Source organism: Amblyomma americanum, chromosome 4, assembly GCF_052857255.1.
Source record: "Amblyomma americanum isolate KBUSLIRL-KWMA chromosome 4, ASM5285725v1, whole genome shotgun sequence".
NCBI classification, from domain to species: Eukaryota; Metazoa; Arthropoda; class Arachnida; order Ixodida; family Ixodidae; genus Amblyomma; species Amblyomma americanum.
Window position 1 is genome coordinate 36,651,209 of NC_135500.1, and position 288,358 is coordinate 36,939,566.

Sequence of the window (288,358 nt, forward strand, 5' to 3'; positions counted from 1 at the left end):
GATGCAAACACTCATCAAGAATCAATTATACCGGTCTGATGCAAAAACACAAGACTTTGCTTTAGTGATTGATTTCTGATGACTCACAAGGATTATATCATAATTAAATAAGAAATTTCATATTCATTTTTGTAAGAGCTCTCTCGTGTGAGCTGCAGCAGCGAGTGACAGCGAGCACCTGCGCCAGAGAGTGAAGTCCGGTGGGCGGCGTTGCTTTGCGCGCGAACTTTCAGCAAAACTAACACTTTCGGCGCAACTCGGCAACACTGTAACACAATGCTCTAGACAGGGAGCACTCAAATACAAGGCATGCTTGCACCTATACATCCGCGGTCGGCTTACACAGTCCGCTCGGTACATACTGGCCCTGTTTTAGATTTCGGGAGCACTCATGGCTCTCTTCCAAACGCGAATTATCTTTCTGCCACGCGTTCGACTCTTCTTCCTCTTTCTGCGCAGGTTTCTCTTCCGAAAGCGGTTCTCACTTCTTTCCAGTTTCTTCTTGACTTCTCTATGGTGCCTGTCCTGCTCCGCTCCCCCTGCATCAGCAGAGTGCGCTTCGTTTTTGTAGCGATAGCTACATTACTGTAGCATTTCGAGCCTTCCGCGCGTCGGCGCCGCCACGCTGTCACGTGGTGCGGAGCAGCTGCCGGTAGCGTGGCGCCGTGGCTGATCACGTGGTTCGTCACGTGGCTGGTCACGTGACCAAGTTCCACTCGGCCAGCTGTAGCTATCGCGTCACTCCAGGTTTAACCAGAGTTAAACCACCGCCAATTTTTTTTCCTTTTTAGTTCCTTCCACACTCTCCTGATGGGCACGCCCGGTTCGCTGTCGCACGCATCATCCGAGTTCTCTGCCGTTGGAGCCTCCGGTTTAGTTCCTTTTCGTTCTTCCGCCGCTGAAATTTCTCTACATTGCGATTTTTTCTTATCTTTCGTTTTTCTGTTTTTACCTCGTGCACAGTACTCGGAGCACCGCTCATTAGTCGCTGGAGACGCATTCTCCTCACTTCTGCCCAGTACTGCTTCCTCAGTTCCTTCCTTCCCTTAGTCAACTTCTGAGCAGTCGTCACAAGGCTCTCCTTCAGCCTGCTCCTATCCTTGCACTGCAGTGTCGCCTTTCTCAGAGGAGAAATTTTCCAAGCCTTCCTCATCGGCAAACGCCTCCTCGATGTTCGAGGGTTCACACGGAACAGATTCCTGTTTTTCACTGAGCGTGCTCTCTTCAGATACAGTTACGTCGGAGCTTTAGCATTATTTGCCATTTGACCAGTCTCGCGCAGTCAGCACTGCAACATTCAGACGTGCTTCGCTAAGACTTCTCGGCAGAGGTCAAACTTTTTTTCTTCGCATTCAGGCGGCTTCCTGAAGGTACACTCTGACTGAACCATCACGTTGGAATTATCTTCAGTGCTTGTTACCTCAGTAGTAATAGCCACATTCCTACATTCCTCAGAAAGCGTAACTCCGGTCCGGTCTTCACTCTATGTGATCGCATTTGCAGGAATGAGCTATTCCACAACCAAACATTAACCTTTGGAGCTAGCTGCAACGTTTCCTGTGGTTTCCAAAGAATTAGTCTTTTTCACTCTTCCACCCGGCCTCTACGGTGCTAAGTTCTATTGGCTTCCTGACACTCTTCAAAAGCCGAACTTCAAGTTTCATCACAAGGATTGCATGCTCTCTTTCAAGGGGCCCTTCGGTCTCTTCCTCTCTCCTCTTCCATTCTGTTTCTCTCTCCAACGAGAGTTTCTCTGCTCCTTCTTGTCTCCTCTCCGCCCTCTCTCAGTGTCTTCCCGAAGCTCTTTACACTTTTCGTCCACCCGCTGAACGTGTTCAGCTCCCTTCAGACCCTTGTGAATGCCTATAGCTGAGATATCTTCTTGAGATTCATTCTGAGCCTGAACCCTTCAAATCAGCAAATACCTCTGCTTGGTGAATTTTGCCAACCGCTTCAGCGCGGCACCTCAGGATATCGCTCTATTTACTAATGATCATTTACGACCACTCCGTACACTCCTTCCCACTGTTCTCCGTTATTTGCGCTTGCAAAGCACCAAACGTCCTGTCGCACACGCCATAAATGTCACCTTTGCGGACTTTGTAACGTGCACTCCCATACAACTTACAGCGTGGGGGGGGGGGGGGGGGGGGGGGGGGTAGCTGCTCCGATCTCGAAGGAGATGCCCTCGACTCACCGGGACAAGCTCAGCCAGGAACAAGGTACCAAATGACAAAGGGGGTGGTCGTTTGGCGCCAAGCTTTCGCCCGTGGCAGGCCACAGAATAGGTCGGAGTCAAAGCTTCACAAACAAAACAAACTGTATACAGCAAAGAGACGACACAGAGGAATTTTTAATCACTTGTACGAGCACATGCCGGGTGTGCATACAGAACAACGCAACACATGCAAAGTATCACACGAGAGAGAGAATACATCAGAGGTCTTGCACTTAAGTGCTCTAATACAGGAGAGATACAAACAAAACAACACCGGGCACTGCGACAGTCCGACGACCGGAGGACGGGGCCGTCCCGAAGGCGCACTGCATCGCTGGTCCGTGCTCGGCGAGTGGTGTTAACCCATGCGGGAGCGCTTCTCCTAAGCTGTAACTGCAGCACAGGCTCCAAGGTCGCTTCGTTGTGGTGGAGGATGGCTCTATCTTCTGCTACCCTCTGCTGAGAGGCAATAGCACGGGCTGAGAGACAGAACTCAACGTCCTTCTTTTATAGGGCGCGCCGCATCTGTTCGTTCCTTCGCGCCAAGGAAGGCGCGCACCAATACACTGTGTCAGCTTTAAAATTACTCTATCAGCGTTCCGCAGCGCGTGGCTTCCAGAGAATACGAGTCACTTACTCCCGACCTGACGCCGCTGGTGCGCAAGCCAAGTGGAGAGCGCCGCACAAAGCACGCTCAAGGCTACGCGCTCTCCCCTGGCAAGCGGGGTTCGTTTCTCAAACTATCGAATCGTCGGCGGCCGATATTCCTTACGCGCCGCACCGGCGAGTGAATGCGCGCCGATTTTTGTTACACAGGTTTCCCACAGCTTTACGGGGAAGCTTCATGACTAGTAAAACGTCAATAAAGGCCGCGTTTGGGCGAGTTGGTTTTCCATGCTGAACGTAAAAGCGCAAGAAACAAGAACGCAGAATAAGACAGACAACACAAGCGCTCACTTCCAACTGATTTTATTACATGCACGAAACAGAATTTTATACTCTTGATAAAGCCTGGAAGGTATTACCACAGAGTGGTGAAAGATAGATGACAGTGATCGTGCGTCACACTTAGGCGATAAAAGATGGGACATCTCTTTTTGTGAGAGCAGAATGGACGGAGCACTTACGCAGTCATCGCCAGCTCGCGCTATCTCCAACGCCTCAACAATTTCTCGCGTAATTTGACATTCGTTCCCGTAAAGGATTTTGCACTTGTGAAAGAGAGCACGAGAACCCTCTTTTCTTTAGCTTTTGCATTTTAGACAATGAATGCTCATGTGCCCCCCTTTATTTTTTGTTCACAACATAGTCATGCTCACCCAATCGCTCATTTAAGCATCTTCCCGTTTGGCCTATATAATACTTACCACAGGATAACGGCACTTTGTAAACAGCACCTTTCGTGCATCTCGCAAACGGCTTTTGATGCCTGATCGTGCAACCAGTTTTTCTTGGGTTTTCTAAAGTGCTAAGCTTACATAATCAACTCAGCTTATTTGGGGCAGAGAACAACACGTCAACGTTTACGCTGTTGCCAATTTTCCACCTTTTGCTACCTGTTGCCTGTTGCCACAGTCTTAAAAAAATTGGCAACAGCGTAAACGTTGACGTGTTGTTCTCTGCCCCAAATAAGCTGAGTTGATTATGTAAGCTTAGCACTTTAGAAAACCCAAGAAAAACTGGTTGCACGATCAGGCATCAAAAGCCGTTTGCGAGATGCACGAAAGGTGCTGTTTACAAAGTGCCGTTATCCTGAGGTAAGTATTATATAGGCCAAACGGGAAGATGCTTAAATGAGCGATTGGGTGAGCATGACTATGTTGTGAACAAAAAATAAAGGGGGGCACATGAGCATTCATTGTCTAAAATGCAAAAGCTAAAGAAAAGAGGGTTCTCGTGCTCTCTTTCACAAGTGCAAAATCCTTTACGGGAACGAATGTCAAATTACGCGAGAAATTGTTGAGGCGTTGGAGATAGCGCGAGCTGGCGATGACTGCGTAAGTGCTCCGTCCATTCTGCTCTCACAAAAAGAGATGTCCCATCTTTTTATCGTTCAAGTGTGACGCACGATGACTGTCATCAATCTTTCACCACTCTGTGGTAATACCTTCCAGGCTGTATCAAGAGTATGAAATTCTGTTTCGTGCATGTAATAAAATCAATTGGAAGTGAGTGCTCGTGTTTTTTGTCTTATTCTATGCCCTTGTTTCTTGCGCTTTCACGTTCAGCGAGTAAAACGCAATGAAGGACTGCAGCTATATATTTTCGTATTTTACTTTCTTTTTCGGCGTACCCTTTTTAATTCAGGTTATTAGTGGAGTACAAATAAATTGCACTGACTTTCTTTTTTCTGCCTAGATTACAACGAGTCGCCTTGGCGAAAGTGTAAGACTTCCTATGCAGCCACAACAGCTCCATTATGATGACGGCTTGCTCACCTTTTCAAGACGAACGTCAAGGGCCGTACTCGAGGAGGGAAATTCGCCACTAGATAATGTCACCTGTAAGAAGTCGGAATACGAGCGCCTTTCTTGGTCGACGTGTCGTGTGAGCCCCGAGAAAAAACGACTTTCCGTCATCGGTGGGGAAGCACCCTTTCCACCGGGAAGCAACGAAGAAAAGCCCGACGAAGAGAGGCTCCCGGGACATAACGAGATCAAAGGCGCAGGGGAAACGACAACTCTGCAGAAATCACCTGAAAACACTGAAACGAACCTTCTGTCAAAGACTCTGAAGAAAGAACTGACATTCAGCACCAGCACGAAAACGACGTCGTTCGATGGGTCGCCGAAGCTGCCAGTCAGATCGTCCGCAGAAAAAGGTGCCCAAGCGCATTCGATAACATATTCGACGAAGTACCTCGCTGACGTGCGCCCTGGTGTACAGGTGAGCCCCACCAACGTGGCGCTGCCGGAGCGTAGCACTGACCCTTACTCCGCTTCTATACAGCGTTCCGCCGAACGCCCAGGCTGGGTGCCTCCAAGTGCCGCAGGACACGCAAGGCGTGCCTCTACGGAGAGACGCTGTACCGGAAAAAACTCGCCCCATGAAGCGGGAGAGGAAGCTTCTGCTGCCATTAATTTATGTGAACAAAAATGCCATCCATCGCACGAATCGGCAGGTTTGCAGCGCCATGGCGTCCCTGCTTGTGCTTGCCAGTGCCACCATTTACCGGCTGCATGTTGTGAGGCACGAAGATCTGCTACATTTTCTGTCGATTCGCACCACCATTTTTCCCCACAGGCAAAGCAGGTTAATATTACAGCCTTCAACGCCATTGCTCCGACGCTCGCATACGCGCCTCTCCATCCCGCAACTGAAGTGAATAGGATAAGTCAGCTGCAACAGCGGGGTCCTGGCATTTCCACAGACAGAATGGATAATATGCTCCAAGCTTCGCATACAGAGAAGAAAACAGGTAACGAAAAAAGAGAAGGGTTCTACATAGTGCTTCCGCCAGAGACTGAGACAGGAGGAAGAAAAGTATACCGTGCTAGACGCCTATCGTTCGCAAGCAGGGCACCTGAAGCACAAAATGCTGCTGCTCAAACTGAAAATAAGGCTACCAATGACAAAAATATGGACGTTAAAAACGCGGCTTTTGAAAGCAGGGAAGGCTTGGAAAAGTACCACTGGGCGCTACCAGCCCGCACAGACGGGTTTGAACATCGGTACGGACGTTGCAGTCCTGCTTGCTCCGTTTCGCGTGACGCTTCCTATGAAGATGAAATGCTGGCGCAACCGGGTTCGCACACACCAGGTATGATGGCATCGCCCTGGGCGTCGAAATGTGGCGCCTGGCCATCTACAGACGCATATGAGGAGCCAGGAAGCAACCGTGCACATTTGTTGACGTACAAGAACGCATGCAAGGGACGAACTTCGCCAGATGGTAATGAAGATGTCGTGTCGGGTCGTGCTTCTTCATCAGGACAACCATTTGAAGTACTCATCGAGTTGAAGCGCCTTCCAGGTGACCTGGGTCCCACGGCTGTGGCTTTCCAGCTAGAGAGAAGTAATCCTGAAGGTTCGCTCGACCCGATACAGCTCTTGGCCAAGCATCACCGGGTAAATCACGACGAACAGTTCCTGGTGACCGCGCTGCGTGAGGGAGACAGTCATGCCGTTGAGAACAGCCTTTCCTACTCAAGGGGCTCCTCCAACAACTTGTGCCAAGTCTCAAAGAATTCGCCAGTTCCTGCTAAGGTGAACACAGTCGAAGCACCGGAAACGGTCTCAATACTAAGGCATAGCCCGCGAAAATGTACCGAAGGCGCGTGGTACCTTGAAGACGGCCTTCTTGGAGACGCTCCAGCGTGTGGGACGAAAGATCTGACACTCCGCAGAGGAAGCCAGCGTGCAAGTGATGGCGCATGGCTGCCGAATCCACTTCCGCGCTCAATCAACGTCTCGCGCAACGGTCCAGAAGTGTCGACCATGCGACCGTCAGGTGACTGCATTTCCCTGCTTCAAAAGCTTTTGTTCACACAGCTTGCGAATAGCGAACTTGAACATAAAGAAGAATGCAAGCGTCTCATAGCAAGTGATCTTTACGTGAAGCCGAAAACATCGACCAGTACCATCCTACCTGTACGCATTCTGAACCCGCCGAATGGCAAACTTCGCTCCGAACCGATAAGTATTCTTGAAACACGCGCTAAGGCGGAACCTATTTTCGAGGGCAGTGGCGGTACGGAGGTAGGTTCTCAATCTGACGCTGTGTTAGGGGTTCCCGAGCTGATCAACGAAGTGTACGCTTCAGTAGACGCAATCGCAACAACAAAGAGCGATTCAAACAGAGAAATGCGCCTGGAAAGCTTGGGTGGTGGCGAGTGTCGCGATCAGCAGGGCGCACTAAAGGAAAGAACCAATCTGTTGCTCATTGAGCGAGATCTCTCGCGTGCTCGCTCAGAAGTGAGTGAATTTGAGCCCGTGGAGAGAAGACTTGCTCAAGCATTGTCGGCCTCTGAGCTATCGCAGAGGAAAACACAGCCACCACTTCGGACAGTCGAAAGAAAAGGCAGCTGCCCACCGGAAACGGGAGCTCTTCCGATTGATCTCAAGACTCGGAAAATCACGCGCACGTCTGTGCTGTTATTATATCCCGAAATTTTGTTGTCCCTAATCATATCTTTGCTGTGTGTCGCCTGGATCGCTGTTGTATACCCGATGCGCCGCGTGGAGTCTACGGAGGCAGTACATATCGTGGTTCGCGACACGACTTCGCTGCGATTGACGACTATGGGGCTGGAAACGACTGGGAGGAAAACAGCATCGACATCGTCCACCGAGGAACCGCCGCGAGCCTACTTCTGCTCGTCTCTTTTCTGCCTAAAGGAGGCTGCGCGCATCGCATCTGCGTTGAGCAAGGATCTGTCGCCATGTGACAACTTCTACCAATACGCCTGCCGCGTTTTCGAAGGCAGCGAGCCATTGTCTGCCGCAGGCCTCGGAGTTTCTTTGTCTGCAGACACAGTGCTGGAGGAGTCTGCGGCTTCCTTGCTGAAGGCTTACATGACGCGCAAGAAAAACGCCGCGTCGTCCTCGGCTGGATTCTTATACAAGGCTTGTATGTCCTCCTACCAGCACACTGCAGCCTTCATGAAGACCAAGGTGTTAGCGGCGCTTCCGATAAAGACATGGCCTCATAATGGATCCGTGGACGCGCTCCAAGTTTGGAGGACCGCTGGAATCGTCGCGCGAAAATACGGCGTCGCAGCGCTCCTCAAGGTGGGCGTCGGCTTCGAAGCAGCTCGAAACGAAGCCAGCGTCGATCTTGAGCTTCCTCGCTCCCTGTTCTTCAGCGGGGACGACTCACGCCCCAGAGTAATGCGCATGCTCAGGGACGCCGTGCGCGAGGTAGCAGCGGAGTTTGGTCACCGAGCCTCCGCTGCCAACCTGAGCGCGCAGATCGTGGCTGTGTTCAAAGGGCTCGCCAAGCTGAGCCGCGCACCAAAGGCAAGAGCGTGCCGGGTTAGGAAGCTCAAGCACGTCGACCACAGCATCCGCGCTTTTGTCGAGGCGGTCTTCGAGAAAGACGTCAACGCGAACACGACAGTTGTCGTGAGGGAACCGGACCTGGTTATGGGAGCACTCGTCAGGCTCACGCACGACCTGAGTGTGCGCTCTTTCCTCAACTATTTAGGCTTCCGCCTTGCCGTAAGCCTGGGGATCCTGTTTCCGGACCGCCTTGTGAACCTCAGGCGGCTGTTCAGTATCGAATTCGCCGGCCGCGTTGTGCCAGACAATATGAAGTGGTTCTTGTGCATGCGCTTTGCAGAGCGCGTTGAGCCCGTCTGCCTGGAAAGGGTGCAAGCAAATATGTTCGCTGGTGACACAGCTGTTGGCTTGGCTCGACGGATGTGGCTGCAACAAATGGAGAAATTTTTCGCCAAAAACTTGCGCCGCATGGCGTGGATTTCGGAAAAGACTCGTTATCTCATGCAGAGAAGTATAAACGGTTACCGGTTCGTTCATTTTTTCTCTCCAAACACTTCGAGCAACGAGGCTGGATGCGTGGCGGTGCCGCACGCATTAATATCAAGAGGACGCTTGAAAGAGTCGCAAGCTTTGCTAATCATCCTGGCTATTTGGGAACTTCACCAGAAGAGATACCTGAGAAGAATAATTGAGAAGATTCCGCCCAGGGACGCAGGATTCCTCTTCGAAACAAACCCGAGGTTAGTGTAGTAGCCGTTGCATTTGCAACTATCGACAGCGTGCGTGTACCGAAACTCATTTTGACGCAGTTTACGTCTAGAAAGTGCTCATATTAAATTACAGTGTAATGTGGAAATGGTCAAGTGTAGGTAAATATGACTTTCCTGAACATTTTACGGCACAGTGGTTTTTATGAGCGCTTATGTGAAAAAGTTAGTACCTTAACACGTGGTGTACAATTCACACCCGGTAACAAGTCCGCGGGGCTCAATTTCTGCTGCCAGAAAAAAAATTACTCAATTGCCCGCACTCTGTTCGTTACGCCCATTTGATTACACACCTTGCTAGCAAGAGTAGGGTGCGTAACGAGCGCATAAAAATGTATTTGCATGCACAGCTCAAGTATCACAAAATCACGTAGTAAGAATATCCAGAGATATTTTTTAGCACCTTGTTTTCCGCACCTATATATCGTCCGAAAAGTGCAAAATTGAAGCTTTTTAGGCTCGCGCAGTCCGTTTGCTGAGTAGTGGAAAATGCGATATACTGCACTCTAGAGTTATTGCATTACTTCCTTGGAGGCAGGCAATTTCATCTCTCAAGAGTTTCATTGTGCCATTTCTTCTCTCATAGAAGTCATGAAGCAGCTCTGTGAATTGCGAGAAAGAACTCTCAATCAATGGGACCTGCTGCGAACAATTTTATGCACAAATGGAAGGACAAAATTTGCTTCCCGTTACATTCTTCAGCGAATTATTTTCTCATTTTTTTCTTCGCTTTCATACCTATGGGATCGAAAACTATCGGTTCACGCTCATCTTCCTGAGGTGTAGTTTATTAAAAATTATCTGTAAGGTTGCTGCGCAGCGGTATGTATGCGTAATGCACGTAGGTTTCGCTCCTCACCACTTTATAGAAATGAAAATGCAAGTTTAATTTAGAAGCTTCGATATATTTGCTCTTCACATAAAGGCAATATGAATGCGGTTAATACAAGAGGAGGGTTCACGTGCTCTGTAACTGTTAGCGCGGCCTCCTGTGTTCGCAGCAGTGAACAAAGTAGAGGAATCGACAAAGTGGGGTAGTATTACCATACGGCGCAGAATAACACAATCAAGTGTTGTTTGCACTAAATGAGAGCGTCCACAACTTCAATAAACGCAGCCAGTGACTTTGCACAGCCGCTTCTGTTGATGACGCAGACTGAGAGAGGCCCAGCAAACGGTATACGTTCCCGCGGGCCTCGTCAACGCTTCGGTGCCGGAGAGCAGCACGATGCTCGCATTCCACCTGTCCCGCGTGGCCACCCGCCTGTTCCGTGCCCTGGTGCCCCTGGCCAGCGGCGAGGAGGGCCAATGCTCGGGCTCGCTGACGCTGCAGTCGCTGCGATCGCTGGCTCGGATCCGCCAGTGCCTGGCGAAGGACGCGCTGTCGCTGCCCCAGCAGCTGCAGCCCGCCGCCTCCGACGTGCTGCTCGCCGACGAAGGCCCCGAGGGCGAGCGAGCCGGGCTCGCCATTTTGGCGCAGACGGCCGCCCTCGGTCTCGCTTTCGCCGCGTTCAAGGTATCCCCTAGCAATGCCTCGCACACCGCAGCAAAGGCCTGATATTGACGGTGGGCCAGCCATCTTGAAGCGCACTGCGGAGAAGGACGTCAACCTGCGCATGTTCTTTTTGATGTGTCTGGCCGCGCGCTCTGTTTGAGGGGGATGCTGACGTACGCCGGAGAGGTGTCCGTCGTTTCTGCCTCTCGCCACATTTCTATCGTCTTGCTTAAATGGTATGCAGCCAAAACAACTCGCTCACCTTCGTACTCCTGACAATCAAGATGGCCACTTTACGGATTATAGACGCGCTCGACCAGACGTCGTTGAGCGTATATTCGGGATAAAATTAGTTTTAATTTCTAACTGCAGTACACTGTGAGCACAGATGTTTGGCGAGCGCTTATCCAAGAAGAGGAATGCGTTATGTGTGTGGTACAGGAAAGCTGTCACTTGCTTAAGCTGACGTGAAGCCTGTTCTTGCGAGCTGGCTCCTTCCGTTCAGTGTAACAGATGTCGCGATTAATTTGCATCGTTCAGGTTGTCACACTGCAAACTCTTACCTGCCCATTCGCTAGTTGTACCGAGGTGACATAGTAGCTCGTGCTCAGCCTAAGTAAGGAAGCCTGCACCTTAACAACGACATTATGCTGAACAACCTGCCTGCGCCTTCACAAAAACAATACGCGGAAGAAGCAGCGTACTATCACGGTGGAACGAAACGCGAACAACACGGTGCCTATGCACTCCGCTGTTCGAATATCTTTTCATCGCGCTTTCGCCTTCGTGGTAAGAAAAAGATATTATAGAGTCATGCTAGAATGTATGACGGACGACTCTGGCGTCTTTTCGATACAACCGAAGTAAAAGCGTCATGAAAAGGAATGCAACAGTAGAGCGCATAAATTCCGCTCTAGCCACCGCGGTGGCTGAGTGGTTACGGCGCTCGGCTGCCGGCCCGAAAGAAGCGGGTTCGATCCCGGCCGCGGAGGTCGAATTTCGATGGAGGCGAAATTATAGAGGCCCGAGTACTGTGCTCCGTCAGTGCACGGTAAAGAACCCCAGGTGGTCGAAATTTCCGGAGCCCTTCACTACGGCGTCTGTCATATATAGCCTGAGTTGCTTTGGGACGTTAAACCCCTATAAACCAAACCAAACCAGATTCCGCTCTGTTCGCGTTTATTTCCCTACCGTAATGTACCTAGGCTGTGCATGTTACAAATCTCGGCCAAGTATAACTGTACCTAATCATGTAAATAAATGAAATCGTGATGGTATTTGGCTTAATATGTTTCAAAAGAAATATTTGCCAGGGCCGTGCCTGTCCCTCTATGCAAGAGCTGCTGCACTCCACGCGCTTCACAAGTTTGAGTGGTTGATTAACCACGGTTATTTGAAACCTGCATATAGCGCAAAAAGCACAACGCAAGGAAGACGGCCCAGCGACGCGCGCAAGTGAAATTTATTTTCACCCCAAAGAAGAAAGCTGTGCACCTCGCATGCATGCATTCATCCCCGTGGCGCTGCTCGTCGTACGCAGGAGATGATCCACGTGAGCCGCATCTGGCGCCTCGACTTCAGGCTCGCTTCGCTCCGCAACGTCTCGGCCGAGCAGCTGTTCTTCCTGTACTACGCGCTTGACAACTGCGAACGCAGCGACGCCGCGTACCGCGACCACATGTATAACGCCTGGCGCCACCTACCTGCAGAGCAGAGGGTTAATCTGCCACTGCGCCATCTGGCGCCTTTCGCCGACGCCTTTGGCTGCACGCTGGGCTTGAGCGCCATGGCACCCAGAAACCGGTGCTCGGTGCTGCGATGGCCCGCAGCCAGGGCGGAGGAGCTCACAAGCTGACACCTGCGCTTGCGCATTAGCACCGCTCGCACAGTAGCTGTATACCACCAAGCGCAGCAGGTAAACATACAGACGTAAATAAATAAAGCGTGAGTATCTACTGTGCTGACCGCCTGCGCCGTCTAGCGGCCATCGCCGCACTCACTCAGCAGGACGAAGGCGGCTACCACTGCTGGCAGCGTGAAAGGGTGTCTCTGGCGCTGAAAGGGTGTCTCTAGCGCTCTAGGGGTGTCTCTAGCGCTGTTGCCACCCATCCGGGTGGTGCTCCCAACGACAACACCGGCATCACCTCCACGGGCGCTTGGACCGGGAGCTTGTACGATGCAGCCAGCGACGCCAGCAGCAACACGTCGAACGCCATCGCGACGCCTGCTACTGGACCCATACAACGCCGCAGCCGCTCCGAACCAACCGTGAGCACGAACGCCGACCGCTAACAGTAGAACGCTAGTAGTAGACGCTGCTAGCAGTGTTCCCGGGTATTGTGTATTTATAGTCTTTGTACACCTGTCGCCTAGTCCATTTAATAATTTATTATTATTAAAGAATGGACTAGGCGACAGGTGTACCCACACAGACGCACATTTAATACACCCTACGTGACACACACACTAGCACAAAAACCAACTAACAAACTAACACAAAACACAAAGACTATAAATACACACTACCCGGGAACACTGCTAGCAGCGTCTACTACTAGCGTTCTACTGTTAGCCGATTGTTCTCCGGGGAGATCCGTGACAAAGTTAAGTGGCGAGCCTGCCAGGATCCATTTCCTTTTGTCTTTTTGCTTTATCGCAGATCTTTCCGATCTCTCGACGGCAGAAAGTATGGATTTGGCAAAAACTTTAGAACTGGCGCGCAAGCTAGGGTTAAGCAAGGAAGAGGCGATGAGTCTCTATGAGGAGGAGCCAAAGAGGCAGAGAGGAAATGGCGCAAGCACGCGCAGACGCTCGCGAAGCAGAAGAGCGCAAGGCGAAAGCTCGTGAGGCAGAAGAGGGAGAAGAGAAAAGAGCTCGCAAGGCAGAAGAGCGAAAAGAGAAAAGAGCTCGCGAAGCAGAAGAGCGAGAAGAGGAAAAAGCTGGCGAGGCAGAGAGAAGAGCTCGCGAGATAGAAGAACAGGAGAAAAGAAGGGTACAACGGGTTAAGGAGATTATTTTGTGGAAACAGGCGCATGTCGCGGGAGGATATGAGGAGATCACGGACAATGATCAGCGTTCCTTAGTGGGTACAGAATCTCTTAGACCGGCTAGAGTTTGTCAAAGAAAGCTGAAGGCTCATTTTGATTACAATAGAGATGATTTGGACGCATATATACAACGATTAGAGCGGATAGCTCTGGGGCAAGGCTAGGAGCGTAGTGAATGGGCCACGGCATTGAGCATGTGTTTAGTTGGAAAGGCGCTGAATGTGTTTGCGAGGATGCCTGCTGCTGATTCCATGAACTACGAGAAAGTCAAGAAGGCACTCCTCCAAAGATTCAGGCTTACGGCAGAGGGTTTCCGTGAGAGATTTCGCAGCGCGAAACCTGAGGATTCTGAAACCGCTAAGCAGTTTTCCTGCAGGCTGACCAACTATTTTGATAGGTGGTTTGATATGTCAAACAAAAAAAAAGAGTTTTTAAGGGGTGCGTGACAAGCTGGTCACAGATCAATTTTTAGCATGTTGCAGCTCAAAGCTACCGTTATTGCTGAAAGTTGTGTTCCTTGGAAGAGTTAGCCGACACTGCAGACCAATTCCTCGACACTCAGGGGCTGAGAAATTTCAGTAAGGCAAAGGAGGAAACCCAAAAGGTCCTAGAGAATGATGCGGCAAAACCAAGAGCATATGGCGGTGCATCTAAGGCGCCAGTAAGGTGTTTTCTCTGCGGCAAGGTGGGACACCGTGCAGTTGACTGTCGGACAAGTAGCGTTGCCCAAAAGGCACAGGTTGTCTGTCAAGGTTTTAAAACGAGGAGTCATACTCTGGATGAGTGCCGATACAGAACGCAGGACCGAGCTTCAGGCGTTGTCGACTCTCGGGCAGAACTTGTCACGCCATCCGAAGCTACACAGCTGAAAGGAGAGCAAACGCCGCTGGAAAATGAGGCGGTGAGTGGAACACCCAAGTCGAAAGCAGCAATGCCGGTGGTGGTTGGGCAAATAGGGGACCAGCCCATATTGGTGCTTAGAGACAGCGGAGCCAATATAGTTTTGTTTCGGAGAAGCCTGGTGAAGGACGAGGATCTTACAGGGGAAGCGTCGGCCGTGACTCTTGTAGATAGCACAGTAAGGTACCTTCCTGAAGTCAGGATTCTAGTGTCCATGCCATATTATACTGGACAGGTAGTGGCAAAATGCGTAGACCAAACTATCTACGATCTCATCTTGGGAAACATTACGGGTGCAAGAAGTGTCGAGAACCCCGATACCGAGTGGAGGATGCTCGACGTAGAACACCCAAAGGAGGAAAGCCCCTCGACAGCTCAGGCGGGTGATGGGGCAGTCAGTTTCTTGTCGGCCGTGGAAATAAGAGCTCAAGCGACAGCCCGAGCAACGCAGCGTCCGCTCTCTACTCCCGTTACGATGTGTCTCAGCGTAACACCGGGCGAAATTGCAATTAGGCGAATAGGAGACCCGAGCTTGAAAGCCTGCTTCGAAAGAGTCGGGGAAAAAGTGAAAAGAAAGAAGAGTCGTACGTCATTTGAATATCAATTGGTAAAGGGTGTTCTGCACATGGAATGCATATTTAGCTAAGGAAGGCAGGTCCAACAGCTGGTGTCACCGAGAGATATGAGAGAGACCGTGTTACGCTTAGGACATGACGCCATTATGGCCGGACACCAGGGTGTTCAAAAAACGGTGTCTAGGATCACCGAGGAATCCTTCTGGCCAGGTGTCCAGAGTGACGTTCAACGCTTTGTTCGCTCATGTGACGTGTGCCAGCGCACAGTTCCGAAGGGAAGAGTTGGTACCGTACCTTTGGGCAAGATGCCAGCCATCGACCTACCGTTTCAAAGAGTGGCTGTTGACATTGCGGGGCCTATCTCTCCAGTTACCGCCAGAGGCAATAGATATGTGCTTACTCTGGTTGACGTGGCCACTCGTTATCCTGACGCTATTCCATTGAAGGCTATTGACAGTATCCAAGTGGCGGAGGGTCTTGTCGAGATTTTCTCGCGTTATCGCTTGACGAGGGAAGTTTTGAGTGACCGGGCCTCAAACTTCACATCTGAACTAATGAAGGAGGTTAACCGCCTTTTGTCAGCAAGGCAGTTACTGACAACGCCTTACCATCCCATGTGTAATTGGATTGTAGAGCGGTTCAACGGCACCCACAAAAATATGATCAAGAAAATGTGCCAGGCGAGACCTACTGATTGGGATAGATATCTCCCAGCTTCTTTGTTCGCTTACCGTGAACTACCGCAAACGAGTCTTGGCTTCTCGCCCTTCGAGATGTTGTATGGAAGAACCGTTAGAGGTCCACTTACAATACTCAATGACCTGTGGGCTAATAAGGAGATTGATTCAGATCTCAAGACAACATTCACATACGTTCTTGAGTTGCGGGACAAGTTGCAGGAAACATGCAGGCTGTCACATCAAGGCCTGGAAAGGGCGCGCGAACGCTATAAGGGATACTGTGACAAGAAAGCCACTCACAGAAATCTGAATCTGGGCGACAGGGTTTTCATCCTGCTACCCACGGTTCATAATAAGTTATTGATGCAGTGGAAGGGCCTGTACCTTGTGACGCGGAAGAAAAATGACATGGATTATGAATTATTAACAACACTAAGAAGGTTTTCCATGTAAATATGTTGAAAACATACGAAGGAAGAGGTCCCGTACGGTATGGCCCCAAGGTAGCATGTTCGGTAGTGGCCGAGGAGACAGGTGATGTTGCCAAGGTGCCCACGTGCAGTGGGAAGGAAAATGCAGGAGGGGATGAAGTACTAATGAAGCCCAATGTAAATGAAGACAGACGATCACAGCCCTACTCCAAATCAAGGGGGAGATGTTTTCGGATAGACCAGGCAAAACGGAAGTCATATGTTACAAATTTGACCTGTATACAGATAGAGCCAACTAAACAGCTCCAGGTATTTCTCGGATGTATCGTGTTGATGCTGTGCAGGGATCTCTGGGATGTACCTTGTTGTTGTTGTTGTTGTTGTTGTTGTTGTTGTGTGATCATACAAGGGAGTGTGTTGTGGGCATTAACATGTGTATTAAGAACACCGTAAAGACAACGGCAGTGGTGTGTTAATGTTCCGAAAATCCAGTTTGGTGTGCTGTGTTAGTGGCGGGTTTTGGTGTGTGCTGGATATCTGAGGTGTGTTGTGTAATGGGTCCACACTCGCCACAGAAGATCGCCACAGGTTGGCTGGATGGCTTGAAGATGAGGATGACGTGAGCAGTTTTTCATGGAAAAACTCTTGAGAGAGGGGGCCCTTGTCACATACAAAAGGGAGTCTAAAATAAAAATTATGAAGGAAAGAGGTGTGAAGAAGAAGAAGAGGTTGGCGGTAAGGATGACGTGGATTAACCGAAGACTAAAGAGGATGAAGCATTCGGTGATGTGGAAAGAGATGATTGGTAGAGAAGAGAGGAAGGAGAAGAGGACGACAAGGCTTACATGGACTAACGCCAAGGCTATAAAAGCGCGAGGGAGAACGAGGCACGCGGGGGGGGGGGGGGGGGAAGAACAGCGAAGCGGAGGCCCCGGTGGGTCAGGGACGCTTCGGCAAGAAGAGAGCGACGCCGGCTACTGCTCCGGTGAGCTCGCGTTCTACGGCTTCGCATCGTGGACTTCCTGCCGTGCCTGAGCCCGTTCCGGGGTGTTAACTGAGGACGCTACCACCTGCTACGGCCAGGGGTGTCTCCAGCGCTGTGGGTGGGTGGGTGGGTGGGTGGGTGGATGGATGGATGGCTGTGGGTGGCTGGGTGGGTGGATGGATGGATGGATGGATGGATGGATGGATGGATGGATGGATGGATGGATGGATGGATGGATGGATGGATGGATGGATGGATGGATGGAGGCTGAACCCTTTAAATCGGGCGGTGGTTCAAGCCACCTAGCCATGGCTTGTGAAATTTTACTCTTGTCTTTATTTTAGCCACTAATCAGATAACCTTCGCTTGGTTACTTCTACCCGCTTAAAATCTACTTTCCCTTCACTGTCCTTAAACCCCAATGCCTTGGATAAATCAGCCCCGCTGTTTTCCACTGTAGGGTGAAGCCCTTTACAGAAAAGTATCAAGTGTTCAGCCGTTTCCTCCTCCTCTCCGCACGCAACGCACAACGTGTCTATCTCGTGGTACCTGACTCTATGCCTTAGTCCGCAAAACTCCCGTTCTGGCCTCAAACAATAAAGAACTTCCCCTACAATTCTCATAGATATTTTGTTTGGCAATTTCCTGCATAAAGATCCTGTGTGTTCCCATTGCCGATTTCGTCACCATCCCTGTTTTCCACAGAGCTCTCTCTGTTTTTTTAACCTTTTGTAGCGTGAGCTACACTGGCCGAGGCTGAGCAGTTTCGCGTGGCTCCTGGAGAGCCGTGCTGCGCATGCGCGAGGAGCACGTACGTCACACGGCGCAGAGCTGGCGCGTCGGAGCCGCCGCCGCGCGCGCCTTGCCGGTCTGCGCATTCCAGAGGAGTGACTTCATAGCCACGGCAGACGCACTGGCGCCGGCGCGTGCCCTGCTGAAAGCCTCCGTTGCACAGTAGCCAAGTCTGACGCTGCGCCGGAGCCGCTTCATAGCGCCTCTCATTTTGTGCGCATGCGCAGAGGTATCAGTGGGTGTATATATATAGCGGGGCGTTTGTCAGTGTGGTATAGCCATGGAGAAGGAGAGCGGAATTGCTGCTCAGCGGCTCAGCGTAGCTCACGCTACGTTTATCCTGGCATAGCCGAGCTAAGCCACTGCTATTTTTTTCTTAACCGATAATTGCTGATTTGACCCTCTACTTCTGTCCATATATTTTGCTTCTCAATTTTCTAGTTCGCTTTCTCCATTTCATGTCAACATTCTTTATGTGCAGGTATCGGAAAACTTTCCTAGCCCACCGCTTTTCCCCCATTTATTTCAATCGCTCCTCAAATACTATCTTACTGCTAGCGTCTCTGCTCTCGAATGACGCCCATCCCATATCACCCTGTACCCCCTGATTTGGTGTATTGCCATGTGCTCCAAAAGCTAGCCTCCCTATGCCGCGTTTGATTTCTAACCTTGCTTCAACATCTGGTCTCATGCAGAGGACCCCATTGCCGAAAGTCAGGCTAGGAACCATCACTCCTTTCCAGATCCCTCTTACCACTTCATACCTATTGTAATTCCACAGTTCCCTATTTTTCATGACAGCTGCATTCCTACTAGCTTTATTCATTACATATTTTTCATGCTGTGTCAGATACTCAACACCGTTATTTATCCACACCCCAAGATACTTGTACTCATCCACTACTATCGTGAACTCCTGTGTTCTATGCTCGCCGCCTTCATCATTAAATATCATGGCTGCAGGTCTCCTCTTACTAAACATAAAACCAAATCTATCTCCCACTGTACCACAAATGTCTGTCAACTTCTGCAAATCTTATTGTCAGCCATTAGCACTATTTCATCCGCGTGCATTAGTCCCGGCGATGACTGTTTAATCCATTCTCCTTACTTGAAAAAAGAAAGGTTGAAGGCCTCTCTAGTTTGGTCTCTAATCCTTGCAGGTAGAACATGAACAACAAAGAAGACAGAGGACAGCCTTGCCTACGCCCCCGCTGTATCTCTATAGGCCCTGATACATTTTTATTTTTTCCCATTTGATAAGCACTCTTACCTTTATATATATATATATATATATATATATATATATATATATATATATATATATATATATATATATATATATATATATATATATATATATATATATATATATATATATATATATATATATATATATATATATATATATATCTTTTAAGAGATTAATTACTCCATCTCCCACATCCAACGTGCCCCGTATGTCCCACAAATCCTCTTCAATAACGTTGTCGTAGACTCCCCTAATATCCATAAATGCTAGCCATGCTGTGTTCCTTTTCAGCAATCTCTATACACTGCGTCAATGGAAGCAGATTGTCCTCCAACCTCCTTTGTTTCCGGAACCCATTTTGTAGCTCCCAAGCACACCTTCGTTCTGCACCCAAGCCTGCAGTCTGTCCTTTATAATCTGCATCACCGCCCTGTAAACCACAGATGTCACTGTTATGGGACGGTAGCTAGTTACGTCAGCTGTGTCCCCCTTTCCCTTATATATCATGTTCATTCTACTTCATCGCCATTAATTGGGGGCTTTGCCATCCACTATCATTTTGTCCACTACCTGTATTAATGTTTACTTGGATTTTGGTCCTGGCTTCCTTATTAACATAATCGGAATACCATCTGGTCCTGACGACGTGCCACTAGGAACCTTCTTCTCTGGCCTTTCCCACTCTCTTTGCTCAAGTGAAGCAATGGCAGTAACCGGTCTACCCTCCTTCTAAACTAAAGACAGCATCCTCTCTAATGAAAAAAAAACCTAAAGGGACAGACTACACCATTGGCGAAGAATTTTCTCCTATTATTCGTCATGATCGCAAACAGCTGGTTGCCCATGCGCGGTCCATAACAGATAAATTCCCCTTGCGTTTCAAATCACTACACATCGGTGCAAAACGTTCCATCATCGACGAGACATCGCTAACCGTAAAAGAAGTGCAGTAGCAATCATCTCGGCAACAAATTTCGTCAAAACGTTTGAATCATTCACCGCAACCCGCTTTTTCCTTGTCAGCGATCTTCACGAATGTTCGCAGTTTTATTTCAAAGGGGGACATCCTTTCTAATCTCGTCTCATCGTCTTCCAGCAACTTATTAATCCTGACTGAAACGTGGCTCAACACTGACATATCTGACAGCGAAGTCCTCGCTGACTTGCCAAATTTCCGTGTTTATCGCAATGAGAACAGAAAGTTGGGCTAGTTGGTGTGGATTCATACTGACCGCAAAGATAGGAGGGGAGGAGGCGTACTTATTGCAACCAGGCGAGAACTGTCATGCACGCCCATCAACGTTTCATCAGACATCGAAATAGGATCCTATTCCGCTCTTCACCACAGTCAGTTGTCGTTGGCGTTTGCTATACACCCCCTAATAACAGTCCAAATTTTCCGCAGAAATTTAATAATGCATTAAATGAAATGAAAACTAAGCATCCTAACGCCGGCATTTTCGTCTTCCGTGACTTCAATTTTCCTAGCATTGATTGGCAGAACCTAACCGCTACAGGTAGCGATGAAGCTAATGAATTTCTTTATGTGTGCCTTAATTTCAATGTGGTAAAAGTAATAACTGAGCCAACACGTGTAGCAGAAGACAGCGCTAATACTCTTCATCTAATATTAACCGACCATCCAGAATATGTTAATTCCATCACGTATCATCCAGGTGTTAGCGATCACAAAATAATGCATGCATACCTCACCATTAAACCGTTGCCCCGCGCAATCAATAGACAAACCATCTGATTATGTTATCAGAGAAACTATGCTGCTATTAATAACGAACTTCGTGCCTCCCTAGCCCTTGTTGTACCCAACTTTCATCAGAGAACGATTCATGAAAACTGGTTATTATTCAAAAGGAAAATTGAAGAACTGGTAGACAAATTTATTCCAAAAGTAGTCATACGAAAGAGCCCGCGAAGCCCATGGTTCAAAGTTGTCTAAAACATCTGAAAAACATAAATAAACATCTCTTCCGCTCAGCGAAATTGCATCCCAGTGAGAACGCTTGTAATAAATACTATGTGGCAGAAAAAGCGTACCTAAAGAAAACGAAGCGAGCTTTTTTTCAGTCCGATTTGCCTAAAATGCTGACAACTAACCCCCGTAAATTCTGGCAAATTCTGTGGGTTGATACCCACAGCACACGCGTAGCATTTCTCTTGCCGATGCATCAGGTGAACCCATCTCAGATACAGACTGTGCCAATCTATTCAATGAGGCCTTTTCATGTGTGTTTACGGAAGAAGCGAGCATGTCACTTCCTTCAGAGACGACATCTATTATGGAACTTATGCCTCCGCTTATATTCTCTCCGACAGGAATCTCACCATTAGTAGCAAAAATAAAGCTGTCATCCTCCGCCTGCATCGACATCAACACTAAAATACTTAAAAAAACAAACGATACATGTGCGTCTTTCTTGTCGTTGTTATTCACGCTGTCACTCCTCATTGGCCAACTGCCCAAGGATTGGAAACATGGGAAAGTCGTTCCAGTCTACAAATCAGGTGACACAAATTCGCCCTTAAATTACCGCCCCATTTCCCTAACCAGCGTACCCTGCAAAATCATGGAGCACGTCATCTATACCCATATCATGGCCTTCCTTGACTTTTTTCACCCGGCACAGCATGGATTTCGCAGGGGCTACTCCTGCGAGACCCAACTGGCAATTTTCTTACATGATCTGCACATAAACCTTGATACTAATCAACAGACCGACGTCATATTTTTAGATTTCGCTAAAGCCTTCGATAAAGTACCCCATAAACCATTCCTGACAAAACTTTCCAGATTAAATTTGCGCCCCTACATAATGAAATGAATTGAAGCCTTCCTATCTAATCGCTCCCAATTTGTTTCTGTTAACAATAAGAACTGTAACTCTCAAAAACGCAAGCTGCGCGCGTTTCCATGAGCAACGGCAGGGAGACCAGTCGACGTGAAGCGAAACCCGGCGTGCAGCCAATGCCTGCGGCCCGGCAGTGCAGAGGCGAGGAGGAAGCGAGGGGGTCACGCGGCGCCCGCGAAGTTCTAAGAGTGGCGATACTTTGAAATTATCAAGGGACATTACATCAGACGAGCATGCAGCGAACCGCACGAAAGGCCGGGAGTTTAGAAGCGGTGAAATTTAGAATATCCAGTGCTATCGCAATGTCATCGGATAATGGTAATAAGGCGGACTACAAACTTTTCTTGTTCCGAGCCTATTCTGCACTTACCACTTATTGTAACTGTCATAGTAAGCCATGCAGCATTCTTCTCTAATTATTCTTGGTGTACTACCTCGATGGAAAGAAACGCGAACCCGGCGCCAACACGCCCCGCTGTTGGAATTTATTTTCATATCGCTTTTACCTGGGTGGTACGAAAAAGACATTAGAGTCGTTCTAGAATGTATCCTGGACTAGTCTAGGGTCTTTTCGCTATCACCGAAGTAAAAGCGCACTGAAAAGAAATTGAAACAGCGGAGCGTGTTGGCGCCGGGTTGTTCGCGTTTCTTTCCATCGAGGAAGTATATTAGTTTTTGTACACAGACACAACAATGTGCTGACACATTATAGCAGTGCATATAAATGACAATGAAATGCTCTAGGTGCAGGGCATATGTATGCATGCAGTGCATGCCAGAAGTAGTCAGAGTGATATTTTTGGGGCTCAACTCGTAACTGTCTAGATTTTGTCTTACGTATTAACTAAAACAACACACAGACGCGTACATGCACACAGACAATATAAACATCTAGCCTTTCGTCCAATAGTGCCTTGGCGGCTTGTCTTAAGTGTTTATTACTCAGTAATGTCGCCAGAAATTGCCGACTACAAAAAATAACTCGAGTTTTAAAATGGCTTTATTGAGTGTAAGGGTGAGTGAGGGACGACGATGTGAGGGCGAGGGAGGGCCAGCAAATTTTTCGAAGTGAGGATGAGGCTGAGGGAGGGCCGGATAACTTTTCAAAATGAGGGCGAGAATGAGGGAGGTCCATGCATTCAAAAGTGAGCGTGAGGGAGGAAAAGTAAAAATTAGGGCATTTCAGGTCAGGTCAGGCTGGCGACGCCACGCTAGGGGCGAATTCGGCCCTCGTAAAGTCCGACCACCCCGACGCGGCGCAGCAGCTGCGTCAAGAGCAGCCCATGCGCAGACGATGCGCAGAAAAGGTGCCTCGATGCACGTGCGCCCCCTCCGCCGCACAAAGCGGCAGAGAGGGGAGCGTGCATCAAGGCACCCTAATACGCAGAACGTTCGACGCGCCATCTGTCGTCGGGGTGCGCAGAAGCCGCCGCTTTGACCAACGTGACGTGGCCGTGCCGCGCGCTCGCGTTCCGTGGGAGTATAAACGCGCCTTTAGAGTTACCTATGGTTAAAGCGCACAAGCATCTTGGTATCCGGATAAATGATAGCACAGACATGTGAGACGAAAGGGAAAAAATTATAAATAAAGCGAAAAGAAACCCAGCTGTCTCAAAGAAACGCACGCTCTGGGGATATAACAAATATGAAATCTAAGGTTTTTACGAGATCTCGTCTGGTCCGGTGAATACATGGGTGAAAATAAAGAAGCGCCGACCACAAAAGGACGTTTCGACAGAGACGTCTCGACTTCCACACGGAAGGGATAGGTGGCAAAAATTTTCAGGTATTTGTACCAATCCAGTATCGATACTACATAAAGGTCAAGAACTAGACGGCTAGCTAATACAAATGTCAAAGGGAAGAAACCGGTAGTAAGACAACCTTGAAACAGGAAGTACGATCCTCAGAAAATGATCACTGGAAAAAGAAAATGCTGGATAAGGCGTCGTTAAAGCTCTATAAGACAGCTAAATCTAAGATTAAAAAGGAAAACTTTTTTTACAATTCCAAATGGACTGGTTTACTTTTGGAGTCTAGGGCTGGGGACTTGAGGACGAAGTCTTACCGGCAAAAATTTGACACCATAGATGATGTTTGCTGTTGCTGCATGCAAGACAAGGAAAGGATGAACAGATTATCATCAAGTGTATGACCCCCCCCCCCCCCCCCCCCAACACTCAGTGCACGATGCCGCCGCAGGAATTCCCGAAGCTCTATAGATTTCGGAATAGCCAGGAAATGCTGAATTTTCAAAAAGTAGGAACAAAGAACGATCTGAGGATTGATGAATAAGGTCAAGAGAGAGGTTAAGCAATGGGAAGAAAATTGTCAATTAATCCGAAGATACTGAGCACGCTGATAGCGCCCACTGGACGGCAAAGGCCTCTCCCATGTTTCTCCAATTAACTCTGTCCTTTGCCAGCCAGTGCCACCCTATCATGGCAAGCTTTTTAATCTTCTGTGTATTTTCTAGCAGCCCCTCCGATACAGATACAAGAGGGTTATTGGGATAGCCAGCTGACACAAGGCGTGTCACTTGCCTTTAGAAACTATTAGACACTCAATGACAACGGCATTTTTAGGGCGTTATTTACGCACTGCCCTGCTATTGCTCTCTTAACCTGTGTAGAATTGAGAAGAATGAAATTATTGCAGGGATTTGTTTCCCTTGGATGGCACTCCCAGCGCAAACGTTTCTCAGCGAGTGTGAACTTCAAATCTAAAAACTGTAAAACAGCATCTTCCGGAACTTCATGCATCAATTTTTTTTAGGGTTAAAACACCTTCCAAAAAAATTCGAGAGGACAATTTAGCTCCGCCTTAAGTGTATGACCGCGATAATGTAGTGTATTAGGGTTTTCATTCTCAGCAGTTTGACACCTTTGAACGCATTTTCATTTATTTCCATTGTTTCGATTATTAATTGGTCAATTACACACTAAATTTGATTAATGCGCATCATCAAGCATTGGCTTTTCATTCTCAGCATTTTGACACCTTTGAACCCAATTTTCCCCACTTTTTATTTTGAATTTCCTTAATTAAACAATTAGTTAAACTGATTTCATTAACTCGTCATCGCCTATCACAGACCCATCAATCACTAGAACCACAAATTACAATGATAAGATTTTTTTACGCAGCCCCTGACTATTTCCGACACGCGGTACCGACTGCTACTACGCCGACAGCTTTTCGACCGAACGAGCTGTATACGCTGTCGCGTGAGTCGGAGCTAAGGCGAGGAAGAACCAGCTCCGACAGCGTTGAGGTTCGAACTCTTTATTTGCGCTGCTTGCGCTGCGGCGGCCTAGCCCAACTTCCACTTTCTTGTCCGGCGCCGCGTGCCATGGCCTGCCAGCCGAGCGCGGCGCGAGGGGCGCTGCAAGTTCAAAGCTGGTTTTAGGGCAACATAGCGAGCTAGGGAAAGAAAAATGATTGGTGTAACGTTAAGAGACCGCAAGCGGGAAAAGTTGGTGAGGGAACAAACGCGAGTGAATGACATCCTAGTCGAAACCAAGAGGAAGAAATTGGCTTGGGCAGGGAATGTAATGCGAAGGCGGGATAACCGCTGGTCGTTAAGGGTAACGGAGTGGATTCCAAGAAAAAGTAAGCGTAGCAGGGGGCGGCAGAAAGTTAGGTGGGCGCATGAGATTAAGAATCTTGCCGGGATAGGATGGCATTTGCTGGCAGAGGACACGGTTAACTGCAGAGGCATGGGAGAGGTCTTTGCCCTGCAGTGGGTGTAGTCAGGCTGAATATGATGATGGCGACAAGTGTCACCTAGCCATTAATCCTAGCGTGCTCAGTGTCTTCGGATTAATTGCCAATTTTCGTCCCATTACTAAACTACTCTCTTGACATTCTCCACCAATCCTCTCATCGTGCCTTGTTTCTACTTTTTGAAAACTGAGCGTGCCCTGGCTATTTCGAAATCCTAGTGTTTCGCGGATTCCTGCGGCGGCATAATGCACTGAGGGTCGGAGGGCCTTACACTTGATAAGAATGTGTTCATCGTTTCCCTGTCTTGCATGCAGCAACAGCAAACATCATCTATGGTGTGTCAAATTATTGCCGGTAACATTTCGTCCTCAACCACCCAGCCCTAGCTTCAAAAAGTAACCCAGTCCCTTTAGAATTGTAAAACGTTTTCCTTTTTAATCTTAGATTTAGCCGCCCTATAGAGCTCTAACGACACCTTATCCAGCATTTTCTTTTTCCAGTGATCATTTCCTAAGGATCGTACTTCCTGTTTCAAGGTTGTCTTACTACCGGTTTCTTCCCTTTGACATTTGTATTAGCTAGCCGTCTAGTTCTTGACCTCTATGTAGTATCGATACTGGATCGGTACAAATACCTGAAAATTGTTGCCACCCATCGTTTCTCCTTCATATGCATCAAGCGTTCTTCATACGGCACCTTACTTTCTGCCTCTTTGCTTCGAATGTTGGCCACGCCATGCGACCTTGAACTGCTTCATTAGTGGTGTTTCCATATGCCTCGAAGGCAAGCCTACCGGCTGCCCTTTGTTTTAGTTCAAGTGCCCAATTTGTGTCAGATCCCAGGCAAGCCACGGGGTTCACAAACGTCAAGGCCGGTACCATGTCGCCTTTCGAGATTCCCCGAACAACTTCATATATGTTATATCCCCAGAAAGCGCGATTCACTGTATTCCAAGAGAGGGGGTGGCAGAGTTAGATGGGCGGACGAAATTAAGAAGTCTGCGGGGATAGGGTGGCCTCAGCTGGCACAGGACAGGTTTAATTGGAGAGACATGGGAAAGGCATTTGTCCTGCAGGGGTCGTAATCGGGCTGATGATGATGATGGACAGGGTTGAAAGCAGAGAGAGAGAAGAACATTTAATGCATAGAATAGATGGGTGGGCTCTCGTTCCGGGAGCCCATTGGCTTTTGCCGCCGCTCTAGCCTGGTTCACCAGCTAAATCTCTACCGAATGTGAACTGGACAGTGAACTGGGCCGTCTCCCTGTCCTCCTTTGTTGGGTTATAGATTCTTGGTATAACAAGGTTTTTCTGGCATGTCCATACCATATGGTATAAGTTAGCCACTTCACTGCACAAGGCGCAATGCGGATCGCACGAATTTGGAAACATGAAGCTGAATTTGCCGGGATTTATAAATGCAGTCGATTCCAATTTCCTTAGGATGACCCCTTGCTCCCTGTTTAGATTTCTGTGCGGTTTGGCGTAGACGTTCCTCGTCAATCTCAAATCTTGGAGTAAATGCCTATAGATTAACAGAAGTTTTAAATAATTATGTTCCTGCGAATGTTGGAAGACTCGGGATAATAGCGCGCGGGCGGCAGCGTGAGCGCCTTCGTTTCCAACATCCGCAGAGTGTCCTGGAGACAATATGGCTATGATTTTAAAGTCTGTATCTCCTTGTATTCTGAGTATTCTGTTTGGGTGTTTACTAATCCTTCCTCTGGCACAGTTACGACAGGCAGTCTGGGAGTCCGTAATTACACACGAGACCTTCCGGGAAACCATCGGCAAAGCAGTCGCCGCCTCCTCCGCCCTGGCATCGAATTGATGCCCCGCAACTAATTTCCCTTGCGCTTAAGTGCATGCTGTGGTTGATATCCCGTTGACCGGTCCTGAGCCCGCGTCCACGTAAATAGCCTCTTCCATCCCGCCCCATGTTGTCTTGATGGGGTTCGTCATTGCCTTCCTTCTTTTCATATGAAATTCGGGGGGGGGGGGGGGGGCATATTTCTCGAGACGGGCTGCAGCTCAACCTTGCTTCTAAGCTCTTCCAAGTTCCAAGTCCTATCTGTCCTCCGTAGACCAAATGCACGGAAGCCCTAGTCTATAGAGTACATCCCTTACTGTCCTGCTTCCAGACAGCCGTATCCTCTGAGATATCGCATGGCCTTCGATAATTTCGTCTACAGTGTTTTTAATACCCATCTGTAGTAGTATTTCTGTTCCTGCACACTAAACACGAATGACACGAGATGGGAGGTTTATCGGTGTTCGTCCGCTTTAAAAAACCGCATCGCCAGACGAGAGCACCAGCAAAACGGTGCACATGATATCGTAAACACCGAAGCAACACCACCTAGAACTGACGGTGTGCTAACGGGTTCCGCAATCGTTCATCAGCCTTCTCTATTGGAGTGGTTGTCGCCATTCGGAACCTTCCTAACGGTGCAGGGAAAAACACCGTACGGCAACTGAGACGGAGCGAGGTCGAATTCCTGCTGCGGTTCAAATGAACGCGCCAGTGGAACTGTGTACTTTTATCCGTTTCGCTTAGTTCCGAAACGAAGCAGCAAGTTTTGGTTTCGGTCGAGATGCAATCGACAGCAGGCGGCGCAAAGGATCAGAGGACGGCGAGAGAGTCGTGAGTGCGGACTCTGAGACTGTGACCGACGTAGGCGCTAGGCCTAGCAGCGCCAGCGGGGCCGTCTCGGATTGCGTCGCAGAATTGAGCACGGCGGGTTGTCTGCAGCCTCTCTTGGAACGGATATCGTGAGCGGCGACTTCGCGTTTGCCGCTGCTGCTTTTCGATGCGCGACGGAGAAAGGGAAGATGGATGCTTAACCGAGTTCACCGAAGTGGATATCGTAAACGACGGCTGAGCTTGCCACTCGCTCTGGTTTGCGAATGGCGCTATGGCACCGTTGTGAGCGAATTGAGACAAGCTCTGGCTTTGCCGCGCCCTTGGCCAGCGGGAGAGAAATTTCTACCTCGGCACTGCTGCCCGAAAGGATATTTTTGAATCCCTGCCGTCCCACAGCCGTCTCGCCGTCATGGTAAGTGATTTTGCGTCTTAAATATCGTTGTACGGTAAAGACGTGAGCAGGCTTGTGTGGAGCGCTGAAGCACTGTCATGACAGACCTTGCCTCGTACCGCCCTGTGTCATTGACCTCCTGTGTAGCTAAGTTGATGGAGAAGCTGGTAAATGAAAGCTTATCATGGTGGCTTGAGGACACCAAGCCACTGCCATCGTGTATGACAGGATTCCGCCGAGGCCTTAGTGCCCAAGATAGCGTCTTAGACTTCGTGAGTCACATTGAACACCAGAGAGCTTTCGGCGTTTCCACCTTAGCCATTTTTCTTGATGTTGCGAAAGCCTACGACAGCGTGCTTCAGAGCTCAATTCTAAACAGTTTGCAAGGCATGGGCATACAGGGCCATATGTTAAGATTCATTTACAAGTTTATAAGTGATCGCGCGGTTCGTGTACGGCTAGGGGGTACGATAAGCACCGCAAGGGTTCTATCATGAGGTGTGCCTCAAGGAAGTGTTCTTTCCCCCACGCTCTTTAACGCCGTAATGGCTGGCCTACCCGATTCGTTGAAAAAAAGTTGCAGGCCAGTGCGTATGTCACTTTATGCTGACGACATCTGTATTTGGATTACTGGCTACCAACACAAGCGATTAGCCCTGATAGCTCGACAGGCTATACTTTCGGCACAAGCTTACCTTCAAGGTGTGGGGTTGTCTCTGTCAGTGGACAAATCCGGCTTTATTCTGTTTCCAGATGTAGGAAGACGTCAAGCGCGGTTGAAGATAGACCTCGGTCACTCTTGCATCCGTCAATTCAACCACGCGCGTTTCCTGGGCGTCATTATTGACTCCCGTCTACAGTGGCGAAAAGCTGTAGACGCGATTGTTTCATCTGTATCTTCTCGTCTCAATGTGATCCGTAGAATTGCACGTGAGCAATGGGGAAACCATCCTTCTTCAATGGTCAAACTTCATGAATCGCTGGTGGTCAGCCGGATAATGTATCAATTACCTTTAATTTCCCCCTCGCAATCACAACTTGAGCGTCTCGAAGTTGTCCACAGAAAGGGCCTAAGAAGAGCCATTGGAGTTCCCCAGGCGGCTGCGAATAAGGCAGTACTTCATGAGTACCTATCGAAACCTCTTAGCATTATCGCTTCTCAGAGACTACATCTTGACCGCTTAGGAGAGACGGTAGCTGGGCGATCCCTTCTCCAGCGGCTCTGCAAGAGATATGAGTCGAAGGCTTACTTGGCACTCAATACTCTTAGTTCTTTAGGCATTAATGTCCGAAGGCAAAGGAAACGGTTGAAACCCCCTGGTCTTTTCCGACCCTCGACTGTAAGGTCACAATTCTCCATGTGAGCGCAAAGCGCAGCTCTCCTTTGGCAGCAACGCGTTCGCTTGTACTTGAACACTTGGAAACAGAGTATGCCTGCCATCTTCAAATTTTCACGGATGGTTCTGTGGACAAGGTCAAACAAGCTAGCGCAGCGGCTTTTTACATTCCTTCTTTGGACTGTAAGTGGTCCGTACACTGCACTGCTGTCGTATCCTCCACAACTGCTGAAAGTGTTGCTATTGGGGCGGCTTTACGGAAGTTAGGGTCTTGTCCGGCTCAACCTGCTGTCATCCTAACTGATTCAAAATCTGCCCTTCAGACGTTAGAGAGCGGATTCCCTACTGACGCCTTGTCTCTAAGCTCTCTGCGCTTGGTGCAGAATCTACACAGCAGAGGCTTTACTCTACATTTCCAGTGGGTGCCCTCTCAAATAGGAGTCAACGGTAATGAGGTGGCAGACAGTCTCGCCCATAAAGCTCTCTCAAGGATTCCATCAAAAAAGTACTTCAAGATGGGAAAAGTCTCTGCAAGAAAACGGTGCTCGATCACTTCAGTACCCTGTGGAGTGCGTCCCACAAGCCATGTGTGACCAAGGGACTGAGAAGATCTCAGGCGACCCTTCTACATCGAATTCGCACGGCCTCTGCTCGCACTCCTGCATGGATGCATAAGACCGGCATAGCATCGTCTCCGCTCTGCTCTTTATGTGGTGTGTGCGGGGATATCGAACATTATATCATGTACTGCCAAGAGTACAACGCGGTAAGGCATGTGATGTTCGCTTCCTTCAAAAAGACAGGAACCCGTCACAGCACAGTGCAGGACATTGTATACCCGAGTGGAAACCAGACATGCAGAAGGGAGGCTGCACGCCTTCTTTTAACATTTCTGCAGAACACGGATCTTGTTTTTAAATGGCGACAGCAGGAGCGGAATATGGCCTACTGTGATTGAATGTGTGCGTAGATGGTGTCTTCCGGAGTGGACTACTGTATACTGTGAGTGAATGTGTGTATGGAGTGTGGCACTACAATGGCCTATCTTCTACTGTGACTGAATATGTGCATAGATAGTGACTTCTGGAGTGGACTGTGATGTGAGCTGTGTGGATTGATTGTGTGCATAGATGGTGACTGCGGGAGAGAATGTGTGCTATTATAAGAGACTGTGCGCTTAGCGGGGTAGATGCGGCATTGTTAATATCGAAGGGACGCTGCGGTGGAGCAATTCCCGGCAGATAAAGCAAGGCTAACCCCACCTGTAGCATTCAACACCTCAACCTCGCTGAAGCACTGTGCTGCGGAATGGGCGCAAAACATTAGCGCAGTTTTCTTAACGACGCGCTGCCAGTGTATGGGTTGTTTTATATGACTATGCGCCAGCGCTTGAGCACCTGCATTGCCAGTCAATCCCACTGCCTGCGTTATAAGTTCGCCTTCATTCCGCAAAGCACCGCACGAGCGCTCTGTACAAGTCTGCTTGCGTCTGCACTGAAGTACACCTTGCAAGCGGCTGTAGGTTTTCAGCATTTTTATTTTAGTGCCCTCCGAAGCATTTGTGTAATTTTAGTTTGGATATGTGCAGCATTTTTGGCCACTCATAATTTCATGCATGTTCGCAGAACGAGGTATGCGACATCGCTATTAACACAGAAAAAAAATCAGGTTGCTTTTTCTAAAATGCCATGTTTCCCTACAAAAAACAATTTTGCTTATCGTGCGCGTCGCAGCAAATTTATGAATGTGCTCAAATCTTCTGAAGTGCATACACTCTTATTCTGCCGTCATAGATTCGGCCGCCACATTTAGAATTCCAATCTGATTATTTGTTGCTTTCAGTCAATGGCGCAATCTCTTTGTCACTGGAACACGAGTGAAAGCGAGAAAGCAACGGCTGTCAGTTCTTGCCTTATGTTCTGCGGTTCGTTGCGGCGTAACTTCGATGGGTGCAGTATAAACGTGCTGTCACTATTTGTGAAAATATAACAGCTGCTTTAATTTCAAAGCATCACATACTTCATTGCCTTGCTCACCTATCATTATTGGAGTCAGTAATTCGAACGACATACATTTTATTCATAATGATTTGTTTGGTATCAAACCTGACTGGACATTGTTCTATACGGGTTCTAATATATGAAGAACTCCCAGGTTGCATCAGTTTAATCTACAAGCAGTACCAAACAGTTCAGAGTTAAGTCGCAAAGAAAGATACCCCCTGCAACACTTGTAGGTATTTTTGTGCAAATTATTGGTGGACATAGGCAGGAACTGAAATTTTTGTACGAAAATAGCAGCTCAGTATTTATCTGAGCATCTGATGACTACCTTTTAGGCACAGAATTTACTCAAATTTAGTCATTGATGTCACGAGCCTTAGCAAAGCTTGGGTTTTGAGATTATTTATTTTAGAATGGGGCTGGCACAAAGCCCTGGTGTTTCGTTACCTTGCAAAGAGGCGGGATGCAGTGACAGTAAGGAGCTGCTGACCCCCAAGGTATTTTCTTTAAAATTCAGGCATAGTTACTTGTGCAATTAAAAAAAGGACGATAGTAGGAATAAGGAGCCAGTGTAACTGCTGCAACTATGCTCTGTTCTGAAAATAGAGTACTTTCATGACTAAACCAAATACAGCGTACTGACACGCTGCTATTTTGGCATTTGCATTGCTACTGTCTCATTTTCACGCGTGTTCACTACCACTCTTTTCAAATAACCATTAATCCAATGTTGAGACGGTTGTGGATTCCTTAGACTTGCACGAAACTATGGAGAGGCGATCACCATTATTTGCTTTTGCGACTGTGGTTTTTTATTTTATTGACAAATGGCAATGAGGTCTGAATACGGTGCAGCTATTTTTTATTTTCAGTTGGAAAACAGTGTTTTGTGTTGTAGTCTTCGATGGCATCCAATCATTGTGGAGTGCTACTTCACAAGCTGTGTATAATAGCGATATACACTTTGAACAACGCCATACCAGTTTTGTATTTTTAGGTCTTCATTATACACACGCAAATATGATTCATGGGGAGTACTGATTGTTGTTTCCCGGGCTGTTATAGGTGCTCAAACTCAAAATGTGATTCCCTAGAGACCATTTGCTTCTTCGATGCTCAGCAAAAATTCCTGTAGTCGCCATGTGTATCAAATGTCACGGATAAAGCAAGAGTGGTAGCTTTCGTGTGCAGCTGTATTTTTCGAATACCCACTTTGTATCACGCTTCCTTATGAGCAGTGGCTCACCATTGTTTCTTTAGCCTCTAGATTGATTACAATTAGGCTGTTGCTGCACTGGTTGCAATTAAATGGAGATTGAGCAGCTCAGTTGTCTTACAGCTAGAATATGGTTTTCAAATCTTTGGCAGGGAGGCCATTGCAGCATTTTCTTTACCTTTTGCATAGTTGTGGTGGCCCACTAAATGTGATCATGGCTCTAATGGACAAATCATATGTACAGTTGCACCTCTGTAATATGGACACTTTGGTTTCCGAGCAAAATTCTCGCAAAGTGATTCATCCATACTAACGAATCATGAATGAAAACGTTTTGATACAAAACTTGTCACCAAGGTCTCCTACACATAGTGGTGGGCATTGAAGTTGAAGCTAGACAGCGTTGATAGCTCCAAGTAAATTAGCCTGGTCACCATTATGTTTAAAAATCGGTCAGTGACATGCTTGAACCATGCTTTATTCTAGAAAAAATTGGGTTGAGCATGGTTTTTCTATGTAAAATTTCTCACTTTGAGGAGCGGAGGCCACCCCCTCATGAATTCATCTCTAGGATAGTGTAGTCATAATGTGCACTATACTGAAATATGACAGTATTTTTGGCACTTCTACAAGTGTTAAAAATGTCAGTGATGTTTCGTTTTTAATTTTGCAGGACCAAGCACTCACAGCATGCCTCCTCACCTATCAAGGCGCAGTTTTCCTGTTCATTGGCCATCACCCTGTAGTGAAAACCTCATCGCTTCTGTGGGGATTCTGCTGTTTGCAGCCTTCTGGGTGTTCTGTTTGGAAAATCTAAAGAAGGCACTCTGTCTGCTGACTTTTCTTGAGAGTGCTTTTAGATATTTGGCTTAAAATAAACCACGCTTCGATGGCTTTCAGCTCATCAGTTTTTAAAAAACACTTTGTCTTTCCTTCACAGCTGCCTCTTCTATCTGCCTGTACATGTTTTACATGTCTAGTTTTTTAGTACTGTTTGGAATACTGGTAGTGGAACACAAACTGTGCTGCTATAACTTGTCAATGTTAACATGGTACTGTTGGCCAGAGCGAAGAAAAAGGAAAACAATATCAGCATGAATATGTGAGAAAGCTGATGTATAGCCTTTGTCAAAAAGTACAGAGCCAAAGGGTTTGGCTTCTAAGCCGTGTAATAAGGCCTCTGAGCATGCATGGATGTCCAACATTCACGGTGGTCAGGGCAAGATGTTCTGTACCTTCAAGAGATCTGGAATGCTAGCGATGCACAAGGCTCAGAAGCGAATTCCTTGGGCTCTGAAATCCGACAAATGCTGTACTCGCATTATGTGGCAGAATGGAAAGACATGACAAACAGGAACAGTAACATTTCGTTGACCCTAAGAATCATCACCCCACTGGTTTGTTGCCCCTGCATGGGCTAATTATGGGTTTTATCGTTTTGCATCTAGCTAGGACAGCTTCCTGGGAGCACTGTCAGCATTTTGTAATTTTTTTTAATGTTTTTAATAGACTTCCCGTTCTGCCACATGACACATTTGCTCTTATTTATACATATCCTTTAATTAGAAAAAATAATGGTGATAATGGATTTGGTGAACAATTAAGTTTTCAAGCAAATATGTGCTTAGACACAGGTCTTCAGAAATTCAATTACTTATTTAATCACAAAGTTACCAGTCCTTAGTCTGATCAGTTGCCATGGCAACTTTTCTGGAATTTTTCTTCACTTCGTCCTAAAGTGAAGGTGATGAATACCTTTTTCCTGATCAAACAGAATGCATGTGTCCTTAGCGCTTTGACCTTAGCCCATGTGTTTTTGCTTTGCTTGTAGTGTGCATAGTTATGTAATACCAGGTTGACTAATTCCATGTGTTTCAGCATTAGTCATTACTTGTTAGCTAGATTGAAAAGCATGCGTGCATGTGTTTCTGTATTCTAATTTTTTCCATATAAGTTAGGAGTGCTGCATTTTATTTGCAACAAGCTCCTTCAAATGGGTGGGTAACATATATATCTTTCAGGGCACATAAACTTTGTCTAGAGCATAGGCCTCCACATATTGAGTGTAAAGTTTTGTTTTGTGTTCTTTTTATGTGATTGTGTGTTAAATTGAATGTTGTAAACTACACCTTCTGTGCAATCAACATAAGGCCGCCTATGTTTTTTGCCACAGCCACGCTGCTGGGTCGCCTCCGGATTAGTGATCCTGCAAAGCTTGGACAGCTTGCTTGCAAAGCTTGCAAAGCTTGGACAGCTTGTCCAAGCTTTGCAGGATCACTAATCCGGAGGCGACCCAGCAGCGTGGCTGTGGCAAAAAACATAGGCGGCCTTATGTTGATTGCACAGAAGGTGTAGTTTACAAAATTCCGTTAAGTTGTGGAAAGACGTATGTTGGCCAAACTGGGAGATGCGTGAACGAGAGGTTAAGAGAGCATGCCTTGAACGTGAAAAATGCACGCGAGGGAAAAGATTTTGAAGGCTTCCTCGCAAGCCACTGTATCACTTGCCTAGATTGTACTCCTGCACTCGATGACACCTCCATAATCAGAAAGAGCAGTGTACGTATGACTAGAGAAATAGCAGAATCAAATCAGATATATAGCCTGGGAGAGGGCTGCGTCAGCACAGCCTCTATCGCCCTTTCACCAAAAGAGCTGACTTTTCTGAGCATGCGCGAACGGTAGCTACACTACGTTTATAAGTGTGAATCCCTTCAATAAAATTTGTTGTCAGTTCAGCGCCCGTCCTTGTCGCCTCGTCTCTGTCCTCGTCTGTTCAGCGCTGATTTTCCAGAAAACCATGTACCAACACGCCCAACTCGCCGCATTAATCTACAGGTGTTTAGTACTTTCTAACATCCAATGGAATGAATAAGTCGCATGCACAAGTTAAATTGCGAACAGTGTTTTGAGGACGTGCTAGTAACAATGTTCTGTAAAGTGCTTAAAACTGCAGTCTCGGAAAAAAAAATGTCTAACAAACTTACACAGCTACCTTGCACTAAGAAGGTAAAATCCAAGAACTATTTTTGTTCGAAAATAAAACCACGGAGCACAAGCTATATGCAATATTTTTGAGTAATCCTTACGGCGAATCCTTCTGCTTTTATCGACTTTGAGGACTTATAGACTGGATGAAAATAATGCTCGAAAAATATTTTCAATGCGCGAGTGGAGCACGGAATTCAAAAATTCCTTTAAAAAGGTCTATTATGGACTGCAAAAATAAGTGACAGTAATGAACGGATTTTAAGGATACAATATACAAATGCATTCGTTTTAAAAACTTCTAAAAGCAGAGAGATGGCAAACATTATTTGTCCAATGTGTAGCTGCCCGAAAGTGGCTTGTGCACCATTCAGGTTCTTTAACTTCAGGGATTCGGTTTTTGGACCACAGTGAAGAGATGGTATACTTTTACGAGAAGAAAAATGTGTTGCAGGAATTTGGCACGTAGATCTGTTACCACAGTCTTGTACTCAGTTTCATTGCCTGTTGTCTCCCCAACTCTGCTTTTCTTGCCCATTGAGAACCACCCCGTCAAGATACTTTTGGCTAGCGCCGGAGCCATGGTGTGTGTATTTTTTTACAGAAGTGCCGTATACACAGCGGAGTCAGATTAAAGACGTTTCCTTGCCGCCACCGGTGGTCTCGTTTTTTTTCCGCGATGTACGGCAGTACGCTGCGACGTGACTGGGACGTCGTGTGTATGCATGGCGCCACGATCGTGCAGCGCAGGCATCCAGGAGGAGGTGAAGACAGCGGTCCGATGCACTTCGTATCCAGCGTTCTTGCCCTGTTCCTTACAGTACTACTTCGTAACGGCATGGACGGAACGGGGCTCGTTGTTATATCTCAAAATTGAAGTTCGATTGGGCTTTGTCCATGATTACAAAGCGCATTCGAACCTGATTATTGTGATTAACGAACTAGCACCGTTCCGCCTATATACTTAGCAGTTCTAGTAGCCTTGTAAGAAAGAACAAAAATGCAATATAGAAAAACGGAGCGCTGTCATCACCTCCTCCTCCTAGATGCCGGCGTTGCGAAATCTTGGCGCCTGCAAGAACACGACACCGCAGCAACCGCTCAGCGTATCGCCGCGGTTGAAACCTCCCATTGCTAACCGGAAGTGCATCGCATTTTTTGGTGTAAAAATCTACACCAAATATGCTCCCATTGTTAACCGCAAGTGCTTCGTATTTTTTGGTCTAAAAATCTACACCCAATCAGCTCCCTTCGCCAACCGTAAGACCTCCATACTTTTCGGTGTTGAAATCTGCCCCAAGTCTAACGGTGTATATCGAACCTCGATTTGTGAGGACGCTAAAGGACAAGCCAAAAACACCCATCCGGGTTGATTTGTGTTTAGTGTGTGCGTGAACCGGGAAAGCAAGTGCTCTTTTATATCCTTTGCGGATTGTGACGTCCAACTTGTTTTTCTTACTTTTCTTCCATTTCAGATATTGTCATGTGTAAGCTCACAATAAAAGCCTGTATTAACTTTATGGTTCGTTTCTCTTTTAAGTCCATGCTTGGTTGGATACCCTACTAATCATTCTCGCCAATTGCTCATTTGTTGCCTGCAATCGCCTAATAGCTTCCGCGTTGTTGTACTTGCCGTCTATTAGCAGACCTATGATTTTCGCAAGTGATATCTCTTGAATTTGCGCTTCCCCCACAAACACTGCAACAGGGTCAGAGTCTCATTTCTTCCTGAATATTAGTAACTCCGATTTGTTGCGTGCGCAGTGGAATCCACAGTTCTTAGCGTAATGTTGCACGGCATCCACCACACATTGTAGTCATTCCTGCATGCTCCCAATTGAGCCTCTGGAGGTCAAAGTCGTAATGCCGCCACCATGCACCGCGTGCTTGACACCCTGTACACCTAAACACAAATCAACCCAGATGGGTGTTTTTGGCTTCTCCTCTCGCGTCCTCCCAAATCGAGGTTCGATATACACCGTTAGACTTGGGGCAGATTTCAACGCCAAAAAGTATGGAGGTCTTACGGTTGGCGAAGGCAGCAGATTTGGTGTAGATTTTTACACCAAAAAATACGTTGCCCTTCCGGTTAGCAATGGGAGGTTTCAACCACGGCGATACGCTGAGCGGTTGCTGCGGTGTCGTTTTTTTGCAGGCGCCAAGATTTCGCAACACCGGCATCTAGGAGGAGGAGATGACAGCGGTCCGTTTTTCAATATTGCATTTCTGCTCTTTCTTACAGGGCTACTAGAACTGCTAAGTATATAGGCGGAACGGTGCTAGTTCGTTAATCACAATAATCAGATTCGAATGCGCTTTGTAATCATGGACAAAGCCCAATCGAACTTCAATTTTGAGATATAACAACGAGCCCCGTTCCGTCCGTGCCGTTACGAAGTAGTACTGTAAGGAACAGGGCAAGAACGCTGGATACAAAGTGCATCGGACCGCTGTCTTCACCTCCTCCTGGATGCCTGCGCTGCACGATCGTGGCGCCATGCATACACACGACGTCGCAGTCACGTCGCAGCGTACTGCCGTACATCGCGGAAACAAAACGAGACCAGCGGCGGCTGCAAGGAAACGTCTTTAATCCGACTCCGCTGTGTATACGGCACTTCTGTAAAAAAATACACACACCATGGCTCCGGCGCTAGCCAAAAGTATCTTGACGGGGTGGTTCTCAATGGGCAAGAAAAGCAGAGTTGGGGAGACGACAGGCAATGAAACTGAGAACAAGACTGTGGTAACAGATCTACGTGCCAAATTCCTCGAACACATTTTTTCTTCTCGTAAAAGTATACCATCTCTTCACTGTGGTCTAAAAACCGAATCCCTGAAGTTAAAGAACCAGAATGGTGCACAAGCCACTTGCGGGCAGCTCCACATTGGACAAATAATGTTTGCTATCTTTCTGCCTTTAGAAGTTTTTAAAAAGAATGCATTCGTATATTCTAGCCTTAAAATCCGTTCATTACTCTTACTTATTTTTGCAGCCCATAATGGAAAGAAAATTTTGAATTCCGTGCTCCACTCGCGCATTGAAAATATTTTTCGAGCACTATTTTCATCCAGTCTATAAATCCTCAAAGTCGATAAAAGCAGGATTCGAAGTAAGGATTACACAAAAACATTGCATATAGCTTGTGCTCCGTGGTTTTATGTTCGAACAAAAATATATTCTTGGATTTTACCTTCATAGCGCAAGGTAGGTGTGTAAGTTAAAGAAACTTTTTTTTCGAGACTGCAGTTTTAAGCACTTTACAGAACATTGTTACTAGCACGTCCTCAAAACACTGTTCGCAATTTAACTTGCGCATGCGACTTACATTCATTCCATTGGATGTTCGAAAATACTGAATTACGCAGACCACCGCTACAAATAGCACTGGATTATCACAAATGTCAGTTACTATCCTACACACATATCTGAAATATTAACACCAGCATCATTAAAAGGCTGCTTAATATGTCAAGCTTATTCAATTGAAAAGAAATTGAAGAGCCTGCGTAAATAATAGGTCACAAAGACCTGTAGATTACAATTTTATTTTTTTAAATGGAGGACAATAAACAACATTTGAAGCCAGAATTCTTGGACAGGTATTAGAGATAAGGACTAACTTGAAATCAGCACCTAAAAGTAATCAAAACGATACAATAGCAAATCTTGAAAACAATGCAGGGTTGACTTGAAAACTTATTCGCTACACTTCAGGCTAACTGGTGCTGTCAGATAAGATTAACTAAAAAAAATGTTATGCACCAGACAATTCCCAGTGGCTAATTCCAAGTGGCTAACTTCAAGATGCAGATAACAAACTACAGTAAAAGAAATACTAAACAGACATCCTAAAGCAGCCCACTAAATCTACAGTAAAATATCACAGGTATCCAAACTCTAATGTTTGTGTTTGTTCTTGAGAAACACATAGGATGAACATAACCTTAGAAAATATATACAAAACATTCAATTTAACACAATCACATAAAAAGAACACAAAACAAAACTTTACACTCAATATATGGAGGCCTATGCTCGAGAGAAAGTTTATGTGCCCCGAATGATAAGTTAGCCATCCATTTGAAGGAGCCTGTCCGAAATAAAATGCAGCACTCATAACTTATATGGAAAAAATTAGAATACAGCAACACATGCACACATGCTTTTCAATCTAGCTAACAAGTAATGACTAATGCTGAAACACAAGGAATTAGTCAACCTCATATTACGTGACTGTGCGCACTGCAAGCAAAGCAAAAACACATGGGCTAAGGTCAAAGCGCTAAGGACACATGCATTCTGTTTGATCAGGAAAAAGGCATTCATCAACTTCACTTTAGGACGAAGTGAAGAAAAATTCCAGAAAAGTTCCCACGGCAACTGATCAGACTAAGGACTAGTAACTTTGTGATTAAATAAGTAATTGAATTTCTGAAGACCTGTGTCTAAGCGCATATTTGCTTGAAAACTTAATTGTTCACCAAATCCATTATCACCATTATTTTTTCTAATTAAAGGATATGTATAAATGCTAGCAAATGTGTCATGTGGCAGAACGGGAAGTCCATTAAAAAACAAAAAAATACAAAATGCTGTCAGTGCTCCCAGGAAGCTGTCCTAGCTAGATGCAAAAACCATGACTAGCCCATGCAGGGACAAGAAACCAGTGGGGTGATGAATCTTAGGGTCAACGAAATGTTGCTATTCCTGTTTGTCATGTCTTCCCATGCTGTCACATAATGTGAGTACAGCATTTGTCGAATTTCAGAGCCCAAGGAATTCGCTTCTGACCCTTGTTGTGCATCGCTAGCATTCCAGATCTCTTGAAGGTACAGAAAATGTTGCCCTGACCACCGTGAATGTTGGACATCCATGGATGCTCAGAGGCCTTATTACACGGCTTAGAAGCCAAACCCTTTGGCTCTGTACTTTTTGACAAAGGCTTTACATCAGTTTTCTCACAGATTCATGCTGATATTGTTTTCCTTTTTCTTCGCTCTGGGCAACTGTATCATGTTAACATTGATAAGTGATAGCAGCACAGTTTGTGTTCCACTACCAGTATTCCAAACAGTACTAAAAAACTAGACAAAAAACATGTACAGGCAGATAGAAGAGGCAGCTGTGAAGGAAAGACAAAGTGGTTTTTAAAAACTGATGAGCTGAAAGCCATCGAAGCGTGGTTTATTTTAAGCCAAATATCTAAAAGCACTCTCAAGAAAAGTCAGCAGACAGAGTGCCTTCTTTAGATTTTCCAAACAGAACACCCAGAAGGCTGCAAACAGCAGAATCCCCACAGAAGCGATGAGGTTTTCACTACAGGGTGATGGCCAATGAACAGGAAAACTGCGCCTTGATAGGTGAGGGGGCATGCTGTAAGTGCTTGGTCCTGCAAAATTAAAACGAAATATCGCTGACATTTCTAACACTTGTAGAAGTGCAAAAAAATACTGTTACATTTCAGTATAATGCACATTATGACTACACTATCCTAGGGATGAATTCATGAGGGGGTGGTCTCCCCTCTTCAGAGTGAGAAATTTTACATAGAAAAACCGTGCTCAACCCAATTTTTTCAAGAATAAAGTCAAAGAAATGCGAGGTTCAAACATGTCACTGACCGATTTTTAAACATAATGGTGACCAGGCTAATGTACTTGGAGCTATCAACACTGTCTAGCTTCAACTTCATTGCCCACCACTATGTGCAGGAGACCTTGGTGACAAGTTTTGTATCAAAACTTTTTCATTCATGATTCGTTAGTATGTATGAATCATTTTGCGAGAATTTTGCTCGGAAACCAAAGTGTCCATATTACAGAGGTGCAACTGTACATATGATTTGTCCATTAGAGCCATGATCACATTTAGTGGGCCACCACAACTATGCAAAAGTTAAAGAAAATGCTGCAATGGCCTCCCTGCCAAAGATTTGAAAACCATATTTTAGCTATAAGACAACTGAGCTGCTCAATATATTTTGATTGCATCCAGTGCAGCAACAGCCTAACTGTAATCGAACTAGAGGCTAAATAAACAATGGTGAGCCACTGCTCATAAGGGAGCGTGATACAAAGTGCGTATTAGAAAGGTACAGCTGCACACGAAACCTACCACTCTTGCTTTATCCGTGACATTTGATACATATGGCGACTACAGGAATTTTTGCTGAGCATCGAAGAAGCAAATGGTCTCTAGGGAATCACATTTTGAGCACCTATAACAGCCCGAGATGCAACAATCAGTACTCCCCATGAATCATATTTGCGTGTGTATAATGAAGACCTAAAAATACAAAACTGGTATGGTGTTGTTCAAAGTGTATATCGCCATTATACACAGCTTGTGAAGTAGCACTCCACAATGATTGGATGCCATCGAAGACTACAACACAAAACACTCTTTTCAAACTGAAAATAAAAAATAGCTGCACCGTATCCAGACCTCATTACCATTTGTCAATAAAATGAAAAAACCACAGTCACAAAAGCAAATACTGGTGATCGCCTCTCCATAATTCCGTGCAAGTCTAAAGAAACCACAACAGTCTCAACATTGGATTATTGGTTAGTTGAAAAGAGTGGTAGTAAACACGCGTAAAAATGAGACAGTAGCAATGCAAGTCCCAAAATAGCAGCGTGTCAGTAGGCTGTATCTGGTTTATTCATGAAATTACTCTATTTTCAGAACTGAGCATAGTTGCAGCAGTTATACTGGCTCCTTATTCCTACTATTGTCTTTTTTTTTAATTGCACAAGTAACTATGCCTGAATTTTAAAGAAAATACCTTGGGGGTCAGCAGCTCCTTACTGTCACTGCATCCCGCCTCTTTGCAAGGTAACGAAACACCAGGGCTTTGAGCCAGCCCCATTCTAAAATAAATAATCTCAAAACCCAAGCCTTGCTAAGGCTCGTGACATCAATGACTAAATTTGAGTAAATTCTGTGCCTAAAAGGTAGTCATCAGATGGTCAGAATAATACTGAGCTGCTATTTTCGTACAAAAATTTCAGTTCCTGCCTATGTCCACCAATAATTTGCACAAATATACCTACAAGTGTTGCAGGGGGCATCTTTCTTTGCGACTTAACTCTGAACTGTTTGGTACTGCTTGTAGATTAAACTGATGCAACCTTGGAGTTCTACAATGTCCAGTCAGGTTTGATACCAAACAAATCATTATGAATAAAATGTATGTCGTTCGAATTACTGACTCCAATAATGATAGGTGAGCAAGGCAATGAAGTATGTGATGCTTTGAAATTAAAGCAGCTGTTATATTTTCACAAATAGTGACAGCACGTTTATACTGCACCCATCGAAGTTACGCCGCAACGAACCGCAGAACATAAGGCAAGAACTGACAGCCGTTGCTTTCTCGCTTTCACTCGTGTTCCAGTGACAAAGAGATTGCGCCATTGACTGAAAGCAACAAATAATCAGATTGGAATTCTAAATGTGGCGGCCGAATCTATGACGGCAGAATAAGAGTGTATGCACTTCAGAAGCTTTGAGCACATTCATTTGCTGGGACGCACACGATAAGCAAAATTATGTTGTTTTTTTTTTTTAGAGGAAGCATGGCATTTTAGAAAAAGCGACCTGATTTTTTTTTATTTTAATAGCGATGCCGCATACCTCGTTCTGCGAACATGCATGAAATTAAGAGTGGCCAAAAATGCTGCACATATCCAAACTAAAATGACACAAATGCTTCGGAGGGCACTAAAATAACAATGCCGAAAACATACAGCCGCTTGCAAGGTGTACCTACTTCAGTGCAGACGCAAGCAGACTTGTACAGAGCGCTCGTGCGGTGCTTTGCGGAATGAAGGCGAACTTATAACGCAGGCAGTGGGATTGACTGACGATGCAGGTGCTCAAGCGCTGGCGCATAGTCATATAAAACAACCCATACACTGGCAGCGCGTCGTTAAGAAAACTGCGCTAATGTTTTGCGCCCATTCCGCAGCAGAGTGCTTCAGCGCTCCACACAAGCCTGCTCACGTCTTTCGTACAACGATATTTAAGACGCAAAATCACTTACCATGACGGCGAGACGGCTGTGAGACGGCAGGGATTCAAAAATATCCTTCCGGGCAGCAGTGTCGAGGTAGAAATTTCTCTCCCGCTGGCCAAGGGCGCGGCAAAGCCAGCGCTTGTCTCAATTCGCTCACAACGGCGCCATACCGCCATTCGCAAACCAGAGCGAGGGGCAAGCTCAGCCGTCGTTTACGATATCCACTTCGGTGAACTCGGCTAAGCATCCATCTTCTCTTTCTCCGTCGCGCATCGAAAAGCAGCAGCGGCAAACGCACAGTCGCCGCTCACGATATCCGTTCCAAGAGAGGCTCCAGACAACCCGCCGCGCTCACTTCTGCGACGCAATCCGAGACGGCCCCGCTGGCGCTGCTAGGCCTAGCGCCTACGCCGCTTCGGTCACAGCGTCCGCACTCGCGAGTCACGACTCTCTCGCCGTCTTCTGATGCTTTGAACCGCCTGCTGTCGATTGCATCTCGACCGAAACCAAAACTTGCTGCTTCGTTCCGGAACTAAGCGAAACATAAAAGTACACAGTTCCACTGGCGCGTTCTTTTGAACAGCAGCAGGAATTCGACCTCGCTCCGTCTCAGTTGCCGTACGGTGTTTTTTTCTACACCGTTCGGAAGGTTCCGAATGGCGACAACCACTCCGTTAGAGACGGCTGATGAACGATTGCGGACCTCGTTAGCACACCGTCAGTTCTAGCTGGTGTTGCTTCGGTGTTTATGATACCATGCGCACCGTCTGACCGGTGTTCTCGTCTGGCGATGCGGTGTTTTAAAGCGGACGAACACGGATAAACCTCCCATCTCGTGTCATTCGTGTTTAGTGTGTACGCTGTCCAGCCTATTCGGCAGTCATAATAGGGCATTGTTGAAGAGGAAATGGGACAGCACTGCCCCCTGCGGTGTGCCCGCACTTCCCCTGCTGCCTCGTGTACTCTGACTTCCCCGATACTGAGTCTCAATCTTCGGTTCGAAAGAAATTATTTGATATAATTGTATGTCCTGACATCACAATTAAGTCCTGTGAATTTAGAGTGTGATGTCATATTTGACATTATCAAACGCAACCTTGAATTATAATGCTAGAATTGCCCTGGTCGGAAACCCTATAGGTATTTCGATGATTTCTTCTTTCAGCTGTAAACGTGCGTCTTGAGTCGGAAGCTTTGGTCTGAACCCGAACATTGTGTTTGGGAAGAAGCCACTTTTATCTAAATGTCTGTAAATTACTTTATATATTACTTTTTTCATCAACTTGACGGTGCACGACATTAGCGATATTGGCCTCGTATTGTCGATACTGATCTCTTTACCGGATTTCGGAATAAAGAACTTCTGCCGCCTTCCATTCCTCGGGAATTTTTGCTTCCGGCCAGCATTTGTTAAAAGTCCGTGATACCATCCAACGATTTGTCGTCCAAGTTAGCTAGCTTTGCAATCATGCTCTTTTTTATATTGTTTTCGCCATGGGAGGTCAGGTGAAATAAATATAGATAAAAAAACGAGCACAGTGGCACTGCCATCATCCCGTTTCAAAAGGGACGCGCCAATCTTCTATCCATCCAACCAACCTAAAGTGTAGGGGTGCGCGAATAATAATAATAATAATAATAAATTGGCTTTTGGGGAAAGGAAATAGCGCAGTATCTGTCTCACATACTGTTTCACATTAATCGAGGTGTAGGCCCCGTCAGAAGGTTTGCCTCGTCTTTCTCCTTTTGCCTCACCTCGACGGCATATTGTATTATATGGCCAAATAAAAATACTACTATATCGGCGGAAACCTGAACCGCGCCGTGAGGGAAGGAATGAAGGAGGCAGAGAAAGAAGTAAGGAAGAAATAGGTGCCGTAATGGAGGCCCCGGAATAATTTCCACCACCTTGGGATCTTTAACGAGCGCTGACATCGCAGAACACACGGGCGCATTAGCGTATCGCCTCCATCGAAACGCGGCCGCCGCGGTCGGGTTCGCACCCGGGTACTCCGGATGAGTACCCGAGCGCCCTAACCACTGAGCCACCGCGGCGGGGTCTATTTCCGAAACCGAATTAAATACTAATCGGATATTTAACGCACGTTCGATTACTTGTGCGAATATATTCATGCAAAACAGCGAAAATCTGGCGGGACCGCCATAACTGATGGAGTTGCTTTAGCTGTCAAAACCAAATTTTTGCCTAAAATCTATAAACGTGCCAAATCGGAATTGCATGAACGATTACGACAGCGATGAAGACAAAGAATTCTTTGCGGACCAGCAGGTCTGGGTCATCCATCTAGTCTGCAAGTCAGCTACCGCCAGCGGAGCCCTGGACTAGGGGCCCCGACCACCCGGCTCCTGCGAATTAATCACCTAAATAAAAGCTTTCTCTCTCTCTCTGCGTCTTCGTGCCGCAGATGGAAGTTGGTGAAGGCGACGATGTGCAATGCGAGGGGGTGCTTCAGTTTAACACGAGGAGTGATCGGCCGCAACAGGCAATAAAGAAAAAATTGCGCCAATAGCCCAGTGCTCTCGTGCACTGGCCAGCAAGCTGATCTGTTCGCGCCATCACTGAGGGTTCGAGTAACAGTCGCAGCAATATTTGCTTTATTTATTTCACTTGGCATAACACTACACGCATCGCAATATACCTTTTCACAAACGTCGCAAGATCTTGTACGGGTTCTCCCCCTAGGACTAGTGCTTTCGCATCAATACACAACGGTGATCTCCACTATGAGCGACGCAGCTCGATGTCAGCATCTTAACTCACTGCATATGCCTCGGGAAAATTACCTTTCGCAACTGAGGACGGCGAACAAGCGTCACCATCCCCAGGATTCTGGTCCATGCGCCTCGAAAAACCGGTCGCGCCATCTCGTGACAGCCGGCGGTGCGGCTGCGCGTAACTCAATGGCGATGAAAAATAAAAATTAATACCTCGTCGCGCATAAAAGTTAGAGAAGAGCTCTCTCGCCAAGATGTTAAACTCTTCTTAAAGTTTATTTTAGTAGAGTTTCATCAATGTAGCTTACATTCTGCGTTTACCATCCGCAATAAGCTGCGATAGCATGGAGCCTATGGCGAGGCCCTGAAAAATACCCCACTTGACTTCACCTTATCGCTCACCACAGCCCTAATTTACAATATATCGACACGCTCTCGGCGCTTCAGGTAGCGTAATGTCCTACCTTTAAATAAATATAAAGCATGTTACATTTTATTGAAGCAAAAGATTTCCTGCGCTGTTTTTCTATTGCTCATGCATTCTCAGCATCGGCAAGAAGCGCGTGGCGCCCTCTCTCGGCGTTTTGGCAAGGCGCACGTCTTTGCTCACGGCCGGTCTCGAGCGGCCTTCGCATTCGCAGCAGAAGCAATGCAAGTTTTTCTCCTGGAGTTACGCCGCCCGCCGCCGCTAGAGGCGCGACGACCCCACCGCTCCCTCCCCACCTACATCTGCGGCGGCGGGTGGCTTTTGTCTAGTTTCGCGCTGTAGCCCGCTGGTTCATGGTGAGCGCACCACCGAAATCAAAGAGACACAAAATTCAGATGCTTAAACTGCCTATCTGCAGCACAGTCCACATGGCGCACAGATTCTTCGTCGCGAACTTTGCTCGGTGAAAACATTGAAAATGAGGAATCACTCTTTCATTCCTCAGAACTATGTCGAGCATTTGTGGTGTTAAGTCCAGAAGGAAACACTCTGATCATTTCATCTCGTATATGTCATGGTCCGTGATTAAATGACAAGTTAATATATTCTAAGGGGAAGATCCATAATGAAAACTCAGAGAACGAAAGTTTTGTGCTCGTCCCATAAAAATGTACTATATTGCGGAAAAAATTCTGTACGACGCTTGAACAGTAAACCTGATAGCACCGTAGCGAGTGGTTTGAGACGGTACTTGAGTCGCTGAGCGGTCAAATAAATTGCAAGATTGCTGGGACGTGTATATAGTACTTAATTACACAGATATCGTTTTTCGCAAGTCCTCAATGAACTTATTTTCACAATCATATACATCACAACTTCCTTAAACGAGAGGCCTGTATCAATATCTCAAAAGAATGCTAATTACTAGTGCGCGAGCAAGGGTCAAAAAGCATTGTAATGAATTCTTCTCTGCTCGTAGCCAATAGCCCGCGGCCTTTCCGCTTTTGTTTTCAAACAAGAGGCCACCAGATTTCTCTGGAATGACTTTAGCCACGAGCAAGTCTCTCTTCATGTTCAAAATTGTCGTAAGCGCATTAGGCGTCTAATGCTTCCAGTTCCTGGTAACCTTTCAATTTTGCAAGGCCGAGAGCGACCGTCCTTCTTACCTTCGTTGACTGAGCACCAGTTTTGTCGCTGCGCCGGCGAACTCCATGCTTTCCGTTTGAGGACACGAGTTAGCCCCAATGAACAGTTTTCTAGTTGGACGCAAGCTTCCTTGTCGTCATTCTGGCCTGAATAACGTTAAAAGAACGTAACCGAAGCAACCAGTACAAGCTGCGTATGCTGCCACAGATACTGACATGTACTAAATATTGCAATTTCAGAAAGTATGTATGTCCAATGAGTGACTTCAGCTACCATATAGAGCGCCATTTTTTGTTCTCCACGTATATTCAACCTGTGGCGTGTCCTGAAACTTCCTAAAATATTTGGTTTAAATATCATTGTAAAAGACATCAGATTATGGACTTGAATGCCCAATGCCGTCTATTCTCTTAAATTCAGGGGATTTTACTAACATGTAAGCATTGCAAATGTTCATTTTTAGTTCCTTACATTGTAAGCTAAGCCAGCTGGTATAACGCGCATTGCTGTGAGGTTTAGTGGAGCTCCGTTAAGTTGCGGAAAACTTCTTTTTGTGGTGCTACTTTGTTTCCTGAATGACGTGAGGAAAGTTCATGCTCACGGGAGGTTTATCGAAAGCGATGACGAGGCTACAGATATGCAGGAGAATAATGCAAAGCTGGTAGTCATCGTCTCTCAGATAAGTTTGCTCGCTCGTAAAGGCCGATCTTATTCAGGCAGAGCGCAGTTCCTAATTTTGCTTTGCTGGCAGTTAGTTCATGCTTGCAGTTACTGTAAACAAGTGACTTAATTTTCGCGTTGTCATGGGGTGGGTCGGGCAGTCGTGAGACGGCGCCAAACTTCAAAATGCCTTTCCAAAAGGATATCTTGGGCGTCGCGTGCTTGCAACGTGCTCTGCTCCAGCAGCCAGGGTTGCGTTTCGTCTATAACCATTTCTTTCGCAAATGACATGACGCGTTTTCCTGGGTAGCACCGTGAATTCTTGCTAATGCCGCTGCTGTGCATACTTAAAGCAGCTGCGCTTGAAATTTCAGCACCTATATTTGCTCTGCAGAATCCTTTACTCCTTGAAACTCGCCATCCAAGTATTACATGCCGCATATCATTCTACACGCTCATTCTGACCTACCGGAAGACGAACAATAGAAGCTGAAAGCGTTGCTTTTTAGCCAAATATAAGGGTAGAACGTGTTGACGTCTGTGCTCGAAGCATACGTTCGACCATACGCAGTCGGGCTCAAGGAGTGAGCTCGCAAACGTTAATCCGTTGTTTCAGATTTCGCCCATGGGAAAGGGGCTGACTACGCGGTCTTTGCGTAAAGCGTAAGGGGCAAAATATAAAGGCTTGACAGCTACCACTGACGCGCGCCGAATCCGCCTTTTTTCACGACGCGACTGCGCATGCGCCCATCCCCTGGCGGCGGTGTCGCGAAACATATTGGAAGGGTCGCGCGCTCCACTCAAGACCGGCCGTGGAAGTGTAAACAAACCGGCTTCTTACGCGGGGTGCGTTGCTGCAGCCGTCGGGCGTTCAGCGCGACGCATTTGGCGATACCTACGAAATGTGTTGCATACGGCTGCAATGCCCAACATGTAAACGGAAGCAAACTCGGATTTTTTCGCTTTCCGAGCGCTTCCCGGGAAAGCCTTCGACGCGAAGCGTGGATAAAAGCAGTTCGCCGGCTCGACGATCATGGCCGCCCTTGGGCACCGTCGGCCACGTCAAGACTATTCGGGAATCACTTTGTGACATGTACGGACGAGGTACTGTGGTTAAATGCGTGTGCAGCCTATCACGAAGTGTTTTATTCGTGGGCAGGAAGGCCTCGAATGTCACCGCGGCACCCAGACTTCGTTCCGACGCTTTTTGTTTTCTCAAGCAAGAAGGCCAAATGGGCAAGTGCTGTGAGCCGCTTTCAACGCGCGATGGAGCGGGCAACGAAAAAGAAGCTACGAGAGCACTCACACATGGTGCTAAAATTTTGTCATAATCTCCTATGGAAATTTCCTTGTTTATGCCACTACACCCTGGCCAATCCCCCCGTGTGGGTATGTGCCATGTATTAAGAGGCAGAAGAAGAAGAAGGTGCGTTATGCGTGTGTTCGAATCATATCCACGATGAAGAGCTCTGCGTGGTATCGCCGGAATGGCTCAATGTGCGCCTCTCGCGCTCGTCTTTATGGACGCGCATGCTTGCTTAACCTATGCAGCGGTGTGTTGTGGGAAAATACAGTGAAATGCTAGCAGAGCTGCTTTGTTGCGAGTACGCTTGTGCTTTTATAGCTCGTGTAGCTATTCTGCAGCGCTTGAGCACAACGATTGCTTGTGAAAACTGTTGTGCCCAGTCGTTTTCTGTATTACGGCGTGCACGATGTAGTATCCACCTTTCATGGATGGTAGGCATATACAGCGGAAAACGCCAGCCTCACTGATCGGGGATATTTCATTGAACATTAAGTTCCGAATGTAGCCTTCATCTCTGAAGCGGCGGCCCTTGCGCAGCTGGTGTTCGCATCGCATGCCGGATGATCGGAGATACTGAAGAATTTGCTCTTCGGTGGGCACTGCAGCCTGCCTCGGACTTCGCACCCAGCCATCAGTCAACCCTAGAAATCCTCCAGGTACCAGGTGCTGCCCAGGACACGCCATCGTTGACAGATTCCAACAAAACGTGCTCCGCAGCGGCACTCAGTCCGGCCGTGCTGGGCGCGCAGTACCCTACCAGTGATCTTCCAGCGTTGTACGCGAGGTGGCAGCACAGGAAAATGAAAAAGGCGGATTGGGAGCGATCGCGCGTTCAGCGGCGGAGCGGTGGGGCAGTGGCGACACCACCGAGGTGCGGCGGGAGGCGGAAACAGACCCCTTTGCGAAGGCCGTAAGAAGAAAAGCGCGCGCTCCTGTCGAGACCGGCCGCGCTTTGCTGCAGTGTCCCTGTTTTGGTAGTTTGCTTTGGGAGGTTGAGCCGTGCCGTACGAATGCACACTTTTATCAAAAGTGCCCCCATCTGAGTGAGGCTATGACAATGGGCTGCTACATAAAATGCTACAAGATAGCGCATGCCTTCTATGAGGTATATAGAGGAAACTATAAGGAGACTCTTTTGCTTGACAGGTATATTTTAATTAAGCGCGTACAGTGACCACACGGACATTGGTGATAGTGGAATTGCGTGCGCATTAACAGTGCAAAACAATGAAACTCCTAAACTCCGAGGGAATGAAATTCCCGGAAGCTAATACTTAGAGCTCACTCACCGATACTTGTATATGGGTCTTGCACTGTGCATTGAAAATATCAAAATCCTGTATTAATGACTACATTTGAACAGTAATATTATTAGGCTCAATAGCAGACAGCTCTTCGAAAGTTTTGTCGATGTGGAGAAAGTGCAGCACGGATGCCTTGAAGTGAATGTTGTAAGTGCCAGGCGGAAAACCTGATGCTGCGTTTTATGGCAGTAGGTGATTTGTCCAATGTAACAATTAGTAGTGTGGTAGTTCACAAAATTGTTTTTTAAGTTGGTAAAGTGCATCCCATGATTCGATTGTTCGCCGTCGATAAGGGCTTTACCATTGCTGTAATCGATGCTAGTTTCGGCAATTATATCAATGGTGTACGTTAACTATGAACCGCTAACGAAGACTTCATAGAATGGCATGCTGGGAAGTATTCTGAAGACTGCGCCATCTGTTCGGCATGCAAGTAAATACGCCGTTACCCAGAGCAGCAATCAAGAGTCAAACATTAATTAAATGTTCTTGATTACGATTTAAATTTGCTGAGAAATGAACGGAAGTTATTGTCGTATGAGGTTTCAAAGCTTACTGGGTTTCTCCAGCGCGGCGGCTGGGCTGTCCACCCAGCCCGCTTGTGCAATGTGGCAGTCCCAAGATTAAATAGTGACAGGACACTACGTGCACGCGACCCTGAATACGCAGTGAATTTACCGTGTTGCGAATATGTGCAACAGCACTTATAGGCACTTTCGGACGAGTGGCGCGAACATAATTTTTTTTTTTTTTGCATATGGGGTGCAAGCCTACCTCCGCCTTTTTATTTTTTTGCTGTCGCTCTCCTATGTACTTCTCGGTATCCTCTCTCTTTGCCTTTAATTCTGCCGGTTGCAGTTCCGGTACTTGAGAGATTAGATAGCAATCGCCGGGCCCGCAACATTTTTAGATTACTTGTATTTTCGTCAACTGTTGTCTATGAAGCGATTGGCAAACTTCTTCGAGGTACGGCTCCGGGGGAGTTGCACCGACCGCGGGTGTAAGAAGAGGGTGCCATTTCCAGGGAACCATTAACATCCTCCCGCGACTTTTAAATTTGCCTTCATTGGTTTTCACAGCCTACGATACCAAGCACTCGAAGCAGGTTATTTTCCATACCACGCCTTGGGCCTTTTCTGTAGGATGGCTGTCTTTGAAGGGGCAGAGGAGGCTTCCGATAACGGTGGCCGGCTTGTGTGTAGTTTGCATCCCTTCCTTTCTGACAATACTGGCCAAGCTTTCGCTGACACCTTTCGCGTGCGAACTGCATGCGCGCGTTTTTGCCACTGGCGTGTCCTTAGCGTAAGCATATAGAGTTGTTTGCGTTGCTTCCTTTTCGGTTTTGGATGATACATCGAGTGAAGAATCTTGGGTATTCATTTCTTAGAAATGTTTTCTTTTGCTAATGATGAGTTTTAATAGTGCAATGGCAACCTCGCACCAAGCGCAATGGGATGGAGTGTATTCTTCCACACAAGGTTACGTGAAAGAGCATTTTCCAAGCACTTTAACTCAAAGTAACCAAGCGACAGGCCTCGAGAAAGCTTGTGCCCATTGGAAACCAGTTAATTGGTACACGGCGGCACTGGGGAAGGAATCACACACCGTCCTTGAGCAGCATGCTTAAAGAGATATGTCATTGCTGTTGTCGCGGATTTTGGAACAAATAAGAAAAAATTTGGAATCGTCTTAACCAAAACTTGCTTGAATTTCACCCTACCCTTCAGACACAATTTTTGGCATTGTTCCTCCCACAAAAGGTACGAGAACAAGACCCACTGTTCGCACCATCAAACGAATGAAGAAGGGGGAGGGGCGGTAACGTGAAGGGCCAAGGATGCGAGCAGGTACATAGGTAGGGAAAAATTCTTTTTCCAGAGCTACACGGACAGCCGGTTGCAGGGTGGTAATGGGGAGGAAGGAAAGGACAGTGGGGAGGGGTCTTCTGCTGTACCTTTGCCTGCCTTTCTTTCTTTTCCCCCTTTTACTTTTCCTCGAATCGTGGAGCGCAGACCGTGGTTGCTTGTTGAATGGAAACTGAACATTTTGACAGATTTGCCTATCTGGTTTGGTTTGAAGACTCATATAAAGTGTATGTCTCCAACCAAAAACTTTAATTTTAACGCGAAGTTTCGAAGCTGACTCGGCTCCTTCATCAGGGGTGGCTGATACCTCTGTCACACGGGCAACGCAAAGGCCTTTAAGAATCAGGTCCTTATATCCAAAGGTCGAATTTCGATGGAAGCGAAATTCTAGGTGCCCGTGTACTGTGCGATGTCAGTGCACGTTAAAGAACCCCAGGTGATCGAAATTTCCAGAGCCCTTCACTACGGCATCCCTCATAGCCTGAGTCGCTTTGGGACGTTAAACCCCCATAAACCAAACCTTATATCCAAAGGCGTAAGGTGTGCAGCTATATGGCACAAATGTTGCGCCTTTGCCTCTAAGGGCCTTGGAAGCGAAGGCGCTCGTCAGAGACCTTTGGAGCCCAAAGGCGCGGCCTTAGAGAATCTACGATCGCAGTGTCATCCAACGTCTAAAGTAAAAGCAATAAAAAAAGATACAGCCAACAATGTTTGAAAATATTTTTTTTAAATACGAAACGTGTGTCTGGCTTTGCTTTTGGTGCGGGTGTCCATATTCTATGCACAGATTTCAAGACAGTGAAAGTGTTGCAGCAACACCGAGTGCTCCTGGTGGCCAAGGCAATACACAATACGTGCTGCTGATGATTAGAGTAGCTCTTGCAATACTTTTAAGGAAGCTATCAGAATTTAAAAAATTGTCTAAGCTCAACGAATGAAAAGAATACCCCACTTTAATTTTAAAACACTCACTTCAGCCGCCTCGAGCACAGCAGCGGGTGCTAAGCCTGAACGACTGTTTCACCTTTGGGCTACACCGTGTAGGTGCGTCGCTGGTCCTTTAAGCTTTCGCTCCTTTGGTGAAAAAAGGTGCCTTTGCTGGAAAGGCCTTCGAGGAATGCCATGTGACAGGGGTATGAGGGCAGTAGCTAGCTTCTTTAAGTGTGGAGGGGAGGAGGCGGTCAAATTAACAAAAGCTGTGATGTGAAAGGCGTGGGGGAGGGGGTGGAAGGGGGGTTAAGGCTGTGTGTCACGTTGTCGCACTGTGGCGAGGCGGTCAATGGCGACTTGCTTTCGTTGAGTTGAAGAAAAGTCCCTGGGCATATACTGGGGGCAGGTTTCCTTTTGTGCGGCTGATATTGTTCGGGGTGGTTTGGATGTGCCAGGATTCGAGAAGGAATCTTTTTTGGTAATTTGTTTCGGTTCCAAGGATGCTGCTTTCTTCGAAGTTGATTATATGGTCTGAGTCCGCGGAATGTTCGGCTACAAGAATGCCCTCTCTTGCGAAGTTACGGAAGTCGTTTCTATGTTGCCGTATTCTTTCTTTGAGATTTTTGGTTGCGCCGATGTAGCTTGAGTCGCAGTCGGCGCAAGGAATTTTGTAGACAATGCCTTGGGCTTCTTCTCTCGGCGGCCGGTCTTTGGGAACAGGTAGGCAAAGCACAACAGTGTTTGTGGGCTTGTGCGAAACCTGGAGACACCCTTTTCTCAAGATTCGGGCGATGGTTTCGCTGACGCCTCCGACATAAGGTAGAGTGACGTATTTTGGTGGTGGCGCTGGTCCTTGTGCGTTGATTTCTTGGCGCATATTGTAGTGTTTTTGAAGTTGAATGGTTTTTTTTTCAATAAAACTTTTTGGGTAGCCGTTCATGATGTTTTTTTTTTAATATCGTGCGTTGTTTCTGCGTTATGTTTCTCCTCCCTACTGTTTGATGCACGACGAAGTCGGTGCCTTTGCGAAAACGGCACGAAAAGGTCAGGGACACACTCTTGTCTCCAGGTTGTCAAAAAAACTTACAACCGCTAATGTGACAGTCCCGGCAAAGGGCCTCTCCACACACGGACAAAAATCTCCCAAAAATGGCATCAGAGCTTGTGCAGAAGATCAATTACATTCTTTAATGCCTTCCACCAACCTAAGGAATTCCACCAGCTTTGTTAAAAGCGCAGCGCATCACACAGATAAACAGTGGCACAAAAACAAATTTCGGATGGTTTAGCGTGGTTTCGCCCGATGCAACTAGGAGCGCTAGCACATCGGTTTTCAGTGCTGTGTCGGTGTTCGGTTCCGTTGAACACGGATGCAGTTGAGGAAGACGACGATATCCAAAACACGTACAGCGCAATAGACTGGTATTTTAGGACGTAGAATGTTCGGCTGCGGCGGTGTCGCAGTTGTCTAATGCAGTAGCCACCAAAACTGATGTGTTCTCGCCGCCCCGGGTTCGAGACTCCCTCGCCGCCGTAAAATATTTCCGATTATTTTATTTCAGGTCAAGTAAATCTCAGATATACAGACAGACCACGTCGAAATCCAAAATTGAAGCCTCAGTGCCAGAATAAGAAATGCGACCCCGTTAGCCCGCTGTTGTTCTGCCAGCTTGTGGAGGCAGCGGTTGGTACCAATGCGGCCACTCGATGGAACCGCATCATCGAGTGGCCCTGGTTCTCACCTGCTCACTCAATGTAAAAGACTGCACGCTTAAAGGCTTTTACTTAGAGCCTTTACTACGTTCCTTGTCATTGCCTGTGTACAGTACAAAATAAAGCCGACCATTGTGAATGGGCAAGACGCTTCTGCGGCCACTTAATTGGCGACAGCTTCAAAAAGCACGTGTTTTCGCCTTGTGTGGCAAGAAATGAGTCGAATGGAGCAAAGTTTCCATTTCACCAGAGATCATTTGGTGACGAAAAGGGTCGAGCACGGTGCATCGAGCCTCCAACGCCACTATATCAAAAACAAAAGAACCCCGCTAAGTACAATACAAAAATCAGGAGACTCGGTTAAAAAAAACTAGACATTTTGACAGATTTGCCTGTCTGGTTGGGTTCGAAGACTTATAATAAACTGCACATCTCAGTCTGATCTGCAGAGCAAGTACAGAACTTGACAGAAAAAAAGAACAACGCACGATATTCGAAGAACTCTTCATGAACGGCTAGCCAAAAAACTTTATCCAAAAACCATTCGACGTCAAAACCACGACAACATGCGCCAAGAAATCAACGCACGAAGACCAACGCCACCCCCAAAATACGTCACTTTACCTTATGTCGGAGGTGTCAGCGAGACCATCGCCCGAATCCTGAAAAAATCGGGTCTCCAGGTTGCGCACAAGCCCTCAAACACTGTTGCGCTTTGCCTACCTGTTCATAAAGACTGGCCGCGGAGAGAAAGAGCCCAAGGCATTGTGTACAAAATTCCTTGCGCCGACTTCGACGCAAGCTACATTGGCGAAACCAAAAATCTCAAAGAAAGAATACCGCAACATGAAAATGACGTCCGCAACTTCGCAGGAGAGAGCAATCCTGTAGCCGAACATTCCGAGGACTCAGACCATAGAACCAACTTCGAAGAAACCAGCATCCTCGGAACCGAAACAAATTACCACAAAAGGCTCCTTCTGGAATCCTGGCATATCCAAACCACACGAAACAATATCAACCGCACAAAAGGAAACCTGCCCCCAGTATATGCCTAGGGACTTCAACTAAAAAAAGTCGCTATTCACACCCTCCCTGCAGTGCGCCAGCGTGACTAACAGCATAAACCCCCCTCCCCCTCCCCCACGCCTTTCGCATCACAGCTTTCGTTGCTTTGACCCCCTCCTCCCCTTCATACTTAAAGACGCTAGCTACTGCCCTCGTCACCCCTGATGAAGGAGCCGAGTCGGCTTCGAAACAATGGGTTAAAATTAAAGTTTTTGGTTGGAGATGTGCAGTTTATTATGAGACTCGGTTGCCACTGCAGAATGCCAGATATCTTATTCTTTAATGTCATATATTTTCACATTGCTTTGAGTACGCATGGCGCCACTATTATTTTATTCTTTTAGTCGTGATGTCACTGTGCTCGAATACCGCTCAGCGGGGAAACATGAGCGCGTGCTTGTTATCTTGTTCGGTGAGAATTTGTGCAATAAAATGCGGCGCTATGATAAAGTGCTTGTTGGTAGGAGTTACTTATATCGTCGTCATCATCATCTTTCGTCGCTTCGTTCTCTGGTTCGCAGGGGTCGTGCCGTGAAAGCGTACGAGTGATTAACGATAAAGTAAGACTCGTCTTTGTCACCCACAGCAGCTTTTATGTAGCCGTAAAAATAAAGGCGAGAAGCGGACTATCTCTTGTGTGATGTGCATACTTGCAGTAGTTTTAAGAGCGTGAGCTCTTACTCAACACGTTTCTCGATCTCTTAGGGTCTGCTACCAGCTCCCTTCGGTGTGCAATTTTCTAAGTCCGAGGAATTCAAGATGGCAGCCTCCTTAGTAAATCAATTTTGCAACCAATTTTGTGATTGACTGGCAACATCATGAGTATATCGAATTGGTGATTGATTGGTTACATCAATTATAAATGCAAGATGTCAAATTTGTATTTCCATTGATGTCCCCACTCTTTAATCTCATTCACATCAATTCTAGTAAACCACACAGCTAAAGCCCCAACTCGATGCACACATCCTAGGCTGGCGCGTTCCCCGTCTGGAGCCGACCGAAGGAATTTCAAGCGTAAAGACAGGGGATTTGGGGGGCGCTGAAAGGACAACTTAAACCGCGAAGAAAAGTTCCAGGAACCTGGGAGAGGTTCAAGCCATAAAGGAAAGAGTCCCCGAGAGCCCCGCCGTCCTCCTATTGTTGTAAACCGAACCCTGCTTCCGACGCGCGCGCTCAGGCGCGGATATCTGACATGGACAGATATCTGCCCCTGCTCGCGCCTGCGCGCGCGTCGTGCTTTGCGCATGCGCAGACGGGATCCAGCGTACGGCCGTGCGCGTAGGCGCTCCGCCGGTACGCGTAGGATGTGTCCATCGAGTTGGGGCTTAAGCTGGACGCGTACGCCCAGGAAGGGCGCTTGGAGTTGGCACTTAACGCTGGTTACTTCAACGTCTTCCAGACAGTGACGGGCCGGCATATTTTTTGACAGATGACCGCTCAACATCGGACAAAGACGGCGCGGATGCCGCGTTAGCCGCGACTCGACTGATTTCCTTTTCTTGCAACCCAGCCAAGGAAATGAGTAGGGGAGCCACACAGTCTGTCCCCCTTGAACACGCTTGGTGAGAAAAGAAAAAAAAGAAACAGAAATGCAAAGCCGCCCCCCCCCCCCCCCCCCCCCCCCGCTCGGGAAGCTCCCCGGTGTGAGGGGACGACACACGAAGTGAACAATGCGCGAAGCTTATCGGCGCCTCTCTCCCAAACCAGGGAGGCAGAATGTAAGAGAAGGAGGAGGCGCTCAACTACATGCGGCGCGTGGTGGCGGCTTTGTGAGCTAGCGGCGCATGAACCAGAATCCTGGCCATGAAGCGACCCGTCGGTAGCGCTGACGAAGCGAGAGAAACTTTTTAAAGAAGTGAAAAGACTCCGTCGTCTACGCATGCCTGTCAGCAGAATAAGATTAGACTACTCATCTCCATGAAGCTACTTGTTTTTGTGTCTTTTCATCTTAACAATTCATATAAAACGAATTTCCCACGCAATAAAAACAGTTGAAAGTTTCCGCGCTCTCTTTATGTGTCGTTCTTGTCTGTGTAAACCTTGAGTAGCGGAATAACAATGTCGAAAGTTACTTCTACCCGCATTGAGACTTGCAGCGCCATCTACTATAGGATTGTAGAAACAACCCCCTGTCGCGTGCCAATGAAGACGCCACTGTCCAATATGGTGGACAGAGGTGGAACTATCTGACTATGGCATCAGGGGACGAAATATATATATGAGACAGATATTGCGCCACTTCCTTTCCCCCCCCCCCCAAAAAAAAAAAAACAATTATTATTAAACCTCAACTGATGAGAGGGCCGAGTTATGAGCCATGGCTTCCGATATCAGGCATGAAACCACGGTTTTTGCTGAATCCTGCCGAGCGGCAGCATGCTGTGCGCGTCGGAGTGGGCAGTTTTTGAGACGGCCTTCGAAGAAAACTATGGCGTGCCCGATTCGAACTTTGCATCTGTTTTGCAGCGAAAGCTACACTAGGCTAGTCAGCAGCACATTTCAGGCGATCCGCGCTAGTCACCTCTGCGCATGCGCCGTAACAATGGCAACCAGCTGCACCGAGTCGCAGGTGTTCGCGGCGCGCCCTCGCCTCGCCGGTGTCCGCGCAGCGTCGCGCGTGACGTCATCACTTACCTATGCGACTCACTGCCCATGCGACGATGTACAATGGTGGCGAAGGCTGGGCCCAGAAAACGGTTTAGCGCAACTGCAGCACAGCCAGAATCTGGGGGGCGAAACACTCTATAAAGAAATATAAAAGTACAAATTAAAATGCTATACAGCAACAAAAATAAATATTTTAATGCCCGATTTTATAAAATAGGTAAATTACTTTACCAAAACATTAGGCCGAATTTTGTAATTTTCTGCAACGCTCTTGTTGAGCCCCCTGTTTATGAGTGTGAGGCGCATTTGCAGCCAGACTTAGCAGGCCTTGTTTCGGTTTGCGGCCAGTGGCGGCAGTTTACGTGCGGTTCCTTATCGCCAGCTGTCTGCTACGGCGCCTCTGGGAAAGCGTATGGATAAAGCTCGCCGCTCTGGGAATGACCCCTTTGAGAAGTTTTTGTCGTCCTTGCTCGTGGCTTCTCTGTCACCGTTTGGTAAGATTTGCACTCCGCTTCACCGCTGCAGCAGTTTTATTGGTTCTATTGTTCCCTTCGGTGTGCGGCCAGAGCGAAACATTTTCCCGTCGCTGTGCCACGCTTCGCGCTCATTTGAAGCGCTTAGCTCTTCATTTCAAGATGAGCTTGCGGCATGTGAGGAAACTTTGCTCCGTGGCACATTGCGACCGCGTGGACTGTACCGTTGGTGTCTTACTACACCGCTTCCCGCTGGACTTTTACAGGTGAGCTCTTGACAGTGTCGTCTGCTCTAGGTATGCTTTTGTTGGGCATTTCGCCCCTGTTTCATAGCTGTAACCGTTTCATGCGTACTTGGTTTCATGTTATGGGGGTATTTAAGTAAACCGCAGGGCATGCACTTGCAGTCCTAAGGTGTGCGAAAGAGGCCCACCATTTGTGCTATTTATAGTTAGTTTCGTGCAACCGACTGTCACCAACGTGAACTTGATACCGGGCTTTCAGGAGCAACCACGTGGCTTCTACTGACCGCAAGGCCAATTTAAAGCCATCTGTGCCGCCTAAGAGCTCTGAGCATGACATTTATGAATTTTTCAACACCGTGAAGCCAATTTGAGGATCCCCTCGCAACTGACAGTATCGAAACTCAACCACGTGTATGTGCGCCGCCTTGACGGTGCCATGACAGCCTATTTTCACGCATACCGTGCTTATCGCATTTAATTCTCAACTTTTTAAATTAAAATTCCCCAAAGTTTTAGTTGATTCTGTGCGATAATTATTTTTAAAACGAATTTTTTCCGTTTCTTTTGCGAAATGCTTGCCGGTCTGGCAACCCCTGATCGCTGACGTCAGAGGGGCATACCCGCCCCGCGTCGTCTGCTGCGTGCTGTTGAGGTGCTTGCATGCACACCGTAGACAGCCGTCACTCGAAATTTTTTTTTTTAGCTTATCGAAATAAATTGCATTTTCCGTGTTTTCTTTTCGGAAGCCGTCAGCTTAGTACGCGACCTGAGTGATCCTTTAAAAAACCGGACTTGCTCGTGGCACCCCTTTTCTGATTGTTGAGGAAACAGAAATCGATGGACCCCTGCTTTATTATTTACGCTCATAAACATGTTATTTTTATGTTATGACTGTGGTTTCTTTTTAGCAGTCAGGTGCTCCCGTATGTGAAAAGCGACATGCCGCGCATGCCTTCCCCGATGTGCGCCGTGAAAGCCGCGGCGTTTTCTAGCTGGCTACCAATTTCTTGTCCGCTATATTCATCGACTCGATAATTAAACTCAAATTATCACAAGGTAGCACTAGAGTAGCCTTGAGGCACGAAAGGAGCAGAGAGAAGTGCCGAATGAGACGATTTCCCCGCTGCACGTGTGCATTAATTGTAAGTCGAACATACATTCCCTCCGGCCCGTAGAACCCTTTCGCCGAAACCAAGCCGCTTGCAAAACCCTACGCGACTCCAATGCTTTCACTGACCGCACCGATGAATAGTCGCCGCCGTCTAAATGAGTGCTTGAAAATAATAGTACATCAATTAGTGTTTACTGTGCGTGCGCATTCTAGCCTAGGAATGCGACGATCACAACTGCAGCCCCGCGCTGGCGTTGTTTACATAGGTGTGCGCAACCAGTACTGCTCGTTTGCTTGGCATACAACGCAAGGCGGGCTCTCCTTATCGTAAATATTACGAAGTATTGCTCACAAATTGTAGTTTCTATCATTTACACACTATCATAACACTGCAGTAAGCGCCGCTAATGCTTTATCACCTGCTTGAGAAACGCTTCGCGCATATACCTGCGCTTCCCGCTAATTGTATCTGCTTACTCTTATGTCATCAGTATTTGATTTTAAAGCGCTCTATAGCTAAAAATACGTTAGGACATTCATTGAAGTAATGAAAACAACCAGATTTGTTGTCCGCAGTCGACGCCGGCGGCTGCTGCTGGTGCCTTCAGCACATGCTGTGCAGACCGGGTCACATATCGGCACTTCCCCCTTATGGCAATCGCGCCCTGCGATGTAGGCAGTCGTCGCTTTGAGGGCACTGTGGCCAAAACTACGCTCGACAGCTATTTGCAGGCGCTAAAACTTGCGAATTCGCTCGCCGCAATCGCACACACGAATCCTGCGTACTCGCAAGGCTTCGTCACGAAAGCGGCCGCCGGTCCACCGTCGGCCGAAATTCAAGCTTCTGGCAAGAGTTCCCCGCTGATTAGTAAGACAGCGTGAAGATATGAAATGCAGCCGCTCGTTTCGCTTTTTTTCGATACGGATAAGTTACACAAGCGCAGTTTTTCGGGCCGTCTATTCACCGGGCGTGAAGCTTTCGCTCGGCCGCACAAGCCCTGGCGACGAGCGGCACCGTCGTGCGGAGTTTTCTGCCCGTGTCGCTTGTCTCGCCGATAGGTTCTATGCGCAGGCACCGAATGAAAGCACATCTTCGCTGGTGCACGCACATCGCGTATGTCACCGTGGCTAATGTCATACCAAGTAGCCCCCACCACACTCTGCCAGTTCCCACTAAGTTCACTACTGCGATACGGGGTCGTTGGTAGTGCTGGCGTCGTCGTCGGTCCAGCTTGTCAGACCAGTGCGTCAGCGATGGCATTTGCATACCGACCAGCCAACCACCCGCTGATCGCTGTTCCATCGGCCTAGTGTAACCGGACCCTATCCCTATACCGAAGAATAACTACGTTACTATTATCAACGCTTTTGCGGCCCCAGTCACTCATATATGGGGGACGACTGCTACTTCGATCGCCCGCGGAAGTACAGGGGCGAATGGGACCTCGCTGCGCACATTGCAGCAACGAGAGCAGACGACGTTGCTCCATGTATGCCCTGGTGACGTCACGATAGCATTCAATATGGCGGTCGCTGCCGGTGGGAGGAGATTCCCGTTCTCAATTTAGATCGCATTTTTTGGAATATACAGCGCGTCCAGGGCAGCCAAATTTCGGAAACTGAATCATAAGCTCTTGTATTAGTTACTGAAGCACAAAACTACAATACGAAGAACGACCATGTCATGGCCCCTTTGACTGAATTTGGTCCGCAGTAGTTATTGCCGTTCTCCACATACATGACTGTCAGTGTAGCTTTAAACTCAATTCTCAGCTTCGCTCTCGTCACTCTTTGAGCATGGAAAAGCAGCCAGCCGTGTGGTATCATCATCATCAGCAGCCCGGCTACACCCACTGCAGGGCAAAGGCCTCTCCCATGTCTCCAATTAACCCTGTGCGTGGTATCAGCGCGAGCATAAGCGCACTCTGAGGCTTTACTGTCATAGTTAAGATATAACCAATGCCCGAATAACTGGAGTGATTATAAATTTATTGCAGCCACCTTTAAACGCACAGTTTCTCGCGCAAAGGAAAAATATGACTCAGAACACTTCGATTATCTTTCAAAGGCGGGCAACCGACGTGCACTATTCGGTTTTCTACGGTCTAGGAAACAGCTCATGTCCTCTCATAATTTTCAGTCATTAGTTATGTCACCTGTAGAAGCTATCCAGGCGGTTGAATTAATAGCCACAGGCCTGCAAAAGCGGTTCTCGTCTTTACTACCTTTGCGACCATTGTTGTTTGCACCAGTCGTGCCAAATGATAATGCCTCACAAGTAAATCTATCAGAGCTTTCACAAGTTGTCCAGAGATTGCCAGCTGCTGCTCCTGGTCCTGATGGTGTTACCACAAAGATGCTCAAGATTCTATTTGAAGAGTCTCCCAACACCTTATTGCACCTAATAAACTACTCTCTCAAACACGCTTGGATACCTTCTGAGTGGAAGCTGTCCAAGGTGATCCCTTTACTTAAAAATCAGGGTGGAGGCTATGAATTGGATAATATTAGGCCAATTTCTTTAACATCAAACGTGGTAAAGTTGATAGAAAGGGTGTTACTAATTCGGGTGTCAGCCATTGTGGACCGCAAAAGTATACTCAGCCCGTGCCAACTCGGTTTCCGGCCACGGTATTCGATATGGAATGTACATGCTGATCTTGAGAGCAGAATTCTCCTTGCTCGTCGTCAACGCCTGGTCGCGGCTTTGGTTACGTTAGATGTCGCCAAAGCTTACGACAGTGTAGAACACTCCATCCTGATACATAGGCTACAGTCTCTTTAATTTCCAGATTATATAGTTGCATGGATATCTGCATTTCTTCATAACAGGGAATTCTTTTGCGTCCATAATGGTGTTCATTCAGAGAGGTATAGACAAACGCGAGGTGTACCGCAAGGAGCTGTTCCTTCTCCTGTGCTCTTTAATATTCTGTTAAGCTCAATTCCTCTCCACCGCCATGTACGCACTTACGTCTATGCGGACGACATTGCGTTTTTTGCTGCTGCGCCGGATATACATTCTCTGTATGGTCTGTTGCAGTCATATTTGAATACACTTGAGCACTGGTTGAGCGCATTACACCTGAAGTTAAATGTTGGCAAGTGCGCCACTCTTGTTTTCCCTCTATTCACTCCTGTAGTGGTCTCTCTCACTTGCCAGTTAAAAATAATACCGCAGGTTCAATCCCTAAAATACCTAGGGGTCATTTATGACAACAAACTCACCTGGCGACCTCACATTGACCATGTCGCGGCGAAAGGGGCTCGTGCCGTGGGCATGTTACGGAGATTATGTCATCACCGGTACGGCATGCGCAGAGATGCGCTATTAATGATCTACGTAATGTATGTCAGGCCAATTTTAGAATTTGGATCAGTGTTGTTTTCAGGCTCGGCTACATATAAACTTCGCCCTCTCGTCCTTTTAGAGAGGGAAGCACTTCGCATGTGCCTCGGCCTTCTAAAATTTGTGGCTATCAATGTGCTGTACCTTGAAGCCCGCATTCCGTCTCTCTTATCACGACTTCAATTTTTAACTGTGCAAACTTACCTCAGGATCTATGAATCCCATTTCCACTGTTCCCAAAGCATTTTTCTGTTCTCAGCCGACCTCCTTTTTTGGTGTCCCCTGGTCTCGTTTCAATTCCCCTCATGTAGTGTTTGTGCAAAGATTACTTCAGCCTTTAGATGTAAACATTTATGATATCCTTCCTGCGCTTCGCAATGGGCTCGCTATCCACATTGTTTTCGACGACATATTCCCAAAAAATGCAAAACTTTTGCCACCTAGTATTCTAAATGGTCTTCTAGAAGATCATCTGAGGACCCTACCTACAGATATAGCAATAGCCACTGATGCATCGCAATGCAATGAAAAAGCAGGTGTGGGAATATTTTGCTCGCATTTAGACTGGTCCTTTTCTCTGCGCCTTCCAGATTTCACCCCTATTTTTCAAGCAGAGTTTCTAGCTGTTGTACTTGCTCTACGCAAGCTAGACCCCTCTATTACAGCAGTTGCAGTAATTACTGATTCTTTATCTTTGTGTTCGTCCCTCGCTGCACATGTTGACGGTCCCATTTTATCAACTTTCTTATCCCTACTTCCTCCGCATTTGAGCCTTGTTCATTTAGTATGGGTTCCCGGTCACAGCAGTGTGACAGTAAATGAGATTGCTGATAATCTCGCAAAGGCTTCCCTCAGCGGCCCCGTGTTGCCAATCATCCCGGCTACAGCCTATATTACAGCATCTAGATTTCGGCGACGTGCGTTTTTAAGCACGCAAGACACATCACTTTTAACATCGCCGGATTATGAGCACCTTAAATATTATTGGAACAGGAAAATTTGTTGCCCTCGGCAGCTTGAAGTATCACTGACGAGGCTGCGCTGCCGCATCCCCGCTCTAAATTTCTATTTACACAAGTCGGGTTTGGCGCTCTCTCCCCTTTGTGCATTTTGCCGTGAGCCTGAATCTATTGAACATTTTTGGCTGTATTGTCGCCGATTCTACTCTCTGAGAAAAAGGTTGCTGGAGGAGCCCTTGCAGCATCTTGGCCTTAGTTTGAGCAGCCCGCTCTTGCTATCATTTGGCGCCACCACATTTGGGTTCAGCCACAGATGTTTGTACCGCTGTTCTAAATTTCCTGATAGAATCTCACCGACTGCCTTGCTAAGTGTTCCAACCTTTTCTTTTCTATCAATTATTACATTTTGACTAAATCATTAATATTTAATCCCTCTTTATTATTCTTAAAATTTTAAGATCAACTCATCCCTTTTCTGTTCATGACAAAAAATTCACCGGTGTTGCGCTCCCACGTGCTTTTCCTTTTTGTTAACTGCGTTCAGGTGAATAGCCACCCGATTCTTGGCCGATCCCCCAGTGTGGGTATGTGCCATCTTTTGATAGGCTAACAACAACAACAATAATGTACTGCATTTAGGTGATGCGAATCGTGGCATATTGACGTTTGGAGTATATGGTATCCATTTCGGTGCAGTTGTGTAACGTGCATGCTGCATCATGCCCAGTTGCAAAACGTGGGTGCAGTTCTGCCGAAACCTCAGCCTGGAGAAGACGCCGTGCCAGCTGCGAGACCTGAGGGTTTGTTCCAAGCACTTCGAACCGTCTGCGTATCTGCGGCCAGAATGGCTGCTAGTTTGTGCTGCCTGTGACATGCGTTGTTGTTATCACTTTGGTTGATGTAATAAACCATCAATATGAAAACAATACTTGCCGTACACTCTGTTGTGAACTGTGCACATGAGCCACTGCTTTGTGGATCATACCTTGCTATACTCAAGACCAAGTACTTGTAAGGTTACTTGCACTAGTATTTGCGCTGCGAATTGTGCATGCTTAGCCTGTGTCTGGAAGGGTTGCTGCCTCCTTTGCCAGTCACTTGCATTTGGTTCCCAAGTGCACATTAACAAGGCCATAACTAGCAGGAACTCGAGCACATTTGACTGGCAAAGGTTGGCGCGCGCTGAAAGGCAACAACCTTCAAGAGATACGGGTTCGAAGATGCGGATTCTATAAAAAGGCCGCTTTATAATTCGCGCCAAATCATACGCATGCGTGACGTCATACAGCGTCACACATGCGTAGTTACCCTCCAAAATTCAGGGGCGCTGGGGTGCCCATGAGCCGCAATTTTTTGGACCAATGGGAAACTATGGAGCCTTCGCTACCAGTGTACATACATCTACCTTGGAGCGGCCGCTCGCCTTGGGAGAAGGCGCAATGGAAGACGACGCGGCAAGTGGAACGTGGGTATGTGCCATGCTTACTAAGGAGGAGGAGGTCAAGACGCTTGGCGAGATGTCCTTCGCGTACCTCGGACGTCTCCGACACGCGTTTAGCTCTTCGCGCTCAATTCTTACGCAGACGCCTCACGCCAGGCAATGAGTGGGGTCGGTAGAAGCAGCTTCCCGTAGGCTCTGAAGATGCTGCTTGCTATACACGCGTCCACTGCGCCTTCTCCCAATGCGAGCGTTGTTGCGACTACAGGAATATTGAAAAGTGCACGGAACTGCCCACTGGCTCAAGCTGAGCCACAATTGCTGCCACGTGCAGGCAGTAGGAGAGTTGAGATACTCCAGGTGACAAGGAGCCCCCAGATCCCAGCCCCGTAGGGCCAGGAAGCAACCTCCCCAAGGCGAGCGGCCGCTCCGTCGCTTATATCCTCCGCCGCGGCGCTGCCGATAAGAGCACAGCGCATGCGCCCTTCCTTTCCTCAAAATCATCGGCGTCTAGAGCGTTGTCAACGCCAACGAACACAATGTACGCCGACAGCTTTCGCCTTGTATATCCTGGATCTAATCCACAATCATTTTTGGAATGCTCTACGAACACGGTCTCAATATGCACCATTTGATAGGAATCGAAGAGATGGACGTTCAGGTATTCAAAAATTTCGAACGTTCACACGCCCTAAAGGGACTTCACTAGAGCGAACACGTTTCCCTCGATTCCTTCAGACTTTAGCGTATCCCTCGCCGCGAAAGCAAATGTGAATAAGTGGCAAACTACACTAAGCGAGGTCGTCTCCGAGAGCAGCGACGCTGACCCTTTTGATCAATAAAAAAAGCATTCGCGTTCCCGAATGCATGAAGTCGCGTACCTTTGTTCTTAATCACCTCCCGCTTCAGGGAGGAAACAAGCATTTCGTTGAAATACCAGGTCATGTTCTCTCATAAAAAAGCGACATTTCATTCTTGAAGTTCAAGGCATCCGTCGCCAAAATCGCTGCGCAGCTCGTCGGCCATACCGGCAATGTTGGCGGCGGCGGATGCAACTGCAGTAAACCGGAAAGGCGAGTCTTCGGCTCTGCTATTGGCCGCGTCAGCCGCCGCTTCCGGTCTAGCCAGACGCCGCGGGTCAACCCCAGATCAGCGGCTCCGAACGAGTGCGGCCAGCCGTGCGAAATTCTCCGGCCTGCCGCCGCAAAAATTGTTCCAATTTAAGAGCAAGGTTTTTTGCAGCTTTTGGTTACGCAGACATTTTCCGCGGCCCATTGAAGTCCGAATAAACGTGGTTTTACTGTCCCCTCCTATTTCAGGTATTACTTTACCAGCTTTGCGTCCAAACCAGAGGGTTGCGAGATTCTTGACGAATCTCGCGGCCATACAAGTGTCGCCGCTACAAGGCAGGGTCCGGCAATAAATGCCACAATGGCGAGCCCTCCGATCGCGCCGCGGGAAGCGACCAATGTTATACCCCTGTCACACGGGCATTTCGAGGGCCCTCGAACCGATAGTCTATCGACTCAAAGGCGATCGAGCGCTGCCACACGGGCAGTTTCAATGGCGATCGAGTCAATAGCCTATCGAGTCAACGGAGTAGCGCAGAACTCCATCGAGATTTCGAGGGCCTTCGAGCGCTGCCCAAGGTTGCTAGCGTTGCCCCGAGCGGCGCCAAGCGCACTTTCGTACACGACACATTCACGGTGCAGAAACATGAACATTATTCGCAGAACATTTAATGTAAACAGCTTGTAAAATTATTTTAAAAATATATTAGAGTGGTTTTAAGTGCATTAAGCGCCTTAATTTTGCGTTGCAGTCTTTGCGTTGCTTGCGTACTTAACGTTGACAACATGGCGGCACCCTGCCCGCCCGCTTCACAGCGATAACAGCTTCGTCGCTAATCCCTCAAAGCAATATCGTGTTCTAAGCTGTTGTATTCTCCTTCGATTTGCCCATTCTTATTCTCGCATAAAGTTTCAAGAGAAAAATAGCTCTTGTTTTTCAGATATCATGACGATTTCCCCGGTCTTAAGCCTGACGAAGCAGCGCTCCGACGCAGTTGGACTGGCTTGGTTTTGGCTCGTCTTGTATTAGAATGGCTACAGCAGTGTCTGCATCTGTCCGTCGCGTACGCCCAATTAAAAGGATTTTAAACGACATGCGCGTATGCGTGTATTTAAGCATTTCGTATACATTTATCAAATATTTTTGTTATTTTTGTAAATTATAAAGTAGCGATTGTGGCGCCGCACAAGCGTAGAGTGAGACACGAGAACCATTTCAATGGCCATTGAGATTTGCCGTGTAGCAGCGGCGAGTTCGATGGCGATTGAGAATCTCGAAGACCCTCGACTCGAGGGTGATTGAAACTGGCCGTGTGACAGGGGTATTACTCCGAAGTAGTCATAAAAGCCGCCTCGGTCCGCGGCGGCGAGTCACAAGGAAGGCACAGAAGACTGCAGCGACCAATCACGCCAGATAAAGCGGCATAAATGAGCAAACGTTTCAGAGACCTTCGTTGGTGCACGAGATGCGTAGACGAGAGGGATGCGACCTACCGCATTCGAGTCGGCGCAAGCAGACAACGGCGAAGAACCTGCAAGCCGATGCTTGCAACGGAAACTCCGGCGATAAGCGAAACAGCCAGACGGGCCCCCGTGGACAAACAAAAACTTGCACGAGGCATTTATTCTTGTTCCCTCCTCCCACAGGAGAGAGCGGCCACCTTCGCTACAAACAGAACACTCGGCGGTCGGGGCCACAAGTCCGTCGGCAAAGTTTCCTACACCCCGGCCGGTTGTTACACTCACGTCGCTGCAAAGAGAGAGGCAATCGTTGAAAAGCCTGGCTCGAGCGATATGTCGCTCCTAACAGACTGCGAGAAGTTAATACACGAGCCCGAAACCACGTTTCCGTGTGCGCCGGACAGTTGGCCTCCGCTCCCGATTACTACCACGGAGATAAGATGCCCTAAGCAGCGCCCGTCCCTCGCGCATCCACCCGCAAGCACACGACGAGCTACATGCCTTCCGTGGAGTCCCAGAAATTAACTATTGTACTGAACCAGTATCGCGCCACTGAACTGAGCAAGCGTTCCGCCACCTGTGACGACTCCTTCCACATCGTAGACCGCGCCACATCCAGCAATGCTAACAGCGTCGCTGTAATCGCATGCAATTTTACTCGTCGGCTGGAGATGCTCCCTAGGGGAAATAAATGCACACCCATACCCCGCGCCATTACAAACCATTGCACACGGTTCCAGCGTGCGCCGGAAGCTCGTACGGCAGGTGGGGCGAAACGAGGTCTACACTATAGCAGGGCACATCTTAAAGGGGCGTTTAGCAACTCTGAGAGAGGCTTTATTTAAACGTGTATGTCTCGAATGTTACTACGCAGATGCCGCGTTATCTGTAGTCAATTTCAGCGTCTTTTGTGCATGCTCAAAGGACAGGGGCGGAGCTTCCAGACCCACCAGAGCGAAGCGGCTACTGGGCACGGCGTAAGAAGGGGCTCGCGAACTTACCCCTGCGATTTTGGGTTCCGTGCTGCGTGTAGATTGGTCTCGTGTGTTTAGGGAATGAGCGAGTTTATGTACTCCCCTTTAAACCAGTGGGTCATTGCCCACAGCACCAGTTTCCTCCACTGACCAATCGCATTACACGAAATTTTTAACTTCATTCGTATAGCAAACAAGCCAGTGCTATCAAAAGCTTGGCCTAACCTCGTCTTAGGATCTGCTTCTCGTTAGGGCAAGAAAAGCCTTCAGAACGGGAAACATTGCCTCGGAGGAATTTTGAGGCTGCTCTGAAGGGGCACAGCTTCGCTGCTTACTTTGCCTGACTACAGTAGAAGTCTCTTCCAGTCTGCCGACCAACAAGCACACACCCCATTCAATCTCAAATGGTCTCTCACACAGACGGCCAAGAGGGTGCCAAAGACTTCGTTCTTACACGATGCTTCAGAAGTGGAACATGCTTCCCATAAAGCCAAATCATTAGTCCGCACAGCACTGCCGTTTCATTGCCCCTTCTGAAACTGCACCAGATTTACAAAGAATGCACACTCGGCTGTTCACAATATTGCCATCGTGACACACCATAACCACCACACCTCTGCCACTAAATTTAACAGATCTGCCGCATGGATAACTCACTACTAGTTTGGAAATGCTTTCAAAGCAGCCCAATCGTTTTCTCTGAGTCGTTGGACATGGAAGCTATATGGGTGCCATGTCCAATACTGCCTGAAGACTGGGCATAGACTACCTCAGGCCACTGCTACAGCAGCGTCCAATGTCTCCACAACCTGCTGAGGTGCATTAGATGCTTCTTAAAAAGGCCCACGAATCTCCCCGTTTCACCTGTGTTGGTGCACAATATCTTCTATCTTCGCTATGCCAACTAAACAGGCTATTGCAGTAATGACATTGCGGAAACAGATACAAAAGGCACCACAAAGGTGTAGTGCTGGCAACTTCAGGCAGTAGCAGCAGCCATATTCCTTCCAAGTCTGGCGACGAGGAGAGGGGAAAATTCCAGCAACTAAGCATGAGGCACGTCACTCAATCGCTGGGGCATCTGCCAACAGCATGGCCGCCATGACTAAGCGGGGCGCAGCAAACACCGAAGTTCGCACCCTCCGCGCAGCCAGCCGATGTGACGCGGGGGCTGGGGCCATGGGGGCGGGGGAGGCGAACCCAGGGCCGCCGCCGCTGCAGCTCCGAGCACAACACCATGGGCGGGGTTTCTTCCCGGTGCACACACACACACAAGACTCAAGGAAGCCGACCAGAAGTGAGCAACCACCACGGGGGATCGAAATAAAGGGCACACGTTTCTCTTCCATCAGTTCTCGGTACACTGTATGCGCAAACAGGAGGGCAAACAAAAGGAATCGGGTGACAGCTCCGGTAAATGACAATGTTCTTTTTTTAATATAACGATGCTGCTGCGAGAAGAGGAAGGAGAAAAGGGGGAGAAGGAGGGGGCTCGGCAGAGGAGGGGAAGGTGTGAGGAGAGGGAGACTGGGTGGGGAGCGAAGTCCAAGACGTGCAAACGAGATGTCAACGGAGAGGAGGCGCCTCGCGGGGGAGGAAAGTAAACTGGTCAGCTACGAAAGATCATAAATACAGCAGTGGTCGCAGACACTCGCTGGCCCCTCCCTGTTCCGCGAAGGGAAGAAAGCGCTTCCTAAGTGTAGGCGGGTTTTAAAAGGGCCGCCGCACATCGTCATCTATTCTATGCATTTCCCGCCCCCTGCCTTCTCAACCTTTATGGACAAATAAAAAAAGCTCTGCGCATCACTAGAATGTCGTCCTCCTAAAAAAAATTCTATCCAACAGAAGAACTCGAGGAGGACATAAGAAAAAAAAGCTGTACACGAACCTGAACACTTAAAGAAAATGTCCAAGACGAGGGTAGTGGTACGGTAAAAAAAAACGTGGTCGCTGCCGTCGCGTCGTCGAAGAGGAGGCACGAATCCTTCCTTCGAAAGCATTAAACCTAGGCTCTTTCCTTTCTGAGTATAGACCACACACACACACTGCCTGAAGCCAACAGTCGCATGTGAAAAAAACTATCCAGCAGCCCAGTGAACACACCCCCTCCCCTCGTTTAGGCAAACGAAGACTGGTTAATGAGAAAAAAACAACGGAAGACTTGGGATTCTTGCTGTTCCAGCTCCCTCCAAAACAGTCGCAACAAAGGAGGGCCACAGGCTTTTTCTTTTTGGCTACGGCGAACTCGGCAGAAACCAAGGGCGAGTAAGAAACTAAGCACAACCGCGAAGGAGGTCGAAACGACGACACCGACAGTTCCCTAGGAAGGGGGAGAGAGTACGAAACATTGGACCAGCTCTTTCTGACCACCCCCCCACACACACAAAAAACTGGGAGGAGAGTGTCAGGCGGCCGCAACACTACACACACCACGGCTCAAAAAGTGACACCACACAACGTGACCGCCGAATGATGTTTATGCCCCTCTCTCATGGGCGGGAGAGGGTTTTGGCAAGACGAGAGAGAACGGGTGCCTTCCAGTTGACACGACGAAAAACAACGAAGGAAGGAAGGGGCGCAAAGAACAAAGTGGTCAGGAGGAGTGCGGAGAGGAGGGGGCAGTGAGGAGCGGGGTAGGCGCAGCGGCGGCGGCGGCAAAGACCACGACGACCAGAGGCGGCGGCAGCGGTGGGAGGTAAAGGAACAGGGGTAGGAGGAGAGGGGAGAGGGCGTTGGCGGCGGTGGCGACGTCGGCGGCAGCAGCAGCAGCATCAGCATCATCATCGGCCGGCCGCGGGAGGTGGTGGTGACGGTGTTGTCGGCGCCGCTGCTGCTGCTGCTGAGGCGGCCGCAGCGCGATGGGAATGCACGCGGAAGGGGCTCGGCGCACACACGAGGATCAATTGTCACCACCTTCCTGCTGCTCGTCGCCGTCCCCCTGGGTGTCCGATGTCCACAGCTGCACAGAGGAGGAAGAGCACGCACTCAGCCACAACACACATCCTCCCCGCACTGCCCAAAACCAACGCCTCTAATTATCCAATCATGCCCGGATCCTTAATTATAAAGGCACGTCGAAAAGTCATCACAACCTGGAAACATTACTCTCTTCCTCACCATCAATGCAACAAAGACCTCCAGCGGCCGGCTGCAACAACCATTGTAAAAATATGTTGGCTGCTGGTCACCAAGTTTAGTTGCATGGTGCCCAAACACGAGGTGAAATCTGTTAAAGGGACACTGAGGAGAAATTGAAGTTGGCTTGTATCGATAGAATAGCAGCTCCTGATCACAGAAACGCCACTCTAACTGAAAACTAAGCTCTTGTAATGTAGAAAATAGCAAGAACCAAAATACAGGTGTCGCCGCCACAGGCCGATCTCGCAAGTACAAGCGTGATGACTTCCTAGGACAAGAGGCGCCACCTTGGAGGAATTTTCCTTACTTCATGGAAGCCACGAATCTGAGGCTGGCAAAGGAAGGCTGCGCATTGCTCCGCTAGCCGTCAGAAATCACGGATTCTGCGTTTACGTCACGTATCGCGTCACTCCGTTCTTAGACGTCATAACAGCTGCCGTGGCGTCATAAGAGTTCCCCGAGTTTGAATCAGAGCGCCGGGAAAAACTTTTTTCATCTTCGAATCAAAATTTCTTTGAAATAAATGCATCTTTCGCGCCCGGACAAGCGGCAACAAAGCCATGAAATGCCGAACTATCAGATTTTGGTAACAAAAAAAAAATGATAGAGTTCTCCCCAGTGTCCCTTTAAGGGCAGAGGCTACCCTTGAATGCCAATTTTTGTTTCTTGAGATATTGGAATGAAATTTCAAGGGTAGGCTCACAGCACAACCATTTGAAGAGCTACCAAGTTTCATGGAGCCGTGGGCATTGGTTCTCAAGTTAAGAGTATATCAAAGTGGTTCACGTAAGTCGCTTATTCCAGGCCTCGGGAATTTGAAAATAGCATTGGCACTGAAATCCATTATGGTCATTCCTGGATAGGTGCCACAGGGCATGACAGAGCCCTTTTTCTTGATTTCCTTGCTGGAAAAGTTTAGCACAGCACTGAATTTAGTGTTGCTAATTAGACCTCCATTAGGCAAATTTTAATTGGGTACGACAAATTTCAGAAACAATAACTTGAAGAACCGCTAGTCTTGCCCTCAGAAATTTTTTCAGGTATGGAATAAAAACCTATGGAGATCTGACAAGCGGTTCCTAAGATGCAGCCAGAATGAACAGCCGCGCCAGGCAAAAAACATTCCCGAGAAAACAGCCCTCAAAGGTTGCGTGAACACCAGCTTGTTTCTTGAGATATCTGAATGAAATTTTCAGGGTAGACTCATAGCACAAACATTTAAAGATATACTAAGTTTCATGAAGCTGTGCACACTGGTTAAGTTGCAGGAGCATATCAAAATGGTTCACATAGGTCCCTTATTCCCGGCGTGGAGACTTTGAAAACAGCACTGTCTCTGAAATTAATTATGGTTATTCCTAGATAGGCACTGCAGGGAAAGACAAGGCCCTTTTGCTGAATTTCCTTGATGAAAAATTTTAGCACAACACTGAACTTGGTGTCACTGATTGTCATAAGCCATTAATATTGGCTAATGAGGTCCAAATTCCAGATAATGTTCTGAATAAACGAGCTTGTGTTGCCCTCAGAAATTTATTCACGTACAAATAAAAAAAAAACTCCTGGCTCCCGAAATGCAATCAGAATGAGCAACCACACCAGGAAAAAAGTGATTTCTAAACATGGCCCTCGAGAAAGTTGCAATAGTATTCCTAGGTCCAAAATGACCCTGCAGAATAGCCGGAGGTGTCCTTGCGCACTTTCTTCCTTTGCCGCCTCTCATTCTTCACCTTGTCCATGCACAGGGCATCTTTCTCTGCAGCTCGCTGGATGACTAGGTGGCCACGTGTGAGCCCCACTGACAGATTTCCTTGGTGGCCTTTTGGCAGCCAGCATTATATCTCAGCACTGCTTCATGCAGTGCTGTCTGCACAGCAATCAAAGATGAGTGCTGCTCCTTTGGCATCAGGAACCATAGGATGGAGTGGAAAGACAGATGCATTTTGCGTCTTTTTGCACCCAGGCAGCGTTGAAGAAAAGCCTGCGAAAGGCGCTGGTAAACCGGCAGCATAGCCTCAGCAATGTAGCCTGGGAGGTTGTACTTGTGCTTTGGCTGTGGTGAATCACTTGAAGCGGCAACCATATGACGGCACCACAAGTTGGCACCCGCTGGGCAGAAGTCGTGGCGAGGCTCTTCAGTTGACGTGACATGGTAGTACGATGCCATCACTGCACGCCGCAGTGCAGCCACATTGCTGGAGTTATTTCTTAGTCTGTCAGTTTATCAATGAGAGCCTTTGTCAGCCTGCCCTGCCCTCCCAGTGACTTCTTTTTTGCATGAGGTTCTGCAGTGCTGTGCCCAAACCTCTTTTGGGCGTGGTTGAGACACTCTTCTTATAACAATGGGCACTAGTCTGTAGACGTTCTCTTACACAAGGGCTGAGAAGGTGGCGCTGTCTCCATCAGGAACAAGCATTGTGTAATGCAGGTTGTGCTTTGGAACTGTACGGTTGAAAAGAATCAAAGCTGCTTTTACTTCCATCCTCCCGGATTTAGCATCGATGTTTTTCTGAAAACATGACGCTCATGCCAGCTTGTGTAATCTGCATTTCCAGGTTTCAGTCATACCCTATAGCCAGGGCACTGGTTAGACAAAACCACAGCATCCATGATGAGGCCCGTGTGGTACTCAATGAGCGCCCCAACTCCAATGTGGGATGTGTACCCACGCTTATGCCAAGTTCCATCATATACTACAGTGATGTCTCTGCAAAAGCTTGGGTCCATCTCCTTGTAAACCTTCACTGCAGCAGCTGATTCGGCATAAAACTTGTCCATGCACTGGACCTCTCTGTCCCTGAATGTCTCCTTCAGGTGCTTCTGGAATGTCCTATGATGAAGACCTCTTTGAGATATCGTTGCCCAGAAGTCATCGAGAGCTGTCTGGCCCTTGCCAATCTGCTTCATTGCCATAATGGCTTGTATGTTCCCTTCAATGGCCATTGCTTCCTTCTGGCGTGCAGAGTTTCACGAGCTTGCAACCATCCCACAATGTGGACACATCAGTTCAAGCTTTTGTTGCCAGTCCAAGCCGGGTGCCTTCTTGAATGGTCAACCCAGGCGCAATATGCACTTTTCCAAAAATTCTTTTTCGCGATTTTTCGGTTTTCAAGGGTTGCGCCCCCCCTTAACTTCCAAGTTTCCACCGTACAGGCAATGTTTAACATCCCAAAGCGACAAAGGCTATGAGGGATATTGTAAGTGGAGAGGTCCAGGTTTTGACCACCTGGGGTATTGACCACCTATTCTGTACTCTGCATTCTGTATTTATCTGTGCGGGTTGTCAAAATTCTGCACAAGCTACTAGCCTAATTGCACTCAAACATGACCACAAGGTAGCTTATGAGGGTCTAGATTTTTTCGTTAAGTAATTTCACATCAGAACTTGCCGGAAGAGTCTGGAATCAGCAAAAACAAGGATCGGCTGGCTGAACACAAAATTTGTGATCGAGGCGAGTGGAGCAGTTGATTTGTGAGGCTGTGCAATCTGGCGAACTGCGCGGCAACAATGTCCCAGGTCTGAACGGGGTGGGTTCTCTCAGTTCGCCAGATGGCAACGTTACTCATGGCAGCTTATGACCAGGGGTCGGACTTTTTGTTCTTATTTTCTGAGAATTCGGTGGTGTCTTGAATTTTTCGGTGCGTATTTCAGAATGCAATTAGTTTTTTTTCCAGTGGATGTGTTGTTCTCAACACACAAGATATATGTCTCTGAGCAGTGCAAGGCAACGCAAGTTCATCCTGACCTTTTAAGAATGAGCTGCTTAGATCGCAATAATTAACACACGTATAGTGGTACATGCGGAGTCAGCATATACCTTATTGACGAAGATCTCTCGGGAACGTGTAAAGTGGGATTGTGTCCAGCCATAAAAAAAATTTACAATACACAGACTGACCTCAAGTGCGATTAACATTCTTCCCCACCAATGGCCCTGTGCCTTCCTCTCAAACTAAAACTCATTCAACAGTGGTATTTAACAGTTATCCGTGCAGAACAAAGTTATACAGTCATAAACCAACAAAAAATGTGCTGTCATATTCTAGTTGCACTCTGCATTGAAAGAGGACTGCACAATGTCCATGTGTGCTCAAGGCCGCGAGAGAACTGCCACTTTTCATGCCATTTATGAAACTCTCCACATTGAAGGTTACTTGTTACTGTTCCAAAGCTCAGTACCAAACATGACGGGGAAAAACCAAATTAACCAAGTGACGGCCCTAAGCCACTGATAGACACGACTGACATACGCTAGCCTATAGCTAGAGGTTGGGTTTTTCGGTTTTTATTTTTTGAAAATTCAGCACTTTTTTCAGTTTTTATTGCAAGATACTGCTTTTTTCGGAAAAAATTACATTCGACATATTAAATACCGACTTGTTTCAGTGACTTAAGGTAACAATTCTGCCTGGTCAAAAGTCTACGTCTATCTTGGTATTGTTGCCATCTTGAACAATTTATTTACCAGTAATTAATGTACAAATTGTAGTACTTGGAGCCGTGCAAGTAAAAAAATTGCTACTCTCATTGAAAGAGTAAAACTCAAGTGAAGACAAAACTGAGGTGGAATTTTAATTCTAAGGACTTGGTTGATGTTACTGTTGGGTTGTCACTCTGCATTGAACATGAGGATGGGGCATCACGTAGTCTGTGTTGCTGGCGGTGATGAAACTGCTGCTCAATCAACGCGGTAGCCAAAACAATACTTTTTTTTGTGATTCCCATTCACACTCTTGTGACAATGTCCTACACGCATTTGATTAACCTAATTAACAGACTCGCTGCTCTAAGTAGGTGATGATAGGAGAAACAGTGCTTAGCTAGAACACTTCGAGGAGATTATGCTTCCTGGTCTGCTGCAGAGGCTAGTGGAGGAATACCTCAGATCGCACAACTGCGCTGCATATCCTAAGACACCACCGTCAGATCATGCAACTTAACTTTACGTGAGTAGCTCTCATTCAGATGCCAGTTAGCTATGCCTTGCAAGACAAAAATAGTGACCTTTTCCGGTTAAAACCGAACTTCGAAAAGTGAATTCAGCGTACTTCTGTCTTTTTTTTTTCGTTTTAAACCAAAAAGTCCAACCTCTACCTATAGCCCCTAGCTGGGAACTGCAGGCTGCAGATCTGCAGATGAATGCTTCGAAACTCAAATCATGGCACCACATTCCTGGTTCCAGCGCACTTCGTTTTCTCCTATGACCTACTGGAACTGGTACTGAATAGCCACCCAATTGCATCTCTGAAGCCAGAAATACCGACCTTTTCCAGTTAGAACTGAATGTCAAAAATAAATGTAGCATTGGTGTCTTTAGGTTTAAGCCAACAAGTCCAACACCTCATGATGCAGCAGTAGCAACAGTAGTTTCAAGGCCAACTGCTGTTTTTGAAAAGCTGGACTCCTGATCCCTCACAGCGTGGTCTCCAATGTGTTGAGTTTCAGTGCTAACAAGACACGTTAGAATGGGCAAGAAAAAGCAAAATGAAAGTTATGGCAGAAAGCCACCAAAATGGCCTAGTAGATAGAACGTACTAATACCCAGCCATATTTTTTGCTGCTAAGATATACTACTAATTGTTTAGAGCTGTACCGTATAAAAGTGGTCTAGAGACTTTCTACAGACCTTATAGACACTTTCCTCCCTGTAGATATTTCCTTTCTTTGATTCATATTCTACAGACTGTCTCTAGACAAAAGTCTAAAAGTGTATGTCTACTGAAATCAAATAGGATTGATCTATAGAAAGTAGACCAAAGATTTCTGTCACGGCAGCTTCCCAACCCTAGCCATCGCACTAAAATTGCAGCTTGTGGTAATAAGATGCAACATCATAAGCATAGGATTCCCCAGTCTGGTTGGGACCACTCACCGTGAGGTTGTCTCGGAGGAGCTGCATTATGAGCGTGCTATCCTTGTAGCTATCCTCATTTAATGTGTCCAACTCCGCGATTGCGTCGTCGAACGCCTGCAAACAAAAAAAGTAGTGCAAAGGTCAGCTACACACAGACGCCGCTCACGGGATACACTGTGGCAGCAGACTAGGGGGTGTGCGAATAATCGAAATTTCTAAACGGCTAGCTGAGTACTCTATTTGGTTCTCAGAGCAAATAAACTAGTGCATGTTCAAATTACTCTTCAGAATCAAGCTTTCAGATAACTTGCATGAAGTTCGAATAGGGCACACTGCAGTTTTTGTTTTCGAACACTGTTTCAGAAGCAGTCAAATGACACGACTCAAGCCGTTCAAAATGCTCACACAGTAATCCCTCGCTATAACAAAGTTAGTGGGACTGCAAAAAAATTTGTTATAAGCGGTAATTCGATATAAGCGACCACCCGAGAAAATCTAAAGCAGTCGAGCTTTAATTGCGCCGCAACGATGAGAAAGCCAAAATACAATGTATTCAGTCAAGCAAAACTTTATTCAGGTGCAAAGAAGGCAGTGAGCTTAGGCTGTTTCAAGTTCTTACCGGGCGCGTGCAACCACTGCTCTAATCTGACCAAGCATTGCACGAGGCCGCTGTCGCCGCCCATGCATTCAACCTTCGAGGTATTTCGAATCTCAAAGGCAGTGGCCGCTTCTATGGAGGGGGTCACGGAAAACTACAAGAGTATCGCACTGGGATGCGCAACAAATGCAGTGGCTCGAGTCTGAAGCTGTCTCTGTTGTGCTCAAAAAACGATTAGCCGCTTATTGTGGGTACAAAGAGAGATTGTGAAAATGATTTTGCAGTAAGGGCTTTGCATGATTACAGGACAATTTTTATCGAGAGGTGTGCACCTGTGAAGTTTGCAAAACGCGAATTTTTCGGCCAGTTTTTTGGCGCATCGTTGTCGACAACACTGCTAATTCTACGGTCCGAGAGTGCGTTCGCGCAGCGACGCGTCCGTGCCGCTGACAAATGTCTAGGAACAAAATTCAATGACCCTACGATACATTTAGACCGTTTGTATATTCGAATGGCACAAACTGAGCATGACTGGTTCGAGAAAATCGCCAGGGAAACACTGTGGTTGCGTTGACCCGCCATGTTGTCAGCTTGAATCGCCGCTGGCGACGCTCGGATTTTCCGTGTTTTCGGCAACTTATAGGTCGATTTGCACCGTCAAAAGTGCAACGAAACTAGGGGCGGTGTTTTATTGAGATACAGGCCGATTATGGCAAGTGGCAGGCAAATTTCTAGACCGGCTTCACCAAAGTCATCTTCGATTTGTTAAAGCTCCTCCTGTTGAACACTGCAAAGGGCATGTGAACAGCAGTCGCCTGCGACCAGGCAGCAGCTCGACAACACCTTTCACACTTGCAAGCGCAACCTGTGGGTCACCTTCTCGTTTGAAGCAAACTCTAGGGAATGGCGCTCGCGAACTTTCGAGAGTTCTGTCTGCTGCACTATGAACTGCGACTGCCTCTTGCTGTTTACAGCAGAGAGAACGGAAGCTCTCTGAGCTCACTTGGTACCTGTACCTATAGGTAGTCATCAGCCGTAGGTGTGGCACTTTTGTGGCCTTTGTCGGCGGTATTAATTTGACACTGCATGTGCAGAAGGGCCGCCGCCGCCGACCTCTGCTCGCCATTTCGCTTTAAGCGGCTCAAGCTCTGCGCACTTCCAGTAATGCGGCTTAAAATGCATGCGTTTAGGTTGGGACCGGAGGAAATGTCGAATAAACAATATTTCAAGTAAAGCGATTTCGTTATAACGAGCAATTACTCTATCTGCATTGCCAGCTTTAGCATGCCCTCCTTTCGTGACCCAACTCTTGTCTTCTCGAAGAGATTAGGTGCTAGTTAGCTGTTGTCATTGGTATGAAAAGTAATTTTACGGCATGTAATATAGAACTGTACGTGCCTACGAGTGGAGATCTACACTGCTTCTTTCGACAGCTACAGCTTTAACTGTGGAACTTTAACTACAGCTTTAGCTGGCGTGGCCACCAGCGCTTTGCTGTTTTGAATAATCATTCGCCTAAGTAGCCAATAACTGCATCAATATTCAATTCATATGATTCCGTAGAGTCACTATTCAATTCGTACTCAATTCGACTAACACAACCCTATGGCAGACACAGGGAGGGAGTCATGTTTACCCTCTCCAGGCTGCACTGTTTGCATATTATTTTGTCTCTGGCAATGACGAGCATTCGAGTGGCAACCCCGATCATAGCATCACAGTGCCCACCCCAGGCTGGGGTGACATCTCGAACAGTCCTCAATGCAGGTGGTTAAGTGCTGGTGCCTACATGAAAAGCCCACAGCATAATGTTCCACCACTGTCAAAGCAACAGATGTTAACAAACCAAATACAATGGCACCAAATTACAGTATGCCACATAAACAATCTTAAAGTGAACTGAAGCACTGAATACTGCTGGCCCAGGAGACAGACCAACACATCTCATGTGGCTCCAACAAAAGGACTTTTTCGAGGACCACGAATTCTGGTAGAATGCAAATATTGGCAAGTGAACCCACAGCATTTGCATCTAATGCTGCGAATAAGTGGTCCAAATGTTGAGAACAGTGATGTGACAGTGATCGCACACAGGAAACTAATGCGTTGCCAATAACCTTGCACTGAAGGAGTGTTCTTATACACCTCCAGAAGTTTCATTACTCCAAAACAAAACACGTTCATACAGCTTTTTGTGTGCACAGATGAAATTGATGTATGCTGCCACGTTCTCAAGTCTGCACCGCTCCCCTATTCTAGTCAGACAATGAAGCAATGGAAATTCTTCCATGAGGCCCACTGAAAATAATTATACAACGTTTAAAAACAAGCATGACATATAGCAGCTAGATCCTATAGTCCAATATGTGCTCAAATGGTGAAACACTGAGTACCAAGGTTTCAATGCATAATGTCACTTCATCTAGTATAACAAGACTGCCTAACTAAACCTATAACCCTTCGTTAATTGCAACATTACATACAAATCTATCATAAGAGAAAGTGAACACTTCCCACATGAGCCAATCGTCAATCCCTCTAAACTCAGTGGCAAAGAAGACATGACCCTCCAAACAACGCCAGAAAGTCTCCGCAGTAAGCATGAAAAATGCACCTAAACAGAAGTCCAGCGACGTTAACATTACACTCGAGCCAACTGCAAGCATTCTGGCCATAAAAAAATTGAGATATTTAAGCTGTGCCTCAAGGGTACGACTCGATAGTGTGATGGGTTAATTCCCATATATATGCAGGTTATCCTCTACATGCATAGATCCCAGAGAGTCCTTATACCCCTCCTGGCACAGTGGTTAAGCAGTGCACCACTGCCCTGCAACGGCAGGTGCTGACACCGGTGGGCATTGTCGACCCGGGTTGCTCTTCCTGAGCTACCAATCATTAATTCAACTAAAATACACCTCGTGACCAAGTCTGTCCAATCCCCACCAGCAACAAATACAAAATGCTGCGGTCAACACCGACCGCAATGCCTAGGTAGTACAATGCACTTGGCATCTGCGATGATAGAAAGCTGTTGCAGGCCATGCTCCACCATTGCAATACAGAACAGTGAGCAAATGGCACACTTTGGGAAATGGCAAGATGCTAGATTTTTATGGTGCAAGGGCATCCGAGGCCAGAGAGCACCAAACACAAGGTCTACCCAGGTTAATGGAATCTGCTGGGTGAGAAGTTTTGTAGCGAAAGCTACATTGGCCACAAACTCGCAGTTTCACAGTGCTCGCATTCCCACCGCGGTCACACCGCACCACATGACCAGCCACAGCGCCGCGCCGGCAGCTGCTCCGCACCACGTGACCAACCATGTGAGCAACCACGTGGTCGGTGGCAAGAGCCACTGAACCCCCCCCAAGCCTCCAACACATGATTAAAGCATGTATAAAAATAAGCTAGTCACCGCATCTCGGGCAATGCAGTGCTGAGGCGTTTGTTACCAGACAGGTATGCATTGAATGAGTGAGTCCTATCCTTAGCCTGCACAAAGTTGCTTCTTTGAATCAGTCATTTTTCGGTAGTGTAAACTTCCTATTCTCAGCTATATAGCGTGTACAGTAAAAGCTTGTTAATTTGAACTTGTAGGGGAGCGGAAAATGGTCTGATCAGTAATTGCGCCCCACCGCACAGGCAGAAGCCGAAGCAATCACATCTAGACGTCGTTTTCACGAGCTAGGTGCTAGTACATGTTTTGTGTCAGACGATTCCGAGAATTGAAGTCATGCGGTCCTAATGGCAAGCGAAAAAAATTGATCACGTGAGCATTCACGTGAGCAGCAAGCTTTAGTGCTGGAATATAGGACGCTACTTATGCTCCAAAACATGTTTACTAGAGAGATTATGGAGGCTTTATACATGAAGAAAAAAAACTAGATTATGAGTTAGCAGCCCGTCATTTGCTAGCGCTTCAGAGACTCCATCAGCATCATTTGCGGCTTGCCCAAGAGCTCTAGTGCAACGTCCGAGTTCCCCTTAGCGGAGTTCCCCTTAGCATGCTGCAACATCAACCGCAGATGCTACTTCACATGCGTTACATGCACTAAGCGGTGGCATAGGCTCGACCCCATAGTCCGACTCATCACTGTAAGCTGTGTTCACCGCCCGTGAGCCCTGCGGCATCTGCCGACAGCATGCAGCCTCAATTATATTAGTCACTCAAGGGCTTCAACATCTCCACACTGCTGTCCACGCAGCTCGCGGCACCCCAACCGCCATACTGTGTTGTTTACACCACGTGACCGTAACCCAGCGATCGTGGCACAACGAAAACCTGGAACGGCTTGCACCGAAGCATCAGCAGCGCAGGCCAGTGCTCTCGCAGCGAAAACCTGCTTCGGCATGCACCGGAGTGCGGGCTTGGCCTGCCTTGTGCGCCCTGCTTTTCTTTTCCATTGTTTTACATCTTGGGCAAATTTGCACCGCGTTGTACTCTCTATAGGTCAACTTCTATCTACGAGGAGCAGTGTCAGCCAAGGGCTCCTGGTTCGAATTAACCGTAGCGGATGCTGACTTGTTCGAATTATCGGGAGTTTTCCCACACTGAAATACACAGGGTTTTGCCGGGACCCGGGCATCAGTTCCAATAAATGAGCTTTTACTGTAGTTTGTGAAGTGTGGTTAGAGGTCCCAGTATGGTATTCTCAATGTAGTATTCAGAAGGGAAATGGTAGGGTACGGCACAATGTTCTCATGGTAGAGCATGCAGACCATTCCAGTGGTCTCGTGTGGCCACACCAGCACATGCAGAGCATGCAAAACCTTGCTTTAGTAATCAGCCAGCTACTGCAACAAGAACACCCGTGCCCCTGGAGTCTCAACTAATAATCACACATTGCCACAAGCCTGCCCTAAAGAGCAGCCAAGCTTGGACTGCAACCATTCAAATCCAAATCATGCCAAGTGAATCCTTGTATACACACTGCTTTGTACTTTAACATCAGCGTGCTTCTACTACTTCCAAGAGGTGAGCACCTGAACGTATGCAGCAACACTCAGCCGATTCTGTCCCCAGCAAACAAGGTGGTGGTGAAAGCACGAAAGCTGCTTTTGCAACTGAATAGCGCAACAACTGGCATCAAATAAGTTTGGGAAATGCCCATCTTCCCTGCACCCAGAAGTTTCCCACACTGCTGCTATAACCTAACCTGGCCAAGCAACCCACGGCCAGTCCTTTTCTTTATGCCATGCCTTTGGTGCCCAGTCATTTTTTCCCTTTCTCTCAAAGCCAGATTATTTAGCCCGATGCATGCAATAACTGCATAGCCAACTGCTTAAAAAATGCTTTACGGTTTGCCTGCTCTTCAAAATGTATAGAACCTGCATTGCAAAAGCAGGCGCAAAATGGCAGCCCACAATGCAACAGCTTCTCAATGATCCAACACTGAAGGATGCCATCACTACTATAATACCTGCCACTTAACTCATGCTGTTAGTAGCGTGGCACAGGTCAGTCAGAGGCCTCGCACAAGTGGCAGGCAGCAACAACACCCCAAGGCATGGCAAAGGCAAAAGAAAAGGAGTGGCCCTCTACCTGCTTGGCCAAGTGGCAGGCCCGATCGGGGGCCGTGAGAATTTCGTAATAGAACACGGAAAAGTTGAGCGCCAGGCCCAGTCGGATCGGGTGCGTGGGCTGCATTTTGCCCTTGGAGATGTCGAAGGCCTCCTGGTAGGCCTTCTGAGATTCCTCCACCACACCTGGCAAAGTCAGTCATTTGTGCAGGGAAGGAGGCAGAGGGAAGGAGAGAGAGAGAGAGAGAGGGGTCAGCACATGTTCCCACGCACGCCATTTACCTGCTTGGCCAGCTGGCAGGCCTTGTCGGGAGAGTTCAGTATTTCGTAGTAGAACACAGAGAAGTTTAGGGCCAGCCCCAACCGGATGGGATGCGTAGGCTGCATTTTGCTCTTGCTGATGTCGAAGGCCTCCTGGTAGGCCTTCTGAGACTCCTCGACCACACCTATGACGGCAGGCAGACACAGGGAAAAGGTTACACCGCTACCACCTCACCAAATGTCTGCTCCAAGCGAGGCCAACCTCATTTCCACAATCCACACAGCTCCCACTACAAAGGTAGCTCATCCGCATTTAACCAGACAGTACTCCACAAGCGCACTGCAAACATTTTCCTTACTTTCCCATCCCAAAGTGACTGCACATCTATTCAACAATGCAAACTAAGCAGCTCCACCTTGTGGCAACCGTGTCAGCACCGATATGGCCACAAACACTAGCAAAGCTAGCACCGATATGGCCACCAACAATAGAAAAGGCAAACTTATCCTTGCATTATGTCCAATACTGCAAAGCTCACATCCATCAAGAAATTCCAGGCCAAAGCACTGTCATCTCAAACTTATAACCTAGTTAGCCAAGCCCTCACAACTTGTAACACAGTTGGTAAGGGTGCTAATCCCTGCCACCGGTTTTCGGGTACTGCTGGGAGGCAATGAGCTGCAGAGATTACATTTAGAATCCTTTACAACAAGCTGTACAGAAACATCTAAGCTACGGTTATAAAATGAACACATAAAATAGTTTCCAGTACCTCTGGCATTTTAAGATTGCATTTTTAAGCACAAGTGTGATAACAGGCCTATAATCACCGATCAACTTTTGACTAATGAGATACAATGATATCAGAGACGTCGATGGCAGTGTGTCATGACATGGACATACGAGTATCCAACAAACTGCATATTTGGAGACTGCCATTTTAATCTTCCTCACAAAAATCTTAATTTACAATACAGTCGATCCTGGATACACCGGACTATTGCCTTACATATCGAACGGTTGTAAAATCCCCTTGGGAATCTCATGCAAAAGTGTTGCAAATTTGAGTTTATAGAACTTCCGTGCACCCCATATTCGATATATCAAACTGTGCCATGCCGCGCCCCCGCAAGTACGCTTCTCCCAATACACCCCACCTTGGTAGTGGGCTTCTCTCATAGCTACGCACCTCTACAAATGGGCTTTTAATGGAGTCCCGATCATCACGAAACCGCATCTCGATTGCGGCGCTGGCCTTGGACACTTTCGTGCGGAGCTGCTCAAGTAAGAGTCACGTGATGAGAACTTTGTGGGGTGTGAATGGAAATGGGAATGGCCAAAGAGGCGTGTAAGGGGCTCGGAAGAGGGAAACCGTGCTGGCCACATACGCCCGATTTCTGCATGCTGGTTGGCCGACTCAGCTGGCGCAGCCAAAACAAGCGACTGTGTGATACGGTGCGGTGGTCGTTCTTTTTGCTTTGTTCCCTTGCGACTTATGCGGTGCTGTGCATTTTCTTTTCGCTTTATTCGCACATTCGGGAGCCATGAATGCGGAAAAACAAAATTTCAACTTCGCGACAAAGGCGGACATCATTGAACGGGTGGAGGCTGGCGAGAAAAAGTCGTTGGTCGCCACTGCGTTCGGAATTTCTCACAACACGCCGAGTACAATCCTGAAGAATAAAGCCTGTGTGAAGCTGAAGGCAGCGCAATCCAGTCGCCCTTTAGCATGTCGTATACGTGCTCAGACCTACGACAAGGTCAAGAAAGCTTTTTGTACTCCTGGTTTTTATAGACACGTGCAAGAAACATTCTTGTTGACGGCCCGACGCTCATGCAGAAAGCGAAATGGTTTGCTGTATGTAGCCTTCGGAGAACAGCACTTCACTGGTGGCACTGGTTGGCAGCAGCGTATTAAGAGTCGCTACAGCATCGTCGGAAAGACCCTCTTGGGTGAAAGCGAGGCGCCCAGCAGCCCCGACATAGAAGTGGCTGTCCAAGAAGGCCAGATATTTGCAACAGCTTTTCGCCGTCGCAAATATTCAACACAGATGAGACCGCACCGTTTTGGCAATTGCTGCCAAACAAGTCTCTGCACCTCAAGGGCAGTGCATGCCATGGTGGAAAGAACAGCAAAGTGTGCGTCTTGATTTTGCCCGCTGCCAATATGGATGGCTAATGCAAACTGTGGCCACTAGTTATCGGCAAAAGTAGGTCACCTCGCTGTTTCAGAAACACGAAAGGCCTCCCGGTTCGATACAAATTTAATAAGAAGGCTTGGGTGACGCGTTCTTTTCACCATGTGGCTCCAAACTTGAGATGCCAAACTGGAGAAGCCAGGCCGCAAGTTTGTCTTCAACAATGCCAAACTGTAGAAGTCAGGCCGCAAGTTTTGTCTTCTCGACAACTCTTCTGCCCATTATGTTGTCTACCAGTTGAAGCAGATCAAATTTCTGCCGCCAAATACAATGGCGAAGCTTCAACCTCTCGATCAGGGCATAGTGAAAGCTTTTAAGGGGAGATGCTCCTAAAAGACACTTTTTTCTTAATATTGACCCTACGATTACGAAACTTGGGCCATTGATAAGGTTTTTAATGCAGATTCCAAATATGGTCTTATATAATTGAATGCATGTTAAGAGCAGCTTGCAATAGCTCATTGTGTTGCTTTAGTAATGTATGTTGAAACCTACTCCAAATTTATTCATTTTATCCCATAATTGTAACAAAAGAATTCAGGAACACCAAAGTATCTTTTAGGCACCATGTGTCAACATTCTGAATTTTTTTCAAAAAATGTTGGAGAAGTTTTATAATCAGATAACATTCTACAGACTTTAAAGAGGCTGCCTGCAAAATTTCATCCAAATCTGACAACTTGAAATTTGTTGCACGAAACGTAAAAAATGCTGAAAACTACAACTAAAGAAAACGCATTTGAAAGTTTCACACATCTGCATTCTTGAAAAACATGACGTAAGCACATGAAATTTCTTGACAAAATACAAAATGAGTCTCAAACACAGCCACGTTTATTAGATTCTCCTGTCCCATACAATGGGCCCTCACGATCTTCGCGAATGGAGTCTGAGACTAGCTCTCTATGCCATGTTACAGCGATGTGCTCGAGCTTCGGCTGTTTGGCGGACCGACATCATCTTCGTTCTTCTCTGGTCACGGGAGGTTCCCAGCACAACAAGCTCTTCGGGTGGCAGCACACAAAGCTTCTCGAGACTTGTTGAAAGTTGCTGTGTCCAATATTATACCATCGCGCGTGCAGCCACGGCCACCTTGATGCTCACGGCGAACCTGTCGCGGGAGCTCCCGCTCTGAAAGCTCCGGTTTCCGCTGGTGCCATCCGCGAGTCCACCAGGCACAGCACGGCTCGAGGTGTATGTAGAAGAAAGTAGCTATGCAGGGCACTCGCTATTTCCACAGCAGAGTTCAAGAAACGCCGAAAGGTTCTTACGTTTTTCGGCCGGTTCGCGTACCGCAATGTTACAAGAACAGCACGTTGGGCAAGCAGCCCCGCTTACCAGTAACGTAAGCGCGCTGATGTCGCATATCGCAGCACTTGTGGAATGACGACTGCTCACAGCAGCTGTGTCACTCTCAAACAGCGCAATCACCTCCAAGGCGCTCACGAAGTTCACCACGGCGTCAACTTCGTCGAAGTGGCCGTTGCTCTGGTTAGGGCTAGCTGGTGCCGGGCGGCTGCCTTGCGCTGTCGTTTTCCGTCGAGGTTTGCGACGGCGTCCTCGGTACGCTTTCTTCGTATGAGATTTCCGAGCTCGGAAATCGCGCTTCTTTGTATTGTCGTTCATTTCGAACTGATTCAAAAAACAAACTCCGGAGAGATCAAAGACGCCATACAATGCTCAAAGGTCCAGTTGAAATGCTCAAAATAGGTGCCAAAAACGTTTATTATTTACAGCCAAGATGCGAAACAGCAGGAGGTGCGGTCTATGAGAAGGCTTACTCTACTTCTCCAAGCAAACGGCAATTGCGGGCGGTGCCGCATTCTCGAGAGGCAGATGCTCGAAAGTTGACTATGTGCGCGGAAAGTATCAGTTTCTCGAGCCACCGTGGCTCAATAAAATGGACCTTTTACTAACTTCGCGTTTGGGGAATTGTAGCTGAATGCCCGAAGATAATTTCAGAGTCAAAAACACAAAACTGGAAAATTTAGCAAAAAAACTAGCTTTTTCGACGCGCATCTCCCCTTAAGGTTGGTTATAAACTGCGACTGGTGCAAAGGCTCCTAATCAACCTTCGGATGAGAATCGAACTCGAGGTGGACCTCCTCTGAGCCATACAGATGCTGGCTGGTGCCTGGAATGACGTGAAGCAAAGCACAATCGTGAACTGCTTCCGCAAAGCAGGGTTTGTAGCGGCTTCCGACGACGGGTGTGTAGACGCAAGACTGCAGCGCTGAATGCCTGGACAGCGAGTTGCGTGTGCTCTCAGCGTTCGGAGGCGCAGTCCCAGACTGCATAACAGCACAGGATTTTGTCAGTGGTGACGACGAAATACAAGCCATTGCGGACCGTGCTGATGCCGAGATTGTGGCTGACATATACCGAGGAAGCCGACCCAAGCAGTGGCGAAGAGACCCAGCCACTATGCACTGCGGCTGAACTTGAATCCGCATTCAGCGTCATTCGTCGCTGTTGTGGTGAAATGGAAGGCACTGGACTGGCACTGGATACCATCAACAAGCTCAAGGACAGGTTAATGAACTTCATGGTGCAGGTGCAGAAGAAGAGGCAAGCTAAGCTCACGGACTTTTTCCTTGAATAATAAAGTGTGGTGGTCTTGCAGTTGTGCTTTCGTTTTTTGTGAATTTTGGAGGAGCAAATCGTCAAGTTCCCACTTGTCATGATCCCGAGGAAATTGTCTGAGATGTGCACAATTTTAAGCATCTAATAGGCATATTTTATATTTCGAATTATCAACATATCGAACTTTTTTGCGATCCCCTTAGAGTTCGGTATATCCAGGATCGATTATTTTTTTTTGTAACTGAATAGGGTTGAAAAGGAATTCCATCATGTGCACAACGGAACTGGTTCAAAACTGCACAGTTGTAATATGACCCCAGTACAACTGTACACCTTCTGTGCCGTAAGAAAGGATGACCATACCTTGGCCCTATGCACCCGTGACCCTCAAAAGTTCCGGCCAGCAGTAAAAAAATGTTTTGCCTAAGGATAGCAGCCATTGCCCTGCAGGCTATGAAAACAATGGCTCAAGAAACTACGCACCACTAAGGTACAGGTAGGAAATGTAAACTGGCTGCTTCAGTGCACATCACTGGAGCACGAAACCAAAGAGTCACAAGTACTGCCATAAATGTTCAAGGCACACATCTAGCAACCCTGTCCCTGGACATAAAGCACCTTGCTATGCACTACGACGGTGGCAAGCAAAGCAAGTTCCCTTTGCAGCCCTTTGTGCCAACATGGATGAGAGAGAGAGATGGAACCTTCTATTATGAACAAGAGCCCTCTGCATACAGGGCAGCTGCACTGAGCCACAAAACAGATTGCCAGGGAGATATCCACCACAGTTTGGAGAAGGTGCGGTCTTATGGGTTCTGCCTTTACAACTGTAGAGCTGCTCTACACATAGCAATATTTGGTAGCATGCTACAGCACTGTTGATACAGCTGCTTGACCAAGGCGCAGCCACTATTTAACCCTTCAACCACCAACCCCGAAGCTGCACTCGCTACGGAAGATTATACCAAAATCCCCGATGGCTAGACTTCTCCGGCCCACTGTTTCACTGCTCCCACTGCCAAAGACAAGTTACTGCTTCCAATTGTGTTGATTGCAATCTTGCACACTAAGAGCGTGAAGGTTATCTGATTCGTGGCTAAAATCAAGACGAGAGAAAATTCACAAGGCATGGCTAGGGGGCTTGAGCCACTGCCCGATTTATACCCGTCATACGGGCATTTCGAGGGCCCTCAAACCAATAGTCTATCGACTCAAAGGCTATCGAGCGCAGTGCTACATGGGCAGTTTCAATGGCAATCGAGTCAATAATCGAGTTAACGGAGCTGCGCGGAACTCCATCGAGATTGAGGGCCTTCGAGCGCTGCCCAAGGTTGCTACCGTTGCTTCAAGCGGCGCCAAGCACACTTTCATGCACGATACATTCACGGTACAAAAGCATGCACAAACATTATTCGCCTGAAGTTTAATGCAGACAGTCTGTACAATACTTTTAAAATTGTATCAGTCTGGTTTTGAGTGCATTAAGCACATAAATTTTTACGTTGCGGTCTGTACGTTGTTTGCGTACGTAACGCTGACATGGCGGCGCCCTGGCTGCCCGCTTCACAGCGATAACAGCTTAGTCGCTAATCCCTCAAAGCAATATCGTGTTCTAAACTGTTTTATTCGCCTTCGATTTGCCCATTCTTACCTTCGCATAATGTTTCACGAGACAAATAGCTTTTGTTTTTCAGATATAAGGCAGATTTCCCAGGTATTAAGCCCGACTAAACAACGGCGCCAGGCAGCGTTCCGATGCAGTTCAGCTGGCTTGGTTTTGACTCAACTCGTACTATAGTGGCTACAGCAGTGTCTGCGCCTGTCAGTAGATGGCACTAGGAACAACGCACGTACGTTTAACTAAAAGGGTTTTAAACGACTTGCGCGTATGCGTGTATTTCAGCATTTAGTATACAGTCAAAACTCGATTTAAAGAAAATCTCGATTTAACGAAGGTATCCTAATCCTCCCTCAGACGCCCATAGGGTTCAATGCTTTGACTAACCCGAAATAACGAAACCGATTCCGTGATCTGTCCCGATTTAACGAACCTTTTTTCGAGAAATAAAGGTGAAAAAGTGTTAATTTTTGGTCTATTTTGTAGACAGCACCCCAAAATTTATTGATTGCGAGCCAGCGGTAACAGCGCGGAGCATCTTCATCCCGTCGCTTTTTTTAAACTGCGCGGCGCAAAACAAGTTTTAATTTTGAGTCGAGCTCACGAGATGGCGCCAGCAGTAAAAAAGTTTCGTGCCACATTTCATAGATGGCGCTGTTGCAGTTCGCGTGTTTTTTTGTGTGTTTGTGTGTTGTGCTCTGTGTTCGCTCTTGTGCGGATTTCCCCGTGCCTTTGAACGCACGTCTGTCAAGCTCAGCTTGTTAGGCCTCCATCAGTCTAGCCTTGCTATCGTGAACGCGGACGTGGTGTGTGCGAGCAAGCGCGCCGCTAACCCTCCTGACTAGCAGATGGAGCCCTGCAAGAAACGAAAAAGGCTTACGCTGGACGAGAAAGCGGACATAATTCGTGCTGTGACAAGTGGACAGAAGAAATGTGACGTGGCTGCATCACATGGCATTCCAGCGAGTACTCTCTCCACAATATTGAAAGGGAAAGAAAGACGACATCCTCCGCGCCACTTCGTCGGGGAATCTCTCGTGCAAAAAAACGCTGAAGACCACTCCTCAAAGCAAAATGGAAGAGGCCCTCTTCGCCTGGTTTATGGATTTGCGGGCGAAGAATAGTATTCCCGTGAGTGGAGACCTGCTCCAACAAAAAGCTCGCTCTTTCGCGTGCTTGCTGGGCGACAACGAGTTCAAGGCAAGTCCCGGCTGGCTGTCGCGCTTCAAAGAACGACACGGCATCGTCGGGAAAGTGCTTAGCGGTTAAGCGAGCAGCGTAAGCATGGCTGTAGTCGGCGACTGGCAGTCTGAAAACGTGCCCGACATTCTGGGAAAATATGCCCCCAGCGACGTCTACAACGCCGACGAGAGCGGTCTATTCTACCAAATGCTGCCTAAAAAAACACTCGCCCTGAAGGGGCAGGCGTGCCACGGCGGCAAACACAGCAAACAAAGGCTGACTCTTTTGCTGTGCGTCAACATGGACGGCACCGACAAACGAGACCCGCTTGTCATCGGAAAGAGTGCGAGGCCGCGCTGTTTTAAAGGCACCAAAAAGCTTCCTGTGAAGTACGTTGCCAATTCAAAGGCGTGGATGTCGCATGCCATTTTCGCTACATGGCTGAAGGAATTTGACAGCGACATGTGTCGCCAGAAAAGGAAAGTGTGCCTGTTGCTGGATAACTGCACGGCCCACTACGTTGCAGAGGTCGAGCTGACCAGCGTGGAGCTCCGCTACTTCCCCCCAAACGCAACGTCCGTGGTTCAGCCCTTGGATCAAGGGATAATTAATAGTGTGAAGTGCGCATACAAGCGTCGAGTCGTCGACAGTTCTCAACCTGGAGCTGAAGCGCGAGACGAAAATAGATATTTTTATGGCGGTTGAGATGGTGGCGGCGGCTTGGAGAGCATTGAGGCCGTCGATAATTGTCAACTGCTTCAGGACTGCTGGTTTCGGTACACTAGGCCCTGAAACTGCCGAAGCTGGTCCGGACTGCGTGAGCGCCGTGCACGAGGATGAAGATGCCTGGGAACACCTTCGCTCAGTGGATGAAGTGCCCACAGACATAAGTTTCTCAGACTACGTGAACGCCGACGCAAACGCAGTCACAACGGAAGTTTTGACTGATGCCGATATGTTGCGGCTTGTAGGAAGCGTGGAGGGAGTGACGGCTGAAGACGCTGCCGACGACCCTGCAGGTGCCGAAGCTCCCGTGCCGACACCAGGTCAGGTGATGGATGCTCTCGATCTGCTGCGACATTTTGCCGGCGCACACGAGGGGACGGAAGACGCGCTGGACGCACTTCAGACCTACGAGAAATCGGTGCGGCCGTTGCTCACAAAGCGCACGCAGGCAAAGATCACCGACTTCTTTGGCGGAAAATAAATTTGTAGTCCCCTCGGGCCTTTCTTGTCGAGTAAGAATTTGTTGTTTCTTTTCATACGCGCTAGCGGCGCCGGTCGTGGTGTTGGCGCTACCCACTCGAAAGTAGCGCGGAGGGTCATGACGATGACCATATGGACCCCCAAAGATTGCGCTAGTTGTATGATTACCAACTTTGGTGCCAATTTGTCATTAGCTGTGTGGCTTGCCGCCTCGTCGGCGGTATTTAGGGAATATTGTTGCGCCGCTAGCCGAACAGTCCTTTGGGTCGGTGCTACCGGCGTGAATTCGTCACGATCGAGTGTGACGAAAAGTGAAAATGGTACGTGCTAACCGATACGACCGCGATAAGCTGGTACGGTTTATGCGGATGCAAAATGCATTATGTTCAATGGGTGCTCAGTCGGGGACTTGACTTTACTACTTTTAAAACGAAAGTACTGTTTAAGCGGGTACGTTTTAACGAGGTTTTACTGTAATCGAATGTACTGAATTATGTGCCCAAGAAATGCCTCATTCAATTTAACGAAGTTCTCGATTTAACGAAATAATTCACGGCTCCCCTCAACTTCGTTAAATCGAGTTTTAACTGTATATATTTATAAAATATTTTTGCTATATGCGCAAAGTTCAAAGTAGCGATTGTGGTGCAACACCAGCTTGGTGCAAGACACTAGAACCATTTCAATGGCCATTGAGATTTTCCATGTAGCAGCGACACAACTCCCGAGTTCGATGGCGATTGAGAATTTCAAGGCCCTTTACTCGATGGCCATTGAAACTGGCTGTGTGACAGGGGTATTAAAGGGTTCAGCCTTATCCATCTAAGCATTTAAAGCCTTTAGCACACGTTTTAAGCCAGTAAGTCAGTCTAAGCAGCGGAAAAAAGAACCAGCTACTACAGAGATACTGAGGCCACATGGTTGAGTGCTACTGGGTGGCTACCACAGCTTTCACGATGCCAACGAGTCTGCAGGCAGCTTAGCCCTGTCCGATGCAGCATCGAGCATAGTTTTATCCCAGACCGGTGTCAATTAATTTTGTGTCCACACAAGTGCTGACACGGATGTGGTGAACGAAACTGTACACACAGTGAACAAAACTGATGTAGAGGAATCAATGACAGGAACATGAGCACAAAAGATTGTTGCACGCCTGTAGTGCTAATTAATGCCCTTCCTTTCCACACAGACACCGAACACAGCTGAATTTTCGCACCACTGCCCCCGGAGCACATGAAGACAGAGGATAGCCACATAAATACCGCCACTGTTGCAGGGAAGGCCCCTTTTTACCCCCCGACAGTGGTGAGAATGGCCAAGAGCATTGTGGAGCAGGCAAAAACTCAATTCAGAGTAGCTTCCTCGCACTTTGTACCAGAAGCACGATAGTAACGAAGGCAATAATGCGACTAAAGACAAGGTTTCAAGTAACTTGTGCCAAGATTTAAGAAATTACAACGCACTACACAAAGATTTGAATAGTGCAGGGTAGCAGGGAGCTGTTTTGGCTAGGTCTGCATCTTTGCCATGTGCCAAAATTAGCTTATTGTTTAACAAAGAAAAAGAGCGAAATTTTGTATTCCTCACATTAGAGCAAATTGTTCTGAACAAAAGTAAATGTTGAGGAATGCCCATTTTAGTTCTCGAGAACCCACATGATGTGAGCCCAGGAATGCCCATTTTAGTTCTTCAGAACACATGCGATACGGGCCTAGCTAGCACTGTACGAATTAATGAGCATCCAAGACCATAAACTTCCACAAAGTCAGTCTGAATTATCTGAATTTCTCAATAAACAGGGGTTAAATTAACGAGGTTTCAGTTGCCTGGAGAGCGTCCGAAACCTTTCTCGCCGTTTCACATTGACCTTACACAACAAGTGACAGTGCTGCGGAAAAGCCCGATAAATTTAAGACCCAAATTTTGCTCCCTACCTGAGCCTCTCAAAATGGAATTTTTTTCTTTGTATGTGCATTCAACATGCTCCTTTGAAACAGTGCTGGCAGTGTCGCCAAAGCTGATGTGCAAAACACACACTACAAAGGGCTAGAAAGCAAAACTGGGTTGGATTCCGTCAGTCATCTTTCTCATCGCAGATCGGGAGAAGGAACCAGGGTCATGCCTGTGGACATTAGACGGTAGCCTCGGCCTCTTTACGTTCGCCAAAGCACTTCGATGAAATTGCGCCAAGGCTGCATCAAAATCCGCTAAATTTCAGCAGCATGCAGCAGGTTTGCTGCAAAGCCCAAAACGCACACCATGCCCCGACAAAGGAGAGGAGGCATCTAAGTACGAGAATTCTGCACAGAATTCTTTGCAATGTGGAAGACATCAAGTGAAGCAAACATTGCCCACTTTTTATAAACAAACAAAAACACTACAGCAATTTTCTTGGGACATTGCACTCATTCACCCGGTGCCCTGCGGTTCTACAATGTTTGACAAGAGGCAAACGGGTCTTTTCAGAAGAAGGTACAGCAAACTTCCTTCTGAAGGGTGAATGACTCGTCAAGGGAGCCAGGGTGCAAAACAGTGGAGCAGTAAAGCTCCTAACAGCTCCTTTTGTTGCTTCCTTGAAAAGATTTGGTTTTGCAACACCTAGCACATGGAAAAGAAACTGACCTCTGGATACTACAGCCTGTTAATGCAAGAGGAACTACACCGCTCATACTCTGGCAACAAAAAGGCCGATAACCGTGTTGCAACATGCCTACAGGAAATTAAGCCACCACGTCACTGGCCACCAGGAATGGCCTGCACCAATAAGGATGCTACTAAGACTTCAAGGACAATGCTTAAACCAGACTGACAGCCCCCGATGCTGCCATTTGAGTACAGTAATCCTTCGTTATAACGAATTCAGTGGGATGGCAAAAAATTCGTTATAAGCGGTAATTCGATATGAGACGACCGCGAAAATCTAAAGCAGTCGAGCTTTAATTGCGCCGCAACGGCGAGAAAGTCAAAATACCATGTATTCAGTCAAGCAAGAAAATTATTCCAGTGCAAGAAAGGCAGTGGCCTTTGGCTGTTTCAAATTCTTACTGGGCGCGTGCAACCCCTGCTCTAATCTGACCAAGCATTGCACGAGGCTGCGATCACCACCCATGCATTCAACCTTCAGGGTATTTCGAATTGAGAAGACAGTGGCCGCTTTCGTGCGGGGGAGGTGGGGGGGGGTCACGGAAATGGCGTGGCTTGAGTCTGAGGTTGTGTTTGTTGTGCTAAAAAAACGATTAGCCACTCATTGTAGGTACACAGTGCGATAGTGAAAACAACGGTTTTGCAGTAAGGGGCTTCGCATGATTACGGGCAGTTTTTTTTTTCTCGAGGTGTCCAGCTGTGAATTGCAATTGAGTTTTTCGGAAAGTTTTTCGGCGCATTGTTGTCGACGGCACTGTGCTAATTCTACGGTTCGAGTGTCAGTGTTTGCGCAGCGCCGCGTCCGTGCAGTTGACAGACGCCTAGGAACAAAATTCAATGACCCTAGCATGCATTTAGACAGTGTCTAGTTGAATGGTGCGAATGAAGCATGACCAGCTCCAGAAATTCGCCGGGGAAACACTGGTTGCGGTTGACCCACCATGCCAACAGCCTGACTCGCCACTGGCGACGCTCTGATTTTTCGTGTTTTTGGCAAGTTATCGGTCGATTTGCACCGTCAAAAGTGCAGTGAAGCTAGGGGCGGTGTTTTATTGCGATGCAGGCAGATTACGACGAGCGGCAAGCAAATTTCTAGACCAGCTTCCCCAAAGTAGTCTTCCCGATGTGTTACGTAGCTCCTGACGTCGAACGCGGGAAAGGGTATGCAGCCAGCAGTCGCTTGCGACCAGGCAGCAGCTCGACAACAGTTGTTCACGCTGGCAAGCGCGACCTGCGGTTTGCAGTCTCGTTTGAAGCGAAAACTCTCGGGAATGACGTTTGCACACTTTCGAGACTTTAGTCTGCTTTGGCAGATGTGAAACGGTTAGGCTTAGCGATGACTACGGCAGCCAGGGAGCAGCTCAGTTTGTTGCCGAAAGCTCACCTGGTTCGCGACTCATAAGCATGAATGGGCTCATAATCGGAGGGACACTTCTTTTGTGTTTTTTGGCATGTTTCGGCACCAGAAATATTCTTTAGAGTGGTAAAATTTTGTTCACCGAGCACACCCCTCGGAATGCTACGGCACAAGTCTGCCCACTGTCTTTTGGCCACTTTTCGGAATCCCAAGAGACCGCGGTTTTCTGGCATCGCAAAGCGTCAGGAAAACTTATTTTCGTTTGGATTCTATCGCGGGGGACACCAGCGATGCGACTGCGACAGATTCGAGCGCGCTTCCGTAACAGCTGGGGGCACTCGGCACTCGCTTGGTGCCTGTTACTAGGGAGGTCATTGATCGTAGGTTTGGTACTTTTGAGGCCTGATCTGTGCCTGCCGAGACTAATTCGACGGCGGTATTTTTCACTGCATGCGCAGAAGGGTTGCCGCCGCAGCGACGATGCCTTCGCTCGCCACTTCGCTCTAAGCGGGTCAAGTTCTTCGAGTAATGCGGTTTAAAATGCATGCATTTGAGTCGGGACCAAAGAATTTCGAATAAAGGGACTTCGTTATAACGAGGGATTACTGTACTAGCATTTAGCTCCACGAAGGAAGTCAATGCAAACTTCTTCCCTAAATCCTTGTGGTGGGCACCTGCCAACCCCAACACCTGCCAACACCTGAAAGCCTGAAGGTACAATTGACACCACAACTGCCTGCACATTCTGCGAGCTGTGTCCGAGAAACTGCAGAAAGAAAACGCTATGAAAGCTGTACGGAGCACCCAGCTCCAATGACTAACAAAGTGCTCTTCCCTCCTTGGGAGCAGGACAGCAAAAAGTTTGGCAGCCTGAACACTGGGTCAACAACTAGGTTCAAAGGCTAGGACATGGGAAACTAAACCACAAGAGGTTTCCCCCACCCCAGCTGTTGGTCAAGCACCTCTTTCTGGCATCATTTTCTTTGCCACATCAGTGCAACTTCCAAACACCTCACCCCTTCACCTATTCCTTTTGCACTCAACTACATTCCACTTTCTGCACTGCCTACACCACATCCCCAAGGAACCACAGCATTATGACCCCACATTTGCCTCCACCTGGAGGTTACGCTTATCTTCCCATCACATGCCGCACAGTCATTGCCAGCTTCCCTGTCTCAATCCCATGAGCACTACATCAGCTGCATACACTCCTTCCAAGTGGATCCAGGAAACAGCTACTGACAAATCCAGAGTGCCTACCAAATGCACTCAACCTCCAGCACACCCGTGCAACCTACTGAATACTGATCCGTTCCCAGACTGTGCTACAGCTTCCTCCACACCAGCTTTCAGAAACAGTTCAAATGTGCATGTTTACATAAATCAGCTGCGATTAAGTTCTCAGGGCAAGCTTGTCAATCCAATGCTTTTAATATCTACCAACACACAAAAAAGACACCCATGCTGCTTTGCAAAGAGGAGAACAAAGGCAGCAGCCAGCACTCACTGTTCCTCTGCTCGCCGGTGGCAACCTCTGCCAAGTACCTGTAGTAGTCTCCCTTCATTTTCAGGTAGAACACTTTGCTCTCTGCATTACTCGCCTTGGGGATCAAATACTTGTCTAGGAGACCCTAAAAGAGAACAAAACCCACCATCAATGCACAGTCCACGTACAGGAAACATTTTCTAGCACTGTAGTGTATGCACGCTGAATGCTAAGAATTTTGCAGGATGGTATGCAGTTTGGTGCATTCACACTTTTAGTTCACTTACGTTCAGCATATGCAAACGGAGACGCAGGAATAGTGGATTGGATTAAACTGGATGCTTTAGCCATCTAACACCATCTAGTTTTCAAAGTGCAAACCCCTTTTGTTAATTAACCGATGCTCCTCTTCAAGCCTAGGAGTGGCAGAACCATCACTAGTAAAAATATTGCTCATATGCTTTGTTATAGGTCCGATGAGACAAAGCGAAAGCCTGATGCCCCATTTGTGTTATGGTCAGTGAATGCACTGAAAAACAGTAAAAAAAAAGTGAATTCAATCAAAAGCGACGGATCCTTCTACAAGCGCACCACCATGTTGAAAACAATATTGTAGCGTACCCAAGAGCCACACACGCTTAGCTCTGGAAACAGTGCACATAACACAAGCTTATGGTAAAGCTAAATTTGAAATAGCATTTGGCGCATGCGCACTACGAAGCAGGCCATTTCTTAGGGGTATGCAAATAGTACTTTTTCCAAACTGAATCCAATACAAATAATGTAGCTTCGCTACAAAATAGAATATGAATCATGTGTGACGAACATTCGCTGCATGTGCAAATGTTCAATGAGCAATCGTGAGCGACAGCAAAGCACTGCGTTTGCAGTTATAGTGTATCTGTTAAAAGACAGAACACTGATGTCCATTTGTAGGGTCGCTACACGGTTAACGTGATCATTGAAATGTTGTGCTCATAGAAGTTCATGTGGCTGTTGATAACTGAAGGTAATAAAACTAGCACCACATCTTAGTGCAAGAGACAGGCGAGAGCTCATGAGCCATGGTCTCGGAGGTCAGACAAAGGCCGGGTTTAGTGAACCTGCCTGGACCCTGCTGCGTCAACCAATCTCCGAGGCCATTGTGAGGATTAAGCACACCACTACGTGAACAGACCACACTATAGAGCTGAACCCTCAACCCTGCTCATACCGAACATCGCAGCATGGTAACACGGCATGATGATCCCTGTGTGTGGAATAGTCATGGCAGAAAAATGCGGTCGGCCTTATTACAACTTCATGCCAATTATTCAATATGTATCAAAAAACTTCAGGGCATATTCGGTTTCTCTCGAATAATTTGATTAATTTTATTAATCTAATACGAGTATATTCAACTCGGTATTCCAAATATCAGCACACACCTACTATTCTTTAGTGTATGCTATGTCTGCATACGCTATCCTAAAACTGCCTAATAATGACCTTCTTACACCCCCCCACCATATCTGCAGGCTGATTAGAATCACTGTGGCACTACCTATTGTAGCTTCCAAATGAAGTGCTGCCATTAATGCTTGGCACACAGGATGACAGTGCAGCCAGACAGAATGCCAACAGCTTCACCCCACAGGGCATGTTTCCCACAAGCAAAAAAAAAAAAAAAAAAAGCAGGAGACCCCACCCTCTGCCTGGGGGTGCCACCTGACAAAGCACTTCTGGTTTCAAGAAAGGCCCACTGCACTGGTCTGACACCAGAAGTTATTTGACAGCTGGCACACCCCCCCCCCCCCCCCCTTGGAGGGGGGGATATTTTGCCGGGGAGAGTACAGGAGGCAGGAAAAGTAAATACAGTAGAATCTCAGTGATACGAATCTTACGGGGTCGCGAAAAGATTCGTATCATACGAAATTTTGTCATCCAAACTAACAAAATGCAGAAGCATGGAAAATGCATGCACGCAGGTCTGTTTGCGGCTGCCGGGATTTATTCACGGCCGTGCGGCCACGCTACTTCGCGGTGCGTACCACGCTATTAGCTATCGCGATTTCGGCGACGCGAGGGTCGCGCTCGCAGTGCGTACCGCGCGATTAGCGATCGCGATTTCGGCGACGCGAGGGTCGCGCTCGCAGTGCGTACCGCGCGATTAGCGATCGCGATTTCGGCGACGCGAGGGTCGCGCTCGCAGTGCGTACCGCGCGATTTCGGCGACGCGAGGGTCGCGCTCGCAGTGCGTACCGCGCGATTTAGGCGACGCGAGGGTCGCGCTCGCAGTGCGCACCGCGCGATTTCGGCGACGCGAGAACCGCGCACCGCAGTTAACAGCTTGCGGTGCGCACCGCACGATTAGCGATCGCGACATCGGCGATGTGCAGGCAGCGGTTAGTGCTCGAGGGTGTGATCGCGGCTCGCGTATTCGTATCATCCGATATGGCGCGGGAAAGTTCGGAACATCCGTCCGGAGTTCCTCACCTTGTGTACAATGCACTCCCCGGCCGGGGAATTTTACGAATTCGTATCATCGCGTAATTCGTATCAACCGTGTTCGTCTCACCGAGATCCTACAGTTAGACGATGGAAGCGGATTCAAAATTTCATTTTCACTTCTAGCGCTGGTCATTTTCTTCAAGCTGACCCAACTTTCTAGTCACTTTTGTGGTCCACTTACGTATCGTACAAACAGTACAGTCACGATGCTTTCCCCACAGCAGACGTTTCGAGGGAACAGAAATGACCTTGGTCGTGGCATGGCTCAAGACAAAAGCGAAGCTCCAAGACAGCTTATTAGCCTACTGTTTACGCTGCATGGTGTAGAAGCAAGCATAAGGAACCACATCAATCAACTGTGAATGCGCCCTTGATCCCCAGGTGCTCCTCCCCCGCAGCAACCACACACGGCCCACGACCTTAGGAGGCCGCCGCGGAAAGGAGAGACGCCTCCACAAACGAAGAAGCCCGGCCGAGGCGGCGCGCGTGCCGTGCGAGGGAAGCGGCAGGGTCGCGACCGCAAGGTGAGAGCCCCGGCGGCACAACTGCAACGCGCCGGGCCCGAGCAGTGCGCGCAGAGAAGCCCCTAGTCCGGGAGCGAGAAATCGATAACGGCCGGGACCGGAGGCCCTCGCTTGGCATGGAGCGACGCCGGCACCCCAGCCAAGCGGAGGGGAGAAGGGCGCGCGCAGCCGCAGTTTCCGGCCCTTCCGAGCGCGCAGCACGGCAGCTGTCCAGAGGTCGCGAAATCGGCGTCGCGGACCCGTGCGGGGACTCGCTGCCAGAAAGTCGCACCGGTGTGTCCGGAGGTCCACACGCGGCCAGGCACTAACGACACAATACCGCTGACCTTGAGACACTGGCGGCCACGACGTTACACCGCCACGGTCGGAAACAGCGGGCCAATTTAGTGCTGCAGAAGGTGAACTGGAGACACACGGGAGAGTCCTCTTTGCCATACTGTGAGCGTAGTCAGTACGATGAAAGCATTGCTCCATAATACACGACACTTAACGAAAGTCCGGACTTTTGCAGTGTCCACCTTCGGCGCGAAGCTAGGACGGTTAGCGAGCCGTAAGGCACCCCGTGCTATCGGTACGCAACTCGGCCACCTTCGTAAAAGCGCAGGCTCACAGCAACGCGCAAGAAAGTAACTTCCCTCAACGCTGTCCGAATGTCCACGCTCGGCGTGAGGGGCTCCACACGGCGACGTCGCGAAAGTCGCGCGAGCGTTCGCATCTCACACAACCCTAACAGCTTTGCCAGACATTTAACACAAACACCAGAACAGTGAAGATCCATACTGCGTGAAGGTCGCCCAAAAGCGATGATGACTGGACGACGCACTTGTCCTCGGGGTTACCACTAGCAAATAGCGACGCCAGTGTGCAACACGATAAGGTGCCGTGTTGCTCGAGGCACGTTAGGTCGCCTTGAGCGCTAGCGGTTCAACCTGTCATCACCAACTCGTCTGCCTAACTACTGCGCTGCTGGAAGCGCCACTGGCTCCCCACAATCCCAGCTTCGCGAAAAGCGCCACGCCTGCACCGTCTGTCTACTCGAGCTGCCGGCCGGGCAATTCGCCCAGTTACCGCGAAGGAAAGCACCAGCTCGGCAGAGCTGGGACAGACGAAACTGTCTCTGCCCCGGGAGGAGAGTGGGATGCCGCCACGGCGAAGGCGTCACGGTCCGGCCACGAGCGCCAGGAATGCGTCAGCGCGGCTCGTAGGCATCGATCGGAAGAGACGCGCCCACGGGCTCGGCCGGGTACCGTTCGCGTCGCCAGTGCGCTGCGGCTCGGCACAACACGGACACGTGGCGAACAACGTGCTGAAAGACGCTCCGGCGGGACCAACAGATTGGCAGCAGGTGCCAGGATGCCCACACAGGCGGCTGACACGGACGAGGGCTAGATAGTTCCCAAGTCCAGCGTTTATCAGCAGCCCTCTCACGTGTCCTAGCGTTTCGCTGGTGCCTACCAATGACCTGAGCACGCACCACCAGTTGGCCAAATAGTTCCGCACCGCGCCAATGCTTGCCATCGCGGCGCCGCGGGGGAAGGAGGGGGGGGGGGGGGGCACGCACCGGAGCCGTTGTTGGGACGGACAACTATTCCATCCGCAACGATATGGGGAACGGCTGATGACGCCGCGGGGAACCGAGATTCGTGCGCGCCAGAGGAGCGCATCGGCTCGCAGAGATCGCAGGCTACATTTCATATCGAAAGCCACCACCCTACACAAAACCTCCTCCAAGTGACATGACAGAAGTGCCAACTCCGTGCATAAGCTCCAACGAGTTGAGCATAACACTCAGCTGCACCGTGATCACAACGGCCAAACAATCCCTGTCATTTCTTAACACTGGACTAGTATATACTGTCTCAGTAGTTTCTTGCAGCACTACCAAAGCTGCACTGTGAGCAGAGGCAACATTCTGACACTGTGGAATGCAATGCCAAAATAAAATGGGCATATGGGATAGCATGCTTCAGCATACACTAAACGCTATTTCAAACAGAACCTTAACATATTTCTGGAGTTTAGTGCACGAGATGCTTGCATGCAATAGAATTTCCAACATAGAAATGCACTTCAAAGCAGGTCCCCTCACTTTGGAGTGAATTTGTCGTTACTATGTTTGAGTATATTCACTGGTCATAAATAAGCAGCAGGCTTTTGTGTTGCCACCTCGCCTATAGCAGAATGCATGAGCAGTAAACCTTCATATTTGACAACCTTCAAGTGACAATTCTTCCACACCTAGGCAAAAAGAAGGTCAGTTGACAAAAATTGTCTCAGTTCTAAAAACTAGATTGTGCACACCACTATGCTGAAGTAATCGTGTCTCCGCTTCCACACTTAGCAAACAGCAACTAACATCCTGCAAAATGCTTGCGTTTAACATACTGCCCAATACATTAACAGCGTACACTTGTACTCTTTTTGCAACCATATCTGCACACACCGCGAGCCGACGACGAGTTGTGGAGGAACACCCAACGCACTCTCCAAATTGGCTGAGGAAGTCTCTAGCTTCCATATTGCCGCAAGGAACTTGCGATATGGAATACAGTGAGTGGGACACAATTCATCTTCCAGCCATATAGAGTGGGACGGATCTGTCACTAATGCCACCTCAACCACCTTCTGCCTAGGCTACCTGACAAGCTGCCATGTCATCATCGGCCTGACTGCACCCACAGCAGGGCGATGCCTCTCCCATGTCTCCAATTAACCCTGTCCTTTGCCAGCTGCTCCCACCCTATGCCTGCGAACTTCTTAATCTCATCCACCCACCTGCTATGCTTGCCTTCTCTTGGAATCCACTCCCTGCCCTGCCCATTTCTTATTTTCGACTAGGATATCATTAACCCGTGTTTGTTCCCTCACCCACTCTGCACGCTTTCCGGTTTCTTAACGTCTCACCAATCATTCTTTCCATGGCTCGCTGCATTGTCCTTAACTTAAGCTTAACCCTTTTTGTTAGCCTCCACGTTTTTGGCCCCATAGGTGAGTGCTGGCAAGATACAGCTGTTTTATACTTTTCTGCATGCGCAAATACCTAAATGCCAAGATCACACCCCAGGCATGTCACTATTCCTGGAGCTCAGGGAATACCCAAAACATACATGCTACAACAAGCATGGACCTCGGCAGCAGCGATCAAGGAGGTAACTGCAAGCAATATGCACCACTAGCAACATTTAGTCAACTGCACTAAACTGCATTTTGAGAACTGAACGAGTTGGCTAGGAAATGCAAACCCAAGATTTGGCCTCTGAGAAATTAACCACTTCGCAAGCTACAACACCACAGTACTAAACAGTGCCAGCCATGGACACCTTATCTCCACAAGCTTCTTAATCCCATCCCCCCACCCAACTTTCTCCTAGTTATTTCACTCTCGTGGTCCAGATCTGTGGTCACTAACTGGCCTACATTAATTTATTAAAGCGAGAGCTTTACTACCCCCTTCCGTAGCTTCTTCGGCGAGTGTTTCTAATGGCCTTGAACTGAGGAGCGGATGTGGTGGCAGTATTCCTGAATGCATTCACAAAAATTCTGAGCAACCATTCATCGTACAGCATTCTGGGCGGTGTCATAGCATTTCTCTTTGCATATAGCTTGCATGAGTACAGTTGGAGGCTAACTTTCGACGGGTTCGGACCGATGACACATGCACCTTCAGCTGCATGCTTTAAAGCGTGGTTCAGGTATCCACTGAGATGCCGAGATCGCAGAGCTATTGAATCCTTTCTTTTGCTCATACCTCCATGTAAGCAGACTTAAGTGCCCCCTGAATGTTTCCTGTGCCAATTCCAGTGCCTGGCTACCAATCGCAAACTGCTGTTCCCTCTGGAAACTGCTGAACATTAATTTGGTTTCCTCCATATTTATTTTCAGACCCACCGTTCTGCTCTGCCGGTCCAAGTCACTGACCATGTAAGCAATTCATCCCCCGAGTGACTTAGCAAGGCAATGTCATCAGCGGATCTCTGGTGTTACTATTCCTAATTACCTATTAACCCCTACTGTTCACAAATACAAGTCTCAATACCTCCAGTAAATACAAAAACATTGGAGAGATCATGCCTCCCAGCCTGACACCCTTCCTTATGAGAATTTTATTAAGATCACTAATCTTAATTTCATCAGATCTGAAACACTCTTTGCATCATGAACACATGAGTACTAATACCACCGTTTACTTCCAGCATGCAAAAGACTACCTGAAATTAATATACAGGTCACATTTCAAAGTAAATGCAGCAAGGTGGCTTGGAACAATAACTCATGGTATCATGCATGGGCTTTTGACATCCCAAAGCTACGCAAGGGCAACGAGGGCTGCTATAGCGGAGGGCTCCGGATGAATTCGGTCCACCTGGTGGGGGCTCTTCGACCGACAATTGCATAGCACACGCCCTTTTTTGCATTTCGGTCCCAGCAAAACGTGACCATGGCGGCCAGGATTTGATTCTGCAACCTTGAGCTCAGCACCCCACGCAACTAAGGCACCGTGGCAGGTTGACGTAGTCATTAGTCACTACTAAAGCACCATTTCATGAAATAGACACTAGTGCAGCAAGGCACAGAGGAATTGGCAGAACTTGTTTTGCAGCGAATCGGCATTCTCGTATACCACCATTCTCGTACACCGCCAGGTTCTTATCAGGAAAGAAGCCTTAACGCTCGAGTTAAAAACCCGGACAGGCTTCATTACCATGCCGTCACGTGCAATTCTGATGAGCCTTGGACTGCTCACTAAACTGAAGATGGAACAACAACCTAGCTATCAGCCACTAGTTCACCAAAGCAGACAGCTCTACTCGTTCGCCTGTGGTTGGAGACCACACTTGTGGAGGTGAAAATCAAAACTTTGTCCTCTCACCTCTGCAAGTGTGCTCTCCAGCTACGAGCTTCATTTACAGAGCATGCTGCCAAGAGCATTGGCAACGAGTGTACAAAGTTTATCACCTCCCTAGGTACACACTACGCCACTGCTTAAGCCTATGTGAAGAGCTACTTCTCAGTGCGAATGCGAAAGCTGCATCGAGCAACTGAGGCACGGAATGTGAAAGGTTGTGAATCAACTCTGACAACCTTAGAAACGAGGCCAACACCCAACCAGAAATAGACCTACGCAGAGCATACCTGAAGAACTGCGCTCCAAACAGCTGCTGAACGAAACATTGCAATGTGGTACCTCACTTCCTTCGGAAAATTGTTGCTCGTACTCAATGACAAGGCAGAACAGCTGCAGAGACGCTGTATTGCAGACCACTTATGCCATTCCTACACAGAGCCAGCACAGTTTGCTTTCCTTGCAAGACATCCCCAAGCACTCAACATAAGGTTGTGCCCCAAGTGAACCTTTTTTCAAGATTACACGGTGAATCAATTGGTGCCAGGGTCGCAAGGCTATGTTTCAGCACTACTTCGCGACATGTTGAAACTACAGTAATGAAGGTGTACTAGGGACATAAAAGCCGAATCCCGAGAGAATGAGTGGGTACAGAAGGTGAACAAGGATAATGTGCAGCACAGTAGCCAGATATGCTATGCCTACACACCAAGCCATTGTCAGAGGCAAAATGCACACAGAGCCTCACTGCCTTGCAACCTGCTAGGTAGGAACACCCGAGGGAGTTACACACCCCCTGCAAAAAAACGCAGCATTTGGCCCAACGATGCCACTGGTGCAGATGTACCAATGTCACACCTCCATGCCTGGAAAAGGATACTGCAAAGTAGAACGCTGTACAACAAATTGCAGAACAATCACTGATTCCACCCGTCAAGCAGCACTCAGCGTATGTCAAAGCCAGTTATGGATGGGGGTGTAGAACTATCCAGTCGTCATGCTTGGACAGAGGTCGAAGACCACGTCTCTGCCATTCCTGGATGCACAACCCCAACGAACGACAAGCTCGAATGGCAGTTCTCCTAGGGACAATAAAGGGCACCGAACTGCCAGCTTTCACGGGGATTAGCAGCACTGGGGCTTTGTTGACGCACGTCTGATTACAGCGAAGCTTTCCCTGCAGAGGGCACCAGTCTCGTTACAGGGATGCCCGTTTTGGACAGCGGCCGTCACAACCACGATAAAAACCTCAGTCCAGAACGAGCGCGCCTCAAAACCGCGAGGGGTGGGGTGGGGAGCTGACGTTTATCACGGTGTTGTCGCGCCAGACGCTTCCTGACTGATCGCGCGCGCCTTGACCCGATAATGCAAACACGTTACCCCCCCGCCGGAAGTGTCCGCCTTTGCCTCCCGGGGCTGACAGAGTCGGCGGTGAAGGGCCAAGTTCAGTCCGCCGAGATAGGCCGCAGTGCGGCGGCGGGCCTACTGAGTCACATGCGCGGCGACCTACGTCAGACTCGGCGCGCAGTAAAGCCGACGGCAGGAATGCGCGCCGACGCATCGCCAGCCACGTGTGGCGCGCGCTTGGGCGTCAACCCCCGCCGTTCACGTCTACGCGAACGACGGGACACCGCCGGGGCGCGGCCGGCGGGCCCCCGGGCACGCCGAGGACGCAACACCTGGCGGCTGCTGCGCGAAGAATCGACGCGGCGGCGCGAACGCCGGGCGTCGCAACGACAGAGTAGCGCCGATCGAAGCCCGCCGCCGGGAAGAAAAATGGGAGAAACGGGGGGATGCACAGTCTCGCGGACGACGGCAGCAGCGCGTCAATCGCGCTCCCTGAAGTGACGGTTGAAGCAGGGGGGAGGGGGGTGACACCTCCTCCCCCGGCGGATAGGCCTGCGGAAGAGCTGGCCCACGCCGGCAGCAGCACGAGAGCATACATAAAGGGGGACGCGAGACGGTAACCCCCCGCTCTCCAGCAAGCACACAAGAACGCGGAAAGCATTCTTCACACGAGGAAATGACAAGAAAAAGCCGGTCATGCGCGCGCCACCCCGGAGCGTAATATATATGTCGTGCTTGTTAGAAAAGCGACGCCCGCCAAGAAAAAAAAAAAAAGGACCCTTGGCGAGACGAGGTTAGAACGTGGGAGGGTGACTAGCCGCACGATCTAGTTCACGTTTAGCCATGACTCATCGCGGGACAGACACAGGCGATATCGGCAAACAAAAGCAAAACGGAGGGGGGGCGTGCTGCCCGGCAGTGTCGCCTTCATCCGATGACCTCCACTTCTCCGCATTTTTTGCGCGGTCCGCCGACACACGCGAACTCTGCGCTGTCGAAGTGCCGCGCAAGCCCCGTCAAGGCGTGGGAAAAGCAGCGAGCCCCCGCGCCCAAACGGAAACGCACACCTGGCCGCCGGCTCAGCTCCGGACTATTTTTCCCCGCCCGCTCTCCCGAAATGGCTACGCCGGGCGCTGGCCGAGCCCGCAGCACCACGGCCGCCCGGCACATGAACCGACGGCCGAGCACGCCGTGCGCCCACGAACGGCGCCGGGCACGCCCAGCCCGCAGTCCGGGCGCCTGGAGCGGCGGGCAAGAACAGTGCGGACGCGTAGCCGCCGCGGCGCTAGGCCTAACGCGCCCGCCCTCCCCTTCGGCGGCGGCCATGAAGAGGGGAAGAGCACTCACCAGCACGTCGTAGCAGATTTCGCGAAGCTCCTTCTCCACTTTCTCGCGGTACTCCCGGGCCATCTGCTGCTTGCGCTCAGAGCCCTCGGTCTTCTGCTCTATGCTGGAGATGACTCGCCACGAGCTTCGCCGGGCGCCGACGACGTTTTTGTAGGCGACAGACAGCAGGTTGCGTTCCTCGTTGCTGAGCTCCACGCCCGTTTCTGTGACCTGCTTCATGGCGGCCGCCATGTCGTCGTACCTTTCGGCCTGCTCGGCAAGCTTGGCCCGCTGAACCAACTCGTCCTTATCCATTGCCGTGCGGGGGGGCTGGTGTTTTAGCTGCAAGGCAAGCGGCAGCCGCAGGGGAACCCGTCAATCCAACAACCGCACACCGTTCGGCCCCGTCAAAATGGCGGCCGGGCTCCCGCCGTTGCGGCACGCTGCTGTATCCGGCGCTCGTACTTACCGAAGCACGCTTCTAAAACACCGCGAGCGAGAGCGCTTGACCCTACTGCCGCTAGCCGAGCGCCGTGGCAACGCTACCACTACGACGACAGCAACCGAGCAATCTTTACCCACTGGCGGATGGTTTCGCACTTCCCCAGGCGCAAAGCGGTCGAGGAAGATTCCTTCTATCAGCCACGGGGATGGTTTTCTGATGCCACGGCCCCTTGACGTCACTCGTTGCCTGGGAACCGATCAGAACGCCGCTCCCACGCCGCTCGGTTTCGAATCCGCCGGCCGCAAGCGCCAAAGACGGGACTCCTGCGCTCACGCTATGCTACGCGAACGTCTCGTAATGAGAGCTTTATTTTGACAGAACTCTTAAATTGATCAAACAATTTACCTGAGCCGCAACCAGAGCGCAACGACACTCATGGAGCGAGCAACGCGGAGCCAGCAGACAGCAATGATCACTGCAAAAATCACGCTACAAAACTAGGAAGAAAATTACTTACTTCTAGACAATAAAAATGCACAATTTCACAGTTATTTTCTGCAAAACTTTTTTTTAAGTTTAAGCTGCCACATGGGGCGCAGCGATCTCTGCGGCTGGCAATGGCGTTATTTTACGTGCTTCTACACGTGGTTTCTGTTGACGTCTGATCAAGTATCATGCCGCGATCAAAGCGAAATCGTCAAGGTATACAAAGTTACTTTAGTTTTGCTTTCCACCGTAGTACACGCCCACACATGACGCTTGTGCCTTTTACCCGCAGTTTCCCTTACTCGGACGAAGAAGAAAGGTTTAGAGCGCAAGCAGGATCTCATCCAAGAGGTAAGCCTATCCGATGCTGTCGTTCAGGGCAGCTCGCACTTTTAGAATGTGCACCTCAGTGGAATGTTCTGAACGAAGAACTACGATTCATTTTGCTTAATTTCGTTAACGATGCGCCTGGTGCTACGAGCCATAGGAAGCCCTTGCCTGGCCGCAAACGAACATGACATCAACAGTGCCCTCAGTAAATTCAGACGCTGACATCGCTGCCTTCTACTTTATGGTGGAATGAATGTCCAGCGGTGGAATGCTGGCATGGCGTACTGCAAAATTAGCGCAGGTGACTCTGCGCTGAGCATCAGCATGGACAGCAGTGGTATCACGAAGTTTATTGACACGCCAATTAGCCGTCCTTAAGCAATCTAAACATCTGGACACTTAGTAAAAGTAAGGCATCTGAGTGGCATTTTCGTGACGTCAATTCGTAGGCAACTGTGTAAAACGAGCCGACCTCGGGAAAATTAAGCCAGTTGTCAATCGAATAAGCATTGAACGAAATCGTAACTATTATGTACTATTAAAGTGTTTGTATTACGGTAAATTACTTCTTATAAATGCGCAGCGTGTCAGTATTGTTGTTGCCTCAAAAGCGATGGCACATACCCACGATGGGGGATTGGCCAGGGTTTGGTACAGATCCAAACTGGAGGAAAAGTCATCCAGGCTTATCTCATTCGGCTCATATATAAAAATTGAGGAAGCAAAGAGGTGAGGGTTTAAATAAATTGATTGAAAAGTAGTAATCATAAATCAATAAATTTTGAGAGAAAAGTGAAGGGAAAGAAGATTTAACACAAAAATATCCAGTATTGAATAAGACATTCCATAATTGCATGAGCTATTTTCCAACGTCCTGCGAATCGAATCGCAACTTTTATCCAAGATATGAGCCTCCTAAACAACACTGTACAACCTGCACTGCCCAGAGGATGCGCCGGATGATCATCATCATGCTCATGTTGGCAACCCTTTGGAGCAGGTGGTCACGTTTTGGTGGCTACAAGGGAGGGGTGACGCTAGTTCCTGCATATCCTCGGAGAAAGCGCGATCCTCAGTTTCAAGCGCTGCCGCCGCTGTCAGCTTGTCGGTGTGGTCATGCGATTGCTCACGCTTTCTCTTTCTTTCTCGGTGGTGGTGACTCACGGTTAGGAGCATCTGAAAGCGTGTGTTACGTGTTCTTGCAGCACCTGGACGGTGGCTCTTTTTCTTTGTAGCTGCCAGCACGGTATCTCGTTTATGGCAAGGTCTATTTCGCTGCTGACATGCTAATGCGAGGGCCAAACTTGACTGGACAGATGAACTCCAGCGCAAAGAAAGCAAGACAGCGTCACTGCTTTGCTCCTGGATGTACGTTCAGCTATGTGATGTCTAGGCAGCAGGGTCTCTCTCTTCTGTGCTGAAGGACCCTGCACGCTTCAAAGCTTGGCAACAAGCTATCCCCCGTGCCGACAAATCTTTGGGCGTGAAGTCTGCGCTATGCGAGCGTCATTTCAACGAGCAGTATATTGAGTGTTGTTTCACGCACGTGATAAACTGCAAAACTGTTCAGATTCCGTGGGAGCGACCGGTGCTGAAAACTGTGACGCGGTTCCAAACGTATTCCCCAGTGTTCCCGCATATCTTTCGAAGAAAGCGCCCAAGGACAGAACGTCAAGAACATAGACTTGCGGCAATTCCTGATGTCCTCAAGTGTGTTCTTCCCAGCGCTTACTGGGCTGGACTCTTGATTACTGGAGTCGACAACGTCACGGTGTTTATCGTGTGCTCTAGAACGTGAGCACGTATATTTGGAGAAGTATGTGCTGATGACAAGAAATGAGAGGACAATTCAAGCGACTGTTTTTGTACAAGCCACAAAAATCAAAACCATTGACATTAGTGACATTGAAATGGCAGAAGAGTTGCTTCGCAACGTAGACTCCATGATCTCATGCAGAGAATTTGGTGAAACGCGTGAATTTGAAGTAAACACAAAGCACAAAGAGAAGACTTGTGGTGGCAGAACTTTCAGCCCATCTTGCCACAGAGACGCTCAGACGCCAGAAAACGGCTGCACGCAGTGCAAGCACCTCAGGAGACTGCTCCTGAACCAGACATCATACAGAAAAAGAAGAGTGCTAAAATCCGGTGTCCAGTCGCTTTCGTATCGGCTGAAGCTACAAACAGCACAAGCGAAAAAGAGCAGGCTGAGTGTCCTTCAGGCTAAGTCACGCATAAAGCAGCTGAAGCAAAAGAATGCGCAGATTGATTCTGCAGTCTTTGAGGAAACGGTCAAGGCTGTACCTATAAAGCAACGGCAGTAGGTCAAGGCGTGCTTTGCAGCGCCTAAGAGAAAATGCACGAAGGGAATGAGTTATGAAAGTGAGTGGGTGCTGGAGTGCTTCATTATATGCATGAAGAGCCCCTGGCTCTACGAGCTCATACGCAAAAAAAAAGATCATGGCCTTGCCTTCTCAAACATCCCTACATCGATATCTAAAGAGCTACAAGAGTGGGTTCGACATAAGCGAAAAGGTGTTTGGTGCTGTGGCAGAAAAAAACCAAATCAATAGACTCGTTTCAGCACGATGGCAGACTCTTAATTGATGACATTAAGCTATTCAAACACTTGGAGCTTAGCATCCAACGGCACCATCGAAGGTTTTGTGGACTTAGTAAAGTTCACGCCTGAAAGTGAGCACTCCATGGCATGCAACCATGGCCTCGTCGTATTGTTTGTGCGTTTTACTGGAAAGTGGCACCAGGTTATTGGTGTGTTTGCACCCCACAGCAATGTGAAATCAGACATGTTAAGCAAAAAAAATTGTCAGTGGCTTAGCTCGGCTATGCCAGGATATACGTAGTGAGATGTACGTTTCCCTGGCTGAGTTTGTTGTGGTCACTGTATATTCAGTAATGAGAGACATTGGGTATACACATCTTTTATTCATTTTTCTTCACAGAGACGAAGACTACCCGACGATCTGTGAAGTAGCATGCAGTGGTCTCAATTTTGGAAGAGTTAATCTTCTCTTGTCTACACCGCCGTTTAGCAGTGGCTGGACTCTCCTTCTCTGCATCCATGCCAAACGTTGTGATACAGCCGCCCATTACATCTCCGCCTTTTATACGCAATGCTGCGCATGCGAGGCGTGGTTCGGGTGACAGAGCGGCGTGCGGCGAGGCAGCGACAAAGCGCCCGGAGCACCTGCTGCTCCTGTCCAGTTGCCACATTAACGGCGCATGCGCACAACTGGCCTCTCCTGGCCCCGGCGAAATGCTCGACTGGTAGCCCAGTGTAGCTCTCGCTACGGTAATCCTCGAAGCAGTGGTCATGTGCGAAAATGCAGGGCTACACGTAGACCATTATCACTGATGGAGCCGCATGGAACAGGGCCATGTAGCACTCTTTCGGTATACACGGCAGAAAAGAAAACGCAGTCTGTAGAAGGCGTGCACCCTACAGACCCAGAACGCTTTCTCTGCTTCATCTCTGACTTCCCACACCTCGTGAAATGTGTGAGGAATACTTTCGTTCGAACTGGCCTGAAATTGCCAGAAGGCCATGCCAGTGTTGACCCTATTGACTGCGCCCGGAAGCTTGATGAACAGCATGACACGACCCTCAAAGCCATGCCTCATATTAACAAATTGGTCGTGCGACTGAATGGTTTCGAGAAAATGAGAGTGAATTACGCATTCTGGCTTTTCAGTGACAAAGCACTCAGAGGCCTTTTCTTGTACAATGAAGACATCGAAGAAAAGCATGGGTACACAGCTGCGACAGTGAGCTTTGTGGAAAAAATAAGAAAGCTAGTTGAGGCAAGGACATCAAAGTGTAGCTCAGGTGCACTCAGACCTGGAGGGATGCACGAAAAGGGCATTGAAAGCTTTTTGGCTTACTTAGACGTATGGGAGACAGCTGCTGGCTCCGAAGGCTTCCTTAACCGCAGTACAGCCAAGGGGCTTCGTGTTACCTTGGTACAGCCGAGGGACTTCCTGTTACCTTGTCAGGTACCTTGCACCTGCTCCGCTACGTGATGACGAAGTTGAGCTTCCGCTATGTGCTGACATGCCGTTTGTGTCAGGACCCTTTGGAGAGGCTGTTTGGAATTGTCTGACAAATGTCGGGATGTAATGATCATCCCTCCCAGTTTCTGATCTCTGTTAACGCTTTAAGCTTCCAGAATTTGTCAAAATCACCGACAGGAAGCAATGTGTCCTAAGGACTGTTAAGAAGATTGCTAGGAGCTGACAACGGAGGAGACTGGATGGGCTTCTTGACGCAGGGAACCTTGCCGAAGCACATGAAGTGCTCACTGAATGCGGCCACGGTAGCCAGCATGCTGACATGGTGGTGCAAGCCAGCACTTCCTTACTCATATATTACATGACTGGCTATGTGGCAAGAAAGAGTGTCACAAGCACCAAATGTGCAGAGTGCAGCCAGCAGCTCCTACAAGGCGAGAACGAATCAGCTCCAGCTGCAGCATCCCTTACTGCAGCTGTTGACCGAGGAGGCCTGGTGTACCTATCAGCCAAGCTCAGTGCACTCATAACCTCTCTTCATCATCATCATCATCATCAGCCTTACTACACCCACTGCAGGGCAAAGGCCTCTCCCATGTCTCTCCAATTAACCCTATCCTTTGCCAGCTGCATCCACCCTTTGCCTGCAAACTTCTTAATCTCATCCGCCCACCTAACCTTCTGCCGCCCCCTGCTACGCTTACTTTCTCTTGGAACCCACTCCGTTACCCTTAAGGACCAGCGGTTATCTTGCCTTCGCATTACATGCCCTGCCCAAGCCCATTTCTTTCTCTTGATTTCGACTAGGATGTCATTAACCCGTGTTTGTTCCCTCACCCACTCTGCCCGCTTCCGATCTCTTAACGTTACACCTATCATTTTTCTTTCCATGGCTCGCTGCGTTGTCCTTCACTTAAGCTGAACTCTTTTCGTTAGCCTCCACGTTTCTGCCCCGTAGGTGAGTACTGGTAAGATTATGCTGTTGTACACTTTCCTCTTGAGGGAAATTGGTAAACTGCCACTCATGATCTGCGAGAATTTGCCATATTCGCTCCACCCCATTCTTATCCTTCTGGTTATCTCCCTCTCATGATCCGGATCAGCTGTCACTACCTGCCCTAAGTAGACGTATTCCGTCACAATTTCTAGGCTCTCGCTGCCAATTGTGAACTGTTGTTTCCTTGCTAGGCTGTTGAACATTACCTTGGTTTTCTGCATGTTAATTTTTAGACCCATCGATCTGCTCTGCCTGTCTAACTCATTGATCATGATTTGCAGTTCACCTCCTGAGTGACTCAGCAAGGCAATGTCGTCAGCAAATCGCAGATTATTTAGGTATTCTTCATTTATTCTTATTCCCAACTGTTCCCAATTCAGGCCTCGAAATACCTCCTGTAAACATGCTGTGAACAGCATTGGCGAGATCGTGTCTCCTTGCCTGACGCCCTTCCTTATTGGAATTTTATTGCTGACTTTATGGAGGACTATAGTAGCTGTGCAGTTGCTATATATATCTTCCAGTATTTTGACATAAGGCTCTTCTACCCCCTGATTACGCAATGCCTGTATGACTGCTGAGGTTTCCACTGAGTCGAATGCTTTCACGTAATCAATGAAAGCTATATATAGAGGTTGGTTATATTCTGCGCATTTTTCTATCACCTGATTGATAGTGTGAATATGATCTATTGTGGAATATCCTTTACGAAAGCCTGCCTGATCATTTGGTTGATTAAAGTCTAACATTGCCCTGACTCTATTAGCGATTACCTTAGTAAATACTTTGTAGGCAACGAATAGTAAGCTGATCGGCCTGTAATTTTTCAAGTCCTTGGCGTCTCCCTTCTTATGAATTAAGATAATGTTTGCATTCTTCCAAGCTTCTGGTACAGTCGAGGTCATAAGGCATTGCGTATACAGGGTGGCTAGTTTTTCTAGCACGATGTCCCCTCCATCCTTCAACAGATCTGCTGTTACCTGATCCTCCCCAGCTGCTTTTCCCCTTTTCATTGCTTCTAAGGCTTTCTTTACTTCATCTTTCGTTACTGGCGGGATGACGCATTGCTGTGCACTGCTGTCTTTCTCATTAACGCTCTGATTACATTGGCTACTGTACAGGTCTGTGTAGAACTCTTCGGCTACGTTAACTATCTTATCCATATTGCTAATGACATTGCCCTGCTTGTCTCTTAATGCATACATCTGGTTTTTACCTATGCCTAGTTTCCTCTTCACTGTTTTTAGGCTACGTCGGTTCTTTATAGCATGCTCGATTCTCTCCATATTAAACTTCCTTATGTCGGCTTCTTTGCGCTTATTTATTAACTTTGATAGCTCCGTTAGTTCTATTCTATCGGTAGGGTTAGATGCCCTCATGTTTTGGCGCTTCTTAATCAGATCTTTCGTCACCTGAGATAGCTTCCCGGTATCTTTTCGAACTGTCCTACCGTCTACTTCTACTGCGCACTCCGTAATTATTGATGTCAGATTATCGTGCATTGAATGAACATCAAGATCATCTTCCTCAGTTAAAGCCGAATATCTGTTTTGCAGCGCTATCCTAAACTCCTGTGCTTTCCCTCTTACGGCTAACTCGTTAATGGTCTTCTTCTTCACTAGCTTCTTCCGTTCCCTCTTCAAGTCTAAGCTAATTCTAGACCTTAGCATTCTGTGGTCGCTACAACGCACCTTTCCGAGGATGGCCACATCCTGAATGATGCCAGGCTTAGCGCATAGTATGAAGTCGATTTCATTTTTAATCTCACCATTGGGGCTCTTCCAGGTCCACTTCCTGTTTTCTCGTTTGCGGAAGAAGGTATTCATGATCCGTAAATTATTTCTATCCGCGAATTCAACTAATAACTCTCCCCTGCTATTTCTAGAGCCTATCCCATAGTCACCTACCGCGTGGTCATCAGCCTGCTTCTTGCCCACCTTCGCATTGAAGTCGCCCATCAGTACAGTGTACTGCGATTTTACTTTATTCATTGCCGATTCTACGTCCTCATAGAAACTTTAAACGATCTGGTCATCATGGCTGGATGTGGGCGCGTAGGCCTGCACCGCTTTCAGCTTGTACCTCCTATTCAGCCTAATTACTATAGCTGCTACCCTCTCGTTAATACTGTAGAACTCCTCTACGTTGCCAGCTATATCCTTATTAATGAGAAATCCCACACCTAGTTCTGTTCTATCCTCTAACCCGCGATAGCACAGTATGTGTCCGTCCTTTAGTGCTGTATATGCCTCACCTGTCCTCCTAACTTCACTAATCAATATCACATCCCATTTAATTCCCGCTAGTTCCTCAAACAGCACTGCTAGGCTAGCCTCACTAACTAAAGTTCTAGCGTTAAACGTTGCCAGGTTCAGATTCCAATGGCGGCCTGTCCGGAGCCAGAGATTCTTAGCACCCTCTGCTGCGTCACAGGTCTGACCGCCGCCGTGGTCAGTTGCTCTGCAGCCGCTGGGGACTGAGGGCCGAGGGTTAATTGGTTTGATCATGGAAGGTTGTGGCCAAGTACTACACCAGGGTGGCCAAATCCTGCTCTGGTGAGAGAGTGCGTTGTCGGTTCTGGTCACCGAGATAAGGCCGCACTCCAGGCCTGGTTATGCAATTCCATCGACACGCGGATTTTTTTTTTTTAACCCGGTGGAGAATTGCGCGGCACCAGGATTTGAACCCCGGTCCTCTTGCACGCGATGCGGATGTTCTACCTCTACGCCATCGCTGCTCCTTGAGACCTCTCTTGAGAACACTTTTACTCACTGCTTCAGCATAAGAGAAGTCAACAGTGACAGCATCATGGATTTCGTTTCCTTCCTGCAGTTAAGAAAGCTGACCGTTGTTGGTTGCCCTGACCACAGTATGTCCCTCAGAAACAAAATTATCAAGTTTTATGTGCTTACCAGGCTCCACTTTGATGTCAAAGCCGAGAACTGCAAGCGAAGCGTTAAGCAGGAAAGAATGAAAATGCTAAAACAGTCAGGTGCTCTAAATACTATAACTTCACTCTCGAATGTGTTCATTTTATTTATATTTGAACAGCGCAATAAAACAACGGGACACAACGAAGAAAGGACACCACAAGCGCTGACTCGCAACTAGATTTTTAATTCACATCCAAGCATCTTAAATACTAAGAACGCCAAACACAAACAAGAGGGAAAAAACCAAAAGAAAAACGACACAAAGCTGCTGATCATGCCCACAAAGGTGACAATCAGCACGAGCGCGAGACTACACATCTTGGCCAGATAAAAACATCATCTCTTTATCAGTTAGTGTGACAGAAGGATCACTAATGCAGCTATCAGGTTCCAAGCGGATGTGAAAAGCCTCCAAAATTTCCCGCGTTAGGCTGTCATTATGTTTTCCTAGGATGACGGTGTTAGACAACAGAGGGGTGCAAGTACCTTCTCTCCAGTGGCGGGCAAGGTTACAAGATGGCCCATTATCTCGGGACCTGTGGTGCTCACTAAGACGAGCGTTGATGCAACGTCCTGTCTGGCCAATATAACTCAACCTGCAAGTGCACGGAATCCTGTAGACAACCCCCACATTACAGGGCACAAAAGGGCTCTTATGGTTGGTCTGACAACCCCCAGTCTTTTTCTTCGCGGTTGTTGCCTTAGCCTTCTCTTCCACCTGCCTGCAAACACCTCTAAGTTCTTTAGGCGCTGAAAAGACCACATGAACATCGTATCTCGCCGCAACATTCTTCAAACCATGTACCACACCATGCGTGTAAGGCACCACCACAAACTTCTGTTTTTCCTTTTTGGCTTATCCCCGCTCTTGATCCATCTAAGAAGCTTATCGCATTCCCTGGAAATCACATGAGAAGGGCAACCGCTAGATTTTAATCGGCCAACTTGACGCAAAATACTTTCATTGATTCTTTCAAGACATGACTTGTTCATGGCAGATTTCAGGCTAAAAAAAACAATGCCATTTTTTACCAGTTTTGTGTGGCTTGATTGGTAATTTAGAAAAGACTTGGTAGAGCGAGGGAAATATTCCCAACACACATGACGCTCTTCCAACAACAGTCTTAAGTCCAGAAATTGAAGTACATCTTGTTTAGGAAGTTCAGTCGTGAAAGTTAGTCCCATCGCGCATTCTCTGAAAACCTTCAGTACATCTACCACACTACGCGTCAAGTAACCCTTCTTAACAAAAACAGTATAATCATTGACATACCGAAAAATCCTCAGAACCAACCCGTCACATCTCCTGTCTATGGATCTGTCTACTTTAGATCCTATGCACAGTCCATCATTCTGTGCAAATGATGGAATGTGCATAGAATCTAAAGTAGCACCTGTGTTAGCCAATATGTTCCTTGCCAGGGTAGACAGATCCATAGACAGGAGATGTGACGGGTTGGTTCTGAGGATTTTTCGGTATGTCAATGATTATATTGTTTTTGTTAAGAAGGGTTACTTGACGCGTAGCGTGGTAGATGTACTGAAGGTTTTCAGAGAATGCGCGATGGGACTAACTTTCACGACTGAACTTCCTAAACAAGATGTACTTCAATTTCTGGACTTAAGACTGTTGTTGGAAGAGCGTCATGTGTGTTGGGAATATTTCCCTCGCTCTACCAAGTCTTTTCTAAATTACCAATCAAGCCACACAAAACTGGTAAAAAATGGCATTGTTTTTTTTAGCCTGAAATCTGCCATGAACAAGTCATGTCTTGAAAGAATCAATGAAAGTATTTTGCGTCAAGTTGGCCGATTAAAATCTAGCAGTTACCCTTCTCATGTGATTTCCAGGGAATGCGATAAGCTTCTTAGATGGATCAAGAGCGGGGATAAGCCAAAAAGGGAAAAAAAAGAAAAGAAGTTTGTGGTGGTGCCTTACGCGCATGGTGTGGGACATGGTTTGAAGAATGTTGCGGCGAGATACGATGTTCATGTGGTCTTTTCAGTGCCTAAAAAACTTAGAGGTGTTTGCAGGCAAGTGGAAGAGAAGGCTAAGGCAACAACCGCGAAGAAAAAGACTGGGGGTTGTCAGACCAACCATAAGAGCCCTTTTGTGCCCTGTAATGTGGGGGTTGTCTACAGGATTCCGTGCACTTGCGGATTGAGTTATATTGGCCAGACAGGATGTTGCATCAACGCTCGTCTTAGTGAGCACCACAGGTCCCGAGATAATGGGTCTTCTTGTAACCTTGCCCGCCACTGGAGAGAAGGTACTTGCACCCCTCTGTTGTCTAACACCGTCATCCTAGGAAAACATAATGACAGCCTAACGCGGGAAATTTTGGAGGCTTTTCACATCCGCTTGGAACCTGATAGCTGCATTAGTGATCCTTCTGTCACACTAACTGATAAAGAGATGATGTTTTTATCTGGCCAAGATGTGTAGTCTCGCGCTCGTGCTGATTGTCACCTTTGTGGGCATGATCAGCAGCTTTGTGTCGTTTTTCTTTTGGTTTTTTCCCTCTTGTTTGTGTTTGGCGTTCTTAGTATTTAAGATGCTTGGATGTGAATTAAAAATCTAGTTGCGAGTCAGCGCTTGTGGTGTCCTTTCTTCGTTGTGTCCCGTTGTTTTATTGCGCTGTTCAAATATGAATCAATACCAACTCGCCCAGTTCGCAGCTTTAATCATTTTATTTAGTGGAAAGTAATATCCTTGCCTCCCCATTTCTTAGTGCCGAGCAAATGTTTTAATGTTTGTGTTTTTAATTAGACAGAAGCATGTTTAAATGTGATTACTCAATATCTCATTTTTATTGAATTACCCTGAATTCTATGACTACAATAGACTTTACTATCAATATGATGTGCAATAAATTTTTACTATGCTTTGTTTTGCTTCTTGAGAACCCCAGTCACTTTTTTTCCAAGGAGTAAGCTGACGCCTCGTACGGTCAGCACAAGCTAAGTGATGCAGGTGTGATGCTTCAGGTGAAGTCCTAGTTTAAAAGTTTGAAGAAAAAAAAATCTAATCACCAATGCTTCAGGACATAAACAGAGTCCTACAGATGAAGCACCAATAGTAAATTGGCATGTTTTGCTGGTTCAAAAAGCTCGGGCATAGCATGAGAATCTCGAGATTCCTCTCTAATGATTGTGGTGCAATAGTCGATCACTCTCGCTAGCTAAAACTGTCGACTTTTAATCACTGTCGACCTACAAGTTCTCACTTCCGCTTATAACTAATCAGCGCTGAAACATGCACCAGGAACTCAAATAAATGCAGGTCTCTAGCACGTGCGGTGAAGCCGGAATGTGGCCGAGGAGAGTATTGAGTGCTCCGCGCATCGCACTACGGAGAACAGTGCCGCCTACGCGATGCATGAAACAGAGGAGCGGCGCTCGCCTCCCATTGGCGCCACCTAGCCCTTCTAGCCACCATAGAGAGAGAGAGAAAGGAATTTTAATGAGAGGAAAGGAGAGGTCGGCCGATGGTAACATGACCCTGGCCCGCTACTCCACACTGGGGAAAGGGGGAAGCGGAGGAAAGGGAAAGGGCAAATGAAGGTCGATGATGACATAATAAAACGAGTTTCTTGGGGTGATGTCCACACACACACAATGGCTGGCACTGGCATCGCGGTGAGTAAACGCACGTGAAATTCATGTCTTGAACACACCAATGCTTGTCATTAACACATACTGGAGTAGGGGCTCCATAAAAACACAAATGCAAATTCTCACGCATGATGTTAGAGCTGTCACTGTGTTTACACTAACGTGGTACGCTGTGTAAACCGTGTAAGCAGTGCACAGGCGGTCACAGATGGGTATCCAGGACTGTTTCGCATATTAACTTGAGTACGGCCTTCGTCACGTGCCACCCATCAGCACGTTTCACCCTGGCGCCTAGAAGAGTTTCTTCAGAGAGAGGCCAATTGTTTCACAGTCACGTTCAGTGTTCTCCTCTCATCAGTGTAGTTCGGGCACTCGCAAAGATGTCCAATAGTCTCTTGGAGTGTGGCACTGTATGCAATTTGAATTAGTTTCTATTCCCATCTTGTGAAGGTAGTGTTTGATGTAGGCAATGCCAAGCCGTAACCAGTGCAATAAAGTTGCTTGATGTCGCATTACCCTAGATGGAAGATGAAGTCGTGAGCCGGCGTCAAGCTTAGAGATGCGGTGCTGTTGGTGGCTCGAATCGTTCGAGTGCAACTGCATTGTGTATTGCATTAAATGCGCCAGCAAGGCTCCAGTGTCAGGTCTGGAAAAGGCTATTTTAATGAAAGCACCAAAAAGATTGTTTTTTTCGTTGGCATAATATTCACTAGGGTATGGTGGTGGTGGTAAAACTTTATCGGATGCACTGGGGCGGGTTTTAGAGGAGAGTGGAGGGTGGAGAAAATTTAAATTTGTGTTATGAACAGTGTTGTAGGCGTTACCGAAAAAAAGTAACCAAATACGTTGCTCGTTACGTTAACAAAAAAGGAATGCGTTACCGGCCTACGTTACCTACAAAAAAAGGTAACGCGTTATCGTTACCGTTACTGAAAAAAAGTACCGCACGTTACTTTGCCGTTACTTCATGGATATAAATTTTAAGTTTTCATCTCCTTAAGAACTTGCGATAACAATTTTGTAAAGCTCACATTTCACATATAACATCTAGCCCAAACAACGATTCTACGCGATATCCTGATTTAACGAGAATAGTTTGCACAAATGTGCAGGAGCTTAGCAATGTTACAGTGGCGTAAAGTTGCCTGTAGTGTTGGGTTCTAACTGTGTTGCACATGGTGAAGCCGTCTTCTGAATGTGGCATTAAACACAAAATGGCAGTCCATCATCAATTCTAACTTCACAAAGAAAACATCACTGAACTCTCAACAAATTTAGAGCAATTCTGAAAAGTGTGATTCCAAAATGCTCGGCATGCTTCCACTCTGTAGAGTTGTGTGTGTGAGTGGATGGGAAGGGGAGGTTGGTGAAGGCAAGTGTGTGAATGCGTGTTCGTGCAGATGTTTCGTGCTTTATAGCTATTGTATTTTTTTTAGTTTGCGTTGTCAGGGGCAGCTGTTTTCTGGCATGCATGCGAGCCCCAACAAGGGTTGTCGGGAACAGCTGTACATTTTGTTTATTTACATCTATTTAGGTGCTCGACGGCGGCCGGGCTCACTTGTACGGCTTGGTGGTTGGTATCCGAAGGCATCGCGTAGGGGGTAGCGTTCGGCTGCGGAGTTCCAGGGCGAGAGCATAATGCCCGGCACCTCCACCAAATGTAGGGTGAGGTTTATTCGCAGAAGCTTCTTAACGGGAACAGAGCCAACAGCAGCCTGAGGGCAGCTAGTCTAGCCAGGAGCGTGCACCAGGCGATAGCCATGAGGCTCGCGCGTATGCCCGTCGTCTTCCTTACAATGGGTGTATAAAGCCACGTATGTCAGAAAGGAGATCAGCACACGTGGTATTCCGAACTGCTTAACTCTTTCGTTACCGCGCTATTGTGTATCGATCACCAGTGATTGACAGATTCTAAGTGCGATTTCAATGATACCGAGGCCTTCTAGGATTTGTTGCACTATCTAGTTTGTTGTTTAGACACTCTACTTTAGTTCCTTGTGTAGTTTCTACTTTTCTTGCAAGGTGACAATGTTTGAAACGCTCTTGAAATTGGGTTTCCGGTGTAGTGTGCTCGCAGGACTGCGTCACATGCAGACATGGTACGTGCTCAGAAATATCCCGCTTCTGCTGCATCCGCAGCAGATTTTTTTGGTGCCTGATGCAGCAGTGATTCTGACAGTGATATTGCTTCATCGGAATTTGATTCTAACGAAAAACCCTCACGACCGTAACCGATGACGAGACCAGGGCAGCTGGGGAAAGCCAGACAAACTGAAACATGGTGAGAAACTGGGCTGCTGGGTGCGAGAAATGCGATGGTGATTGTGAATGAGCAATCAGCGACTAGGTGGCGCTATCCGCCACCTGGTGCACTGGTTGAGCCACCGAAGCATGTAATAGCTACTGAAAGCTGCAAAAGATGATGGGACAGCTTGTGCTGCCACCGGTCATTCCTCTGTGCCACCGGTCGACTGCTATGCCTACACTGCAGCTGCTTTCTTTGTGCGGTGGCAGCCCAGTGGGTTGCATACTGTGCCCTTTGCATTCATAGACTGTGCTGGTGCGTTTTATCTCTGCCGTCACGATCCACAGTGATGGTGGCCACCACCTCAGCGAAGTGACACCAGCAGCCAGAAGTGGCAAGAGATAATAAAAAGGTATGGAATCAAGGGGAGCATACCAAGTGCTCACACGAAGTACAAAGCAAAGATTTTTGAAGCGTTGACAGCGGAAAAGTCAGCAGAACAAACAAAAGGCTAAGGACAGCAGCGCACCCAACATTGGTAAAGTCATTGCCGTGATGGATCACAGATATGCGCAATGGACGCTTCCTTTGACTGGGCCGCTGATTTGTCAGCAAGCTGAAAGGCTGAAAATGAACATTGACTCTTTCAGTGCTTCTGAAGAATGGTTTGCACGCTTCAAAGAGAGGCATGGATTGTTCTTTCGGAGTGTGTATGGGCAGAAAGAAGCGGTAGATGAACATTGCATTACTGGGTAAAAGACGACCGAGCTTCCCCAGTACCTGGCCCATTACAAACTTGCCAACATCTTCAGTGCCGATGAAATGGCACTCTTTCCGAGACCTTGCCGGACAAAACAATCATGTTCAAAAGAAAACATTTGACAGAAGTCTTTCTGGTTGGGAAAATTAGTTTAGTAAAAAGATGACTGACGCCAACCAGGATAACTTTTGAAAAACACGACTTTTCGGGACCGGCTCGGTCCCTTCTTCACGGTGTGACGTTTTTAAGCCCTCGTGTTGAATACCTCCGGGTCAATGGCCGCAAACCATGGATGTAAGACGAAGGAAGTGTCCCCAGGGAGCGATTAACATTCCTTCGTGTCTGTTGTATGTGCCACGACTCCAGCAGAAGCCTCCTGCGCTGGTTAGCTTCGGCCTCCAGTACAATAGTGCTGTCAAAGTCAATTCGGTGGTCACATTCCTCGCAGTGTTCGGTCACCGCGCTGCGCTGACGGTTCATTTGTCAGACGTCCGCTTTGTGTTTGTCGCCTCATTCTTTCAGCGAAGTTCTTCGTTTCCCCCACGCACGAAAAACGTTGTGTTTTTAAAAAATTATCCTGGTTGGCATCAGTCATCTTTCTACTAAATCATGTTCAAGGGTGACCCATGTGTTGGAGGCTAAATGAACAAAGCAAGAGTCACTGTGCTTATCGCCACAAATATGTTGGGCACGGAGCACCTGCCACTTCTTTTCAAGTGAGGCTGCAGCAGTCCAACCACCTCTTCTCCACCAACAAATGCAAGGTTTTGTTTTTAGTTGGTAACTGCAGTGCACTCATGAGTGTGACAGGGCCGGAGTGTTTCACACCATATTCCTGCCTCCGAACACAATGGCTGCTCTACAGCCGCTGGACCAAGGATTCTTTCAGTACGTAAAGACCAAGTACAGAGGGCATGTGATGGAGTGGGTGCTGCTCTGCAAGGAGGCAGTGCGAAAATATCACATAAACCTCCCCAACGCAGTCCACATTTTTGGCACACGTCTGCAGCAGCACATCGGCTAAGGTAACTGCTTTAGACGCGCAGCGGGTTTGTCTGCCCTGGCAACTGTGATTTACCTCCTGATGCCACTCTAGAGGAAAGGATGGAAGAAGAAAGGGATAACAGGTGCATGGAGTTTCTCCTGCCTAGTGACGTCTAGCTTGCCGACTACGTTGCTCTAGATGATGGTGTTGCTGTTGCTGGCCAGCTGAGTGACGATGGCGTCCTATGAGAAGCACTCAACGGGGAAGAAAATGATTGTTCCGATGATGACAGTTATGACCAGATGTTGCACCGTGCAGCAGGTCACTACAGCCTTAACTGTACTAAAGGAATTCTGTGTAGAATCTCTTGACATTGAACGTGCACACCATCACTTGATGGGGTTGGAGAAAACCATTCTCGTGCAGATTCCGATGATACACCAAACAAAAATAATGCAGTTTTTCACAAAATGAGGGCATGTTGATGCTGCATAACATTTTTTTTTTGTTACTGTCATTGTTCATTCGATCATTCAACTATCACGGTCCATTCGATGGCCCGGAATTCAGTTGACTCTGACATTTTTTCGAGTCCCTTGAGATTTGGTTTAACAAGGTTTTACTGTATACTAAGTTTGTTCGCAGCCTGGTGGTAGGTGGGCCACTGGCTACTGATAGACAGGTTTCACCATTTTTGCTTGCGCAGACCGTTTTATTGCTAATGCATCAAAAGAAATGGACTTTGACAAGACACACAGTGTGCAATAGAGAAAAGACATGATGATGTAAATACTGAAGAAAAGGAAATATAGTCCAGAAGCAGAGAATGGGGTAGTGGTGTAAAGCTTGGGAATTGATGGGGACAAGTTGGCCAGTGCTGGTGCTAGGAAAGGTAACTCCAGGCAGTGGTGTCAACTGATTCTTATGACATTGCGGTTAATCTCCTTGGACCTGGTAGTGTGACATCGCAAGCAGGAGAGAGGGGATTAACTGTGGCTTAATCGGATTAACGGCAGTGTCATGAAAATCTGTGGATGCCTTTAACTGGAGGGCTTCCTTTGAGGGGTGTCTGCTGCTTCGATTCGCATTCTATCCAACTATGGAAGGTGACTACTGCAGCCCCTCTTGTAGCTGTATGCTAGGACCTAGCATCATATATCGGTTTTTGTGGCCAGTAAAAAATACTTTACAAGCACTTGCCAAAGCAGTCAGCAGGGATGAATTCTCAGAAACGCTCTTCGCGGGTAGATGAACCTGCTGAGAGAGAGTAGGAAGCATGGCTTTTTAATTTAGGCACATTGCTTGGCATGTATGGCAACAAGATTTCAAAGTATGCCGCATTAGATTAGTGGTTACGGTGTTGGGCTGTTGATCCAAGGATACAGGATTGAATCCTGACCTTGACAGCCGTGTTTCAATGGAGGTGAAATGTAAAAGATGATTATGGTCTGCGTAATGTGAGAGCATGTTCAATAACCCCCAGGTGGCGTAAATTAATCCGCAGCCTTCCACTACGGCATCTCTCATAGTCCATGTGCAGCTGCGGGATGTGAAACACCACATACCGCGGTTTAGAAAAGTTTGATTCAAGTCTAAAAATGTAAAAATGACAGGTAGGGTGTCTACCAACCGGGGAAGCTGGGAAAACTGGGAATTAGGGATCTTTAAGACGCCGGGAAAAGTCGGGGAATTGTCGGGGGTATTACTAAAAAGATTGCAGAGTCAGGGAAAATAACCTATGCTGGCGCGCTCGTACCAGTAGCGTCAGGCGCAGATGTGAATTCAAAGAAGGGCAGGTGACGCGTTCACATTGTCCTCCGAGATTCTTGACGCGTTTGCAGGTACATATCACTGATACAAGGTGGCGCGGGCTACCACTCGTAACACGTGGCAATACACCAAACATGGCAATACACCAAATCAGGGGGTACAGGGTGATATGGGATGGCCGTCTTTCGAGAGCAGAGAGGCTAGCAGTAAGATAGCATTTGAGGAACGATTGAGAAAGATGGAGGAAAAGCAGTGGGCTAGGAAAGTTCAGATACCTGTATACAGTAAAACATCGTTAATTCGAACTCTGTTTATTCGAAATCCCGCGTAATTCGAAGGTTTTCGGCGGTCCCAACAGTTTGCATGCAAATTTTGCCGGATAATTTGAACAGCCAGTGCGCCCTCATCCGGATAATACGTCAATTTAAGCCATGGCCTCCGTGACTTTTCCATAGTGCCAGTCTCTGAGGCCAGTATAGTTGCCGGAGTGGAAGCCAGGCGGCACTTTAAATCAACTTCCGGACCTTTAAACAGGAAATTGTCAAAGAAAATATCTATGATAATTGTAGGGGAAGTTCTTTGTTGTTTGAGGCCAGGACTGGAGTTTTGCGGACTAAGACGTATAGAGTCAGGTACCAGGAGATAGACACTTTGTGCATTGCGTGCGGAGAGGAGGAGGAAACGGCTGAACACTTGATACTTTTCTGTAAAGGGCTTCACCCTACAGTGGAAGGCAGCGGGGCTGACTTACCCAAGGCATTGGGGTTTAGGGATAGTGAAGGGAAAGTGGATTTTAAGAGGTTAGAAGTAACCAAGCGAAGGTTATCTGATTGGTGGCTAAAAGCAAGACAGGAGTAAAATTTCACAAGACATGGCTAGGTGGCTTGAGCCACCGCCCAATGTAAAGGGTTCAGCCGTATCCATCCATCCATCCATCCATCCTGTTTCCGGTGCTTTGTTGTGCCTCAGGGATCTGCACCGGTTTTGGAGGCTAGCGTTAGTTGACAAAGCAACAAGCAGGTGCCACTAGGTCAAAATTTTTCTGGTTCCGTTTCCGTGTTTGTTGTTTGTCTCGCTTGTGGCAGGCACTGCTCGTTGTTCTTTATTGTTCGGTGCCGCGACCAGGCGAGTACTGTGCTCTGCTAGTTCTTGACCACGTGCACGGTGTTGGTGTTAAGAAAATGCCGAAGTACAGAACTCTGACTCTCTGCCAGAAAGTGTGCCTAATTGAGGAGGCTGAAAAATGGACGAGCTCCAAAACGCAGTTGGCGGAAAAGCACAAGGTGCCTTTATCGACCCTTTCGACTATATTGAAAAATAAGACGAAGATCCTCGAGGCCTACGGGAAGACGCATTCGACGAAGCGGACAAGGATTCGTTTTCCTACGTATCCGGACGTTGAAGACGCCTTGATAAAGTGGCTTCAGCATGCAAATGCAGCACACCTGCCTGTGAACGGCACGCTGCTGCGCGAAAAGGCCGATGAGCTTGCACTGCGGCTGGGCCATGAAGCATTTAAGTGCAGCAACGGCTGTTTTTCCAGATTTAAAGACCGCAATAACCTCAAATTCGTGACAGTGTGCGGCGAAAGCGGGAGCGTCGACCCAAATGTTGTCGAGAATTGGAAAAAGCATACACTGGCTCCGCTGCTTCAGCAGTACGCGGAGGACGATGTTTACAACATGGACGAGGCCGCATTGTTTTACAAAATGCTGCCTACGAAGACGTTTGCCCCAAAGGATGCAGTAGTCACGGGAAAAAAACAACCCAAGGACAGAATAACCATTCTGTTTGGTGCGAATATGTCCGGCAGTCACAAACTGCCGCTGCTGATCATAGGAAAAGTGGAGAAGCCTCGGTGCTTCAAGGACGCACGACTTCCTCCTAAAGATGACGTGCTGTACAGAAGCAACAAAAAGGCTTGGATGATGACAGCGCTGTTCGAGGAGTACGTGAGGCACCTTGACCGTAAGTTTGCTGCCGCAGGACGAAAAGTTGTTTTTGTTGTTGACAACTGCCCAGCCCACACCGACATCCAGAACTTGACAGCAGTTAGGCTTGTCTTCCTGCCGCCGAATGTTACAGCTGTGTCGCAGCCTATGGACCAAGGCGTTATTCTGCAAGCGAGGAAGATTTATCGCTGCCATTTACTTAAAAGGATCTTGTTGTGCTATGACAACGGTAAGCAATATTCCGTGGACCTACTGGGTGCCATTTGCCTAATCGTGTACGCCTGGAAGCAGGTGGAGGGAGATATGATCAGGCGTTGCTTTATGCATGCCGGTTTTTCCAAGCAACAAGATGACAGTCCCGAGGATGCATCTGATGCCAGCTGCACACTGGATGATGAAGGAGAGTTATTGTGTGCGCGCATGACCGACTTCGACGAAGAAAACGGTGGCGGGAGCAACGGATTGACCTTTGCGGACTATTTGAGCGCCGAACTTGATGTCCAAACGTCTTATGCCGACTTGGAAGGAGAAATATGTGACAACGGGCCTTCCAGTGAAGGTGAAGGCGATGTTGAGCCCGCCCGAGCACCAGCTTTAGCTGCAGTCGTCGAGTCGCTGAACGTTGTGCGCAGTTTTGTGGAGTGTAGCGGCGGTAACAGCGGATTGCTGCGCACTGTAAGCAGACTGGAGGACGCAGCCTACGGTGCGGCTAACTACCGCGCCAAGCAGTCGCGCATCGATGACTACTTCAAGTGACCGTTTTTCAGGCGAAATAAAGGTGCAGTGTTGATACAGCCACGTTTTGTACGTTTATTTCTCGTTTTTCGTCCATTTTTGATAATTCGAAAACCCGGTTAATTCGTTGATTTTTTGCGGTCCGACGGACATAGAATTAACGAGGTTCCACTGTATAAGGAATGTTGACACGAAAAGGAGAAAGTGAACTAGAAAATTGACAAGCAAATATCTGGGGGAAAATCAGCAATTATCGGTTAAGAAAAAGGCGAAAGAAACAGAGCTCTGGAAAACAGGGATGCTGACGAAATCGGCAGTGGGAACGTACAGGATTTTAAGCAGGAAATTACCAAAGAAAATATCTGTGATAATTGTAGGGGAAGCTCTTTGTTGTTTGAGGCCAGGACGGAAGTTTTGCAAACTAAGACATATAGAGTCAGGTACCACGAGATAGACATGTTGTGCGTTGCGTGCGAACAGGAGGAGGAAACGGCTAAACACTTGATACTTTTCTGTAAAAACCTTCACCCTACAGTGGAAAGCAGCGGGGCTGATTTATCCAAAGCATTGTGTCTTAAGGACAGTGAAGGAAAATTAGATTTTGAGTGGATAGAAGTAACCAAGCGAAGGTTATCTGATTGATGGCTAAAATCAAGACATGAGTAAAATTTCACAAGTCATGGCTAGGTGGCTTGAACCACGGCCCGATTTAAAGGGTTCAGCCGTATCCATCCATCGATCCATCCATCCAACACACAACTAGCTCAGAATCATACAGCCGTTGTTCATCTATCCTTTCGGAGGCGCTTGTATAGCGCAAATAGCACTCCATTCATTCGTTAGTTTTCGCGTGTCCTTGTGATCGCAACTGGTCATGTGCACGCTGCGATCTCTCTACCTTTCTCTACTGCATGCATTTGGTCTTTGGGTTGAAATTTCCTTTGTGTTGTGCTCCTGAACTGAAGATATTTGTGGAAGTTCCCATGTCGCTGTGAAAGAAATGCTCCTTCAACCTCGACTGGACAAACCTGGAAATCTCCGCAAATGCAAGTTGGATTAGACCCGTGCCAAATTACCCAAATAGTGCTCGCTGCACCATGTGCTGCAAGAATTTCTCCCTGAGCAACATGGATGAGAGGGCGATTACTAGTCATGTTGACGGTAAGAAACATCAAACTGCTATGAAATCTCTGCATAGCATTTCCAAGACCTGAGTCGTCTCATTTTTCGAGACTGTGACAAATGCGGGCTCGCCCGTGGCAGCAGCGGGCATTTCGTTCAGAGGTAACGATAGTGGTCGTAGTGCTGCGGCGATGGTTCCAACTACCGCCACAGAAGCACTTAGCACTTCTCTGAAGACATTAGTGCGTAGCTTTCAATTGAACGAAGTTACAAAGGCTGAGATCATGTAGTGCTTGAACACTATAATGACCCATGGATCTTTTCGATCAGCGGCAGCCTCTGCCTGGCTCTTTCCTTTGATGTTCCCCACTTGTGAGGTCGCCACCAAAATGCAACTTGGAAAACACAATGTGGGATACACCATTTGTCATGGTATGGGTCCAACTTTCAAGAGAAGTTGCTGTCAAGCCTGTCTAGCGTTTATCTGGTGGTTGCGTTTGATGAGTCGCTCAACAAAGTCACTCAGAAAGAACAGATGGATGTACTGCTCAGGTACTGGGACCAAACTGATGCCACTGTGAAAACGTGCTACCTAACTTCGTGTCTCTTGGGACACGCCTGCGCAGAAGATTTGGCTGTTGCTTTTAGGAAAGCCATAGAAGGCATTAAGCTAACGAAGATACTAGAAGTTTCAATGGACGGGTCAAACATCAACTTGAAGTTTTTGAGGTCCCCCAAAGCAGAACTTAGAGCATCTGACATCACTCACGAGATCCTGGACATTGAAAGCTGTGGACTCCACGTTGTCAATGGCGCATTCAAAACAGGCCACTCTGCGACACACTGGGATCTGGTAACATTTCTTCGTGGGAGCTATAATCTGTTCCAAGTGTATGCCAGCACGTCGCGCAGACTACACTCACTACACGGGGAGTGTTGTGTTCCCTTTGAACTTCTGCCCAGCAAGGTGCCTCGAGAATAGGAAGGAAATCTCGAGAGCGCTTGATGTTATTCCAAACTTGGGGAAATATGTGGAATGCTGAAAGGAAGCAAAAAGGGCGCCAGCATGGGCGAGCTTCAGCACTGTTGAAAAGGCAGTAGGTGACAGGATGCTGCCTGTGAAATTGGCTTTTATGCTGTTAATTGCTGAGGAACTCCAGCCATTTCTGGCGGAATTTCAGACGGACAAGCCCATACTGCCGTTCACTGCTCCTACTCTGGATCGCCTGTTATGGTCATTGCTTGCTAGAATCATCCGGAAAGAGATCCTACAAGCTGCCATCACATCCTCCAAGCTGCTTAGGATTGACTCGGAGAACCAAGACAACATGGTTGCTGCTGCTGCATTCGACATCGGGTTTACTGCAAAAAAAAAAAAAGAGCTTCGCAAGATCCCAAAACCATCTCAACTGACTGTGCTCTGCTTCAAAAAAGGCTGTATTTCCTTCCTGAAGAGGTGTTCACAAAAGGTGACGGAAAGGTCACCTTTGCAGTACAAGTTGACCAGAGGAGCAAGCTGCTTGGACCCTACTAGTACAATGTCCCCAGAGGTTGGTGCTAAAAAACTGTGCATTGCACTGGAGGTGCTAATGGAGCACCAGTGGCTGACTGGCTTGGAAGCTGAGCGTACCCACCGTTCCTATGTCGAGGTATGCTCATTGAGCCCTGTACAGGTGGCATTGAGGAGCTTTGACAGAAAGGAACAGAGGCTGGATGCGCTCTGGTTTGAATTGTATTCATGGGACCATAATGAGCTATTTTCGTTTGTCAAGTTAATTCTTTGCATGTCTCATGGCAATGCAGCTGTGGAATGAGGATTTTCTGTAAACAAAGAATGCCTTGTCGAAAACCTCAAAGAAGAGTCACTGATTGCACAAAGAGTGGTGTATGACGCAGTTTCAGCTGTTGGAGGGGTTGCCAAAATTGATGTTACAAACACAACGATGCAAATGGTTCGCGGTGCCAATGCCCGATGGAAGGAGGAGTTGCAAAGAAAGAGGCAAGAGAGATTGGATGCATCATGTGCTGAAAAAGGAAGAAGAAGAGAGTGGCTGCTCTGTCAAGGAGCTTCAGCAAAAGAAGAAAAAGCGATGCACAGTTGCAGGCTTCTTGTCTTGAAGAAATTAACTCCCTGAAACATGCCTAGAACAACTAGTCAATGATTTTACTTTCTTTAATAGTGGGTAAGTAGTTTTATGTACCTGAATAAAATATTTTGCTTTGAGCGCAATGCCTGCCTGTGCAATATATTGCATCTTTATGGAAGTGTTCCAAATTATTTTCCAGGACGTGGGTCAGGGAATTTAATGGAAATGGTCAGGGAATTTGAAAATAACAATTTGGCAGACACCATGAATGAGTTTCACAGTTGCAGGTCACTTTGTGGCTGAAATTCCAGCCACCTGATGTATGCGCAAGAACGTATACAGTATTTCGCAGTACAGTTGGAAGTGGGCAAATGCTTTAAAATTATTAAAAAATTCCAGTCATTGGAAAAGGAAAAGAGTAGAGATGTTGGAAGCATGCCAAGCCCAACTGCTGCAGGGAAGTGAAACCTCTATCAGGGTGTGAACAAATAAAGGATTCCTTTTCCTGAAAGATGACCTCGGTGCGTGCAGGAAATTATCATTTTGGGGGCATTTAGGTAGTCTTTCGTTTCCTTTTATTGCAAAAGGACTTCTAGCCGCATTCCCCGGGTTTCAGCGGTGTCTGTGTAAAGCCTCTGAGTAGCATGTGTAACTGGCTCACTGGGTCAGTGGACACCTCAGTCGTGCTGTGAGTAGGCAGTGGCGCCCACCTACAAATCGAGGAAGTTATGCGGCTTTCTTTTTTGAAGGAAGGAGTGAAAGGTTTAGACTCCGTTGATTTTGAAGAAGGAAAAGGTGCCTCAATGGACACCTCAGTAATGCTTTGAAGTGTGTTGTGGTGGTGTCCACCTGCAAAAAAATCATGCTTTTGCACAATGTTTTGTGCTTAGCAGTGCTAAACTGCCAGCCATTTTTTGTTGCCTCTGTTGAATGTGCATGTGTTACATGGTTAGCAACTTTGTGCCCCTTTCGTCAAATATTAGTATTTGCTACTCCTGTGTTCTCCTTTTACATCTGCGTGCTTGTTTTTTTACTAGCTCCACTATGTACGAGTAAAAGCCAACTAGCCTGCGTTGTCATTCTACCGCAGAAGTGCTGGTACTGCTGTCATGTAGTAGTAGTATATGCAGACTATTACACAATTAGTATATGCAGTCCTATATATATTGTATAGGGCCCTTTGTTTGTTGTTCTATTTTTTTTGCAAAAATTCAAGGAGTAAAATTGGGCGATATTTATTTAGTTCAAATTCTGGTACAAATCGGTCTATTCAGCAAAAATTTTCAATAATTCAGGTTTTCTCTTTTTGCAAAAAAAGACAATTTCCGGTAAGTGCCCGTTTTTGTACAGAACATCAGATGCCCTATATTTTGCTCAATATTTCAGAGACAGTCTGGAGATGACAGGTTGTGCTGAAATACTGTTTTCTAAATCAACATTTTCCTCATCTATTACAATTATTTCTTTACATACACTAACAATCAATCTCTATACGCATGCTGGCAAAACCTGATTCCCTTGTGCGCTGCAAAAAGAGACACTTAACATCGCAGCAGCCTATTTTAAACACTCAAAGCACCCTGAGCAGGATTGCGTTAGCCTGAATAGTGCTTGATACAATTATGTTTATTAAATGTCTGGTCAGTCCCCATGTTTTGTCCTCTTTCCTCTGAAAGCTACTTTTCGAACTTATCCTCAAAGTAAGCTACGTCATGATTAACAAGTCTTTAAAGAGGTTTAAGATCACTGTTTGGACAGGAGAAATATGTGCAAAGTATCCTCTGATATTTTTCGTGGTGTGTACAGCTCTGTGCAGGAAGGAATATGCTAATAGTAGGGTCTTTTATATGTATATTGTCACATGATGACAACACCGGGGGTACAGACGAGCGGACTGAGATGTTGCTGAAAGGAACTCTTCATTGGGCCACCTTGTGCCCACAAAGGATTGAGCAGCTCAGCGCGGCAATAGCAACGAACGTGCTATTCACATCTAGCTTCACAAAGTCATAAAGCCACGCCCCGGCAGCTGTCTGCATGAACAAACAAACAGTTGTCACCACTTCGCGCACTTTTGCATGCGCTCCCAGACACCCTTAGAGCGTGTGGGGGTAGCGGCCTCGGTCACAGAGGAGATGCCCTCGACTCGGCGTGGCAAACTCAGCCGGAGACCAGCTACCAAGTGACAAGGGGTCGGTCATTTGGTGCCCAGCTTTCGCTGGTCGCAAGCCAGAGAATGGGTCAGAGCCAAGGTTCACAAAACAAAACAAAGTTTATATAGCGAAGAGACGATACAAAGGATTTCACTATCACTCGTACGAGCACATACAAAGTGATTCACAAATAACCATGCAACGCATGCAAAGTAACACTTGAGAGAGATAACAATTCAACAAAATCTTTGCACCTAAAGTGCACTAACACAGGGAGAGACAAATAAACAAAACACAATTTGTTCACCGGGCACTGCGACAGTCCGACGACTTGAGGAGCACGACGGGCCCGATCCGCAGATTGGCGCACGCTATCTCGCTGGTCCGGGCTGGGCGAGTGGTGTTCTCCCGGGAGTCGAGCAGCTGCGCTTCTCGGAAGCTTGAACGGCGGCTCGGGCTAACAGACAGCGGTTGAAGCCCCTCATTTATAGGCGCAGACCGCGTCTGTTTGTTCTTTGCGCCAAGGCAGGCGCGCACATACACGTAGCTTCAACTCCACAAACTCCTTCTCCTTCTTGCGCCGGGCGCGCGACCCCATTGGTCGAACGCGGAAACCACCTTCTAGAATAATCTAGGTCATTCGGGGCACGCTGAGTCATCGGCGCCGGAGCGAAGTGGGGAGGGTATCACTGTGGTGCACGCAAAGTTACCCTTGTATACCTTTCCGTCAACAACAAGCAAAAACTTCTCCAACATTCGAGAAAAATCGGCGCCGCATGCGGCCATGCCCCCCGCGGCGCCGTGCCGGCGAGCTGAGTTGCAGCAGTACGCAAAGCTACGCACTCTGCGGGAGTCCTTCCCCGCTGTTTTATTTTACCGCGCGTGGGCGCAATTGCTTAGGCGCAGTGCCGGTTTTTTTTTTTCGAAAACGTGCCGAATTTTGTGACAACAGTGCAAAACTTTGTGACAATATACGTCTTAACGAGCCCTTCATTCCCCACCATTGTATGTAAAAGGTTCGTTTTTTAGTACAAATTGGGTTTAACTCAGTTTTTTTTAAATGACTTTGGGGTGCAAGAATCAGGTAAAACCTGAACAAACGGCCCTGTTTATTATCAGTCAATCAGTGTTTATTTAACCAACAAATTACAGGTGGTGAAAACGGGTGGCGGATAAACGACTGCTTCTTTGCAGCTTGACAACAGCTCCATCCACCCCTTACATAGTATCAGGCTAAGTTATACAAAAAATAAAAAGCAAACATTGCAATAATAAATGAGGAAAAGTGGCATCAGTGCACAGGATTGGAAAAGAAAGATATCATTCTGATGCATCTTTCATAATTGTACGAAATATAGACTGAAAAGACTGTAAAATAGTACATGGTTATAAAAAAATGTAAACAGTGAGAGAAGGTTGTTTGATGTAGTAAATAAGATACACGAAAACAAAATGGCATTCATGAATTAATTGATTAGCACACTCCTGTATGGTAGAATGAGATGTAGAATGATCTCAAGGCTAGCTCGCTCAGGCGTCGATCATTTAGCAACTGTACATGATACCTTGTTGATCGAAGTAATTAATTTAGATAGGGTACAACTTGCCTGTTGCCGACCATACTCTGTACGGGAAAATGGTATTGCCACAGGAGTCATTGGCGGTATGGATACACACTTTTGAGTTCATTTAAGGCTAACAGTAGGTTAAAAAATTCTAGTTTTCTGTGCATTGTGTTTTTAGAACATCTGCATAATTTGTGGTTGCACAGCTCTGCAATTATAAGTGTCTTAAAAAATTCGTTTGTGTCAATAGAATCGGTGGACATAATCACATCAGAAGGCAGCTTGTTCCATTCCTCAATAGTATGTGGGTAAAAATAGCACTGAAAGACGTTAATTTTTGCTTGATACGGAGTTAAATATTGTGCATGATGTCTTGTTGGACGAATTGTAAAGGGCACAAGGTTCAGTTCAGAACTCGTAGCAAGTTAGTTGTTTTTTAGCAGAAATTTTTTCACTAAGGTGTGTATTCCTTGCATGGCTTTCTTTTGTAAAACCGTGAATTTATTCAGGTTTTTGCTGATGCATTTTCTCACACTGATACACAGTAAGGTGAGAATAGATAAGAGAAGTGTATAACATTTTATAGCAACTGGAAGTGTGTGCCAGGGTCTGTTAAGCATGCCAACTGTTTTTCTGATTTTTGCAAACGTGGATTAATATGTTCCAGGACATGTTTTCTGAGAAAATTGCTCCTAATTTTGTAACATGTTTTTCAACTCTGATTGTATAGGGACCTAGTGTAATGTTTTCGAGCCATTTTACTTGAGAACCAGCTGCTTTTTCACACAGCAGGTTGAGATGACATTGTGCCCACCTCTTCTTGTTGGAAAAATGGAAATTGAGGCTGAGACCTCACCCTGTCTGTCATCTGTGTGGCATCTGCAGGTGCGTGAGGCATTCGACAAGTACAACAAGGTGTTCGTCTACTCCGTGTCCAACATGCGCAACACCAAGCTCAAGGATGTGCGCCAGGAGTGGAAAGACAGCAGGTGGGTATGCTGCCTTCCTCTCTGTGGTGACAGGGGTGAGCACAAAGAGCAGACAGTTGGATCAAAGCCGCGCATGAACAGCGCAGTGATGTTATGGAGCATGTATGCCTTTCCACTTTATAGACTGCCCTTTGATCAGTGTCACTGCCAGCACCTTTGCCCCGATGGGCAGCACACTGAGCTTCTCTCCTGGTGTGACTGACAAGTGTCATGCCAATAACCGCACTGAAGGGCTCTGGCTGTGCCTCTTTTGCTTATCACGCACCGAGATATTAATGTGATAACATTAGAGGCCCCGTTACGCAGAAAATCCGGCGGGGGTGTTGTGGGCAAAGAGCATGATTCTGGCAGGTGGTGCCCAGAAGGGAGGTGGGCCACCTAGGTCACATGACCCTGCGGCGTCATCACAACCTGCCCACCATGGCAGGTGGCAGTTAAATTAGTTATTGGCCACTCGGGAAGAACACTGCCCATTGCTGGGAACACCTGTCATCGCGGAGCAGTGGCACATTGCTTAACTGCTGCACCACTGCGTCGGGATGGGTATGGGGACTCCCAGGGATCTAGGAATGTGAAGTAGAGATTGACCTTCTGCATATATGGGAATTAACCCATTACTCTATTGTGTCATACTTTTAAGGCGCAGCGTAAGTGTTCCGTCCAATTTCCTTACCTTTTTTATTGCGCGAGCATTAGACGGCTCATCGACACGAAAAGCCGGCATTGTTCAAAACTGTGTGACGTCATCAAAGGCGAGGAAATCTGAAATGTTAGCCAGTAATAGTCAGTTACTAGTACTTAAAGCTGCACCAGCTTCAAAGGAATAGAATTGCAATGTTTTCCCATTACTCGCATGTTGGTTCCTGAAGTGTGCCCGCTAATTTTTAAATCCACCATTTATGTAAGACCATAGTCACTCCATCACATTCAAGAGTACATGCACATCTGCCATGCGCAATTTTCTTATTTGTTTCAGTACACGCATTAAATCTACAGTGTTAGAGAGAGGCGTGGGAATTGTACAATATTAAGAAGTGCTGGTTGTGTCTGTTTTAAAGGATGTAGGGCCTGAAATGCTCGTAATGGTGGCAAGGCAGTGGTTCCAGTCCGGCACTGTTTTCATTAAAAAGGCATTGAGGTCCAAGTTGGTGCTGCTCTGGGTATGTGAACCTTTGGGCACAATCAATATGGGGAGATGTGTAAGAAGTTGCTAGCTCGAGGTTAGTATAATAAAGTTCATGGAAAAGGCTGTTACACAAGATATTCATATGCAGTGCCACGTCTGGCAGGTTGAGGTGAGATTTTATTGGGGGGATGCTGGCACTGCAGGAATAGTTAGGGTTCTGAATAATTCTAGGGAAGAAGTGGGAAATGACAAATGAGGATCCCGAACTGCAGAAGCATATTCTAGCTAAGAACAAACAAGTGTTCTACACAGCAGTAGTTTTAATCACAAGGAACTAGGAAATATTTCGACGTTAAGATCCAAGCATGCAGTTAGCATTAGCAGTGAATTGATGTTCTCTTTCTCGACAAGTGATTAGTTATATGGACAATGAGATATTTGTATGTACTGACAGTAGTTAAGGTGACAGTGTTAAAGGGAAGCTGAAATGGTTTTCTGAGAATTCGATGTTATTCAAGAATATAAACCTACGGAGCCTCTAGGTAAAGCATGCAAAGTATTTTTCCACTAGTATTTAAAACAGTGACGTAATCGTCGATTAAAGCCGCGACGATGTTCAGGCTTCTCCTCACTGCGTCAAGGAAGTACGGGGAAATTTGTAGTAATGTCATTATCGCCAAAACATCAGATGTCCTCTGCCTTCGCTTGCATGCTGCTATGCGTCATCCTATACCACCAAACAATGCTTTATGAGCTTTACCTTCGATGGCGTTGGGTTTCTTCCATAAAACAGCTGTTTCTTCGCTGGAAACACAGCACCATCGTATGTGACGTCATTATCGGGGCCTCTTCCCGTCGCTGTGCACTGCAGTGAAGCCTCAATGCCAATGCCGCTTTATTCGGCGATTATGCCGCCATTTCAAATGCTAGGGCAAAACGATTTCGCAGGCTTATTTTATTCGGCCTTTTTAAACTCACCGAATTCTAAAACCTTTTCTGTTGCCCTTTAAGCGTGTGGAAAAACAGAGTAATGTATTTACAGGTTGTTTTAAATTCATGGGGCTTTAAACTTGTTAGCCTTACGTTTCGTAAGCCATTTATTGTATTGTGGCGATGCATTGTCATTATTTTGAAATTAAGAACACTCACTGGCATTAGTAATTTCATGGTAAATCACGAAGTTGTCTGCAAATAGTCTGATTGCTGAGGAAGTGTGGTTTTAAGAATGTCGTTAATGTAAATAACAAAAAGTAGCGGACCTAGATCAGAGGCTTACAGGTTTTGCAGGACCTATGTGTAGAGGACTTACACCACACGTAGCAGAGACAAGCGATTCAAAGTCATTTTTATGGATTACATGAGTTTTTCCCTCTGCCTTAACTCTCTAAACTACCCTCACCAAGCTCACAACACCATGCTATGTCAGCCGCACATTCTGCTGTAAGTTGTGTTGAAGATGAATTGAGATTCAATGGCACAGCAGCCATAAAAGCTATGGGACACTGATTACATGTTTGTAAATGTTATTGTGATGAACTGGCTTGCTGTTTCATTTGACATCACTGACCTGACCTGACCGCCAAAGTTACCCAGCCATCCATACCTCACTTGTTGTGGTTATCCAGTGTGACAGTTCCGTGCCCTTTTTCTGTTGTGCTTTTGTTGTTTTTAATGTGACAACATTGCAGGCCTATGAGGCCAGAATGATTTGTTGGTCATAAAATTCGCCCATTGGCTAGAGGGGAATGACATCACTTCCGTAAAAGGCATCAAGAGCTGCTAGTCCTGTCGCATTGCCAACGCATACGGTAGCCGATGGGTAATTCGGACTCCAATAATTCGGACTTGTAGGATATTTCGGACCTCAATGAGGCACCGTCAGTCACCACATAGAAGCGCATACACATTTGCGACGGATATTTCGCACTTCAAAAGTCCGAAAGTTCGATTTTTCGGACTAATTTCAGTCGCCTGTGGGCCAAAATCGGCCATCTGGTCGGCTGTTCGCCGGCGCAAAGGGCGCTATCTTGGATTGAGATGGATTTACGCTGCAGTTGGATTGGCTTGACATATTTTTGGTACCTCTTTTTCGCCAGTAGAGGTCCCTGCGATCTTCGACACTTCGAGGTGGCACTCAGTTTGTCATCGCCGTCAACTTGCGTTTGTCGCCGACGTTGTCACGGGCTGCTATCGCTTGTCCCGTACGTTGAAAATTCGTTGTTGGGGGAAGAAAATTGCGTAGTAGCTACCTCACATATCGGGGGACACCTGAACCGCTCATTAAGAGAAGGGATAAAGGAGGAACTGGGAGAAGAAAGGAAGAAAGAGGTGCCGTAGTGGAGGTCTCTGAAATAATTTTGACCACCTGGGGATCTTTAACAGGCACTGACATCGCACAGCACACGGACGCCTTTGCGTTTCGCCTCCAACGAAACGCGGCCACCGCTGTCGGGTTCGAACCCGGGTACTCCGGATCAGTAGTCGAGCGCCCTAACCAACTGAACCACTACGACGGGTCTCGAGACTTACGTTCTCCATTCGCTGTTTCGTCACTTGGGTTTCTCTGACCGCGTCGACCGAGTGGCGCTCAGTCTTCACAAAGTTACATCCGTTTGTCGTTTTGTGACTGCGTCCGGTGGTTCCACTGCTTTCAACGAAAAGTGCCTTGTCTTTGCGGGTGTTTGACGGGCGGTGTGGTGCACACTCGGGTTGTAGGCAACATGGCCCCGGCGGTGCCGCCGGGTCCGTGAAAGAAGTGTGGGAAGTGTTCAACTAAACGCCGTGACCTTGCTGTCTAGCATGTACAGTGAAAGCACAACTTTGGCGCAAATACAGGCTCAAATCGTAGCCAGCAAGAGAAATTTCCCGCAAGGAAAAATCAGTGACATTTTTAAGCCAATTTCATCTCAATAAAGTGATTTTTTTGTACTTCATGGATTTTTCGGACTGTTCGATTATTCGGACCATTTTCCGGGTCCCTTTAAGTCCGAAAAATTAAGTGTCCTGGTAAATTTATTTAGTCCACTCACACCACTTATGGATGGCCCTTCCTTTTCGAGTTTTATATATTTATTTACAGAGAACCCCTTCATAGTAAAGTCACTTTGACCAGCAAAAGTCTTTGCCATATCAGTGTCTAAACGACAATACCAGTTGTTGATGGAATGGTTACAAGAATGCTGTCCGGTAATTAATTGGCTACTTGCTAAGCACGTAGTGCTGGCTCATGAAAGATACTCAGAAATACCTTCCATCCTGCTCTTATTAATTATTTATTTTCAGTTATCGTATTTTATGTTTTGGCGTTTTGATGTCATCTACGTCCAGTAGAAGTACTGCATTTGCACGAATACAACACGGCTACAAATTTAGCGCAAGTTTGATTCCATGTGATAAAAATTAGTAGAGCTAAGCTTACTGGCTTAGCTCATTATTCAGCGAAAGCAAGTTGGAATTAGCACCATTTTAGCAGGTAAGGTTGGTCTGGCGCTTGCACACAATGGGGACAGTAATGCTGGCAAAAGCATATTTACAGACATTTTAAGGTGATAGCCTTTAATGGCTCATACTTGCGGTGACCATCTGTCTGTTACATTGCCACCTAGGTCACGTGACTTTGTGATGTCACGTGATGAGGAAACGTGGATGATGACGTCACATCAGACGAAAGGACGTCGAAGCAATGTGATCTGCCGCCAAGCAACAGCTGCCGACGAGCTGCGCATGCGCAGCGTGACGTCAGTGCTTCCTCTGCCACGCTCGCGCCCGTTGCTCTTCTCCTCTGTCGTGAAATGAATTCAAGGGCGGCAAATTCAAATCAGTGCAATGAGTTGCAAACGGCTTTTGCCTTCCCGCAGTTAAAAATGCACTAAAGAGGAATCTGAACTCATCTTTTTATCATGAGAACTCTATCTACACGTTCCGGGCATTCTTAGAAACTTCGAATTATCGTCCTGTGCGGCAGATTGCCCTAATTAAATCGGATTAAATGTCCCGGCTCCCGCCTCTTTTTAAACTGGACGCGGTAGGTAGGTGGAGTCGGCCAACGCGTGGAGTGTCTTTCAGCCAGTCCAGTGGCGGCTTCGCTTTCGCTCTTTCTTTTATGGTTTCTGTGAAGGAACAGTTTCAGTCAGAGACTATATAGCCGGAAATTAGGCCCACTGAAATAAAAACGCACGTGGACTCTTTGATTTACGTACCACTCCGCCAATGGCGGAGCGGCAAGCCGCCGCGGGACTGGCTGACGCGTTGGTTGACGCCTCCTGCCTACCGCGTTGAGTTCAAAAAATAAAGGCGGGAGCCGGGACATTTAATACACTTTAATTAGGGCAGTCTGCAGCACAGGACAATAATTCGAAGTTTCTAAGAATGCCCGGAACGTGTAGATGGAGTTCCCGCGGTAAAAAGACGAGTTCGGATTCCTCTTTAGTGCACCTTTAAGAGATATCTAAGTGCCTCCAAAGAATTTTGTGCATGTGATGAGCCAATCTGAATCACAAAAAGCTGCTTGGCTTTGTTTTTCTATTTCATGCATGTTTAGCTACTTTGCTGCACCGGTTAGTTTTTATTTGTTTGTTTGTTTATTTATTTATTTATTTAATACACATTGCTAGCCTCATTGCCAAGGCTGTTGCATGGTTTGGGCATATTATACAAGGAGGGAAAATGACACTTAACTAATTCTTATAAAGTTCTAGATGGCACAGTGAAACAATAAAAAGAAACAAATTAAACAAGTCACACAAGGTTTACAGGGAGACAAAAGTAACAAATTAAAAACATTCTGCAGTCAGGGGACAGTGGATAACTGGGAGAGAAAATAGTCCAGGGAAGGGCACGTCATCAGGTAAGGTGTTCCAGTCACGGACTACTTGGGGAGGAAAGGAGCACTTAAACGTATTGTTGTGTGCCCGGTATTAGAATGTTGTGTTCTTTCACTGCGACGAGCTGAGAATGAAATGTAACTCTCACTACTGGTTTTTAGGGTTCCGGTCAAGAAAAGATCAATAAATTTGAGGCTTGTATGCTTCTAAAGTGCTGAGTGAGACCGGCCTGTGTAAGAACTTTTGTTGGAGATTCGGGACAGCGATACTTGTAAACGAACCTGATAGCCTTGCGTTGTATGGTTTCTAATTTGGTAATTAAATTATTTGTGTGCAGTAACCAGCATATTATTTGTACTCTAAGACTAGTTGCACTAGGGATGCACCTATATGAATGTAATTTTGTATCGGGTGAGGTGAAATTGAGGGAACGCCTTAACGAGCATAGAGCAAGGAATGCTTTTGATGTTATGTATGCTACTTGTTTGTCCCACTTCAAGTCTAAAAATATGATTATGCCAAGGTACTTATATTCATTGGCAGATTTTAATATACGATCTCCAATTTTGTGTGGGAAAGTGAGTGTTTTTTTTTTCCTTGGCACAGTCATCGCAACTGATTTTTCTAGATTTAGTGTCATCTGCCATTCTTGGCACCACTTGGACATTACTTCCAGATTGGCGTTTAACTTGAACTGGTCTTGTTGGCTATTAATTTTTTATATATTATGCAATCATCCATAAGCATGTGAACAGTACCGTCAACAGCATTGTTAAAACAGATGCTTGGGCAAGTTGGTAAGTCATTTTAAAACAGAACAGCATTGGTTATATCATTTATAAATATATAAATATTCAGATAGAATTGGTTCTAATACCGTGCCTTGTGGGACCCCTAAAGTTATTTCCACGCACTCTTATGAGCACCCCTCGAACTGGACAAATTGTTTAGGGTCAGAAAGATACGCTGCTATCCAGTCAGTTATCATATTTGTACAGAGAACAATTTCAATTTTGTAGATGAGCTTGGAATGGGACCCAGGATCCAAAGCCTTTGAAAGTTTAAGGAGGAATAACATATCAATTTGCACTCGCGTCATTTGTCTATGCCAAGTCATGTATGGTTTCCAATAGCTGCATTGTTGTGGACAAGCCCTTTCTGAAGCCGTTCTCGTTTTTATTGAGTAATTTATTCCGTTCACAATAGGTTACAATGCATTTAAGTATAATATGCTCTAGGTTTTTGCATACAGTACAAGCAAGGGAAATTGGACGGTAGTTTGCAGGGTTATTAATATATCCAGTTTTATGAATTTGAATAACTTTAGCAACTTTTCATTCACTAGGTACGTTGCCAGTAGCCAGATTTATTGTAAAGAAGGAGGAGATATTTGGGCACCCACTCTGCATACCTTTTCAGAAACTAGTTAGGAATATAGGAGGAAAGAAACAGTGCAGTAATTTTCTCTCTTCACGGTGGACAGTTCGACCTCAGGGATGTTACGCTTGACACTTCAAAACGTGTTACGGCTGCCATCGTACCCCTCCTAAAGGGCTTATGCAAAGCTAATACAGTTTTCACTGTTAAAAAGCAAATCTTTGCATGACCATGGGGTCATCTTTTGTGACATCAGTGTTATTTAATATATTTGCGTCATGCAAGCGGGCCCTGGAGCCAGTGAAGTGTGCCGGGAACGCGACCAAGCAGAAGGCCTAGTGTGCACTTCACCATATACAGTTGTGCCCCGTTAATATTGATGACTCAAATTATGGACAGTTTTTCTGGGAACCAAACTTTTTCAATGCATTTACGCCTCGCTAATATGGAAACTCACTGTCCGGACAATGGATAGTGTTGAAATGCGTGGAGCCCATTGGGGCCTATGTATTTTTGTGCCGTTAATCTGGACAGTGATGAGAACAAAATCTTAAGTGCCTCTGCCAGAAGTTCCGCCTTTTGTATTGTAAGTGCAGGACACCAGCGAAAGCCTGTGCAAAAGTGCATATGCCGCAGTAAGTCCTTGTTATGTGTGTGTAGTTTCATGTTTTGCAGTCGCAAGGTGCCAATCGACGAGCCTTGCAATTTGCCGCATTGAGTAAATGGCTGCGAAAAAAATTATTTGTGTCTGCTAGATTGAAAACCATATTAGGCAGCAGTTAGCCAAGTGAACACAGAGTTCTTGGGATGTGAACAGTCGTAGTAGGAGATACTTCATCTCACCAGGAGGCGCCATCACGCGTCATATGGACCACTAGGCGCTCCAAGTGTTCCAAGACCTGCACAGCATAATTTTAAAGATAATGACGACCCAAATTGCATGTAGAGATTTCAGGGTTGTCCGATTTCCACTGAATTGCCCGCCACTGTGCAAAGAAACAGTTTATAATCATAAAATGATTTTTTGTTTCTTGAACGTTTGTTATTTTTCTTTGATTGGTTATTATGGGCGACTCACTCTATGGACACTTTTGCTCGGGAACCAAAGTGTTCATATTGTTGCGAGGTGGCTAGCCAAGGAATGGGACAACGTGGCGACAGATGAAATTATGATTTAATGGCTGAGAGCCTAGCGAGAGCACTCCGTCCTGCGCCACAGCCCTCTTCTTCGTCTTCGTGACATTACCTGGGTCCTCTGTGCGATCGTCCCGATCGAGTGCTTGTATTTTGAATGGTGAGGTGACAATGAGCATGACCAGAAAGGATAGAAGATGAACGGCTTGCCACCAAGATGTAGATGTACAAGACGATCTGATGAACGGTTGCCCCCGGAGCTTCAGGTCCGGCAGTCGGTCGCCCACAGCCGAAGGTCAAGGTTTAAGGAATTGCCAGACAGCTTAGGCGGTGGTACCATCTTGGTTCGGGTCATAGTATGGCTGGTCCTGGTCATCGTGTCTTGTGGTTGGGGCTGGAGACGGGGCGGGGGAAAGCGGCTGGTCGGTTCTGGTCGGATCGAGCGGGGGTTGAGCCGGGCGGCGATGTTCCAGGGACCAGGATGACGATGAGGAACCCGCACCTCACACCAAATGTTACGAGGTTGCAAGCCAAGGAACAGGAAGACATGATGACGGAAGAAAATATGATTTAATGGCTGAGGGCCTAGCGCGAACGCTTTGTCCCATGCCACTGCCCGTCTTCTTCGTCTTCGTAACAATATAAATGAGGCACAACTGCAGACCTTAAAACAGGCCTGCCACTCCAGACCTCTCGGCCGCTAATGGCAATCAGTTTTCGCTGATTAATGCGCGAAGCCAGCAAACTTAGCTCTAATAATTTTTTATTGTTATTATTAAAAATATCTTTACTCTAAATGAAAGCAAATGTATAGTCTCCTATGGAGGGTGAGATGGGACTGCAGCTTCACTTTACTATGTCTGAGTTTACGGTAATGAGGGTTTACTGTGTAGTAAATTCCATATTGTAGTTCCTCCATATTTTAGATATTGGGTTATGTGTTGTCAGAGTAAATTGTGATATTGACTGTCATTTCATGTGTACAAGGCTTATTCATGAACAGGAAAGTTCTGTTACTGAGCATTGTTTATTTATTTGGTACTGTTAGTCCCATCAGCAATTGACAGTAGAGGGCATATAAAAGTACAGTGACATACAAATATGACACACATCAATGGTTCAAAGTGCACATTACATTGCATATAAAGTTTTACATCAATAATATAGAAGTTAGAAACGTGGAACATGCAAAAAATATTGGGCTGAACAAATTGTTTGCCTCTTGTTGGGGCAGATCTGCTGTCTCTTTCCCCCTTCTCATAATCTACTCTTTCCATTTGTAAAATAATTTGGAGGTTGTTACCAAGCAGCAGCTGGGGTAGAGAACCTTCAGGAATGTAATGTGTGTTATCAGAATGTAGCCATACATGAGGTTTCTAACTTTTTGTGGTGGAAAATTGTACATTCTGCGGTTGCAAAATAAAGAATCCATGAAATTTCTTAATTGCGGAATTAAGAATTTGCCAAATTCCGCGGGAAGCATAAGACGCATGACAGAAACATGCAAGTTTATTTTTTAAGCACTTGCCTTGAATGCAGCAGGAGTCCACCTTCTAAAATTGAAGGTGGCTGTGGTAACTTGAAGAAATGCTTTCCTCTTATCTTCACACAAAAAATGGCGCTTGTTTGATACTACTACATCTCCGTAATGACTGAATAATCCCTCTGCATCAACAGAGTTGATTGGGATAGACAAATATTGAGAGCAGTGGAAGAAAGTGTTAGGTCACTTCTTCCATTCCAGCCAAGAAAGAGAGGACATTAAAAAATCTTCACTTCGTTCGCATTGCTTAAAGAGAAACTATGCAAGATTTAATTCTCGAGCAGTTTTCAGGTACACTCACCACTTGGCACCTATACTTTCTGCATGCTTCCTGCATGCAGCAGCTGGGCACAGGCTCTTTCCTTCCCAGAGATGGAGCCAGCAGCCGCGGAAGGAGGGTCACGGGCGAACATGTTTTGCAGAGCATGCTGTTCTGATTGGCTCATATTGCATCAGCCTTCACAACATTGTAAACGACTTGTGAGATGGAGTATAGGAATGGCACGCTTGCAAACTAAACCTGACCGGCTTTGGTCAGCCTGAGCAGTTTGGGATTTCGTTATATTCGTAGCATTTCTTTTTAAAATTTTTCAGAAATCTCAAAATCTGTTGTGTTGTATTCATGCAAATAGGGTAAATTAGTCGTTTCCAAGTTGTTCTGTCATTCCTGCTGATGTCCATAACTATTGTTGTACCAAAAAATGAGATTTTAGCTGCCAACACAAAATTCAGCGTGAAAAACTTAGTCTGTAATTTTTTGTGCAATAGCCGCATGAAACTAGGGGCCTTAGCCATAGAATCTGCAGGATTCCACCCAAATTTCGTGTCACATTGCAGGGTTCCTCAACGGAAGCTTACTGTCACCCTGCAGCCGTTTCTTGTCTTGCGAATATACTGTTGAAGTGGGTTGCATTGCTTATTTTGTTTGGTGTTGTGCTGAGTTGTCCTCTCTTCTGTTGGTCAGGTTTTACTTTGGCAAGAACAAGGTGATGGCAGTGGCCCTGGGGCGCTTCATTGATGAGGATCACCGTGAGAACCTGCACAAGGTCAGCGAGCGGCTGCGGGGCCAGTGTGGCCTCTTCTTCACCAATGCACCCAAGGAGAAAGTGCTGCTGTGAGTGACCTCCCCAATTGCCTTAGGTGCACCTTAGGCGGAAGGTTCTTTGCACAGGATATTTACAGTCACTAGGCTGTTGCTGAAGACACGGGCTTGGGCAGAGCATATAATACGAAGGCAAGGTAACCGATGGTCATTAAAGGTAACGGACTGGATTCCAAGAGAAGGCAAGCATAGCAGGGGGCGGCAGAAGGTTAGGTAACCAGATGAGATTCGGAAGTTTGCGGGGATAAGGTGGCTGTGGCTGGCACAGGACAGGGTTAATTGGAGAGATATAGGAGAGGCTTTTGTTCTTCAGTGGGCGTAGTCAGGATAATGCTGCTGCTGCTGCTGCTGAGAGCAATAAACCCAGACAGATAAATAAATGCCCAGAGGCAATAAACAACGCTATCAAAAAAAAAATATACACAGAGGCTATGCCTTGCTCTTCACTTGCCAATTATTTACTGTTGGGGCTACATGCACAGGTGTGCACAACAGAAATGGTGGTGTATCGCTGTTGCTTATTCTGCATAGTTTGTGTTTTTGTGCTCAATTGCGGGCTTTCATTTTTGGCCACTAAAGCCACTCAGGAAAAATGCCAGTCTGTGGACCTTGGGGTCCACAGACTCGCACCATGGGGTCCTTTATGGTGGATGCACGAAGGGCACTCGCCACGCATGGTCGTTGAAGAACATTGTGATGCTGTTGGTGGTGTGTGCACCACAGCTGTGACTTGAAACAGTTGCTATGTTGTAACCAAACCGGCATGCACAAGTACTACACTCTTTCTGTGAAGGGGTGCATGGTTGGCTTCATTGGCCAACCTGATGTAATCACACATTACAAGGAAGACACATTCAGCTGCCAAACTTGTGAAACTGTTCAAACTTTTGAAAGAACAGTCTGCATTGCTTGATTTGAGGGCTCCTTTATGGCTGTAAAAATTTTGTAATATGCCAGTGTCCTTGTTTTTAGGTATGCTTTTTGTAACTCTGGAGGTGGCTGTATGGAGGCAGGTGTACAGTAAAAGCCCATTAATTCGACACTGACGGGACCACGAAAAATTGTCGAATTATCCAAATGTCGAAAGATCAAATGAACAACAAGAAAGAATGAAATATGCCCCATTATGACGTACGTTTATTTGCCAAAGAAGTTTGTAATCATCATCTGTTTTTTTTTCGCTCAAATTTGTGCAGCAATAATAGCGCCAATTGGTGGTACCAGAAGCTCTGTGGTGCACGCACTATTAGGAATCTGTTCACAGAAGTCCTCTAGCATGGACAGGGCTTCTGCAGCTTCTTTTACCATGCGCTTCAGCGGTTGGGGCAGGGGGCAGCTGTTCCCAGTCATCATCTTCCGATTAACCATCACTGCCGGCACCTGTGATCTCCTGAATTATTTCATCCTCAGTCAGCTTCCCAGCGACTGCGACTCTATCATCAATGGTCATATTGTCACGAGGTGGTGACGGGAACTCCGCCGGGGTCACGTAGCACCGACTGGGGTCCGGTCTTGAGGAAGGCACAGAGCCGCTCGTAAGAGAATACTTTAATAGGCTGGCTTACGCCCACTAAGAACAGCTCTGAAAACTCAACGGCGGCGATAGCAGCGAACGTGCTCGGCGGTCGTCGACTAACAGAAAGCCCGCCGCTCTTAGCCGTGCTCGATTTTAAAGGCGGCAAGGAAAGTTCCAGAACATAGTAGGCACACTTGCGCGAGGCTAGGAAAAATCGAGATAACTCTGGTCGCGTCTCGCGTCCCAGAAAATTGATAATGCGGCGTGCCTGCCGCGATAAGAAGATCGGACAAAAAAAGCAAGCTTCGCGGCATTACTCCCCCCTTAAAGAAGCATCGACCCGATGCTTAAAAACAGGGATAACGGACATAAAGATACAGAGCATACAAAATAAATACTCATAATGTAAACACAAAGAGTCATTAGCGCGAATAGTAAGGCTTCAGACGGGCGACGTGGACAACTTCTGAGCGTGTGCGGCGTCTCTGGGATGCTGTAACTCCGTCAGGGACGACTTCATAGTCCAGATTACCCAGTCTGCGAAGAATCCTGTACGGGCCGAAATAGCGGCGCAGAAGTTTTTCACTCAGTCCGCGGCGGCGAATCGGCGTCCAAACCCAAACTCTATCGCCTGGCTTGTATTGCACTGCGCGTCTTCGAAGATTGTAGCGTCGGGCGTCGGTGCGCTGCTGGTCTTGTATTCTCTCACGGGCAAGTCGTCGAGCTTGTTCTGCGCGCTGCAGGTAGGCGGCGACGTCGAGGTTACTTTCGTCGGTAACGTCGGGCAGCATGGCATCGAGTGTGGTCGTGGCCTCCCTCCCGTGGACGAGACTAAATGGTGTCATTTGGGTGGTCTCTTGCACAGCGGTGTTGTAGGCGAACACCACATAGGGAAGAATGACGTCTCATGTCTTGGGTTCTGCGTCTACGTACATAGAAAGCATATCGGCGATGGTCTTGTTGAGGCGTTCTGTAAGCCCGTTTGTCTGCGGATGGTACGCAGTTGTCCTCCGGTGACTTGTATGGCTGTGCTGCAGAATGGCCTGGGTTAGCTCCGCCATGAAGGCTGTCCCCCTGTCTGTTATCAGTATTTCGGGGGCGCCGTGTCGTAAAAGAATGGATTCGACGAAGAATTTGGCGACTTCTGCTGCTGTGCCGTTCGGGAGGGCCTTTGCTTCGGCGTACCTGGTGAGATAATCGGTCGCCACAATAATCCACTTGTTGCCCGTCGTTGATGTTGGGAAGGGGCCAAGTAGGTCCATACCGACCTCCTGGAAAGGTCTTGATGGCGGTCGAATCGGCTGCAGGAACTCTGCTGGTCTTTTCGGTGGCGTTTTCCGGCGTTGGCATTCACGACAACTCTTAACGTAGTGCGCGACGTCGGAGGATAGACGAGGCCAGTAATATCTCTCTTGGATTCGGCGGAGGGTGCGAGTAAACCCGAGGTGGCCAGCCATTGGTTCGTCATGCGAAGCCTGCAGAATTTCCTCCCGAAGGCTCTTCGGGACGACGAGAAGGTAGGCGGCCTTGTTCGGTGAGAAATTCTTCTTCACGACGATTCCCTGTTGCAGACAGTGGGACGATAGTCCACGCCTGAAGAGGGCAGGAGGTGAAGGAGACTTCCCCTCAAGATACTCGTGCAGGCGCTGTAGGTCAGGATCAGATTGCTGTTGTCGTGCGAAGTCGCTGGAACTTAGCAGTCCAAGGAAAGCGTCGTCGTCATCGTCTTTTGGCGGCGTGTCGACAGGGGCTCGTGACAGGCAGTCAGCGTCGGAGTGCTTTCGCCCAGACTTGTAGACCACCGTGACGTCGAATTCTTGGAGGCGCAAGCTCCATCGAGCGAGACGGCCAGAGGGGTCCTTCAAGTTAGCCAGCCAGCACAATGCATGGTGGTCGCTCACAACCTTGAACGGGCGTCCATACAAGTAGGGACGGAACTTCGATGTAGCCCAGACGATCGCAAGGCACTCCTTTTCAGTGGTCGAATAGTTCGCTTCTGCTTTCGACAATGAACGACTTGCATATGCTATTACTTTTTCGACTCCTTCGTTTTTCTGGACGAGCACGGCGCCTAGACCAAAGCTGCTTGCGTCGGTATGGATTTCTGTCTCGGCGTTTTCGTCAAAGTGCCCTAGCACCGGTGGAGACTGCAGGAAACGCTGAAGTTCGTTGAAGGCTTCCGCTTGTGCCGAATTCCATGTGAATGGTACGTCTGCCTTGGAGAGCTTGGTCAGAGGTTCCGCGACGCGCGAAAAATTCCTCACAAAGCATCTGTAATAAGCACACAATCCCAGAAATCTGCGGACCGCCTTCTTGTCATGAGGCTGCGGGAAATTGGCAATGGCGGCTGTCTTCTGCGGGTCGGGGCGCACGCCGTCCTTGCTGATGATGTGGCCGAGAAACAATAGTTCGTGGTAGGCAAACCGGCACTTTTCAGGCTTCAGGGTAAGTCCGAATAACTTGATTGCGTCGAGTACTGCCTTCAGCCTCCGGAGGTGTTCCTTGAAGCTCGCTGCGAAGACTACAACGTCGTCTAGATAGACGGGACAGGTTTGCCACTTGAGGCCTGCCAACACTGTGTCCATTACCCTTTGGAAAGTTGCGGGTGCGGAGAACAGCCCAAATGGCATGACTTTGAACTTGTACAGTCCGTCCGGTGTGATGAAGGCAGTCTTTTCCCGGTCTCTTTCGTCGACTTCAATCTGCCAATATCCACTCTTGAGATCCATCGACGAGAAATACTTGGCGTGGCAGAGCCTGTCTAGAGTGTCATCGATCCTCGGGAGGGGGTAGACGTCTTTTTTCGTAATCTTGTTCAGTCGCCGATAATCGACGCAGAATCGAAGAGCACCGTCTTTCTTTCTCACTAGGACGACCGGTGCCGCCCATGGGCTCTTCGAAGGTTGGATGACGTCGTCGCGAAGCATTTCCTCTACTTGGTCCCGGATGGCCTGTCGTTCTCGCGGCGACACACGGTAAGGGCTTTGGCGGAGAGGTCTGGTGTGTTCGTCGGTTATAATTCGATGTTTGGCTATCGTCGTTTGTCGCACCTTTGATGACGAGGCGAAACATTCGCTGTAACTTTGAAGAAGAAGGGTGATTTTCTCTTGTCGGTCCCGGGGTAATGCTGGGTTGATGGCGAACGTAGGAGCATGGTCTTGCTTTAGGCTGTCATTTGCAGGTTCGTCGGAGATGATGAAGGCGTCCAGTAAATCAGTTGCTTCGTCCAAGACCGCAATTGTAGTGCCTCTGTTGAGGTGTCGGTATTCTTCGCTGAAGTTCGTGACCAGTACTTCGGCTTTTCCATGCCGCAGATGAGTCATGCCTCTTGCGACGCCAAGTCGTCTGTCTAAGAGCAACTGCGTGTTTCCCTCGATGATGCCTTCTGCGTCTTCGAAATTTCTTGCACAGACGGGGACGATGACGCTGGACCGGGGTGGGATGGTTAGTTCTTCATCGAGAACACTGAGGGCCTTTGACTGCTCTGGGGTCGTTTTCGGAGGTAAAGCTTCGTCCGTCGAAAGCGTGATGGACTTGGACTTGAGGTCGATGACTGCGCGGTGCTGTGTCAAGAAGTCCATCCCCAGAATGACGTCACGGGAACATTTCTGAAGTACGACGAATACTGTCGGATATGTGTGTCCGTTGACAGTAAGTCTCGCAGTGCACCTTCCTGATGGCGTGATGAGGTGTCCGCCTGCTGTGCGTATCTGCGGGCCATCCCAAGTCGTCGTCACTTTCTTGATCCGGTCGGCGAAGGAACCACTCAGCACGGAATAGTCAGCTCCCGTGTCGATTAGAGCAGTAACGTTTCGGCCGTCGACAGTCACCTCTAGATCGGAAGTCCTTGCTCTTGCGTTGCACGTAACTTTCGGCGTCGGGTCACGGCTTGGTCGCTGATTGCGACTGCGGCTGCAGGGGCTTGTCGATGTCGGTGGCCTGGGGGTCTCTAAGTTGCGTTGTGTCGTCATCGGTGCGGTGTCGCCGTGAGTTCTTGTCGTTGGAGGGTCTTCGTTTTTTTGCCGGGAAGCAACCTCACCTCCTAAGGTTGCTGTTTTCAGTTTCCCCTACGGGGGCTGGGGGACCTTCCTCGCACAGCCGCTGCGTAGCTGTGGCAGGGCGACGTGAAGCGCGAGGCTCGCGGCGAGGGTGAGCGGGAAAATCGGCTCGACACGTATTCGTCGCGGCGCAGGTAGTCGTCGATTTCTTGTGGATGTTGGCCGAAGCGTGGTCGTGGTGCGTCAACTGCGAATCCGCGAAGACTGATGCGTCGGAACGGGCAGTGACGCAGGACGTGGCCGGCTTCACCGCAGTGGAAGCACAGCGGACGGTTGTCACGGGTTCTCCAGGTGTCGCATTTCCTTGGGCCCGAACGTTGTTCGTAGGTCGGGTGGGCGGGGCCCGGAGGGCGGCGGTCCAGCACTGCTGGCTCACGTCGAATAGGGCTTGGGGTGGCACGTCGAGGCGCGGGCTTGCGTACTGCAGCGACGTAACTCATGGCTGGAGCTTGAGGTTCAGTCGTCGCAGAAGGGGAGCCAAGCGCATGCCGCACTTCTTCACGGACGACTTCCGCCAGGCTCGCTACTTGAGGTTGTGAAGATGATGGCAGCAGCCGGCGTAGTTCTTCGCGGGCGATTTCACGGATGATCTGCCGCAAGTCGCTGGTTGTAGTTGTCGTGTCCGGAAAGCTGGAGCAGACCTGCGGTGGTCGGTTGTACTGCCTTGTGCGGGCGTCCAGGGTCTTCTCAATCGTTGACGCTTCTTCGGCGAATTCGGCAACAGTCTTGGGCGGATTTCGTACGAGGCCAGCGAAAAGAGACTCCTTTATGCCCCGCATTAGATATCCGGTTTTCTTCTCCGTCATATTCGGGTCAGCTCGGCGGAAAAGACGCTGCATTTCTTCGACGTACATGCTGACAGTTTCGTTTGGGTGCTGCATCCGTGAGTCCAGCAGCATCTGCGCCTTTTCCTTCCGGAGAATGTTGGTAAACGCCTTCACGACTTCAGACTTGAATAATTTTCAGGTCTTCAAGGTAGTCTCGTGGTTTTCGTACCACGTTCTTGCAGGACCGTCAAGGGAAAAGAAAACATAGTGGAGCTTCATGTCATCTTCCCACCTGTTAAATGTAGCCACACGCTCAAAGTTGTCTATCCAATCTTCCGGGTCGTCGCCAGGGTAGCCGTGGAAGGTTGGAGGCACCCGTGGCTGGTGGAGCATGACGGGTGGACGTCGCTGGCTCGGTCATGGTGGGCGCTGGAGCTTGTTGTCGTTGTCGAGTAGGATCCGGTAGTAATCCGTGCTGAGCTTGCAGGCCTTGAAGACGGCGGCTGTGTCGTACCTCGGGATCTTCTTGGCTCTCGTTCTCTACGGTGGATCCTCCAGGTTGGGTTGGGTGCATGTACCCAGCACCTCCACCAGATGTCACGAGGTGGTGACGGGAACTCCGCCGGGGTCACGTAGCACCGACTGGGGTCCGGTCTTGAGGAAGGCACAGAGCAGCTCGTAAGAGAATACTTTAATAGGCTGGCTTACGCCCACTAAGAACAGCTCTGAAAACTCAGCGGCGGCGATAGCAGCGAACGTGCTCGGCGGTCGTCGACTAACAGAAAGCCCGCCGCTCTTAGCCGTGCTCGATTTTAAAGGCGGTAAGGAAAGTTCCAGAACATAGTAGGCACACTTGCGCGAGTCTAGGTAAAATCTAGATAACTCTGGTCGCGTCTCGCGTCCCAGAAAATTGATAATGCGGCGTGCCTGCCGCGATAAGAAGATTGGACAAAAAAAGCAAGCTTCGCGGCAATATAAACTGTGAGCCACACGGAAGAAAGTAAGACGTTGAAACAGCTGTCATCTTCTGTGGTTGCGGTTGCATCAGCGGTTTCAGATTGCATTTCCTCCACGCTGCTGTCCGGTGGCACAAAATCACTGTGCCAGCATGAGCTTTCTATGCTGCAGGCGTATTGGTCCATATATGAGCCAGAATGTTCAAAGTGCTGAGGAGCATCAGGTCTTACTTCTTCCCGGCTTCCATACACAAAAGCATGCGCTGTAGTTCGTGCTTTCCATATTTACATTTGATGTATTGAATTATGCCCTGATCTATGGGCTGTAGGGCTGCGGCTGCATTCAGAGGGAGAAACACCAGCTTGATCCACTCAACGCTTGACTTGACACCTTGCAGTGAGCACTGCAGTGGTTCACAACCATGAGCACCTTGCGTTTTTCAACTCCAAAACGCCGTTCAGGTTGATGCAGCAAGGACTGAAAAATATTCATTGTCATCCAGCCTTTCTGTTAGCTTCGTAATCAACAAGAAGGTGCCTCGCGTTCTCGAAGCACCTCGGCTTCTGCGCCTTTCCAGTCACTAAGTGTGGCAAACGTTCTGTTCCCATCATGTTGGCGGCAAATGGGAGGGTAACTCTTTCCTTGCTGCGTTTTCCTGCTGTGCAAGGGTCACCTATGAATGTGATCGTTTTGTCTGGGAGTGCTTAAAAAAACAGCGCTGTTTCATTGACGTTGAATGTATTACTAGCGTCGTATGCAGCCAGGTGTTCACGACGCCCGACGGTCACGCCTTGTTCAGTTCTTCATTCACGGAGGCTCTTTCGCCGCACACATTGTTAAAAGTCAGACTGTGCCGTCTTCTGAAACGAGTCAGCCAACCTGCGGAAGCTTAAAAATCTTCAATCCTCATTTTCACAGAAAACGTTTCAGCCTGGGTGCAAATTAGTGGCCCACTTACAAGAAGATAGGCCTCACATGCATTTGCAACCCGCCGTAGTACAGGTTCGAGTTCCCAGTGGGCCGCCGTCCTCAGTCGTTTTCTTTTGGCATTGAAGGTTTCACTGTCGGAACGTATCCAAGATACTTTTTCATTTTTGATTTACATGGCCAAGGTTGTTCTTTTCACTTCGTATTTGTTTATCACGTCACGGCATGAAATGCTATTCTTGAGCGCATTCAGTACTTCCACTTTCATGGCTAGATCTTTTGCCTGGTACTTCAGCCGATTTGCTGGTGTTGCCATTGCAGCAGCACACGATGTGGTGGCAAAATGTGCAGGCACAGCAAGCTACACACCCAAAAGCAGCACAGTAAACATTCTAGTGAAGCGCACAGTAATTAAGAAAGGTGACTTAAAGTTAAGTAACCGCGACCGTAGCTGCAAAAAGCATCCAGTGACGACACACACTAAAGAGAAACTTGTTGAAGATAAGATTAATGAGACTAAGACATGACTACGCAAAGGTAGGGCTAGCAAAGCGTCAAAGACAGACAGCAAAGCATTTGGCCACCGCAGACCCTGCTTCCCTCGCCCTTCATAGCCTGCGCTGCATTTTGTGTGTGTGTGTGTGTGTGTGTGTGTGTGTGTGTGTGTGTGTGTGTGTGTGTGTGTGTGTGTGTGTGTGTGTGTGTGTGTGCGCGCGCGCGCGCGCGCGCGCGCGCGTGCTGTGTGTGCGTGTTTGAAGCTACGTCGAATTAATCGATGCACTCTAAAATTTGTCCAAATTAACATGTTTCGCCCCATAGATTTCTGTATACTTTTGTAGGGACCAGGCTCGCAGGTCGCATTATCCGACTTTCCAAATCAACGGGGTGTTGAATTAACAAGTTCTAACTTTATTCTGCAGCAAGTGCCAGCAGAATTGCCCGGATAACAGCAGCCTGTGAAATGGCAGTAACATAGCACAGTGCTTGTAGAAAGCACATTTCACCTGGCCTGTACGACAGGTGTGCAAGTGGCATTAGTGACATCACTTGCATGTGTGTACTCCCCTGGCATGAGACATTGGCTGAGAAAGGCTCCCTGCTTGCCTTCAGCTTCAACTTGGGAGGGACTTGAAGGGGCACTTCAAGGAAATCTGGTGGCATATTGAAGTTGGCCTGTATCGATGGATTACCACATTCTAATGGCGAAAGTCCTACTTGTACTGATAATGGAGCTTTGATTAGCCAGAAATAGTCAAAAAATGAAATGCACTGATAGAGGTTTTGCCATTACGGTCGATCCCGGATACATCGAACCCAAATGAGATTGCGAAATAGTTCGATATATCGATAATTCGATATATAAAACGTGAGCACTTGAACAAGCTTGGCTTTCGACAGCTGCTCTGCCGCTGTACAAGGTGTAATAGCCCTGTCACACTAGCAAATTTAATGTCATTCGGATCGAATGGCATTTGTACCTAATGTCAGTAATCTGCTGCTACACGGGAACATTTATTGTCATTAGGTTTGAATGACATTCGCCATCGAATGAGTTCATGAAACTTATTCCCATTCGATCTTGAACCGAATGTATACTCTGGACACCGGAAACACAGCAGAAGGTAGCAACGTAAAAAAAAAAATCTGCACTCGAGAGAAGTTAAAACCTTTTTTTTTTATTGAGTTGTACAAAAAAACATATACTTTTTGTGTGAAATTATTGGCACGGAAACGCTGTTGTGGAAAGCTATTACTCTCACTCTCTCGCCTGGATGTAGACCACTTTTTCAGCGACGCAGTCCACCATATTTGGTGTGTGTGTGTTGTTGAATGTCGGCCAATGTGCTATCCACGTGCTATCTCTCGTGCTCGTGCAATGGCTACGGTTGCGGCAGCTGCGGGCCTAAAAGGAAAGGGCGCATTGGACTCCCGGTGAGACATTCGCCCTTATTAGACTGTGGGATGACTACTTGCAAGATTTGAGAAGGGCGAAACGGAACCCAAAAGTATATCAGCTGATCATGGAAAAGCTGCTCGATGCGAAAACTGCATTGACAAGACTGTAAAGGAAACCAAAACAAAAATAGAAAACCTTGCAAACAAATACAGGTGAGTATATTTCGTATAACAATCGATTTGAGTGCTACATCAATATACAAAGAAAAAAGTCTAGGCAGTGCTGCGTGCACGATTCATGGAGTTGTAAACGCTGCCGTGGATAACGTTCACGGTGGGCAGCTCTTTTTTACTGACTGCATGGTCCGCGCCCTTGCGCGGTTCACCGCAAAACTGCTTATTTTGCTACAAGGCAGTCCTGGTTGACTTCGGATATTTTCTTACCGAGAAGACAACTTGTAAAGCGGCACAGGCCGATTAGCTAGCGCCAGATGTATTGACTTCTCTTATGTCGGTCATGTGCTTTGAGCTTCGCGCCACGCGGTATATCATGCAACAGACACATACTTTTTCATGGCCCTTCCGGCCCACAGTTGTCAGCACGCTTGCTTAGAACGCTTGAACACCGCGCTGTCACACAATCTGAACAGGTACTCGGTTAAAGAGAGATTGCTGAAACTAGACCGAATGCACGTAGCCATAGCATTTGCATTGACAAGTGCGCTGTACCAGTTATGGAGAAACAGTCACAAATTTCACTTCGTTCTGCAGCACAGTGCTCTAGACAGACATGTTGATTGCTGTGCGTACAAAAAGCAGATAACAGCAAAAAATGAATGAAGTACAGACATAATTAGCTCATTTTTATGTAACCTTTGCTGTTTCAGAGACATCAACAGAAAAAAAAGGTACCAGCCAGGGGCAAATTACATGGCCCTACTACTGGGACATCCACAAATTTTTAAACTCATTGCCGATGAATAGTCAGCAAGAAATGCTGGAAAGCGACTGCCTTACTGTGGAAGAGGTGAGTTTGCATATCTTGGATAGTATGAATGTTGTAGCGACAGATATGTGGTACTTCTGAATCGTCTTCTGTGCAAAATTACAGATGTTAGCAGTGGCATTTTAACTAGCGAGAAATCCATGGTGCTGTGGAGTACGTTTATGTGCAAGCGTCTAGCATTGTACAACATTGACCAAGGACATTGAGAGTGAATATCAATACTATTTGTTGCAATATTATGTAGCTCTACATCTCGCCCTTTCGACAGTATTTAATTAAGATCAAGCTTGCTCCCGCAGAGGAATGCTGTGATGACACTTTATTTTCATTTCAGATCATTCATCGGATGGAGAGTGGCCACACAAGTGAAAACGAAGAACCGCAGGCAACCACCACCGTGGATGAAGATATTGGGCACACTCCCATGGGTGCCTCAGCAGGCATTGATGCCTGTGACGCTCAGCTGTCAACCTGTGACACAATGGAAAAAGACACAATGGAGCCTTTGCAAGAAAATACTGGAAGCCAGACCTTACCAGGGCCCCAGCAAAGGAGAAAGAAGCAACATTCAAACAGCAACCTGCTTGCGCAGCTCTTTCAGGAGCAGCGGCAGCTGTGTCTCAGTATAGATAAGCATATGCAAGGGGAACAGGAGTGCCGCCAAAAACACATCCAGATGCAGGAGCAAGCTGCACAGCGTGAGAATGCGTTCCTGGCGTGCCTACAAGAAATATGCAAAAAATAAAAGTTGTGTGGGCATAAAATGCATATTTTTTCTCTTCTGTACTAGCTGCAAGGAGCAAGATCATTCCCACTTTTTGCACACAGTTCATTTCATACACAAATGCATACTACTGCCTCTTACACAATGTAATGCTTGATCGCTCATTATGCTCATGTAGGACAATGAGCATGCTGCCAGAAGTATTCTGCAAGTGCAGCTCGAACTTCATGCCCTGTCCCGCTGGACACAGTGGTGTTGTGTGAAGGCTGCTGGTAGAATGCATCAAAAGCACATACATCCTGCCCCCATTGCTGCTCCACAGTGTCTGAACGATTCGCAAATGTTTTGGAGAGCACATGATGCCCTGATTGCTTTCTTGGCATTGCGCAGTTTGCACTCCATTTGCATCATAATAAACCTGAAACGAGCCTCCAGTCTTCCAAACGCATTTTTAACTATGCATTTTGTTTTGGAAAGGTTATAGTTGAAGGTGCCTTCGGGGGTCCCTGGAAATGCGCTTGAGAATGGTTTGAGCAATGCTGATGGCAAAGGGAATGCCTGATCACACAGTAATACTGGTGTCGCCGCGGAACCTCCATTCATTGCCACAGGTGATTTCAAGTGACCGCCTTAAATCAAGGTGCACAGCTTTGATCGTCCGTACACGTTGGCGTTGTGGCAGCGGCCTGGAGTGCCAATATTAATGTACCGAAAACTGTACTGATGGTCCACCAAGGCCAACAGTATTATGCTGTGCCTGCAGAGAAGGGAAAAAAAAGCACAACTGTATGTCACAGGTCCAGTTTTCAACTGCAGGCAGTCCTCGTGGTGTTTTCATCCACCAAGTTAACAGAACACAGTCATGTTGGTAAACTGTGTCTTTCAAGCTACTGGTAAAGAGATAAACAAAACACGTAAGCTGATAAACTGGTAGAGAGATAAATACATAAGCAGCTACTGAGAACAAAACCCCCATGAAGCGTGGGAGTCATCCGCAATTGGCTTTCGCTTGCAAGTCTCGAAACTTCTTTGTTCGGCCACAAATGGCCACGCATGGCAGCTGAGTGATTATTTGCACTTAATTACAGATGGCAGGCAGAGAACAAATACATATGGAGGTCTCGGATATAGCCAGTCAGAGCTCCCATTAAAAGGCAAATGAACTTGAATAACTGATGACACACAGCTCTTTGCATCTGTGGTATGAAAGTGCTGCATTTGACAATGACTATTGGTAGAGATTCGTTTATAACGATCGAAGGCGATGCACATGGTATTTGTATATTGCTGCCCGCAATGAAAAGTCACTTTTATGTGTTATGCTGTCATAAATGTGACGAAGCACATCATAAAAGCTTTTACCAGCCTTTGTAGCTATGATAGTCAACTGCGTTGAGTTTTGGTGGTGACACCGGAAAGTGACATCCGTAAAGAGCGCCAATCCCTTGCGGAAAGCCGGTGAAGGCAAGGAATTACTTCATGTGCTCCTTCAGTTTGCTGCGGTGAACCATTCACAGCCACTCGCCTTCGAGGTGGTCGAGCACAGCTTGACAAAACTCTCTGAACACCACGTTCACTGTGGAACGACCAACGCTGAAAAGATGTGCAATGGTCCTGTCGTCTGCCCGGGAGCACAACCGGTAAGGCCCAATGGCTACTCTCTTCTCCACAGAGAGCGGCTCCCTCATCCTCGTCGTTTCTTTCTGCAAAGAGACTTTGCAGGACTCGACGATATATGTGAATGTCGTTCTTGAAACACGGATGGCTTGTTTGAAGCTGCTCTCCCCTAGATGTGGCAGTGTATCTTCAAACCAGCGTTCATTCCTTTGAAACGCCCAGCGTCCTCGATGAATTGTGGCTTCGTTAGCCACCACAGCCGTAATCGTACAAGAATTTCCTAGAAACTGTAGCTGCGAGTTCCTGATTACTTTCGATTGAGCCTCCATCGCTATTTGTATTCACCTCTCTTGATTCTTCCTTTTCGCTCAGAGGTACATATACATTGCAATCAAGCACGTGATATTTTCTCTTTCATTTCCATACCGAGCGTCTCCAGCTTGCTTAGCCATGTCAGCCATATTGCTTGTTCACCATTTTTTGGATTTGCAGTTAACACTTTCCTGCCCGCGGGAAAAGTGGTGCTGTTTGGGTGGTGTCCTTAATATATTTTTCTATTTAACAAAACTTGCTTGATACAGGAGTGCATAGTATCAAATTGTAGAGAGGAAATTCTCTTCGCAATGGTATAAGTTTCAATCAGCCGGCTTATTAAGAACGTGATCGAAAAAAGATTATTATGAAAAAATTTCCATTCACAAAGAGAAAACGCACAAAAACATCTAAGTTTCTTCACACAAATAAAACATAAAAAAATTTCAGGATATAAGTTATTTACAACAGGGACTGATGCAACACTGCAGCAAATTTCAGCTTTCCATGTACAGTATTCGCTGAGGTAGGCAAGGACACAGTAGCCTACCGACTATCGTGCCACCGCGCGAAACAGTTCCTCGTTGCCGTGAAAGAGAGGTTTGCCACACATGTCTCGCAATGAACATTTTTCTTTTGTTCGACCTTTATTTCTTTATAGCACAATTTGCAGTTTCGGTATTTTTCCATTTTTGGGGCTTGTGCTGCAGCACTTGAGGTTTGTCATCTCTTCTGGAGTGACCTCTCGCCAAGATCCATCTTTTTCGCTGTAGGATGATTTCTTCAAGATATGCATCCACGCATACTTGTTTGTGTTCCTGCATATCTCACTGATGATTTCGTGGTGAAAAAAAGGAGGAAGAAATCGACGGCTCTGAAGAAGCGCCGTGCAGCACTCCGGCGCGCAACGTCGAGGTCGACGCCTGGCTGTCTTCTAGCCGAAAACACGACTCTCTGCGCTGCCGGCGAAGAGCAATCCCGCCCGAAAGACGGTGACACCCTGCAGATAAGAGTTGTGACCTTCAAAACAACCTGATCTCTTCCGACCAGCACGCAGCAAAAGCGGAACTTACCAGGCATGGCTGTTGACGTTCCGGGTCGGTTTGACGGAATTTCACTGTCCGTGCTAAAGTCTTATGAACCAAAGTCGCCTTCTTAGTCATCACTGCTGCTGTTCCCGTGGCAAAAACGAGCTCTCAGATGTATCACTTTCCGTGGAAACGTGCAGTTTCCGTGCAGCTGCGGCGCACGGCGTCGCCGCCATGATGTAAACAACGAGCGCCAGTCACGTGACTCCGAAGGAGCTTTAAAAATAGTCGCGTGACGGAAAAAACCAAATGCAAAGCAGAACTGAATGAAAGGTTCTTTTTTTACCCACTGGATGGCGCTAGCTGTCCAAAAACGCTTCCAAAGCGGGAAAATACGAATTTGAAACCATCGATAGCGGGCTGTCGATGGGAATAGGCGCGGGCAGGAAAGTGTTAACTTGGATCTTGTTTTGGCTTGCGAAGACCGATTTGCTGCAGCCAAGTAGGGGATAATTATTTGAGAGCTTAAGAACAGTACAGAAATGTTTTTGGCTTCTTTATATATACTGCACAAGCCTTACAAGCATTTTTTATTTGTTGTGACTTTTCTTATTTTTGCAATATTCTTTTACCTGATCATCATTGCTATCATTTGCGAATAATGTTATTTTTTACTGTGTAGCACGGAAAGAAACCGTATGACATTTGATGCATCGAATGTCATTCGAATGACATTAAATTTGCTAGTGTGACAGGGCTATAAGAGGGTAAGTACTAGGTGCAAGAGAGTTTCCAGTGATTTTCTAGTCTATATCATATTAAGGGAAAAGCTCTAGGTTTCAATTAATTGCATTAAAATTTCTGGGAATTATCTGCCATGAAATTTGAGTCTTTGAAAGGGGATTTTCTGCTTCATTTTTAATCTGTCCCATGTTATGACCAAGAAGCACTGCTCTGTAACGACATCAGTGGCAGCACTACTACCTTGTATGGTGTCAAAAAGCACAGATAGAGACGTAATAAGTAGGCATGAAAAATTGCATGCAAAAAAGGCATGAAAGCGGTCTATTTGACACTTTTGACGGGAACATGTATAGTGATAACTGTCACTGTCTGGCTGCTGTTGCAAAAAAAAGGAACTGAAGCAGAAACGTGGTTTTTGTAGGTACAGTAAAATCTCATTTATATTGTGTTCCTGGTTAATACGCTGAAAGTCTCGCGCAATTAATGTTTCCCTTAGAGTTACGCTATCTTTATCTACGTTCCCGGGCAACACGATTTTCTGGTTACTGTATTAAAAATTTTGACAAAACCTGATTGTATAATACAATTAGCCACTAATTGCATGTGTGCGAAGATACAAGTGTGCTGAGCCTGGGAATATGCAACTTGAAAAGCAGCCGCCCGGTATGGTGGCTCCTCTGCAGTGCCTTGCTGCAAGGGGGTGAAGCACACACAAAAGTGCGTTTGCATTCGAGCGGGTTGTTCCTGCGAGAACGTGTCATGAAGAGGAGAAACACAGCGGCTTGTTCAGAGTGCTTTAGGGTGAAAGGGCTGAGCATGTGAGAACTACATGGGCGCGCTTACATACAAGCGGAATGGGTCTGGGCATAGCCTCTTATATTTCCCATGCCTGGGCATCAGCTCAAAAGCGGCCATGGATCACGTTTTCCTGGATAATACTTTTATTATTGCATTTTTTTTAAACATATCTACAAGGTTTTCGTGTAATCATCCTTGAATGATAGTTCCATATCTCTTGGAAGCACAGCTGATGCATTTTACATCAACCCTGCTTATGCAGACAGCTTGAACTGTTTCTCTGCATTTGGACTGGCATTGAACAAAAATTTTGCTACATCAGTTGCAGTTTAACAAATGCACTTATAGTGGCCTTCAGGTGTCCACATTTAGAGTCGCACACCAATCCTCTCACACTGTAAAAACATATAAATTTGAAATGCAAGTTACAAGAAAAAATGTTCAGTTTATCCAAAAAGTTCAAATTATCGAATGAACCTGAAGGAACTCATCTTCATCAGAGTAAATTTGTTTAGTGTGAGACTGGGCAATGGTTGCTTGGTTTCGAGATGAGAACAGCATGACAATTACTATTTTTCGCATTTTCATCAATGCATTATTGCGTGCATACTCTCAGGAGCGCCGAAGCTGAAGAGCTCCAAAGTGGTTAAGGCCTCCCCGTCATCCTCCACAGTGCGATACAGCAGTACTCAGAGATCAGCTCGGTTAACTGGCTGGTGTGGGCTCGACTGGACCTCAGAAAAACAGAACCGAAACTAAGCGTCTGACTGTTCTCACCATCACTCCTGCCATTGTATCCACGTCAAAGGTGCATGAATTGCAGCATGGAATTCGGGTTTGAGTAGGGCCAGTGTTTGGGCGATCACTTATCACACCGGTCATACCTGGACATGGCCTTCCTTCACGATCCCATTCGAATTAACCAGCGCGGGACCCGTGGCGTCTTGAATTAGCGAGAGTATGATGCCTTAGGTTTGCGTGGGCATTGGACGGGACTGAGCCAGCAGTTCAAATTATCTGGATTTTCGAACTAAATAATGGTCCAATTAACAAGCTTTAAATGTATAGACATACATATAAATCTTGGTGAAATGGATCTCACCGGGTTATGAAACATACTGTGTTTACTCCATGCTAACACGCTTTTTTTTTTTTTCATAAAGGTAGTGCCTTGAATTGCATGCGCATTACAATGGGATGCAAAACTGTAATCACGGCAAGCTTGTTACGCTTTTCTGCACTGGCAGTTGGCATGGTTGAGAGCTCTGTGACATTATGAACAGTGTAAGAATATTTTAGGTGTTGACACTGACTGCTGCCCTGGTGGAGAGCGCGCACATATCATGTTCGCCCTTTAGTACATGCGCCGACCGCAGCGGCTATTCGGTTGCGGAGCGGCGCACGCGGCTAAGCGGTTTGCATGGCATTCGGTGCCGTTTTAGGCTGTGTTTGTCGGTGTTTTCTACTGCCGGATTGCATCACAAGGTGCGAACATTAGGTTCTCGGCTTACACGTGCCTGGTAAGCACCGTGCACGGACAAAGTTTGGCTAGAACTGGCTTTTTCTGTCGTGGTTTTGGACAAGCCGCAGTGATCGTTGCGCAAACGTACGTGGTGGCGCAAACCGGCGCCATGGACAGTCGTCGCTGCCTATGTATATGGTGGCTGTGATGTGTTGGTTGCTGCTGCAGCAGCACGCCTTAGGGGGCCAGCCGGGTCCAGAAGCCGACTAGACGCAATTATGATTAAGAGGTGCTTCGTACCCAACTGCAGATCGACCTACCAGAGCTGTAGGCTTTACTGTAGAGTTGTGCTTTTTAAAGCTCCATCGGAGCCTGCTCGCCTGCAACTTTGGCACCGGGCAACCCCCAGAGCAACCGAGCGACCACGTCTGCGCGAAGCACTTTCTCAAGCATACGATATAAAATCCTACTACGCCGAGTTCAGTGGCAAGGCACTTTTAAATGCACCCAAGAAACCAGTGCTGTTGGTGAATGCTGTGCCCAGTATTTTTTCCGGGTGTCCCAAATATCTTACAAAACAGCCAAGTTCAAGAAATCCTCCTAGAAAACGACAGTCTACAGCCACGTGGGCCAAGCAGGCAAGCGGTGTGCACCCGCCGCTGCCGCACTGCACTAAAAGAAAGAAAGACGCCGATCCTCAAAAGAAACTGCACACAGGTGGCTGGAGTACATCATGCATGTCAGCTGTTCAAGGAACATGCCCTTCTTCCGCCATGAAACTTGGAGGCGCCTTCTCACTTAAGTGCAAGCTCCATCTTCATCGGCATTCACTTGGCGTTCCCTGTACATGCCATGGCAGCAAAGCAATTAATTTTGGTCGGCGATCTCGTGACCAGTTTCCACCCGCTATACATTTTGGTGCCACAAAACATGTGGTATGAAAGGCAGAAGATATACTGGTAACACTTATAGCAAATATGCAGCTGCATAATATGCCGGATCCTAGAATGCTCGATGGAGAATTTCGTGGCCCAACGCTATTGAGGTCAGAAAGCTGCTTTACCATGCGAACTGAAATTATTCTCTACTGACATCCACCAATCCCAGTTTAGGGTCACATAAGTATTTTACCTCTGCACGTGCATGCCAGTCTTTCCTTGAGGGAAACAGCAGCTCAGCATCGTCGGTGTTGGCGTAAAAGATGAGCTTGGCAGGAGGAATGCCAGGGGAATTTTCACTAATCATTTTCGTTTTGCGTAGCTAGTAGTGCACTGCACTAGCCATTAAGACGTCGCAAATGCACACTTGGTTTTCTTTCGGTCCCTGTGCTCGTTCGTATGGCGGTGGAGGCATTCCGCAACACAGCACAATGGTGTGGGTTCTATTCCTGGCGGTGGAGGTAATATTTTTGATGCAGGCGAAATGTGGAAACGCCCTTGAGGAAACTGCTATTCTGCAGAAGATCTGGCGAAGGCGGTGCCGGCGTTGTGAGCGAAGAATCTTGGCAGAAGCGACCAGGTGGGCCGCCCAGGTCACATGACCTTGTGGCGTGACCTTCGTGATCACGACACAAGCCCCATCGATGGCAACACCTGCCATCACATGGTAGTGGTGCGTCACTTAACTGCTGCACCACTGCGCAAGACGTGCAGCGAATCCCCAAGGATCTATGAATGTAAATTACAGAATGACCAATTCCACATATATGGGAATTAACCCATTATAACTATCCAAACAACTTCCGTCTATGAACAGAAACCGAACACCAGAACTGAAGTGAAAACCGAAGTGCTAACGCACCTAATTCACATTTGGCCTAACTACACAAATCGACCGTAAATTTTTTTCTTTATGTTTGCATTGCTTTACATTTTGTCTTTACATATCATGTGTTTTTTGTGTGTCGGCTATTGCTGATTATTGCCCTTCTGGTTAGTGCCCAAGCAGTACTTTCCCCTTGCATCTTTCACTCTGAATAATGGAGAGGCATCTGTGGACGGCCATTGACCTCTGAGCCTTATTGTTTTTTTCTCTATCATACTTTTCGCCTGTTTTTCAGGTGGTTTGATGAGTACCGCGATGCAGACTTCGCACGGGCAGGCTTTCGGGCAACACAACGGGTCTTGCTGGACCAAGGTCCGCTCCCCCAGTTCCAGCACTCTCTGGAGCCACACCTGAGGCGCCTGGGCCTGCCCACAAGCCTCCAGAAAGGTGATGGGGACCGCTGTCATGTGTTCTTTCATTTTGAGTATTCAAGCTGTGATGCTGGAGAGCGTGGGAATAAGAGCAATGGAGGTTGTGATAACAAGCACGAAAAAATGACGTCTTAGTTGAAATCAAGAAGAGATGGGCTTGGGCAGGGCATGTAATACGAAGGCAGGATAACCAGTCGTCATTGAGACTAACGGACTGACTGATAGAAAGCCAAGCAAAGCAGGGGCCGGCAAAAAATTTCTGAGCAGATGAGATTAAGAGCACTGCAGGGAAAAGGTGGTTGCAGCAGGCACAGTACAGGGTTAATTGGAGAGATGTTAGAGAGGAATTTGTCATGCAGTGGGCATAGTCAGGCTGATGGTGGTGGAGGTCGGGGGATGGGGTTGAGCATGCTTGCAGTGCCACAAAGCACACTTTACTCTTGCCCTCTCTACAGTGGGCAGGTTCCTTGAAACGTCTTCCTACACTGCTGAGCTTGGAAAAAGGGTACAGCTCTCCTTTTTTTTTTCTTTAATATTACAGTAACGCCTTGCATAAAGCTTTCATCACGGTTGGGTGCAGTCCGGTCGCATAGTTGGCACATTCTGATTACTCAACCATGCTGTTGCTGTGACTCTGTAGAGTATATTCTACCAGACTCTACAGCTGCACCGTGCCAGGGAGGGAGTGAAGCGACACAATTTGGAGTAATTCTCAAGGCCACTCATCTCCCCAGCGAACAGGGGTTGTGCATGAAAGTGCTCTTCTTGGTACATACGGAATTACCACCTTGAAGGGCTTACGTGTACCGCCTTGAATGGAATACATGTCGGCAATGTGCCATCAGAGTCAACGCGGCAGGAATCCAACACGTTGACGGCAAGTTTATGGCTCCTCGTTTGTCACAGTATGATCGCCCTCAAAAAAGAGCACAGGCCAATGTAGCTACCCAGTTGTACCAGGAAACAAAAGAAACTTTCGCCAGATACGACTCAGTTCACGGTAAAGTGGCAAAAAAGCCAGCCACGATAATATCCTCATTCACAGTTTCAAAATGTCTAAATGAATAGTAATTTTCTCCAAATAATTTCAAAACAAATACAGTAGAAATTCCCTGGCCGGAGTGCATTGTGCACAACGTGCGTAATTCCGGATGTTCCGAACTCTCTCCCGTGCCACATCGGATGATACGAAAACGCGAGCTGCGACCGCCTCGACTACTAAGCGCTGCGCTCATATCGGTGGAATCTCCAAAGCTAACCGTGCGGTACGCACCGTGAGCATGATTAAAGAATTAAGTTGGTCTTGTTGGTGCTTTTGATCCACAGACTGTGACATATTACTAGCGTTAACACACAAGACAGACGCTAGCGTCTGTCTTGTGTGTTTCAGCTCTTTGTCCTTTGTATTTTAACGCTAGTAATATGTCGCAGACAAAAACCAGAAACACACAGGACTAGCATCTGTCCTGTGTGTTTCTGCTCTTTGTCCTTTGTATTTTAACGCTAGTAATATGTCGCAGCCTGTGGAGCACCGTGAGCAGGACGCGGCGCTGCGTGCGCGACCCTCACATCGCCGAAATCACGGTTTGTAATCGTTGCAGTACGCACTACGAGCAGTGAGCAGCGGTGCGCAGCCCTCACATGGCCAAAATCGCAATCGCTAATCGTTGCGTTACGCACCGCTAGCAGTCAGTGGCGGTGCGCGGCCTTCATTCACATCGCCAAAATCTCGATCGCTAATCGCTGTTGTACACACCACGAGCAGTGAGCGGTGGTGCGCGGTCCTCACATCGCCGAAATCGTGATCGCTAATCATTGCGTTACGCACCACGAGTAGTGAACGGCTGTGCGTGGCCTTTATTCACATCGCCGAAATCGCGATCGCTAATCGTTGCGGTACGCACCGCGAGCAGTGAGCTGCGGTGCGCGGCCTTCACATCGCCGAAATCACGATTGCTAATCATTGCAGTACGCACCGCGAGCAGTGAACGGCAGTGCACTGCAAACGGAAAAACACCCAGAAAGGAGAAAATGGCTCATTGCCTAGCGCACTCCTGAAAAGATGTTTGACTTACTTTTCAAAACGGGAGTATATATTTTTCAGGGTCCCTTACGAGTAAAAACTTTACTCCTCTCAGGACGGGGGTTCTTTTTGGAGTAAATGTTTTGATCATCATGGAGTATTGATGCTCCTTTTAGTACCTGCTTTACACTCACATACAGAGAGGTATCTTTCGTGCCCTGAAGAGCATATTTAATTTGATGAGGAAGCCCACTTGAAATGCAGTACTCCTATGGAAGCCTTATTTTAGAGCTTTGTGTTACATAATAAATACGACAATGAGCTGATTTCAAACTATTCAGTGGTACACAGTGATACAGTGACAGTGTTACCCAACAACGATACAGTGACTGGTTTCAAACAATATTTTTATTGAGTACAAAATATTCGAGCCAAATGTCTCGGAGCTTGCTTTCGATGTTACAGAGATCCAATGCCATGGCCCCTGTAGAGAATAAGAGGAGTGTCTTGACCCACGCTCTCTTTGGATATTCAATTTTAAATGCCCAGAGGAATGAAAATTGAGATGCCACACTTGCAAGCAAGCAGTGCTCGTTGAAATGCTTTGTTGTCAACATACAGGCTTGTCATGCTATCTCTGGTTAAAAGGCGCGAAGTCAAAGGAGGCTTCTTCAGAAAGAAAGATTAGAAGAAAAAATAAGCGCATGAAAGCAATTACACCTCTAAGCTTGCAGCTTGAGGTGCTTCAAGTGTAGTAAGTCAAGCTCACACAAGCAATTCAGAGTACACTTTTCAATAAAGAATTTAGATATATGTTGATGTTTAAACGTTTTTCATGGCAAAGATTAGCTAGTACGACATAGTAGCTAATCTAGTAGCTAGTACGTATCTATGCCCTGTCGAATGACAACGGTTGAACGCAGTTATCAAGGTATCACGAGTTGGCAAAGAGCCGCTTTCATAGCCGTTAAGGCAATATGGCGGCTGGAAAGCAGAGTCGATCTGGAACCTTTTTCCCATAAGGCATAAAACTCAAATAAAATTTTCTTACTGAGGCACTTGCGTATTCTCATTGCCTTTGGCTGCTTTCCTGCGCTGAAGGGACATTGTGATGTATTACTTGTCAGAAGGTTCCTCACGCGTTACGCTTTGTACACATGCAGTGGAAGCTTGCGTGCAATTCGCTTGAAGGCAGAACCCGCAGCCTCGCATTTCGAGGGCGTCGTCATTCTGTACAGGTCAGGTCAAAGGCAAGTCAAGGGTGACTAACACAGCAAAAGGAGCCAACTTTATTGTAATTTCTTTGGCATTATTAGGATTAGAATGCTACCATCAGACCCTGCCCTCCCACCCCAACCTGTCTCCTGTTCTGCTTTACCCTCACATTCATGGCCAGAGTTCAAAAGAAAACATTCCACACAGGTCTGTCTGGTTGGGAAAGGAATTTAAGTCAGAAACGCCAACTAAAACAAAAACGAGGAAAAAAACCCAGCGTTTCGGAAACGACTCGGTTCCTTCATCAGGTGTAACTGCGGGCGAGTTGCAGCTAACCTTTTTTTAAGCCGTGAGTTATTCATCGGCCTGGTCACTGTACACAGACAGTGGATGTGAGGGGGGGATTAGGCACAATTACGTAATTCTTCTGAGGGGCCGCAATTCAGCCTCCAGCACAATAGTTTCCTCAAGTCAGTCTTGTCAACCCCCCCTCCGTTCTGTGTTCATTTGTTTGACATCCGCTTTCTGCTTCTTCATCCTTTCCACGAAGTTCTTGGTTTCGCCACTGTAGGACGCCAAGCACTTTGAGCACAGGATCTTATATACTTGTGTATGCTTTATTCTTTTTCTTTCACTGCCTTCCTTGGATCGATTGGCAGTCTAAACCAGAACGCTTGCCTCCACAAGTTTTACATAAATGGAAGGTGTTTGGAAACTAAGAAAACTTCTTTCCACATTTTTCAAGTGTGAAGAGCTTACAAGATACCAGATTTTGGAACTGAGGTCTCACGACACCATGTCCGCTGCCAAAACTCGCTGCTACTTTGAGACGCCACCAACCCAGAAAATGTAACAATTTAGGCAATCTCCTTGGGTGCTAAGGTATCGCCATATCCTGTGCTATGATAACAAAGAATACGGCTGCTAACCCGAAAGAAGTGGGTTCGATCCCGGCCGTGGTGGTCAAATTTCGATGGAGGCGAAATTCTACAAGCCCTTGTACTGTGTTATGTCAGTGCATGTTGAAGAACCCCAGGTGGTCGAAATTTCCGGAGTCCTTCACTACGGCGTGTCTCATAGCCTGAGTCGCTTTTGGACGTTAAACCCCCTTAAACCAAACCAAACCATAACAAAGAATAAAATCGCTTGCTTTGTTTGCATCACAGGCCTCTATTAAAACAGGAAAGGAAGCAACCGATTAGGGCAGGCGAGCTTTTGTTCTCATTGCTGTTCGTAATAACGTGGCAAAAATTCACGGACCCCAATGACCGTGCATTTTCACCCTGCTTATTCCCTGTACACCTTTTCCATATTCTTGGCACGTAAATACATGGAGAAAATTTAGTCCCTAGGGAGATTGATCATAATTCCAGTTGTACATATTAACGTAAAGATCCACCACTGTACTGCCACACTTTCACTTTCAGCCGCATACAACAAATTTCTCAGATACTTACTTAGTGACTGCTGTGTGAGTTGGCTCCTTGGGGCAATGATGAAGCCTTTCGTCTCTGTGCACCCTTCGTTCACAGCAAGTCTTCGCACACTGAAGAGGGAGTGGCGTTGCGCGTCTGTGCCATCAAAGGATAGTCCAGTGCTGCTTACCTCTATACACAACGATAATAGTCCGGTCTTTTGTATCTCTGTATTTTGCAGCGAACGAACGAGGGGCTGTCGGTGTCAAGAAAACTGATACGTCAAGCACACACTGCCATGTCGGCGCGGCGAAATGGCAGTTGCCAACATTTGTGTGCTGCTTAGACAATGAATGACTAATCGTTGCTTCTGCACGTATTGCTAGCTTGAGTGAAACGTTCAATGCAGCACATTGCTGCCAAGGTCGATGATGTCCAGTCTCTTATGCCACGGTAAGCGCGCGCAAAGGAGCGGGCAGTAAGCTGGCGGCTGCGGGGAGGGAGGGAGGTCGATGCATCACACACCGCCGTGTCAGCTCGGCTGAGCTAGGCTAGCTAAGCATCTTGCGGACTGTCGTCGCAGGCGATGCAGCACCAAGCATTCTGGGAACTTTCTGGTGGCTTCAGAGACGGAGTCTATGCAGCACATTGCTGCACAGGGCCGCGGCGATCCGATGTCTAGTAGCATGACAAACTTGCACAAAGCAGCAAGAGCAGATGCGAGAGGCAAGCAAGCAGCGACGAGCGAGCCAGCATCATCACCTGCAAGTGCAGCAAAACGGAAGCTGCCACTAGGCGGCGGGCAGATGCTAAGGTGTCATATAAAGGGCCTGAAGGAGTGTTCAAGCCAACGTACTCCTGTTTGAAAAAGTAGTAAAATCATGTAAATGCCTTATTGTACTCCTTGAGTTCGTGGCAGCAGTAAAAAAAGGGGGAATTTCCTCATTTTCACCACCTACAGCCAGTCACACTATTTTCGATAAGGAGTTTAAAAGCGGACGGTAGCCATTAATACTCCTATTCGGGCTCATTTACATTTACAGTGTGGAGACCAATTGCAAAAACGGCCGTATTTTCTGTGATGTCAGTGTACGTTGTATTGCTCCAGGTAGCTGCATATTAGAAGGGTAATAGAAGGTTAAGAGATGAAGAGGGCAATGTCATTAGCAATATGGATAAGATAGTTAAAGTAGCTAAAGAGTTATAAACGAGTCTATACAGTAGCCAAAGTAATCGGAACGTTAATGAGAGAGGCAGTAGTGCAGAGCAATGAAACATCCCGCCAGTAACGAAAGAGGAAGTGAAGAAAGCCTTAGGAGCCATGCAAATGGGAAAAGCAGCTGGTGACGATCAGGTAACAGCAGATCTCTTGCAGGTTGAGGGGAGATTGGGCTAGAAAAACTAGCTACCCTGTATACGCAATGCCTTATGACCTCGACCATACCAGGGGCTTGGAAGAATGCGAACATTATCTTAATTCGTAAGAAAGGAGTTGTCAAGGACTGAAAAATTACAGACCGATCAGCTTACTGTCCGTTGCCTACGAGGTATTTACTAAGGTAATCGCGGATAGAGTCAGGGCAACCTTAGACTTTAATCAACCGAATGATCATACAGGCTTTCGTGAAGGATATTCCACAATAGATCATATTCACACTATCAATCAGGTGATAGAGAAATGCGCAAAATATAACCAGCCCCTATATATAGCCTTCATTGATTACGAGAAAGCATTTGACTCAGTGGAAGCATCAGCAGTCAAGCAGGCATTGTGAATCAGGATGTAGAAGAGCCTTATGTGACAATACTGGAAGAAACATATAGTAACTGCTCAGCTACCGTAGTCCTCCATAAAGTCCGCAATAAAATGCTGATAAAGGAACCGCGTCGGGCAGGTTCACAATCTTGCCAATGCTATTCACCGCCTGTTCGCAGGAGGTATACCAAGGCCTGAATTGGGGACAGTTGGGGATAAGAGTTAATGAAGAATTCCTAAATAATCTGCGATTTGCTGATGACATTGCCTTGCTGAGTCACTCAGTAGATTGACTGCAAATCATGATCAATGAGTTAGATAGGCAAAGCAGAACGGTGGGTCTAAAAATTAACATGCAGAAAACTAAATTAATGTTCAACAGTCTAGCAAGGGAGCAGCAGTTCACAATTGGTAGCAAGGTGCTGGAAGTGGTAAAGGAATACGTCTGCTTAGGGTATGTAGTGACCGCTGATCCGGATCATGAAAGGGAAATAACTATAGAAGCATAATAATGGGGTGGGGCGCTTATGGCAGGTTCTCTCAGATCATGCATGGTATTTTACCATTATTTTACCCCCGGCTTCCTGTTGACAGCACCTCCGGCCTGACCCAAATGGGGGAAATCGGCTGCCTTTTCCTGTCCTCCTCTCCATCTTTCACTTTCCTATTTTCTTTCTCGCAACTTTTCTGTCTCCTCCTCCCTCCTTGGTTTTCCTTTTTTCCTGGCAGCTGGGGTGAACCTTGTGTGAAGTAGCTACCCTGAGTTGCTCCATATTTGGTTACAGTGGTGGTGGACAGATGGTGTGGGCAGGACTTGCAAGTCCTTCTCACGCCCCTCGTTGGGCTTCATGTTGGGTGGCTGGCACCACAGCCGAGCAATAAATTTTTATGGGTTCCCCTTTCCCACAAAGTGGTTGCACTCACAAAAGAAAAGAGGTGGTATGGTATGAGGCAGCAATTTTTCCAGAAAAAGAAGGTTGTATTTTCGAAATACTATGTAGTACACAGTAGTACACATGTAGTACACAGAAAAACCAGCACAAATTCTGTCACCTTTCATTGTACCAAAGTCCTTGCCAGATGCTTCGCGCTCAGGTTACAAAGTAGCTAAAATGGCCAACGGTGATTTGCTACTAGAACTGCAAAACAATGTACAGCACTCAAAACTTGCAAACATTGGGACCATAGGGGAAATCCCTGTTTTCATCGCAGCTCACTGATCCCTAAACACGATGCGCAGTGTTATCTCTGAGAGTGACTTTCTTCATTTGACACAGAAAGAAATGCAAAAAAGGCTCGCTGAGCAAGAAGTAATCAGCGTGCATCGAATCAAGATTCGGAAAGATAATAAGGAAATAGCTACCAAACACCTTATCCTGACATTCAAATCCAGCACATTGCCTGAAACGATAGAAATAGGGTAGATGAAACTTCATTTACGCCTACACATGCCAAACCCTTGTAGGTACTTCAAATGCCAGAAATATGGTCATGGATCTCTTATCTGCTGCGGCCACGAAACGTACGCGAAATGTGCTTCAAAGGATCATCAATCAGGCAGCTGTGACACGACGCCATGTTGTGTGAACTACAAGGGGCACCACCCGGCATATTCCAGGGCTTCTTTATCCTGCGCAAAAGAGAAGGAGATCACAGCTATACAGACCGAGGACAATATCTCATTCAAAGAAGCACGAAGGCAATCGCATTCCGGTACCTGCCCAAGCCACTTTCTCCGAGCCTCTGGCAGGGCCATTCATGCCCCAGGCAGGAACAGCGAAGGCTGCCCTGCCATCTCCAAAGCAGGGAGCGCCGGTCCATGGGTCGGCAGCCCACAGGATTTCCCCTTCGTCGGGAGAGGCCTGAAACCCACACACCTTCAGCGTCTTCACGGTCCTCCAGTGCCTCTAGTGAGGTAGTGGATGCAACTACCAGTCCGCCCTCTTTGCAGCGGCAGAACAGCTCTCTTGACAGAAAAAAATTCAGAGCCATGATGATGAGCCCAAAAATGAAGTAAATCTCTACTATTTTTACACCAAAACATACAAACATGGCTTCTTTGGTACAGTGGAACTGCACAGGACTACTCAAGAATTACAGTGACGTAACACACATACTAGGGTCAGTGTTACCTGCAGTTTGATGTCTTCAGGGAACGAGTCTGGGTGCACAACATGTGAATATCCTGAAAGACTCCTTCAGACATGATCGCGAGCAGGCAAATGGACTGTCATCAGGAGGCATTGCAATTATCATTCAGAAACTTCAGACAAAATTTGAGGCAGTTGCGGTTCGCATTGTCAACTATGAAACAATAACAATATGCTCTGATGCCTTCCTTCACATCTCACATTAGCAGTCCAAAATCTAGAAGACGTAGCCATACCTGGTAGTTGGGGATCTTAATGCTCACTCCTCCTTTTGGGGAAGCAAACACTCTTACACTAGAAGCCAGATAATCGAAGGTTTTATCCTCGCAAATAATATGCGTCTATTAAATACGAAAAAGGCCACACATTGTTGCCCAAGCTCAATAGGAATTGGCTTCCTCGGTTTAGAATTTGCATCAACCTCTGTTTTTAATGACATTAAATGGGTTGTTTTAAATGACCCCTGGGAAGTGATCACCTACCTGCAGTCATCAGTTTATCATCGTCCACACCTCTCATCCTCACAAGACCACGGCGCTGGAAAGTTCATCCCGCTGACTGGTCACATTTTAGAACAAATGCCACTTAGAAAAGGAATTCTAGGAAGAGCTCAGGATAGATGAAATTATTTAAAGGTTTACTATGCATGTAATATTTGCTGCAACTCTAGCTGTTCCACAAACAGGACTTACAGAGAATTTATTTATTTATTCATTTATTTATACCCTAAAGGCCCTCCAGAGAGGGCATTACAAAGGGGGGGGGTACATGAAGCGCTTTGACAACACTGTGCTCAAAAAGGTGCAGAAAAGTGAGAAACAAAAAAATACAGACACCATTTTGAAGTACAGTAAAAAAACAACAACACTATAGTGCAAAACAGAAAAGCGTAAAAATTCAAACAGCTCGGATTAAGAATACAAAGCCAATGCAGAAATAAAAAAATAATGGAAAAGAAACATCTGAAAGAAGGTAGTGGTATTCAAGGGAGCACAAAAGGATTCCCAACGTTATAAAAGTACAGTGGTACACAGGGACGTCACGTTCTGATGTGAGTATGCAGCATTTTGTGAAATTTGTCTGGGTGAACCTCGGTAGCAATATCTGATGGTAGGTTATTCCAGTCACTTATGGTTTTAGGTATGAATGATTGCGTGTAAAGGGATGACTAACAGGCTGGGCGATTGACTTTGTAAGGGTGATCACGTTGAGGGAAGATGAGGTAAGGTGGCTGAAAGAAGTCGTCATGCAAAACGTCGTGGTGGTAAAGCTTGTGAAGCAGAGATAGACGAGCGTGTTTTCGTCGTAGTGATAGTGGATCTAATTCAGCACGATTTTTTAAAGACGGAACACTGGTTTGCGGGGAATAGTCCGAAAAAAAATAAGCGAACAGCACGGCTTTGCAGGGATTCAATGTTACGTATGATGTTATCCTGGCTCGGGTCCCATATTGCACATGCATATTCAATTTTAGGTCTGATTAAGTTGGTGTATGCGAGCTTTTTTAAGTGTGTGGGGGCTTGCCTTAGTCTGTGTTTCGTGATTCCGAGTGAGCGATTAGCAGTTGCAAGAGTAACGTTGATGTGATGATGCCATGTTAGATCTGTTTGAAAATTTACTCCTAGGTATTTGTATCTGGTAGTAAGCTCGACAATATTGTTATCTATAAAATATGAGATTAGAATGTGGAAGGAGGAACGTGTAAATGACATGCACTTAGTTTTTTTGGTATGGTTTAGGGTCATTTGCCAGTCGGAACACTACATATTAGTCGCATTTAGATCCGATTGCAATGGTTGTTGGTCAGCTTCAGTTGTAATTTTATGGTAAATAACACAGTCATCGGCGAACAGGGACGAGATGCAGTTATGCAAATCGTTGATATATATTAGAAAAAAGCAATGCACCAAGCATGCTCCCTTGTGGAATGCCGGGCGGGACTGGAATAAAAGAGGAATTGCAGTGGTTTATGTTTGAACTGTGTTCGGAATGACAAAAAATCTTTTATCCATAAAATGATTTGTGCGTCAATGTTAAGATGTTTTAGTTTCGTTCGTAGCCTATGCTAAGGAACGCGGTCAAAAGCTTTAGAAAAATTCAGGAATATGGCGCCCACGTGGTTGCCGACATTAATACAAGATAGCAAGTCATTAGTAAATCCCGCTTACTGCCCATCGCATGAATATCCCTTGTGAAAGCCGTGCTGGTATTTGAAGATTAGTTTATTATGTTATGCTCTTCTAGGCATGTTATGATTTAAGAATGTATGATGTGCTCCACTAGTTTACAGACTGTACTAGTTAATGAAATGGGTCGGTAGTTAAGAGATGTGCGATCGCCTGCTTTAAAAATTGGTATGACCTTGACTGTGCGCCAATCATTAGGAATCCGGCCGGATGACAATGACTGTGAAAAAAGTGCGCATAAGATTCTCGAAATGCTTTGTGATGTGCTTTTTAACAACTTGTTGAAGACAACACGGTCAAATGTAGATGTGGTCATATGCAGGCAACTATTTGTGATTATTAAGTAGTGATATGATACCGGCCTCCCTGGCAGCAGTCTGCTGCATCGTCATATCTGATAGTGTACCTATGTTTTAGCATGAAGAGATGTCCTGTTAATATCTGTGCGCACTCTGACTCGGGAACAGTGGTGCCTGTGTGATCAGTAAGCGCAACTTCAGGATGACTGCTGGGGTTTATTACTTGCCAAAGTTTTCTAGGGTTGTTAGTCAGCATAGATGATAGGTCAGGGTTAAAAAGTGTCGACAAGAGGATATAAGTAAAGGCTGTAATTTTTTGTTGCACTGCTTGTATTCAAGCCACAATGATGTGTGGTTGCTCTCGATGGCTTGCCTGTATAATCGCTTTTTTTGTTTGTTTGTTTAAGCGTCGAAGTTACTTGTTAAACCTTGGTGCAGAACAGTTACTCCTAATTGTTATGGTGGGTTTATACTTATGAACAAGGGCGGAGAACACATTTTTGAATGCAATCCAGTTTTGTTCAACTGTATCGGACGAGAAACTAGTAAGACACACGTCAGCAAAGAGAGATAGTTCAGCATTCATTCCATCAAAGTTAGCTTTGCTATAGGATTTAATTTTCTTCTTAGTCACCTTCCTACCTTTCTCTGAACAAACAATGTTTCCAGTAATGATGTCATGATTGAAGAGCCCATCAAGATAACTGATGTTGGTGCAAATGGCAGGAATATTAGTAAATATTAGATCAAGTTTTCTGGAGCATGTGGGAGTGTGCCGTGTGGGTTCCATGATGAGTTGAGATAATGAAAAATCTAAACATGACTGAAGAAATGCTTTCGATTCTCTTTCACTTGCCGCGACAGATAATGTAGCCCAATTAATATGTGGGTAATTAAAGTCACCAGATATCAATAAAGCACAATTTGGAAACCGGTTGCACACTTCACTCAGAATGTGATAAAATTCTTCAGCGAAAACACTGCCCGAATCTGGGGGCCGATATAAAACTCCAATAAGTATGTCTCTAGTACTGCATTTTAGCAAAGCCCATACACATTCAAGAAACGTAGTACCTATAATGGGTGCACAGGATAAGTCTTTTTATTGCCAACAGAACACTGCCACCTCTCCGATTCGCCCTGTCGTAGCGAAGTATATTGAAAGCTGCCCGAGTAAAAAAAAATTTGTCGTCAGCAACGTTGTCCGTAAGCCACATTTCTGTGAGCGCGATTAATGATGCAGAAAATGAGTACATGAGCCAGGAAATAGGAACGGCTTTCTAGAGGATACTTCTTACATTTGTATTAAGGAAATATAACGCGTTATCATGTGGTTATGCTTATCAAGTGGCGGCGAGGAAGAGTTACTCGAATGTGGTAAACACACGAACGCACATTTTCCAAAAAAAAAAAGAGCAGAACGAAGCCTGGTGCTCTCTCCATCGATATCCCACTGCAGAGAACTTACTTATCTTCAAGGGTGCTAAGGCCAGAGCATGGTTCATTCAAAGAAATGCAGAGAAAACCTCCTGGCGGCAATATATGGACTCTGTAAACAGTTCAATACTCACAAAGAAAATGTGGGAACAAGTTCGTAAATTCACCAGTGGCCATACTTCTTTCACATTTCCGTTTGACAACACCTGGTCCTCAAACGTCATTAGAAGAACAGGCCAATATATTGGTCAAACATTTTGCTGAAGTTTCAAGTTCATCCAACAACACAAAAACTTTCCTCTGGAGTTGGCATGTATGAGGTTTACAACAAGGTTATCACTCTACAGGAATTAGAGTATTATCCCGCGGATTAAGAGGTAGCACCAGGCACAGGTAACATGTATTATGCTATGCATGACCATCTTCCTGAAGCTGTCGTAGAGGCACTGTTGAAATTCTTTAATAAAATATGGGTAACTGGGAAAATAGCTTAGATATGGAAAAAAGCAGTCATAATACCTTTTATGAAACCCAGAAAACCACTAACAAGTCCTAGCAGTTATAGGCCAATAGCCCTTACGAGCTGTGTTGCAAAATAATTTGAAAGTGTTGTCAACATTAGACTGGCCTTTGTACCTTAGTCCCAGTGACTGCTAGACATGCATCAGTGTGGATGTTAAAAAGCATTTGCAACCGCTGATCACCTTGTCCGCCTTGAAAACACCATCCGGGAGGCGTTCATCCACAAGCAGCACAGTATCAAGGCCTTCTTCGACCTGGTGAAGGCCTGTGATGCCACATGGAGGTTCGGTATCCCCCGTGACCTAGGAGACCTAGGCATCTGCGGCAGGGTGCTGAATTGCTTGAATGGCTTCCTCGCTAACCGCACATTCCAAGTCCACCTAGGAGCAACTCTTTCCATGACTTTCACCCACGAGAACGGAGTTCTCAGGGGCGTATACTAAGCACGACACTCTTCATTGTACAAATGAATTCCTTAGCTAAAACAATCCCTAAGTCTATAATGTACTCGGCGTACGTAGATGACCTGCAAATAGCTTGCACTTCCTTCAGCACATCTACCTGTATGAGGCGCATGCAAATGACATTAAATGAACTGGCTACTTGAGCAGACAGAAATGGATTCAAGTTTTCCCCTCAAAAAACAGTAGCTGTTTTGTTCTTATTGAGACAAGGCTTACATATCGATCCCAGTCTATACCTGAACCAAACTGCACTGCCAGTTAAACAAGGGCATAAATTTTTAGGCATTACTCTTAACAAGAAGTTCACATTTCTCCCCAACATAAACAGACTTAAAAAGAAATCCTCACAAACCCGAGGGGCCCGTAGAACATGCCTTTTGCAAATCTCTCGCTCTCTGGTGCCCTCTAAGCTGGACTGTGGGTGCGTAGTGTATGGTTTAGCAAGAGCATCCTACCTGAAGCAATTAGACCCTGTTCATAGCCTTGGTGTGCACTGATCATCTGGAGCATAGAGAACACCCCCTCTCTGTTAAAGCTCATGAGCCCACTCTAGAGGATCGAAGAATCGCACTGACTTGCACATACGTCGTAAGAATCCCTTCTTTCCCAAACACCTCTGCCATCCGGTGTCACCAGGTGTCCATCCAAAAGATTACAACAACAAACCACATTTTATCAGACCATTAGTACTGCTCTTTGAAGATAGCTAAACTAGATGTTCTGCTCAACATTGCACCAAGACATGACTATTTGCCACCATGGTACAGCCTCCATCAGGAATGTTTTGCTGAAGTTATTTTATGTTGTCTACACATTGCACATGCACATCTTACACATAACTTCTTACTGACAAAGCAAGACGAATCTCTGTGAAATGTGTGATAGTGAACTCGCAGGAAACCACATGATAATTTCATGTACAAAACTTGGAAGAACTGAGAAAAAATTATTTTGCATCTTTTACAGTGAGTACTTGCATCCCATTACACTCCATGTTGCTTTTAGGTGATCAAGAGCTTGTTGTTTTTTCAAGTATTGTCTAGTTTCTCAAGGAAGCCACGGTTTTAAACAAACTATACATATCAAAAATTCAGCCTTAACATAAGACACTCTAACGCTGTGTTTAGTGTATCATAGGTTTCGTTGCTTTTGTGCCGCAAAACTGAATATAACTTACTGAGGACAAAGTCGCTGATGTGCGCCGAATCAAAATACGTAACGACCGCAAAGAAATAGCATCAAAGCAGCTGTTCCTCACTTTCGGCTCCAGCATACTGCCTTTCATTAGCCCTCTCAGAAAAAAAATACAAAAAACATGCAAAGAAATAGCATCAAAGTAGCTGTTCCTCACTTTCAGCTCCAGCATACTGCCTTTCATTAGCCCTCTCAGAAAAAAAATTTAAAAAAACAAATGAAAAAGAGAGGGAGCGCAGGCAAGCAGAGCTTTACCAGGCTTAAAGCCAGACAAAGTAAACGAAAAGAGCTGAATGCTCAAATTTAAAAAAAAAGACAGTTGAAAGGAAAGGCAGGGATGTAAAAACAGCATAAAAACAAAGCAAGAGTTAAACCCGAGGGCCTAGCTGTCATTCCACGATGGAAACTAATAAAAACAAGAAAACAACGAACGAAAAGATAGCTGTGAGGACAGAGAACCCCAGGGCAGCATAGGTGAAATAAGATGTCCGGGAGGTAGTAGCTGACAACTGTAAAAGAGGAAAACAGAACTTTGCGGTAATATAGTGCAAGCAGAAGGAAAGGTGAGAAATGCTGACACCGACCAGTAATGTATTTTCAACCCAATGTTTTGACTCCAACTTGGTCCCTTCTTCAAGGGTGACTGAAATGCGAGCCGGCAGCAGCACGGAGCGAGCGTCCTTCGCTTTCTCTTTGTTAACACGGAACTTGGTCCCTGTGTTAACAAAGGGAAAGCGAAGGACGCTCGCTCCGTGCTGCTGCCGGCTCGCATTTCAGTCACCCTTGAAGAAGGGACCAAGTTGGAGTCAAAACATTGGGTTGAAAATACATTACTGGTTTGGTGTCAGTATTTCTCAACTTTTGTTTCAAAAAACGTTCAGGCGGACTTCCGTCGATGGTGTTCTCGTTTACAAGCGGAGAGAGCAGAAGAAAAGAAAAAAGTATGTCTGATAAAGAACGTTTGTGCAGAGAAACCTTAAAGCAACCATAGTAGGATACAGCTTAAGTCTGCAGTGATGCTCTGCCCACATTCAAGACAGCCGCACAGAATTCCTTCATGACAACAATAATCCTTTTTAAAACATTTCTTGTTACCTAAACAAGAACATAGCACTACCAGATGAAGTCGTAAGCTCAAGAACTGTGATGCCTATTTCTTGTTCAACACATTCAAACATTAAAAAGTTGTCTTTGTTTACTGTGGTGATTGGTCATCAGAGTAACATAAGATGCCAGAGAGCATGGCCCACTGTTACCAACTGCTGTGTTTGTTTTTTTTCCAAGTTGTATCTTAGTATATAAAGCAGAGCAGCAGGGAGAGAGTGACACAGAGGTGAAAAGAGGAAACTTGAAAACTTGAATGGCATAAAACAGAAACCATCAACAAAAGACACGAGTAGACACCACTGGAAAGAAGATGCTACAAGCAGGGGAGATGGGAGAGAGGGAAGAAATATAGATCAGTAAAGTGGCGAGGAGGCCAAAATGAAAATAAACTAAAATTATCGCACAAAAAAAAATAAACAAAGCAAGACATGGGAGATGTCAGCTGTTGGGGTTAAAGACAAAATGTTCTTTTGCAAGAATTGTCCAGAACAAGGGAGTAGTGGTGGAAAGTGAGCATGCCAATCACACGCTACGGCACTATGGGATAGAACTGAAAACTGATAACAGAAAATCCAAAATGAGGTGCAAGAACTAAGTTGGAAAAAAATATCTGAAAAACAAATCAAAGGAAAGCTGGTGCACAAAGTGCAAATAAATCGTATGAAAACAAAGTGGAACAATGGATGCACAGAAAGGAAAAGATAACAGGTGAACATGATGACCCATAAAGGAGAAATCCATCATTAATACAAATTTAGAGGATACATGAACAGATGGACCAAATCCTGTAACACTTCTATGATAGGCAGGATCATAACTATGCCCTTATTTGATTCCTTGATGTCAATAGAAACCAAAGGGTATGCATTTCTGCAAGTTCCATGCAGCAAAATTTCTTAAAAGACCTTTTCAAAAAACTTGTGTAATGTTTCATATAAGAGCGCAAGGACCTGTTTTACAGGACATTAAATCGCATATTAAGAATTAGCTCACCAAAATACAGTAAAACCTCGTTGATTCGTTTTTTTTAAATGCGAGAAAAAAACGTATTATCCGGGAAAACGTATGATCCAAACTCACCTTGATTTCCGAAAATCAAGACTCGAGAACGATGTGCAAGGGCATTTATTTCCATTTTCACTGCTTAAAGTAGTCGACCAGCGTTCGCTGATGAAGGGTGCGACCATTAGAAAGGTAGAGCTGCTTTTCTAGCTCACGAATGTTCTTATCTGCAGCGCTGTTCTCTTTGTCGCGGAAAAAACTCAGCAGCGCATCTAGTCCGGCGGCGGCCTGGGCGAAAGTAGTCGGGATGTCCTCTTCGTCGTCTTCGTCGCTATCAGACGTTCCGCCGCCTCGTACCTCGGCCACTATTTCGGCTACGCTTTGCGGCTCACAGGTCAGCACGTTGTCGTCGACGGCAACAAACTCTGAAAACAAGCCATCGGCACCGGTTGACCGAAACTCTTCGTCGATCTCTGCATAGTCATCGCTGGGCTCCTGGGTCTCCTCGGCCCCTGGCACGCGCCGAAAACCGCACTTGTGAAAACAGTTACACACAGTATCGCTCGTAACGCTTTCCCACGAACTGACCAAGTAGTGCATTGCGTCTAGCAACGACAACTTCCCCGGGTCCTGCTGTCGTGAGACACAAGCCAGGAATCGTCGCACAATGCACTTTCTGTACAAGTGCTTCACGTTTTTTATAATCCCAGCGCCTAAGGGCTGTAGATGACTCGTTGTGTTGCTCGGAAGAAAAATGACGCGGGCGTTTCGAAGAAAAAAAGTGTCCTTCGGGTGGGCCGCGCAATTGTCTAGAAACAGCAGCCCGTTCCGTCCTCTCGATCCGAGTCGTCCGTCGAGGTACCGAAGGAACATTTCAAAAATGCTGCAGGTCATCCACGCCTTTGTGTTATTTTTATAAACACAAGACAAATGTGCAATATTATGCAAACAGCGCGGGTTCTTTGCTTTCCCAATTACCCAATGCTTGAGCATATCGCTCCCATCTTCATTGCAGCATAAAAGGACCGTCACGCGGTCTTTGCTTACTTTGCCGCCGTGACAATCGTCGCCTTTCAGGCACAGCGTTTTGTTCGGTTGTACCTTGAAGAACAGTCCCAGTTCATCGGCGTTGTACACGTCTCGTGGATCGTGTGCATTCAAAATTCTGGGCAGCAACGAAATCCAGTTTTCGATGTCAGCTGGATTGACGCTTGCAGCTTCGCCGTTCACTTGCCGATACGCGATGGCATGCCGAGCTCGAAATCGGCTAATCCAGCCATTCAAGGCGGTGAAGTCATCAATCCCAAGCACATCTGCAATTTCCATTGCTTTCTCGCGAAGAATACTTCCGTCAAAGTTGACACCGGACGCTCTCGCTTGTTTGAACCACTTCAGAAGTGCTGCTTCCAGCTCCCCATGCCTGGCTCCACGGGCCTGCTTTGTCCCTGTGCCGAACACCAACGCGTTGCCTTCGATCTCCTTCCGCATCGACACGATCGTGTTGACAGTTGATGCTGGCAGTCCGAGGTCATTTGCAATGTCGATTCGCTTCTTTTTGGGATTTGCGTCGACGACTGCCAAGATGTTCAACTTCTCCTTCAAGGACAACGGCTTACGCTTACGAGACGCCATGGCAGCCAGCAAACGACGCAGGAAGAAGGTGGAAATGAGAATCGGTAGCTATTCGTCCGACCGCAGGGTGGTGGGAACTGATGATGATGGTGTCTGGGAGCTTTAAAAGTAGGCAATCATCAAAATAAACCCGCGTCGACCAAAACAAAGTTGCATAGTCAAATCTGCGGTAGATTAGGAGATAAAAATTTTGACGGGCTTGTGCATCCCGATTACGCAACCAGAGAGCAGAACCACCCTGTTTATTGGCTATAAAGCAACCAGAGTGGCGCTCGCTTGACTGGCGGAAACCAAGCGATATCGCGAGCGCTTCCTGTTTGCTGCATATAGTGAACGTACTAACCCTGCTAGGAATCGGAGAGACTGGAGGAGTAGGTGGGGCAGCGCCGTTGACATGCCACCGCGCCGAGCGGAGAAACTGCCGCGGCGGCGATTTACGCCATGCTCACGCAAGCATGGAGGAAGAAGTTGCGTGTGCCTGCTCTCAGCCAACTCTTCTTCTTTTCGTCCCAAAACGTATTGTTTCGCTAAAGTCTGAACGTATTTACCGGGAAATCGTGTGATCCGGGAACGTATAAACCGGGAAACAAATACACGTAACTCTATGGGGCATTTTTTCTTGCCCTCGATTTTGATCGTATGAACCGGGAAATCGTACGAACCGGGAACGTATCAACGAGGTTCTACTGTACATGTTCCCTGAAGATTTCAGAATTGACTTGATTAATAAAAACTTCTTGTTTTTCAGACCAGCTTTCCCCCACTGAGGGCAAACTGAAGTTGGCCTGTATTGATAGGGTATTGCATTCTAATCACAAAGACACTCCCGTCATTGAAAATGGAGCTCTTATAAGCTGGAAAAGGTCAAAAAATTTAGGGGCATTCAATTGGACTGACGCAGAAGAAATGTGATAGCATGCTTTTTTTACTCGCCAATCTAATCCTGTTCTGATTCTATTCCAATTCTGAGTTTGTTGTCTTTCACTCCCTAAGCTGTTCCAATTTCGACGATGCAGCTAGGCAAAATGTGTCACATTCATAGTCATCACTCAATTGGCAGGCGACTGGCTTAAACACAGCCACCGGTGGAGTTTGTGAAACCCAGTTTGCTCTTCCTAAGCAATGCTAGACGGAATAGAAGGAATATGGACAATAGCCGAATATAGGGAGATTTGGCATGCATGTTTGTGCTAACCTCTGCACCAATTTATCTTGCACACTGTAGAGGTCTCACTTTCATTGCTGCCTATCGGTGTCTGACCATCACCCTGTCTTGTCTCTTGCCACGGTTAGGTGTGGTGACATTGCTGAAGGACCACGAGGTGTGCAAGGAAGGTGAGGTGCTGAAGCCAGAACAAGCGAGCATACTGGTGAGCAATCTTTAGTCGGCTACAACTTCAGTACTTTTGGTTTTTTTGTGTGCTCTTCATGTGCCCTACACTGCGAAGGCAGATCACCCATGGTTCTTAAGGATAAAGGACTGCATTCCAATAGAAGGCAAGCGTAGCAGGGGACGGCAGAAAGTTAGGTGAGCGGATGAGATCAAGAAGTTTGCGGGCCGCAGCTTGCAAAGGACAGGCTTAATTGGAGAGATATGGGAGAGGCCTTTGCCCTGCAGTGGGTGTAGTCAGGATGATGATGATGATGATTATTATGTGACTCTTCGTGTGGCAGACAGTAGTGCTGTTTCCCCTCCAAGATCAACTCTCATTGGGTCATACTTGCACGATGGAGGTTGAGGGCGCATTTCCAGGCAGGTTGCAAGGCTGAGTGCACCCAGTTACTTTCGCAGGACCCTTCCAGGGTGGCTTGTTAAGGTAATTAAGAGCAAACGCTATCTTTCCTGTGAATTTATGGCATGTTTCGTACCAATAGAGATAGCAGCTACCTGTTTATATCGTTTTTTATTATTTATTTGAGCTCTTTCTACTGAATGAAACCTATGTAACACAATGAGAACACTAATGTTTGTGATTTTTTTCTCTCAAGGAGCAGATCTATGGCCACTTTTAGTGTTGTTTCTCCCTATTAAATCAAAACAATACATTTCATACTCCTAAGTTTGGTTCAGTATATTCCCGAGTAAAGGTTTGTTACGTTCTTCGCACCAAAGGTGCCCCATCAGAGATGGTGCAGAGATGATGTCTTGCAACAACAGGATAAAACTGAAGTTTTATGTACAGAAATTTACATATTTACAACAGCTTGAGCAGCAAACACAACAACATCGAACTGTGTGCAGGGAAAATCTTCCCTTTTCAGCATAGCCGAAGATGCAGGGCGTCTAAACCTAGCTGAGAACAATTTTCCAGGCTCCAGGGCCCGGTTTGAAAGACTTTGGAGCCCAGCCCACATTTTGTATCACCCAATCATGGTAAGCTCGCCACATTATTGGTTTACAAACCACATGTCACGCCCTCCAATTTCAGTAAGGTTCATAACCCTCTTGCATCCCCCTCCATCAGGTTCACTTCAAAAATCCAGCATTCCGGGAATGGGCCACAAAATGATTGGCCCACTAGGTTATACGCCACGCCTAACACTTGCACCGTGTTACACCAACTCTCCCCCCCTACAAAAGAAAAAGGAAAACGCATGCAAACTCATCGAATCACTTCCACCTGTGGTCCAGTTTTCCGAAGACCCATGACCTTGATGTCTCCAAGAATTAAGGCAGTTATCGGACTCAAACAAGCCACTACCGTCAGAAACAAAAACAGGACCGCTGAATCACTTCCTCTTGTGAGTCCGTATTCCAAAGACTTGACCCAACTAAGCGTCTCCCGGAATCCAATCAGTGGTATAACTCAGACGGGGTTTTCTGTCTTTGAACAAGTAGCGGCATTTGTTTTGCTCGGCGGCATTTCCAATGCAAGGAACTCTTGACATTCAGTGTTTTCAGGTGTTGGAGCCATTACAGAACCTCGGCTAGCCACACCGTCGCTGACCATTCGTCACTTTTATTCGTCCCCGTCAAGGGCAAGCACCTGATCCAGTTTCATCAAGCAATGTTTACTCACCAAGAGATGTGCCAACCTTGTGAACGAAACATTCGTTGCGAGGTTGCGCCACATTCGGTGTCCATTAAGACAATGGGGTTGTCATCGTGCAGCGGTTTCGTCGGTGCAGCAAATCTTACCCCTCTTTGCACATCGGGAGTGATGCAGTCCTGGCGGGCGTGAAACCAACCACGTGACTCTGCCACCTGCGCTTTGCACATGGCCGTACCGTTCCCCGAAAGGGAACTTTGCAAGGCTTGGAACGTGCGCCCCCCCCCCTCTCACACTACCATATTTACTCAATTCTAGGCTGACCCCCGAAATTCATGAAGTCAGAAAATAAAAAAAAAAAAGTTTACTCGAATGTAAGCCGAATGGAAAAATGCATTGACTAGGGCTAGAATATGCGTTTTATTAAGCTTGCGACGCTAGTCGTAGCGCGTCGAATGCTCACTCATCGTCTTCGTTGACATATATATTTTAATGTGTGTGTATATATATATATATATATATATATATATATATATATATATATTAATTCAGCTCCGAAAAGTCCCTTAATGCTCTTTCTTACGATCTAGACCTATCGCTAGCGTTATAGTTGGTGACGTAGAACTGTGGAACCATATTATTAAGTAGTAACATCACAGCACAATAACTTAACGTACTATGAGCGGCGACGCATGGCATCGGCAAGGCGCTGCATCGATAACTGAGCAGTCAGTGTGCTGATCGGCAATATTCCGTTGCTGACGCGTCAGCCAGCACCATATATCGGCTGCGGAGCGAAACCTTCCATGTCGATGAGACGATGACTATAGTTGATCTCGTTTATACCTTCTCCGTACAATTACGAATAAGCGAAACGAGCGACTACATTTCATATGTTCGCCCTTTGGCTCACCTGCAGTACAAATAGGCTGAGCGAGTCTGCCGGGTTCGTATGTGCGATGTCGGCGATTGGGGAGAGCAAGTTCACGAGTTTTAGCGAATACAAATGGTCTTCGAGTGTAGTTTTGACAACAGTGACCTGAAATCAAGGATTGCTTACACCTTAGGACTCAAATACCTTGAGCGGGAAGCGCCGCTGCTAGGCGATGTCTTAGTCTGTCGACCGATGCTGCAAGCGCCCACGGTGGCAGCTAGCAGTCCATTTTATTTATCGCTAACGGGCGCCAAACCTCTAGATAAATCAATTTAAATTCAAGTACTGCACTCATCGTAAAACCAGTTACAACGAGTCAGAAACGCCGGTCCTGCACGGTGTCAACAACCTTGCCAGGCTGGCACTGGCATTCTTCGGCGGTTCTTTGCAAAGTTATCGCACTGCACAAACAAGTAAACGTGCAAGCGGCGCAAAAGAGAAGGGCTTGTTTAACCTAAGTAGAACGCAGCTTGAAGTTCATGCCGAACTGACACGCAATTGCTGCATGTATACAGATGCAGATATGTAAACAAAAGTAGTGCTGAGATGCAGTCGTCGTCATGGGCGCATTCCTGGAGGAGTTACATACCCGTGCGGTAAATGCATTCATTTAGCGAATACATGGACTGTTTGCTAACCAAGCAGCAGATATCATCGTAATCAGCCACCACGGGTCCCTGAGCAGCCTCGCGCAGCTCGGCTGCTCGGGCGGAGCGAAGTGAAGACAGAGACTGGTATTGGTCAATAGTAAAAGTGAGGCATTGTGTCGCTGTAATGTGGCCAGGGTCAGCTACAGGCCACCCACACAGATGTCCGGCGAGCATCGGCGTCGGCGTGGCAAAGCGAAATGCAACGAATAAATCACACTGGCATACGTGGTATACCGACTGAGATCATCTGAGGCAAGCCGCTTGGTTTCAGGACTCGGTGTCGTTCCTTGCTCACTTGGCTTTGCTCGGCATATCGCAGTACCGGTCAAGTTTGCAGGTGCATGACTTCGAAAGTCGTTGCTATGCACAGCATGTGTACAAGAGCAGACGACGCAGCAATACATGCATCACATTTTGGGGCCCATGTCACCAGGGTTGCTGCTCTTCCATGATAGTGACGTCGCAGCACACCCCGGCGCTCACAAACTGAAACCGAAATGGCTCAGTACAGATAATGCAATAATAAATTATTTACCGCACATACATGAAATGCGCAGCGTGTATCACGCATCCTGGGACAAGACGCAACGCTTGAAGCAAAGAACACGCCAACCTAAAATTTGGTTACTCCGCCCCTATAAAGGGCTTGTTGATTGCAACGTCGAGCAGTTGTAGCTGGCTCGTCATTCCTGCGGGTTTTACCCCAATGGCCGTACCGCATTTTGAAAGCCCTGACTGTACTGCATCTATCAAGTGGCCACGGTAGGAGTCGAGAACTAGGAGTGACTCTTTGAACAACAGGGCCCCGCCACGACGTTGCCAAACGGTCTTCACCCAACTTGTGCGCGCGACGTTTTTAGGGAAAACCTCTCCGGATGGAAGTGTTTTCTGTTTAAAAATAAAGTAGGGTGGCGTTTTCGCCTACCGGCCATGCAACATAACATCACAGTGAGACGTTGCTTCTCATACCCAGCAGTCCTTACTTTCACCTGTTTTGCGCCCTTCTCATTGACTGTGTACGCAACAGGCATGTTGAAATACAGTGGGGCCTGATCGGCCCCAGTGTATTTGGCCCATACTGTACTGCTTCTCCAGCTGCTTCTTGATCACAAAGCACTGAAATGCCACCAGCTTCTCCTCAAAATCAGGTGGTAGGTTTAGGAATACGGAAGTCGGTCGTCGCAGGCTGAACCCGAAACGCTTCATGAAACACTTGACCCAGTCCCTGTGGGCTTTGAACTGGGTCCGTGGATTGCCTCTAATGTTAGCGACCCCCCTCACCTTTGCCTGTATTATCTCCATCGTCACGGGCATTGCATCTTCCCTTTGCTTTCTGATAAAGTTGGCGACATCCTTTTCTACCTCGTGGTGTCGCCCGCTCTTGGGTCCAGTGAAGGCCATTCACTTTGCAGCGCAGTTGAAGAGCTCGTTCTGCTGCTTACGTTCTTCTCGTCCACACTGAAGTCGCGCTGGACTTGTAGGTTTGAAGTGCTTTCCGCCGCCAAAACTACTTTCCGCTTAAAAGCCGCAGTGTAATGGCATCGCTTGGTAGACCCCATTGCGCCGCAAACACGGGCATTTCTCAAAGTTATGTGGCAACGAACACAAGCAAGTATGGGACGGCAAGACCTTTGTTCACAACGATCAAACAAGCCAGCGCCAACAAGCAAAATCGAGCTTGCAAACCTGCAAGCTGTGGCCGCGAGATGGCCTTAGGTGTCCAGCGGTTGCGGGCAAACCGCACCCTCAAATCTAAGCCGCCCCCCGACTTTCGTAAACGATTTTTAAAAAAAGAAGTACCGGCCTAGATTCGAGTAAGTACGGTTTACCGTGGCCTAGGCTGTCCAATGCCGTGTAATGCCTTGCTTGAGCGCCCCTCGCTGGCTCCCGCCGGGGTGTAGTGGGGAGACCGCGGTGGCGGGGTGCTGAGAAAACAAGCAAAAGTATGAATGGTCCTAGCGACACTGCGAGCATCCACAGATCCCTTAGTAGCGAACAGCTCCCTGACAAAGTTGAATCCTTCTAGCCACAAGCAGGGGGTGACTACGCATAATGCATGCTAGCCCTTTACATCCCACATGATTGTATAAATTACAGGGAAAGAATTGGTCTTCTGTCTCATGCTGTTTTGAAATTAATGGTACCGTTGTAACAAAAAATCTTTAGAAATAAATGAGTTTAAAACTAAAAAGTAACGTCATTGGGAAGTTTTTCTCTCTGCCATTTGTTGGCTAATTTATTCCATAGGCACAACCTCTAGTTGTCATTCATCTTTGCATTTCTTAACCAGTCTTTTAGCTTCCCAGGCTTCTTTAGTGACTTGCTGTGCTGCTCGGTCAGCAGCGTAAACTTCACACTGGTCAACTTCTCTCTGCTGGCAGAGAGTGTTATGGCTTCATGTTAGTCCTAAGGCCACTAGAACCTTGGCTATTGCTATGTTAAGAGGCAGCTTGCTCCCTGGCGATAGGATTAAACGACTAAGAAGCTAGCATGGAAGCTAACATAGCATGGAAGCTAACATAATGACATCCTAGTCGAAATTAAGAGGAAGACTTGGGCTTGGGCAGAACATGTAATGCTATGGCAAGATAGCCGCTGGTCCTTAACGGTAACGGAGTGGGTTCCAAGAGAAGGCAAGCGTAGCAGGGGGTGGCAGAAAGTTAAGTGGGCAGATGAGATTAAGAAGTTTGCGGGCATACAGTGGGCGCAGCTGGCAAAGGACAGGGTTAATTGGAGAGACATGGGAGAGGCCTTTGCCCTGCAGTTTGCATAGTCAGGCTGATGATGGTGAAATTACGCATGGGCACAAAACATTTCAATTCTCTTCGTCTGCAAGTTTTGTCAATCCCATGACTGTGCAGGCCACCCTTTGGGACCTGCGTAAGGGCACTAGGTTCAGAAGTTTTCGTCTCCTATTTCTTGTAAGTGCTATTTCATGATATCATTAATTTCAGTTATTCCAACCACACAGGGTTTTATTTTATCACATATAATGGAGATGTTGTGAAGGCAGATTCATGCAGCATCACAAAGGGGATTGTTGAAACACTAGGGAGTGGCAGTCCAGAGGAGCTTGCAGCGAGTGTTCACAGGTGGATCTGTGCAGGAGCCGTGCATATCTGCCTTGTACATATCTGTGAAGGCAGATACGCACTTCATCACTAGGCAGCAGCAGTCCGGCGGAGCTTCCAGCATATGCACACAGGTGCGACTCTGCATGGCTGTCCACACAAGAACTGCCATGAGGGTGACAGGTGGCGCCATATGCTGGTGAGGTGGGCGCACGCCTTCCATGTCTGCACCAGTCTGTACATGTGCACTGGCAATGCGAAACTCTGTCACTTTGCACTCGAGATGACATGGCCATTTTGGCTCGCCACTTAAAATTTCACTCAATAACTGCATTGCTGTGACTTACCACAATCACGCTGACATTGGCGGAACCTTCCACAAGTACTGCTTCCGATCACCAAGAACATGAGTGTCGAGATCTTTAGCCACATAAGACGATGGGCACCACGGTGGCAATAAAACAGGGGTCAGCGCACATTCCTGCAGTGGGCTAGTCTAAGTGTAGCACAGATTACACTGCTACTTTTTATTGAAGAGGAAAATATGCCAAATAGAAAGCACGGGCTCCCATGGGCGTTCTGTGGAAATGCATTTCTGCAGTAGTTGCAGTGTGTGTGTATGAAATTCTTTCTTCTAAGAGTATTGTTGCCAGTGTCCATTGCCATACACAGAATAGCTTTGCTATTGTTGCTGGACCCATCCCATGCTTGCACAGATAAAATGTACTGTGCTCTGTGTGCAAACAGTTGCCTCAGAAATGGCTGCAAACAACAACACCGTCCAAGAATCGTTTTCCTTTCAGTATGCACATAGTGCCAGGAGTCGACAAAGCCAGTTGTAAGCTTAGCGGGGGAGGGGCTTGTGGAGGCTTGAGACTTGAGTCATTAAAGCTTATGCCCTTGCTGCACGGATTCGTTGAAGCAACATTTGTGTCAAATTACAGTAATCGCTCGTTATAACGAAATCGCTTTACTCGAAATATCGTTTTGTCGAAATTTTTCCCGGTCCCGACCCAAACGCATGCATTTTTGGTCGCATTACTCGAACGCACGAAGCGCTTAACCCACTTAGAGCGGAGTGGCGAGCGGAGGCATCACTGCCGCGGCGGCGGCCCTTTTGCGAATGCAGTGTCAAATTAATACAGCCGACGAATTAGTCTCAGGCAGGCACAGAACAGGCCACAAAAGTATCAAACCTATGACCGATGAGCTGCCTAGTAACGAGTACCAAGCGAGTGCCGAATGCCCCCAGCTGTTCACAGCAGCTGCAAACAGAGGCGCGCCCGAACCGGTCGCAGTCGCATCGCTTGTGTCCCCCATGATAGAATCCAAACGAAAATAAAATTTCCGTGATGCATTGCGATGCCAGAAAACCGCGGTCTCTTGGATGCCAAAAAGTGGCCAAAAGACCGCGGGCAGACAAAGAACATTTCTTGCGCTGAAACATGCCAAAAAGCACAAAAGAAGTGTCCCTCCGATTATGAGCCCATTCACGCTTGCGAGTAGCGAGCGAGGTGAGCTTTCGGCAACGAACTTAGCTTCTCCCTGGCTGTCGTAGTCGTCGCTAAGCCTAACAGTTTCACATCGGCCAAAGCAGAGGAAACTTTCAAAAGCGCGCGAAAACGTCATTCCCGAGAGTTTTCACTTCAAACGAGAAGGCGACCCGCAGGTTGCACTTGCAAGGGTGAACAACGGTGTTGTCGAGCTGCTGCAAGCGACTGCTGGTCGCACGCCCTTTGCAGTGTTCAACGCGAGGAGCTATGTTAACAAATTGGGAGGACGACTTTGGGGAAGCCGGTCTAGAAATCTGCTTGTCGCTCATCATAATCGGGCTGCATCGCAATAAAACACCGCCCCTAGCTTTGTTGCACTTTTGACGGTGCAAATAGACCGATAACTTGCTAAAAACACAAAAATACGAGCGTCGCCAGCGGCGAGTCAGGCTGTCAACAATGGCAGGTCAACGCAACCATGGTGTTTCCCGGGCGATTTTCTCGAGCCGGTCATGCTTGATTCGCGCCATCCGACTAGGCAGACGGTCTAAATGTGTGGTCGAGCCATTGAATTTTGTTCGTAGACATCTGTCAACGGCGCGGACGCCACGCTGCGCGAACACTGATGCTTGAACCGTAGAATTAGCACAGTGTCGTCGACTACGGTGCGCCGAAAAACTCAATTGCAAACTTCACAGCTGTACACATCGGGGAAAAAACTGCTCAGTAATCATGCGAAGACCTTAATTCAAAACCGTTAAGTTTTCACGATCACGCTACGTACCTACAATGAGCGGCTAATCGTTTTAACACTACCCGAGACTCCAGCCACGGCATTTCAGTGACCCCCGCCCCCCCCTTCGCCCGCATGAAAGCAGCCACTGCCTTCGAAATACCCCCATAACTGCGGTCGCGATTCAAAATACCCCGAAGGTTGAATGCATAGGCGGTGACCGCGGCCTCGTGCAATCCTTGGTCAGATTAGAGCAGGGGTTGCACGCGCCTGGTAAGAACTTGAAACAGCGAAAGCTCACTGCCTTTTTGCACCTGAGTAAAGTTTTGCTTCACTGAATACATTGTCTTTTTACTTCCTCTCTGTTGCGGCGCAATTAAAGCTCGTCTGCTTTAGATTTTCTCGGGTGGTCGTTTATATCGAATTACCGCTTATAACGAATTTTTCCGCCATCCTGCTGACTTTGTTATAATGAGGGATTACTGTATTTCAGGTTCAAAATGGCATTCTGACCCAACCGTTCACAGTGTATTATGAAACAGTGTGCACAAAAAATGGTCTCCATTTACCTGGTTAAGCTAAATGTGTCTCAGATGTGCTAGCATGTTTGCCTTTGTTTAGATTTGTTTAACTTTTTTAGCTTTTTATGAGCTTGAAAATTTTTTTTAGGTTTCTTTTAGGGTTTCACCCGATTGTTCTTGCTGTCGTTCCTTGGCTTTTCTCTTGTGATAAACCACCTGAGCTTGCTCGTTGCGATGCAAGTCGTCACTCTGTTCGCTCGTCTCTGAAGCCACTTGTGCTTGCCTCTCCACTGCACACTCCTCTGGCTACTTCATCATTCATCTCTTCTTTCTCACTCTTTTTCGTGTTTCTCGCTCTTCATCTGTTTCCGCATCCTGTTTATCAAGCTTATACTATCTTCGCACTATGCTTCTGCTTGCCACCTCACTATATCCATTGGATTGGTTGACTCATGTTGTTGCTCGGTTCTTTTGCGTTGCTATTAAAGGTGCGCTAAAGAGGCATCTGAACTCGTCATTTACTGCGAGAACTCGATCTACACATGCTGAGCATTCTTACAAACTTCTAATTATTGTCCTGTGTGGCTGATTTCCATAATTTGAATCGGATTAAACGTCCTGGCTCCCGCCTTTTTTTGAACTCAATGCTGAAGGCAGGAGGAGTCAACCAACACGTGGAGTGCCTTTCAGCCAGTCCCGTGGCAACTTCGCTTTCTCTTTTATTTTATTTTTAGGTTTCTGTGAATAAATAGTTTCAGTCGTATACAACATAGCCGCAAATTAGACCTATGCAAATAAAAATATGCGTGGACTCTGATTTACGTATCACTCCACCGATGGCAGGGTGGCACGCCACCATGGGACTGGCTCAAAGGCACTCCACGTATTGGTTGACTCCTCCTACCTTCAGGGGTCGCGGTGGCTCAGTGGTCATGGCGCTCGGCTGCTGACTTGAAAGACGCGGGTTCGATCCCGGCCGCCGCGGCCGAATTTCGATGGAGGCTAAATTTTAGAGGCCCGTCTACTGTGCGATGTCAGTGCACGTTAAAGAACCCCAGGTGGTCGAAATTTCCAGAGCCCTTCACTACCGCCCCTCATAGCCTGAGTCGCTTTGGGACCTATAAACCAAATCAATCCTACCTTCAGCGTTGAGTTAAAAAAAAGACGTGGTATCCAGGACGTCTAATCCAATTTAAATTAGGGAAATCGGCCACACAGGACAATAATTCAAAGTTTCTAAGAATGCTCGGAGCATGTAGACCGAGTTCCCCGGTAGAAAGACGAGTTCACATTCCTCTTTAGTGCACCTTTAAGGGGGACACTGATCTTAAAACCATTTTTCTTAATTTTCAACCAAAATTAATAAAACTTTGCATGCTTATACAGTTTTTTGTGCAGGTTCCAAAAATGCTACCAATTAGTTCTTAAGATAATTACGAACAATGCACTAATGATTGCAAAAACAATAGGAAAATAGCCGCTCAACAAAACCTTACTATTTATACATCGCTAGATACTATAAAGAATAAGGAACACAATGTTGCAAGCATTTTTTTTATTGGATGATTAGTTTTTATTTTATTGCAAATAATTTCTCTGGTCAAAACATGCCAACAAAGTGGTAGTTCAAAATGCCATTGTAGAAAATTTCAAAGAGAAAATTAAGAAATCTGCTTGCAACATTGTGTGCTACGCATATCTGACTTCATGCTGGAAAAAGAAATTATTGCTCTATCCTCAGTAGATGTTGAGATTTTGGATTTGCTTACTTGACAGGAGTCCAAAATTCACATTTTGAGAAAATGACAGAGAACTAAGAGAACTCAATTTCATGAGAGATGATGAAAAATAATGGCATGTTTGCACATGGTAATGGCTACCAAGCCTCAGGCATGTAATCTGAGTGACATTGTTCACCCGTATGGCCCTTTCTCCACACCTGCTGCCCGTTTACAGATGCACATTTGTGTGCTGACACCTTCCTTCAGCGCAAGTCCTTTTCTTGACTGCATTAACTTTCTTGTTTTTGGTTGAGTCTTGCTGAAACTGCACAGTCCTCTCAAGTTTTTCGAGGTGATTTCAAATATGCTATTAGTCTTCAGATAAACAAACAAATTCATGACATATTTAAAAACCAGTCTATTTCATGGAGCCGCATGGAAAAAAAAGCTTTTGGCTAATTTAACCGCTACGCCGCTATTCTAATCACAGGCATCTTTGCTCGAAGTCCGCCACATGGTCGTTCGAAGGTTTTGTGTATCCAAGATAACATCAGCTGATGTTATCAACCGCCGCCCTCGCTGTGAGCCAGCACTGCGTCACCCGCATTGTTGCACACGAAAGCTCCCTGTGCCCGCCTCTCGCTCGCAGATGCCACCGAGAAACTGGCGGCCATCCTGTCAGCTCTTGAGTCACTCGCAATAAGTGCCGCCGATGAAAGCTGCAAGGAACCATGGTCGATGACGCTGCCGATTACCAACTTCATCCTACTGCACGTCGACGCGGCGGTTCGCGGTCTGTCGCCACGTACGCCGGCGACCACAGATCATAGTTTTCCGCCGTGCTGCCTATTTTTTACGCATTTATCGACTTTGCGATTGCTGACGCTGATAATTTTTCAGAATGGTGGCACCCCAACGCAACTGAAAATGGCGGGAAATTCAAAGTAGCCTATAAAAAGAGCCGATTTCGCCACGTGGTGCAAGGTAGCCAATCGCAAGGCCGCACCATCGTTTTTGTTTTTGGCGTTTTTCATGGCTGTGAACAGGCGTAGCAGTTGCCGCATTGGCACGAAAAAAAAGCCAGCAAGCTCCACTATCAAACGAGACTGGAGAGAGAGCATTATGGCAGATGGTTTTGAATGGCACATGCATAGAAAACCGACTTCATTCTCGCATCTTCTTTCTGGCATCTGCATGTGCACGCAAGCATGTTTCTTATCCTTCATGTTCACGCCTTCTCTCCACTCGGCTGCAGCGAGTGCAATGCTCCGCCGAGCTTACCCGAGTTACTCGAGCTTCACCTGGACATAACGGCTTTTGCGCTAGTCACCCATCTAGTGCTAGTGCACTAAAAGACGGGACAGAAACTGAAGCAAAAGCGGAAAAATAGCTCTGCTCAGAGAGCATGCACACGACAAATCTGTCCATAATTTATAAACAACATGGAACATGATGAGGCTGTATTCATGAGATAAAAAAAAGGAAAGACAAAAGAGCATTGATAGGGCTGATACAATATTCTGGCATGTGGAATGGTGAAGACGCATCTGCAAAGCCTACATAATTCCTAGGAACCTGCGTTCTTTGTACAACAGTGTAACTGATTCCCAACTTATGCACGTCATTACCTGCCGCAAGTTCAACGGTTCTCAACGACAATTTTTAGTAACAGTCTGCTTTGAAATTCACTCCCCATATTGTAGTAGTGCTGCTGCCGTCAACTTTCACCTGGGTAATTGTAGTTGAACCTTTGAAGCATGTTACTTGAATGAACAAACAGTACTGCTAACAGTAATCAAAGAATGGTATGAACTTAGATCGACACTTCGATTTTTTGTTTCACAGGCACGTTTTATGGTAAAAAAAAAAATCTTGATATCTGTCTTTCTGTCTGACACATCTTTTTGTTGTTGCTTTTTTCATCATATGTTTACAGGCCATCTTCCATTCGCTCGTTCTGCCAGTTCTGGTGTATTGCATGCAGTGCATGATAAAATTGTGAGCGCATTTCACACGATGGTAAATGGACTTGTATATTGAAGTCATTTGAAATTCCCAAGTGTCTCCACCGTGTTCTGTCAATTCGAATGCCACTGCAAAACCTCATGTGGCCAACAAGACTGACAGCTGATCGAAATGATGTTCAGTTTAACGGCATTGGATGCTCATGCACAATAGGGCAAGGTCTGTGTGATGTTTCAACATGAACTACAAGGATGTGAAAGAAGCTAACAACCCCCTCAGACTTTTTACAGCAAAAAGCATTTTTTGACATGTCACCCGCACCAGAAGTTTGGTCCCATAACAGGCGCGCTTGCCCTGTTGTTCCACGCATCTGCCGAGCTCCCAAGTGCGAAAGAGAGGGTACGGACGTCACAGCACTTGACACCCAAACACAGGCTTTCACCATAAATTGGCTGTAGTTGTAGCATCGGTCAGGCCAGCAAGACTTCGTATCTGCATTCACCTTCGTTTGTTCAGCGTCTTTTGCGCCTATGTGCACCCCTTTTAGTTTCGAACCTCGCAACAGTATAGTGACTGGGAGGATGAGACACCATCACATGTCTCATAGACCAGATTAGCTGCCGCAGTGGTGCCGTGATTATGGTGCTCAGCTGCTGACACGAAAGGCACAGGCTCCTTCCTAACCGCGGCCGTCGCATTTCGATGGAGGCAGAAAGCTAGAGGCCAGTGTACTGTGCGACGTCATTGCACGTTAAAGAACCTCAGGTGGTGAAAATGATCTGGAGTCCTCCACTGCAGCGCCCCTGACAACGCAAGTCACTTTGGGGCGTTAAACCCCATAAACCTAAGCTTAGACTTCATGGACCAGAAAGCACTTCAAACACTATATTTTAGACAGATTTGCAGTCATGATAATACATTGGTAATTCCCAAGATATTTTCTAGTTCCCTGTCCACTGCCCATCAGTATGTGCAGAAGCAGACAATGTCAAAGATTTTCTTCTGAAGAACTTTTTTTTCTCTTCACGATTCGTTAGTGCAAACGACTCGCTTATGGACACTTGCCCAGGAACTAAAGTGTCTATATTAAATGAGGGATGACTGTCGTTATCATCACCAGCCTGCTAGGCTGTGTCCACTGTTTTTTCCTGCAAACTTCTCAATGTCATAAAAAAGATTGCTTTTTGGGGAAAGGAAATGGCGCAGTTGCTGGCTCTCATATCAGCGGTCACCTCATACCTGAATGTGATACCTGAACGGCGCTGTAAGAGAGGGGATAGAGAAGGGGATGAAAGAAGACAGGAAGAAAGAGGTGCCGTAGTGGAAAGCTCCGGAATAATTTCGACCACCTGGGGATCTCTAACGTGCACTGCTGACATCGCACAGCACACGGGCGCCTTAGCGTTTTGCCTTCATAAAAACGCAGCCGCCGCGGTCGGGTACTCCTGGGAACTCCGGATCAGTAACCGAGCGCCCTAACCACTGAGCCACCGCGGCGGGTCTCAATCTCATCCGCCTACCTAACCTAACTTGCCTTCTCTTGGAATCCACTCCGTTACCCTTAAGGACCGGCGGTTATCTTGCCTTCACATTACACGCTCTGCCTAAAATCCGCGTTTCTTCCCTCACCCACTCTGCCCTCTTCCGGTCTCTTAACGTTGCACTTATCATTTTCCTCTCCATAGCTTTCTGCTTTGTCCTTAACTTAAGCTGAACCCTTTTTGTTAGCTTCCACATTTCTGTGCCATAGGTGAGTACCGGTAAGATAGAGCTGTTGTATACTTTTCTCTTGAGGGACATTGGTAAACTGCCACTGAGAGAACCTTCTATATGAGTTCCACCCCATTCTTATTCTTGTAGTTATTTCCCCCTCATGATACGGATCTGCGGTCACTACCTGTCCTAAGAAGACGCATTCCCTTACTACTGTTTCTACAAGCTGTGAACTGCTGTTTCCTTGCTAGACTGTTGGAACATTGCTTTAGTTTCTTAGGCTCGCCATTCTGCTCTGCCTCTCTAACTCGCTGATCATGCTTTGCTGTTCATCTCCTGAGTGACTGAGCAAGGCAATGTCATCAGCGAAATGCAGATATTTAGGTTTTCTCAATTAACTCTTATCCCCAACTGTTCCCAATCCACGCCTCGGAATACAGGCGATTGGAGAGATTGTGTCTCCTTGGAATTTTATTGTAATTGTACATAAAATTATATATGTGCTTGTGTGCGCACGTGCTTGCGTGTGTGGAAATTCGGAATATGGAAACTCGGTGTCCACACAATGCACAGGGCAAAAATGCGTACAGACCAGTGGGATCTATGTATTTCTGTCGCAGCAATATTGACTCACCCAACTTTCCATTCTGAGCATTAACGATGAGAACCAAACCTCGACTGCCCCAACAGATGTTTCCTTTCCTGTATCTTGAAAGCAGGGCGCCAGCAAACGGCTCTGCAAAAGTACAAATGCTTCAGTGACAGCCCTTTTTTGGTGCTTTCATGTTTTACAGTGCCGTGGTGCCTAGTTGATATTCCTTACATTTTGCTGTATTTCATGAATGATGTGAAGAATGTGAAGACGCTTTCAACAGATGCCAGCAACTACATATGGATATTCACTGGCGGTTCATGGAATGCGAAGAGCCGTAGTAGAAAATGTGCCACTAGGTGACCAAAATAATGCATTTCACATTGCCAAGGTTTCTCCTAATTTCCAATTCACTTTTTTTTTTTCAGGATTGGTTATTATGGACTTGCTTTATGGGCACTTTTTCTCAAGAACCAAATTGTCCATATTAAAGAGGCATGACTGTACTCCGATATGAGTTGACGTCATGCACATCGCAGGCCAGAATTAAGGTACACATATTTGAAGGACAACGCAGCAAGCTATGGAATTAAAAAGGATAGGTGTAACATGAAAAGACCGGAAGTGGGCAGAGTGGATGAGGGCTAGTTGAAATCAAGAGCAAGAAATGGGCTTGGACAGGGCATGTAATGCGAAGGCAAGATAGCCGCTTCTTAAGGGCAGCGCAGTGGATTCCAGGGGGGCGGCAGAAAGTTAGGTGGGCGGTTGAGATTAGGAAGTTTGCAGGCATAGGGTTAATTAGGACAGGGACAGGGTTAATTAGAGAGGCATGGGAGAGGTTTTTGCCACTCAGTGTGGAAGTATGTGATAGCCAGGCAATTCTAATTTGCTAAGGCAACCTAACCTGGTTTCTGCAAGTTGAGGCCACATTTGGAGCTCTTAGCATTATGTCAAGCAATTGGCCACTTGCAGAGGAAAATTTTGCCTTTCTCTCCACTGAGAATGGTGAGAAAGTGGGGGTTTTATTTGTTCTTGTTTATTGGTTGTGGCAAACATTGCCTTCCTGGGTCAGGAATTACCCTTCCATTGTGGCAACACAGACACAGCAGCAGCGATTGTTATAACATGCATAACAGTCAACGCTGTAGAGAGTGTGGAAGTAGTGTGCCCGCAAAACCATAAATGATACCGCATTGTATCATTCGTTCCTTTCAAAGCCATGGTGATTGTTTGGACATAAACAAAGAGAGAAATAAAATGAAGTGCTTGCATTGAAGCCACTATGCGGTGCTCAGTGTTTGGGCCCTGTGATTCGCCCTCTTGCTTCTGGAAGTCTCGGTGAGTTGCAGGAGAGAAATGTGGCGAGAGGTGCACGAGGTTGTCAGTAGCGGCACTTTAGATTTGTCGCAAGTCTGCAGTGGCAGCTATATATGAAACAGGGTATAGCAGCAGGCTCCTGGATGCCCCTGCGCAATGCTGTAACTAATTTATGCGTGGTGGATGGAGCAGGAAGGGGGCAGAGTGGGTCAGGGAACAAATGCAGGTTAATGACAATCTAGTCAAAATCATGAGGGCATGCTGATAACTGGTTGTCGTTAACGGTAAATGATTGGATTCCAAGAGAAGGCAAGCGTAGCAGCTGCTGCAGAAGTTTAATTGGGCGGATGAGATAAGTGGCTTCAACTGGCACAGGACAGGGTTAATTGGAGAGATATTGGAGAGTCCTGGGCATAGTCAGGCTGATGATGATGATGGATGGGTTTTGTGGCGAAATTAAAATTGCCATTATGCAAAGAGGCTAAATTTGAGTGCCCATTGTTGCCTCTTGTTCGGTTGTTTAAAAAAAAATGGGCGTATCAAATTATTGCTTGCCTGTTTTCTTATTTAAATTGGTTTGACAGTAAATAATTTTTGTTAATTCCTTCTGTCACTCACTCCACTCTGCGGCAGCCTTGTGTAAGAGTTGTACTGAATTGAAACAACCGAATATAGTATTTTTTTTGTCTCACATGACCCTGAATTCATCTTTCACAGCTGAAAAATACAAAGAAATTCAGTTCATTGCATCCTGCATTGAGATTTTTGATACTATGCCCTTGGCTGTCCTAGAGTGCTGAGTCATCAAAGGCCACATTTTATTTTTTTCTTCACCCACTGCCAGACTGTGGACCTGATGAGAGCAGCGCTGTGGAAGTTTACAGTACTTTCTAGCACCGAAGTTTTAAGCACCTGAACTAGTGTGAATGAAAGGGACAGGGAGGGGGTAAGATGGGAGCCACAAAAAGTACAGGAATATCCCATAGCGACTGGCAGCAAACACGGTGTGCAGCACAGCAGCTGAGGTGTGACGTCTGTGGTAAGTAGTCAACGAGACATGGTTGAAATGCACCATTGCTTTGATGGCTCCATGGAAATTTGTGTTTGTTTATTGTATATTAAAACGTTATTTTGAATCTTCTGTCTGGTTTTGCCTTTTTCTTGGCACCCTTGCAGAAGCTGTTGGGAATCAAGATGGCCACCTTCAAGATTACCATGGAGTTCCTGTGGAATACCGACGGCAGCTGCGAGGTGCTGTGCCAGAGTCCGAATGAGTTTGGCAAGAAGAACAGGTCCCTGCGCGGCAAGAAGCGGCAGAAGCTTGGGCATGACGACAACGGGGACCACGAGGAGGGCAGCAGCGACAATGAGAACGAAGAAGATGAGGATTTGGACAGTGCTGGCGAAGAGAGTGATGAAAGCAGTGGCTCCCTGAACACAGAGAATGCGGCCAAGCACAGACCAAAGAAAGTCGCGGTACGGTCAAGGACAGCGAAATAAATTAAGGTCAAGAAAACAGGGTCATTGTCGAATTTTTTTGTTCCAATAAAACCAAATTTACGGTTCGCGCGTACGGTTCGCCAAATTTGCATGCGAGGGAAAAAATTATCCCTACAAAAATTATCCCCTACAATTATCATCATCAGCATCCACAAAGCTCTTTAACCTTGCTTGTCAATTTTCTAGTTCGCTTTCTCCATTTCGTGGCGCTGCAGTCGCTAGCGAGCTCGTGGTAGGCAACATAGGTCGGGGAGTGGCGTCGCGGATAGGTGTTGTGCGCAGGTTTTCAAGGCTTGTAGGCGCGTTTCCAGTTTCTGCGAATCATGCTTCCAACTTAGTAATTTGTCGAAGTACACGAGCTCGCGTTGTCCACGTGCGGCCTATAGAAAGCGTTCCTGCCGTTTATTAGTTTTGACACTCTGCACTAGCCGGAATGATTTTACTTCGGGACACTAGTGAGGGCGTTGTTTCGTCGTGTCTCCGATCTCCTGCCTCGCTTAGCGCTGTTTTTAGCCGCATGACCAGGCCGACTTGTCCTCTTGTTAAGCTGGTCGATTTGGTGAAAATTTTTGATTTCTAGAATTATTTTCTATAGCAAAATATTGAGTACAAATTTATAAATTACGCTTTTTAGAAGTGTGGTCGTCAAAAATTGAGGTAATTTCTTTGATTTCAGTGCCGCATTTCTTTGACCAAAGCGAAGATGCCATAAACGAGGTTCGTTTTCTTTTAACCTCCCTGCGTTTCCTTTTCATTGTCTCTCTCTCTTCTGACCTCTCACATTTTCGCATGAAAATCAAATGATTCCATATAGAAAAAGAACTAATCGCGTCATCATACAGAACAGGGCTTTATGCACATGACGACGGTGTTAAGGTATAGCTATAAATGACTGAAACTAGCCGCGTCCCCTCTCAATCTCGCCACGTGTCTGTTAGTAGTGACACAACTTACAACTTTCTACTCGAATACGTCGTCATATCAAGAAACAGTTTCAAGTAACTACCGTTTCCGAATGCGGCATTTATGCGCGAGAAACCTATCGAGGCTAATTTAATATTTTTTATGCTACTACGCGGATCCAGCAGTGACGCAGCTGGTCAATACATGCTGCTTCTGCAGTGCACAGCACTGATATAGTTCTAAAATTCACGAGACATTTACTTATTTCTGCCAGTTTTGGGGACAGTGCATGTATTGGCATTGTATTGCAGCATTGGCATGTATTTAATCCCTCCTTGATTAGACAAACTGACCAGTTCGCCTTTCTACAGCCGCCCCTTGCCATGCTTGCAGGGCACATACCCAAGCTCACCCAATCTGTTGGTTGTGTTGGCAGATGGCAGTATTTTTGAATTTTCCCGCCGCTACCGAGGAAGCCGAGCGTTCCCAGGTCATTCCGGCAGGTGTAAATGAGCCATCGCCGCATCGCCGCATCTCGAGCGGTGACGAGAATCAACCAGAGCAGTTATCAAGACACGATTTTATTGACCAAGACGCAGCGGCGGTGGCGCTAGCAGACGGCTTGCAGTGGCGCTAGTAGGCAGCCAAGTGGGCGACGGCAGACCGACAGGTGGCGCGACGCGGAGAAGGCTCGGATGAATGTACACCCGGTGATGCACATAATAACCACATCGTGCGGGTATATATTCATCCCGGCCTCGCTACGCTCGACATGGACTAGGAGTTGTGCACTCGGAAGGTGCGTTGGGGAAGGGGGATGCCATTCCGCCGGCCACGCTTTATTTGTTGCGGCGGGGCTTGGCCTGGAACGACCTGCAGAAGCGGGGAAAGAGTGGCGTGTCTGCATCGACGGTTAGGCGACCGGACAAAGGCGAGCCAGAATGGCGGGCCGCAGGGGACGGCGCCAGTCTGGTCGGTGTCCCCCGCCGCCGTCCCCACGCGCGAAAACCGGTCTTAGTCACCATCTTGAACGCCAACGGTCGTGAGCACCCGTGACGTGGAAAATGCACGGGGCGCCCGCCGCTGTCCCCGTCTGTAACGCCCGCGCTAGGCCTAGCTAGCCGACAATTACCCACCCTCGGCATATAAGTGCGTGCACCCACGAGAGCCTTGCGCTCGCCGCGATTTCCTGCCGCCGTCCCGCACATGCAAGCTGCGGGCGCGCGCAAACAGTGAACATCGCTGACCCGACACACATGGAGACAACGCAAGCGTTTCGTGCTAGTAAAGCCGCTTTATTCGAAGTCAAGCAAAAGAAGCCGAGGCGTGACGCGTAAATCCACCAGGGGCGAGCGGGCACATTCGTCGCGGCAAACGTCAAGGGGAACAGCAGGGACGGCCTGGTCGGCAGCCAAAACCAAGCACCAAGCGGCGAAGTAGATGCAAAACGTCCGCTTCTATGGATGAGTGTGGATCTAGTCATGAGCTAGATTCACATGTACTAGAGGCACAGTCATCGATAGCAACGGGCAGCAATCCGACGATCCAGGCACGGGCGGCAGGTAGCGAGGCCTCGCGTCCGACCAAGAAAGGGTCCCGCTCCGCGATCGGGACGTCCGACGGAGACCGGCGCACCGCACCCCGAGAAGCCACAAGTGGAAAAGACCGTGCCGAACAAAGATGGCGAGCGGGAGACGAGAAAAAAAAACGTGTGGCGAGAAAGAAAAGCTGCTCGACAGCTTTGCGGTCCAATGGGGACGAAGCCGACCGCGAGCGGGGCGCCACCATTGGCGGAGCTGGCGGCCAATCAGAGCGACAAGAGCGCGCGCGCGAGCGACGGCCGTCTGCTTCTGCCCGCCGAGCCTAACCGACGCTTTGCGGTGGAATTTTGCCTCGGGGGTGCTTTCGAATATTCCCTCCCCCCCCCCCTCGCACTCGTTTTGAGGAGGAGAAAAAGAAAGTAGCAAGACACGACGAAGAAAGGACGTCGTGCTGACCAGCGCCGGTGCTGGAAGGTCTTGAACAATGAAATCGCAGTGCTCGTGAGAGCGCGCACGGAGACGGCGCCACCTGGACGAAAGACCGCGAATCGACGCCGCTGCCGGCAACCGCGACAGACGATGCATCGTTCAAAGTGCAGGAGCGTACCCGTACGCGGGAACAGGGCCGCCTTTCGAGGGCCGCGCGAAACGAAGGTAGTGACAGAAGAACAGGTCCAGAACTCGCGCTGCACTAATCGTGTCCCCAGAAAGCAATGCCGGCGCTAAGAAGCCGGCGGGCTGTGCAGTTAGCCTCGCGAGCGGGGGCAGGAAAGGATAAGGGACCCAGGGAGCGCCCAGCGCGAGGGTACAACGCGCGCGCCTGGGCGAACCCCGCCGTGTACTCGCAGAGGCGCGGGTGAACTAAACCGGTTTGCGCTTTCCGAGGCGGGATGCCGCTATGCGCGCCCGCCGACGACCGCTCGCACAATGAGCGCAGCGCCACGTTTTGATCGCTGCCCGAAGCTGACGACCGCCATCGGCGGAGGGAGACAAGCGGCGCCAAAACGAGCGGAAGGCACCAACGACGAGAACCGCGCGTGCGTAAGGATGAATGTTCACCCGGTGATGATTCAGATAGCAGACATCGGCCGGGAGTAACATTCACCCGGACGAACGGACCACCTTCACAGCAGATACGGCGGAACTGATGGCTCGAAACAAGAGCGCATAGCATACGGGATGGGCGTCTGTTGAGAGCAGAGAGGCAAGATAGCATTTGAGGAGCGATTGAGAAAGATCGAAGAAAAGCAGTGCGCTAGGAAAGCTTTATGGTACCTGTAGGAATGTTGACACGAAAAGGAGAAAGTGAACTAGGAAATTGACAAGCCTGGGGGCAAATCAGCAATTATCGGTTAAGAAAAAGGTTAAGGAAACAGAGAGAGCTCTGTGGAAAACAGGGATGCTGACGAAATCGGCACTGGGAACATACCGGACCTTTAATCGGCACTGGGAACATACCGGACCTTTAAACAGGAAATTGCCAAAGAAAATATCTATGATAATTGTAGGAGAAGCTCTTTGTTCTTTGAGGCCAGTACTGGAGTTTTGCGGACTAAGACGTATAGAGTCAGGTACCAGGAGATAGACACTTTGTGCATTGCGTGCGGAGAGGAGGAGGAAAGGGAAAGTCATAGCTAGGTGGCTTGAGCCACCGCCCGATTTAAAGAATTCAGCTGTATTCGTCCATCCATCCATCCATCCTGTGTGTACAACTGCACAGCCTCCCAGTTGGACCGCGATATGCACCGCATAGTATGCATCTCTCGGCTGCATCGCTGACTTATTTGTGCCGTAATTTAACGCATGACGTGGCATTTAATGCTAATTTTCCTTTGATAAGACGCTGCTTGCCTGATTCAATCATTGCATCATCTGCGACAGAAACCAAACGTTAAGAAAAAAACGTTAAGGTTCACCGCCACTTACACTTTAGAGTGCTCGCTTGGATGATCGCTGTGGACGCTACTTGGTTTGGCTCTAGATTGGAACATAACAAAGGCGAGAAACCAGGTGCTGCTCAATAATTAATAAGAAATTCATATAAAACACTTCATGATAATGCCTTTTGGTATAATTTGCAGCATGCAGCTTTATAAGACATATAATCGAAAAAAAAGTATGAAAAGGTACCATCAACCTGCTCTCCGAAATTCGGAAATAGCCGTTTTGTTTTTCTAGGTGCCTAGTACCTATAACAAATGTTACTGGTGATGAAACTGCGTACATCGAAGAAAAAATACTAAAGTCGCAAAAAGTAAAAATACAAGCAATAGCGGAGTACGCCACACGAAATGTAGAAAGAAGGTTTGCGCAGCAGGCAAGCATGGGAACGCTGAGTAGTCGAACAGGTATTCGTGGAAAAAGATTTTCTTTGAGCACAACTGGCAGCAGCATCCAGCGAATCGCTAGACTAAGGGCACCGACCGTTCTGCAAGATGGACGAAGCCATCTGAAGACGCATGGGCGGCACACCAAGTGGGTGTGGTTCTGCCTTTTCAGCGCCATGACAGGCGTAAGCACCAGCAGAAGAGCTTGAGACGCAGATCTGGAAATGACCAGAACCATAACCCGCTACGCACCACGTGGTACCCGACCCTTGTGGCCGTCAGAGGCTCATGCCCGGTTGTTTCCGATGTCTCGGTTGTATTTAATTTAATCAGTGCAATTTCTGCATTAATACTCCAGGGACAACTAGACGAGCCACTATGATAAGCACCTTCGTGCGAGCGACGCACCGACTGTCGCGTTCACCGCATCTCGCGTTACTCGCCGCAGCGGTGTTCGCTTCACACCTTTGCATGCGCTCTCCGGTCTGTTCGAACTTCGAAAGCAAACGTTCTCATTTATTGCATACCACTCGGCAAAATGTCGAGCGATTTCTTCTTGAGCGATGGCAAACATGCCAGGTGCTGTTTTCTGCAGTGGAGAGGCGTTAACAGACGACGCAGCTTAGGGCGCGAGAGCTCAAACTTGAAAAATTGTTTTCTCGCTTTGAACAAGTATTACCTCGATAATTATTAAGTTTCAGAAATGGAAGGAAATAAACTGTTCTACGTAACCCGTTATTGACCATAAGTTGTGCCATTCCAGGTACCATGTTCTGCGGCGAAGAGGCATTGGGCAAAAAATTACCTCGGCAAAAATTTCAGAAATGAAAGGCAATAAACTACTGTTCTACGTACACCGCTATTGCTTGTATTTTTACTCGGAGCACCTCAGGGTGAAATTAACGAGTGTGTGACTCAAAACGCACTTTTTGCAACGCAGTTACTGTAACATTTGTTATAGGTACTAGGCACCTAGAAATTTCCAAGAGCAATTTGATATTTAAAACAAAAAATGGCACATTTTCACTTTTATACATGCCCTATAAAGCTGCATCGAAAGGCATCTGTGCAAATGTGAATGAAAAAACGGAATTATAGAGCAATGCCTGCTTTCTCGCCTTTTCTAAATGTTTAAACTAGCCTCACATCACATTAATATTTTTCGGCAAAAATATTTCAGACTGATTCGCACGATTTTTTTTTTACACGCTTTTCGCGCAGTTATAAGAGAAAAAGTTTTGAGGCGTATCACAGGGACACTAAGTTGGAGATGGTCGAGCGCGACGTCTGGGACGTTTGGTGTGGATGACCCAACAGTATATTAGAGAATACGGACAAATAACTGCCATACCATGCGTTGGTTTGCCGCACGAACAAGCAAACTGAGTAATAGAGAGAATCATTTAGAGAGGTGCAACACGTGTTAACGTCAAAAATCTGGGAGTGTCCACACTGCAATCCATGCTACTACTGTGCATGCGCGATGTCCTAGGGCACATCCGGCAACTAACCACCACGCCGACAACCACGAGGCGCGCGCCGATGCGCAGTTTTTATTGGATGCGCCTAGCGCCTTTGGATGCGCCTATTGCGACAGATCTGCCATGCATTGTGCCGACCAGGCAACGAACGATATGTTCCAAGGAAAAGAATGTTCAGCTATTCTCGCAGTCTCCACGATCGAGAGTCCATCGCGCCTGCAAACGAACGCAATCACGAACGGCGGACGCTCGGCTATGGCGAAGACCACGAGTCACTCGGTGGGCTAGAGTTTTCGCACATTTCATTGTGCCAAGTGTTTTACCTCCAGCGCAGACTGCTCACACCACGAACGAAGGCGAACATGTAGACGAGCAGGAACATAACATCTCCGCGAACGCTACAAGCAAGAGCAAAGCGAAAGAGTTAAAGTCGAAAAAATTCAAAACTTCTCTGGTCTCTCACCAAGATCCGCCGCTGTCCGCTGATGTCCCCGCACTGGCCACGGCCGTCCGATACTGCCGCGTTTTAAAACCATCCCCAGCATCGATGGCGTCCGTGATTGGCTCCTCCCACCGAGCTGTTGTCGCCTCCAAGACAAGCACTGAGGGAGAAGGGTGAGACAACAGCATCAGGTGACCTGCATCTATAGGCAGCTCTCTCCTCCGGTTCCCTTCCCAGCCGACGAGAAGATTAGGGAAGAAGGGATGGACAGCACCCCTTTCGCACTGCCATTGTCGCAAAACTGACAAGCAAGTCCTTGAGCGCACCCTCTGCTGCCGAAAACCAGCCTGGCAGGCGGAAATGTCTGTTTCTGGTTAAGCGGGGAAGCAATTTGCCGAAAGGTCTTTGGCCTCGGACAGAAGGGTGAGGCCAACTCGCTGTGTGTCCCGCAGCCGCACGAGGCCCCCACGTGAGCAGCTAGCTCTTGGAATCTCGGGGTCTTTGCCCTCTCGGAAGGGGGCAGGCCACGAGAAACGCCACAGTGCACGTGCAAACCATCTCTATGCTGCGCACACGCACTATCCAAGAATGTCGTCCCCGACTCTTTGGGGTAGCCGTGCAAATCGGGTAGGGAACATCCTCGGACACTGTCTGCTCGCTAGCAATGCTGTTAACCCTGATAGACGTCCGCTGTCCACGCATGCTCGGGAACCGCCCAGTGACAAGCGAGCACTATCGCAGCCGATTGCGGCTGGACAAACAAACAACCATGCGACTTTTGCGAGTCTTCTAGACGAGGCCGTCCACGGATGCAAAGGGCGCATCGTTAACATGGGCCATTATCGCCGCCCCTAGATTCCTTTGCTGGCCAAACACAAGAACCCCGCACTGTTGCAGTCGTGACGTGTCCTCGCTGTTTCCGAATCTCGTCTTCCAGACAAGTTCGTTTCCTGCACCAATTTCCGCCGCAATCATGATCCTGTATTATCATATCTGAGAAGCATACGTCTTCTGCGGATGAGCCGAGGCTTCGCAAAATCTTAAAACGGAATGAACCTTTATCATGCACGGAGTAGTGAAGTGTGAAATATGCAGACATGTGGCCCTCTGGACGCGTAGCACCAACTCCGAAAATAATGGCATTAACAAACTTAAGACCTCAGGCATTTATTGTCATTTCTTGGGCGCGTGTGGCACAAGCATCACCATGGCGGGTAGGTCAGCTAAAACCACCAGCGGCAAAGGGCAGCATACTGACCGTCCTCCGGAATGTATCTGAATGCACTCTAGGAACCAGTGTGGAACATAAGGGGGGGGGGGGGGGGTAAGCACCTGGCTATGGGTAAATCAGAGAGCTCCTTCCTACCTGTCCGTCCTGGACTTCAAACCTCGGGACAAAGGAGAATGAACCATGTGCAGAAATTTGTAAATCAGCTTATGGGCGAGGCTTGTTTTCCTACGAAAACGCCACGCTGCCCAGACGACACTCTCGCATTCTTTGTGCAAACGAGAAGATTTCTGGGTACACTCAGGAATGTCGCCAGTTTACTAAAGATGTCCCCCCCCCCCCCCCCCCCCCCCGCCCGAGGGAAAGAGTACAATGGCCCAAGTCGAAAGAGTACAGCGGTACAGTATAGAAAGGGGGATTGCAGTCAACATTGTGTAGCAGTGCAGTAGAGGCTAGGCAGGAAACAGAAGGAAATGGGCCTTTGCTCCTGTGACAGCAGTAGGGAGCTACATGACATACTAAACTTCCTAAATATTTTCTGGAGAACAACACCGTCTCTTCAACACCCTCCACCTCCTAGCCAGAAGAAGGAACAACCCACCGACCACGGCACTGTGACAGAGGACGGTATCACTCCTTTTCCTGCCTTGGCTCTGCTGCAGGCATTGGTGGTTTTTATTCGCTCGAAGAATGCGAGTGTCTTCTGGGTCCGAAACCTTTTGGTTGCAGAGAAAACGACTTACAGGTCAGCTCGAAAACGTAACGTTACCTTTTGCAAATTATCGTTGTTTATTGAATGTGAATAAAATTGCGCAACCACCCACTTAATTTAACTTTGCAGTTAATTCGACACATTTGCCAGATATAATGTGCTGCTTCTATTTTCACCAAATTGAAGGCCATAACTGAAATCCTTCCGAGTGTAGCTTATCGTATCTTAGTAACAGAAAGAGGAGAAATATTTTAATTTGCTTTGCACTCGGTAATTAGCTCTCGTTGGCATAAGCCCACGCTGCCAATAGCGCACGCTCAGCAAGACTCTGGTTATCCCACGATCCACACACTCGCGCGCTAGGAAACTTGGAACGGTATAGTGCAGCACTATCACATTTCGTCTTTCGTGACTCGATCTCTACTCGCAAGGAAGCCACGCACTCCGGAAACGACGAAAACGAGACAAACTCACTGACGTGCCTGGGGGAATTTTTCTGATTTTTACCGCATGTTGAAGATCACCACACAGGTGGTTCTCCATTAAGGCGCCTCTTTCTCTCATGCAACCATTCTGGTGAAGCCCGTGCGCTGTCAGTGCACGTTGGAGAAGCCCAGGTGGTGGAAATTACCCGGAGCCCACCGCGTCTTTGGGAGAGAACGAACTCTTCCCTCACTGCGGCCTTTCCTTTCCTTCCCGGAGCACCGTCGCCTCGTCTCCCCTTGACCTTGGAAAGAGGCTGCCACGGGGTCGTTGACGCTGTCCCCGCGGGGAGACAAAAGCGAGGCGACCGCCCTTGGTGCCGTTTTCTTTTTCCCCCTTCTTTTTCTCTCCACGATTGAAGTATCCGTGCACTGTACGGGACCCCCCTTCAGACACTGGCAGCGCCCGGAAACCGGACGGGCAGAGGACGAACCAAGTGCGCGGCGTCTTCGCTCAGGTGCGAAGGAACTGCGAGCCCAGTCGCACCTGCTTCAAGGAGAAGGACTGCCCGCTCTCTTTTTTACTTCCCCAGATAGTAGTGGTTTTCGGGGAAGTATTCACCTCTATGGGGGCTGTCTTTTCATCCGCCTGTAGTTCAGGGGATGTTTCTCCTAAGGTAACATTCTTGCGTTTTGTAACGCTCACTTGAGCAGAAACTACCCATATACTAGGGTGTGCGAAGCAGTGGGAGGGGAAGGAAAAGATGTTGCCAGCCACGGGAATAAAGGGACAGGGCAGCGATAGCGGGAAGCGACAAGGGAGGGCTTCATGCGCTCGCGCGCGTGTCCATACACTGTCGCAGATATCAGCAACAACGTACAAACACTGTATGATTTTTTCGTACCAGCTTCTGAGATCGTGGGATGTCGCTGGATATTCGCCATGGCTGTGCCGCACCACATTACACTGCGACTTCATAGGCGCGTAGGCTACACAATTTAACGCTTTTTATTGTATTCTAAATTTCCGATTGCCTTTGTCATCATTTGCGAAGGATGTTGTTCATTGTTGAAGAAAGGTAAATGACCTTCGTTGTGCAGAATGTCATTCGCTTATCAAAGGACATTACATCTTCCACTGCACGCTTGGAGTGTTGCTGCGGCAAAAAATTAGGGGTACGACGCGAAAGTGTTAATGGTTATGTGCTGCTTTCTTGATTAGTGCATTCTTCTAATTGCACGCACTCATTAGCGTACATCAGTAGGCATACAAGACCACGTGATGCACCATAAGACACCAGCCGAACGAACCTGTCTAACAGCAGCGTGTCGGACTCGCACCCCAAGTGTCGAAGGTTCGATTCCCATATAATTACGCCAGCTTTCTTATCAGCTTAATTAATTTCCTTCTCACCCTTGCATATTATAATGATATTTCAGTTATGCTACGACCTCACAGTCACAACTTCATTTACATTACACAGCTCAACGTGTGACGTCACAGCCCTCTCGACCAATCCTGAATTAGCGTGGCAGCGCGCGCGGCTTTTCCTCCGAACGTCCGCTCTGACGCATATTCGCGTCAACAAGGTTCTGTGTGTCCAGGTTTGACAAGCGCTCAAGCGTTCGTATCAAGAGACATGCTTTAGCTCCGGTCCTCCCATTTCGGTACCGGTGGGAACAAGCGCGCGTGCGGACGCCGACCAGTGAAAAAAGGTTCGTTGGCGTTTCGGCTTCACACGGAAGCCTTGTTCACAATGAATTCATCATCAAACACGGGTCGCTTAAATATGGTTCCCGGTGCGACCCAGGAGACCGAGGCGCTTTGTGTGTTATGTATTATTATTCAGTTGTAGAACCAACCGGAGATGACCATTTGGCACAGGAAATGAAACGAACTGCAAGCCTTCCAAGCCCCACGCGAAAGCACTCGAACGAAGAGACACATGCGGTCTGCAGCGCTCTTTGGCTTCGCTGTGCCACATCGGAAACGGGTGCGAGGGTAATGGGTTGTTTTTCCCTTCGCGCTTTTTTGCCTGTCTGTTTCCGCCACGCAGTCGGCGCATGGCGGCGTGGCTGCTTGGAGAAGCAACACAATTTTCTGGTCCAGCGTCTTTGATGATATATGTGCAACAGAACTTAATTCACAGAAGGAAGAAAATATGTGCAACAAATGCACATGCGCGAACAGTATGCTGAGCGTACCACGCTAGATCGAAAGTGAAGCGATCAACCGGGCCGAGGACATTAGTGTCTAAACAACACAAACCCGTAATAACAAACTTTGAGCTCATTGGAAGTACAGATCCGCGTCCAAGGTAAATTAAAGCAGCCCACTCATCAGCTGCATCGAACTAAAGTGGGCGATGAAGATTCTGAATCCATATAAGGAAACCGCATAAAAAGGATCAAATAAAGATACTAATCCTCCCTGAAACGCGCTTCCCCCTGGCCTCCCTCTCCCGCCACCGTACCCTCTCCACCTCTCTCTAATTTTAAACCCGCTCCCCTCCAAGCGCCGCGTCCTCACCTTTCTCTACAAGAACCCTCACCGCTTCCTCCCTTCTCTTCCACCCTGCTGCTGCTACTACTACTAACACTAATAATAATAATGCGTGAAACACCTGTTTCACAGCTCTTGCTTGGGCTGGTGGTTCGTGCTTAAAGATGGGATGAAAACGGCGCGACAAACGAGGGCAAACGTAGAACACTGAGGACAGGAGCAGCGCCACTCGCAACTGATTTTATTTGCGCACCCAGCCTGCCTTTTGTAGGACAACCAAGCGAAGGCATATGTTGGATGTGCAATCCGCGTACTTTAAAGGTCTCTTACCAATTGATAGCGCCCATCCCAAGATAGTGAAGCGGGCGATTGCCTCAAACTCCCTGCAAGCTGCTTTAAACAAGTGGTGCCCCCATTTGGTGTCGAGAAGTTTTCGCGCTCAAGTGCAACCGGGCTGCAGCAGACAGGTTACCCGGCATGTCTGATTTCAGCTGTTTGCGAAACGCTTCTTCAGAGACTCAAGCAACCTCCTCTTATCAGGGCGCCGCTATCACGCAACTCTGTAGCGGTAGTACCGTACCTTCACAAGGCATCGCAAAGCGTTAAGAACGCGGCAATCGAGAAGGCATAATGTTCAGGTCGCTTTCTCGGCGCCTTGCAAGCTGTCCAAGCCTTGTACCATGAAACCGCGAGATACGGCCGGCTTGAACAATAAAACACCAGAAAAGTTCACCGAATGCCGTACACATGTTGTGTATCAGATTCCTCCAAGCTGTGCACTCATCGGGCAAACAGGCCGTTATTTCAATGAGCGTTCAAGTGAGCACTGCCGTAATCTAAGCAACAGTGAAGGGAGCTTCCTTGCTGACCACTGCATAATTGCACTAATTGCCGTCCCCAGTTCGAAAAAACTCAATTTTTTGAAGTCCGGAAAATACAGATTTGAGCGAAAGACTGCGTGCTGGTTCAGGTGTCCAACGATATATGAGACAGATACTGCGCCATTTCCTTTCCCCCCAAAAACCAATTATTATTATTATTATTATTAAGACTGCGGAAGCCTACTTCATCAAGAAAGAGGGAAACAAACGCGTGAGCAGGCCAAACATTGCGCTTAGTGACGAGGAGACCATGTTTTTAGAAGGCCTCCGTTAAGCCTTACATTGGTTTTGGCTTTCCTCGGGGTTTTTTTTTTCGCCCGTCCAATCGTTTGTTTTGTGATGCACTTTCCTTTAATTATTGGCGATGTTATAGTGGTTCCTACAGAATTCATTTTCACCTCTGTTTCGATCTGACGCAGACGCTGTTCTTCGCGACTCGTTTTCGTTCACCTGCTTTGTGGTGTCACTGTTGTCCACATGGTATCATTTTTTCACGCGCTGGCCTTCAGTCTTCGTTTTCATGTGTTTTTCCGCGTTGTTTATTGTTCACTGATCTCATCTTCTCGCGGTCCTTTGTATCAGTGACTGACCCTCAGGAGTTTGATTGGTCTTGTGTGTTCGCTGGTTTGCCTCTGGGCCGTAGATAGACTTTGTTTGGATCTGTGGCTCCTGTTGGCCTGGTAAAGAAGTTCTCCTCATGCCTCGTTTCTTGATTGCTGATTTGATCTACTACGCCAGCAGCAACGATTCCTTGAGTTGGCGATTGATTGTCGTACTTCTGATGCTTTTGTGAATCGACTTGGTCGCCCTACAAAAGTCAGACTGGGCGCGCAAATAAAGTCTGTTGCGAGTGGCGCTGGTCCTGTCCAGTGTGCTCTACGTTAGCCGCGCCGTTTTCATTGCATCTTTAACGGCTCAGCTGTCGCTGTAAAAAGATTTCTCTTCCTTCGTCTGCCCTCAAAGTGTGCTATCCGTTTCAAATCCTGCAAGGGTCCGCCCTTTACCCCTCACCCATTTTCGCCACAGCCTTGTCGAAGGAATATACCGTAGTTTACGGTATACAGTCCGCGCTTAAATGTTGGCAACTTGCGCTGTGCCGAAGCCCACGGCGCCGATGGGTCGTTCCCCCCGCACCTGTTCCAAGGAGCGGTCATCCCCGTGGGAAATTGAGGAATGTACGTCGAGGCGTGACGCCCGCGCTTAGGGTGCCTCGATGCCAGCTACGACCCTAATACTTTCGGCTCTGGCGCCCAGTCATACCCTGCTGACCGGCAGGGGGCCGGCGACCTTGTCCCGCTGAAGACATTCCTTTGCTGTCAGCAGGGACGGCAAATCCGATGCGTGGCACTCGATGGAATGCACATGCAGTGAGCTGCGCAGGCGCAATCACGCGCCCTGCACGTTCAAGGAGATGCGGTGTCCACTGGGCTCCGACCGGGAAGCCCTGGGCTTCGCCCACTTGCATATATGGTGCCACTGCACTGCTGTTGGTTAAAATTTGTCGGGAGCTAGTTTACTAAAGCTCCGCCCAATTATCGAAGGGGTTAAAAACCCACTGGAAACAATGACTAAGGAGGAGCGCGCCGAGTCTCAAGCTCGGCCGTTTTTAACAGCCTTTTCTTTAACGGCCTTTTTAAAACTGCCATTTTTAAACTGCCTTTTGCTCACCTGCCTTTTTATGTCGATCCCGCCTTGAATAAGTCAGTTTGTTTGCCAAGAAGTTGGAATTGCTGCCCCAACCGGCAACGTGTCGCCAGACGAGCGGACGCAGACCGCTAATCCCTTCGTACTGCTAACCGCCGTGTATCGATCAGCGTGCCATCACGGAATCATCGAGGCCTGCATTTAGCTCAAGTCGAACTGTAGAGCTGCAAAGCAGTTGGGCTTACAGAAGAGAAAACATAAGGCAGATGACAGTGAGTGACTATGACGTACGTTTCCTTTGTGTCAGTCGAATATCTCGCGGGCAGGCAGGAGACCCCTTAGCCAATGGCCGACTTTCATAACTCTGTGGTTATTCCCCATTCTTCTGGCACCCCCGCGATAACACACTGGCCAAGGGGGACAAGTGGAGAATCGGTCAAGGGCCGACGCCCTCGGCTGCAGTAGCGGCTCCTTCGAGGAGCATTTGCCGCTTTGTTCTTGAGCTGTATCCGGCTGTAAGCAAAATGATTGTTTTTCAGCCATGCTTGAACCCTGCGTATGTGAAGGGCTGAATGCACGAGACCAATTCAAGGCGTTCCAGGAACTTATTCCGCCGAAACGTGACAGTTTGTCATCGCGCCTACGTTCGTCACTGAAGATATATTATGCTGACACCCAGTCGATTGTGTGAACACTGGCTCCACGTAAACTGCGAGGTGTCCCTGCTGAAAAAAGTTGCATGCTGCAATGCCCTCATAAAGCTTCGTCATATAAATGTCATACAATTTGCATGATATTTTATGACATGTGTATGATTTTGCAAAAATTAATGACATTTGTATGGCTTTTTTATGATTTCTATGATAATTGTATGACAAACTGTATGAGTTTATCTCATCATGGAACTTTTTTCAGCACGGTGCGACGCGTGACGATTGCGCCCCGCGCATACCTTCGTAATGATGCACAATGTGTGCGGCGAGAGATGAAGAGGTGTCGCCTGATTCACGCCACTCCCTGCACAGGGTGGGAGAAACGCCTTTGTCTCATTCACTTTTTGTTCACCATTTTTACATTTTTTTGGGCTGTGTGAGATTCTATGCATATATGGAATGGCAGAGACGCTTGCGACACGTGTCCGATGCCAGGCCATCGCAAGTTTCCGCGCTAGATTTGCTCAACACGATGGCAAGACGGGCGAGTTGGTGATACATACTTAAGCGAAAATAGCGCAAAAGACGGGGACAAGGAAAGAAAACACCAGGACCAGCGCTAACTCACAACTGAAGCTTTATTCACAGGAAGCAAGGAATATAAAGAGCGCAAACAAACAAAGCAAACAAACGTGTAGCTACGTGGAATCGAGGAAACGAACCTCACTGTCATGCGGACAAACCGACGGGCTGCTAACGCCCGCAGTGAAGTTCGTTTCCTCGATTCCACGTAGCTACACGTTTGTTTGCTTTGTTTGTTTGCGCTCTTTATATTCCTTGCTTCCTGTGAATAAAGCTTCAGTTGTGAGTTAGCGCTGGCCCTGGTGTTTTCTTTCCTTGTCCCCGTCTTTCGCGCTATTTTCGTTTAACTAGGTTTGCTCCTCCTCAGGGCAGATCCAGCCAAGCACATCAGCTGGCCAACGGCTAGGGTTACCGGCAGCAAGCAAACTGTTCTTATTTTTGAGAAAGCTTATATGACGTCAGTGAGCTCAGTATTTGATTATCGAGTTGTTGAAGCATGGAAATGTGGTTCCCACTCCTTGTGTACTTAGAATGGCGCGAGTCGAGCATGAGCAAATAAAATGACAGGCATGTGCAGTCCACGAAGAAGAACCGCCGTAACGCGTTCGGCAGTACATAGGGCGAATGCTGCATGCGAAGGCTATCCTCTGTGGGGACTGCCGCTGTGCGTGCCGTGTACTTCCAGGCTAGAGTGATTGCCGAAATCGTGACAGATACGCACGAGGGATTACTGAAGCATGGGAGATTGGAAATCTGTGCGTCAGCGTTCCGTCTCTCGCACTATCTCTACAAGGACTTGTGGGATAGTCTTTGTCTCGTTTTCCCGGCACTTTGTTCATGTTTGTTCAGTTGTCTTCTATCTGTTTGGCGGAAACTGTCCATATACTATATATGTGGCGTCACTGGAATAAAATTTTACCCGTTAGCGCTGCGTATCGCCTTGTGTTCTTCGTCCTTATCTGAGTGTCTCGTGTCGCGCTGTGCACTTCACGACGCCGAGAAACAAGCTGACGAGAAACCTGCTTTCCAATAAAATGCAGCGACAACTTCAACAAAACAGGCACTAATGTGTTTACAGTTACTGAAAGCTTCTGCCACCCAGCAGGCATTTGTGCCCAAGAGGGTGGTTCATCACTACCAACTCGTCGAGTTGCTAGTGATGAACTGCCGGCGTTTAACGAAAGTGCCAAGTATACACAATACACTATTGCAGTTTTCAGTATCGTGAAATTAACGTATTTGGAGACAGTTGGATTGTTTAACAAAACATTCCAGTTCATCAAAAATTGACAGACGATTAGGACAGTCGGTAAGTTTGAGCGCAGCTCTTCAGACGCCCCCTGCCACCCTCCGGAGATGTTCCCGTGGCATAGACATTCCAGGCGGCGTTTCGCTTCGCTACTGGGACAAACGGTCACACCGACAGCCGGCGGAACGAAGGAACGGGAGCCTAAGAGCTGTGCTCTAAGATTGGCAGCTGCGTGCTTATTTCAGTTGGCCGAACTTTTACCGAACATTTTCTTGCGTTCAACTGGCATTTCACTTTGCATTAAATTCGGTCTACACACGCCTTCTCCTCTTCGTGTATTTATTTGCTATCTAGTGATTTATTTCTTGGTTAGTTCATCGGGTACTTGACTATACAAAGCGGAATTGCTCCCCCGTAGCACTACGGGGACAGGGCTAGGGAAATAAAGCACGGCTGCTGCTCGTGCCCAACCTGAGGACGACAGACCAGCGACATACAAAACGCGCACGGTGCTCCGCCGCGAGCAACGTTGCTTCGAAGCACGCAAACCTGGTCCGCATCGACCAGAGAGTGACCAGTGGCGATTAATATCACTATGGTGGCACGCTCGCCGTTTCCTTTGCTTTTGTCCATTTCGCCGGCCTTGGCGGGAAGGCCTCTCGCGGCGCCCGTCTGCTTTCCAGTTACGGTTTGCATGCCTGTCATGTGCAGCTCCTCCTTCAGGCACGTGCCGTCTCTTGGAGGACTAAAATGTGGCCCACATGAACCCCTCGTGCACAACACCAAGCGGCTTTAACGACGCGAGGTTCTCGGTACACAGTGGTGAAAAAGTAAGGCCCGAGTTTTCAAGCACCGAATGAGCAGGATTCCGGATAAATTTGGACAGCGTGGCCTTCTTTAAGGTCCACTGAAACCTCAGGACAGATACCCGAGATTTGTTTTTTTTTTTTGTTTCGCCTCCATGAACAATGTGCCTAGGTTCGAACCAGCAGCCCTAGCAGCGGCCTCTTGAACCAGCCGCAAGCGAGAGATATTTTGACGTGGAGAAGTCACACGCTTCAAGTCACACGTTTGATACCCGATTCCCGCAGCGATCCTCCGAGGAAGTCGGTCACTCATTGCTCCCCCGCTCGAACAAGACGCCAGCTCCAGCCAAGCGCCTGCGCAGGCAGCCGCGAAATATGGCGACGGGCAGGCCGAGAGGCCAACGCCAGCTACGAACGGGGAAAACCCGCCTCACTGGGCGAAGCAATGCTAGGTCGGCGCGAAAGAAGGCGAGGGAAGAAACTCTAAACGAGCGCCTGGAAAGGACAGAAGAGGACAAAGAAAGGATCGCCGCGGACGGAGTCACGAGCTCAACAGGCAAAATACCAAAGAGGTTCACCGAAATGGTGGAAGCGCGATAGGGCATCTCGATTGGGGGAGGGTGGAGAGCAACGGACGACGCGGGAAAGAGCGCCTGGACGAGGGAACGAACCGCGTGACGTCACAGCGTCCACTACCTCGCCTTCTTCCCGGTTTCACCTGCAGCTCCGCCAGCCCTCCCCCAAGTTCGCGGCCGGCGCGGCTGCGATTGTTCTTCGCGGGTCTGCGCGCGGGCCCGCCGGCACAATTACCGTGCGTTCACTCCGCCGGGAGTGGGAGGGGGGCCTGCCCGACCGGGCGAAGAGAACCGTCGAGCCTCGGCAAAGAAGCACCGAAAGACGCCAAGAAAAAGAACAAAACGAACGCCCATTGCGAGAAGAGAGCGAGCGGTCAGACGGGTGCGTCGAGGGTAGGCCGCCTTGGAAGTTTGCTGTTGCCTGCAGCGAAGCGAAAGCGGCGGGCCGTGGCCGTGCGCGAGACGAAGATGCTTGACCCGGGAATATCATCTTTGCGCCGCAGTGCACGCAAAAAAAGACACAGTCGCGGCGGACGAGCGAGCACGCGAAACTGCGCGGGAACGTACGTTGTGAGAAAAGGGGGGGGGGGGGGGGCTATGGGGGGAAGAGAAAATGGCGGTTCAACGATTTCGGACTTCCGCCGGCCAGCGCGGCTGTAGCAGCGCGGCCGGCCGGGACGGCAGAAAGGGCTCAGGGTACGCGTCACGCCGAGCGGCTTCCCGCCTTGCACGGTGTCATCACGACGTCGCCGCCGCCGCTCTGATCGGTTGCAACCCCGCGCTGGGAAGAGAGCACGTGTGAGCAAAGCAAACCAAGTAGAATCTGCAATGGACGCTGCTAGGATTCATGCGCTCTACCCTCTGCTGTTGCTCCGTGTGCCCCGGACCCTGCTGCTGAGAGCGTCGAAAGGGCCCGAAGGAATGAACCTAGAAAACGACAGTTGGGGAACGCGGCTGCCGCTTTTGGTGTTTCCTCCGAACACCTGCGATGGCGTGGGCTTCGTCGATAGCCGTCATAGGGCTGAAGGCAGCACAAGGTCATGGGAACGAATGCCGGCTGCATTTCGACGGAAGCGAAATGCAAAGGGCGGCAGGTGCTTCAGTATCGATGGCAGATGCCGAGGCTGGCAAAAATCTTTTCCTTCCTTTTTACTATTATTTTAATTAAAAAAAAACCACTACCACCACCACCCGCGTGATGACAGTGCACGTTAAAAAACTTTTGGGGTGGTAGAAATTAATCCGGAGCCCTTCCTTCGGCGCCCTCTTCCTTCTTTCACCCCCTATCCCTGCCCTAACTCCACGGTTGGGGTGTCCACCAAGAAGTCAGATGTCGCGCATTCCCTTTCCACATGAAACGCTTTCTGTTTTAACGCATGGCACTGTTACATTTTTACCTTCCCGTGTCCGCTGCCTGCGCGTACGTACTTTTCCGTCCGCCTGCAGACGGACGTGGACAGCCATGAAGCAAAGCGGAGATCTAGACAACAGGGACGTCGTTGTGAGCTTAGTGTATACTGGACGACATATTGCGGTGCAATACGTGCGTACATGGCTTCATAGGGAGGAAGTTGGGTTATACATCCATGCCATCCACTTGTGCTTAGAAGAAATAGATGTATCAGACGGATGCCAAAACAGTTGATTACCCGTTGATAAGAGAGGAGTACAGATGTAGTTACCAGCGCTGCCAACGTGGCCGTGTAGGTAGGAAACTGCTGAGATGGTGAAGAGGAAGAACGCGGGAGAGGAGTGCAAATTTCGTTACGCAAGGGGGCACCTAGCTTAGCTGCCTTTCATGTGGTAAGGGGGTAGCCTCGTAGCCATACATGTTCTCCTAATTTCCGTGGCGAGCGCACTGGTCTCATCCCAGAAGAGGAAAAAGAGCGTCAACGGAACGCACCAGTGGCCAGCCTACAGATCGCCTCAGTTCTTGAACTGCCATCGGGTGGATTATATGCTGCGGGAACAGCCACGTTATTCGATATTCGTCTCGGAAGTAGTAAAACTCACATACATGCATTTGCACACACTCTGCTTCGTCAAACGAAAATTACGCCGCGCTGACGTCATTGGAATCGTTCTCGTTATTTATGCTTCAAATATAGCCACATTTGGTACAAGTGCGTAAATTTTTGTACCAATTTCAGAGCTGCATTTTGTTTTAGGCTACCTGGTGTAGTTGCTGTCGAAATGCAACTAACATCCTCGTAAGGTCCTCCGCGAGGCGTTAAATAATTAAGGAAAAAGCGCGCGAGCTTTTTGCGTCAGGATATTTCCAAAGCCCTCTTCTGCGCAATAAAGATATTACTTCTTTTTTTAGATGCCTCATACTGGTACGAATGAAAATTAAACTGAAGGGATGACCGATAGGAATCGCAGAAAAAGTGGAAGCTGAGAAAATCAACTTTCTAGTTTATTTTCTCGTTTGCCACGTTTACCGGTTCGTATGATTTTGCTTTCGGTCAGGAAAACGCGGCAATGCAACCAATGGAAGCTCCTACGTTCTCACCTCTCCTCTCCATTGTCTAAATAAGGTAGTGGTGCCCCGTTGTTGGAAATCCTCGGAAATTCGCGATGCGCCATTCGCTCTGATTTTTCACCGACCGCACGCTAAAGATAAAAAAAAAACAACGTAATTTTCGAAATTCGTACTGCATAGATCCGCCGTCTGCAGACTTGCATCTTATTTTATTTTTTGCTATTAGCGTTGCCCCTTAGTCTTTCATAGCAATCTTAACTCCTTGGTGCAAGCGATGGAAACACTACAAAACAAAGAATTTGCTACATATCGGAAGAATGGACCAATATCTTCAATATTTCCATATCAGTACCTAACAGTCTTCCAATATTTAAAATTTAACACACACACACACACGCACGCGCGCGCAAGAAGACAACTGGAGAGAGCACCTCGTGTGTTTATGTTTTTGGCGCTTTTAAAATTTCCGATGAAGAGCTGTCAACTCACCCAACCATAAATTCTCTTATTCAAACCAGCGAATAATTTTAACTTACATTCACCTGCATGCAGTCGGACGAGGGCGATTTTTTCCTCGCCTCTTAACATTTGAGACAACTGCACAGCTTTCGTTGCCTCGAGCTTTGTTAGAAAATGAAGTGATTAGAATGTAAACATTTTGATAGAAATGGTTGCGGCCGCGAGGCCAACAAAGTACAAAGGAAGAAGTCCAGCTCTGGTTCCCATCTAGCCGCCCCCTGAAGAAGCAGCCAAGTCGGCCCCGAACCGACGGGTTGCTTGGGGGCTGTTCACGAGAACCTTTGATCGGAGTTTTTCTATCCCCAGAGCAGCGCCGGCGGACAACGCGGTGATCGCGCTCCGAGGTGTCGCGGCTCGCGACCTTCCATCGTTGGCTGCCGCGGCGGGCTGGAACGGGGAGGGAAAGTGAAAGTGGGGTGGCGGGGTGCATCGGGGAGTGTCCGTAGAAAAATAAAGTGCCAAAGCGGAGCGAGAACCCTAAAAAAAAAAAAAGGCGGCCTCCCCCCGGCACCGACGCGGCGCTCCCTTGGCTGCGACGTTTTTGGCGGGAAACGGCGGCTCCCGCGCCATGCCTCTGTCTGCTCTGGCGGCGGGGCCCGAGGACACTCGCTTCCGGATAGCGCGTGCCTCGTTCCTCTCGCAGCAGCGGTCCGGAAACCGCACCGCGGGAGATGGACAGACGGTAAGATTTAATTACTGGCACACGGCGGCTCTGCATTCAATCCGACCAATGGAACCCATCTGCATCCGCCATGAGCGAAGGAGAGGGAGCTGGGATGCTGACGGAATCCCTGCTGTGCTCCCGTTCCTACAGGCATCCTTTTTTCTTCTGTTGCCGGAGTTTCCTGACATGTCAACTAATGGAGGAACGTGTTTCTTGTAAAACTCCTTAGTTTTTTACGATCTCTTGTACTTAACGCCCTAGAATAAGGCTTTACAGCTGATCTGATTTTAATAAAGAATAGCATGCCGGGCATGCCGCGTCTCGGCGGAGTAACCCGCTACGCGCAAAACTCGAAAGCGTCTGCAATGGGCAATGAGCCAACAGAAGAGGCCGGCGGGCAGGCGATTACCATCAACGGAGCTCTGTGACACCCACGAAGTGCGCAGTGAGTCTGGCCAGCAAACGGGCCGAAAAAGTATACTTTTTATTTATTTTTTTCTTATTTACCGGTTGATGATCTTGTCTGAGCGCCACAGGCAGCAACCGTCTCACTCGTCGCAGTCGGCATCAGCGTTGCGATCTCGTCGTAAGCGAGGCTGATTACAAATACCGCCGAGTGGTCTCTCTCGCTCTTTGCGACCGTCAGAACTCCAAGGTAGGTTTTAAAGGTCCGGACAGGGCCTGCGCCCTTCAGCATATGAATCTGATTCCTCGTTGGCTGTGCACTCGCAATACAACCGAGCACTTTATGCATGTTCGGATTATGTTGGCGCAGGCGGGCTTCCCATCGCGTCTCGTACAGAGCGAGACACCCGGGCCTTATGCGTTGTTTTCAGCCTGTGGCTTGAGCGGTCTTTACAGGCGCTGACTGGAGTGAAATGCCGAGTGCCTTTATTTCCTCGGCAGACGCCTCGAGTTCGCCTTGTAGACGGCATCCTTTTCGGGTTCTTCCTCTCCTGCCACCCTTGGCCATGAACAAAGCGTAGACAAGTCGAGGTTGGTTGGCCTTGCTGTTGTCACCGGATGGCTGATGACATACACCCACTGTGGAGGTAGACCTCGAGAGAGTCTCACATCCTATTCTTGCGCTTTTACGAATTCACAGAGGACAGGAGAAATAAAAGAACACACTGCGTACTCTGAGCACCGACTGCTTTGATGGGCAGCGTACTTGAAAACCACAAAAAATACGATGACCACTTAAAACCCTAGTTTCAAAGATTGTGTCAGTGATGAAAAGGTGCTCTTTTTTCGTTTTGTCTTTCAGGTTCACCTTCCAGCGTTTCTTTTTCTTCTGTCATCAAGTGGATTTCTTTCTTGTTAGGGCCACTGATGGGCCACTTGCGCAGGCGCCGTTTCTTCCTGAACACGAACTCCATAAAAACGCAGCCGCCGCGGTCGGGTTCGAAGCCGGGACCGCGGCGGATGCGTTTTTATGGAGGCACAACCATCATGAGCAAGTTGTTTTTTCTGCACCCGTGAAACTTAAAAACGTGTAACCGAAGACAAATGAGCCAACACAAAGCGCAAAGGGTCAAGTATATGCAGCTAAAATAATGAACAGAGTTTGCTTCTTGTAGAGATTCTGCTAGAAAAACTAGGCCACCGTGTGCTGCGCGATGTCAGTGCACGTTAAAGATCCCCAGGTGGTCGAAGTTATTCCGGAGTCCTCCACTGCGGCACCTCTTTCTTCCTTTCTTCTTTCACTCCCTCCTTTATCCCTTCCCTTGCGGCGCGGTTCAGGTGTCCAACGATATATGAGACAGATACTGCGCCATTTCCTTTCCCCAAAAACCAACCAACACCAAAAATGAGCATGAGAGGGAGTACCCGTTGAGAATGTTGAAAACCCGCTGAAATACTTTATTTATACCGGCTGGGCACGGATGTTTCCTTACTTGTTTTTTCGTTAATAATAATTCGGCAAATGATTACTCAAACCTGAAGCGAGAACGCCCTTCACAACCTCATGGCCAGGAAAGCTTGCTACGAATACATCCAATAATGTGCACGACGTTGTTGTTATACGGGTAGCGTCTTTGATCGCATTGTAACAGGCGCGTGATAGAAGTATTGATTTACAGCGAAAGCTTTACTGTCCGCGAACTTGCGATTTCGCCGTGGCGGTGCTCCGAGGAGGCACATGATGTCACAACGCGTGCCTCGCCGCGAATATTTCTCTCTCACTCCCTAGTCACTACTGCGCATGCGCCACTAGCAGCACCGAGCCACAGGTGTTCCGCCTTTCCTCAAAATCCAACTTTCAATTTCCAGATTTGTGTTTTCTTTCCCTTCCTCCTTTATACCTTCCTTTACGGCGCGGTTCGGGTGTCCACCGAGCTATGTGAGGCGGTTACTGTGCCATTTCCTTTCCTCAAAAACCAAACAAAACATGTGAGCCGACGGCGTTCATAGAGTTCATTGCCGCTGACAACATTGCAAAGGCCGTTCATTTTTAAGAAAGGAAAGGCGCACAACCGGCTATGTGGGTCAGTGGAGACCTCAATCTCGCTTTCATGTACGTGGCGTTGGTGTCCAATTGCAAAACCCTGCTTTGATTGCTTTCCGCACACTGGAAAGGCAGCGCGCCCACCCTGGGAAGTGGCATGCAGTTAATGGTTGATCGCGAGAGATTGATCACCAAATGAAAGCTGCGGCCTAGCTATTGCTGTCGTGCCGCAAGTCAGCCACAACGCTGTCGGCGCTAATGCATTCAGGCCATATCTCTCTCTCACCACCGCACATGTATCAAAGTACGAATGAGGCGTCCGCATATCCAGGGGGCCAGTTATGCGCCCTTCATTTGCTCAAGGCCATCGCCGTCCAGAACATTGTCAACGCAAACGCCAAATAACAAAGTGAACGCCGACATCTTTCGCTTTGTATGTCCCGGATTAGCTGAGCTAATCCACATTAATTTTTTAAACAGTGTTGAGCGTTCGATTCAGTCACCATGTCGATATTAAAAGCACCACCTAATGTTAAACAAAGGCTTTATTGGCCGAGTGGAGTAGATTCTATGCATCTGTTGACATTTACCAGAGTCCTCCACCACCTTTCTGAGTTCGATTTAAACAGAAAGTATTGACGAGTTGCAAAACCTACAAGTCAGCTTCTCTGCGTGCCAGAAATTCCTGTACCATGGCGGCGGTCCCTTATTAGCGAGCACTGACTTCGCCTAGGATAAACTTTTTGACTTTTAGAATAGGGTGACCGTTTTGCTTAGGGGCAGATGGCAATAAGCGGGAGAAAGTCTCTATTAAGGGGAGGGGGCAGGAAAGGGAAGGAGCCGGTCCTTGGGGAATGGGCTCCTCAGTAACCCCACACCAACTTCCCTTCTTTTCTCGAGAGTGCATTAAATAAAGTGTCTCCTCCCGCTCTTCCTTCCCCAACTTCGCCCGTTCACCCCTCGTCACTGAACAATGACAAAACACCGTCTCCTTCTCTTTCCTGCCTTGCCAAAAAAAGAGAACAGGTTGGGCTATCAATAGCAGCCAAATTGGCCTACATTTACAGCGATAGCTGTTAGCCCCTAGAAAAATTTCTTTAGACTTCTGTCTATAACATGTATAGGCTGTCTATAGAGAACTGTCTATAGGCAATACAAATCCTACAGACAGTCTATAGACAATCTATACATTTATTGCCATACACCTTTAGTAGACTTTTGTCTACAGACTGAATAGACAAAAATATATATCTATAGGAAGACAATAGAGTCAATCAGAAGTCTACAGACTGTCTATAGACCATTTTTATAAGGGAGGCGCCTCCCCTGGCTTTCTCGTTGCCGTCGCCGGTAAACCTACGGGTGATTCTGTTTGGAACAGCCGCCGGCCAGTGCAGGGGTGCATCACATGACCACTACACGAGTAAACAGCCATCGCTGAGTATCGCTTTCGTAACCGTCCTATGAGTTTTTTTATGTTCCGGATGGCATGAAAAAACATTTTTTTTTTGCTATGTGGCTATTTTGGGGTTATATCTGGCCCGCAGCTTCTTAGGAGGGGGTTGCTTTGTCAGCATTAAGAGAGGGCAGGTATCTGTAACTGGCGGGCCATACCGACCTTGTAGTTGAGATTACTGCCACCACGTGCTCCCGCGACCTTGTAGTTCCGCTCTCGCTCTTCACGTATTTCCTGTCTCCCAAGGTGGAGCTGTAAAATGGCACCCAACTGCGAGGGATGGCTGAGCAACACTCGAAGGCTGGCCACCAGAAGCCTCGTTTACATGAACCCGAAAGCGAGGGTCGAGTCAGGGGATCGACTGAGCAAGGTCAGCTCAACTCAACGACTGCGCGTCTACATGAACTCGGTTTTCAGCGAGTCGAGACTGGTTTAACTGCAGCGACACCAAACGTCGAGCAGCGCAGCGGCAGTGGCATCCCCAAAAATTGCGGCACGGCACCACGGTCTCGGAGTCATGACGGCGCAAGCGAAGAACAGGTTCGCATTCATTATCTCCCCTCCCACTAACCCGACTCTTCGACTCGATCCCGTTTACATTTTCGCCCCCGCATATAATTTTGTGGGCGCGTCACCCGCCTGCTTAAGCCACCCCCCCTCCTCCAGCTCCTGACCCGCCTCCTCTCACATTTCTCTTTAATCCGTCTCCTTCGCTCAGCCCCGTTGCGGTGGTCCCTACTCAAGGAGGCACCGGCACGGATTGTGCTCTTCCCGAGCAGCTGGAGCGACGCTTCTCCGAACTGACAAGAGCTTAAGCTCGGGCAGTAACTCGGGTTGCTAGGCAACGGCAGAAGATCGAACGAACCTACGTACGTACGGTGGCAAGATTCTTGGTCGGTGTTGGTGAGTGCTTTCGCGCTTAAAGTAAAGCGACGCGACACCATTTTTTCGTTTCTCTTGTTTCGTTGCTTGTTTAGGATAACAGCAGGGGATTACGTTCAATCGTGAAAGGTTAAGTAACCCATAAACACTCAGAAAAGAAGGTTGGGAGTGTTGGGATTCAGGTAGCGCGGTCGGGCCGGAGAAGGGACGAGGAGGATGGGAGGAAGAAAACATGAAAAATTTTATGGTTTATGGGGGTTTAACGTCCCAAGGCGACTCAGGCTTTGAGAGACGCCGTAGTGAAGGGCTGCGGAAATAACCGACCACCTGGGGTTCTTTAACGTGCACTGACATCGCACAGTACACGGGCCTCTAGAATTTCGCCTCCATCGAAATTCGACCGCCGCGGCCGGGATCGAACCCGCGTCTTTCGGCCCGGCAGCCGAGCGCCATAACCACTCAGCCACCGCGGCGGCACATGAAAAATTTTATACAAAAACTATTTACACAATGTACAAGTAAGAGCAATTTTGGAGGGTCCTGCACATTTGGGCGGGACTCAGTTTTGCACTGATAGCTGGCTGTTTCGAATGCAGTCGCCGATGAGGTTTGAGGCACCCATGTTTCTTGAACAAACAGCGCGAACAAAGACGAGCACAAAAGACAAGAAAGCGAACGACACGGCGCTGTCGTTCGCTTTCTTGTCTTTTGTGCTCGTCTTTGTTCGCGCTGTTTGTTCAAGATGCCTAACCAACTAGCCCGCCAAAACGTGTTAACGCACCCATGTTGTTGTTCTTCCAAGGGCCCTTCCTGGGCGTACGCGCTTTGCGTCGGTGCACGCCAAAACCGGTCTGTGTATGCGCATTGAAGAAGACGCCAGAGAGCCTCGGCGAGGCGCCGACACGTGCTAGATATCGGCGTCAGCGCACGGGGGCTCGTGTGCGCGTCGGTCGGAAGAGGGGTCCGGTTTATAACAATGGGAGCATCGCGGGGCTCTCGGTGACTCTGTTCTTCATGGCTTGAAGCTCTTGTTCCCCGAAATTTTCTTCGCGGATTAAGTTGTCCTTTCATCGCCCCACAACCCCTTCTCTTCAAAGCTTGAAATTCGCTCCCTCCGCTCGAGAGGGGAAGCGAGCCAGCGCCAGGAACATGGAGATGCATGCCCCTTTTCGACGCCCGTTCCAGCGTCCGTTATACCAGCAGATCCCTGACTGGGGATCTGGGGAATACGAATACAGATCCCTGACTGGGGGGAATACAGTTCGGAGAAAATTGTCCAATCAATCTAGCAGACGAAGACACTGGTGGTTCCGCCCACAGCAGGTGGCGGTGCTGATGCTCTCTCACATGCAGCTCGGTCGATGGAAAGGGGAAAAGACACTGCCGCGTCGATGTCGCCAGTGACCACAGCCGCGAGGTCGGCAACCCCGTGACAAAGGAATGCCAAGCAGTTTCCCAGCAGTTGGGTGAACTACTACCCCGCATTCCTCCGCCTGTTGTCCGAAACGCGGGAGTTCTGTCGAAGTGGCAGCCGTCCGTCATTTATCCCCAGCGTGACGGTTGAAGGGCCGACTCGGCCACATGGCTCCGTCATTGTCGCCGCTGCTTCCGCGAACGCCAGTCCAGGCAGCCGCGTGTCTTGAGAAGACTCGTTCGCCTTCACATTGGTTTTCTAGAGGTTCTGGTCGAGGGAGTCCGCGTCTTAATCCATTTAGGTTAGAAGGCACGTTGGGCATAACAGGAGCGAAATTTATTCACAACAAAACTAATTTTCAACTTGCCAGGAAGGGTACTGTAGGACAGTTTGCGAAATTGCGCTAGAAATGGTCAGGGAATACAGATCTGGACCACAGTCGTGAAACCGTTAGGAGAATATGAATGATGGAGGTAGAGTGCATTTGACACGCAATCTAAGTTGATGGCCAGCGTCTTAACGATATCCCTGAAAATAAATGTGTATATAAGATGCATCTTGCCATTCATCGATCCGAAACTTGGACTTCAGCGAAAAGGCTTAAAATTAAATTGTGGAAAACAAAAATGGCCATTCGAATGTTTTGAACTGCGCAGCAATCTCGACACCTCTACCAAAGGCACAGCATCCTCCACACTTCCTTTCAGGTTCTGTACGAGGGCATGCCAACACACACACACACACACACACACACACACACACACACACACACACACACACACACACACACACACACACACACACACACACACACACACACACACACACACACACACACACACACACATATATATATATATATATATATATATATATATATATATATATATATATATATATATATATATATATATATATATATATATATATATATATATATATATATATGTATATGTATATATATATATCAGCCCCAGCTGCGTCAAACCTTCACTCTGAAAATTATTTGTGGTTCGTCCCGTGTAATGTCGGTGCACTATTCTGAAGTAACACAGCCGAAGTTGAAGCGGGCTCAATAGGCCCCATTATATCGTCAAACATTCAGTAACCTTTTCCAATAATGTCAAAGGTATGACATCTCGTCAACAAAATGCACGTGCGGGCACACGAGTGCTTATTTTAACTGCGTAAAATTTCGTGCTGATGTATTTGTATTTAAAACATGGTTTACGCTCAGGGTTAACCCTCACATGCATTCTTCCAGTTGTAGCAGTCATAAAATAGGATGATGGTGCGTGCGTGCGTGCGCGCGCACAGATTGCACAAGGTGAGGTTTACACGAGTATGGTGGCACCATGCTGCTACCGTACGGCAAATATGGCTAGGCAAACCTGGCAATGGTAGCAACGGCAACGCGTTGCGCCGAAAGCGTCTAATGACGGCGACTGAGAGATTGAGAAAGAAATAGAAATAGAGAGGGAGAGAGAAACGCTAGGAACGGGTCACGGAGAGCCTTCTTGTTCTTGATTGTAAGGCCGCGCTTCATCAACGCGTACATTTTTTTTATTCCCTTAGCTTGGGGTCACTGTGGGCCTCGGGTCTACGTGCAGAGCTCTCAGCGAAGCTCCGTGCCCCCCCCTCCCCCCCCCCCCCCCCCGCAAGCAGTGGCAAAGGCGCAGGAGGTACTGGCTGCATGACAGCACCGCTGTGACGACCGAAGATACCTGGCTTTGTTAAGCGCACCAAGTAAGCATGCGAGGCGCACACAACGAGCACGTGGCCCCCTTTTGGTCTTAGGCAGCATTCCCACGGCGGCAGACCTCCATACTGCGCGTCTGCGGAAATATGCGAACCACCTCGCATTCCGCGATGCCCCCCCCCCCCCCCCCCCCTTTTTTTTTTGCATTCTTGATGGCACCGAAGCGTCGCGGGTCTCCGCCGTCTCACATTCCTGCGGCGAGCCAGTGGATTAGTGGTCCCCGCCAATTAGCTGAAAAAAAAAAAAGCTTTTCATCCTTCGAGAGGCGACGCGCGGGTGCGGCAGGGAAGGGGAAAGCATCAAGTGATAATGGCGAGAACTCCCGTGGGAGAGGGTTTTCAGAATGTTTTTCTTTTGTGTTTCTTTTTCTTTTTGGCTAAGCCCCGGGCTCGAAGTTGGGTCCAACCTTCAGGGGCTATGGCTACCTCCATTCGTTATCGAAGCTTAGGGCGGGCCTCGAAATATTACCGCCCTAACTTCTTTGTTGGCAAAAACTTTAAAATGCATGTAAAATCATTGGAGAGCAGTCTTGTCTAGTTGAGCTAGAGGCCCCGTGCAGTGGCAGACCCAGACTCTAACCGCGGGTCAATGAGTAAGGCCTTGTCGGGTTTCTCTGCGTGAGATCCTTTCTTTTAGGTTACAGTTCGATTGTCTGTGTGACTCAACTTGTAACGCAGTTTGCCCTTGTACATCCTGTAAATATATTTTCTCTTTGTCTCCATCATCTGACATCAATCATCGTCTGCTCCTTCAACACCGTCGAATTCACGTTTGGAGAGGTCCTGTGCCCTTCCGAAGGAAGAAACGGGCAAAGAACCATCTTGAATTTAGACTGATCATTATTTTGTGCTCATTTGCAAAATTTATTTTGGACTATTTTGGGCTACATGCCATGCATAGTTGGTGCTGGGACCCATATGGTAACCCTGGCTTTCGGCAGATGCTTGAGAGGACCACGTGCTTGCCTGCGCCTAATTATTGCCCTGGACTCGGGTCCCGCCACCATTGTTCGGGAATTCCTTTCGCAGGAAGCTGACTTGTAGGATTTGCAACAACGGTCAGTCATCAGTCACAGCATCACATTCTGAATTAAACCAAGTTTCAAAAGGCATTATTATGTCAAAATGCAAGTCAATGTTGTCGAAAAGAGTACTGAGTATATACTGTTTATGGTGCGCTGATCTGATATTTAAATTAAAGCACTTAATCGCATTCACGTTCTAGAAAGCGACAATGTGGTTAACTTCATCACGACAACGCCATTCCCACAGCAAATACCTAGATTGCAGATTAATGCAACTCTCACTCTTTTTTCAATGTGTTCATTTCTGATGTGGATTACTCTGGACTCTTCTTTACGGTGAAAATCTCCCCGTCCCTTCTCCATACATATTTGCAACCACAAGCCATCTTTCTTTAAATACCTTTAGACAGCAACGTCTTGAGGGTGGGGCATTTAGATTATGTAATTGGGTTTCCGTCTGACCACCCAATATCGGTTGTGGAAAGGCAAACCTTTCTTGCCTTCAGGGGTAGTCGGTCACGCTTTGATCGGTGCTTGAACTGCGCTACTGTGCTTGAAGATGAAAAGTGAGATTCCTAAAAGCCTTCTGTTTCTTTCCCACCTCCTCCTGCCATTTCTTCTTTCGCTCCGTGCGCTGCAGTTTGGTGCGCGCGAGTGGCGCCACCTGGTTAACAGCGGTGGCGAAAGGCGGACGCAGCCGACGCAGCTCTCTGGTTCAGTTTGCAGTGAGCGAGGCGAGCGGTGAGGTGTTTCGTTCGAAGGCGAAAACAAACTTGGATAATTATGGGTGCTCGACCTACTGCTCTGTTTAGCAATGTCACAACAGCTGTAAAAACACTGCAGCAAAAGGTACCGAATATATTGTTACGATGAAGTGGCGGTGGAAGACGAAGTGGCCTCTCGCGTGAAAGGACGAACGAAGAAGAGGTGGTTAATGCAGCTCCCTGTTCGTGTTGGTGCTCCCTGCTAGGAACTCTTTATTCTAACCCCCAACACTTGTAAATAAATGTAAATAGTATTGCCCCGTAACAATATTTTAACACTTTCTTTGGACATCGTGCATGCTCGCTCACGCACAGAGGGTCTGCTGGAAATGAGTACACTGTGGAATAAAATTCATGAACAACCAACTAGCTCAGATGTCAATTCTGCTTCAGAACTGGGTAAGGTTGACACTGACTAGGATGTTTTGAACGTTCCATCATTGGTAGGAGTTGCTTTAGGTCTTTATGTAGAGGGAAGGAATGCGCTCAGTCAGTCACAGGAAATGGTCTACGGTGAAGTTCTTGGAGCTAGCATCTGAAGTTTGAGTCCTCGTTTGTTATGCTCATCTGTGGTTCAGCGAGTCAATTTTGTTTCTAGTTACCTTTTTTGTGCTTGTGTGTATGCTGTGGGAGCGACGTCGTACTTCTGAGTATACTTATGTTGTTTTCACGTTGTTTCACCTAAGGTTTTGTGTATTTATTTGAATCATTTTATTTCCTACAGTGGTTTAAAATTTTGTATCCTTATTTGTTGCATTTCTGAGATCTCAAATCCTGTTCTTGACGACGGAAAAGAAAAATAGAGAGTGCTTCAAATTTCTCTATATATATTTCTTGTATTTAACAACATCGCTAAACCCTTAATTTCTGGAATTAATATTTTGATTTTAATGAAGTTTATCGTCCCAATGCAACTCAGACTATAAGAGGCGCAATAGTAGGAGGTTATATATATATATATATATATATATATATATATATATATATATATATATATATATATATATATATATATATATATATATATATATATATATATATATATATAATTTATTATTTGAACCACTTGGGGTTTTTTTAACGTGCACTGACATTGCGCAGTACGCGGGCCTCTAGAATTATGCCTTCATCGAAATGCGACCGCCGCAACCAGGATTGAACCCGAGTCATTTAGGTCAGCAGCAGAGCACCATAACCACTGAGCCACCGCGGCGGCCTTTCTAGAGTTAAGTATTTACCAAAAGAAAAATACAACCGAAATAATTCATGTAATTGGTGCCTTCACGAAATCCCTGAAATGAAAGTCCTCTAACTGTGGAAGATACTTAGCAAGAAACCCATCGCATTTCTGTATGCTTAGAGCCGTGCTTCTCTGAGGGGAATACACAAAGTGAAGCAGTGACGATCCTGCAGGATGTAGAGCATTAGAATCTGATATGCGTAGTAAGTGCGTTTTTCGCAATTCTAGCCGACCATTCACATAGTGGATGTCACAGTGGGTGTAAATTACATAGCTGATTTCATTACCTGAGTCAATCAGAGACTTGTTTCTCAAACTGTAAAGGTACTTAGTTATTCTCAATAAGGTCAACTGCGCTGCCAAATATTGCAGTGCCGTCGGGACTGCAACACAATCATGGCTGCTCGGCATCGGTGATAAGCACAACCTGAAAGCAATTGAAACTAAATGTAGCAGCGGCGGCGCCAAGGCCTTGAAATCCGCAGAGAAGCAGGCGTTGATCGCGGTTAGTGCTCGTCTGCTATGCGGCCGGGCTGACGCAAACGCTCCGGCATGGAGGAAGGCGCAGGGCCACCACGGCCAGTCTCGAGGAGAGCGCGGGCTCTTCTCTCGAGAGACCGGCCGTGACTGAGCGTCCGGTTAACGCCGCGAGTGCCGCAAGGCGGCGCTGGCGATGTGGTCGCTGCCGGCGCCACCATACCAGCGCACGGAACCCATACACTGTCCATTTTGTCTGAGGTGTTCGCTGTTCAAGTGCCTGATTAGCGTATGTGCAGTTTCTGTGGCCAGCCCCAGTGTTTTAGAGCCGGAATTACATAACAAAACCGTTTCATCAACATCATCAGACCGCTGCTGAGACCGCCATTGCTTGTTGCTGCAGGTGGGAAGAAAAAGGCGGTCGTGCTCTGAAAAGACAGCGCGTTTTCAGTAAACTCTGAAGACACTCAGAATAATGGTACACTTTGTCTTCCTTTGCGCGAAACCTGCACCAGATCGCCAACGAACACAGTGAACGCCGACGTCGTAGCTGTACCAAGTTACGGAGGGGCAGTTGTCAGTAATGTTTCGTGTGCATGCGTGTGTGTGCGTGCGTACACAGTTAGCGCTTTCTAAAACCTAAAGACCCGACTCCTGGCCCAAGGGTTTTTTAAGATGCTGGAGCAGTTTTGCAAACACTCCACGCATGTATCCCAAAATACACTCGGCGAGTCTTGGAATAAAAAAATAAAGCGTCGCTCCTAGGCGCGAAAAGCACGGTGTACTGCAAGTGCAACTCTCCCCCTCTCCGACCGGTCTGTGCGATGCCGCACTGTTCCGGGACGACAGTGACACCGCGTAGGGTGCCTCTGGCCGCCTTCCGCTTCCCACTCGGATCTTCCCTGCAAGCGCGGCGTGAAAATGGGGGCGAAAAATGTCGCGTCAGGGCACCAACGCGTTCCTTGCAAGTCGGCTTTGCCGCAGCAAGCGTGTCTCGCGGCCCATTGTATGACGTTCCGGTTGACGAAACCTCCCGACTTAAGTTCGCAGGCGTCCCACAAGGCGCACGCGGGAAGGGAAGTGGGAGTGTACCAGTTGCGTAATATGAAAGGAAATAAAAGGCGCCGATGCATTCTCCAACAAAGCCTATAGAGATAATCAGCGAATGGTCTGTAAAATGGCCTAGGAGCTGTTGGGGACGAGGTGTCCTTGAGTGAGCTGACTCAGCGCCGCAGGTCCCTTCTCCGAATGACGTTGTCGGACTTGGTTATGAAGGAAACTGTACAGGGGGTTTATTTTACATTATTTTTCAAGATTTAGGAACACATTGGTGGGTGATGGGGGAAGGTCGGAGGATCTGAGAAGATCTGAGGATGATCGAGGACTCCCTCTCACGGCACTCGTCGTCCGGTTTAAAAAGGGTCCGGTCCCTAGGATTCCCCAGGTTCGAGGCGGTCTTCGCCAGGTTGTGCGTGGCCTAACTTGCGTTGTCGTACACACACACACACACACACACACACACACACACACACACACACACACACACACACACACACACACACACACACACACACACACACACACACACCACTTCACATAGGGACACTCCCCCGTCACATGCCTCGCCGGGGAAAGAGGGTGCCGATCGCCCCCCCCCCCCACCTGAGAGAGAGTTGTCTTCGCATCCGAACGACAGTTCTCACGCTCAAGCCGGACCCGTCTTCCGGGAAGTCCGAATGGGTGAGGCGCCGGCGAGCAGGCACAGTTGAAGGGGCGACAGTTCTCACGCTCCAGCCGGACACGTCTTCCGGGAAGAATGTTGTTTTCAAACGGCAGTGGAATCCTCCGTCTCGAATCCAAATACCTCGCGAGGACCGAGCGTGGGAAACAAGATGCCTATCGCCGTGCAGTGACCCCGGTTGCAGGTGTCCTGGCCGAATACGCAGCTGAATCAGACCACCGGCGGTCGCCAGAAACCTTACAGCTCCTCCGCGGCCCGAAAAATCTCGAATGTCCAGCGTTGACGACCGCTGGGCAGGAAGAGATGAGATGGCGTCCGTGTTGGTCCCCTGGATTGCAATATCATCGCCCCCAAGGCAGAACCCAAAGCACCACCAACAAAGGAAAGCGCAGGTGGGACGTTCCAAACAGCAAAGCACTGCCCCACCCGCAAGCGCTCGGACTTCGCCAAAGAATCACCAGGCTTCTTCCATTGACAACAATACACTTTTAAAAAAATTGCGTTCAAATTTGGGTGAATGTTGTGCCGACTGAGCGCGAAACATCTCCTTTTGAAACTGCCACAGCCGGTTTACTCGGAACAAAGTAAAAAAAAAAAACACTCACACAGAAGGAGATTCCTCTTAGTTCTCCCGCTTACATCAGTCTGCTCAAGCCATCAGCATTTCCGTGCAGTTTCCCCTTCTTATAACGCACCGAGAAATTGTACTGTTGGAGAGCCAGACTCCATCTGAGCAAGCGACCATTTTTGGGGGACATCTGTCGCAGCCACGTTAAAGGACAATGGTCAGTCTCAAATACAAACTTTGCTCCGTACAGGTAACACGACAACTTCTGCGCTGCCCAAACTAAACACGCGCACTCTTTTTCGGAAGCGCTGTACGCTTCCTCTCCACTGGTCAGTTTGCGGCTGATGTACAGAACTGGGTGTTCTTCATGGTCGTAGCCAACTTGACTTAAGACAGCACCCAGCCCTCTATCACTGGCATCACACTGGACTATGAACTCTTTCCCATAGTCAGGGGTCCTGAGCAAGGGTCGGGACACGAGTGCTTCCTTCAGGCTTTTGAAGGCGTTTTCTTTTTGGTTATCCCAACTTACGTTAGTAGGTGCTCCCTTTCGCAAGGCGTCAGTTAAGGGACTAGCCCGCTGTGAGTAGTTAGGAATATATCGCTGGTAGTACCCAACTAATCCCAAAAATGAGCGAATGGCCGTTTTCGTCCGTGGTTGCGGAAATGCTGCGATCGGGGCAATCTTTAACTCGGATGGGCTCCTAGTTCCCTGGCCTACAACGTGGCCCAAGTACGTCACCTGTGCGCAACCAAATCTACACTTTTCTGCCTTCAGTGTCAGTCCAGCCTGTCGTAAACTGGAAAACACGGTCTTTGGGTGTTCTAGATGCTCTTGCCAGGTTTCCGAAAAAATAGCCACATCGTCTAAATAAGGGAGTGCAAAGCACTGCATGTCCTTCAGTACGATGTCCATGAGTTTCGAGAAGCTGTAGGGGGCATTCTTCAACCCAAAACTAAGCATTAAGGGTCGAAAGGTGCCCGCTGGTGAGATGAAAGCGGCATACCTGCTCGCGCTTTCTGAGAGGGGAACTTGCCAATATCCCCGTACGAGATCGAGGGTGGAAATGAATTTCGCGCCGCTCACCCCTTCTGTCCTTTCCTCTATGTTGGGAGTCGGGTATAGCTGATCCCTGGTAATTGCATTAAGCTTTCTATAATCCACGCAGGGACGAGGATCTTTCCCTGGGGCCTCAACAAGAATTAGCGGTGAGGTATTGTCACTTTCCGCTGGCTCTACAACCCCTAACTCCAACATGCGCGGAATTTCCGCGTCTATTATTTCTTTTTGCCGCGGTGATACCCTGTAGGGTTTCGACCGTACCGGCTCATCAGAGGTGAGCTCGATTTCGTGTGTCAGGAGGTGTGTCTTTCCCGGGCGACTGCTAAATAGGTCAGCGAATTCGCTCAACAACTGCTTTAGCGTGTCGACCTGTGTCCCGCTTAGGAAATCTGCATTCACGGAGTGAGCCAGAATGTTTTCCACGTTGCCACTAGCGTCCGCACCTCCCTTCCAACCCTGACTCTCGCTGTCCAGCTCTTCTGGTTCATTTAGAGTCAGATTGACGATCCCGCTGCGTTCCACGAACGGCTTCATCAGATTGCAATGATAGATTCTCACCTGCTTTCCCCTGCCTGGAACCCTTAGCGCGTAATTCGTCTCCGAAAGTTTTTGCAACACTTCTACTGGACCATCCCAGTGAACTTCCAGCTTGTTTTTTCTCGATGGCCGGAGGATCATCACGCGATCGCCCGCGGTGAAACCTCGAAGGCGAGCGTTTCTGTCATAATAGACCTTGGCGGCCTCCTGGGCAGCTTTCATATTTCGATTTACTAATTCCCTCGTGTTGTTAAGGCGGTCCAGTAGCTTAAGCACGTACTCAACCACTGTCTGGTTCTCTCCTGTCCATTCCCACATTACTCTCAGCATTCGGAGGGGAGAGCGGAGGGCTCTTCCGTACACGAGTTCTGCTGGCGTAAACCCCGTAGCTTCGTGGGGGACTGTTCGTAAAGCGAAAAGTGTGGCCGGCAGACAATCCTCCCAGTCTGCTTTATGCTCATAACCAAGAGCGCGTAGCACCCGCTTCAGCACCGAATGCCATTTCTCTACACTGTTGGACTGCGGATGATACACCGAGCTGTGCAACAGTTTTATTCCGCATCTTTCTAGGAATGTGGTCGTCAAGGCGCTTGTAAATATCGTCGCCTGATCGGCTTGGATTTCGGCCGGAAATCCTATTCTCGCGAACACTAACAAAAGGGCATGAACTATTTCTGTGGAGCTCAAGTCCTTCAACGGAATTGCTTCGGGAAATTTTGTGGCGGGACATAGCATAGTAAGCAAGTACTTATAGCCTGATTTCGTGTTATGCAAAGGGCCTACTGTGTCTATTACAAGCCCGTGGAAAGGTTCCGAGATCAATGGAACAATTTTCAGTGGGGCCTTCCATGTCTCTCCCGGCTTGCCCACGCGCTGGCACGCATCGCGTGATTTTACGTAGCGTTCTGCATCTTTGAAACAACCCGGCCAATAATATTCCATTAATAGGCGCTCCTTTGTTTTATTGATTCCCAGATGTCCTGCCCAGCCATTTCCGTGGCAGAGACTCAGAATGTCCGCTCTGTATTTTTCGGGCACGACCAGCTGATCAAATGTTTTGCCTTTTCTGTCCTGGTAGTGTCGGTATAGTAAGCCTCCCTTCTCATGCATCGTCATGTTGCGTCTCGCGATGCCCTCTTTAGCTGTAAGGTGCAGTCTTTCCAAAGTGGGATCCTGCTTCTGTTCTTTTGTTAGGGACTCCCTGTTCACCTGCAGAAGGCGATCACAACTACGCGATGTTGGAGATAAAACGGATCCTTCAGCGTTTTCTGATTCCTCTACCGACTTAGTGGTTGAAGTCCCTCGTCGCTCATTTGCTCGGTCAGCTGTCTGGCTTTCATTCCTCGTTGGTTCACTTCCCTCCTCATTTGATTGCAATGATATGCTGGCTGGTGCGTCTCTGGCTACCTGAGGTTCGGGAATCTGACTTAGTTGAGATGCGAGCTGACGAGTTTTCGATCTTGTCAAAGCTTGTATCACCCCGCTTCCGAGTTTCTGGCCTCTCTCGCGTAGCAATTGGTCTGATCGATTCGAGAAGAGGTAAGGATATACAAGTGGCACGGCCTTCGAAACTGCGGCCTCAGTGATTAGCTCTCCAAACGGTCCACAAATTATCACTCTAGCTATGGGAAGGCATACACTGTGTTCTTCTACTGCCTGTTTTATCCACGAGACTTCTCCCGTAAAATCGTTCACTGACACTTAAGACGGGTGGACAACGTCCATCGTCGCGGCGCTATCACGAAGCACCCTGCACGGTTTCCCGTTAACGTGCAGCTCGTGCAGGTATGGCTTAAGGAGCTCTAGATTCTCGGCGTTATCCTCGACGCACGAGAGCACCAAACGTTGCTTTGTACACTTGGCTGCAAAGTGCCCGACACCATTGCAGTTGTAGCAACGAAATGGCCTACTAGCCTCAAACTCTTTTTTCGCGGCTTTGTCTGCTCCCTGTCTCTTCGCCTGTTCTTCACGCTTTTCTGGCGCTACCTTCGTTGCCTCTGATTGCTCCGAACTTCTAGCACTTCGCGTCTTTCTGCTAGGCCCTTTATCTCGCATCGCGTTTCGAGCGTGTGACGCACCCTCTTCAGTGCTCAACCTTCTGCGCGAAACGTACTCCTCTGCTAGCTCAGCGGCCCTTTCAACTGCGTCGACTTTTTCCCTGTCTTGAACCCACAGTTTCACCACTTGGGGAATGCTTCGGTAAAATTGCTCAAGGCAAAAACACTCAATGATTTTGTCTCGGCTTTCATAAACCTCGGCTCCTTTTAGCCACTCTAGCAGATTCGTCTTTAGTCCATACGCGAAATCCGGATAGCCCTCGCTATCGTTTTTCATTGCGTTCCTGAAGCGCTGTCGTAAAGCTTCGGCTGACAGCCGGTACCTTTTTAGCAGGCTGGCTTTGACTTTTTCGTAGTCAGCTGCGTCTTGTGTGCTAAGTCTCGCTATGACTTCAGCTACTTCACATGGCAAGAGTGTCAGAAGCCGTTGCGGCCATGTACTGCGAGCAAAGTTGTCCCTTTCGCAAGTTCACTCAAAGTTTCCCAGGTACAATCCTATATCCCTTCCACTTTCATAGGGCTGCATGAATCTGTTCATTCTATATGATTTTACATCGCTTGCTCTTTCAGGAGACCCGGCTCTCGTACTGTCGCCTTTTTTTTCGATTTTCGCTTTCAAGCTGCAATCGCTTTAGATTTCTTTTTTTCTTTTTCAGCTTCCCACTTTTGCCGTTCTTTCTCTTTTTCCCATCCCGCTTCCCTTTTTCTTTTTTCTTCCTGTACCAAATTCCACGTATCTACCAGCTGATCGTCATCTACGTGCTTTTGAATAGTCTTGCATATTTCAAGTTTTGTAATTTTTCCCTGTACTTCTATTGACAATTCCTCGCATAACAACAGCAAGTCCGACTTTGACAATTTCATAAGGTCCATGACAATGCTTTCTCCGCTTTGGCAATGCTATCTTCAAAATGTCGTGAGATTACCCTTTCTCAATTGACATACACTTCCCAGTGATTCTAGATTATTCTATCAAAATCTGAAGCCTGGCGAATCCTATAGCAAAATGCCGAAACGCTTACCGGTTGAGAAATCACGATGTCGCACGGTCCATCCCAGCTGCTGCCAACCAGTTGTTGGGGACGAGGTGTCCTTGAGTGAGCTGACTCTTTCAGCGCCGCAGGTCCCTTCTCCGAATGACGTTGTCGGACTTGGTTATGAAGGAAACTGTACAGGGGGTTTATTTTACATTATTTACAAGATTTTGGAACCCATTGGAGGGTGATGGGGGAAGGTCGGAGGATCTGAGAAGATCTGAGGATGATCGAGGACTCCCTCTCACGGCACTCGTCGTCCGGTTTAAAAAGGGTCCGGTCCCTAGGATTCCCCAGGTTCGAGGCGGTCTTCGCCAGGTTGTGCGTGGCCTAACTTGCGTTGTCGTACACACACACACACACACACACACACACACACACACACACACACACACACACACACACACACACACACACACACACACACACACCACTTCACATAGGGACACTCCCCCGTCACATGCCTCGCCGGGGAAAGAGGGTGCCGATCGCCCCCCCCCCCCCCCACCTGAGAGAGAGTTGTCTTCGCATCCGAACGACAGTTCTCACGCTCAAGCCGGACCCGTCTTCCGGGAAGTCCGAATGGGTGAGGCGCCGGTGAGCAGGCACAGTTGAAGGGGCGACAGTTCTCACGCTCCAGCCGGACACGTCTTCCGGGAAAAATGTTGTTTTCAAACGGCAGTGGAATCCTCCGTCTCGAATCCCAATACCTCGCGAGGACCGAGCGTGGGAAACAAGATGCCTATCGCCGTGCAGTGACCCCGGTTGCAGGTGTCCTGGCCGAATACGCAGCTGAATCAGACCACCGGCGTTCGCCAGAAACCTTACAGAGCTTAGATTTAAATACTAAACAGTTGGCATGGCATTTACCCGGAAGAATTAGGGTCCACACGTGAGCAGTTATGATCTGAATAGCGTATAGACCTAAAGCAGGTTTCAAGCCACGTTTACATGAATGCGATAGAAGTCCACTCCAGCCAACTTTTTGAGGGAAAAAGCGAAAACTTAGAGGAAGAGAGCAGAGGGCGAGTCACACCTTTCCTTCTCAAAACCTGCTCTTTCCCTAAAAAAGTTGACAGGAGTCGACTTCTGTCGCATTCATGTAAACGCAGCTTCAGAGTACACTGCTTAGGTGATTATTTTCCATACGAGCTAAAGGGGCACAGACAGGTTGGTAATGTTGCAGCGAACGGTGGGAAAGCTTTGGCCTTTTGTGCATCGAAATTGCAAAAATTTATATTCATCTACCAAAGAATTATTCTATAAGACCAATGGTAGATCCATTCTTGAATGTGCCTGCACAGTTTGGGAGCCCCCTGCGATGCGAGACAATGAGAAATTGGAAGCGGTACAGAATTTAGCTGCTCAGTCCGTGTCAGGGAATCCGCCTTTTTCACGACGCGACTGCGCATGCGCCCATCCCCTGGCGGCGGTGTCGCGAAGCATATTGGAAGTGTCACGCGCTCCACTCGAGACCGGCCGTGGAAGTGTAAACAAACCGGCTTCCTACGCGGGGTGCGTTGCTGCAGCCGTCGGGCGTTCAGCGCGACGCATTTGGCGATGCCTACGACATGTGTTGCATACGGCTGCAATGTCCAATATGTAAAGGGAAGCAAACTCGGATTTCTTCGCTTTCCGAGCGCTTCCCGGGACAGCCTTCGACGCGAAGCGTGGATAAAAGCAGTTCGCCGGCTCGACGATCGTGGCCGCTCTTGGGCACCGTCGGCCACGTCAAGACTATTCGGGAATCACTTTGTGACATGTACGGACGAGGTACTGTGGTTAAATGCGTGTGCAGCCTATCACGAAGTGTTTTATTCATGGACAGGAAGGCCTCGAATGTCACCGCGGCACCCAGACTTCATTCCGACGCTTTTTGCTTTCTCAAACAAGAAGGCCAAATGGGCAAGTGCTGTGAGCCGCTTTCAACGCGCGATGGAGCGGGCAACGAAAAAGAAGCTACGAAAGCATTCACGCATGATGCTAAAATTTTGTCGTAATCTCCTATGGAAATTTCCTTGTTTATGCCACTACACCCTAGCGAATCTCCCCGTGTGGGTAGGGTATGTGCCATGTATTAAGAGGCAGAAGAAGAAGAAGAAGAAGGTGCGTTATGCGTGTGTTCGCATCATATCCACGATGAAGTCTGCGTGGTATCGCCGGAATGAATCAATGTGCGCCTCTCGCGCTCGTCTTTATGGACGCGCATGCTTGTTTAACCTATGCAGCGGTGTGCTGTGGGAAAATACAGTGAAATGCTAGCAGAGCTGCTTTGTTGCGAATACGCTTGTGCTTTTATAGCTCGTGTAGCTATACTGCAGCGCTTGAGCACAACGATTGCTTGTGAAAACTGTTGTCCCGTCGTTTTCTGCACTACGGCGTGCACGATGTAGTATCCACCTTTCATGAATGGCAGGCATATATAGCGGAAAACGCCAATTTCACTGATCGGGGATATTTCATTGAATATTATGTTCCTAATGTAGCCTTCATCTCTGAAGCGGCGGCCCTTGCTCAGCTGGTGTTCGCATCGCATGCCGGATAATCGGAGATACTGAAGAATTTGCTCTTCGGTGGGCACAGCAGCCTGCCTCGGACTTCGCACCCAGCCATCAGTCAATCCTAGAAATCCTCCAGGTACCAGGTGCTGCCCAGGACACGCCATCGTTGACAAATTCCAGCAAAACGTGCTCCGGAGCGGCACTCAGTCCGGCCGTTTTGGGCGCGCAGTACCCTACCAGTGAGCTTCCAGCGTTGTACGCGAGGTGGCAGCACAGGAAAATGAAAAAGGCGGAATCCGCCAGATGTATTGGTGCGTAGAGCTTAAAAGAAAGACTACATTGGGAGCATATGGAAATCCGTCGATGTAAGTTATGATTGAACGTCTTTCATGCGGTTTATCACTGTTGGTGTCGGTATTGAAAAGGTGAAATGTTTACTACGCTCGAATATTTCTCACACCGCGTAGACCACATGTTCAAGGTACGGCAGATCGCATGCTGCAAGACTAGTATGTATATCGGTTCTCTTTCTTTCCAAGAACAATCCGCGGCTGGGAGAAATTGGTTTCAAACACTGCCTGTAATAATAATAATAATAATAATAATAATAATAACACCTCTATTTTCCATCAATGTGATGGAGAGGTAGGAAGATAAAGTCGGACAATCGGCTTGACGAGCCCCCCCCCCCCCCCCCCCCCCCAGAAATAATAAAAAAGTGAAAAAAAAGCATCAGCAGAACAATGTAGCGCCTACAGAAAATAAAAGTGCACCCAACGACACATTTATGGATTGTGAGCACAAGATTCAAAGAAACAAAAATGACGACATTTGCACGAGACATGCGCAGAAATTTCGTTCGTCAAAAAAAAAAAAAAAGAAGTGAGGTCACAATTTGCGCAAGAGAAAGAGAAATAATAAAAAAAAGGACTGATTTTGTTTCCACTAGCAGCAAAATAGTGAGACAAAGTGAAAGTTCAGAGCCTTGAACACCATGTCAAACCTTCGCACTCGGAAAATAAAGAAAGGCAACAATACACTGCCACTTTTTAGATTACAAAATGCAGGCTTTACATAAAGGAAAAGAACAAAGAATCACGATGACGGTAAAATAAAACAAACAAAAACATTGACTACTAGAACATATCAAGAACATATCAAGAATTAGGTTCAGCCGCAGATAAAACAAATCTGATATCAGCTTTCGATGCTCCCTGGAGTTGAAGGCCATGTCTACGTAGTGAATTCAACAAGTTTGGAAGGTGAAACCGTATCATCTGTTGTCCATAATTTGTGCGATATAACACTTTATTCCATATGTGTTGGTTACGGGCGGGATAATGCGCAACTTTTCTCTGCTAGGAAGCCAGCTCGTTCAAAAAAATCTACATTGTTTTTAATTGCCTTTTTATAGGCTAAAGCTAACTGGTATGCGTACATATCATATATGGTCATTATGTTATGTCTCTGAAAGAGCGGAAGGGACGGAGGGTCATAACGAACGTTAGAAATATTTCTTAGCATTTTTTTTCTGCAGTCCATATATTTTATGCATATTACTTAGGGTTGTCGTTCCCCATATCAAGTGGCAATATTTTAAGTGCGTGTAGAACAATGCATGGTATAACAACAGCGTTTTAACCTTGGTAGGGAAATTATGTTTGTTTATATCAGTCAAGCCAGCGACTCGTGACAACTTGTGTATAACATGATCCACTTGGGCACCTCATGACATCTGTTCCGTAAAGACGAGACCAAGTATTTTAAGAGAGCTTACAATTTCTATTGTTGAATTATTATGGCGGATATCTTCAGCGATGAATACATTTCTATTTTTTGGACGAAAGAGAATAGCTTTGGTTTTACTAGTATTTAATTTTAACTTGTTTCTTTTAGACCATTCTTCAAGACTTATGAGTGCTCTGTTTGCCTGGTTAATTAGTTGATTGGGTTAAGTGGCAGAAAATAGTAATGCCGTGTCGCCTGCATAAATGACAAACTTGGCTACGTTATTAATGTCGACAATATCGTTGACATATGTATTAAATAAAAAAGGCCAGTGCATGCTGCCCTGAGGCACACCAGATAAGATTGGCTTTATATCAGGAAGATATGTGCCGAGCTGAACAAACTGTGGAAGGTTAGCCAATTATAACTATAAGAGTGAGATGGTGGTTCCACGGAAGCCGTATATCTCCAGCTTTTTCAAGAGTATATCATGGTTTATGCAATCGAATGCTTTTGAGAAGACAACATAAATTCCTAAAGCTAGTTGTTTTTCTTCGAAGGCTTTCAGGATGAACCCTTTTTGTGTCAGTAGGGCAAGTTCTGTTGGTCGATGTTTCCGGAAGCCAAATTGTGCCGAGTTCAGTATGCCATGTTTATTGCTAAAACTTAACATTCTATTTAATATTATCTTTTCCAGTCCTTTAGAAAAAAGGGGCAGCACGGATATGGGCGGGTAGTTTGTTATGTCGTTTTTGCTTCCTTTTTAGTGCAAAGCTGTCACTTTAGCTAGTTAGCTGCATTCGCTTCGTGAATTTCCCCTGTGACAAGCAGAGATTGTAAATGTGGCTAAGACATTATGATATTAAGTCCTGCACATGCTTTACTGGCTTGATTATCAGACCATCAGCATCGGCGCTAGCACTATTGTTAAATCCTACAAAGACTGAAACCCCTTCAGCGTCAGTTACAGGACTAAAAAAAAAATGGATTTATCATTCGCTGCCTGCGTATGACTCAGTGAGTAGTTATCGCTATTAGGTAAGCTTGACTTTACAAAATAATCAATAAACGTATTAGCTAAAGAGGTCCCAGTTAGCTCCTCATTTTTTCATTTAATTTTTGTCGACTGACTCTGGCTGGAACCAGCTTTTTCCATGTCAGGTCAGTTCTGTTTCCACAAGAAGAGAATTTATCATAGAAATATCGTTCTCTCGCACATCTAATTTCTTTTGTGGGTTTGTTTCGAAAATACTTGCATGACTTCAGAGTGTCAAGGTCACGTGTCTTCAGAAATTGTTTGTACACGTTATGTTTAGCGTTTATCCTGCTGAATAACTCAGGCGTAATCCAAGGTTTACGATTTTTTTTTTCGGCTTCGAAGAATCTTGTACGGGAAACACATTGTGTAAACTTGTAAAAATTGATATAGAAACAAATTGTAAGCAGAATCTGCGTTCGTTTCCTGAAAAACTTTTTCCCAACTTGTATCGTGTATTTTTTCCCAGAATGTGTTTAAAGTGGTCTCTGAAGTTTCTTGCAACAATCGAGGTTCCGGTTTCTGTATGGTGTGTTTATTAACAAGACACAGATATATGCCATAATGATCGCTCATATCGGCGCATATTACCCCTGTTTTATATCCAGGCCGGTGCATATTTGTTATGAACATGTCAATTAAAGAAGACGATGTATGGGTTACTCGCGTGGGATTCTTTATAACGTTCTCACGTGCAAACTGTTCAATTACCTGCCGTAATTCTTTTTTTTTTCTGGAGTGTCGGAGAGCATATTTATGTTAAAGTCGCCGCTTATTTTGCTCTTAAAAACCTAGATGTCTAATGGTGTTTTCTTTTCTCTGCTACAACGACCATTTTAACCTTTCCAGTGCAATGTGTAATTTAGGGGCTGCTGTATTCGTTCCTTTTTATCAATGATACTTGCTTTGATATTGATTAGTTGTGTGGCTGACACTGTATCGTCCACCTTGTCTTTTTGTATACCCTCTCCCACTCTAATGCTTGTTGGCGTTGTGGGTAATTATATAAATCAATAAAAATAAAGTTGTTCTCTTAAATTCATCGCCGCCCCATTCCGTACCTTCAAAACAACGCACGCGCTTTCCCTTCTGACGCTCATGGCGGCGACGCGCACCGGCCTCCACGTCACGGAACGAGCACTGTGGCCTTGAAGGTCTAGTCAGTGTGACACTGAGACGAGGTGTTTTCAGGCTCCAAGTCCGCTTCCCTTCTGACAACGGCAGCCCCTTTTATGGGCAGAGCAGGAGGTGAAAACGAATTCTGTGAACGAGGGTTTTGGGCTGGAAAATGTCTTCCTGTAAGTCAGCTTCCCTGCATTATTGCTAGTTGTCAACTCCCCGTTCTGAGTAGTACGTAATGGGCCGCATTCTCGATCGTTGTGTGACACCAGCAGCCGGGCCTATTGCCGGCCGTGTTCGGAGGCCGCCCTCCGGTCTCTTGAAGTGGCGATCGATATATTTCCTTTATCAATTGATTACGTAATGATCAATGAGCTCCCTATTTACGTTGCCGTACACACCGCTTATGTCCAGGAAGGCTAAATACAGAGGCCTGTTATCAACCCTAGCTATTTCAACACATTGGGTAAGCACGAACAGGCTAAGCGCCTACCGCTTCAGAACCCGTCCTGAAGTCCTCAGGTATCTAACTGCTTTCGACCTATGCCTGCATTGACGCCTGCGCTGCCGCCTTGTATGCAACCGTGGTTATCGTAATGTGTCTGAAGGATAGTATGTTGATCCTATCTCCTTTCCCTTTGTAGGTCAAATTTATTCTACTCTGTCGCCAGCTGTCCAGAATTTTCTTATTTGATATCACCGTTCACAGTGCTTTTAACAAGGTTTCCTTCCGGCTGGGACTAAGTTGATTAATTAGCTTCATTGGAATTTCGTAAATTCCTGCGGTTGTGCACGTAGGAATATTTGCCTGCGCCTCTTCCCAGTTATGAGCCCGTAATTTCAAACTCCTTTCCGTTATGCTGTCCTGTGCTGGTTTCCAATTCAGGGGCTGGAGATGCAGGGTAGACGAAAAGCGAGTGTGTGTGGAAAAATAACTAGAGCGCTCTAGAAATACGCAGGTATCAAGTCGCTCTTAGATTCTATACGTTAGCGTGTCGTAAAATATGAATGCCTTAACAGCTGTCACTCATCGCAGCTGTATTCATCGCTGCTCCACGGGCGGAAGCAAGGCGCACACTTCCGCCAAGGGACGCGTATTTCCCGCGTGATAGCAGCACCGAATGGGACTGAACTGATCTCGCCATGACGTCATCATGCTGTCTACCTCACGTGGCTCCTGTCCACGCGTGCCGATGTGTTGAAATCATGCTTGAAAACTGCGATGGCATTGCCGCCCTGCCTTGATGTGACTGAATTACTTTCTCTCATCAAACGACAGAGTCATGCATGCAGTCAGCATCCACCTGAGTTCTGCTAGGGAGTTACAAACAAAAGGCAGAAGTTTTTTTACAAACACGTAGGCGGCTCCTGAGAGCATTCCACGCATAGCACTGCTCGGACTCCAGCCTCAGCCTGGGCTCTTTCCTTTCATGTGTCGCTTCATCACGTAGTCCGCGACATCTTCACACGCGCATTGCCAGGTGATAACTCCAGCTTTGACTAAAGAGTGCCTCCTCCTCTCGCATGATTTCGGAGTTCCTCTTACTCCGCCACTCTCCGGCGCAGTCACTCACCAGGACGGTTAGCCGTTGGCACCTAGCCCGAGACCGAATCGGTCTGCAACTCGAATTGAGAACGTCGTTAGTCCAAGGACTTCAGGGGAATCCCCCAAAGTGGAGTGCTCTAAAGCTGTAGTAGTGCTCCACTTCGCCGCTGGGGATTCCCCTGGAACCGTTGGGCTTGCCTTGCGTCTGCAATTACGTGCAAAAAGGTGTTGCTTCTAGGTTGGGGCCAATGCTGTTAATCTTTCTGTCACATTTGTCGTCATTCCCTCATTGGTCCCTCTTTTTTAACTCTTCAGACATTAAAAAGGGCAAAGTTGAACTGTGCAGGCAAAGAGAAGGAAAGGGTACGCTAAGCCAGTATAAAAAAAATATGGATGGTGCATAACGGGGTGTGTAACTTCTGCGCAACATGGTTGTTCTTAATCCGTTTGCTTTAAAAAGACCTAAGCGGTGACGTACTTTAGCTACTTTGAAAAAAGCTCTCAGCGGCGGCGTCTTGATGGATGTGCATGTCAAAGTAACGGTAGTGGTAATTAATCCAGAGCACTCCACCATGGCGCACCCATTCTCTCCGCCTTTTTTTCACTCTCTCCTTCATACCTTCCCTCACGGCGCGGTTTAGGTCTAGAGGGTGTTGTTTAGGCCTACACGGAGAGTCGGGGAATTAGAACTCATTTCCTCGTATACAACCTCCCCCTTCACACCCATGCAGATATCTCTTCGTTTCACACTCGATAAGCGTGACAACTCCACTAACCGCTGGGGCCGCGAATGAAAGGGTGTCTGCGAACAGTACTGCAAGCGGTTTGTGGAACGCAGCCTGTGAATAATAATAATAATTATAATAATAATTGTTTTTTGGGGGGGAAAGGAAATGGCGCAGTATCTCTCTCATATATCGGCGGACAGCGGACACCTGAACCGCGCCGTAAGGGAAGGAATAAGAGAGGGAGTGAAAGAAGACAGGAAGAAAGAGGTGCCGTAGTGGAGGGCTCCGGAATAATTTCGACCACCTGGGAATCTTTAACGTGCACTGACATCGCACAGGACGCGGGCGCCTTAGCGTTTTTCCTCTATAAAAACGCAACCGCCGCGGTCGGGTACGAACAAGGGAGCTCCGGGTCAGTAGCCGAGCGCCCTAACCACTGATCCACCGCGGCGGGTAGCCTGTGAAGTGGAATTCACCTTTTTTCCAGTAACATTTTGCGCATGCGCCAAGTCTTCTCGTTCACCTCCTCGTTCGTCAATCGCCCTCCACTGTACTCTATTTAGAAAAAGGAGAGGCGCATGCCACTTAGTGTGCATGGACTTGGAACCCCCTCGGTTACCACCAGCTTTGGGATCGAGAGTAGAGGACTGTTTTCGAAAGGCTGCACTCTCTTGCACCATTGTACGTGTCTCGACCTCACGTTAGAACCCCTTCTCTGACCATGAAAGGGGAGAGAGAGTGTATTTGCTGTGGATGAGCTAGAGACCAGGGCTGCTCAGGGCTTGCGACCATGGCGCCCTAGGGTCAGTGGGAACACTGGAAAGCTTTCTGAGCTACTCTGTTGCATCCTTTCAACGACTTCCCTGTCATGCAGACAAAGAAGTGCCGCTCCCTCACCTATCTCCCCTTCATTTTCGACGAATGCAAAAATGCCGTCTGTGAACGAGGAGTTTAGCTTGAAGCGCCCAATATTCTGCAAGTTGTCAGGCGCAGTGCTGGCACCTTCCTCATGCGAGACGGCGCGGTCAGTTTTGCCAAATCAGGAAGGAGATGGGCTTTTGTCCCCGTATCGTGGGCAGCGGGCTCAGCTCAGCACCACCTCTACCGCATCCCCCTTTTCATCCCTCTGCACCCTCAGCCCGAACAAGAGAACACCCGCACGGGGATGTTGTTGGGGTAAAGGTCGGACTCTCTCGCTTTCCTGCCTAGCCACTTCTGTAGGGACCTCGGAACATTCTCTCAGAGGGGGCAGCGCCCCCCAGTCTTCAATTGCTTGCACTTGGATCAGATTTCTGACAATTGAAACACTTCTGTTCTAGGACTTTTTTAATGCAAATCACAGTGGGGCTGAGCTACTTGGCTTCGTAGCCAGTTGTAAACCAGCGTAGGCATGTGGTCTCACAAGCTTCTCTTCTGCCTTCTGCAGGTTTTCTTGCCCAGTTCTACCGCATCAACGATTGCAGTAAATGGATCAGCAATCGACACGTGTTCTCTGGCTGCACCGTCACCTTTGGAGCCTCTTCCTTTTGATTGTCCATTCCCGCGTGACATCAAGCCTGGAACGCCACCTAGCCACCACGTGACCTTGTCCGAATCGCCTTTAAAAGAACGTCAACAGGAATTTGTCTTCAGTGGGCGCGGCGGAACCAGCGTAGGCATGTGGTCTCACAAGCTTCTCTTCTGCCTTCTGCAGGTTGGTACCGATTACTGTTCTGTTAAAAGTGATTGCCGCTGTCTTCTGGTCCTGCCGTGCCCACAGCAGTTCGTTGAAATTGCCTACAATGCTTTTTGTATGTGCAAACTGTTCCTATGTGGAGACGTTGAAACTAATCCCGGTCCGGATACTAGTGAAATGCTGAAAGAATTACTTAAAGGCCAAAGGGCCTAGCCACTGAAGTGACTGCTTTGAGAGAGCAACAGAGCAATATGGAAAAACTCATGAATGATATAAGACTAAGGTTTACAGCCTTGGAGAAGCAGGCAAACAGGATTGACACTCTAGAACAAACAATATATGAACTCCAGGCGAAAATAACTGATTTAGAAGACAGGAGCCGCCGCTCAAACCTTATTGTTTTTGGAGTAAAAGAGGAACCCGGGGAATCTGAGGCTGACTTGAAAAAGAAGGTTCTAACTGAAGTTTTTGCAGAAAAGCTTAACGTATCTTGCAGTTCTGTGGGCAGAATACACAGGCTGGGCAAAAAGGCAACAAACCGCCCTGTAATTGTGTTCTTCCAGGACTATAACGAAAAGCAAGAACTCTTTAAAAACTGCAAGAAACTAAAAGGCAGTAATATTTCAATACAGAACGATTATTCACGAAACACACTTAGGAAGCGTAAACTACCGTGGGACAGCGCAAAAACAGAAAGGAATGAAGGAAAAAAAGTTACCTTGATAAATGACAAGCTGCGAATCGAAAAAATGCTTTACACCTGTGATGACAGCGATAACAGCAGAGTTCAACTCGATGATAAAAACAGTTATCAAAGCAAAGACTGACTTTCACAACCTCGTGTTAAGGAATTTCGCTTACTTAATATAAATGCACGTAGTATTGTAAATAAATCGGAGGCTGTTGGAGGCTATCTTGTTGATTCACAATCCACACGCCGTAGTTATAACCGAGACTTGGCTGAGAGATGTTATTGATGATGAAACTGTTTTCCCCCGCTCTTATCAAGTTTTTCGCCGTGATAGAGCAACACGTGGAGGGCGAGTTGCGGTCCTGGTGAATCAAAACACAGAGGCACACACGTTGCAGCAAATAGCTAACCATGAAAGTGTGACCTTAAAAGTGTCGTACGGGGGTAGATCGTTTGTGCTTTTTGCTGTATACAGACCACCTGATTCACCACCTCAATATTTATGTGATCTGGCCGATCACATGTCTAAATTTCGCCGTGATAAAATATATCTTGTCGGTGATTTTAATCTCCCAAATATTGACTGGAATAGTCCCTTCCCTAGTACAAACAATGACATAAATGCTTCATACATGTGTGATATTATGCTTATTCATAATTTGCAACAGGGAGTTAAGCACCCAACGCGCATACATGGTGAAGCTGCATCTATTCTCGACCTCGTCTTTCTCAGCCAAGCAACAGAACGTTTTACTGTTTCAGTTGAAACTGGGTTATCTGATCATTGCATGGTGGTTTTTACTTGTCCCATTCAACAAAATGTCGACAGTGAACCTGCAAAAATTATTTCCGTGAAAAGCTTCTCCAGAGCTAATGATGAAAGTGTGTTAGACTACTTCAGCTTACACCTTGACATGTTTCGAGGACCTAATGTTGATGAACTCTGGAATAAATCTGTACGTGCTGCATTGATAACTACATTCCTAATAGAACAAAGAAAACATGTAAAAAATCTCCTTGGATCACGCGAGAAATAATACATTTGAAAAGAAAAATCAAACGTCTGAAGCGTGGGGGTGCCTGTCGAAATATAGTTAAAATACATCAGGCTAACTTCACAAGCGCTTTGCGCCAGGCTAAACAAAATTACTTTCAGTATAGCCTGCCAAATTTTCTTCGTGACTCACCACATAAGTTCTGGAAATTTTTATCGAAAAAGAAAAAAACAATTACGCGCATTTCATGTCAAGGTGTCCAGCTTGCTGATAAATCGCAAATCTCTGAGGCATTCAATAAGTATTTTCAGAGTGTGTTTTCCCATCATGGTTTATTTGTTCAACCCAGTACCATGTCTCCCAACACGACCCCCGACATTGTTTCTTCATCTGGCGTATTCTCCATGCTACTCAACCTCAAAACTAAAGCGTCCGCTGGACCTGACGGGATACCAAATATTTTTTTGCGCCGTTATGCAGAAGCCATCACAGAGTTCCTGGTTGTTATTTCCCGCAAATCATTTGAAACAGGAAACATTCCTTCCGACTGGAGGAAAGCGCGGATTGTGCCCGTGCTGAAAAAGGGTGATCCTGCCTTGATTGCTAATTATCGTCCCATATCAATAACTTCCACATGTTGCAAACTTGCTGAGCATATCATAGCTAACTACATAACTACATTTCTAAACGATAACAAGGTACTTACCCCCCATCAGCACGGGTTTCGAAAAGGCTTTTCCACTGTCACTCAGCTAACTTCTGTCATTCATACTTTTGCAAGTGTACTAAATAGCGCTGGTCAAATGGATGTTATTTTTTTAGACTTCAGCAAAGCCTTTGATGTTATTTCTCATGCCAAACTAATTTACAAACTTGAACTTATTGGTCTTCCTAATTTCATAATTCGTTGGATTTCCTCATACCTTTCTCACAGCACACAATTTGTTTGTATTGATGATTGCTATTCAAACCACCTGCCGGTCACTTCAGGCGTCCCACAGGGAAGCGTCCTCGGACCTCTCCTCTTTTTGATATATATCAATGACATTACTAACGTTATAACTACCCCTGTTCAGATTAGATTATTTGTAGATGACTGCGTTTTATTTCACCAAATTACTTGCCAAGATGATCAAGTTTTACTAAACTCCAATCTTCAGAACATACATACATGGCGTAATAAATGGGACATGAAGCTAAATTTAGAGAAAACAGTATACATGACGATAACTAACAAAAAGGCTTCCTTCTCATTTCCTTACAATATTTCATCTCACCTTCTGACCGAAGTCAGCGAGTACAAGTATCTAGGAGTTACAATAACGAAAAACCTTAGCTGGAATAAACATGTATCAAACGTATGCTCCTCAGCCTTTCGTAAACTCTGCTTTCTTAGACATAAACTAAAGCTGCCCCACCTGAACTTAAAAAATTAACCTACTTTTCAATAATAAGGCCATCACTAGAATATGCATGCACCGTCTGGGATCCCTACACTAAACGTAACATCGAGGCCCTTGAAATGATTCAACGCAAAGCCGTCCGTTTTATTTTTTCAAAGTATCGTGTAACTAACTCACCAACGACCCTCATGCAAACTCACGGTATTGAAACATTACAGCTGCGCCGGAAAATTCAAAGACTGAAACTACTTTTCTTACTAAAAAACCATAAACTGTCTATGAATGCAGACCCCTTCCTCAAACCTAACACTACGCGCCAAACACGAAATCATCATACACAATCATTAACCCCTTACAGTGCTAGGATTAACGCCTTTAAATACTCATTTTTTCCACGCACCATTGAGGAGTGGAACAGGTGTTCGCCAGATCTCTTAACCAGAGCTGATTTTTTTGACTCAATTTTTTCTTCACAGCATTTAATTTGAGAGCCGTTTTTTTCGTTCCCTTTTTGTATTTCGCATCTGAGCCTTGTATTTATTGCTGTATTTTGTGTTACAACTTGTATTTAACATTTTTTCAATTTTGCTAAACCTGTTCTTTTTGCATATATTATGTACTCGCCCCTCCTGCTTGGGCCTACTGTAGGCCTGCAGTATGTTCTAAATAAATAAATAAATAAATAAATAAATAAATAAATAAATAAATTTCGTATATGAGTAACCTAAACCAGTCATGTCCCAACAGAAGTCGACTGTCTGACCCGTGTTCATGATCATGATTAGCAGAATTTAAACTTTTTAAATGCACCTGATCACTCCTCGTGAGTAAAGCTTCCCATTTCAATTTGTTTTAAATTGCCGGGAATCTTTGCACCGTTTGTTCGTTCGCACCAAAAACCGCCGGAACACAGTTTTATTATTTTGTTTTGTAATGCGAGATGCGACCAGCCTTATCTGCATTGATCATGGCCATGTGCAAATGCTTCCACATTTTTCCAGATTGTTGCAGTTGCTTTTAGTCTTTATCTCGAAGGTTCCTTGACAGCTTTATATTGAGGGCGGCCAAGAACTGCAGGCAATCAGTCCGATGTACCGCCGAGCACGCCTGTGGCTCTCGCCGCCGCCGAGTCATTCAGTTCTTAATGGGTGCGAGTCAGTCCCTGGAACAGTTTATTTTTGAAGCTTTTTTGTTGTCTTTCTGACTGCTGGAGTGTCGTCACCACAACGTGACAGTTCGCACCAACCTTTGAAAAATAAGAAATAATAAAAACCTAAAATTTTTTGTAAATTAGTATTAAAAAAATAAATAAAACTCAGCTCGAAGCCCCCCCCCCCCCCCCCCCCCCCCCCCCCTAAAAAAAAGTTCCGGGTCTCTGCTCTTCTGCATTGTCAAAAAAGGTTGTAGTCGCCGATCAAAAGGCTCAATGCAGTGCGGAACCTGTCCACAGATGACCCATGCCTACCTGCTCTGGCTAGGGAAAGAAAGCGCTGCTCTCAACTGCTGCCCTCTAAATAAGCCCACTCCGCCACAGCACAATAATGGGAAGGTGACCCAAACCGGCAAACGTACTTGGCATGGCGGCCGCTAAAGGAATGCGCTACTAGAAAAGATCCATTGAAGGACCGCAGTGATTACGTCACTGTGATAATAATAGTAACTACTTTCAGTCGCGATGGGCGATGTAACATATGATTACCACATTTGAAATCGATCGCGGCGTCTCGTTTCACCTTGCACGTCCTCGGAGGGAAATTTCTAAGCTGCTTCCAGAGCTGCGTCTCATCACAGAAGAAAGAGTTATGAAGACAGGGGGCAGAGAAACAGTAAATGGTACAAAATTTGGGCTTTTTATTCAAATATTTAAAACACTATTGCCGGTATATGCCGTAATTATCTGGAACCCATTCTCTTTACCCGACATTAACAAACTAGGAAGAGTAAGAACGAGGTAGTCAGCGCCATCTTTAATTCATATGGCCGTGCTTCTGTTCTCTTTCGCTTTTGAAACGCCGCTGTGTCGTGTTTGCCGATTAAAAATTCCCTTCCAGTTGGTGTGAAATATTTTTGCTTACTCATCGAGTTTATAGGCCGGGACGAAGACACGCCCTAATGTTAACGCCTTTAAAGGCACGAAATAACGGTCGCAAGTGCTCTTTCTTCAAGAAAACGATTTGGGACCGGAATATCCTTAATAACTAGGTTTGCACATCAAGGCAGGCATCGTCGCCGACACCAAGGAAAGCATACGGGAGTTTTTGTTTTTTTACCGCATGCGCGTATGTTTGCTGTGTACCACCCTGCCACGATATTGTGCTAGACTGCAGTGTCCATACATAACACACAGACGTTTTCTGCAGTTGATAGACGTCGTGACTGCTTGTCTATATAATTTGTGTCTTTCAAGAAAAGAATCAGCTGTCAGTAGCGCGTTGTCCTGTTTGTACGCATTTGTGAACGTTTTTATGCTGCGCTAATTTTTAGAGCGTTCGGCTTCGTAGTCGGCGTAATCGATTGTTTATGTAGCAGAGTGAAACGCTACCTTGTCCCGGAGGGTGGCTACCAGCGTAACACGCCAGCGGTGACAGGTGGCGTTTAAAGAGCTGCGCTCAAATTTCGCTTTACCGGCTACCGTAATCGTGTGCCGATTTTTTTTTTTTTTACGCAAAGAAAATAAACTTTCGCAAAACTAAGCTGTGACCGTTCTCGTGGGCATTTCAGCCATATGTGGGCAAACGTGAACAGAAGCGTCGCGCTTCAACCGCAGCGCGTGTCGAGAGCGGTAGGAAGCCGCGGCGGCTGCGGAAAAGCGCCTCGGCTCGCGCGAGCGGCGCCCGTAGGTGTTTGCTGCATGCGTCATGGAAATCACAGGGCGCCGCACGCGCTCTCTGGTTTCACGAGAAAGGTTTTCCCGTGGGAAGGGCGACGTGAGTGGCGTCCTCTGGCGTGAGAAGAGCGAGCACAGAGGCGGAAGGCACCTCTTCCACGGACGCCAATGAGACTAGCTGCGAACGAATCTCGCACCGAAAAGAGTTTCTCTTCGAGCTAACTTTACCTAGATTCACGCTTAGCGGCGGGGGCGAAAACAACGCGAAAGTGTCGGCATTTATAAAAGTGCACAAACTGACTCCTTGCACACGTCCCCTTTTGAGCTGTTTTTCCAATTCCTTGCCAGGGACTAATGGACCCACTTGTGCGCTCTCAATCCTCCAGTTACAGCGACGATGGCCGAAATAGCATCCGCAGCCCTACGGCAGCATCTTTTGCCTCCAAGACGTTAAAAAAAGTGCGAATCTCGGAGGCGATGCCGCCTGCCTTCTTCATTTTTCCGCGGAAGCCCAGATGGCGCAAGAGGAATCCAGCTCTCTACCGAGCCTTTCCTTATCTTACTGCACGCAATTCTACACCCCAGGTAGTCGCACAGTGCAAGTACGTGAGATGCTGTCACCAACATCAGATTTAAAGACCGCAACGGAGACTATTAGTGGTTCTAAAGGACATGTCGAGGCCTTTCTGTCTTTGGTGTCTCAGCGAGGCGCTTGCTCTTCCACGTAGCGCCCTTACATTGTGTGGTCCCATAAAATTCATACTAAACGCACCGACTGAGGCGTGCCCACTCAGGGTACGTCTCGCATACTTCTGTCCAATTCGTCCCAAAGTGCAGCGCTGCAACGTGACTCCACCGTGCATTGAAAGGAGCTGGTGCTATACCCTCAGGGTGGTTTTACGGTGTATTAAAGAACCGAAGCTGTCACATGTGTGCACGCGTAACTTTTGCGTGAGTGGGTAATATGGTTCATTACCCTCACCTGAGGTATTTACTTATTTATTTCTTTCAGTTACCCTCTTGGCCCGGCGGGCATTATAGAGGGGAGTGGGGCTTCACAAGCAAAAATAAAGGGAAGGGGAAGGGAAACAAGGGTACATAACATTAACAGTTATGAAGCCAAACGAGGCTTGAAAATGCAGAGATTACACAATAAAATTATAACTATAGCAAGCAGAACAAAAAGTACACGCGTAAGTAGCAAATTATTTGATGCCAGAAACACCGGGCAGGGCGGAATCAGCAACCTAAGAAGCAAAGGCGCTCAAGATATGCATACCGGCAGTAACACTCGATAAAGCCACAAATGAAGCAGATACGAAGTCGCGTACAACGCAGGACACATGATCGCTGGTAGGCAAAAGTACACAACCTGACCTGCAAGAACATATGGCTAAAAGAAATCAAGCGGCATTGCAATGTACACATAGGTTTCCTTTGAATTCCTCGACACTGCCGGCAAGCACCAGTGTTCCAGGCAGGCAGTTCCGCTCCGATGAAGTTTTATGTATAAAGGAATATTGATGAGATGCAGTTCGAAAACGAGGTATTCCTACTTTACAGGGGTTATACACACGCGATGAGACATGTGCCGGTGGCGTGATAAGCGCATTTTCAGGGTTGGATTAGTGTGATAAATTTTAAAGAAAAGACATAAGCGGGAGATTTTTTGCGTAGCAACAAAGGTTCTAGTGATAATGTGTCTTTCATGTCTGTTACGCTTGATAAACGACCACAGTCCCTGAGAATGAAACGTGCGGCGCGATTCTGAACTGATTCTAGAGCATTGGTCAAGAAATCTCTGCGAGGATGCCATACTGACGCAGCATATTCCAGTTTAGAGCGAACGAGTGATTTATAAAGTAGTAGTTTCACAGATGACGGCGCCATGGAAAAATTACCTTTAATATAGCCTAGCATGCGGTCAGCGTTTGCGATAATGAAAATAATGTGTTCATTCCAAGTTTAGTTTGATGCGACCGTAACGCCAAGAGATTAATATGATGTTAATGATGTTAATGAGGCCTCATTAAGGTTATGTGAAATGGGACAAAAATTCCGCCATGAGAAAAGCGCATTACTTTACGTTTAGCCTTGCTGAGTGTCATATTCCATGCAGAGCACCAGTCGGAAACAGCATCAAGATCAACTTGAAGCACACCGATATCGTTAGTAGTTCTTATTGACGGATATATGACACAATCATAGTAGTTTTTATTGACCGATATATGACACAATCATCGGCAAAAAGTCTGACTGATGATTTCAGGTTATTAGACAAGTCGTTGATGTAGATGAGAAATAAAAGTGCTAGGACCAAGCACGGATCCTTGTGGGACGCCTGGAGTTACACAAAATGATGAGGACAGGTAGCCATTAGCGCGAACGAATTGGGTGCGATTAGTTAAAAAGCATTCCATCCATTTTAGTACGTTTTAGTCAATATTAAGCTTACTCAGTTTGTAAAGAAGGAGACTGTAAGACACTTTATTCAAAGCACGACGAAAATCTAAATTTATGCAATCAATTTCAAACCCACCGTCAAGTGAATAATGGATATGATATGCGAATGCCGCTATCTGCGTTTCACAAGAAAATTGTTTTCTGAAACCATGTTGAAAAGGTGAAAAAAAAAGACATAGATTCCAAAAAGCTTGCTAGGTGTGAAAAAATGACGTGTTCCATGACTTTTCAGGATATACACGTTAAAGATATTGGTTGATAGTTGTTTGCCGCATGCTTGTCGCCTGATTAATGGAGTGGAACCACATTGCCTATCTTCCAGTCATCAGGCAATATCCCAAGCTGTAGTGATTGTTCGAATATCTTAGATAATGCATGATTACAGACTAAGTTTTAGTGTTTTTTAGCATCTTGGTATTGATGTCAACGTGGCCACAAGAAGAGGACAGTTTTAATCGGTCAATTGTAGTCAATAATCTATTGTAGTCAAAGCTAATGGGATCCATGGGAAATTTAGACGGACTGTTGTAAATAGGAACAGGGGAACCATGGTCGCGTGAAAACGGTTCAGCAAAGGTCTGATTCAGAATGTTAGCGCAGTTATTAATAGGGATTGGGTTAGAGTCAGAATCAACCAGTGATATTGCCGACTGGTATTGTTTATTTATAATGCTCCAGAATTTTTTTCGGATTATTTGACAAAAGCAACGGTAGTGTGAAATTGAAAAAAAAAAAGCTTTGTTTCGCTTCTTTCAGGGAGTTTTTAAAGTTCTCACGGTCTCTTTTAGCGCTGAGCAAAGCTTCTGCCTTTGAGAATGCTTTATTTTAGAAAAGAGTCTCCTCTTTTTGTTCGCGAGGCGTTTTAGCGTCTGATTGTGCCATGGTGCGTGTCGGTTCGTCACAATGGTTTTACGACGAATGTGCAGATCAGTTAGCTCAAGAAGTTTGCTTTTAAACACTACCCAATTCTCGTGTACCGATCGCTCTTGAAAGCTATGAATAAAATGGTCCAGAAAAACTTCGATAGCCTGACTGATAGCAGAGAAACTAGCCCTAGGGTAATTGTAGATAATTTTCTTTTTGTTACGCGATACAGGTGCTGGTAAGTTCAGTGTAATGTGCAACAGTAAATGGTCACTTAATCTAGGCATATAACTAACACTCGAAACAAAATCAGGAACGGTGGTTAACAAGAGATTTAATAAGTTGGAAGTAGATGATGTAATTCTTGTTGGTTCAGTAATTACCTGAAATAATGAAACATTCGAACAAAGCAATGCAAAATTTGATGACTCGCATGGCCCGTTATTAGCGATACCAGGGCACGACCAGTCAATATCCGGAGAATGGAAATGACCAAATAAAAAGTCTGGAATATTAGGAAAGCTAGTATAAATTGTATTTTAAGTGTCATGAAGATCACCACAGAATCCAGTGGGCGCAGATGGTGCACGAAAGCAGGCGCAGAATAAAAGTTTTTGTTGACTAATTGTTACCCGCACGCAAATAAATTCTAATGAAGTGACAAGTTTAACATCGAAGGATTCTATACGTTCAGGCACTGCTATTAACACGCCGCCGCCACTGCCTGAAGAGCGATCACATCGAAATGCACTGTAGTTTTCGTGCGAGGAAAAAAGTTAGTTGTCGCGTACAGAACTATGCAACCAAGTTTCTGTTAACACAATTATGTGAGATGACGTAGTGTCTGCTGCACAGCACAAGCAATCACGGCTACGGATGACACTACGTATATAAATACAAAAGACCGAGATATTTTGGGGCGTTTGTGTACATCTACGCGTAAGGCCAGTTAGCTATGGAGAGGAGCTTGATTGTGCCTCGCTCGTAGTATCACGTGCACTTTTAATCTCCTGGACACCATCAGTGGTCGGGCAGCACAGGAAACGCTTATTTATTGTACCGTAGACAAATCTCTTCGTTGGGTGCCGTTTGCTTGGAGAATTGGATTAGCTTTTTGCCCGCATGCTTGGTAGCTGGGCAGAACTCCGCAGATTCCGATTCGTTCAATTTTGCCCTGGCGCTGAATACTTTTTCTTTCACTTTATAAATGGCAAACTTAACTATAGTAGGCCGTGTCTTTCCGAAAGCTACTGCACCAATTCTGGGGAGTCGAACAAAATCGGTGCTTTGTACATTAATTGACATTTTATTTAATGTTGTATTCCTTACTTTCTCTTCTGACTCAGCCCATGTCTCACTTGCTTCATCTAAAATATTGCACAACACTAGATTATTCCTGCGGGACCTGTCTTGCGTGTTTCGTTCTCCTTGATTAACATAACGGTGGATTCTTTCACTGAGGACAGGTCATTCCGACAGTATTCTAATGCATCAAGTTTGCTTTAAACAGCATCCAGTCTACCAAGAATACCTGTAATTTATTTTTAATTCATCCTGATTGTATGTGAGGGTTCGAATTGAGTCGAGGATGAGCGCTTGGCTTTGCTCAACATTAGAGGTCTGTGCTTCGAGGTCACGAAGCAATGAAAGAATGTCGTCACTATCAGACTCCGCCTGTGCGTCATTCTGTGCGGCCGCTCGGGTATTTTTGCCATAATTAGGGCCCGGATTCAATTCCACATCTCCCGATAACAACAATGCTATATCACAGAGAAACATAGTCGAAAAACAGTTGTGGGCATGGGAGAACAATGAGAAAAAAACATCGTTCTAACGCTTAAAATACGTGTAACTAACCCGAAAAAGGCAGAGGTCACTGCTAAGTAGTGCACACACAGTGCCCGGCCATTACTAAAGAGTGGCCCCTCGCTCGTGGCCGCAGTGGTTGTAATTGGCCTCCAATGGGATCCTCAGTCACCTCCGCTAATCCCCTGGGGGTCCCAGATCGAAGCAGCAGTGGACGAGAAGCGGGAGTGCACAATATAGCACGCGGCTGTTGCGAAGTTTTCACGCCACTTAGCCTTGCAGCGGAGCAGCCGGCACACTGTGCTGCGGTGTTCATGTGAGTGAAGAGCATGCACCGCCCATCGCGGAACGTCAGATTGCCGATGAGGCTGGTAGCCACCTTCAGTGTCCCGTTGTTTTCAGGGGCTACCGTTCCCGCCGCCGGAGCCCTGGGTGTGCCGGTTGTGAGCGAGGGATCCGCGGCTGGGCTATGCAGTTGCTTTCGCGAAGCGACGTGAAAATGACATTTGAGGCACGCTCTATTCGCTGGCCGCACCGTAGTCACAGGTGCAGTTTGGTACAGCGTTAAGAAACCCGCATGAGTCGGATCGGCGTCCCGCGAGGGCACATAAAATGCCCCGCATATGAAAGGCAGCGTGGTACAGCTGCTTTCTGCAAGGTACCTTTCAAGAACTTCCAGAAATGACGTCGCAGTGCCCTGGGTAGCAGAGGGGTGAGCAAAGGCTCGCTGTCTCTCATGATGAAAAATAGCGCGAAAGGAAGACGCAGACAAGCACTAATTCGCAGCTGTGGTTTATTGCGGAACAGAGGCGATTTATCGCTCAGCTTTCCGCATGGCTGTGTCTCTTTCCCACAGCTCTTCTTTCGTACAGACAGGTATTTGATTAAAAAAAAAAGAATACGAAATTATGATGTCAAATTTGTCGTAAAGCATCAGATATTTAGATAAAAGTGACGCTTTGCAGCAGGAGTGAAACGTTTCGGTCAGGTTGGCACAGAGACCTGACTTCATTTCCCAAGTCGAATTTCCAGGTGATACGCAATATACTTATGTAACTCGATTTGAAAAGCTTTTATCGTTGTTGTATGGCCTTGAAATAGATTAGCAGCATTCGTCCTGTCGTATGTGTGTCTTTTTCGTACCCGTTTTTTCTTGCTGCTTCGTTTTCTCAAAATAGATTAGCCTGTGGCATCCCTATAAAAGAAAACGTAAAAAACAGCAGCCCGTGCGCTGTCTCACAACTTGAAGAAGCTAAGTGGAATCTACAACTCAGCAAGCAACGTACCTCCCCATGAGCGCCCAGAAAGGATGGAATGGCCCAGTCCCAGTACAACATTTATTAAACATTTCCAGACCGTAGAGGCATGACATAGAAACGCAAGCAAAAGGGCAGTGCTCCCGCTAAGGATCTAGAAACATTTTTTTCTGGGATGTTACGCACGCAACAAACACAAATCATACCATTTTGGTCTCGGAAAGGTAGCTTAACAGCTGGCGCCTCGAAATCAGGGACCGAGTGCTCGAAGCAACCTCGCTCGTCGCGATGGTTTTCGTGAATAGCTAGTGCCCGTCGCTGGGGCGGTCGTGGTTCCCTGGCGTGCGAGCTTCGAGCATTCGGGCTCTCATTTGCGAGCGCCAGCTATAAATTTTCGATTCGGGGCACTAAGACATTGGCTAGATAAAAAAGAAATAAAAACACCGTTCTCACCAAGACAACAGGCGCAATTTATTTATAACATAAAGGATGAGGCCCAAAGTGTTTAAGGACACTCAAGGTGTAAGGAAATCAATAGGAAAGATATACTATAGCGACGAGAACTCCTGGAAAGTAACAAAAGATAGAAGGCTAAATACTATGTCTTGAAGCGCTGAGCTTGTAACGAAGGCGCGACACCAATACAAAGAGCGACACATCCATGGGACGGAGCACACCTATCAAATGTGGTAGTTGCAATGGTTGGAGTTGATGGCCACGCACCGTCCTATGAATTTTTTCATTCTCTGTGCCGATCTCTTTCACAGCTCCTCTTACATAAGGCGCCTGACGGAAGGTCAGCGTCCGACGATGCAGAGTGGACCTCCTCACCCACTGAGCCTCATCCATGAAACCGCCCCTGTCGCGAGCGATGCGTGAGGATGCGGCTGAGGAGAGACGACGCTCGACGGCAAGTCAAAACGAGGAGCGGGGGGGGGGGGGGGGGGAAGGAGTGAAAACAAGAATTGGGGCGTGGCCGCTCAAAGTTCGAGGGCAAGGGCAGCAACCATCGAGGTGGCGCAACAGCCCGGGGAAGAGGGCGACGGGCGTAGAAAAGTCGGGCAGCCGGCGGCTATAAAAAGGGGCGCCGAGACCGCGTCAACGGGACGGACGCGTCGGGAGTTCCGTCGGGCAGCAGGAATACACAGGACTGGAACGCCCTCGGCGTGCAGCTCACGGACTCAGTGCAGTTGTGCGCTAGAATCGCAGCGAGCAGCGGAAGGCCAGCCCGGGGTTGAGTAGCTCATAGCAGCGACTACAGGGCTAGGGGAAGTTGCCTATCTAACATCCATAGTAGCGCCACAAAAGGGCGCCAGACAGGCAGAAGGTGACTCACGCGAGCGCTTTTGTAAGGTCACTTGCCGTGCCTTTTTTGTGCGCTATTAATCAGTCAGTCAAGACGGATCGAAGCACTCTCCTTGCTTCATTTCCTGAGCGATGGATGCCTCTTGCGGGGCTTCGGCGTCGGTTAGCGTCCCACGAATAAGTGCAGTTCTGTACATTGCTTCCTGATCTGCGACATTCGAGCTGTCTGATCAACTTTTCTTTCACACCACCTCTGTTCCGCCCTGATTCCGTAAAGAGTCCGTGTCGCGTTTTCAAAATTCTCCCTTCGCGGCTCTTAGGTCCGCAGTACCTCACTGATTTCGTCTCCCGTATGGGGCTCGATGATGTCCGCGACAGTTTCCCTCTCTTGCATGCCGCGAGAGTAGTCAACGCCTCCGGACTAAGCGCAGTTTTTTGTTAGGAAGGAGGCAAACCTGGCGCTTTTCTGAAAAGCAAATCGCTTACAGTAATTTGTCCACCACTCTAGGTCATCAATGAAAATTAAGGCCAATTCCTTAATTTACTTTCGCTCCCTTCTTTCGAGCTCCTCAGGTACTCCACGCGTCGCAGAAGTCGCGCTGAAGTTGCGGGTGGATCCCTGGGAGCCCGCACCAGTCTCGGATGGAGCCGTCCTCTGTCAGGAGCGCTCTTTCTTGCGTTCATTGCCCATCGAGCGAATCAGAGGCGTGCACAAGGGAGAGGCCCCCATCGCGATGCCCCGACTGCGGACGAACGCACGGCGCAACACATACAGCTCTGCGTCACGCGGCAGTGATGCGTACAGACTGACGCGATGCGCGCGTGTTTTTCTACGGGCGGCATTAATTCGCCAAGTTCGCGCCGTATGAGGGTCTCCGACGAGCGCTGCTCGAAGTCGGGGGCCGCGCCAGCCTCTGCTGGACGCCCACGTCGCCACCGGCGCTGCTCGGCCGCTGACGCGCGTCGCTGCGATGGCGAGACGAGCCGCGGCGGCCTTGGGGGCAGCCCGCCAAGGTCTCGACGGCCCGGCCTGCGACCACCCGCCCTCTCTGCCCGCGCGAGGTGGCCGCAGCTGCTGGAGGCTCGATGCTTGCTCCGATTAAAGAAATGACTCCAACACTAGTTCCATCGGGAAAGGAGGGCGCCGCGAAATCGGATGTCAGTGTGTCCCCAACGCACGCATAAAGAAAGGAAAACTTGACGGACGGTTTGATACCCTTCAACGCCAGACCAGATTCAGCGACAGCTCTTTGCGGTGGTTGCAGTATGATACCGTTCACTATAATAGGTATCCTACTATATGAGCCTACCTTCCAAGAGAAGGCAATCGTAGAACGGGGCGGCAGAAAGTTAGGTGGGCATATGATGGCTACAGCTGGCAAAGCGCAGGGTTAATTGGAAATACATGGGAGAGGCCTTTGCCCTGCAGTGGGCGCAGTCAGGCTAATGATGATGACGGCTGCAAGCGTGGCGCGTTGCAGTGGCACTGCATGTTGCTTAATTAGCGTGCTGTGCTACGCCAACGTTGCAGGACGGGGAAACGTGCCTTTGACAACTTTCGCTGAAAAGGACATCGGGTTTTCCGCTCTTGTGTGATGAGAACAGTGACAGCATAACCCTCGCCACCTGCTTCCCCTCCAAGACCCTCCCTAATGCCAGCCAGTGTGCGGTTCATCCAGCGGCAAGGCTATCATCGGCCGGTCGGCGAAAGTGCGAGCGGTGACGACACTGCCATGGAAGGAGCGCAGCGTAACCGCGTCGTTGCCGAGGGCGCTACACATAATAAACCGGCACTCGCTGCATATCCGCGCCACGGGTGCGGTGACGCCGAGTCTTTGCCCTGAAGGAGTACAGCCCGCGATGGGTAGGCGACTTTCCGGAACAGAGGCAGAAATTCTGAGGGCACTTAAGTCCGCTTGCGAGGAGGAATGCGAAAGCATGTGTTCCGAGGAAAGGAAACGCTTCTGAGGAAAGGACGCAGTAGAACTCAGATCTCGATATCTCGGTCGACACCTCAACCCCGCCTTAAACTTTTTGTGACACATTGTGCGATCATGGCTCGACACTTTAGGTGAGTAATTTTGTGACCAATGACTCAGCCTTTTTTGTGACCATCACTTATGATCATGACTTTGATGACCACGAGTCAATTCCTTCCTCAGACAATGACTCCGGTGATGACCGCATTGAATGTGATTCCGGTCATGACTCATTACTCATTTACAATGACTCACATGACCATGACAATGATCTGACACTATTTACATACCAATTGTCATGACATTCAATCATGACTAGTATAGACTAGCTGATGACGTCATATCGTGCTACAACTTTTACTTCCACATTTTGCGGACACGTCAGCTGCCGACGCACAGGAAAGACAAATGCACAAATTAAAGTCGCTGGCCTTTAGCAGCCAGGGCTGCACTGGAGCCTCGGTGTGGCTTTCGTTTTCCCCTCCGGGGGACGCCGGCTTCGTGCAACGGCTACGCCGATGTCGTCCACGTCCGCCCCGCAGGGCTAGCCCATTGGGCAAAACATTTTATTGCACACAGAGCGGCGCGTGCGAGAGGCGAAACGCGCCAGCGTCTGTGGGAAGCTGTCCGGCGTGTCCCCCGATCGCGCCGGCCGATCGAGACGGCGGAAGCCGCGGCGGGCGACCCGTTCCGAACGCGCTCTTTCCCAGCGGCCCGAGGAGGAGGCCCGTGGGAAAAGGCGCGTCCGCGCTTACGACTGACCCTCGGCCGCGCACGTGCAATGCCTGCATGGCCGCTGGCTTTGATAAGCAGCGCGCCAGGTAAGTTGGGCAACGAATTCAGTCCGCGCGACGCGCTCGTCATAAGAGCTGAGTGTGGCGGTCGCACTGCGCAAGCTATGTTCAGCTTGTGCCCCAGCGGTGAGGTTCGTCGCACGGGCCTTGCACTGCACGCAGGAAGGCTGTCCCGTGTCTGTTAGCAGTGCACATCTGATCAAGGAGGTGCAGGATGGTGCCAGTGGTCAAGCGCAGATCCTCTGCCCTGTGCTCGAGTAGAGACGACGGGGCCTCCTCTGGTATCGAAGGGGAACGAACTGAGAAAGGGCGGCGCCGGTGGCCCGGAACGGCGTCGCATTTTCGGCGCTGCGTCGGGGGGTCACGACCGGACACGCGGAACCGGATCCGGCCCTCCCCTGTGAGCGCGCTTTGGCCCGGTGACGTCACGGGCGCTCTTCCGCGCCAAGGTGTGCGAGGAGGGTAGCGAGCTGAACGCGATGCGGACACGCGGCGCGCATTCCTGACGCTGTGGTGGCTGCCGCTACTGTGTGGCACCATGGAGTGTGTTGTGTCTCTTCGGAGAGCGACTGAACCAACACCCTTTCGCTTCCTAGCGGCCGTTTGTGCCGCACCGCTGCTCCTTCATCGACTGATTTGAAGCCGCAGTGCAAATAGAGAGCAGTGTAGGAGGGAGGGAAAGCGGAGACAGATGTGAGCCACAGTCCCTACGAAGGCCAGAAGAATTTCCCTTGCTCCTTGGCCTCCCCCCCACCTCCCCTTTACCAGCCATGCATACCGTCCCAGAGAAATGGTCCAGAAGCGTTGCTCTTTGGGCGAGTTGGTTCTTCATGCTTTCGGCATTTCAGCGCAAACAACAGACAGGACAAGGAAAGGAGGAAAAAGATGTGTTCTGGATCCGCGTGCCATCACTGTGCTCGTCACCAGTGCCGCCTGCCAGGCACCGTAGTCTCTGTAGGTCTCCTGGGTGAGGGAATGGTACGACAGGCGTGCGTTTGATTGCCCGCGCATGCGGCATATCAGCGGTTGTCTTTTTGCGTGTCTGTCTGATGATCACGATAGTGAAAGCATATATATTCCTTGCAACCGCTATAAAATGCAGTTTGCGCCCGTACCGGTGCCCTCCGTTTCGTGTCTTGTCTGTTGCGTGCGCTGAAATTCCAAAAGCACACAAATTGTGAGCTTCGTTCCTTATTCTCCGTACGATGCCCTTGTGGATGGTACGTAATATAGAGGCTATATTGTATCGACATTTTATCGAGGACAGCACTGAATGTGTGCCCCGGAAAAAGAAAAATGGTGGCTGCAACATCAGGGGCCCAAAAGACGTGGGTTACAGAACAAACTTGACTCAGTGACGTCTTAGCGGAAACCGAGAGGAAAACACGGGTCCCGGCAGGGAAATAGTTTCGCAACTGATGGTCTCTTCGGGTAACGGAGTTGATTCAAGGGGAAGGTGGGCATAGGACGGTGGCGATGATGCGAAACTGAAATGGCGAGGAGGTCAGAGAGAGGGAGAAAAACTTTATTGGCGGCAAAAAATCGGTCTATTCTGCGGGACCCGGGTGTCTTCATGCTGAAGTTCCGAGTCTTCCAGGGGTGGTGCCATTATTCCAGGGCCCCACTGAGTCTTGCTACCTCATACGCATGCTGGACCAGTCCTTTTTGGACCGCCAGCACGCTGCTGGTGAGCAGGCTCTCCCACTGTCCCGCATTGGGCTCTTTTAGTTTATGGAATGAATAATTGTTTTTACACTCCCATGTAATATGGTATAAAGCGGGGGTGGCTCCACACCACTTGCATGTGTCCGCGTACTGGTTCGGGAACACTTTGTGAAGTATGTGTAAGTTATGAAAGCTTCCTGTTTGCAGTCTGCGCCAACCGACTGCCTCATGTTGCGTTAATAGATGGTGTGGTGGAGGATACGCTATCCTCTGTCCTCTGTAGTGATTTAGGATTTGCGCGTACGATGGTTCCACCGTTGTGGTGGGCTCAGGGTCACTTGATGTATCTGTTCGGTTGGTAAGCTCGCGAGCTAGATCGTCGGCCCTCGGATTCCCGTCACCCCGGTGTGCCCCGGCACCCAGAAAATTTTGTGCTGAATTTCTTTGTTCGGGGGTCCCGCCTGGAGGATGATGCGTAGCGCTCCCTTGCTGATCCTACCATTAGTGTAGTGCCTGCATGCTTCTTTGGAGTCAGTGATTATTGTGAGCGATTTATTTCTGCGGTATCCTTCAGCTACTGCTAGCGCAACAGCAGCTTCTTCCCCCTCAGATACTCTGCAGCCGCTCTGTGATATACTGGTGACTAGGTCCCCTTGATGGTTTACCACCACCGATACTACTCTGTGTTCCTTCGTGTTTCTGTTCCATATCGATGCAAAGCCGCATCTGTGTATACTACATTTGTTTTTTCAGCCAAGTGCTTTTGTACATACTCTGCTCTCGCAGCCCTTCTCCCTGCGTGCAGATTAGGGTCCATGTTGCGAGGGATTGGGCACATCCCGAGTGTTTGGCGAATGTTATCAGGTATGCCCGCAACCCTATCTTCCACTTCTTCACTTAAGTAGCCCAGCCTTCGGAGGAGCGCTCGGCCGGTGGTTGACTGCTGGAGCCTGTACATTTGGGCCCCTATTTGAGCTTCCTTTAGCTCGTCAAACGTATTGTGGACTCCCAACTTGAGGAGCTTCTCGTTTGACGTATTTCTTGGTAGATTTAGGGCCGTCTTGAAAGCCTTCCTGATTAAAGTGTTTGCTTGTTCTTTTTCGTGCTGTGTCATCTTGTGGTAGGGGAGTGAGTATGTTATGCGGCTGACCACCAGGCTCTTGACTAACTTGATCGTGTCACTCTCCTTCATGCCAAATCTTCTCTGTGATACTCTGGTGATCATTCTGCTGACCGGTTGCATTGATTGTTGGAGAAGGCATAGGGTGTGGCTGCACTTCCCGCTGCTTTGGATCCACATTCCCAACACTCTGATCATGTTGCGTTCCGGGAGGACTTCCCTTTCAATTTGTATGTTGTATATTTCTTTGGATGGTCTCTTTCCCACTCGTAGAATTTCCGACTTCTCGGTGGAGCATGCCAGGCCTCTGTCTCTGACTTAGTTCTCCACAAATGTGGCTACCTGCTACAGGAGATCTTGTTTTTGCCCTGAGGAGCCCTGGCTGATACAGATCGTTTATATCATCGGCGTACATAGCGTGTTGTATACCCTACATCTGGCTCAGCTGTCTGCCAAGCCCAACCATCGCTATGTTGGAGAGGACCGGCGAGATCACTGAGCCTTGCGGGGTGCCTTTGTTTGGTGTTTCGAAGACCTTGCTGCATAGGTGCCCCAGTCCAACCGTAGCTGTGCGGTTTGACAGGAAGACCCTTACGTAGTCGTGTACTCTTCTTCCGCAGTTGGTGGTGGTTAGCCCTTCCATGATGGCGTCATGGCTGACGTTATCGAACGCGCCCTTGATGTCCAGTGCTATGATGATGTTCTCCCCTGTTTTTGGGGTGGCTTCTGCGACTTCCTCCTTGATCTGTAAGAGGATGTCCTGCGTCGATAGATTCGTTCTGAAGCCGAACATAGTATGCGGGTACAGATCTTCATTTTCCAGGTATTGTTGTATTCTCCTTGTGATGACTCTCTCAAAAAGCTTTCCTATGCACGACGTGAGCGAGATAGGGCGCAAATTGTTTATCGTCAACTTCTTTCCTGGCTTGGGAATCATCACAACTTCTGCATGCTTCCATTCCCGTGGCAGTGTGCCTTCTGTCCACAGTGTATTGAGGTAGTCTGTGAGTTGCATCACCGCTTCATCGCTGAGGTTGCGAATTAGCGAGTTTCTGATTTTATCGCCTCCTGCTGCTGTGTTTCTGGTAACCGCCCTGATGGTCGCATAGACCTCTTCCTTGGTTATCGGCCTGTCGAAGTACGGGTTCTCCTCCCCTTGAGATTCTCCTTGGTATCCTTGCGGCTTGTCTGTGCCATAGCATTCTTCTTGACCGCCTCCAGGATCTCTTCATCTGACTCTTTGCTGTTGTGGACCAGCCTCTGGATTGCTTTCCCACTTACTGCTTCGGTCTTTGTTGGATCCATGAGGGCTTTGAGTGTCCTCCACGTTCTGGCCGTGCTAAGGGTGCCGTTCAGAGAGCTGCTAAACTGCTCCCACCCCTGTCTGGCCAGGTGTGCCGCATACTCCTCTGCCTTCTTGGTGACCTCTGCCATCTTGAGTCGTAGCTTCCTGTTAAGCTTCTGTCTTTTCCATCTCTTCGTGAGCCCTCGCCTTGCTTCCCATAGCCTAAGCAGCCTCGGATCCACTTCCGGTGTGACTTCCGTTCTGTCTATCTCTTGCGTGTTTTGTTCCTGCAACTCTTTCAGCTGTTTGCTCCATTCCTCTGTTGAGGTGATTGCGCCTTGCATCTGCCCACAATCGCCCCGGAAAGCGTCCCAGTCTGTTATGTGGGCGGTTACAATCTTTCTTTTAGTATTCTCTGCTTCAAGAGTGACCTTGATTACATAGTGGTCACTTCTCAGGTTCTCCAGCAAGTTCTCCCACTTGACCTGTCGCGCTCCTCTGACAAAAGTCAGGTCTGGGCACGTGTCTGGGCTAACGCTGTTCCCTAGTCGCGTTGGTTGGTTCTCATCTGTTAGTAGGGTGCAGTTTGCATTTTCCACTGCTATACAGATTAGTTGTCCTTTCCTTTCTGGTAGCCCCAGCTGGGGTCTCTCGCGTTGAAGTCTCCCGCGATAAGCAGAGTGTTGGATTTAGCTAGTCTTCCCACGTCCATGAAAAGCTTATTGAAATTGCATCTCTTCTGTCTGGGTGGGCTATATAGGTTTACTATGAAAGTGCTTTTGGCTTTATGCTTCTTTTTGGGAATAACCTCCGTTATAACGTGCTCTATCCCCGTGTCCTCAATTTCGTCATGCGCTATGGTGACTAGGTGGATGTTAGAGTTGCCGTGCGTCCATTTTCCTGGCACTGGTATCCTTTTAAAACCGGAGTTATATTAGTTTCTTGTAAGAGAAACAAATCAGGCGGTGGAGCCCTGCGTGTATATGAATTGCTGCAGTAGTCCCTGCTTGCGCCGGTAACCCCGACAGTTCCACTGCCATATATTTAGTTTGCTGTTGCCTGCCATGCCGTTGTCTTATTGTTGCTAGTTTGGTTTTCGTTCCCAAATCTTTCGTTGAAAAGCCTATCCCGGGCTTCGCTTGTAATTTTTTGAACAGTTTGGCTTTTGATATAGCTACGGAAATACTGGTTTTCCTGCTGTTGCTGCTGCATTTGTGATATTTGATTTTGTATGCTGCGTAGAAGGCTTTCCATGCCGTTCTCTGCATTACCTTCCATTACGACTGGTGGGGGAGTTGGACTCCGTGGTGGCGTTGGCACGCGCACCGGGGTGCCTGTTCTAAGAGCCTGCTGTTCACTTATGTATTCCCTCAGTCTTTCTTTGAGCTGCTTGTTTTCCTCTCTAAGGAGCTCTAGCTCTTTCTTAATCTTTTTGATTTCCCCTTTGTCATCATTATTGTTTTGCCCATTTTGCGGAAAAAGTGATTTGGGAGGGCCTGCTCCCCAGCTCACCTTAACGCCGCTCTTGGTCTGCTTCTGCTGTTGTTGTTTGGGTGGTGTCCCGTGTTTTTGGCCTAGGGGCGGGAAGGACTCGTCCCTGGGTCCTCCGCTGCTGCCGCTGCGACCCCGGCTCCGGCTGTGGCTGCGCTGACGGAAGGCTCCCTCGTCCTGGTTGCGAGGATGACTGCCACTCCTGTCCCGCTCCGAGCTGAACCATCTCGGCCGGCGTCTCTTGCTGCGGCTACGACTCCTTCTCTGCTGCTGCGCCCCTTGTGGCGGGCGCCCTCTCAGCTCTGCCGCTGACTTGAGTCTTTGTTTGCATTCCCTTGCGCCGGTCAGGTGCTCGCCTCCACAGACCATGCACTTGACTTGACATTGATGTTCTTCCTTCGGGTTGCTTGCTCCGCAGCGCCTGCAGGTTTTTGAGCTCGGTGTCGGGCATACATCCGAGCGATGTCCTTGCATGCCGCATACGAAGCAGCACTGCCTCGTGGGCCTGTAGGGGTAGGTTTGGTACTCTCCCGAACAAAAGAGGACCCATTTAGGAATGGTGGGTCTTCTTTCACTCCCTCCTTTATCCCTTCCCTTACGGCGCGGTTCAGGTGTCCAACGATATATGAGACAGATACTGCGCCATTTCCTCCCCCCCCCCCCAAAAAAAAACAATTATTATTATTTTCTCAAAGCAGAGTAATGCCGTCTCCGAATTACCTAGCATTCGTGCCGCTACAATCCTGTTGTCCTGCGTTCTCAATCTGAGCTGCTATTGGAGTTCTTCCGTCATGCCTGACGGTAATCCGTGTATGACTGCCCGTGCGATATCGCTGTGTGCGAGGAGGTCAAAAAGTTTTGGGGATGAATTGGCCGCAGCTGGCGCCGGAACAAGATCATTGGAGCGCATTGCGAGAGGCCTTTGTTTTACGGTGGTAGTAGTCCGGCTGATGGTGATGCAGTATTATGATAAAAACTTGGGACCTTCTTAACCACATACTCAAATAAGAAAATGCGATAGCATTTAGGTTGCTTTGCTGCAGTGTCTACCATGCGTGTCTCATGTTCTTCTTGCGATTTTCCCACCAAAACTCCGTTTGGAACTGGTTCCAATGCTCTTATAGGGTATGCATGAGCCATCACCGTCTAAAATGCTAGAGTGGTTTTCATCAGATTATCATTAGAGATTAATCCGGCCCACTAATCCCAACTGATCCACGTGAGTCCATTTTTTTGGGGTGGGTCTACTTCCAAAGTTGGTTTTTGGCAGTGGGCCACCCACCGTGCGCAGGTTGCGATGGCGTCACAAGGCCACGTCACCTCTCTGGACTAATCAGGGTGACCCGTCAGGGCATTTTGTGATGACGTCACGAGGCTATGTGACCTCTCTCGACCAAGAAGGGAATTTCGTCGCAGAGAAGCAGGAAATTTTTTGTGAGACATCAACCTAATTGCTATGGCATTAATATCGCGTTAAAGTTACAAAGTGAATTACGTATACCGCAATTTTCTAAAAAAATATTAACGAGCCTGCCAGATTAAAGGAGTTCGGTACAGGTATACCGGAGTGAATTAAGAAAATTAAAGTAGAAAGGTTCGCTTAGATTTTTAATAAAGCTCGAAGGCTGCTGTACTCATCTTAATAATAATAATTGGTTTCGGGGGGAAAGGAAATGGCGCAGTATCTGTCTCATATATCAGCGGACACATCTTCACCGGATGAGGGTGCGCCAGTGCTGGCGTACTTGGGCCCGTGGGCCATCAAGGCCTTGCAGACGGCGAAGAAATCTGCACGTGTCAGCAGCATTCATGCGATGTCGGTTCCATCCACGGCACCGCCCGACCTTAGCTCGTTCCATCTGAGCTCACGTGACCTGTGCCTCCTGCGCGTCTACCAGAACTGAACGGTGTGCGCACGAGCGAGCAGCCGAAATGAGTTTCGCTGTGCGGAGTGAGAGAGAGAGGGAGAGAAAGTGGTTCTGAGACGAAGGCGAGGCGACACCGGTGGCAGTCATCGCGGAAGGCGAGGAGGAAGGAGGACTTGGCTCCCGAATGGCGCGAGGACACGGAGCGGGACAGAGGCGCTCTGCTTTCGGCCTGTCCTCAGATTCTGAATTCTCGGGAGGTTCAGGTGGGAGTAGCTATGCGTTAGTCTGCGCCACTGCAGCGCCGCATTAAACAACAACTGAAGACAGCGGATGGTGGCACAGTTCTGCGACCTAAAATATCTTTGTCACCTCGCACACAGGGAGATTGGAAGCAGAGGGTGGGCAGTCGCCCCCCGCCCCAAGCTAGAAATTTTACACAGGATGACCATGCCGAACCCGATTTTATTGGCGAAAGGAGACCATGGAATGAATGGCCCAAATGGGACCGTACCTCCCAGCCGCCACCTGAACACGAGTGCCATACGAAGACCACTGCAGTTTAGAATCCTGGCGAAATTCAGAAGGCGGGAGTCTTCCCTTCTGTCAGGTTGTCCGCGGGTAAACAACGCTTCGCAGAGAACAGTGTGTGTGGCACGACCCTGCCAACAGAGTTCCTCGAAAGAGAATCGGTTGTTTTGTCTGGAAAGCGCCGTAGAGCTTCAAGACATCGAATCTCTCGTTCTTCAGGCTGTGCGACACTTCCTAATAGCCGGCAACTGTTAAAAGCTACTGCCTTCCCTTCATTCCCCGTTCTTTCAGGCGTTCCGCCATTGTTTTTTATTTAATTGCGCTAACAGGCCTCAACTAGCCCTTCCTCAACCACATGGCTATATAGAGTACGATGCTAGTACGTTATCGTACGATGCTACTTATGCCTGCACTATTTTTTTTTTGTTAGAGCGCTAGCTCTACAGGTCGCGTCTCGAGCCTCCGAGTTCTGCTGATTAAACGTATAAAATTCAAGATGGCGGCCCCCAAGTGGTTGCCATGGTAACCGAGGTGATTACATAATGGCACGAAATAACGACATGCGGCAGCGTGATGCCCGACAACACGAAACTAAACTATGTTGATATATATATATATATATATATATATATATATATATATATATATATATATATATATATATATATATATATATATATATATATATTCCTGTCTGGCAGGAGTCAAAGTTCGCACCACTTAGTTCCGACATTGGTATAAAATTCGTGGGCCAACCGTTCGCCGCAGAATGTTCCGGATGGTGTCATACAATTCAGTTTTCGTGCAGCATAAATGTACTAGTTAAGTTAGAGCCTAGCTGGCGGCAGGGATTCAAACGGGCGACCTATGTACCTCCAATTCCACGTATTTACGAATCTTCGTATCAATATTGCGGCTCCGTGATTGCGGCTCAACCGTTTGTCGCATTTCTCGGTGTGGTGGCATACGATTTCGCGTTTCGTGCAGCATATACTTACCAGTTAAATTAAAGTCTAGCTCGCGGCAGGGATTCGAACCGGCGACCTATGCTAGGCGTGTTAACGCTCGATATTCAACAGCTGCCTCAGCGTCGGCTCATTTTTTTTTTTTTTTTTACAGAAATCGCCGATGTCATTGGATGGCACAGCACTCCACTTCTACGTGGTGCTCTTCGTTTTCGGGTCTTAATTTTTCCAAAAATCTATAGGTAAAAATCGGGCGATAATTTTTTAGCTCAAATTCAGATACAATTCGGGTTATTCACCGAAATTTTCATAATCTAAGTTTATTTGAGTCATTTTCTGTAGTAAAGAAAATTTATTTTAACAGGCCAATTGCGTGCAGGACATAGAATGCATTTTTTTTCCAGTAGAGCATGCAAGCTGAGCTAGTTGCTGAATGTTCATCTTGTAAATGGGGTTACTGCGCTAGAAAACATACCTGCACATTATTTCATCCAGACATGAAACCTGCAAGTCGCATAAAAAAAAACCCTATGAAATCTGATTACTTTTTGTCATTTAATAGAACTGCTTCATCAAGTACATAATTACTATGCTCTCCTACACAGGACTCCGTATCCGTGCAAGACCTGCCCTCCTTAGTTTTTTCACCTCGAAAATATTCATTCACAATCGCAGGGACATTGTAAATGCACAAGCACCTTGGTGCTGGAGAATATAGTTAGCTTAGGCACTGTTTGGTACAGTGACGCAAATTTCTGTCCAGCTTTTTGAGTTCACTCGTGTTGTGCCCTATTACATTATCTGTTGATTATCTGCACGTTATCCGTAGTTCCTGATAATTAAGCTACAGCTCAGTTATGAGACACTAATCTCGCAATAATTAGAATCGCGGGATGGTGCTCTTCCTTTGACTAACCAAACTATCTACTGTTTTTTTTTAATATTTTATATTGAGTTCCAGAAATATCGTAATTATTCTCTGACATCATCTTCGTAGAGCCACGAGTTATTCCTTATTTCCTCTTCCTGCTGTATCCTGCATGTGGCATAATTTCCGTTTCTGTATTTCAGCAAGTTGCCTGTAGTAAAATGTCGTTTATACTGCCCCCCCCCCCCCCCCCCCCACACACACACATTCCTTTGTAATGACGTCCAGGGGTATCATGTAAGTAACAAGTAAATTATTTTTTCTTCTCACTGTTCACGTCTCTCGGGCGTCAGCGGACTTCATGAAACACTCAAAGTCACTCGTGCCTGGCCATTTCACACGTTCTAGCTCTTGCTGGTGCGGCACCATTTCGCACATCTGCTGCTGCGTCCTCTAGCTGCTTCAGGCACGAAGCCCCTCGCCAGCTAGCCGGGATTTTCGAGATACTATTGCAAAAAAAAAAAAAATGAGGTCACTGCGGTGACCCGCACTGGAAGGATGCGAAAGCATTGACACCTTCTCGTTTCCCTCTCTTTGCTTCACCCGTCGCCTCTCTTTGATTTACTTGTCTCTTCTCCTCACATTTACTCCATTAAGCACTGATGTAAATTCATCCAATTTTCCAAATGCCACAAATAATTGTCCTACTTAATCAAGTTTCATCAAAAAAAGACATAGCAGAATTAGAAAAAATACAGAGACGCGCAGTACGTTTCATATTTAATAGATACAAGAGAACTGATTCCCCATCTTCGTTAATGGCAGCAAATTATATTAAACCACTCCACGTCAGACGCAAGATAGCCCGCCTATCCTTCCTTCACCAGCTAATCCATGGAAAACTAGGCATTTTTCCAGTCCCCTATGTGCAGTTTCAGAAACGCGTAGAACTCGTCGTCATCATGATCACACCTTAGCACCATACTTCGCGCATACTAACACCTTTAAATTTTCTTTTTTTCCACAAACGATTGACGAATGGAACGCCCTGCCTCTACAGGTGATATCGGCCGTTGATTTTGACAAGGCACTCTGTGAGCTATGTTAAATATATGTGCTACATTACACAATTTTATTGTTCTGTGCTTTACGATGTAACTGTTTTTGTGTTGAGTGAATGTATTTTTCTGCCCTCCCTGCCTGGACTCAAATGAGGTTCTGCAGTATTGTGGTAATAAATAAATAAAAAAATTGCCCTTTTTGAGTTCTCAAACTTGGCGCCACGCTTCGTTTTCAGATTTGGCGCCACGCATTAGCTCCGCCCACACTTCCGGTTTTTTTAAATTTGGTGCCACAGGTTGCCCTGGCTCCGCTCATTTTTTGGACATATTTTCTGTAATTAACTAATCAATCTATCGACATAATTTTTTGTTGCGCAGCATCCTCACATCATCCTCTTTTGATTACGACCATTCGTTTTTCGCTACCTCTTCTAAGTTCCTCGCAACTGTTCGGACACGTTTTGAGGACACGACCTTGTCGACGCAGCCTTGTAAAGCTGTCGCTTTATTAAATATATCACAGCGTCTGACCGAGGCTGGCAGAAATCTCATGTGCTCAGCACTGGGCCTCAGAATGCTTGCGGCGATTCCTCTTTTAAATCAGAATGCTCGTATTCCTTTTTATTTTTAGTTCCTTTAGCATTTTGAGTCGCGCATTGGTCCAAACTGACAGGCTTTGGCCGTGATCGATTATAGACGTTTTTTACAATCAAACTATCCTGCTGTTTACATTGTTTACAGCAGGCATCTTCTACACTCACTCACTCACTCACTCACTCACTCACTCACTCACTCACTCACTCACTCACTCACTCACTCACTCACTCACTCACTCACTCACTCACTCACTCACTCACTCACTCACTCACTCACTCACTCACTCACTCACTCACTCACTCACTCACTCACTCACTCACTCGATCAAGCGACCAATCAATTAATTAATTAACCAGCGCAAATACATGCTAGACAAAATAAACTATATAGCCCTTCCGTATAGGAGGAGGGACTTTAATGGAACAGGAGAGGTCTGCCTGGTTGTCGGCCTGGCATGCTACTCCAGCCCTTGCTTATAGTGACCAAATCATAGTACAGCCGTTGTTCGTGAGTTTATTGTCCCCATTCTGCATGCGCACCCGTAGCACTGTTTATACTGCGGTTACTGCTTTTTCTTACGTGTTGCTGAAAAACACAGAAACACAAGCTCGTACCATTTTTATTTGCCTTCCTTTAAAATAACTGATATCGTTGACATGTGACGACACTTGCTTTGACAATGTTTTGATGTCTCCCTCCTTATGCAACGGCCATGTGTGCCTTTATACGGTAATAAAGCGGTAATAGCTAGTCAGATCGAATCCAAGATTAGGTTGTTTAAAACCAACAAGACCAAATTAGCCTTAATAAAGACTTCGCCTTGATAGCCCAATGGCGTGAAACCTGGCAAATGGTCATAAACCTTGATAAAACAGTTTCAATGTCAATAACAAAAAAGAA

At 47.6% G+C, this 288,358-nt stretch overlaps 2 protein-coding genes and 2 pseudogenes across 5 annotated transcripts; 3 read left to right on the top strand and 1 right to left on the bottom strand.

Moving 5' to 3' along the window:
- Nucleotides 1-70,282: 70,282 nt before the first annotated feature.
- On the bottom strand, nucleotides 70,283-112,050 carry 14-3-3zeta (tyrosine 3-monooxygenase/tryptophan 5-monooxygenase activation protein zeta). Of its 3 annotated transcripts, XM_077660843.1 has the most exons (7): nucleotides 111,773-112,050; nucleotides 111,325-111,645; nucleotides 100,795-100,918; nucleotides 86,518-86,681; nucleotides 80,133-80,228; nucleotides 74,035-74,080; nucleotides 70,283-70,436 (listed from the first exon to the last, which is right to left on the bottom strand). In XM_077660843.1, the coding sequence occupies exons 2-7, from the start codon at nucleotides 111,616-111,618 to the stop codon at nucleotides 70,429-70,431; spliced, it is 732 nt and encodes a 243-aa protein (XP_077516969.1). In that variant the 5' UTR covers nucleotides 111,619-111,645; nucleotides 111,773-112,050; the 3' UTR covers nucleotides 70,283-70,428. The 3 variants fall into 3 exon arrangements, with proteins under 3 accessions (XP_077516969.1, XP_077516967.1, XP_077516968.1); XM_077660841.1 differs by lacking the exon at nucleotides 70,283-70,436 and having other exon boundaries at nucleotides 72,440-74,080; XM_077660842.1 differs by lacking the exons at nucleotides 70,283-70,436; nucleotides 86,518-86,681 and adding an exon at nucleotides 86,258-86,421 and having other exon boundaries at nucleotides 72,440-74,080; nucleotides 111,773-111,969.
- Nucleotides 112,051-112,295: 245 nt separating this feature from the next.
- On the top strand, nucleotides 112,296-209,280 carry RpLP0-like (ribosomal protein LP0-like). Of its 2 annotated transcripts, XM_077660839.1 has the most exons (8): nucleotides 112,296-112,450; nucleotides 112,527-112,585; nucleotides 140,398-140,501; nucleotides 151,469-151,618; nucleotides 155,993-156,097; nucleotides 171,478-171,629; nucleotides 191,309-191,385; nucleotides 208,892-209,280. In XM_077660839.1, the coding sequence occupies exons 1-8, from the start codon at nucleotides 112,423-112,425 to the stop codon at nucleotides 209,213-209,215; spliced, it is 999 nt and encodes a 332-aa protein (XP_077516965.1). In that variant the 5' UTR covers nucleotides 112,296-112,422; the 3' UTR covers nucleotides 209,216-209,280. The 2 variants fall into 2 exon arrangements, with proteins under 2 accessions (XP_077516965.1, XP_077516966.1); XM_077660840.1 differs by lacking the exon at nucleotides 155,993-156,097 and having other exon boundaries at nucleotides 112,297-112,450.
- LOC144127641 (uncharacterized) lies at nucleotides 113,505-132,606 on the top strand (annotated as a pseudogene).
- LOC144127642 (uncharacterized) lies at nucleotides 134,127-135,842 on the top strand (annotated as a pseudogene).
- Nucleotides 209,281-288,358: the final 79,078 nt, after the last annotated feature.

Coding starts and splice junctions, on each gene's coding strand:
- 14-3-3zeta (XM_077660841.1), bottom strand. CDS start 111,618: ATGGATAAGGACGAGTTGGTTCAGCGGGCCAAGCTTGCCGAGCAGGCC. Junction 86,682..100,794: donor CACCGGCGAGCAGAGGAACA/GTGAGTGCTGGC, acceptor CTGCCGTCATAG/GTGTGGTCGAGGAGTCTCAG. Junction 80,229..86,517: donor CCTGCCAGCTGGCCAAGCAG/GTAAATGGCGTG, acceptor TTTTGTTTGCAG/GCGTTCGACGACGCAATCGC.
- RpLP0-like (XM_077660839.1), top strand. CDS start 112,423: ATGCCGCGATCAAAGCGAAATCGTCAAG. Junction 140,502..151,468: donor CAGGAGTGGAAAGACAGCAG/GTGGGTATGCTG, acceptor TCTGTTGGTCAG/GTTTTACTTTGGCAAGAACA. Junction 191,386..208,891: donor CAGAACAAGCGAGCATACTG/GTGAGCAATCTT, acceptor GCACCCTTGCAG/AAGCTGTTGGGAATCAAGAT.